Source organism: Anabrus simplex, chromosome 3 (assembly GCF_040414725.1).
Source record: "Anabrus simplex isolate iqAnaSimp1 chromosome 3, ASM4041472v1, whole genome shotgun sequence".
Taxonomy (NCBI): domain Eukaryota; kingdom Metazoa; phylum Arthropoda; class Insecta; order Orthoptera; family Tettigoniidae; genus Anabrus; species Anabrus simplex.
In genome coordinates this window covers 361,760,281-362,006,546 of record NC_090267.1, presented here as the reverse complement: position 1 = coordinate 362,006,546, position 246,266 = coordinate 361,760,281, and the positions used below count along the sequence as shown (strand labels likewise).

The following is a 246,266-nucleotide window of genomic DNA, read 5'->3' as shown; positions in this document are numbered from 1 at the left end:
TAGACCTCTGTAGAAATGAACGGCCTGGTTGCTTGTTGACACGTATTTACGGAATGGAGAAGGCCAGTGGTTGGCTGAAACAACATTCAACTCCGTATACTTGTAGGCCTCCGACCCGGCTCGCTGCACAATGTGGTGACAACTCTCTTGAGACCTCTCAATATTTCTCGCAAGTAACAGGTGCTTGTGCTAGTCTCAGACTGCCCATCATTACGAATTGGGAGGTAGTTGATGCAGATAATATCACCCTTGCCTTTCCAGATTAAAAGGTAAGAGTGTATTCTGCCCAAAGGCAGATCCGAACCTCCACAGAGGTATGCCTGAGCTGGAGTTTACGTACGGTAGGGTGGCCAGTTACTTTCCGCTCCTCCATTCCCTTACAACCACCAACAGTGCATGGCAACCCATCCAAATCTTGACCACGCCCAATGATGCTTAATTTCGGAGATCTCACAGGATTACAAGTAACAACTCTCTCACAGGATCCGGTGTTTCAACACAGGGCACGGTGATATTAGTTTTCGAGGTTGATGGTATGACATTGTTTTTAATAGATTCGTTGTAGAATTTTGCTAGAATTCGGTCCCCCATTACCCCATATTCCAAAGTTCAACAGGGATGTCATCAGGTCCAGCTGCTTTGCTGTTTATCGTTGTGCTGGTGACTATCTTTAAAGTAGGTGAAGCGTTATCAGATCCCGTACTGATTAAGAGAGAGGGTCCTGCAGGGCAGAATCATTGGACCTTAAATGTTTTCGTATATATAAAGTAAAGAACTGGCATCACAGGTAAGGCTATTTGCTGATGTTATACTGTACAGAGTAGTAAATGAGTTGCTGGAATGTGAGCGACTGCAGGAGGACTTAAACAATGTAGTGAGATGGACAGCAGGCAATGGCATGATTGTGTAGAAAAGGGGACTTCTCAAGCTGTTGTTAATAAAATAGACCATGTATATCCCTATGAACATATCTCTGTGGATATTTTTCAACACTAAAAACCTCATCTCTGGTCTCTAGGTTATGAAACGCTGGTTAATAGAGCAAACGCCTGAAAAGCCTTACATCTGGTATGTTTTTGACAATTTTTACATGCTCCATTGGTGAAAAATATCTCATTCCCTCGATGGGAATTTAGAATTTTCCATTTGGAATTGCTAGGCGGGAATAATTCCATTGTGGAGATTTATCTCCTGTATGCAGTTATCAGACTGTGCCTCTTATAAGGGCTTCAGGTAAGTTCACCTGCATATACCCCAGCTTCAGTGGGTAGGGTCAGACACAACCCACTCTGATGAGTCTAGTGTCAGACCTAAGACAAAACGCTCGTTAACAGAGCAAACGCCTGAAAAGCCTTACATCTGATATGTTTTTGACATTTTTGACATGCTCTATTGGTGAAAAATCTAATCCCCTCCATGGGAATTTAGAATTTTCCATTCGGAATTGCTAGGCGGGCAATAATTCCATTGTGGAGATTTATCTCCTGTATGCAGTTATCAGACTGTGCCTCTTATAAGGGCTTCTGATAAGTTCACCTGCATACACCCCAGTGTCAGTGGGTAGGGTCTGACACAACCCATTCTGATGAGTCTAGTGTCAGACCTAAGACAAAACGCTGGTTAATAGAGCAAACGCCTGAAAAGCCTTACATCTGATATGTTTTTGACAGAGAACAAAGGTGAAAATTTGTCGTGTTGAAACAGACAAAAAATGGGTTCAATTTTTTCGTAAACATAAAGCTCCTGAGTTGGAAAAACTTGTATCTTTTGTGTTTTCTATACCACATTCCAATGCCTCTTCAGAAGGAGATATTAGTCTCATGAATGGTTTTTGGAGAAAAGAAAGAAATAGGTTGAACATGAACACACTTGAGAGTGAGTTACTTGTAAAATTCAATTACAATCTGTCTTGCCAAAAGTTTAAACAGTTTTTAAATTCTGAGAATGGGAAGAAACTGACTGAAAATGCCAAATCAAGAGAGAAAGTAAAAGGGTATTCTTGAAAGTTTCGTATAACAAATGTTTTAAAATGTGTATAAACGAAGAAAATTATTGCTCATAATAACACATTTTACCCTGCCCATATGGCCATACCAGTTATTCCTCCTAACAGTCCCTATGTAAAAAATTAATGCCGAGAAAAGAACTGCCCCTCTTTGGAATTTCCAAAATTTGGTAACCCTGGTTAGAACAATTATCCTGTTAGCAAAGATAAGCAATGGATTTTTCAAAATGTTTTTGGAATAGTATACAAATCAAAATACCAGACTGATTGGCTCAGGTAGTTGAGGCACTGTCCTTCTGATCCCAACGTGGCAGGTTCGATCCTGGCTCAGTCTGATGGAATTTAAAGGTGCTCAAATGCGTCAGCCTCATGTCAGTAATTTACTGGCATGTAAAGACTCCTGTGGGACTAAATTCTGGCACCTCGGCATCTCCGAAAACCATAAAATTTTTAGTGGGACATACGAGGTGTGGCAATTAAATAACAAGACTGCGCCCCTCCTACTCCGTGTTTGCATGGTGGGAGGTTGTCATTGGAATGTAGTTGACCTTGATCCTATCTGAGCAAGCACACTTCGTTTCGTCGTTCTACCTGCTTTAGTTTGCTTTTGAGACTTGGTTGTACCAGACACTGTTGTGTAGTCGTGCCGTGATCATGGTGGACATAAAACTTGAGTAGCGCATTAACCTGAAATTCCTCGCAGATGATCCAGACTTGCTCACAAATGACATCACAGGTGACGAAACGTGGATTTTCCAGTACAACCCGGAAACAAACTGTCAATCCATGCACTGGAAGACCCCCCTCATCGCCAAGAATGAAAAAACCATGAATGAGCAAATCAAAACAGAAAGCAATGTTGATCGTTTTTTTCGATATCCAGGGTGTTCTGATGATTGAATGGGTTCCTGAGGGGGTCAAGCTGTAAATCAGCAATGCTATAAAGAAGTCCTAATCAAGCTAAGGGAAAGAGTAAGGAAGAAAAGACCAAATGCATGGAAGAACAGCTCGTGGATTCTTCACCATGACAACGCACCAGCCCACAGAGCCCTGTCTGTGAAGCAGTTTTTAGTTGACAAGCATATTCCTGTGCTAGAATATCCTCTGGAATCACCTGATCTTGCTCTGTGTGACTTATCTCTTCCCAAAAGTGAAAAGTGTATTGAAGGGAACATTTTCAGTCTGTGGAACACGTAAAAGTAAAAACGGCAGAGGTGTTGTGCAGGGTGACAAAGAATGACCTACAGCATTGCTTCGAACAGTGGAAGGCACATATGCAGTGGTGTATAGATAGGGGAGGGGAGTATGTTGAAGGGGATAAAAGTGTATTGTAACTTTGTTTGCAATAAAACACATTTTTCACATGTCTTGTTATTTAATTGCCACACCTTGTAAAGCAATTATCATTATTATTATTTACAAATCAGCTGATGAGTCTACCCTCTGAAAGGAGTACATGCACTGTTGTTATGAAGACACGAATGAAAAAATTCACGAATACGTTGCGGGTATATCAATTCTTGTGTCTGTTGACAAAACAAGTGATGAAGTGGGTCCTCAATTGCAAATGTGATTATTGGTATGTTAGAGGTGGCAAACCTCAGAAAATCTTTCTCCTTGCAATGTACATCCTGGAGGAGTAAATCACCAAACAATTTGCCAGCTGTTTGAAAAAACATAACTTAAAACCTTTTCAATTTGTCAAACACATAAGCTCAATATATATAACACTATAACATATCTGTAAAAAAAACATACTATTAAACAATGACATGTTTCATTCTACAAGAACATCCTCAAATTCTATCAAATCACTTTAAACCATGTGCATATACGAACAATATTGTTTACGCTACGTATATTTTGAACTTGTGTGTTCGACAGATTGAAAAGCTATTAAGTTACAGGTAACTAAGTTGACCCTGGAATGTATGGCTTCCTTCTTAACAAACTGTTCGACTAAAGCCTCTTGCTGTTCTGGCCACAGGGAATAAAGCATGATAATGTTCTGTTTGTTCCCACTCACGTGGTACCATACAGGATACAGGCAGGAAAGGCAATTAAAACGTTTTATCCAAAGCTGGTACACGTAACTGCCTCGTGCGTGCTATACATCAGGTGAGTGAAGTAGTGCAACAAAGTTTCAGATGTTGATAAATTAGCATGCAATGCTAATAAAGTTTTCTTAAAATTCCCGTCTAGTGCACGCCATTTTCATAAGAATGGCTCCGACATCTCTACCTCCGGAACCACTTCTGACTTGGTGGGGTACTTGGTTAAGTGCTTGCATGTACCCACTAGAATCATTTTGACGTGATTAATTCGGTGATTAACGACTTGGATAGGAAAGATCGCTGCTTCCATAGCCATGTCGCAAGGTCTAATGGCTCAACCTCAGTTGAAGGCCAATTTTGGGATACATTAACAGTAATTTTTCTCATTTAGTGACATCCTTAAACTATCTTGAAATGGAATAAATCCATTCTACAGTGAGTGATGTACAGCAATTGGAACAATGTGAAGGTGAAATTGGTAAACAAACCAAACCCCATGGTGCAACAACTCTGAAGAACCACGGCCTACCAAGCAATTGCTGCTCAGCCTGAAGGCCTACTGATTACGAGGGTATCTTATGATCAGCACGACTAATCCTCTTTGATCAAGGGTTATGAATTTCATGTTGTTGGTCCGTACTGAACTGAGAATAATATATGAATAGTAACACAGTAAGGTTTCCACCTATTCAGTACTAATATGTATTTACAATGTTATAAATTACATGGAACTAGTTTCGACCCGCCTAGGGGTCATCATCAGCCATATTAAAGCATACATAAGTATTTTGTCGACTCCTAAAAACATGTTATTTTTAACTGTAATAATCGTATGGATTTTATAATTTATAAAGTAAAGTTTGGTAATGAGATGAGAAATGTTAGTATGGTACAGGTGAGTAGTAAATAATAATATATATACAAACAAGTTTGGAACAAAGTACTAGTGGGGTGCTTAGAGTTGTAAAATATAACCTCGTGGATGTCAGTAGTCCTCGTACTAAAGAAACAATGTAAAATAACACATATAAACATATAAACAAGTATGTACAAAGTCTGGAGAGTAAAGAGTGATACTCTTTTAATGTCGAGTTGGCTTGACACTGATCACTTAAGCGGAGAAATTAGGTATTTGGTGTATTAAAGCTGTGTTGGTCAGTTGCGTTGTTGATTGTTGGACGTGATGTTGTTTTTGAATTTCTGGTTGAGAAGAAGGTGGAAACTGCGCGTGGATATATTGAATCTCAGTTCTTAGCGGAAACCAAATTGGACCTGTTTAAATGGAGAAAGTCAGTAAAAACAAAATGGAGATAGGAAAAGGTTAACATAAAGTGAAAGGACGCTTACCTCGCGCTGCGGTGTGTGTAGTGTAGCTGATGGTGTGCGATTGGTGGCGGGGAGAGAAGTGTGGGCAGAGAGGAGGGCAGGCGCGTGCGGGTTAGGAGGGGGTTAGGAAGAGTGGGGGTGGCTTGGGGTGAGGTGGGGGTGGGGAGCTTTTAAGGCGGGGCTGAAGGATGCGGGAAAAAGGGTAATTGTCTCGGAAAAGTACCTTTGATTAGATTTAGGATTGAGTTTTGGTTGGCTGCATTATTGTTTCTGAGGAAAGTGATGAATAGATCGAAGAGTATGTTGGGTTTCTCTGAGATTTCATTGAGATTGTGACTGGCGTTGAAGTATTGGTCTAGGTGTATGTGGTAATTTTCCATTATGTTGAGTAAAGGGCCCTTGTTTGCTAATTCGAGGATGTCCATGTCCTGTTCGATATTGGTGAAATTATGGTTATAATCATGCATGTGTTGGCCGATGGCTGAAAACCTGTTGTATTTTATTGCATTAGTGTGTTCGTGGTATCTGGTATTGAAGTTTCTACCGGTTTGTCCGATGTAGGATTTTTGACAGGTGTTGCATTTGATCCTGTAAACTCCTGATTTTACAAAACTGCTGGTCTTGTTGATGTGTGAAGTATTGTGTAAGACGTTCGTGTTCTTATTGTTGGTTTTGAAGGCTATTTTAACGCCTTGTTTCTTGAAGATATTGGTTAACTTGTAGATATCATTGTTGAACGTGAAGGTGGAAAATGTTAGAGGTTTAGTCACTTCTTTTTTGAGGGTAGTTTTAGGGCGATGTTTGTGTTTGTTGATTATCCTTTCTATAAAATGATTGCTGAAGCCGTTGTATTTTGCAATTCCGCGAATTGTGTTAAGTTCGTTCTTTAGATCTTTCTTGGACATAGGTATGCTGAAGGCTCGGTGAACTAGGTTGTTGTATGTGGCTCGTTTGTGGGACTGGGGGTGCACTGAATCTTGGCGAATGGTGGAGGCTGTTTGAGTAGGTTTTCTGAATATTTTATAACTGAAAGAATCTGAGTTTCTAGTGAAACAATAATGCAGCCAACCAAAACTCAATCCTAAATCTAATCAAAGGTACTTTTCCGAGACAATTACCCTTTTTCCCGCATCCTTCAGCCCCGCCTTAAAAGCTCCCCACCCCCACCTCACCCCAAGCCACCCCCACTCTTCCTAACCCCCTCCTAACCCGCACGCGCCTGCCCTCCTCTCTGCCCACACTTCTCTCCCCGCCACCAATCGCACACCATCAGCTACACTACACACACCGCAGCGCGAGGTAAGCGTCCTTTCACTTTATGTTAACCTTTTCCTATCTCCATTTTGTTTTTACTGACTTTCTCCATTTAAACAGGTCCAATTTGGTTTCCGCTAAGAACTGAGATTCAATATATCCACGCGCAGTTTCCACCTTCTTCTCAACCAGAAATTCAAAAACAACATCACGTCCAACAATCAACAACGCAACTGACCAACACAGCTTTAATACACCAAATACCTAATTTCTCCGCTTAAGTGATCAGTGTCAAGCCAACTCGACATTAAAAGAGTATCACTCTTTACTCTCCAGACTTTGTACATACTTGTTTATATGTTTATATGTGTTATTTTACATTGTTTCTTTAGTACGAGGACTACTGACATCCACGAGGTTATATTTTACAACTCTAAGCACCCCACTAGTACTTTGTTCCAAACTTGTTTGTATATATATTATTATTTACTACTCACCTGTACCATACTAACATTTCTCATCTCATTACCAAACTTTACTTTATAAATTATAAAATCCATACGATTATTACAGTTAAAAATAACATGTTTTTAGGAGTCGACAAAATACTTATGTATGCTTTAATATGGCTGATGATGACCCCTAGGCGGGTCGAAACTAGTTCCATGTAATTTATAACATTGTAAATACATATTAGTACTGAATAGGTGGAAACCTTACTGTGTTACTATTCATATATTAATCCTCTTTGCTGTTATTCTTGGTTTTCTAGAGTGGGAAAACTGGAAAAACTGTCAGCAAAAAATTAATTAAACCAGTGTTTGAAAAAACCAGGGGGATCAACTTATGTGCAAGATAAGTAAAATATGGAAAGGAGAAAATTTTGATACGTTTTTGAAGAACAATTTTCAAAACGAGATCTCAAGTTTCAAATATGAACCCTTAACATCCGTTGATGTGGAGAGAAGTTTCTCGATGTTTTACACGGTGCTGTCTGAAAATTCTATGATCCTTTACACCTAAGAACCTGGAGATGACTATTGTGATACACTGCAAAGCCAATTTCAATTCCTGTAACTAGTGTGGTTATGCCAAATATGATTCCATTTATATTAATTTTAATTTCTTTCTCCAGGATGTCCATTGCAGGTTTGCTGAATTCGTTCTAGGAGGCAAAAATCTTTCATTCTAAATTCTTCAAGTACTTTTTTTAACAAACACTGAATTCCTTTTTCAAATTATCTAAAAATTACATAATATCTGAAAGAAGTATTTTATTCATATATTTTTGCACAGTCGTCTTTTGAGACAGTAAGGAGTGCGGATGTGCTGAGTAGTGTGCGGAGCAGCGGAACAATGGGTAACATGTTGACCCAGTACAGGATAGCGATTGGGAGATGGAACAGCATAAAGGGAAGCAAAATGGAGACAAGAATGGAGCTGAAAGGTGAAAAAAGAAGAGTGGTGGCTACTCTACTGGTGGCAGCGGTGGTGATGGTGCTATTGATAATAGGAGGGGTGGAAATTAATCCTGGCCCAGGACCAGTGGGTTCCATTGGATGGGAAGAATTTGAAGCAATAAGAGAGATGATAAGAGAGGCTTGTCAGACAGAACAAATAAAGGAAATGTTTAGAGAGCTATCCAAGGACTTTATGGACCTAAAGTCGAGTATCAAGGAAGACGTTAAGAAGATATTAGAAGAGGAAGGATGTAATAAAGACGAGTTGGACGTGTTGAAACAGAAAGTAAGAAGCTTGGAGCGGGACCTGAGAGAAACTAAGAGACTAGTAGAGAGGGGTGTGCAAGATAGTGTGAGAAAAAATATTTTTATACATGGTGTCCAAGAAGAAGAAAAAGAAACAAAAAAGTGGAACAAGTATATAAAGTGGTTGAAGTGATCCAGAATAGAATGAAAATCAATTTTAGTGAAGTAGATATAGACGATGTGCAGCGTGTGGGGAAAATGAAGGGAAGAAGGCCAATCAGAGTGAAATTATTATCCACCCTGATGGCTGACATTGTGATAAGAAATTCGAGCAATCTAAAAGGAGAGAAAGTGTGGATATGAAGGGAGATGAATAGAGAAAACATCGAGAAGAACAGGATCCTAAACAGACACTTAAAAGACGCAAAAAAACAAGGCCTCAAAGCATATATCAGAGGACAACAATTGGTGGTTGGAGACGGAAGATGGAATCGTATATGGGGAGTAAACCAGCTAAAAAAACAGGATGAGAAACACCAACAACAACAACAGAAGGAGTCCGGGACGGCAGAGGGAGCAGCAAGGAAGAGCACTAGGAGAAGTGGTAGTGACGTAGTGGAGAGTGATATTACGGAAGTGAGCGAAGTCCACACCAGATCCGGTGCAGAAAGTAGAGAACTGCTGACCAGCAGAGCCAGCAAACAGATGGTCAAGACTGCAGAGACCTTGAAGAGTCAGCACAGTGTAGAGATGGAAGAAGCAAGTAATGTGCCACAAGTGGTGCAGAGCAAAATGAAAAGTGCAATTGAAGACATTACGAGGCAGGGTAAGGATTCATCCTCACCGAATAAAAGGAATACAGAAAATAAAATAGAAGACAGGTATTAAGTAAGGAAAGATCATTAAGTTTGAAGGATTTATGGGGAAAGAAAAAAGGCGTAGGCACGGAGAAAGGGAAGGAGGACAAGAGGAATGAAGGAGGGGATAGAGATGGAGAAGTACAGAAGCAGAGAGGGGGAGGGAAAAAAATAACTAGAGATGACAATAGGGTTGTGAAATATTGAGGGGTTGATGGGGAAACTAGGAAATAAAGAAATAGAGAAATTAGTCAAAGAGTTTGAGATCATTGCCCTAGTAGAGACTTGGCTAGGAAAAGGGATAGAAATCGAATGGGATGGGTATAGAGTAGTCAACGTCACAAAGAAGAAATTAGGAAGGATGGGAAGGAATCCGGGAGGGATAACAGTCTTAATAAAAAAATGAGATAGTAGGGAGAGTAGAGAGAATACAAAATGAGGTAGAAGGGGTGGTGTGGTTTAGAGTTAAAATGGGAAGAGAAGAGAAGAGAAAGAGGCAATTTGTATAGCTCTCTTGTACAACCATCCTAAGGATTCAGTTTATGCGAATAAAATTGTTTTCGAAGATCTGATTGAAGAAATAAATAAAATTAAAGGTACATATATGGAAGATGGAATGATACTAATAGGAAATTGGAATGCAAGAGTGAGTAATAGGGTACCGAATTATGGGAGGGAGGATACTGAAGTGAGAGGGTATGAAAGAAACAGTAAAGACAAAGAGATAAATAGTAATGGTGTAAAGTTGCTAGAGCTATGTGCTATAGAAAAATTATATATTTTAAATGGATGGATGGATGAAGGGAGACACTACGGGAGAACTGTCATTCATCACATCAAAGGGAGGGAGTGTGGTTGATATAGGAGTAAGCTCGGAAACAGCTTTAAGGAAAATCATTTTTGAGGTGGTAGAATGTGGGTCAACAGATCACATAAAATTAAGAGAGGAAAATGGTGAAGCAAAGAGAGGGTTAGGAAATAGGATGAGGCATAAAGAGAGATGGAAGTATATTTGGAATGACACTAAGATTGAGAAATTGAGATTGGAGTTAAGTGAGAGGGGAGATAGTATAAGAGTAGAAGCTGAAAGAGTGCTAGAAGACATAGATAAAGCCTCAAAAAAAAAAAAGGCGTCCTGTATGGGAGGTGGGAAAGAAAGTAAAGATAAGAGAAGAGGGAGACAAAATCAGAGCCACAGGATGGTTTGATGAAGATTGTAAGAGGGAACGTGAGATAGTTATGTCAGCACTAGCAGAGTTTAAGGAGGGAAACAAGAAAAAAGAAAGGAATATTGTAAACTAAGAAGAGAATACAAGAAGCTACTGAATGAGAAAAAGAAATGCTGGAGAGAGACGGAAGCAGAAAGAGTGAACAGATATTGCAAAGAGAAAAGATTTGAGAGGATATGGGTCACCATTAACAAACAAACTTAAGAGAACTAGGCCTATGGCGAAGGGAGCAAGCTTAGAAGAAAACGAGTGTGTAGGATATTTTGCAGGTCTTTTGAGTGGGAGAGGAGATTGGCATGGGGAAAAAAGTAGGACATTTATCCGAAGAGATTTGCAAGTAGGAGTACAGTTACTAGATGGGGAAATAACAATCCAAGAAATAATTAGTGTGTTAAGTAAAATAAAAACGAAAGTAGCGGGTGGGGCGAATGGTATTACCAATAGAGTATGGAAGGAAGTAGGGACAAACGAATCGATGTTGGTGATGGTAAAGTTTTTTAACAAGATATGGGAATCGGCAAAATTTCCTAGTGAATGGAGAAAAGGAGTATTATGTCCTATATACAAGAATAAAGGTAGTCGAAGTGATCCTAATAACTACAGAGGAATAACACTCCTTAACTCGCTATCGAAGGTATACACAGGAATTTTAGCCAATAGGATTTTAAATTGGGCAGAGAAGTATGGAAGGATTTCGAATAATCAAAATGGGTTCAGAAAAGAGAGAAATTCTGTGGATAATATATGGATTTTGGATACTTTAATTACGAAATATGTCAAGATAGCAGGGATGAGATTATATGTAGCAGCAATAGATTTGGAGAAAGCCTTCGATACAGTGAATAGGGAGGCGTTGTTTACTAGGTTAAGGGATATCGGGCTATCAAAGAAAATGAGAATGGCAATAGAAGGAATATACAAGGAAGTAATGGTGATGATTAAATTAAAAGGGGGTGAATTGAGCAAGTATATTGAATCCAAGAGGGGTGTAAGACAAGGCTGTAAACTGTCACCGATATTATTTTTATTGTTTATAAACAATATATTAGACGGTCATGGAGGCGAGGGCTGGCAATGTCCTTGGATAAACAAACGGGAAATACCTGGATTGCTATTTGCGGATGATTTATTGATTTTGGCACTAACAGCAAGGGGGTTGAGAAAAGGGCTAGCAGAGGTGGTGGAATGTACAAAAAGATGGGCACTTAGAATAAATGTACAGAAGACACAGATAATGGTATGCAGGAAAAGGAAAGACGAGAAAGAAAAGAAATTTTGGATAGTAGAACAAGAAGAAATCAGAACAGAAAAAAAATTGAGTACTTAGGAGTGATAATTAGTAGCAATGGAACATGGAAAGACCAGACCAAAACAGCTAAATTAAAAGGGAGAGGAGCACTGGCTATAGTGGGAGTATTGGAGAATAAATTCCCTGATATTAAATACAAAATTCAGAGAATGGTGTTCCAATCAATGGTTAAAGGAAAAATGTTATATGGGGTAGAAGTGTGGGGATTGGAGGAGAATAGAAATGAATTAAACCGGGTGGTGGCAAAATTTAGTAAGATTATGATGGAGGTTCCTAATTGTACTGCTAATGTGGGGACTAGATTAGTTTGTAAAGAATCGATAGATATTACTATAGCAAAGAGGATAATGAAATATTGGATGAGACTGGAAGAAGGAAAACGAGGAGATTTATTACAAGAGGTGTATAGGTTCCAGAAAAGTATGGAGAACGAAGAGTACTGGGTGAACAAATGCAAAAACAAATTACGAAAGAGGATTAGAAGAATGCTGGGAAAGATGGGGAGAGAGGAAAGATTGGGTATTGAGAAAGTTAGAAAAGAGAGTGGCTGATATAGAAAGACAGAATTTAATAATGGAATGTAGGGAAAGAGACTCATTATCAGTATTAAACAAATTAGTAGAAATTATGAACCCAAGAACCGAATTTGAGGGTAGAAGAGGTAAAAGAGGATTATACTGGTGGGTTATGGGAATCCCAAAAAATTTAGGATGGATAGGTCGAGAAAATAAGGATAGATGTATCTTATGTGGAGAGGTATGGTCAGATAGACATATATTTTCTAAATGTAGTGAATTAAAAGAGATAAAAATGAAAGTGTTGAATAAAAAGGAGATAGAAAAAGTAGAAAAGGGTCATAAGATGACGACATGGTTATGCAGAGAATGGGAAAGAGGAACAAATATATCAAAATATTTAAATTTGGTTAGAGCTAGGTATTATGATTCAGATAATGAGTGCCAAAAGAAAAAGATTGTACTATAGCGTTGGAAATAATGATATTTAGGCTAAGTGATGCAGATTAATAAAAAAAAATTGTGATTAATAATTCTAGGTCAAAGGGACGAAAACAAGAAAGAAATGTGCTAACTACAATGGGTATGTATAGAAAGGTATAATAGTGAGTGGTTTTTTAAACTAAGTAATGCAAATATGAGGAAAAACAATGATGAGTAAGATAACTGTTGATATGTGGCCAATTTCAGTAAAAAAAAAAAAAAGTGAAATAGATTAACATTAGATCATAGTGGATAGAAAAAATTAAACAGGGTAAACGGGTGTATTGAAACTGGTAATTTAAAGAAATGTGTAATTAATTAGTGAGTAAAAAAAAATCTAAAAGATATAAATAAGAGGAAAGATCGGTGAGGAATAAGGAAACTGTTGACAGTCCAGTGTTGTTAAATGGTGTTTAAAAAAAAAAAAAAACCTCTAAGACATAGTGTTGACAATATAGTGGATAAGTTACTATAAGATAAATGAAAAGGTGAAAGCGAAGAAGAGAGATGAAAAGATTTGGAAAAGGGAGGGAGGGGGGAATATAAGATGGAAGGATGGGTTACGAAAGACCCATCCCTAGGTGAGTAAAACAAACATGTCCGCACGTAGAGATAAGGAGAATCAAGATGGGAGCAGGCAATGTGTTTTATGACGACTCAGATTAGTAGGCAGGACAATAGACAAGAGCATGACGGTCAGGTATCCTCCTCGGCGATTCATCAAGCAATGAATGGGAGGGAAACATGTTGCCATAGAGGTTTAGGTGGGGATGTCATCTGACCCACGGGTGTGGCTGATAGTGGTGTCATGGGCGGAAGGGATTCCCTCTCTAGCAAGGGATACCACGATCAGCCAGTTGTCTTTTTTTATTTTTTTTATTCCTGTTAGTTAGTTGTAGTAGTAGAATATTAGTTTTAGTGTAGGGTGGTGATGCTTACGGTCCGTAAATCCGCCTCTGCAGCGCCACCATACAAGTTAGAGTTTGGAGTAAGTAGTTTTATAGAGTTAAGTAGTTTTAAGGGTAAATAGTAGATATTGTTTGATTAGTGTAGGGTGGCACAGCCCAAGGTCTGGTGGTCTGTTTGGGGGATGCCACCAAATTAGTTAGGGAAGGTAGTTAGTAGTTTTAAGAAACATAGATTAGATATCGTTTGTTCAAAGTTTTTTTGTTTCTGTGTGTTTTGTTGTCTTTATTGCCTGTAAGCTGATTGTGTATACTAGGGTGGGCAATAAAGAGATGTTCTATTTCTATTTCATATATTTTTGCACTGTATGTTGTACACCACCAAAATTTTGAATTTTTAAACATTATATTCCTTCATTAGCTATATAAATAAAACTAAAATTATGAATTCATTTTGATCTCATTTTTACACTTTTTTTGCTAGTTTTAGGTCCTTTTTTGGATTGTAGGTATTTTTTAGGCAATTTATATGTCTTCAATTTCCGAGCCCTCGTCAACAGTAAACGTTTTATACAAATATTTTTCTAGACTGTGAAAAACAAAGCATATTGTCTTTTAAACTTCTGAATGTGATAACACCTTAAAACATTTCCATTAACCATGATTCCTGATCTAACATTTTACTTTGGGAATTTTATGACGTCTTCTTATAAACATTTTTTTTTTCAGTGGCTTTATGTCACACTGACACAGATGGGCAAAAGGGTTGAAACATATTCTAGTTTTTAAGATTGTGCATATCATTTAGATTTCGGGCTTGGATTTTGTCCTGAACAGGTGGACGAACACAAATAAAATAAGAATTTTATTATAAAAAGACCAAAAGAATGATTGTTAAAATCAGTATTTGACGATTTCAGGGCGATGAAAAGAAAAGATCTCATGATACAGAAGTGTGGGTTACAGAGAGAATTATTTAATTGATAGAAGACTGCACACTGGAAGTCAAAACAACGTTCTCCTGTTCTCAAACAAATATGTAGGTTATATTAAAAATTATTACTTAGACTTAAAGTAGAGAAGATAAGGAACCATGAAAATTCTTGGCAGGATTTGTTTTCTGGATTAAGGAGTGAAGAAAATAAAAGGCAATACAAAGACTTCCATTAATAACGTAGAAAGTAAATATATATTTATTAACACAAACATGTAATATTTACATGACAAAATACCCTAAAACTTATGGAAGAAAGATTACATTTGTCCAGTTATGATTCAGTAATCCTTCAAAAATTTGTCCAAGCATGGAAAAAAGTATAAATGAGATGATAACCCCTGCAACTTGAATCATGGAGTGGAAGAGAATATTATTGGTGCTACAAAGAAAGCTATGGTAACATGTTTTTACATGTATCATTCATGCAAAGGAAGCATTACAAATTTTCTTCTGGATTACACTGAACTACCAGTCTTTCTATATTAAAATATTTTCAGTCGCACACTGGTAAGTGTACGAGTTCCCATAACAGTTAAACAAAGATGAAAACCTGCAGTGTGGAATAACAGTATTCTTAGTATTGCAGAACTCTATAAAACAAGAAGTACACATGAAAATTATTAACACTAAATTCTCCTAGATCACAGACCCGAGTTCTCACCATAACAGAAAGTACTGTACCTGCTAAAAGCTGCTCATGGCAAGTTACTAGTATTGAAATTCCTATTTTATTAATTGTTTAATGAATGGTAAATATTACCACATCCACAGTTCACTGAATTATTTTAATTTACGAAAATCAACTCAAGAAATTATAAAGCATATATTAAAATTTAATCTGCAGCTCTCAGCAGACAAGAGAACTTAAAGGTAATTCTAGAGAACAGAATAAACAATAGAAATTCTTAAAATTTAGAAAAATGTATGCCTAGATAATCATTCTGTCAGCTTTCTAAAAAGCTATGCTTTGCTTCTTACTCAGAATCCAATTATTGATGTTAAGTATATTAGAGAACAGTCAGTGTAAACGTATCACAACATATTCTAAAATTTGTCTGATGAAAATGTTATATTCAATGTTTAAGCCAAGATGACAAAAAATACTGTAACCGAAATCATCCAGTCAACTTAAAGTAACTGACATGTGCAACAAAGCTCTTGAGTTTTACTTTCTTTTCTTCAACATTTTGCAATAATTAGAAGTATCAAGAATATCAAAACTACTTAATATAAGATATAAGGTGTTCAATTTAGTATAGAATAAATTATATATATGTACAGCATTTAGGATGGTTAACAGATAAAAATTTGCTTTTCAACTATATAAACTTATCTCCCATGTTCCCCACTCATTTCCTTACTACCGTACATGTTTTAGTACTTTAGTACTTTCCTATCAATTTTACTCGTGTACTTGCAACTAAGTAACATTGAGTTCAATCATTCACATCTTTTATTTATAAAGGTCAGTCATTTAAAAGCTTAACATACATGATTATGCATACAGATTCAGTAGAATGGTGATATTCTGGCCACTGTTCTATGGGAGGGAAGCTAGTACACAAAAGAAAGTAAACTTCAGCTGAGATGTTGTGCATCATGTGACACACTGTGAATGAGCCAAGCAACAATGGAGGAAGTGTATTTGTTGTCCAGTCATGAGAATGCAAATATGCAATAATGTGCTGTTGGGTGTTTTTGACAAAGGAAGGTGTTGGAAGTAGGTAAATGCATATGTGAATGAAAGCATTATATGGGGATTGCTGCACAAAACTTGCACAAGATCAGAAAATTTTGATATACTTCCCTTAGCAACAACGACCAGGCAGAAAATTCTCACAGAAAGTGACGGGCATAGCTGTGGTGCACGTGGACGAGTTGATTCAAGGTGAGTGTCTTGATGAGGATGGTACTATAGTGCAAATAAACCTGTGTTACAGTACTAGGCCTATCCACCTTATCATCACAAGCAAGCTGCAGCACTAGAAAATCTGTGCTTTGTGGGTTTCCTCTACACTATATGATATATAAGAGCTATAGCATGGCTCTTAGTTCGGTAGCATCTGTAGCAGAATCAGCAACGATGTGGCCTGTTTCTATCGCATATGGTGCTATCATTAACAGCCTGAAACAAAGAGGTAGAGCCATCAGAAGAAACCTATCAACTCCCTGCCATCAAACAAGTCCAAGACTATACAGAACAGTGTGGATAAGTTTATGATGACAGTTTCTAAATCAACATGGGCCACTGCTACTGGAATTCCTACAGAAAAAGCAACTGTGAATGCCAAGCACTATGCTGCAAAAGATCATGACTCAGTGATGCTAAATGCTCTGGACTGCTCTCAGGTGATATTTTGCTCCATGACAATGTCTGATTATATCCTGCAATCTGTCGATGACATATTGCAGTAATTCAGGTGGAAAGTTCTCAAATCAGTCCTATAATACTGACTTTCCTGAGTAATTTTCACATAATCAGGGAGTTGAAATATGCCATCGGAGGCCAACAATTCACATCGGATAATTAAGTGGAGGCCACAGTTCTACAATGGTTATAACAGCAAACCAAGGATCTTAGAGCGCCGGAATTTTGTTCAGAGAGGGGATTCTCTAACCTACCAGTAAATCTACTAACACAAGTCTCATGCGTTTAAGCACTGTGCCAGGATTCAAATCCATGGAAACTGCAACACCACAAAGGAATGAGTAATTCAGGTTGATAAAGAGATATGGAACGGTGTCTGAAAAATACCTAAACGATACCAGTCTCAGGTCAGTCAGATTGTTATATGGTCTCCTCTATGTGAAGACCAGTAGAACTTGACATGTGAACAGTGAGGTGCAGTGATGTGAAGTATTCACTTGTGAAACATGCCTTGTCAATGGGTGCAAGTATATCAACAATTATCACTGGTTGAGGGGGCCTGGATAATCGATCTGTGTGAGAGTAGATTATCTTTGTGGCCTATAGTGGTATGTGTTGGCTGAAATGCATCTATGTCACCAAATGAAGGGACACATGCTTGGAGACCTGAGACAGGACCAATCCAACAGATGCCTTTGGAGGAGGATTGCCACAGCATTTGGATGTTCAGGACAGACCCCTGAGCAACAGCAGCAGATATTAGAGTTACTACTTCACTAAATGTTACATGACAAACATCTGGTAATCATTTGTGTGCAGCTGGCTTACAATCCCATGTCCCTATAGCAAGTGTTTCGATGACAAAACAATATTGACACTTGAAGCTGTCCTGATGTCAGGAATGGTCACGCTGGGCTGATGAGTAGTATAGTGTCTTCAGTGATGAATCAAACTTTTGGCTCTGCCAAATGATTGTTGCAAAAGTGTACAAAGGCATACTGGGGAGAAGGGTCACACTCATCTTATTGTCGAGAGAAACACAAGGGCCACCCCAAGCCATTATGGTTTGGAGAATTATTGGCTTTCATGTGAAATCGCCATTAGTGACTGTTGAAGGCACGATGGCTTCTCGATAGCATGTAGACAGCGTTGTCAATCCAGTGGTTGTCCCTCAAATGGCAACTGTTGCAAATGGAATGTTTCAGCAGGGCAATGCCCATCCTCACACTGCACGCAACTTCAGGAATGATCTCCTAAGACATTACACTTTTACAGTGGGCCGCCAGATCCCTGGACTTAAGATCTATTGAACAGGTTTGGGACATGATGGGTAGATCCCTGGACAATTCCCCTCACCCACCCTGAAGTATGGAGAAAATGATCCTTGCAACACAGCGAGCATGGGCCGCAATAGGTAGGATGTAATCCATGCCCTTATTGACTCCATAACGTGCAGGATTCAGCAATGAATGGCAGCTTCAGATGGGCACATCCTATACTGACTCTTGTACATATGTATATAAGAGGCACCTGAATGTGTTATCACTGCCTCACACCTGTCTACCATGCACTTGGGGCATTCTAGGCACCCTCTTTCATGGCATTGCATTTTCCTTAGTATACTATAATAGATACATTTAAATTAAGAATTATTCTTTTAATATTTGTTTGCAGATCAAATTAAACTAAAATAATATGAATAACATTGGGTCTAGCCTTCAAAGAGCCTCTGAAAAATACTTCTCACGGGGAAGTAAGTAACAGAAGGATTGTAAGAACGCAGGAAACTCTGGTGGTGATTTACAATGGCGGTGGTGGTGATTATAGTTTTAAGTAGTGAAACAGCAACATTTTCAATCAGTCTTAACAAAAATTGTCAACAAAGAAGAATATCAGGCAGAAAAAGGGCTTTCTTTCTTATGAACCATTACACAAAGTGAAATAACAATGGTTGAATCTGCAGACATAGCATGAATGTATCATCAAAGTATGTAAGTTCACAAATCGTTAACGGATTTGTAAAATTAAAATTAAACATATACTGAGAAAAGCAACCGATATAAACAAGGTAAAAAATCCCAGTGATGGTGGTAAGTAATAGACACATGTTAAAAGACAATAATATTGTTGCTGTATTGATTTATATAACTCTGAAAAAAACACAACTCTGCAGAGGATTTCATTATATTGTTTAGCTTTTGAATCGAAATATGGTGACTAATTTTCCTTTTCCTTTGCGCTTGTTGTCATCATAAGATATTGCTATAGAAAGAACTGGCCTCTCTGAATTTATGAGGGATGACAGTCAACCAATACGACTAATGGTGTTGCCACTCTGAACACACAGCACTCCAAAATCTTGGCAGGCTGATGTGCTTAATGGGCTGTTGTCCATGGGTTTGTTTCTGAATTTTAAATTAGTAACAGGCTTCCAGATAATCCAAATTCTCAATCAGTATATTTGATTACATGAGAATATTTGTATTATTCATAACATTTTGTTAAAAATAAAAAACACAATACTTTTACTTTGCATTGGACAGATCAGGAATAAAGTACCCTGGTTCAGTATAAGGACTTCCACATACAGCACTGAATGCGTATAAATTTCTTTTGAAGAAGAAAAAAGAGCAAATATCAACTGTGTAATATTTTTAATTGTTAAGGGTAGCAAACTACAGCAAAGCTCTTTAATAACTGAATGTCTATCTTGAGGCAAAACAAGACTAAATTAATCTGCCACTATCACTTAGAGATGCCTCTCCCTACACACAAGATGACCAGAAGTCCTCCTTTTCCTGGACATGTCCTACATCATAGCCTTTGGTTGGTGTCCAAGAGGAATTTTCAATAATTCCAAAATGCCCTCCATTTGACAGATAGTAATTCCAATTGTCATATTTTAGCATTTTTTCTTTCAAAGCAATTTTGTATTTGGAAATTATACCATAACATTGCATGTTAATAACATCTTCAGATTTCTCCATCAGCAAACTACCCATGTGGCATGCACCATTCATTTGATAAAATTACAGGTTTTTATTGAATGCATACAGCATCGAATCACAGCAAGTGTTTGACCGTATAAGAGCACTAGTAGGCTTGTAATTTCAGCACAGTGGACAAACAACACAAATTGCCTAAATATATATTCAGTGAAAAGTTTGCTGCTAATTAAAGTGCAATTTTAAGAACATATTTTGTTCATAGTTCAACAAGTATATTCTGAGTCAACAAGATGTTCAAATGAGATAAGTTCTTTAGAAAAATACAGTTGAGCTTCTGTGCCCATTAAACCATTTGTTGACTGCTCATAAATAATTGAGCTTTTTTCCATTAAGATAAATTATTATTTTTCCAACTCAAGATAACTATCTCAGAGCATGGCTTCATATATCTTCTTTACCTTTTCCCAAATACCCGGTTTGGCACTTTGTATAATTTTAGTCCAGTTTTACAGCCGGATGCCTGTGCAAAGGCATAGTCTCATATGTAATGTGTATCATATGAAATAAAATATTATACAAATATCAATATACTGTAAGTGTGTTTTTTTAATCTTTCATTCTGTAATGTCCTACATAACAGGGCGACATATCCTCTCAGAGTTGAGAGTGAGCCCCGAAGGAGAGAGCGAATGAGTGGGAAAGAGATGGAGGGGAGCGAGGTGTATCGGCAGCACATTTTATGAGATAGAAAGAATTCAAAAATTACAAAAATAAACCTTGTTCATGACTAAGAATATGTATTTGCAAAGGTATGTAAAGCCAAACTTAGCAACTAATTTGCATACCAATACAGTAAGTGGATATGTGGAAACTCAAAAATGCAAGGAGGCTGCCTGGAATATTTATACCTATCTTTCAGAATTAACAGTACACTTTGAAAATTTATAGAAAATGGTGTTGTAAAGGTTTTAAATTCAGGCAACTCTTCGATATCAAAGCCATGATTACATTGTTTGAGGGCTTCACTGTCAGTGTTAGACAAGTAACATGTTTTTAAAGATGGGAATTCATGAACATTTTTCCCGTTTTTCAAATAATAAAAAATTCATCTTAAAAGCACAAATTCTGCCCCCACATAGCACCAATCAACACATTTTTGCCTTGTAAAGGAATGGTTTGTAATACTGACTAAGAAGGCAAGTCAATTGTAATTGTAAGAAGGCAAGGTCAGAATCCCAGCATGTGCATTCTTAAATCATCACAGTCACAGAGTAGTGAGGGATCAGCCCTTGGCAGTCATGGGGCAGCATCAGGGCTCCCTAGCCCTCAAGCAAACACTTCATGTATCACCACCATACTGTGTAATAGTTCTGAACCAGGTTGCTGAACAGTACTATAAGATAATTTAGCAATTGCAATATAGTGCAATAAAGTGTCAGATCAAAACTGGATAGCATACTTTGTAAAGACTCAGGATAAAGTTAACTTGATAACCTTAATACAGTGTATGTGGCATTCTAATATCTATATGGATGTTTCTGCATTGCCTTTAGAGAAGCTGTACTGTTTAGCAGGAAAAGCATCTCCTAGTAACAGTTATGAAACAACAGCCTGGAACGAGATTTCTAGAGTAGCAATATTTCAAAACCACCCTTTATTCGGATATCAGTCAGCACACAAATGGGTCATATCCAGGAGTTACTTTAGAAATACTGAGACAATTTGCAGCAATATTACAGCAAACAATAATCACACAAGTGGTAGAGTAAAATTCATCATATTAATGAATTCATTTGCTAATTTAATCACTTACATTTTACATGAGAAATAAACACTGTGCTATGAAGCAAATCAGATGGTCAGGTAAGTTCAGATTTGACTTCACCAGATGTAATGTCAAATGTCAAATGAACAACTTCTTCCTGGCCATGAGGAAGAGTGGATGATTTGGAAGGTTGTGCCCTGGTGCATGACAAAATTGCAGAAGTGAGGTTTCTTTGTGAAGTCCAGGTTGTGTGATCATGGGACAGAGCAGATCATCTCTACAACAATGCAATTAGTGCCCAGCTAAATGCTCAATGAAAAACCTATGAAGGGGACTTCAAATGTATTTGCTAAGACCAGATTTTGGTGTACAAAATTGGTTTCCTTTTTCATACTATCTACAGTAAGATTATTAATTTTTTCTGGCATCTTGTTTTTATTACGAGAAGATAAATACTGTATTGTGTACCAAATCAAATGGTCAGATAGGTTCAGATTTGACTTCAACAGATGTAAATGTCAAATATAACCCATATATATACTATAAGACAGGGCAAAGTTACAATAAGTATCACCTATTTTAAGAGACAATAACCAAAGAGAGGAACTGAACTGTAAGGGGAAATATTTGCAAACATGGGTCCTTGTGTCGTTATTCACCTCTATCAACTCTACAACTAATTCAATGAAACACCTTGTATATATAGACATTTTGAGTGATACATTAAACAACAGTTAAAAAAAGATAAGTCTTTCATTCATTTCAATTCTTCATTTAAAACTTAAGTTAACAAACTGATACACTTTCACTTCACAGGCAGAATCACAAACAGTAAAAAAAAAAAAAAAAAAAAAAAGAGACTGGATCACTTTGTTTTCAAGTAAACACCTCAATGTTGCGTCGTGACGTACTGAGCGAGATTACTTATAATGAATCATAATACTACTGTAGGCTAATTACTGCCATCTCAATCATCAGACTATAGCTTATTCTCAATGCTGCAAGCCTAGTTATATCATGATAGAAAGGAGCACTATTTGTTACCCTTTAGTTCTCAAGTTTGCTTCAATACGCAGGTCTTGAAATGTAGAGGATTACTCAAAATTCCATGAAGTACCACTGGGGTAGCGTTCTTGAATATTGTACTTGTGTACAGAGAAGAAAATTTCTGCTATATAAATAAGTCTAATTTCACTCATTAATATAATCTAAATGCCCATATATCTTTCTGAGATTTCAATGGAGCCGAAATATATGAGCACTTATGAGGGTTAGATTAAGATACAAAAAAAGGCAAGACAACTTCAGATATTGGACTTCAGCTTCTACATAACAGATATCAGTTTGTACTTTCATAAAGTGCCTTCTTACATCATTCAAGATTTTTTTCATTTTGAGCATTTCCTAACAATAATAAAATGAGTGCTAAAGTTATTTTCCAATAAATTGTATTATACAATTAAGTAAAAGACAACATTTTCTTCTAATTCTTTTATTCTATCTTACATCAGACACACTGAGTGCCTCAGAGTGAATCAATCCATCAAATATTCTTCCCACTAGAAGTGCAGTGTGGTAAATATAAACAAAGAAAATCCCTTATAAAAAATATGGAGTTCTGCAATACTGTATTAATGAATAACTCTTAAGGAGCTTTACATTAGCCAGACTTCTGTGCTGCATCATTCGGTACTTGGGGCACTTCTGTTGCCTTACAAAATTCTGCCTTGTCACCATCTGGACCAGGAATGTGGCTGACTACATCTTCAAGGATTGGATATTCTAAAAATAAAAGAAAAAAAGCAAACATAGTACTGAAAGGCAAACAGGTTACACAATTAATTATATAAATACAATAATAATAATAATAATAATAATAATAATAATAATAATAATAATAATAATAATAATAATAATAGGGCCTATAAGATATGTTCTAACTACTTTTATGGTTTTTGGAGACACCAAGATTCTGGAATTTTGTCCCGCAGGAGTTCTTATATTGCCAGTAAATCTACCGACATGAAACGGAGTATCTTTAAATACCACCAAACTGAACTGGGAATGAACCCACCAAGTTGGGGTCAGAAAGACAGCGTTCATCTGTGTGAGCCATTAATTAGGCAAAGGAAGTAAAAAACCAACAGCACAAATCAAGAGGACAAAAACAGACTTGACACAACACAAAAGGAATCACATCTGTACCTTAGAGGTATAGGACAAAGTCCATTTTTAATGAAAATGGGATTAATGGTCCTCCCATATGGGTTTCTTGTCCGCTATCCAGAGGTATACAACACTATGTCCGAAATCAAGAATTGGAGGGAAGGAGGAGGAAGAGGAGGAGAGGGGTTACATGCCTTTAAAGGAACATGAAGTCCAATTTTACTTAGAGGAATACACCACCATCTGGACATACTGTTGTATACTTCTGAAGTCTGATGGATTTTCTGCCAACAAGGGAAACACAGTTGCAGTCCAGTCAGTTTTACATATGTTGACATTTTTATCTCCAATGTGTATATGATAGGAGTTGAGAAGAATGAGTCCAAACTGTCGAGGGTACATTATGAAGTTACTTCATGGCAGTAATAATACTGCTTCAGCAGGTCAACTATTGTTTTCTACAGTCCTCATATTAGCAAATATTTATTATGGTTGCAAACATAACCTAAATTATTAATAATATTATTGCCTCTACGTCCCACTAACGACTTTTTTGGAAACACTGAGATGCCGGAATTTTGTCCTGCAGGAGTTCTTTCATATGCAGATCTACCCACATGAGGGTGAAATATTTCAGCACCTTCAAATACCACCGGATAGAGCCAGGATCGACCCTGACAAGTTGAGGTCAGAAGGCCAGCGCCTCAACCGTCTGAGCCACTCAGCACCGCACCTAAATTATTAGGCATTGACATTTCAACAGACACAGGAATTATTATATGGAATGTTTTGTTTTGGTATCAAATGCCAATCTGACTAATTATCAAGACATTGGCAATGAAGAGGATGTAGGAGAGCATTCGAGCTTTGATAAAGAGGATGACTGGAGTGAATGTGCCCAAAGGAAACAAAAGCCACTGGGAATGTAACATGCATAAATTCAAGGTAGTTGCTGGGAAAGAATCATCATCATCCTCGTTTCCCTTTATCCAGCTGTAGCCGGGTAGGGGCCAATACGGTTCCTCTCCACTTTCTTCGGTAGGGGACGACCTAACATTTTCCGAGGCACCATATCTACTTTATGCATATAGGCTGTTGTTACGATGGGATCGCCACACCCAAAGGCATTTTATACCTACTGACAGGTTCAAAATTAGGCCGCCCCTAACATGGAGTCAGACGCCTTTCGTAGCCGCTACTCTGGGAGTACAGATGCTACAGGTTTGCCCCTTCCACCATCTCCACCGTACTGAAGTCTACCTTATCCGCCGTAGATGCTGCTGAGGTCTTCACTCGTAACTCTGAGCTGGGACCCATACCAGATGTTACACAATGGGTCAGTGTGTTTTGGGACTCACATAGGCAGGGGCGCCACTCCCTGGGTAGGGCTGCCTCTGAAAAGGGTCCCTACCTGCTACCTGGGAAAGAATATGTAAGTAAAATAGGTAAAGTTCTTCCTGTTAATTTTTTGCACGTGTTGAGAGCCATGGTACAGATTCTTGAAGCAAAAGAGAGCTAAACTTGAATAAGTCTAAAGACAATAACACTAAGCAACTTTTTTAAAAACTGCAAATAGTGCATGAATTAAGGTACTCATAGTTACGGTTTTAAACACACTTTCTATCTCAAATACAGTTGTAGTAAACATTTAAAAAACACTGAGCCAGGAGGAAAGATCAACGGCATAGGCAAAGGCCGAAAAATGTCTGATGAAACAAAAGTACAGGGTGGGGTGTGGAAATTTCCTGTTGCAATGAAGGTCTTGGAGAGGGGAGGGGGCTGGAGGAGGGGTTCAGTGAAAGTAGCAGAGTGGGATAATTTGTGTTCCCGCCCGCCTCAATCGCAAACATGCTTTGGTCGAAAAAGCAGGATGCTTTTGCCCTGGGGGCATATTTCTTTAATGGTCGGTCAGTGATTGCAGTGCAACGTGACTTTCGTCGTCACTTGGATATTCCTCCGTGAGGTTGTGTTCCTGATCGGAAATGTGTTTTAATGTGGGTGGATGCCTTCAGAGAAATGGGGAGTGTCTCCAAAGATAAGAAAGGACCTCCGAGGACCTTTAGAACACCAGAAAATGTGGACAGAGTTCGTGTGTCTATACTGCGGTCACCCAAGCGTTCTGCGGTCACCCGAGCGTTCTGCGTGTAAACAGGCAGTTGCCCTTGGGATGTTGTCCTATTCATTTCGTTGAATTCTTCACTATGAGCTCCACTTTCACCCGTACAAAATGATTGGGGTCCAACAACTTACAGAGCAAGATTATGTAACCCGGCAAACATCATGTGAGCAGCTGCGTGACACCTTGCCGAATGACGCAGTTGTGTTCTTCACTGACGAGGCACATTTTCACTTCAGTGGCTGTGTGAATAAACAGAACATGCGGTATTGGAGTGCAACAAATCCCAAAGAACTTTATTTGGATTGTGTCATGGTATGGTGTGCATATCAAGAGTAGGGAACATGGGTCCATACTTTTTTCAAGAAAACGGTCATGCTGTTACCGTCAATTAAGACCGTCATGTGACAATAATTCTTCTTACCTGCTCTCCAAGAAACGGACTGTGACAACGTGTGGTTTCAAAAAGATGGGGCCACAGCCCACACCTCCAGGGTTTCCAACGGTGTTTTGAGAGCAGCCTTCCCCGAACGACTAATCTCCCTACGAGGGGACGTAAACTGGCCTGCGCGCTCGCCTGATTTAGCCCATCCTGATTACTTCGTATGTGGTTATCTCAAGTCTCTAATTTACAAAGATCATCTCAACACTCTGGAAGACCTACGCAACAACATCCGAGCCGAAATTGGCAATATCCTGGTCGATGTGCTTGAAAAGGTGACTCAAAGGTTTCAAAGTCGACTGAATTAGTGTACTGACAATGGAGGGCAACATTTAACAGACGTGTTTATTTATTCTTATAAAATTTTTCCACCTATTCAATACACTCTTTTTGCAATGCATATATTTACATTACATTAAGTCGCTTGGAACTAGCTTCGACCATACTCGGGGTCATCATCAGCCATAATCAAATAAATACACATTTTAGTCGAAATAGCCTAAAACAATACATATTCTATTAATGAACAGCATAATTTAATGATATGAACAATTATAATATGTGCCGTAGTGAGAAGTTGAATTGGACCAAGCGCTATGGTTCTAGGAATGTTACAGATGTTAAACTGTTGTTATGTAGCAATAAATGTACACATTAGGATAAAAGTACATAAATTAGTTACAATAAATGTGTACCATTTCATTGCCCTGATTATTTCAAAATGAGGTGTTGAAATCATTATTTTGCCATGAATAACGATAAAGTGTCAGAAATCATGCCGCAGAAAATACGAATTGTAACACACAGACATGTGGAATCAAAGAGGCTGTAAATATGAAGTAAGAAAGTACAGACCAACGGAATCCAAGTGGCCGTGATTGAGATAAATGCAGTAATTTTAAATTGTTAAACCAACAGTAGGAACAGTCGAACATTGCAGTGAGTTACGAGGCAAAGATTTACGAGAGGATTCATACCCAAAAAAATAGCATATTTAAAAGGGAGATTTCCTAAATTGAGAAAACAAGTTGGAATAAAAAGTTATAATGCTATATTTCTCGTAAACGTAAAAGAAATCCTAAGCAGTATATCCAAAAGGAGACGAAGAGAATAGCTGAGCGCAGATTGGGATTGAACTAAAGATTATCAAAGATTTATTAGAGAAGATGTTGAAAATCACTAACTTAAAGTATTTAATCATAAAACGAGGCAATAATTAAGATACCTTTTATATCATTCAAACCAAAGTATTAATGATTGCAACGTTAGAATCTACCTTGCTCAACATAGGCATAATTCACGGAAGATCTGTAAAGAGCAAGATTATGAAACTAATGATGCTTTTAAATATGTTTCTTATGCATGTCTACGAGAACAACATGATGGCCAACCAAACTGGAGATGGGATTGACGTCTGGCGGTATTTATTATTATTTATTATTATTATTATAATAACAGATAGGTCGATATATCTTCAAGAGGTGATTTCAATATGTAGTTTCAGCGCGAGTGTACTAATAGTGACATTTAAATGATGGATTTAGGTAGTCTTCCAAAACATATAAACACGCCCATGTGTAGGGAAGATTATACTCGCCAATGAAGTGCTTTGCTAGCAATTTTCAGCTTACTTTCAAAGAATTATACCATGCATAAGGTGATCTGAGATATTTGAAATGTGAAAATGAAGCATATTGAATTCTAGGTTATCGAGATCGTATACAACGTCTACTTACTGCCAAATGCAAGTAAATATAGGCTTAATAAGTTCGTACTTTGATAAGAATTGCATATTGATATGAATGGTAGTTGTTGATTTCATAAAACATTAGGTTTGTTGAGATACGGAATCTTATGAATTGAGCGTTACTTTGAACAGATTAAATGATGTTTATGTTTGTGGCGAAGTGAAATACGACGGAAATATGAGGTAAGAAATGTGAATGTTATGAATAATATACATTTGTTGATATACTAGTTGAGGAATTATGATAAATACGACGTATGAGAAAATAATTTTATGTAAGGCTAATTGATGTTAGTTTATGTAACGCAGTTATGGATCAAGGTTATATTTGACGCTAATAGCGACATGTAATATGGGTTTACTTATGAGTTGATGGCATTTGGTTAGTGAACTTGCAGCTTAATAATAGAGTACGATCATCAAAAATAATTCCAAATAACCTATAGTAAAGAATAATGACGGCATTTTCTAAGAGAATTTCACATGTTACTTAATATTTAAACTGATTTAAGTTGAAACAGCAGATCATTGGCTGTAGTGTCTTCATAGCGTTATATTATTGCTATTTACGAGTTTGGATGTTTCATCTATGGTATTCCTTGACTATTAGCAACCATATGATTGAATATATGAAGCGATTTGACCTTAATGTAACTTATTAACAAACTTGTTGAGATTTTATTGGAGAATTTTACATATTTCTTCGGGAATATTTTGAATATATCCAATTATGATTAATAATATTTTTATTTTTATTTTTATTGGTGTATTATCATAGGTAGCGATTGAAAGCTACAGATGTGAAACATTGCTTATTCCGCTTAAGTTTATTGATGAAACTAGTCACAAACAGCATAAAACAAGGATCAGATGTTTTATTAATAAGAAGCATTCTTAATGTTAATACACATTCTTAATGTTTATGCATATAAAATGCAATATCATGTAAAGATTTGATATTTTGATAGAACTTGGCAACATATTAGGATTTGATATTTAATGAGAATTTGACAACTCTTAGGTGTTATTCCCAAAGAATTTCATTTTATTTTATTCTTAATACTGTATATCATTTCTTTAGTTTAGAGTTAGCCAGTTGGAATGATTGAATCATTTATGACAACTTGACGAATTAAACAATTTTAATTTTCTTTTATATGAGACTGAGGAGATGTAGAATGTAATCTATGTCAGGTCAAGAAAACTTCCGTAAATAATTTAATTCCGCAGGAAACTATAGGAATGAAATTATTTTTATCTGTGAAGATGAGACCTTGGATGATGGTAAAAATGATTGATGATTTTGAATCGAAACTTATGAGAAAGATAATAACTTCAAGACAATCATTTTTTTATTTTTTATTTTTGAATGAAATACCAACGTGTATAAAAGAATGATTAGAAAGAATTTTAACTTATCCCAACATGCAAAATGATTTTAATAAAGTTACTATAAAGAATTTATTATTATTAGTATTTATAGATTATAACATCAATTTAAAGTAATTTCATAATTGATGATGAATAATTGAACTTAAAATCAGTTATATTTTGATTTAATGACCTGATAGATATGCAGATATACTGAAAAATAAGCGGGGCGATTATCAGTCGGATTCACGTAAAAATATGTTGTTTTTTTTTGTTGATATAATTTAATCCCTGAGACGTATATCATAGCTAGATGTAGATTTTCTTGAACGCCAGCGTATGACTAATTAGGGGAAGGAGTCGCCACTAAAGCTGAAGAAAAATTATCGCCCAAATGTGGAACTGTTAAAGGGAGAAAGGAAAAGGGACCCCGAAATTGGTTCATATGCTAAAATGTGATTTTACTGATTATCTTAGTCTCAAGGTGATCCATAAAAATGTTTGCAAGAATTCCAGATATTGGGTTGCCCATCGCTAGTCCATTCTGTTAGTAAATTTTGTTATTGAATGTAAAGAAGAAGTTGTTTACTACAAATTTTAGCAATTTGATCAGCTTGTCTATTTCACATTTGCTAATAGTGCCATGTTTCATAGTAGATGACACAGTTGCCATTTGACACACACCACAATAATAGTGATAACATTTTAAAGACCCTTAATGACCTTGACTACAATATCAGGTTCATTAAGGAAGACAAAATCAACAAGTATTTAAACTTCTTGGACTTGACCAGAGCCAATGACAATTTTATTCTTTATGCTCCTTTGACAATAAAGAATGAGTCTTTACACCCTCAATCTCATAAACAAGCAACTTTCTACAGTTTAGTTTATAGAGCATTAAATGTTCCACTATCCCCTTCTAAAAAAAAAAAAAAAAAATTGAATACATAAAAGAACTTGCAAAACTTAATGGCTATAAAGCTAACCTGATCAATAAGATTATTGGTAAAATCAAATCCAAATATGTCACACATTCAAGTCCATATAAGCCCAAAAGAATAAACACTGCCACCTTCACTAACCCGGCATTATACAGCATTACTAACCCCTTTAAGAAGCATAATATCAGAATCGTCTACCGAACCCCCAACACTATTTATTTATTTATTTATTTATTTATTTGGGAAACCAAAACAGCGAGAAGCCGAATGACAGAGTTCCGCAATGAAATACATATTTACAATAGAGTAGCACAAGGCAAGCATAAAGAAAAGTGGAAGAATAATGACAAAAAAACATCTAACGATAAAAATAGAGGAAAAAATTAAAAACTAACAAAATTAGACACAACATATAAAAACAAAAAATAAAGGCTAAAGAAACAACGAGAAAAATTGTTGGACGTAAAACGAAGAGAAGAACTTACAGCTAGGCACAGTAAGATAAATACAGATATAACACTTAAGTAATTGTATAGTACAGTAAAAAATAAATAAATATTATATTATGTACAAAAGAGGACAGAAATGAGAAGAGAAAAAAGGAATATGAAGAAAATGCTTCCAGCCACAATTATTCTACAATTGATCAGGACCTCCGCATTATTAAATATGTAAATAAAAACAACTTAATGACCGACTTGGAAAATACTTACATATTTTGGATCAACATTTTAACAATAATAATAATAATAATAATAATAATAATAATAATAATAATAATAATAATAATAATAATAATAATAATTTGAATGATGTCCCTGAGAACTACACCTTGTTAATTGAACAAGTCCCCAAGCTACTCACTAACTTTGATATAAATCATAATTTCACAAAAATTTTCAATTATAAACCTTTAAATATCCCTCCAGCCGTAACAACAGATTCCACCTTACCCACTCCCCATAATACAACTCCGCCGCCAACTTCTAGCGCTCTCATTGTTGCGCCTTACCCTCCCCTCCTGACTTGTTCTCTGCCCAAGCAAGCACACCGGTACAACACACGTAGCAACGGGCAGACATTTACCACACCCCCTCGAGCGGCTAATGTGACCAGTCAACGCTCTTCCAAGCGATCTTGGACTCTCATTTTGAACACACTATTCTCAAGGCACTAAGTACATCTTTTCCCATTTTTCAGACTTCAGTTCATGCACATTGCATCTTATTTTCTCTGTATTTGATCTTGAACTCCCAGTAAAAATTAAGACACCTGTTTTCAGCTTTAACCATTATTTTAAAGGAACTGAATATTGGCCTCTACCTATAAGCAGCTTCAGGCATGATCAATCCTGTTTGAAGTGTTACTACTCCATGTCAACTACAGTATAGGATATATTAACTGACTGGTAGCAATGATTTTAATTACTTCACTAACAGCTCTATGTTGTACTTTATGTTTTTAATCTCTGTCAACACGACTGTGTGTTTTTCTCTTAGCCATGATAAACATTCTTATGTTTTCACACTAGTTTTAAGCTTATTTGATTTTCTATAATGTAAATGTCGAATCTTACTGTACCATATATTTTAAGGACACTAGGTTCGGGGCCGTGACCTAACTTTAGGCTAAGATTTATTTCGGCGGATGATGCTTACAATAGTTAAGCGAAACATGTCCCAACTTACAAAACCAGTTATAATGTTTATATCCTAAATATAAGGAAAGATAAGTATTGGAAAGGTGGTGTAAATTATCATTCTTATTTTAATGTTCATAATCTGATGTTCAATTACTTATAACAGTCCAGATTTATCGCCCTGCAACTACCATTTGTTTGGACCACTCAAGCAAGACCTAGGAGGACAGCGGTTCGATGAAGATGCAAGTGTAGAAGAGTTCGTGCACAACTGGCTCCACACATGTCCCTTTTCTATCTATCAGGATGGTATCAAAAACTTACCAATCCGATGGAGAAAATGTGTATCGAAGGCAGGATACTATGTAGAAAAGTGATAGCTATGTGCGTATTCTTTTTGTTGCCAATGATGCTTTCACGGCCCGTACTTCTAGACATGATATAGGCTTTTGAGCTTATGCCGTCTCAAGAAAATAAGGTGAAATTCCTTACGTTTCGCAGAGAACTTCGCTCTGTGTCTTCAGAAGAAAATCTCAACTGTCCACGAGAAAGGCTTCTCAAGGAATGAGGTTTGAATTTAGACGCTATAATAGAAGTGGAAGTGGTACATTCTGAGAGGGAGTCACATAACATGAGTACATACATATGAAAGTATGACAGACACAACCCTGGAATGAAACATTGGTGATGAGGAACGTACGAATTTTGGAAACCCGAAATATAATAGTGAACAGACAGGAAACTGAACTACCTGCATAAATCCTTAATGGCTGGCAACCATATATTACTTAATTGACAGCCAGTGTCCCTGTTGAAATTGTAGGATTTCTACGTATTTCCACAGCTTCCCGTAAAATCCTGGACCTGTACTGTCTAGTGTGGATAAGAGCTCGAGCATCTTGGAACATAACATCATGACCCAACGATAGAGTGTGTCGGGACCATAACATCATTCCCAACGGTGTGAAGCTGAAGCGCATGTTAAATACTCTGAAGGCCAGGAGAATATATCAACGTGCTAGCAAGGATCTTGTGATCGAGAGAATGCTCTACACTTGCAAGGAACCGGACTCAAGTCTCCCGAGAGTTGTTTTAATTACACCTGCTGTTAAGCAACACTCTCTCGCAGGAATTGTGGTTGTCTTTTGATCGCATTACTGCTATACAGGCTGAACGCAAATTCGAGGTGTCATTCAGACAGAAATGCAAGTTCCTCCGACTAGCTCAGAAACAGGCGGTCTCTCGCACGAACTTGGATGCTAGTAAAACTATCGTCAATCTTTCCAAGAAATCCTTGGACGAGAACCAAACAGCATTTCTAGCTAGGGGTCTTAATTTTGCTGTCGCTCCCCCTGAAATTCCCACTGAGGAGTTAAGACAGAAATGTGTGAGATTCAGAAGGTCCGCTGTTGTACCTACGCCCAATTTAACAAGAGACGAGAGGAGAGCTCTGAAGGAACTTAAGAGGTGATTCTGAATGGAGCATTATCTCAGCTGATAAGGGTAATGTGATGGTGGTTATGAACAGTGACGAGTGTACGAATAAGATCTCACCTATATTGTCAGAGCCTGTATACAGACTGAGCTTATGTTAACCTCTACCACTCGTGTGTCCAATGCCACCGTGAATCTCTTAAGGAAATCTTCAATTACAAAAGAGGCGGCTAAACATCTGTCCCTGGGAGACGCAGTGCCACCTAGATTATAAAGACTTCCTAATATCCATAAAGAAGATGTTTCCCTCAGACCTACTGTTAGTGCGATAGATTCACCTATGTATGCTCTGGCTAAATGCCTAAGCAAATGGCTTCAGCCACGCATAGGATGTACTGAATAATACATTAGGGACTCTCGGTATTTTGGCAACAAGTTGTCAACCCTTCAACCTAATGCACTTCTGGTGAGTTTTGATGTGGAGTCTTTGTTCACTAAAGTGCCGATTGATTCGGTCATTTCTCTCGTTGAACTTCTGTTTCCTGAGAACATTACTAAGCTATTTTACCACTGCATGACTTCCAGCTATTTCTTGTGGGGTGGGAATTTTTATGAACAGATGGACTGAGTGGCTATGGGAAGTCCTCTTTTGCCCGTAGTGGCTAACTTCTTTATGGAGCATTTTGAGGAAGAGGCTATTGCTTTAGCGCAAGTCAAACCTATTATCTGGTGGAGGAATGTCGATGATACATTTGTGGTCTGGACATAAGGTCGTGAGAAACTTAATCTATTTCCAAATGACCTAAATCAGCAACATCCTTCAATTAAATTCACTATGAAGATGGAATTGGACGGATGCCTTACCTTCCTGGATGTTCTAGTAAGAAAGAAACCGGATGACTCCTTAGGACATACCGTCTATCGTAAGCCAACTAAAACAAAACACTTCCTTCATGCAGATTCTCACCACCATTCAGCACAAAAACAAGGTATTCTCATGACATTCATCAAGAGGGCGAGACGAATTTGTGAGCCATCAAATATCAAGGTGGAGATGGACACACTAAAAGTCACGTTTAAGGCTATTGGTTACAGCGATTTGCAGCTTCATAGAGCCCTGTAACCCAGAGAAACGACCAAGCAAAGCTCACAGAAGGAAGAAGGGAAGGGAACTGCCTACCTGCCTTACATTCACAACACCACAGGTCGAATTGCCAAGGTCCTCCACAAGCACAATATAAAAACCATGTTTGGAACCGGCACTAAAATTCCTCACAGTCTGGGTAAATCCAAGGACAAACTGTCCCCATTTTTACATCCCGGGCTATACGAAATTCCCTGTACTTGCAGCAAGGTATACATTGGCCAAACATGCCGGTCCATTGGTACTCGTATCAAGGAACATTAACAAAATACTCGTCTCAACCAGCCAGACAAATCAGCAATAGCTGAGCACGCTCCATCATCGGGTCATGATGTCGTATTCAAAGATGCTCAAGCTCTTACTCACACTAGACACTACAGGTCCAGGATTATTATAACAGGTTTTCGGCAGTAGGGCAACATATGCATGACGTAAAACATAGTTTCACTACGATACAACAAGATAATGAAATTCTCAGCAACCTAAACAAAGTCCCTCTCCTTGATATCACTGAAAACTTTTTTATACACCTTGATCAGTTTTTCAATCCCAACCTCTACCAAATGATATTTCAGATAAGCCAAACACCCTTTTCGACTTCATCTCAATTTTGAATAACCTCAAGTTGACAAGTAGTCAATCAATCTTTCACATCTTACACGACACTTTTTCACACTACTTGCCCCTTCCGAAAAGCCCCCCTGATCCACATTAGATCCCTGCCAACCCTCAAAAATTCTCCTTTATTTGCTTCACATTTTGCCTCCCCTACACATGTCAATCATCACAGCACGCTGATAAAGGTGAGCCTCATAATTTAACTTGTTTTAAATTTCTTACCCCATGTTTCATTTTCTATTTAAGTCTCCTTTTCTTTAGGCTTCATATATCTGCATCGAACTGAGGAACTAAAGTCCTACACTGTATCCTAGTACTTCATGTATGTCGCTTTCCCCTCTTCAAACATGCCGATAAAACAAATGCCTGTAAAACCTTGTTTAGCAACAACTGTACACAAGCTGCATCTCTCAAGATCAATCTTTTAACGAGCCATCCCTCAAGATTTTATGTTGGATCAAGCTTTTTAACTCATTATTTACCATCAATTCAATGTCTTTTTACGTGATTAAGCACAGCAGGTATATACAAGACTGTCACGTTACAAATGAACATCAACTGAACTTACTTCTTCATAAAAAGTGTTTATATTTCTACGAACATCCTTTTGACTGTGAATAACGTCTTATATTTGTTATGTGTGTTTATAATTGTTTATGATTTAGTCGTTTTGTCCTGTTCTCTTAATCAGCTGATGATGACACTTTAAATGTGTTGAAACCGGTCCCAGAGTTAACATGTTGTAACTAATAACAGTGTACTGAAAAGGTGGAACCTCCACACTTTCTTTTTAGTATGGTATCACAAATGTCAATTTTCTGTTGAAGAGTCAGCTTCTTGCGCTTAGGAGCCATAATGAACGTAGTCCGCCGTAATTCACAGTACAACTCTTATCACGGACACAAATGTAACTCGTAGCACAACTTGCAATTCAGGAAGAAAATACAGTGAATTAAGCTGGAGATATTCCTCAGTCTGCGCCCTCTGCGTGATTCCCAAGCAGTGATTGGTGCCACGAGACGGAAATGCCTAGCTGGTGTAACAGCGCTGCGGGCATAGGTTAAGGCAGCTGACCTCACTGGAGATATAACCATTGAACTATCGTTGATGAAGATTCTCCCTTCTCAGATGATGACTGGACATAGGATATTTAATTTCATTATGGGATTATTTATACATTTTAAAATTATTATTATTGATTGCCATTATTATGGATGCTGTAAAATATGAGCGTAGAAATGTCATAGGCTTGATATACGATTTATTCTTGCTTTTCTAGATCGGGGCCGCCATCTCACCGTCAGATAGCTCCTCAATTGTAACCACGTAGGCTGAGTGGACCTCAAACCAGCCCTCAGATTCAGGTAAAAATCCCTGACCTGGCCAAGAATTGAACCCGGGGCCTACGGGTAAGAGGCACGCATGCTACCCCTACACCATGAGGCCGGCGTTAACTAGCGACCCACCCCGACTATAACGGTCCTAATTCCCGAACCGTTCATGCAAATTATGCACTTTAAAGATTATTTTAATCTTTAATGAGTCCTAAAGGAGGTTAAACACTTTATTTGGATAACAAATTTGGGAGGGGGGGGGGGAAGGAGGAAATCTCTATTTATTTATTTATTTATTTATTTATTTATTTATTTATTTATTTATTTAAAAGTGTTTTTTTTACCAACAACTATGAACTAAAATCTCTCTAAAGGACAAATGGTTGGAGATAAGTATATGCTCTTGCAGACTTTTCTGTAGAGCTATTCAAACTCTACATTTCGTACACCTACACCTGGGGTCTACAGATGACTGTTCAGGCAGCATAAGCCATGGAGCGCACGACTTTCTACTTATTCCGTATTTTTTTTTCTAGAATACATTTTCATTTTGTTTAATATCCATAGCCTTTTCAGTTTCTAATTGCTTTTCATCTGAAATATATCTCTGACTGTAAATCAGGTGAAATTTGTAAGAGACCTTCCGCCTAAACATTTATGTTTCGTGAAGTTACTTGCATCTCATGGCATGTACGCATACGTCAGTCATGCCTCTAGGCTGTACAGCTTGTCTCGCCGGAAACTGCACTTCACTCCCATACAGGTGCCATTCCAGTGCCACCTACAGTTCAACGAACATAACTAACCAACAGCATCTTGCAAGACAGTGACTGCTGCTTGCCGGTAACAGTGGTTTCCAGAGGCCGCGCCAATTTATCATGGTTCCACACATCGCTAAAGGGGTCCTTTCATTTAACGTGTTAACTTCGGCCCGAGATTACATGAAAACGGAAGTTAATTAACGTTTAAAACAAGTTTAGAAAACGTACCTTACCGCAGATTTTTGATACAACGGGATGTGCGATCGTAATTTATGTGAAATATATTCCTTAAAAGCGGACCTTGTCATGTCGGGGTTCGTTAGAAAGGGGTTTAAATAACATTGTGCTTATGGCAATGTGGCTGGGCCTTACGAAAATCTCTGTTAAAAGCGGGAATTCCTTACAAGCGGGCATGTTAAAACGGGGTTCTACAGTAGTTTCGTCAAAGGATAGCCAGACACTATTGTTGCCTATTCTAATGATAATTTTTTGAACTGAGTCTTCATAACAAGATGGCAAATAACTTTTTCACAATGTTGCCTCATTTGGGATCGACTGTGGTGTGTGTTTAGTTTAGAATTTCAGAAGTGCTGGTTCTTTACTTTAATAAGCGGAATATTGGTAGATACTAACGTTTCGCACAGGTCTTTTGAGAAATCAGAAAGTTTGGTAGACGAAGATTTAGCTGATCAAATAAACGAGCCTGCCTACTCTGTTCAGATCACTTTCAATTTGCACAGCTTTTATGCTTAGCCGTTCTGTAGTGCTGTTACACATTAAATTGCCTTACCACTGCTACCTTAACTTCACAAGCTTGGCAGAGAAGAATTGTTCTGTCAGTATCGAAGATCTCTTAACAGAACTTTTCTTAATTTTACACCTTCACTGCACTTCACTTTCAGCATGATGGGGTTCACTTCAGAACTACAAATGTGACCAAATTGTTGAAATTAGTTGGTAGTGAAAGGGGAAGGGGGCTGTAACTAGACCAAGATATCCTGGATGTCAAATGGACTGTATTGCGATTGACCTATCTAAGGCAATTGATGGGGTAGATCATGGGAGACTACTGGCAAAAATTAGTGCAATTGGACTAGACAAAAGAGTGACTGAATGGGTGGCTTTATGTTTTCTTATACATATAAAAGATATTAGTAAAGAAGTTGAATATTTTTTTTTTTGCTAGGGGCTTTACGTCGCACCGACACAGATAGGTCTTATGACAACGATGGGATAGGAAAGGCCTAGGAGTTGGAAGGAAGCGGCCGTGGCCTTAATTAAGGTACAGCCCCAGCATTTGCCTGGTGTGAAAATGGGAAACCACGGAAAACCATTTTCAGGGCTGCCAATAGTGGGATTCGAACCTACTATCTCCCGGATGCAAGCTCACAGCCGCGCGCCTCTACGCGCACGGCCAACTCGCCCAGTAGAAGTTGAATCAAAGATAAGGCTTTTTGCGGATGATGTTATTCTGTATAGAGTAATAAATAAGTTACAAGATTGTGAGCAACAGCAAAATGACCTTGACAAGGTTGTGAGACGGACAGTAGGCAATGGTATTATGATAAACGGGGTTAAAAGTCAGGTTGTGACTTTCACAAATAGAAAAAGTCCTCTCAGTTTTAATTACTGTGTTGATGGGGTGAAAGTTCCTTTTGGGGATCATTGTAACCTAGGAAGGTAAGGAAAGATCTTCATTGGGGTAATCACATACATAGGATTGTAAACAAAGTGTACAGATCTCTGCATATGATTATGAGGATATTTAGGGGTTGTAGTAAGGATGTAAAGGAGAGGGCATGTAAGTGTCTGGTAAGACCCCAACTAGAGTATCGTTCCAGTGTATGGGACCCCTCACCAGGATTACTTGATTTGAGAACTGGAAAAATCCAAAGAAAAGCAGCTTGATTTGTTCTGGGCGATTTCCGACAAGAGAGCAGCGTTACAAAAATGTTGCAAAATTTGGGCTCGGAGGACTGGGGAGGAAGGAGAAGAGCTGCTCGACCAAGGGGTATGTGATAAAGATGTTGATTCCTGAGGTGTCAGTGGAGAGATGGTGTGGAATGACATCAGCTGACGAATAAGTTTGAGTGGTGTCTCTAAAAGTAGGGAAGATCACAATATGAAGATAAAGCTGGAATTCAAGAGGACAAATTGGGGCAAACATTCGTTTATAGGAAGGGGAGTTAGGGATTGGAATAACTTACTAACGGAGATGTTCAATAAATTTCCAATTTCTTTACCATCATAAGGCTAGGAAAACAGATAGGAAATCTGCCACGTGGGCGACTGCCATTAATGCAGATCAGTAGTGATTGATTGATTGACCCACCATGACAAACTGAGCAGGAGATAACATGGAATTACCGTATTTGCTAATAACTTCTGAGCTAAATGTATGTTTTGGAGTGATTTCTTATTCAAAGGTGGAAATACACTATCATCACATTTCGTGAGCTCATGCGAATCGTGTCGCAATCGACCGTGTCCAGAAAGATGAGCTAAAAGACATCCGCCCAACAGCTCCTTCTAGAAATCAGATCATCTCGACCTGCTACCTGTCTGTTCAAAAAAGTATCAACTACATTATTTGGAAATCCTGTGTTTGAAAATGGATGCAGGTAAAACACGTACGTTGTTAACAACGCCTCAATTTAAACAAAAATGCTGAAATTATAACCAACTATGACCTTATATCACTAAAATGAGCAAAATATGACCAAAACAATAAAAATGGCTGAAATATGCATTTATATGCAACATACAATTGCTTTAAACGGGGTCGGGGACCCGTCATTCACACTCATTTTTCAGATTTTGGGTAAAATGAGCTCAGGAAAGAAATGTGACTTGATCTGAACTTCCAAACCTTACTAATAACTTTCATACAAGCTGATACTCACCTTCTTGTGGAGGGTTATTCTGTTGAGGAACAGATGGCTGCTCTTGACAAGATTCCACAGTTTGATTAACCTTCTGTTCACTTTTTTCACCAGGCAAGATTGCACATCCCACTATTCGGATATAATTTGCAGGTATTAGGCCAACTTTCTTGCCTCTGGTAGCAAGCAACCAAGTTCCAGGTCCACGAGGCTGCAATTCCTTTGGAGCTATCAGTATTCGCTGACCTGCTTGAAGACTTAACTCTTGGTCAGAGGCAGCAGTGAAGTCGTACAAGACTGTGGCTGAATATACAGGTTTCTTACATTTACGCCAATCACTTGGATTCATAGCTGCAACAAAACAGAACATGATAAAGAAAGCATACTCTAAGCTGTGACATACCGTATATTCAAAGTTGTAACATTTTTGCTGCTATAAATCATGCAGGTAAACAGTTGTTAAATAGTGAGATACACAACAGTATTGAATGCAAGAGGATTCAAATAGTTGGGGATTTCTAAAACAGTCTGAGTGATAGTTTGCCCGGAGATCGTTTAGCTGCATCACTACTACTCACTTAGCACCACTCAGAAGGCACGTGTAGCTGAAGAAATGCTACAAACACGAGCAACTTTACTTTCTAAATTGCTTGTGCACAGAGATCTGACCACTTTTAAGATTCTAAGGACACACCACCCAGTTACACATGATGTCAGAGGCTTTAATCCCTTAAGAGAACAGAAAGTTCAGTGCAAAGCAGCAACAGAGGGTGCATGTACAATGCCAACTACAGTGTCCATTTGTCCATCCATCAGCAGGATGGCATCTGGTGTAAAACGTTTGCCAAGAGAGAGAGAGAGAAATGTAGAGAGAGGTATTCTGGAACAAGGCCTGAGCATCTGCTGCAACCTACATGTGGAGGGATTACCTTACCTCTTCGGAAAGTGGGCAAGGGCTGCCAGATAATTACCAATGTGGCTAGATGCAAGCTCAACAAAAGAAATGAGTAAATACCATGATATTTAACCTAAAAGTTTGCATACTGAACTCTGGAAGTATGACTGACAGAAGTCATCAAATAACAGACTTGATGAAAAAAGTAACTTGCAGATCCCAGTTCACACGAGACAAAATGGAAAGGAGAAAAGGCTTAACCCATTAGTTACTGGTGATGCATTTTTGCAACAGCGTACAGTATTTTGTTTAGTAAATTTAGCAACAGTTATTGCAAACTCTTTGGTGTCAGAAATATAGTTACTCCATGACTCAAGCTACTAGTTCCATGTTTCCCATTGTACCTTTGTGTGGATAGGTGGTGAATTTGAACTGTGAATAAACTCCAAGAATGGGAGCATCTGACCGAAAAGAAACGTAAGCAAATCGTAATGCAACTGAAGCAATAATGAAAGACTCGCGCCTGTAGCGTAGTTTAGGGATGATATAATTTTCCTGTCTGGGAGAACTAATCCCAGATGCAACAATGGGTCACTCCGACCAGCTACATTACGCACCACCGAGCACAAATGATTTAAAAACCTTAAGTCTCATATATTACAGGCCAACAGTGTGGATGTATTTATGGCTCTCCCGACCATAAGACACGACACAAATGATGACAGTGGTGATGAAGACACTGGAGAAACAATAACAATGGTCTTTAAAAAAAGGTCTACTACTGATGAAATTTGAGAAGTTTTATACTGAAATTGATGTGCTGATGCCAGACCTGTAGTCATATTTGAATCATGTAGTTTCAAAAAACCCTATCTCTAATTTCTATAAAATGGAGATAAAGATTGTTTTGATTTTGCTTGTGGGCATGTCAACTGCTGTATACTATTATTATGCATCAAAACCCGCTCTAACCATTTGAAATTCAATTTTAAAGTACGGGGTTATTTTCATATTGCACCATCTCCAACGCCTTACTCTTGGACATAGGTAACACAACCCGTCATCTCTGCCGGCCAATAGGAAGGCAATACGCGGCCATGTGTCAGGCGCGTGAGGCTTTCTTTGCACGACAGTCAGAGGAAGCATTTGTGTTGACACAGTGTCGTGTATTGTCTATTACTAATGGATGCACCTCAAATGTGTTGAGAAGTGTAGCCCTGGCAAGATTAGGAAGAAATTACGTAATGAACACCAGTGGAAATGCAAGGAAGCAAAAATATCAAGATATGTTTTCTTATAGTAACATTATGTTATTACGTTCCTCTCGTCAGCGTAATTGTAGTAGTGTATCAGAAACTGCAATTTTTAGAATAAGCTTTAGAAAACATACACTGCTGCATGAAGTCGGTGCGCGGTGTTGTGCTGGATCGGTCGTTCTCTCACAAAAATGGCCACAGTTTGAATCTCAGCCAGTGCATGTTCAATTCCCGAAAGCCCGTACCATTGTGGCTTTGTGCAGCTTCTGATATTACCTTCTATGGTGACATTGAGAAGCGAACTTCCCTTTCTTTTTCGATGCAGGCCATTCATAAATACTTATGATATTTTAGTAAACATACACATTCTCGTAAGTAAAAAGGGTGTTTATTGAAAAGGTACACATCGATTGGACCTCCTGTCACACCAATGTGCGGCCATAAACCCAAGACCTACCAGTGTGGAGATATTTCTTTGTTGGATGTGAAGAAGTTTCACTTGGTATTTACTCTACAGCATCAAAACTGCAGCAGGATAGTTTCATTATCAAGCATGTTTCTTGTATACCAGTGGCGACACGCAAGCCGGGTAACAGTATCAGATCCGGAAAAGTTCACACATTCAAGTACACTATTTGGAAACGGGATGGAACGATGGTACCAGTTTGCCGAGAAGCATTTATGGGAGCTCTCCTATTGAAGGAGGACAGAACTTTTAATCTGGGGGAATGCCTGTGGAGAGAAGAGGGAGAGACAGAAGAAGCTATGCCAATAAACCAAAACGTGAGGCCATCTGTAAATTTATTGAATCGTTTTGTGCTAAAGAGCCGCACTACTGCCGTACCAAGTTAGCGGCACGTATGTACCTGCCATGTGAACTAAATATCAAAGAAATGTGGAGACAATACAATACTACTGTTGAACCTGAATTACAGGCAAAGTCTGAAGGCTGATGTTTGCTCAACTTGCTCACAACTAGATGAGGAACTAAAAAATCGCACATCAGAACATGCGAAAGTTGACCTGCAGACCAAGAAACGAGTCCACAAGTTACAACAGAGTGCATTCTATGAATATGTAAGAGAAGAAGATGAGTATTCAGTATGTTTCCTTTGATTGACAGAAGAACATGCTTCAGCTGGCAAATAAATGTGTACAACTTCACTGTAGTCTTTAGAAACTCTAAGACGTCACTGATGCACGAAAATGTGAAGATCTATTCATGGAATGAAGCTGACTTTTATAGAGGTGCAAATTAAATTGCAAGTTGTTTGTTTCAAGCTCTTAACACAATAATTACGGGCTACGTAAATTAACGTATTTCGTATTGGTACGCGGGCGATCGGCTACGTAAATTAACGTTTTCTCACGTTACTTCATTCTTGTGTGATTTTATCTTCTCCGCCGTTTATTAATCGAAATATTTAGTGTTATTTACAAACTAAAGTCTTTGTTGATCGGAATGTAGATATATATATTCTTTCCTTGACTATGCTTTTGGCACAGGAAGTGTGGTTTCATAACACTCAGTACCACGTGACCGAGTGTATTGTCAGGTGTCAGTATGGCGCGCCGTAGCAAAGACAGCTTGAACGATGATGAAATATTTGGAGCAAAGACAGCTTGAACGATGATGAAATATTTGGAGAAATGCATGGTGATAGTTTATCTGATGTCCCTATTGATTGCAAAAATGTAAGTATTAGTGATTGTGAAGATGTGTGTCCGTCAACATCAAAATATCAAGGGTTATGAATTTCATGTTGTTGGTCCGTACTGAACTGAGAATAACGTATGAATAGTAACACAGTAAAGGTTTCCACCTATTCAGTACTAATATGTATTTACAATATTATAAATTACATGGAACTAGTTTCGACCCACCTAGGGGTCATCATCAGCCATATTAAAGCATACATAAGTTTTTGTCGAATCCTAAAACATGTTATTTTTAACTGTAATAATAATCCAGTAATATTACAGTTAAAAATAACATGTTTTAGGATTCGACAAAAACGTATGTATGCTTTAATATGGCTGACGATGACCCCTAGGTGGGTCAAACTAGTTCCATGTAATTTATAATATTGTAAATACATATTAGTACTGAATAGGTGGAAACCTTTACTGTGTTACTATTCATAACATCAAAATATACGCGTGGAAGTGAAAAAAGTGCGACATTCAGTTCAGACGAGTCTGTTGAGGGCGACAATAATACGAGTGAAGGTGCCAGTGATAGTAGTGACAGTGAAGTTGATGGATGGACAAATAAGGATGAAAACAGAGTCCTAGAACCATTTATATGTTTTACAGGCCTCACTTATACAGCCAGTAATTCCGCGAGTATCCCGGAGGTAGTATATCGTTCCCTAGGCGATGACTTGCTTCAGCTTCTTGTGAAACAATCAAATCTCTACTATGGACAAAATTCCGGGAAGTATAAAACCTCCCCCAAATCCCAGAAATGGAAAAATATAAATGTGGTGTAAGGGAAAAGTACCCTCAGAAGCCCTGCAGAGTATGCGCTGTGCACAAGAAACGTAAGGACACAAGGTATATCTGCTTGGGTTGTCAAGTTCCTTTGCAAAAGTGCAGCTGCTTCACGCAACACCACACTAAACTCAAGTACTAGAATCACTGGTAAGTGCTCTCACCAGGTTTCAATCATTTATTTAATGCCATTTAAAGTTACATGAATTTATATTTCATCCAACTTCTCAAGCTAGGTGTGCTTCTGTTGCCGGTCCACAGGAAAGAAAGGAGTAACATGCACCCGGATAACAATGTATTAACAAGCATTGATCTGTCACAAAAGAAAACCGTACGCCTATTTGCAGATGGATGCAATGGACAAAATAAAAAAAAGTACCCTTGTGGGTACAGTAGGTGGCTTCTATATGCACCAGTCAATGTGAAAGAAATTGAAATTTATTTTCGTGCAGTGGGTCATTCATTTTTACCACCCGACAGGGCGTTTGAACATATAGAGAAAGTTGTGTGAAAAAGAGAGGTTATCCTTAAACCGGAGGTATACAACGATATTTTCAGTGGACATGGGAAGTTTCTACAGCCTGGTTGTGAAGTACCAATATTTGACTGGAAGACTGCTGTTCGAGATGTTTTAAAACCTATTGGCTCGTGGCATTTTCAGCTCAGTCCTTCGAAAAATATTTTTGTAAAAAGAAAGAACAACAATATATTGGTACAAGGAGAAGTTGCTTACCATTGCACATTTGGCCAGCCAAAGAGTGTGTTAAGGAGAGGCAAAACATTTCCCGGACTGGTTCCACAGTTAATCGAAAAGGACAATATTCCATTAAACAATGCAAAAGTGAAGGATGTGTGCAGATTGGGAGAAACATTACGGGGCTAGATGGAGGGAGATTGCAGATCTCCAGTTTTATGTTTCGCTGGAAACACGACAGGCTGAACATCGTTGCAGTACGACAGAAGAGCAAGAGGAAGAAGAATACTGTGAACCAAGAGATGATTCTGTATTCTTGTTGTATTAGATTGCAATAATATGATTTTGTTTTTATTCTTCAGACACAAATGCATTGCATATTCTCAATGAACATTTAAATATTTTATACTGTATGTTTGCAAATCATTTTCCATCTCAGTGTGTTGCATAAATGCTCGTAAGTGAAGTAAAAATAGTTTCATTGAGCATTCGACAGTAAGAGCATGTTTGCGATATCAAGGTTTACTTTCAAACCCCGCCATGTCCACCTGTGACTTTCAAAACTCCGTATGTCCAAGATAAATATTGCCTTAGTACAAAAATGTAGAGATGAAACTGCATAAATTTTTGCCATTGATGTCAAGAAAATACGGTTCTCTCGCCACCAGATGGCTCCTCAGACGTAGCACAGCGCTAGCGTTCGAAGCAGAAGCTGACCGAACCATCAGAATCAGTCTAAGAGGTTCACATAACATGTGTACGTAACATATGACACTGACAGGTGTATGACATTGACACAAGCCTGGAATGAAACATCTGGTACCAGGAATGTACGAATTTGGAAAATAGACGAAGTAACAATAGTGAAAGGACAGGGAAGGGAACTACCTACATAGAGTCTTAATGGCTGGCAACCAGGTATTACTAAATTGATAGCCCGTGTCCCTGTTGAAACTGTTAGGATTTCTACGTATTTCCACAGCTTCCCGTATAATCCTCGACTTGTAGTGTCTAGTGTGGGTAAGAGCTCGAGCATCTTGGAACATAACATCATGACACGATGATAGAGCGTGCTCAGCTATTACCAATTTGTCTGGCTGGTTGAGACGAATATTACGTTAATGTTCCTTGGTATGAGTACCAATGGACCGGCATGTTTGGTCAATGTATACCTTAACGCAAGTACAGGGAATTTTGTATACCCCAGGATGTAAAAGTGGGGACAATTTGCCCTGGGTTTTACTCAGACTGTAAACAATTTTAGTGGCGGTGCCAAACACGGTTTTTATATTGTGTTTGCGCAGGACCTTGGCAATTCGATCCATGATGTTGTGAATGTAAGGCAAGTAGGCAGTTCCCTTCACTTCTTCCTTCTGTGAGCTTTGCTTGGTCGTTTCTCTGGGATGCAGGGCTCTATGAATCTGCAAATCGCTGTAACCATTACCCTTGAATGCAACTTTGAGCATGTCCATCTCCACCTGGATATCTGATGGCTCACAAATTCGCCTCACCCTCTTGGCGAGTGTCGTGAAAATGCCTTGATTTTGTGCTGGATGGTGGTAAGAATCTGCATGAAGATAGCGATTTGTGTGGGTGGGCTTACAATAGACGGTATGCCCTAAGGATTACAAGTAATAAAAACAATTTTTTCCCGCATTGGAAGAATATTAATAATAAATGTATTGAATAGGTTGAAGTTAAAATAAATTTCTTACATTTATTATTAACGTCCTAAGGAGCCGTCTGGTTTCTTTCTTACTAGAACATCTGGACAGAAGGTCCTGAGAAACTTCATCTATTTCTATACCACCTAAATCAGCAACATCCTTCAATTAAATTCACAATGGAGATGGAGTTGGATGGATCCCTTCCTTTCTTCAATTCCCGACCAGGCCAGGGATTTTTATCTGGATTTGAGGGCTGGTTTGAGGGCCACTCAGCCTACGTGATTACAAATAAGGAGCTATTTGATGGTGAGATGGTGACCCCGGTCTAGAAAGCCAAGAATAATGGCTGAGAGGATCCGTCGTGCTGACCACACGATAACTCAAACTGCATGCTCGGTCAGAGCAGCGGTCGCTTGGTAGGCCATGGCCCTTCGGGGCTGTTGCGCCCCCCCCCCCCACACACACATACACTCTATCTCTCTCTCTCTCTCTCTCTCTCTCTCTCTCTCTCCATTTGATATTTCAATGTGTATATTAACATGAATAAGCTACATGTTTTTCAGACAAATTCATACAATAAATACAGGCCAGGAATTCATTAACTGATTTCCGCTGATGGTCTGAAACTTTTGTTAGGTACTGTGTGTGTATATATATATTTATTGACATCTAGGTGGAATGATGAAGTGAGAGCCGCTTGCATATGGAAAAAAAGGTGTATCAGGAAAACACTTCTGGACGCATACCTGCCAACCTTCAAAAAGAGAAATCCAGAAGATCCTAAAGTGGAAAATTTTTAAGAACATGTGCATGTGTCACCAAGTCTTGAGACATAGTGAAAAAGGACGACAAGGGGGAAGATTACAAACAATACTAATCCAAGTCAAATACATGTTATGATCACTCCTGAAATTAAATACGTACACAAAGTCATATCCTGAGTGCTCATCTGTTTTCACTTAACACTGGGAACAGTACACAAGCAGTGTTTATCTGCACTTTAAACTTGCAAGTCACAATATGAATGTCAACGTCAAAATTAAACTAAACATGTACACTTATTTACAATATTCTGTCAAGTTCACAGTATACATCACAGGTTGGAGAGGCCAGATGGAGATGAGTTCCTTTCCTCAGAAATTCTGGAGGAAAACTTCTGCTGTTATACAATTACAATACGAAGAGTAGCAATTGGGCGTACCCTGGGCCACGTCAGACTATATCACGAAATGTGCTGACGGCAGATCCTTTCAAATCCAGAAGCAATTGTAGAGATTATTAATTCTCATACAAAAGGTCTTTTTCAAGACCAACTCTGAACATTATATCAGTAAATATAGAAGGAATATCTGGACCAAAAGAGGAACTTCTCCATAATCTGTGTCAAGAATTCCAGTGTATTGTGTATCCAGGAGACCCATAGAGATACATATCAGAGAAGACCTAAGGTACAAGGCATGAACCTTGTAATTGAAAGACCCCATCGGCAATATGGTAGTGCAGTATTTGTTAAACATGGCTTTTCGGTGCTTTCTAGAGCATGTACAGAGTAGGATAATATTGAAATCCTGTGTGTTGAACTGAACAACTGTGTAGTCACCTCGGTATACAAACCATTTAATGCAAAATTCATCTTTAAGGAACCAACTAATATCCACAATCAGAAAACTAAGTTCATCTTAGGTCTGAATTGCAGTGGGCTGAATCCAACAACTTACGCTCAATTCATGACAGTAAATTACAACCACCTTTCAACAGTGGATGCTGGAAACGAGGATACAATCCTGATTTGATTTTCACCAGTGAAGAAACAGCTTCACAATGCCACAAGAGCATTGGTTCCCCAATTCCAAATACCCAACACAGGCCTATTGTATATCAGATTACTGCAGCCGTAAGACCACAAATAGTTCCATTCAGAAGACGATACAATTTCAAGAAAGCAAATTGGGATATGTTTTCTGAGGCACTAGACAGCCTTATGTTGAAAATACATCCATGTCCTGAGGCATATGATTATTTTATAGCAGCCGTTCAGGAGTCATCTCGTAAATCCATCCCACGTGGATGCCGTACCAACTACATTCCAGGACTCAGTAAAGACAACATCTATTTGTTAGAAGAGTACATTAAACTCTTTGAAGAAAACCCTTTCAGCGAACAAACATCAGATGCTGCTATAAAATTTACTCAGTCTGTGGCAGAAGGTAAGAAAACTTGGTGGATAGAAACAATAGAAAGGCTAGACATGAGCAAAAGCAGCCATATGGCATGGGGATTACTACGTCGACTAACTAATGATCCAATGCAAAAGAAAACCCATGCAAACATTTCTCCAAATCAAATAGCTCATCAGCCTTTGAAAAATGGTAAAACAGACAAACAAGGACCGAAATTCAAAGACAGGAACATCTGGAAACTCTCAAAGCCATTTTTGCAAAATGAGTTGCAAAAGGCCATACAAATATGTAAGAACAAGGCAGCTGGAGTAGATGACATAAGAACAGAGCAAATAAATAAATTTGGACCAACAACACTGAAATGGCTTGTGGAACTTGTTAATAACTGCTTAAAACAGAACAAGATTCCAAAAATATGGAGGAAAACTAAGATAATTGCTATATTGAAACCTGGGAAAGAACCTTCTGACCTCAAGAGTTACCGGCCCATCTCATTATTATGCCATCTTTATAAAATATTTGAAAGGCTGCTATTGAACCGTCTATCACAAAAGATTGACAATTTACTTATACCTGAACAGGCAGGCTTTAGACCCCAGAGAAATTGTACAGCACAAATAACTCACTTAACACAACACAGAGGATGGGTTTGAGAAGGGCCAGATCACTGGAGTGGCATTTATTGATCTCTCATCAGCTTATGATATACACTACTGTTCTAAAGTATTGCATGCCATTCATTGTGGCAATATTATTTTGTTAGTAACATATTTAAATGTCTTGACTGCAGAAATAGCTCATATTACTCATGCATTTGTATCTGGTTTTCTTTGGCTATGGCTTGCGACAATGCCTAGCAACAATGTGATCTCACGATGCCGATTATTGCCTCAGAATGTGCTCTGTTACCAAAGGTTGAACACATTCACAAGTACTGGTCTGAAAATATTGCTGGATTTTTAATTTTCTTTCTACTGTGCGTGTGTGCATTTTATAGCAATAGTGAAAACTCGTGAATTAACCCCTAGAAAGAAAAAGTGCATCGAGTTTTTACACAACGAAGGCCTAAACAACAGTGAAATTGCGAAGAGATTAAACTGTTCGAGGTCAGCTGTGAGTCGCAATCTGCAGAAGCTGATGACCAGAGGAAATATGGAAAACTTACCACGAAGCGGGCGCCCACGCATTTCTTCGCCTATGGAGGACAGAATACTTTGCAGACTAAGCCGGAAAAACCGGAGTGCCACTTCAATGGAACTGGCAAAAGCATGGCAAGAGTTGATGGGAGTCGATTCAAGCTCATCCGTTGTCAGGAAAAGACTCTGTGCAATGGGAATGAAGGCTTGAGTTGCCAAGAAAAAAGCCAGTTTTAACTGCTGCAATGAGGAAAAAGAGGCTTGTATTGGCCAGACTCCATGTAAACTGGACAAATGACCAGTGGAGAATGGTGGCATTTTCAGATGAAATCAGATTTTCCATGATGACTGATAGACCACAGCTCGTTAGATGTGAACCCAGTGAAAGGATGGATACCGACTGCCTTGTGCGAACAATGAAACATGCCCCATTGGTTATGGTGTGGGGAGCAATGACATACCAATGTGTTGGAAGGCTGTACGTTGTTCAGGGTACAATGAACACTGATCAATATGAAGTTGTGATCCGGCGCCCTCTGATGACGTGAAGCTTTCCAGGATGCGCATTGGATTTTCCAACAAGATCTGGCTCCATGCCACACATCAAAGAAGGTGAGTTTTGGTTACTTTATCTTTGTAATACAATTTCTAAGGTTGCTTCTGTTACACATCGTCCAAATCTATCATTTCAGATTCGTTCTGTCATGACTGAATTGGGTATCAAAGAACTTCCATGGCCAGGAAATTCACCAGACCTTAACCCAATAGAGAATTTGTGGAGACTGGTTGGCAAAGGGGTTCAGAAGAAGAAACCTGCAACAAAACTAGAGCTATTGGAGGTGATTGTGAAAGTGTGGAACCATGAAAATGACATCAGTATCATTCGAAAATTGATTGACTCCACGCCCGACAGAGTGAAGGCTGTCATATGAGCCAAGGGGGGCCCAACAAAATACTAATAGTATTTAAAGTATGACTAATGAATAAATCACTTTTGAAACAAAATATTTTACTGTATGATCAAATTAAATAGCAATTTAATCAAAATACTTAATATTTAACTTCAGTATCTTCAGAGAGATGGCATGATATTGTACATAGGTACATACTGTTGACATATTTCCTTGAATTAAAATATTATAAACAATCCTGTCCTTCATTATAAGGTTCCCTCTCACTTGTGGAATATCATAATTTAATAAATATTTGAAATTTCAAATATGAATGCATTTTTAGAAGCTCTGTAGTAGAATTTTCTAAATTCTATTGGGGCGTGCAATACTTTAGAACAGTAGTGTAGTCCAACACCGCATAATGCTTCACAAGATCTACAACTTGACTCTGCACTTTGGTTTCACTAGAATAATTGCCACTTTATTGTACAACCGAAGATTCTACGTTGAATTCCAAGGAAGTCAGACCCATTAGAGGAACCTTTTTTTTTCTTTTCTTTTTGCTAGGGGCTTTACGTCGCACCGACACAGATAGGTCTTATGGCGACGATGGGATAGAAAAGGCCTAGGAGTTGGAAGGAAGCGGCCGTGGCCTTAATTAAGGTACAGCCCCAGCATTTGCCTGGTGTGAAAATGGGAAACCACGGAAAACCATCTTCAGGGCTGCCGATAGTGGGATTCGAACCTACTATCTCCCGGATGCAAGCTCACAGCCGCGCGCCTCTACGCGCACGGCCAACTCGCCCGGTATTGGAGGAACCAAAGGAATGGCTTACCCCAAGGGAGCGTATTGTCACCAATACTCTTACGGGAGCTCTAGAAACCTTTTCTGACTACTACAACAAGAACCACCTGAAGCCAAACCCACAAAAGACTCAGGTCAGTGCTTTCCATTTCCGAAACAGACAGGCAGGAAGAAAACAAAGTGACTTGGGAAGGCACCGAATTAGAGCACTGTTTTACACCCAAATACCTTGGAATTACCTTAGACAGGTCCCTCATCTACCGGCGGCATTGCCTAAACACAAAACGCAAGGTGTCAGCCCGTAACAACAACATTCGAAAACTTGTTGGTAGTAATTGGGGTGCTGAACCTCAAGTGGGCAGTACTTCTGCCATGGCACTTTGCTGAATATGTCTGCCCAGTGTGGTATAAATCCGCCCATGCGAAGCAAGTAGATGTGGCCCTTAATGAAACTGCGAGACTAACTGACAAACTGTATTGTATGGCAGGAATTGCTCCCCCTGATATACGCTGGGAAGTAGCCGCAAATGCCGAAAGGAAAAAAGTTGAAGAAAATTAGCTACATCCACTACACAGACACACTCCACCAAAGCCTAGATTGAAATCTAGGAGGAGCTTCCTACAGTCAACATCTCCAATAATACATTTCCGAAGAAAGCCAGAGAAAAACTGAGCAGCCAGAACAAGTCATCTTCAAACATGGATAAAACCAGCTGAATGCTTACCAACCAGACACAACTTGGACTAGATCACATGGAGATCACTGAACAGGTTAACAACAGGTGTTGCAAAGTCTAAGGACAACTTAGTGAAATGGGGATATTTGGATGTGTCGCCACTATGTGAATGCGGAGAGGTGCAGACTACCAAGCATCTATGTCAGTGCTCATATTGCCCTGATTCTTGCAGTGAGGAGGATTTGCTCAAGGCACAAGGAAATGCAGTCGCAGTTGCTCGCTTCTGGGCAAATACTATTTCATAACATTTTGGCATATATGTGTAAAAATTCCTTCTGTTTTACTGTTACTAAATTGTAATGAAAAAAGAAAGTTCTATTGTATGCCTCTGACTGGAGAAATAAATAGAATGGTATGGAACTTTTAACAAAAAAAACCTTTTGATCACTTTTGGTTTAACAAATCTGGAAAGCAGCTGCTTTAACAGGTTCGTCATTAGTTCTAGAAGTTGATGAATGTGAGGGGAAGCACTCTGAAGTGTAGAATTGAGATTCTCAAATAAAGGAATGACAGCATAAAGGAAGGCACAGTATGCCTTATTTAAGCCTGATGACAGAACCATTTAAGAAATTCTTCACTATTTTGAATAATGTTCTTATTCTTCAGCACAGGAGTGTCAGATTTTGAGACACATGCAAATCTTTTGGGAGTGACCAATTCTGACGAATTAGTAGCTTTCTTCTTTTCATGGTTTTTGGAACTACCAGACTCGGATTTTGGGATTGTAAATGATGTTAAGCTAGTAGCTGATGCACACTCAGCATTAAGAAGCACCTCATCTTTAAAGAAGTCAAGCAGTGGATCGCATTGCTCCAACAGCCTCTGCAGACACCTTCCTAACTATAGCAATCTTGTGCAACAATGTTTCAGTATTTTCTATGTTTCCTTGTTGTGAAGCTCTTGGAATTTCTTAAAGTGGTCCTTCCCTTACAACTCTTTGCTAAATAATAGAAGATGTCGAGTGATAGTTCATCAACTTAAATAGGCAAACTGCCTGCACCTTTCTCAGCAGCTAAGTTAATCAAATGGCATGAGCAACCCAGTAAGAAGACAGATGACTGTGCTTCCCTTAAAACAGCAGCAACTCCATTCTTCTTTCCCATTATGTCTGGAGCACTGTCAGAACAGAACGCTACACAATTTTGAATTGATATTTTGTAACACTCTAACCGTGAAATTACAAAATTACCAATATTTAGTCCCGTTGAATCACCCACCAAGGCTGGGACAGACAAAACTGAGCTATCTTTTCCTGCTTTGCCACAAAACAGGTGAGGACAATAGGGTAAAGCTTAGCATTACTATTATTGCTCCCATCCGTCGCTAAAGAAAATGGTTCACGTTGCATGTAACCAACAAGTTCACTTCTTGAATCCGCAGCCATTTCTTTCAAAATGTGTGTGGTTTTTGTATGACCACAGCCATATTCTTTTGCAATTTCTGAACCTGGAAACATTTTCCTAAACAGAACAGCAGCATGATCGGCAGGAGCTAACGGGATATTATGTTCAATTAAAAATGAAGTACACAAGCATTTAGCTCTTGCTCTTGAAACCATTTACGACATTGTCAGGAGCATGTCATAATATCCTGCGTATATAATATGCAGTTTTTGTGCCATGCTATGACGAATAGTGTCATAATTAGCATGTTTTGCTTGATAAGGGGCATGTGTAGCTGTCTGCTGGCTGGCAAGACTAGGGTCTCATTACGCGCACTTAGAGAAAACAAGGCTTGCGCCAGCCAGTACTTGAAAAACGCTCTCTTTCTGTGGGAGAGAGAAAAGAGGATGCAAGAAGCATGTGATCCGAGATTCAGGTCAAAGGGAAGTGCTTACCAAGTTGTGTGAACCCATGAAACAGTAAATCTCCGTGAATTTCCCTGCAAATCTATTGATACCGACCTATAGCCTTCAGTTGTTATTAATAATAGTAATAAAAGAGATTCTGATCTACGCGATGGATATTTATGAATAAGGACTCATGTGAATCAGGAAATTTTAGGCTGATTTATGATATCAAAATGTGTTCTACATGATTAGTGTATCATCAACTACGCATTGTATAAGGGTGCAGCTAATTGCAAACAGATGTCAAGGGTCTAGCCGCATGATATAAAGCGAGGATTCCCCAAGGCATGGCGTCTCTTAGAGAAAAATATCTGTTGATTTAGAGATTGTGATTAAACCTACGATGTGATCAGAAGGAAATTTGATCAGTGGAAAGAAGCTATTTATGGTTACTAATGATTGTGTAGGTTTTCCATAGAGTTGGAACTGAAAGAAGTTATTCATACGTGTAACTATTATATCAAAAAAGTTTAGTGAACAATTAGTCTCGTTTTCCTGAGTGAATTTCAAGTTAGGGTCAATGTTATTTAAGCTCTCCAAGATTTCATTACTACTGGTGATTTATTTATCTATAATTATGAAAGTGTCATCCACATATCTTAACGATTAATTTATCCCTTTAATATTTGCCTTTATTTTCGTGTGTTCAATTGTATCCATAAAAATCTCAGCTGGGATGCCTGAAATTGTTTGTAAATTCTCCCGTTAAAAGAGAAATAGTTGTTATTCAATATAAATTTCAATATCTTCATAAATTCATCAATTTCTAATTTGCTAAGACTGAATGTTTACAGATATTACCGTAAATAACATTGATGATTTCATCAGGCGCACACAAAATGATGTCAATTGTGTACAGTTTTATTTACAAGTTATTTACTCATATTCACAAGCACTAAGAAATTTCCATCTTGAAACAAAACAGTTCTACGAAAAAGTAGAAGAAGACTGGAGACTGCAGCACTTGCAGAGATACCAACTTTCAAGAAAGGCAATTTGTAAAGCAGCCGTTAGGGCAGGGGGGTGGGGGCAGGGATGATCGTATCATTGAAAAATTCCAATACCTGCTGTCAGTAATTACTGAGATTTACTGGAGAAGTGTAATAATAATAATAATAATAATAATAATAATAATAATAATAATAATAATAATAATAATAATAATAATAATAATAATAAGACGATTTTGCTGTATTCTCTGAAAGCCTGACTAATGCAGCAATACAAGTAAATAAACATAACATGGCAGGCTTATGAATTTTGGCAGAGAAAACAAAATTCAAGACTAGAGCCTGGATTTCCATGCAAATGCATGTTCCTAAATAAGCTGGTTACACTTTTGAAACTTTGCAAATATTCACTTTATGATTAATCAATTCAAATAACCATACTTTTTCTGTGCATGTTTGCATGTTTTGGCCTTTTTGGGAGAAAATTCATACATAATGCATATTCTGAAACTTTTGGATTTAATAGCGAATAATTGGAAGTTTATAATGGATTATATGACTTTTCTTCTGACTTTGATGCATATATTATGTTAACTTGCATGATTAGTGCCTTTTTTGAATACTGGTTTGCAGAATTTGGGACCGTACGTCAACGTTATTTGTCTAACATTGAGAGAGAAATAAAATGTATTCTTGGCATACTACTTGACAATGAAAGTTAGATGCATAGAGGTTTTATAATCTAGTTAAGACTAGCACTTTCTTATCCATTACTTGAGTAAAGATTGACATAAGTGGGAAGACCCCGTGTCGAACGCTCTAATCCTTAGAAATAATGTGCCCCATAAAAGCTGAACCCTAAATTTTGCATTACTATATGACGGCTATTTCTTTTTTTGTTTATGTTAGACAATGAAATCAAAACCTGAATCACACTTCTGTGACGCTGCGTTACTGAGATAGCAGCTTAGGAACCTTAATTTTGCACTGAATCCAGTTTTGTTTTCCTGGAATGTCCTACTCCAAACTCGTAAGTCTCACTGGTCACACGTCTGAAGCCAAAATAGTTTGAGAAAAGAAAGGAGTTGAAAAACAGCAAGCTTACATGCTTCAAATTGTAATTTTAGTGTTGGACTGTGCTGTGAAGTGTTGGTGTCATGCCATCTGTTAAAAGGCTACGAAGAGACCTGTGTCGAAGTGGACTGAGGGAAAGGAATTTCTAACTTAATTTTTTTTAAAAGAGATAACTTCAGAAATACTTCGTCCTAAATGTCTTCATTTAAATATGAACCGGTCACTTCTTGTGACATAGAAAGATCTTTTTTTTGTGTGTTCAGGAATGTTCTATCAGATAAACGTTTGAACTTAAATGAATAAAATGTGGAGAAATGAATTGCTTTATAGTGTTTAAAAAGGAAATAAAAATATAGCAATGTGGAACTGAATTTTGATAGTGCATATTTTCTAGTTTATTATGCATGTTTCGTCATTTGATAGCGCACGAATGCATGCATATTTTGAGATTTGATAGTGCATGGAAATCCGGGCTCTATTCATGACAAATACAAGAAATGCTCCAAAACTGCTAGGAACAGATGCTGGTTCAATCGAAAGGGTAAAGCAATTCAAATATTTGGGGGAAACAATCCAAGAAAATGGTTTGGAAAAATCTGCTATAGAGGCAAGGATACCCAAAATGGAAAGAGCATATGGTGTAACAAAAAATGCATACAACAAAAAAGGTTTATATGCCAGTGAATGCTTAGTACTCAATTATAAACTTGAAAGATTGGAAGTACTAGAAGGAAGAATTGAGAAAAATATTAGGCCCTCTAAAAACTACAGAATTTTGGAAATTAATAACGAAATTTATCAGAACATAGAAAACATATCTATAACAGTATGGAAGAGGAGACTGCTATTTTCTGGACATATTTACATAATGGACGACAATACTAACCAAAAAGATCTTCATGTGTCTTTGGAAGAAAAAGTCAACAACCACCTGGATTCAAGAGTAAAAGACGTCTTGGAAAGAAACATCAGAGAAGAAGAAGTAGTAGTAAAGGAAAGAAATTTTCAGGAAGAAAGTTTTAAAGATAGAAAGATTCCAAGGGAGGGAGGCTAAGAAAACTGACAAAGTGGTCTGAAGAAAGAAAAAAGAAATAGTGAAACAATGAAGGAATATTGGAAGAAAAGGAAGGAATGACAACAAAGGATAAAGAATTGAAATTGGAACGTGGTCCCTAGTAGGCCCTAATGCAAGAAGAAGAAACATACTTGTATGGCTTTATAATCATTCAAAAATCAATGAACAACATACAATTCAACCAGATGTAATATATTAAAAGACTGGCATATATAGAGGAAAGCAACAGGAAACTACCCCACTCCTCATTTCCCTAGTATGCCTCTTCAGTGATGCCTAGGCCACCCATGACAGCTGTTGGCATAGCTGTGGAGGATCAAACCAGCCTTCTGGCATAGCTGATGGCGGGGTTGTTGAGGATCCAACCAGCCTTGGGGCTAGGACTAAACACACACACACCCAACCCCATAAAGAAACTGGACAAACCGGGCAAGTTGGCCGTGCAGTTAGGGGCGTGCAGCTGTGAGCTCGCATCTGGGAGATAGTGGGTTCGAACCCCACTGTCGGCAGCCCTGAAGATCGTTTTCCGTGGTTTCCCATTATAACACCAGGCAAATGCCGGGGCTGTACTTTAATTAAGGCCACGGACGCTACCTTCCCAATCTTAGCCTTTTCCTATCCTTCCATCGCCGAAAACCTTTGATGTGTTAGTGCGATGTTAAGCAAGAAAAAATCTCTTAAAATTACAATTTCTCTTTTACGTATCAAATACTAAGGTTTTTGGAAACATTCGATAAATATTTTTGTACTACAACATTCTCATAACCATTATTAGGTTATTCTGCGCCATGTCAGCTTTGGCCCGGTTCGGGAGCCATGTTTTTTCTGCAGGGTGGTCCGAGTATTGTAAATGGTCTTGCCTAGAGTAAAATGGAACGTTGAAACTTGATGAGCAAGCAGCCAGATGGCGTCAAATTAAAATACTTACACACAGTAGGTGAGGCAATCCAATTATTATCGTCATATGTTTGTGAACAGGTGGGTTTGATTGGCAGAGTGAATTTGTCTATGAAGAGTTTGTCCATAATTTTTCCTGACGAAGAATGTCTGGAAAAGTCTTGAAAGTACTTCACTTCTACTCTCTGACACTGACCAATATGATGAAGATATTGATTCCCATACGGAACCTGAAATTTTTTTTTCTGGACCAACTATACTGACCAATATCTTGCCAATATCTGAAGCTCGAGATCTTGAAGGTTCTCGTTAGCCGTGAAGATGACATCATTTGGGATGAATACAATGCTGGTAGCGGGGAAGTTGTTGGCGGGACAAGACCACGACAATTCAAATGAAAACAGTGATTAGGATTACTGTGTAATAAGCATACTGCTCAACTGACAGACAAATGACAGGCCATTAAGCCCTTTTGTATCAAATTGCATAATACCGTAAATAAATAAAGTCAAAATACTGCATGACCATTGCCAGAGTTGTGTCCAAATAGCGGATGGACAATCGGAGTGGTATGAGACTAGGCAGGGTGTACAACAAGGCAGTGCACTATCAACACTTATATTCGTCACTGTAATGGATGAAATAATGAAAAGAGTTAAGAGACTCAATAACAACTCTGAGTTTAAATCTCTTGCCTTTGCAGATGACGTGGTGAGATGGGGTGATAGGCTGAAGTACAAGAGAAGCTGAAGGACTGGAATACTATATTCAAACTATTTGGTCTCAAAATAAGCAAGTCTAAAACTGCAGTGTTACTTGTTAGTCGACAGAACATCCATACTAACATCATTCTAAATGGATCAAAATTGGAACAAGTACATCAGTTCTGTTATCTTGGCAGTGTAGTAACAACAGATAGTCAACCACCTGCAGAAATCATTAGTACAGTACGGAATGGAGCGCTGTTTAATCTCGTAAAAAAAACTTCTTTGGGATAAGAAAGTTCCATTAAGATCAAAATTAATACTCTACAGGAGCTTCTTGTACCACTTACCACATACAATCTAGAAACTTCCATCCAAAGCAACAGAAATATCAGCAAACTACAAGCAGTGGAAACAAAGTTCTTAATAACTATGATTCAGAAAACAAGGAGGGACAAAATAAGAACTAGATACGCCATTCTGTCCAAGTGAAAAGACCCCTTAGTGAGATCTGTGTCGAAGCCAGGTTCAAATGGTTTGGTCATCTCAAAAGAATGGACTCGCAAAGAAGAGCTGATGTGTGGTTCAAGAAGGAACTCAAACGCAAAAGATCAAAGATGTCGGCAAAGGAAGAGATGGATCGATCAGATTAGAAATGATCTAGCTGGACGAAGGCTGGATTTGCAGCAGGTTATGGTAGAAGACATCTACAGGGACAGAAGTAAATGGAGAGCGCTCATGCACCACACCAGGAAACTGGAGCTGGTTCAAGATGATCATAAATAAAACTAGGAGCCAGGTAATTTTTCTAGTATTCGCATCGTTAACATACCGGCGTCTAACCTTCTGAAAAATAAAACACGGTATTAATAGCAATAGGTTTTATACACTACAACAGATTACCATAAAATGTGAAGACAGCAAGACACTGAACTACATAAACATCTATGCTGTCAACATACGGAAATAAATTCCGCGAGAGTAAGTTCTATTTCACTTCATAATAACAGCTCTGTTAAAATAATAGATTTAATAGCAAAAGAGATTAGATTTTCATAGGAAAGGAGCATCACAGGAATTATTCATGTCATTTACATGAGAAGTTTATTAAATTTCTATGTCGGTACTGTAATACCTTATTTACCAGAGGTTTTCTCGACAACCAAAGCTTCGTACTCAAAATTTTTCTTCTATTGCTTATATAATGCATTCTTGATTATTATTTAAAATGCTAATAACATTAATATCAAAGCAGATATCGCCCATACTTACTTACCAAGATTGCCTTACCTAACCTCAGTCTCTTGTTCAACCTAGGTTTTTTTTTCTATTTGCTTTACGTTGCACCGACATAGACAGGTCTTATGGTGACGATGGGATAGGAAAAGCCTAGGAATGAGAAGGAAGCGGCCATGGCCTTAATTAAGGTACAGCCCCAGCATTTGCTTGATGTGAAAATGGGAAACCACAGAAAACCATCTTCAGGGCTGCAGACAGTGGGGTTCGAACCCACTATCTCCCAGTTGAAACCTCACAGCTGCACTACCTTAACCGCACGGCCAACTCGTCCGGTCAACCGAGCTTGATCAATCATATGGAGTGTCACGGGGTTGTGTATTATTACATGCGCTTTGCAATAGTTCTGCGACACCAAACCGGAAAATTAAATATATAAAGGGGGAGATTATATTCAGCTTGAAAAAGAAGGCAGCAAATAAAGAATTTTAGGCGCCATGGCGACCTCGCGCCCAGGATTTGTCATGCCCTGGTCTGAACAACACTGAAATTGCGAAGAGAAACTGCTCGAGATCAATTATGGGTCGCAATCTGCAGAAGGTGACGACCACAGGAAATATGGAAAGTGAATGCCTATGCATTTCTTCACCCAGGGAGGATAGAATACTTCATCAACTAAGCCAGAAAGAAAAAAAAGTGCCACTTCAATGGAACTGGCAAAAGCATGGCAATAATTTATTAAAGAAACTATCAGAGTTTTATTTTGAGTGAACCTTGTCACATACATGTTACGGGAAAATCATCCATTCCCTTCATGAGCAGACCAACTTTCAAGAAAGGCAATTCGTAATGCAGCGGTTAGGGGACTGCGGGGGGGGGGGGGGGATGGCGCGGCGGCCGTAGAATTATATTTCCGAGATCGTACTAACTTGCATATCATTGAAAAATCAATGGAAAACATACAATTCAACCAGATGTAACATATTCAAAGACTGGCAAATAAAGAGTGTATGATTCTTACCGGAGAAAGTAACAGGTGATCTGCTGTACATATCCGAGTGGAGTTTGAAGGATCATTTCTTTTGTCGAGTACTGTAGTTGCTCCCTTAGCAGCTTGTAGTCCCTGTTTGCTAAGCGAACACTGGTGACATGCTTTTTTTTTTTTTAATATCATGTGAATCCTTTGCACTAACAGCGCACTTAACAGTTTGGTGTTCATATTAGCACCGAATTTAGTCTTGTTCTTCCTCATGCGCATCTAAAAGATCGTGGCTACACACACTACAAAACAAGTATGCATGAGATTTTGAGGAACGCAGTAAACAGGGCCATTCTTTCGAGCATTCCACCCTAAATTTTTGAACTATTTTTCGTTTATTACTAGCGTCATTAGTCACGGTAACGCCATTACACGTATTTTCCTGCACAAGAAATCGCTACAGGCGAGAGTTGAATGAAAGTGAAGAGAGAGAAAATAAAAGGTGAATATTCTTCAGTATCTTTTAATAAATTCTCCCCACCCGAAACCCCTCCTAACCAGGAGGTCCCGTAAGTATGCCGTCATAGCTGTGCCGGTGAATTCTGGACTTGTTCCATTTGGCAACCAAAATCGCAATAAATACTTCTTCAACAGTCACGCACACAGCATTCACAATGAAACGGAGTGTGCCACCACTTTGCCGCCAAAACAAAGACAAAAGAACTCTCATATTTCCATGGAAGTCTGATCATGTGATGAACAAAGACAAAAATTCCGCAAGATATACCACTTCACATGTGCCTACTTTTCCGGTACTGGAAGCACACACTGTGTTCGGCGCGTGAAAACTTGAAATAGTCTTAAACAAGGGACAGGGAAGGGATATAAACGATTACTGAGAAATCAGAAAATAATATTCTGAGAATTCAAGCTGTAATGGCATTCCTGGTTTAACCTTTTAAACATTTCATACACTTAGATTTTAAAATCAACAAAAAATCGTAATTTGTGGTGTGTGATTCGTAAAGGCGTAATTATGATGGGTAATTCATAATTATTACGATTGAATCATAATAGTTGGAATCACTGCATCAGTGATGTCAGTTCAAGGAATAAAACATTTGACACTACCTTTTGGTTTTCCCCCCCACAATTTAAAGATGTATTGTATCCTAATTTCACCATATCAATGAATAAAGAAACTAATGAAATATTATGAAAATGATAATTACAAAAAATTAATATATAGTTGAATTGAATTAGAATACCTAAATAAATTTTTAAGATCTTCTTTTTCTTCCTTAAATGATCAAACAGTAGTTTGTACAATGGGCCCTCTTCTGTACAATACTTCTTTAAATTGTAATAAAAAACAAAAGATAGTGTCATATGTTTTATTCATTGAAATGACATCACTGATGAAGGGAATGGATATTTTCCCGAAACATGTATGTTAAATTAATAATTTTCTAGCATTATAAGGTGTATTGACAGGATGGACTCAAAATAAAACTATAATAGTTTCTTTAATAAATTCAGACAAGTCAATACAGGATCAAATAAAATACCTATTATGGTCAAGTTTATCAACAACATGCCAAGAGTCAACAGGAGTTGATTCTAGCTTATCAGTTGTCAGGAAAAGACTCCGTGCTATAGGAATAAAGGCTTGAGTTGCCAAGAAGCCATTTTTAACTGCTGCAATGAAGAAAAGGAGGCTTGCATGGGCCAGACTCCACATAAAATGGACATACGACCAGTGTACAATAGTGGTATTTTTAGATGAAAGTCGATTTTCCATGACGACTGACAGACAGACAACAGATCGTTAGACGTGAACGCAATGAAAGAATAGATCCTGACTGCCTTATGCAAATAATGAAACATGCTCCATAAGTTATGGTTTGGGGAGCAATGACATACAAAGCTGATGGAAGGCTGTAGATTGTTCAGGGTACAATGAACAGTGATCAATATGAAGTTGTGATACGGGCCGTCTGGCGAACACTGCACGTGATGTTTTCCAGGATGTGCAGTGAATTTTCCAACAAGTTCTGGCTCCATGCTGCACATCAAAAAATGTGAGTTTTTGTTATTTTATCTTTGTAATACAATGTCTAGTGTTATTGCTGTTACACATCGTCCAATTCTATCATTTCAGATATGTTCTGTCATTACTGAATTGGGCATCAGAACTTCCATGGCCGGGAAATTCACCCTATAGAGAATTTGTGGAGACTGGTAGGAAAAGGGGTTCAGAACAAAAAGCCTGCAACAAAACTAGAGCTGTTAGATTTCATTGTGAAAATATGGAACCATAAAATTGACATCAGTATAATTTGAAAATTGACTGACGCCATGACTGACAGAGTGAAGGCTTACAGTATAAATTATACGCAGGAGAGTTTTCCACCTATTCAATAGTAAGTTGTATTTACAATGTTATTTACATTACATGGGCCTAGTTTCAACCCTATTCAGGGTCATCATCAGCCATATTAAACACACACAATATTTGGCAAAATACTAAAACATGTTGTGTATGTTTAATATGGCTGATGATGACCCCGAGTAGGGTTGAAACTAGTCCCATGTAATGTAAATAACATTGTAAATACAACTTAGTACTGAATAGGAAGAAAACTCTCCTGTGTATAATTTATATGTTATCTCAGTTCAATAAGGACCACCAACATGAAGTTCATAACCCTCGAGAGCGAAGTCTTTCACATGGGCCAAGGGGGTCCAACAAAATACTAATAATATTTAAAGTACGACTACTGTATAAGTCGCATGTAACACACACTATTTTACTGTATGACCAAATTAAATGGAAATCTCATCAAAATATTTCACTTCAATATCATCAAGGACATGCCATGTCATTGTACACACTGTTGACACATTTCCTAAATTAAAATATTAGAAACCATCACGTCCTTCATTATAATGTTTCCTCTTACTTGTGGACTATCATTCTTTAATATCCAATTGAAATTTTGAAAATGAATGGGTTTTTAGAAGTTCTGTACTACAATTCTCTGAATTCTATGGGGGCTTGCAATACTTTAGAAAAGTAGTGTGTATGTATATTGTACCAGGAACGCTGGTCCAGTATGAAGTCCTCACACTTCGAACTAGAAATACGCGCCGCGTGCCAACTCAACAACTGCCTGCAGCATGTAGGCTGTGTGTGACGTGGAGCTGATAATGTCAGATCCTGCCTTGCCTTGTCACGGCGAGATTCTATCAGCCACCGAACATTCTAAATGTTCTATCGTTAATAACTTTTATTGGGATTATGATTAATATACGTCATCGTATTGGCCCCTTTAATGTCCTCATTTCTACCAAGTTTGATGAAATTCCGCCAAGGGTTAAAGAAGTCAACATAATGTAATAGATGAAATTCCAACGATTTTGGTAAAGAGAACTGATTCTCATGTGAAATCAGTGAAGTCCCACAGTCGAGAGCCGACTGTCGACGTGAGGAAGTACGCGCCGTGATGTAGTAGTCTATGGTTTTTGCAGTGACAGAATTGAACTTGCAAATTTTTTCAATGTTTAACCATTTATGAGTGATTGAATTATTTCTGTGGTGAACTTAAATTCTCAATGGTGATCTGAAACAAGTACGTGAGAACTTGCAATTTTTCCAAGTACTCATGTGATAGGAATATTTTCAATTAACAAAGTTTGACCAGTGTGACAGAACTTGTATCCTCGTCAAGTGACTAAAATATTTTGACAGTTAACACATATAGAACTGTTTCGTAAGAATTGTCTTTTCGTAAGTGACGAACATTTCCAAGTGATTGAAATATTTCTCAGACAAATTAATTTAGACTTCATAACAGCGTTACTGAACTTATAATTTTTCTCGAGTGGAGAACATTTCTCAAGTATTTAAAACATTTCTGTAGATAACAGACTAAGAACTGTGTGTTAGGACTTGTGTTTATTCAAGTATAATTTGACTTTACGTGTGATCGAGACAGAAACTATTAGCGAACAGAATCAATTCCCATTTATTCGTCCAATATTATTATTTACGTTATGCATGTGAAGGAAACTAATTTCACGAAGCAGAGTATTTTCTTTTCTAACCAATCAAAGTGACTAATGAACTGTGTAAATATTTCTCTCCAAGTCATAGGACTCTATTTTACGCCACTGTCACGTAATCTGAACTTGTAGATTCCACTGACATTCGACGGTATGAAAGGGTACTACGGTAAATTTCTAAGTGGCAAATTTATTTATTTTGTGAGTTCGATTTCATTAACATTCGACTCTATTTTTTCCTCACAAGTGGTATGATTGGGTTGCGTGTTCGATTCCAGTAAACATTCGACTGCGTAAAAGTTTATTTTCAAAATGACCAATCTTAAACCACGGATTACATTTCATTGAAATGTAAAGTTACTACTCTATTCCTTCGAGTGCAGGTTTATTGGTGTTATAAATCATTTTTGAATTTATTATTCCTCTTTCATCTGTGCAGAAGCCGCTTTACAAATTAGCGCGTCCACAAGTTTAAGTACGTGTGTTCACGTCTATATTTCAAGTGACCAATCTCAGTATCCGAACTGCTAGATCTTCAAGACCGTCCAGACCTTCCAGAACCTCTAGAGCTTCTATCATTGGAGGAGTCGTGGTTCCATGGTGCAGAGAGTTGATCCGTGGAAATAAATTCAGACAGTAAAAAAAAAAAAAAAAAAAAAAAAAAAATCCACGAACTTCATTTGAACAATCCTCTCTGTGTGTCACGCCATTAATGTACCGTACACGCCCTGTATGAAGTTGTGTGTTCTTCAAGCCCAAAGTACGGGCATTTACCATTACAATATGTCTGTGTATGTATATATATATAGTATGCGTCAAAATATACAGTACTGGAAATTATGTTAGTATTTTTGTCAATACCTTACTTATTGAGATGATAGTGTGTAAATGTTCAAAATGTGCTCCATTGCGCTGTAGGCAGTGTTCATAACGATCACAAAGATTTTCCAACATATTCTGGAATACAGGTTGCTGCAGAGTCCCGAAGAATGAGACGATCTTCTGATGTAATGCAGGCACAGTTTTGGGTGGACCTGGACAACTGAAAATTTGCCCCTTTAACATTCCCCACACGTAAGTATCAGGTGGTGTGAGATCGGGGGAATGTGATGGGTAGGGGAACTCAGCCCCGCGGAAAATTACTCGTCCTGGAAAGGTTTCTGGCAGCATAGCCATAGCCTGTCGAGCGGTGTGGCAGGTCGCCCCGTCTTGTTGGAACCACTGTCTATTCATTTGCATGTTCCTGGCACGACAAAACCTTCTTAGATCCTGAATAAATGGTCAGATCACCATGTTCCTATAGCGTTCCTGGTTAACAGTAAGAGGTGCACCATCATCATTCTCTATGAAGTACGGACCTAGCACACTGTTTCCTGACGCTGCACACCAAATCGTCACACGCACACTATGTAGCAGTTTCTGGACTATAGTGTCTGGCCTCTCGAAACCAAGAAAGCGAGTTGTTTGGCGATTGATAAAACCGTCCAAGTGAACGTGACTTTCGTCGGAGAACCACACGTTGAACAAGAAATCTGGATCCTTGTACACCATGGTCAAAAATCGTGCAACACATTCCACCCCGACATGCCTATCGTGCTTTGTCAATCGTTGTCCAACCTGTATTCGGCACGGAAATCCACCTATGTCTTTAAACAATATACAATATTGTATAGTAGTATACAATATTATATAGTCAAAGTGACGTAAGGCTGATGTTTAATTTCAGAGCTGTTCGCCGAAGACTTTGCTTTGGAGACTGCAACACCTGATTGAGGACACGTCCATGATTTTCATTTGTGGACACAGTTACTGGCCTACCAGACCTTGCCTTGCGTTGACACAATACACTACCCTTACGACGAATAACTGTGTTGCTAGGTGCTGGCTTATTGAAGTCTTCACGATATTGTTCTACCACTAACTTTAAACTCGGCCCACACTGATAACCGTTTCCGTACGAGCGAAAATAATACTCCACTATAAACACTTTTTCCTCTGTTGCGAGACCCATTGTCACTTCCAACCAATCACGAGCACAACATTCTTTACACAACTAACAATTCATCGTGGTGATATAACAACACGCAGATACTCAGGCGTGCGCATGCGCACTGCGTGAAAACGAGTACTGTATATTTTGGCGCATACCGTCTGACGTACTCGTGCTTCGCTACGGAATTCTACATTGTATACAGAATTCTAAGTTAGGCAGTGTACATGTAGTAAGCAAGATAGCATTAAATTGCATAGCTCTTAACGTTACCCTAGAAACGCTACGGGGAAGTCACCATACGTCTTTTCTCACATGAAAGCTGGGTTAGGGAAAAATGAAATGCATACTTGCCAACTTTATAGAACCAAACATCAGGAGATTTTGATATGAAAATCAGGAAAAATCAGGAGATACCATTGGTCAAAACTGCTTATTATACATGTCTTGCGCAATACAGGAGTACTATCGTATATATAATAACACTGATTGTCTCAAAAACTAGACTGTTACTATACGAGGCTACAAGGCTAAAAATTACACACCACTATTCCCTCACAGGAGTATGTGAGTGAGATGATCGGTCTCTGGTAAGCCTTCCGAAAACAGTATGAACTCATTCTCGACGCGTGTGAACCAGTCATGCACTTAGATGCCATTACTTAGCAGATGAATAGATTAGTATATTGCACCACGCGCCCGCACGATTATGCGAAGCGGAATGCTATTTTTTACCAGGTAATAAATGTAAGTTTTACCAGAATTGTCTCGAAATGGCTCCTAAAAACTCTAGAAAAGTCACTAGTCGCTATTTTTGAAATGTTATCACTAAATTACAAAAGAGACTCCAAATCTAGCGACTAGTCTCTAGAATCGACTATACTGATGTGAACGAACACAAACATAGCACGTGAGAACTAGAGATTGGCAATCGATACACGTGTCGCGATATACAGGTTTCAATAAACATCGCACATTCGCGCGCATTTCTCGTATTAACAAACGTCGAAAGTGGCCAATGAGCGAAGGATTTCCGGCCACTGGTGTACTGAGCTTAAATGGAGAGATTTGAAATAAATGTTTGAAGTTCACCAAAAAACAAGCTAAAATCGGGAGAAATAATAGAACGAATGGGAGGCAGAGAAAACTATCGAAAATCGGGAGTCTCCCGCCAAAATCGGGAAAGTTGGCAGGTATGGAAATAACGTATGGCTTCTAGTGCTGGGAGTGTCCGAGGGCATATTCGGCTTGCCAGGTGCAGGTCTTTCGATTTAAGGCCTGTAGGCGACCTGCGCGTCGTGATGAGGATGAAATGATGATGAAGACAACACATACACCCAGCCCCCGTGCCAGCGAAATTAACCAATGATGGTTAAAATTCCCGACCCTGCCAGGAATCGAACCCGGGACCCCTGTGACCAAAGGCCAGCACGTTAACCATTTAGCCATGGCGCCGGACTGGGTTAGGGAATTTTTATTGTAATGGTAGGGTTGCTTGCCTACCATCAGTCACAATCAGGTTGGGAAGTTTTCATTATAATGGCAGACACTCACTCTCCCCCTGCCTTTTTACATCCTCGGAAAGGCTATCTTAGTGGTTTTCCCAAATGAAATGAACATAGGTCATTACAATGATGTTAGTAGGAATGGCGCGATTAAAAGCAATGCTTTTATATGAAATACGCGATGAAATGAAAAACCACACATTTTCTTACTTTTAACGAACAGTACTATGATGCCGATCTAACAGTCCAAAGTTCCAGACCTGGAATGACCATACTGCAGGCAGCCGTGATCCATGAACACACTTTGTATTTTTCGGTGGGGGGTCGAATACTGGAGAGTCCCGGGGCAAAAACTACGCCTTTTTACTAACCTGTTTCCTGGGAGTATACGACGAGTCTGAAAATCTGAATTCACTACACTGGCGGCGGAAGAATCTATCTGAATTGGAAGCAAGTTTTTCCTCCAAGCCAGAGGAGAAACCCCCTCTTCACTGCTAATTTGGAATATAATGAATGTCGAATTTAATAAAAGTGAAGATGAAGACGCCTTTTTTAAGAAACTGGCTTTTTTTCAGGGTTTAATTTTGAGTTGTTGTGTGAATTCTGGTGCTAGAATTTGGAATAGGCCTAACTTGTAATTCTAGACCAAGTCATAATACTGCTACTACTAAGTGAGCCTCTGCCTTAAGTTTGCACACTACTCATTCAAAACAGCGAGTCAAGGATCGAATAGCTGGATTGCTATGATGAACCAGTGTGTAACGTACCAGCAGTAGCAGAAAATGTATGAACCGGAGGAATGGTATGCTAAAGAAAGTTTTCTAACACGCCAGCTATTTCCCGCCAAGATTCAGTCAGGCTGTTCTACTCGGTACGCGGCAGTAATGCCATCTATTGGAGTTGAGTGGCGGAATAAGAGACAATGAACATTACAACAAACAATGACCAGTGTAATGTTATTGTTGATCACTGTTATACACTTTCCATGTTGTAGGCCTTCACATTTAGTTTTCTTCCGACTCTCCAATACCACTCTTATCATAGTCGGTACGGTAAAACTGCATAAAACACAAATGATCGGAAATTGTAGTCTCTATAACTTTAATATAGTGCTGTTCGATAGGACCAATAGGTATTTAAAAATTAAATTTTAGGTGCCTTCCCCTAAACTACAATTTCATCCAGGGTGAATAAAATTGTTTATAGCTTAGACTCTATATACAGATTTGTATTAAATTCCCTTAACCCATTTTCTCGTGGCTCGACGTTGAAATTGACTTAACAACAAAAATACAAATGGATGAATATCTGTGTTATCATAGCCGGTACGGTAAAAATGTATGACATATATGATCGGAAATTTAATTCTATATAACTTTAGTTGTGTAGTGTTCCTCGATAGGACCACTAATAATATAAATTTTTGAGAATTAAATTTTAGGCCTTCCCCTAAACTACCGTTTTACTCAGAGTGAATAAAATGATTTATAGCCTAGATTGTAGTGACTCATCCCCCGACTTTATTTACAGATTTTCATTAAAATCTCTTCAGCCGTTTTCTCGTAATGCGTGTACATATAGACATTAAGAAAAAGTAAACAGAGTATTTCCTTGTTACTGTATACACGACCGATACAGAAATACCATTATTTTCAAATTCTGAGCACTGTACAGACAAAACTCTTATTTTATATATATATATAGATTCATCATGTCTTAAAGTACTGTAATGCTTACGATCAATTGATGGGATGTTGAGAGAGTTCAGCAGTTTCCACATGAGGTAAGGTCCAGTAAATACAATAGCGAGGAAAAAAATGACAGGCCACGACAGTGGCTTTTTGGGACTGTCTGCCCCTCCCTCAGCACTAGGAAAAATAGGATTTGCACCTTGCAGCCCTGAAAACAAAAAGAGGAAACCAACCTGAGAATAATGATGATGATTCACAACATTTTTGATGATATACAGTGACAAAGTACAACACACCACTAATGACCTAATTCACATCAATTTAAGAACATTTTATTACATTACAAGATATTAGAATCATTCCGTATTGACGGTTTTCACTTTACAATGGCGAAAAATGAAAGTATCCTCCTATTCAATACATCATATATTCCGTCATTAGACGGAGTAAACAAGTTCAGACATGTTTCGGCTCGTTTGAGCCATCTTCAGTGAAAAAATTAGGGGGGTTGGAATAATTTACATAATATGAGTTGAAAAAATGCTAAAAAACATAATGAAAGCGCAAATGAAAAAACAAACAAAAGAGAGCCTAGACGGAAACAAAATAGCACAAATATACAATATTTACATCAAAATGCAGAGCAAAAAACAACTTATTGCAACAAAATTCAGTGAAACTGGAGTTCATTTGAACTAATAATTGATACTAAAAAACTGCGTTAACCTAAGAAACAAGGGAATGAGAAAACAAATGATGCAGATGGAAATGAATAATGGTAGCACATGGTGAGGTTGTGGACCTCATAGTTTACAAATTATTAGTTTATAAAAACGACAAAACAGTTTGAAATCGCTGTCAAAATCCTAGTGGAAACCCATCACATCAAAATGGTCAGGAGGAGAGCGGGAGCAAACATTTTGAGAGAAACCAAGCCTGAATTAACCTGCAGGCGAAAAGCCTGTGATAAGGAGAAAAAACACCTTAAATTTAAGGCTTCAGAAATAGCAGCATTCTTAATATCTTCTCAAACTAGCGGTCCCTTTCTTCATTATTGTTTCATAATGTTGGCTGGTGTTTTGCCTTATTGTAGAGGGGTCGGAAGGGCCGCATATAAAAAATATGAGAAGCTGTGTTAGGTAGAAGACAGATGCATAGTAAATCTGTCTTCTACCTAACACAGCTTCTCATATTTTTTATATGCGGCCCTTCCGACCCCTCTACAATAAGGCAAAACACCAGCCAACATTATGAAACAATAATGAAGAAAGGGACCGCTAGTTTGAGAAGATATTAAGAATGCTGCTATTTCTGAAGCCTTAAATTTAAGGTGTTTTTTCTCCTTATCACAGGCTTTTCGCCTGCAGGTTAATTCAGGCTTGGTTTCTCTCAAAATGTTTGCTCCCGCTCTCCTCCTGACCATTTTGACGTGATGGGTTTCCACTAGGATTTTGACAGCGATTTCAAACTGTTTTGTCGTTTTTATAAACTAATAATTTGTAAACTATGAGGTCCACAACCTCACCATGTGCTACCATTATTCATTTCCATCTGCATCATTTGTTTTCTCATTCCCTTGTTTCTTAGGTTAACGCAGTTTTTTAGTATCAATTATTAGTTCAAATTAACTCCAGTTTCACTGAATTTTGTTGCAATAAGTTGTTTTTTGCTCTGCATTTTGATGTAAATATTGTATATTTGTGCTATTTTGTTTCCGTCTAGGCTCTCTTTTGTTTGTTTTTTCATTTGCGCTTTCATTATGTTTTTTAGCATTTTTTCAACTCATATTATGTAAATTATTCCAACCCCCCTAATTTTTTCACTGAAGATGGCTCAAACGAGCCGAAACATGTCTGAACTTGTTTACTCCGTCTAATGACGGAATATATGATGTATTGAATAGGATACTTTCATTTTTCGCCATTGTAAAGTTAAGAACATTTGACAGAGTGCACTACTCTATTACATAATTATTGATAGTGTGTGTACGCACACTAAAATACCGTATATACTTGAGCTGACTGGTGTTTCTGACTTCTGACTCATTAGAAACTGCAACCTAAATTTTTTCTTGAAGCATCTGCCTTGCTTTCCGAAGTTTTTTCTTCATAAAGCACTGATTTATTTGTCTTTATAAATGTGGTAAAAACAATCATCTTATATTCTGCATTGTCATTCTGCATTGTTATGTGGAACTGATAATCTGGCAAGTGTCATCTTGAGGATTCTGGCATATTTAAGGATACTATCTGCTGATTTCATCTACCTTGCCAATGCCGTCTAAACATTAATTCTCTCTATTTATCGAGACCTAGGAAAAGCATAGGATTTTGAAATAATGCAAGATTACTGAATCTGCTCTGAATAATTGGAAGATCTCAGGAATTGAAGATTCAGTACTTGCCATGAAGCAAATAGTAGATAAGTGCATGGAAGGCAATCAAGGTATGTAGAATACAAGGTAGGGATCACTGGAGAGATGCGCAGTAGCAAAGCAGAGCTGTGACGTCACGCAGGACCCTCGTGTTGAAGCTGCTTTGAATGAGGTAGAGGTGTTTTGAATAAAAATCGCTGTGCACGCAGAAGCTAGGAGCAAATAATGCACGATAGTAACATATCTGTGGTGTATAAGAAACCGTGTGTGTTTATTTTATGTGATAAAATGTAAAAAGCAGTAATAGTGTACACTTTTCAGTATGGTTTGCTGTACCATTGCAGGCAGCACAAATCATATCAGGCACACAAAGGAACGAAACACACACTTTCATGTATTCCCTAAAGCCACTGATCTGAATAAATTGTGGCAGTAAGAAGTAATCAAGACATTATTGAAAGCCATCTTTCTCAGCTTCGAGGTTTCGAAAAATTTTATGACCATTCTCTTCCGACAGCTGTGACGCGAAGTGTGAAATCATTGCTTCTCAGCCTCAATGCTTCTGAGGTGATAAATTCCAACTGTTCACCAGAAGATCATGAAACATTACATCCAAATGTTATATGCTACTGACGAAGTCGATCAAACTCTGATATCGTGTGCCAGTTTAAAGCCAGTGTTGAGCCTACAACATCCTATTCTTTACTGGAGCATGGGCACGGGTTCGTTAAAGCCCTTGAAGAGCTAGTGGAACAGCTCGAGGACAGTCGCGGAACCAAGGATCGTGATGAGCTGCTTGAAGACTTCACTAGCTATATAGCTTTTAGGGTAAAGAAGAACCTCGATATAGAAGTGATTATGGAGAGAAAACGGTTCAACCTACAAGGGGTGGAAAATAGATTTCAAAGACGTCTAGAGACAGTTTGATGCAGCCTACAGAGAGACAGTACACCACGATAGTGCAGATGGAAAAAGAGTTCAAATTTTACCACGGGAAAGAACTGAAAGAGGGTCCTAACATCATCACAAACCTTACATATATCCTGAAGAAATTCCCCAAAATTTATGAGTTTCCAAGTTGCTTCGTGAGAGGCTGTTCTTTTATTCGAATGAACGCTTTAAACAAAAGTAAGATATTCAAAAGACCAGGTTGCAGTTAATACAATACCAATAAACAAAGAAGAAATTAAAAGAAATCCCAAGAAATGCTATAATCAGGTTTGATAATATGTTTAAAAAAATATCAGCATTATTCTTTGTGTATCACACACCTGTTATTTTTTTATGAAAGGCAGTTTATTATGTTGTATATGAAACCAGTGCTAAGAATGTTAATATACAAGCTCATTAATTTATATAGCCTATCTAATGTTAACGTTGAACGAATTTTTGGAGGGGGATCAACTTAACGAGCTGGGGTGAAAAAGGAGTTGATTTCTTTTTATGAGGATACTAATATATCAAAAACTGAAGATGTTAGAGGCATGAACATTTGTATTTGGAATCTTCTTTCAAAGTAAAGAAACACGTGTTCTTTTGTCTTAGGAAAATCCACTTAAAGGGAGCGAATAAATTGAAAAATTATTTGAATTCCTTGTATGAGGAAAGATGTTAAAGACGTGAAAATTGGTATTTGGAATCTCCTTTAAAAATAAATTTTGGGGAGGGGGGAATGGAATCAACTTAACGGGTAGGAAAGGGATGGTGGTGGTGGTGAAAAAGGAGTTGGATTACTTTTATGAGGATATTTATATCTCAAAAACTGAAGATGTTACGGATGTGAGAATTAATATTTGGAATCTCCTTTAAAAATAAACATGCATTTGTTTTTTTCTTCGGAAAATCGATGTAAGGGGTGTGGAGTTGAAAATAAGTAAATAAGGAGTTGAAATATGTTTATGAGGATACTTTATCTTAAAAACTGAAGCTGTTACAGGTGTAAAAGTTGGTATTTTGAATTTCCTTTCAAAATAAACAAACACGTATTTTTTGTTTTCGGAAAGTCCATTCTTATGAGTATACATTTACCTAAAAACTGAAGGTGTTACAGATGTACAGTCATGAAAACTGGTATTTGTAATCTCCTTTAAAAATAAAAAAAAATTTAAAGTGAGTACTACCGGTACATCTACATTACATGTCAAAATCTTAACGTTAAAGACAAGAAACTTAGTATTTGGAAAGTCCTTTAAAAATACAGGAACATGTACCTACTTTGATTTCGGAGAAGGCACTTAACGGGGGGTGAAAAGAAGTGAAAAATAGGTGAATTATTTTTTATGAGGATACTTATCTCTTAAAAACTGAATATGCTACAGACATGAAAGTTGGTATTTGGAATCTCCTTTAAAAATAAAGAAACATATTTTTGTTTTTCGAAAATACACTTAGATAGGGGTGGGGCTGGGGGAAGGACTGATCAAGGGATCGAATTCTTTTTATGGGGATACTTATGTATATACCAAAAACTGAAGATGTTAGAGATGTGGGAATAGGTATTTGGAATCTCCTTTAAAAAGAAAGAAATATGTATGTATAATTTTGACTTGAGAGAAGACCTTTTCTCACATGTACAGTTCTATGTCACATGGTCGTCATAGCCCCAAAAGGTAATACCACAAACATGGTTTACAAAGCATTTCTGGGGTAAATGAAACTCAATTTTTGGGCAAGTTTTTATGCTCTAGCAATTTTCAGATAATGTCTTTGTACAATGCCGAGGAACGATTACTTGGATAAAATTACGAAATCCACATGAGCGAAGCCGCGGATAACTGCTAGTCAATGATATACCGCAAAGAATACAACATTCAGAATGTCAATTATATGCAGACAATTGAGGCGCACAGTTCCATAATCCACCTTAATCATTTTATCAAATTTTTCAGGAGATGAAAAAACTTATATGCAGACAATTGAGGCGCACAGTTCCATAATCCGCCTTAATCATTTTATCAAATTTTTCAGGAGATGAAAAAACTATTTCTTGCTCATCTTCAGTATAATAAAAGTATTTATTCATGTTTATTAAATCAATGTACTTACACGTATTGATATAATTGAAGAGCTACATACAATTTGTGACATATAAGGAAGATATTTACAAATTCAGATTGGATAAGGCAAGTGTTGGAACTCAACATTGGATAAGGAGGGGTTTGCAAATATAGCTAAAACTTTATAATGATTTTCGTCACTGATATTATAATCAACATTTTATTATTTATGCTTTCTTAAATCATAAAAAATATTTAATTGTCTTATATAAAAATATAGAAGGATATGAATGTCAGTGATTAAACTCAACATCATAGTGTGATAATCTGATGCGAAATTATCGGGAATAGTATCAACAACAGCTGGAACTTCATAAACATCGTATTGATGCTTACTTCATAGGGTATTATTTGAGATACGTTCCAGTTACGGTGCCCCATGTTTGGATAATGTGGATTTTAGAAACAACATCTTACTGTAGTCACGTCCTAGTTCGTGAACCATGGGCAACGGCTGAGTGGCCTAGTAAGTGGTCCTGAGAGTCGGGATACCAGTTGCTATGGAATGGGAGTAGGCATCTCCGACATATTCTGAGTCGTGGCCCTCCTTGTGCTCAGGCGGCTAGCTTATACAATTCACCGGTGGTCCATAACCCATTAGAGGAGAGATCCTCACTTGGACTATGTGCAAGTAGGGCAGCATCCTGCTTCATGAATTTACCGAGCTCAGAACACTTTAAGCAAGCCTCGGACCTGTGGGAGTAATGGAGTCCCACTCCTATTTGACAGGCGAGGGACTCCTTGGAAACAACTTGGCGAACGAAATGGAATTCGATGGGGATCTCTCCTCTAATGGGTTATATACCACCGGTGAATTGTATAAGCTAGCCGCCTGAGCACAAGGAGGGCCACGACTCAGAATATGTCCGAGATGCCCACTCCCATTCCATAGCAACTGGTATTCCGACTCTCAGGACAACTTACTAGGCCACTCAGCCGTTGCCCATGGTTCGATGGGGCTTATGGAAGAAAGAAGGTAGAACTGGCTGAGTCAGCAAAGAGGATGCATCTGGATGTGCTAGGAGTAAGTTATATTCGGGTAAGGGGAGATAATGAGGAAGAGATAGGAGATTATAAAGTGTACTTGACGGGTGTTAGAAAGGGAAGGGCAGAGTCTGGGGTAGGGCTCTTTATCAGGAATAACATTGCACGAAACATAGTTTCTGTTAGGCACGTAAATGAGCGAATGATGTGGGTAGATTTGTCAGTGGGAGGAATTAGGACAAGAATTGTGTCTGTGTATTCACCATGAGAGGGTGCAGATAAGGATGAAGTTGACAAGTTTTATGAAGCATTGAGTGACATCGTGGTCAGGGTCAACAGCAAGGATAGAATAGTGCTAATGGGCGATTTCAATGCGAGAGTTGGGAATAGAACTGAAGGATACGAAAGGGTGAGTGGTAAATGTGGGGAAGATATGGAAGCTAATGGGAATGGGAAGCGTTTGCTGGACTTCTGTGCTAGTATGGGTTTAGCTGTTACAAATACATTCTTCAAGCATAAGGCTATTCACCGCTACACATGGGAGGCTAGAGGTACCAGATCCATAATAGACTATATCTTAACAGGCTTTGAATTCAGGAAATCTGTTAGGAATGTACGAGTTTTTCGGTGATTTTTCGATGATACAGACCACTACCTGATCTGTATTGAACTAAGTATCTCTAGGCCTAGGGTAGAGAAAGTGAAATCTGTCTGCAAACGAATAAGGGTAGAAAATCTCCAGCACGAGGAAATTAGACAGAAGTTCGTGGATATGATCAGCGAGAAGTTTCGAACAGTAGACAGTAAGCAGGTTCAGGATATAGAAAGTGAATGGGTGGTATACAGGGATGCTGTAGTAGAAACAGCAAGGGAATGCCTAGGAACAACCATGTGTAAAGATGGGAAAAGGCGAACATCTTGGTGTAATGATGAAGTGAGAGCAGCCTGTAAACGTAAAAAGAAGGCTTATCAGAAATGGCTCCAAACAAGGGCCGAGGCAGACAGGGATTGGTACGTAGATGAAAGAAACAGAGCGAAACAAATAGTTGTTGAATCCAAAAAGAAGTCGTGGGAAGATTTTGGTAATAACCTGGAAAGGCTAGGTCAAGCAGCAGGGAAACCTTTCTGGACAGTAATAAAGAATCTTAGGAAGGGAGGGAAAAAGGAAATGAACAGTGTTTTGAGTAATTCAGCTGAACTCATAATAGATCCTAGGGAATCTCATCATGGTGGTGTTGCAAACAGCCAAGCTCATGGGGAGGAGGAAAATGATGTTGGTGAAATTATGCTTGAGGAAGTGGAAAGGATGGTAAATGAACTCCATTGTCATAAGGCAGCAGGAATAGATGAAATTAGACCTGAAATGGTGAAGTATAGTGGGAAGGCAGGGATGAAATGGCTTCGTAGAGTAGTAAAATAAGCGTGGAGTGTTGGTAAGGTACCTTCAGATTTGACAAAAGCAGTAATTGCACCTGTCTATAAGCAAGGGAACAGGAAGGATTGCAACAACTATCGAGGTATCTCATTGATTAGTATACCAGGCAAAGTATTCACTGGCATCTTGGAAGGGAGGGTGCGATCAGTCGTTGAAAGGAAGTTGGATGAAAACCAGTGTGGTTTCAGACCACAGAGAGGCTGTCAGGATCAGATTTTCAGTATGCACCAGGTATTGAAAAATGCTACGAGAAGAATAGGCAGTTGTGTTTATGTTTCGTAGATCTAGAGAAAGCACATGACAGGGTACCGAGGGGAAAGATGTTTACTATACTGGGGGACTAAAGGTAGATTATTAAAATCAATCAAAGGCATTTATGTTGACAATTGGGCTTCAGTGAGAATTGATGGTAGAATGAGTTCTTGGTTCAGGGTACTTACAGGAGTTAGACAAGGCTGTAAACTTTCACCTTTGCTGTTCGTAGTTTACATGGATCATCTGCTGAAAGGTATAAAATGGCAGGGAGGGATTCAGTTAGGTGGAAATGTAGTGAGCAGTTTGGCCTATGCTGACGACTTGGTCTTAATGGCAGCCTGTGCCGAAAGCCTGCAGTCTAATATCTTGGAACTTGAAAATAGGTGCAATGAGTATGGTATGAAAATTAGCCTCTCGAAGACTAAACTGATGTCAGTAGGTAAGAAATTCAACAGAATTGAATGTCAGATTGGTGATACAAAACTAGAACAGGTCGATAATTTCAAGTATTTAGGTTGTGTGTTCTCCCAGGATGGTAATATAGTAAGTGAGATTGAATCAAGGTGTAGTAAAGCTAATGCAGTGAGCTCGCAGTTGCGATCAGCAGTATTCTGTAAGAAGGAAGTCAGCTCCCAGATGAAACTATCTTTACATCGGTCTGTTTTCAGACCAACTTTGCTTTACGGGAGCGAAATCTGGGTGGACTCAGGATATCTTATTCATAAGTTAGAAGCCACAGACATGAAGGTAGCAAGAATGATTGTTGGTACAAACAGGTGGGAACAATGGCAGGTGGGTACTCGGAATGAGGAGATAAAGGCTAATTTAGGATTGAACTCGATGGATGAAGCTGTACACATAAACCGGCTTCGGTTGTGGGGTCATGTGAGGCGAATGGAGGAGGATAGGTTACCTAGGAGAATATTGGAATCTGTTATGGAGGGTAAGAGAAGTAGAGGGAGATCAAGACGACAATGATTAGACTGTTTCTAATGATTTATAGATAAGAGGTATAGAACTAAATGAGGCCACAACACTAGTTGCAAATCGAGGATTGTGGCGATGTTTAGTAAATTCTCAGAGGCTTGCAGACTGAACGCTGAAAGGCATAACAGTCTATAATGATAATGTATGTATGATGATTTTTTTTTTTTGCTAGTTGCTTTACGTCGCACCGACACAGATAGGTCTTATGGAGATGATGGGAAAGGAAAGGCCTAGGAGTTGGAAGGAAGCGGCCGTGGCCTTAATTAAGGTACAGCCCCAGCATTTGCCTGGTGTGAAAATGGGAAACTACGGAAAACCATCTTCAGTGCTGCCGACGGTGGGGCTCGAACCCACGATCTCCCGGATGCAAGCTCACAGCCGCGCGCCTCTACGTGCATGACCAACTCGCCCGGTAGACAACATCTTAGCATAAGGCGGGTTTTGGGAAAGTCACCAGAATTTGTGTTAGATTTTCATGGGGACAAAGCGGGTTTAGGAACAGTTTTCTTGTTGAAAAAGATGCTAAATCATGAGCTATAGAGATAAGCTAAGAACTGAATTTTCATAAAAAATGGATAAGGATGATTTTGGAACCATACGCCTCAATTTTAAAAATCTACAAATTTATAAAAAATTCACAAGACGTTGTATGTTACAAGAAGACATTGCCCGTGTTTATATCTAGAGCATTAAAAATCAGCTAGCACTGAAAATAAACAAATGCTCGTACTTTTAAATTTTCATCAGTAAATTTTACATCAAATTAACGGAACAAACTTATAAACAATTATGTCTATCAAAGACCTGGGAGTTATTTTAACACATAACGTGTTTTAAGCAGCACATCAATGTCTGTATCAATTCAGCATTCAAAACTCTGGAATTTGTTATTAGGACAAACAAAGAGTTTACGCGTGTCAAAACCATCGATAATTTATTCAAAATCTTGGTCCGTACCAAGTTAGAATCTGCTTCAGTTATTTGGCATCCATATTACAAATATGCCTTGCTGGCAAGATGTAGTGTTTACTTTGCACTATGTATTCTGGTATGGGCTAGAATAAATTTGTTACTTTCATTGACTTGTCTCAGTCTCATCCTTGGCTTTGACAGTATGAAAGTGACTGAGGTATTTGCGATGCTAGTAATACCATTCCTTATGCAGCCAGTCCCTGTTATTAATGGTATGAAAATATTACTCATAAGGTCGGTTGGTGCGTGCATTTCAGTGGGCTTGGCAGACTGATATGTGAGCAACGGTTGGCTCAGTGAGGAAAGCAACGGGAAACTACCTCACTCCTCATTTCTCTAGTATGACTCTTCAGTGATGCCTAGGCCATCTATGACAGCTGTTGGCATAGCTGTGAAGGATCTAACCAGCCTCCGGGCTGAATACCCAGCATACATACATATTACAGATCATACAAGGTTTTCAGTGGCTACATTGAACACTAGGAGTAATCTGGAGAGAAAATAAGATACCAGATGAATGGAAAAAAAGGACTGATCATACCAGTATTCAAGAAAGGAAGCAGAAGAAAGTGTAGAAATTACAGAGGAATTACCTTGCTACCACACTGCCTCAAGATATTGGAAAAGATCATAGCAAAGAGATTAAGAACAAGGATAAAACATCAGTTTGAAGAACATGGCTTCAGAGGCAACAGAGGAACAACACACCTAATTTTTGCCATTAGACAACTAATGGAAGAGTACTGGGAAAAAGGGAAAGATCTAATAGTAGTGTTCCTAGAAATAGAAAAAGCATATGACAGTGTTCCAAGCAGCAAAATATGGCAATGTCTGCATAAACTAGGGGCCCCAAGTTTTCTAATTCGCAAGATCCAATTGCTATATGAAAACTGTGAAAGTAGTGTACAAATAGAGAATGGTAGATCTGAATGTTTCCAAACAAAGAGAGGCGTACAACAAGGCAGTGCACTATCTCCACTACTTTTCCTTGCACTCATGGATGTAATCATTAAAGAAATTAAAGCTCCAGAACCTGGAGATATGAATGCATTAGTGTTTGCAGATGATGCCATTTGGGGAGAAACACAACAAGTCCAAAGGAAATTAGATTACTGGGTCAACAAATTTAAGGAATATAAGTTAACTGTGAATAAGAAAACAATAGCAATGAAACTGAGCAGAACACCCAGCTAATGTGAGCTCAAACTTCATGGAGAGAGAATTGAATGTGTAGAAAGCTTCAGCTCTCTTGGAAGTATTGTATCGAACCAGGGGAGTGCTAAATTGGAAATCCAGAACAGTGACAAAAAGTTCCACGTTCTTCTATCAGGTACGAAATCTAGTGTGGGACAAAGCAGTTACCGTAAAAGCCAAACAAACTACCTCCTGCCAATCATGACATATGGGTTGTAGACCTGTGTGTTTTTGAAAAGGGACATCAGCAAACTGCAAGCATGTAAAATGAAATTTTTCCGATCTGCTATGCAAAAAAACAAGAGACAGAATTAGAAATGAGTGCATTAGAAATGACATACAAGTGACCTGTACGATGGAAGAAAGACTACGCATTGCACGGATGAAATGGTTTGGGCGTGTGCAAAGGATGGAAGAGACTAGAAACCCAAGACAATACTTGGAAATGCCAGTACCTGGAAGGAGACCTTATCGAGAAAGGAACAAACACTGCAGGATGTAAAAGGAGAGGAACTCTATAATGACAGGAACTGATGGAGGCATATTGCCCACAAAAGTCCTACTCGGCCTGCTAGAAGGATACCCAGATGATGATTACAAATCACTGGAAGGGAGCCTCGAAAAATTTCAAAAATGTTTTCTAAGGTACGTATAAAGACAATAATATATCTGCATTTAAAGCGAACAAATCATATAGTCAGCTACCAGATGAATTCAACTACGTTAGCTTGGTAGCGAGGTGCGAAACCTTACGGCACATTTTTGTGTATAAAACAGTTAATGGTATGTTGCACAACAATGACTTCTTGCAGCACATTTATTTTAAAGCTAGAGCAGGAAACTTGCAAAACTGAGATTGGTTTGTCAGCAAAATACCAAAAACAGTATATTGTAAAAATTCACCTTTAGTAAGAATGTGTGATGTACAATAAACTCGCCAAAATTAACAATAGTTTAGACTTCAGCTCTGCATTATCAATGTATATTCCGTTTTCAAGAGCCACCATTCTTAAATTGTAAATAAAGATTCCCCTCCATTTACAAGATGTTATCAACTACAGAATAAATCTGTAATCTTGTCTGTATGTGTGAAGATGTATAGTATATTATATCTGAACTATAGTGTAGCTTATACAGTACATTCAATTAAGGCATTCAGTGTATAATGAACTATGTATTTAACATCACCGATTTTTTTCATATTCTAATGTATTTTCCATCGTCGCCATAAGACCTATCTGTGTAGGTGCAACGTAAAACAAATAGCAAAAAAGTATTTTTCTTAAATATTTCCTAAAACTTCTTTTCATTTGTGTTGGTATTATAGGATGTATTTTTTTGGTTTCCTTCTTTTTTTAAATTTGTAATAGGAGTTTAAGCATGTTTAAATAAATAAATAAATAAATAAATAAATAAATAAATAAATAAATCATAGTGAAGAAGCTGATGTTCTTGGAAAAAAACAGCGACGATAATTCCCCACACTATTACCCAGCAGAAACAACCTAAGTGAGCTGTTCCATAAACTAATGTAAAATTATAACACAAAAATTATTATGCATGTGTATCTTTTGCCACCTTCATAGATCATGTGAAATATGTTAGCAAACCTGGACATCAGCAGAGTATCCCTAGTACATACTAAAAGCAATTAATAATATATTGCTATAATATCGGTATACTCTATGGGTCTTACTAATAAAAAGTCCTTATACCGTTGTTTAACTCTTGTTTAGTTATACAGTGAATAAACCCTGTATAAGCGTTTTACATTTTTCTTACTAATAAACGAGGTATACGCATTGTATTACTACACAGCACGTATATACTCGTTCCAAGGAGTAGGAATCTCTTCCTGTAGTTCACTGACGTATTTCGCACGTTCACCGCCTTTATGATCGCTTCTGCTGGTTATCTACGAGCAAAACTTTCCGGAAAATCGCACAATAGCACGGCATATCGAAAAGGCAGTGGCAACACTAAGTGAGACAGCTGGAAATTCGCTTATATTGATATCAACATTTCTTCAGCTTGCTTGTGTAATGATCGCCAAAAAAAGAAATGGAATGGCTTAAGAAAAGATCAATAGCTCTTAACTGGGATAGTACGGAAAACGTAAGCAATTGTAATTCAATCGGCGGGTTGAAAAGGGTACACATTCCAAAATCCTTACTTTTCAGGAGAAAGGAAAACCTGTTTTGTAGCTAAACGAAAGGTTAGATCGAAAAAGTTTCTATTAGGCATTTATACATCACATTTCTACGTATTCAACTACAAAGTATGGAAATCATATTAAGTACGGTTTTCAAGTTATACCATTTTTTATGTCAAGGAATATGTCCCTTTTTATACTCAAATTTGAGAAAGATCTAAGATCTTTGTAGAGGCAGATAATGTATAATAAACTCGCAATTTAAAGTCTATTAAGCAGTAACACCTTATTACACAAACATACGCCCAACCATAATTTCTTTTATAGTTATTCATTGTCATTCCGTGAGACAGCTGGAAATTGACTTATATTGATATCAACATTTCTTCAGCTTGCTTGTGTAATGGACGCTAAAAAAAGAAATGGAAAAGCTTAAGAAAATATCAAAAGCTCCTAACTGGGGTAGTTTGGAAAACGTAAGCAATTGTAATTGAATCGGCGAGTTGAAAAGGGTACACATTCCAAAATCCTTACTTTTCAGGAGAAAGGAAAACCTGTTTTGTAGCTAAACGAAAGGTTAGATCAAAAAAGTTTCTATTAGGCATTTATACATCACATTTCTACGTATTCAACTACAAAGTATAGAAATCATATTACGTACGGTTTTCAAGTTATACCATTTTTTATGTCAAGGAATATGTCCCTTTTTATACTCAACTTTGAGAAAGATCTAAGACCTTTGTAGAGGCAGATAATGTATAATAAACTCGCAATTTAAAGTCTATTAAGCAGTAACACCTTACTACACAAACATACGCCCAACCACAATTTCTTTTATAGTTACCGTATTCATTGTCATTCCGTGAGACAGCTAGAAATTGACTTATATTGATATCAACATTTCTTCAGCTTGCTTGTGTAATGGACGCTAAAAAAGAAATGGAAAAGCTTAAGAAAATATCAAAAGCTCCTAACTGGGGTAGTTCGGTAAACGTAAGCAATTGTAATTGAACCGGCGAGTTGAAAAGGGTACACATTCCAAAATCCTTACTTTTCAGGAGAAAGGAAAACCTGTTTTGTAGCTAAACGAAAGGTTAGATCAAAAAAGTTTCTATTAGGCATTTATACATCACATTTCTACGTATTCAACTACAAAGTATGGAAATCATATTACGTATGGTTTTCAAGTTATGCCACTTTTTATCTCGAGGAATATGTCCCCTTGTATACGGTAGGTACTCAATTAAGAAAGATCTTTGTAGGGGCAGATAGTGTATAAAAAAACTCGCAATATCAAAGGTCTATTAAGCTGTAACATATTTTTACACTAAAATACGCCCAACCATCATTTCTTTTATAGTTATTCATTGTCATTCCGTCTCTTTAAAGTGTTTTACTTTACGAAGATGTCTAGCTTCCATAACCTCTGAATGGTGTACGGTACCGTATGTCTTCTATGTTTAAAATATCGTGAAGATCATCAACGTTATCGTCATTCTTTCAACGTGTGTTCAATGTTAAATGGATAAGTCGAATATTTTACAACGATTATATTACTGTCGACAATAAATACCACGAAAATAAACTGCTCGCTCGTTTCTTTTTTTCCGCTACACGCTGCTATACAACGCTTATACTAGGGTCCTGGACTGTATAAGCAATTCAGTGAATAACTATAACAGATGTATACACAGGAGGCTTATACACGGTTTATTAGTAACGAATTTCGCGTAAACGGTGTATAAACCTTGTATAAAAGTTATACACCGTTTATTAGTAAGACGGTATATATACATGCAGTTTATTACTAATTTTATACCTGCACAGTAAAATTTGATTAAACCATCAACTGTTATTAGTTACCAATATATTTGGTGCTTTGAAGAACACAAACTTACCTAAGAGATAAAGACCTTTCCTAACCATCCATCGAAACCATCGAAAAATGGCAAATACAGATAGAAATTGTCCAAACAGTGAACGTAGTTGCCCAAAGTTCTCAGCTACACCTAATACTGCCCTAAATGAGCTGTACATTGCATTAAACGTGGACTCCATCATGAAACTAACCGAACAAAATGCTTGTACAATAGACTCAATTGACTGGAATGCTGGACGAGAACCTTCTTCAGCCATCTGGATAAACCTGTTGAGAAAAATATAATACAAGATCATGAAGTGAATTTTAAAGATTTTAACACAACATTAACTCATATCTATATAACAAACCAGCTTAGCTTCTAAGATGGAATTCGGAATTCTATCTGATACACGAGGATGAGTACAATGAAAACCTTGAATATTTCTTTCAATTTATTTTACTGAGCATAAGTAATACATAGCTATATAATTTTTTAATGCAGTTTCTGTTACATTTAACCCAGTCCTTCAGTGCCTACAAAGTGCATGGATTCATCCAGGAAAAAAAATCATCTGGTTGTCTGCACACCTACTCGTGCACCGCCATCATCGTTCATCTTAAAGCAAAAGGAATGTCCTCCCAAGCAAGTGGTAATCACTAAGGGCAGCAAGGTCTGGTCAATATAGTGGATGTGAAAATTCAGGTCCTGGATGGCCACAACAGTTGCATGGGTATTAAGCAACCAAGGATTGTCATGTTAATACCATGCCAAACATGTATCACCATACTGAATAGTCACTCATATATAAATTTCAATAGGTTTCACACCTTAACTATCCTGAATAGCAAATCATGATTGTGCATGTCTGAAGCAGGGCAGCCACTGCCCTACTCTCCACCTTGTAAGTGTATGTAGTCACTAAGGGACCAATCTTACTCTTCTCTCCTATTAATAACAAAGGTAGTAATTTACAGTTACTTGCTAACTGTTGGGTTTGATTCAATGTCACTAACCATAAAGTTTAGGGTCCCTACTTGACGATATGACATCTTACATTTACCGTTCAACTCGCATGTTGGCAATGTTTAGCCATAATTCGCGAGATTATACATACTGCTACTGCTGTATTGTCAAAAGTCGCAACTATTACATTTGCAAGAAAAGTAATGCATATTTCCCTTTTCTGCAGGATTGTATAGCAATGTGGATAATACCAGATAGTGGAATTGTGACATATTTGAAGAATGCATTTAATAAAGCAGTGGGTGTGAAATGACAAAATGCACCATTTTATTAACATGTTAACACGATCTTGAAAATGAAAATTCACAGCCTGTTTCCCGTCATTTGACCGGGTCAGGAATGCGATAAATGAAGACCCTATCTAGTGGCGAGGAGAGGAATTGTTCCGGCTGCCGAAGCGTGTCTCACTCCTCTGGGGCAATGATTAATGACTTACAGATGAAATTATATTGGTGTGTTGCTGGAATGAAAGATGACAAGGAGAACTGGAGTACCGGGAGAAAAACCTCTCTCGCCTCCGCCTTGTCCAGCACAAATCTCACATGGGGTGACCGGGATTTGAACCACGGATGCAGCGGTGAGAGGCCGGCGTGCTGCCACCTAAGCCACGGAGACGGCATTAACAAGTTCTTATTTCAACTAATTCTTACATATGGATATAGAATTAAATTAGGGTATCACTCAAGAAAAATCTGCAAAGTTGCTCCGAAAAGGAAAGGAACGTTTCATACAGGGCGTCTCAAAAACCTTTTGGGTCAAATTGAAACAGGTAATAGTGGGTCCACAACAGATTATATTGAGATAGAGAACCGAAGATCGGAAATGTATATTTATTGCATTATGGACATAGGCCTACACAGTACACCGCATAACAGCAACAACGTAGCTCATAGTAACTGTTCAAAGTGATGACCGCCAGTCACAATGCACGTTTTCCAATGGCGCAAGTAGTTCTGCTGCACTCTCGCAAAGATCCCGGGTGGCTGTTTTAGATCCACACCGGAACAGGCAGCGGGTGATACGACAGCGTACACCACTGACCACCAAACAGACTTACTGTACACGACTTAGCTCATAGCACATGCGTCATGTAACTACCGCACGCATCGCACCGACACATTAACCTGTGCTGCATGCATGCCACTATCCCCGGTATCAATTGTCCGTTGCATTAGACAACTTGTGATGTGTCCATGATGAGGTGTGTTACTGTGTACAGTGCATAATGCATAGTCAAAGATGGAACGTTAATCGTTGCGGAGTTGGCAAACATGCATTTAATGTACGGTGGGGTAGGATATAGTGCCCATAAAGCAACACGAATGTACAGAGTACGCTTTCCCAATAGGCGTCATCCTAACTGGAAGAAGTTTATCTCCGTGGATAACAACTTACGAGAGACGGGGTCGTTTACGCCACAGGGAGCCGGCAAAGGTCCCCACCAGCCAATGAGGAGATGGCGTTGGATCGTGTGTCCGACCACCCAGAAATAAGCACCCGTCAACTTGACCGTGAAACGCACACTTCAAAAGATACAGTGTGGAAAGTAGTGGCAGAACAGGTATTACACACTTATCATAAAGAACGTATGTAAGCACTGGGACCAACGGATTTTGAGCCCCGCGTTCAATTCTGTCAATAGCTAGCCATACACGGAAAGGCATTCTGACAGGCGAGGCCTCTTGTGACGCGTACCGACAGGCTAGGACTGCTCGTTAGTGAGCGAGGCTAGTTTGAGGAGTTATCTGCTACAGGTGAGACCTGTTGTCTGCAACTCAATAGAAGGACCTCGGCTCACAGATCAAGCCTCTTGTAAGGAAAGCATTGAGTGAACAAAGGCACTGCTGGAGAAATTTATTGAAATGTCTGAACTGCAATTCCTGTTGTAAATTTCAAACCTTCTAAAGACCGCCCAGTAGCTAAAATTCTCAGTGTCACAACTGCGCGTTCCTCAGGCGGTATGCTATGTCGCATTACAGTATGGTATCATCTTTCTTCAGTTCAGAAACTACAATACCTACAATAAATACGCTATCAACAAATCATTATGTGTATGTGTTACAAATCAATAATTTAATGTAATAAAGAGAAAAATCAATACATGCTTACCTAACAGCATATCGTAATTGCTCTGGTCCATTCGCAAACAATTCTTGTAATCTTCCGGTTCATTTTCTCTCAGGTGTCGTACGAAGCGCATGTGACTAAAGCTGCCTCGCTCTCTTATCCATTATTTCATCCACTTCGATCGATTTTTCTTTTTGCACGATTTAATATACGGCGAAATGCGCATTCTAACAAACGCAACAACAAAATGTTATTTTCCTCTGGACTAATATCTGCTTCGAAGTCCATCGCACAGTTCTAAGTACAGCAGATCTGATCGGCAAGGATTTCAAACAAATATGCATTTCCGACCATTCGTTCCCTATCTCAATATAATCGGCTGTGGACCCACTATTACTTGTTTCAATTTGACCCAAAAGGTTTGAGACACATAGATAAGTTTTTGACATAATAAGAAAGTTGAAATGGAAGGAAATTCCTCTATCAACCTAACCTATTCTTGTCTCGACTTTGGCATGGTATGCAGGCTTAGCCTTTGTGTATTCTTATTGACTCACGTCATATATATATGCAATATATTTGCTTGCGTGCATTATTACATTATGGTTTCACTTAATCAACAGCGAATTTCAAGAAGGGTGCTTAATTTATTATTTACACCAGGCAAACACCGAAAGAATACGATATAGTAATTCGTATGCAGAAATATATAACATTACATTGATTGAGGGTGAGAGAGTGTGTTTATTTCTCTAATTCATCATTGAGCTTGAAAACTGACGTATTGAATATCTTGATTTCGCATTTACTTGGGTAAGGGAACCTTCATTATTGATGCTTACTTTGGGGTTATAGTTGCTTATGGTTATGTCTGGCGATTTCAATATGTAGCCTAACTAATCAAGTTGGCAGCAGTGATGAGACGTGACTAGGGCCGCAATATTTGTATTTTAGTGTATAGTCTTACGTATCAACCGCTATATACTGGTACTCTGATGGTGTTTGCTTGTCTGTACAATGCTGCTGCCTATAGTATATTTGTTAAAGCCTTCGTAAAAGTACAACCAACATCAAGAACCATGGAACGATATTTCAAATTTTTATTACACTTTTAAGGCTTTCATTCGACTCGCCCTAGTATATACAATTTGTTTGTAAAGGAAAAGAATGTTTCCTACTGGAATTTTGCAAGGACTATAGGTGGGAAGCAGACCAAAACAAAACATTCTCAAAAAAGATATACATTAAAGATACGAAATCAAGGAGCACATAAAAATACACAAAAAATGAAAATAAAAAGACCATTGGGTAGAGGGTGTTGTAAGAGGCAAGGGCAAACAATGGTATAAAATGCACAAGGAAAAGAGGGCAGGAGGAATTTAACAGAATGTAATAACGTACCTGCTCTCGGCATTGTTGACACGGGAGAAGCCATACTGATTCATGCCATAACCACCGAAGCCTCCATAACTTCCATAGCCACCACCATAGCTTCCATATCCACCATATCCTGAGTAGTTAGAGCCATAACCACTGTGATACAATGAAGAAAAATAGGGAGAACTTCCTGGTGGCCTTGGGATACCAACTCGATGTGGTCTAGGAGGCAAAGGAGGTACAGTACGTATTTGCCGAACTGGCAATGGAGGAGGATTCAGACCAATTTGCAGAACATCACTGTAGAAATAAAACAAACCAGAATTACAAATTAATTCTTTCTTTTTATGAGAGTTATAAAAAATATTCCTTTACAGAAGAAATGCTCATTTATGACACGAAATTTAGTGCCTCTTATCAATAATTCTGAACAGTGGGCAAGAGCAATGGTGATATGATGCCATTTCATTTTTTCATCTAGTTTTCCTTAAATAAAATTCTATTCAGAGGGCAGGAAATTATTCTACATAATTCGGACCAATCCTTAATAAATAGCACATCATTATTTTTTTTTCATGTTCATCTGGTATATGCATAATGAAGCAAACTCTGGATTCTTTCATTTATGGCGTTTGAGACATTTTTGGTAATCAGCTCAATCCACCTTATTGGGAAGACCGTATCTGTTACTGTGAAGTCTGTGTTTGTCCGCATCTCTTCTTTCTTGAGATTACACCTTTTAAGAAATGTATTGATCCACCTTTTCAGTACTAGTTGATATCCACCATCCTCCCAATGGACAACAAAACATGTACTACATTTAGATTGATGATTTCACAGCTTTTGTTGTGTCAGAAAACAAGGCGAAATTTATTACGTTCCTCAGAGAACTTCGCTCCGCGTCTTCAGAAGAAAATCTTGTCTGTTCACGAGCAAAACTTATCTAATAATGAAGGGGTTGAATTTAAGAATGCTTAACTGTTGGTCTATAGTAAACACACCATCTTAGTTCCAATTTAGATGTTTCTTGTTTCATCGTAAAAGCGTGCGAGTAAACAGCAAAGTCATTAGACAAATCAAGGACAAATGCAGTAGAAGAAATAAATAAAAATAAAATAAAATGAAAAAAAGTGCAACAAAGGACTGAAAGGATAGAATAGAGCTAAAGATGGAAATAAAAATGTGTAGAGAAGAAATAATGAGTCAGGCAGAACTACAGAAAGGATGTGCTACAATGAGGTTGAAGACACGGGAGTAAAAAGAAGTAATACAGTAACAGGTGTATACAGGTTATAAAAGTATGATCCATACACATAGCCTAGAGCGAACCATCTAGTGATGAGGAGATTACAAATTTGGAATTTGTAGATCACCTAAACAAAATAATATTGAAAGGACAGAGAAGAGAACTATCTAGGTAAATCAATGGCTGGCAATCACATACGAGGGTCGAGTCATGGCAACTATTTTTTCTCGCGAACAGGAGACAACACGGAAAATTTAAGATATGCATTTGGAAATATAGGGCATGTACTTATGCACAGTGCCTGAAGACAAATTCTGACTTCAGGAGATTCTCGTAGGAAATTGACACAACACAGGCCATTGGTAAACATTGTTTCATTATGGTATAGACAGCAAATACACAGGACTACGTACAAAGGACAGGTCTCCAGTGGTTACAGACCTTCGAAACAATCACCCAAGGTTTCCACTGTGCGCTGCCAGCGGTGATCGCTAACTGGATGGCCTGGACAAGGCAAATCGGCAGTTGATACTTTACCCCGTTTGAGCGTCTCCACCCATCTCGCCACTGTTCTACAGGGCATGGCATGCATACCTAATGCTTCCCGCAGCTCTGCATGGCATTGGCGTGCATTTCTGCCGCGGAGAACTGCTATTTTAATTTTTTTTGCTAGGGGCTTTACGTCGCACCGACACAGATAGGTCTTATGGCATTTTAATTTATTATTATTTAGCGTATGGCTTATACAGACAATATCAGTAATATATATACATATTTACAGCTGAGAAACAAATTAATTTGTGGTTCACAATTGAATATCAAGTTTTTCAATCCAACGTACAGCTTCTGGAGATACCAGCAGGAAGTCATCTTCATCACCGTGATAAGCTTGAATCTTACATTCCCTGATGATATGATGAACAGTCTGGTGTGGAGCTCCGCAGTCACAGTCTGAATTAGGTAGCTTTTTCCACTTATGGAGAGCGGCTCTGCACCGGCCATGTCCTGTTCTGATTCTATTCAGGGCAGTCCAGGTCTTGCGTGGTAGGTGGGATCCACTTGGAAGTTCGGGACCTGAGAAGAAGGTATGAAGGCGCACATCAGTTGCTGCTTCCCATCTACTTTTCCACTCATCAAGATATTTAAAATCCTTAGCATCCATGTTAGTAGCATCACGCAGAGTTGGATGGCGTGATTTCAGTCTATTAAGATTCATAAGTGGTTCCTGCTTGTTGACTTCCATTTTGTGATGCTCTCACTCACACACTGAACTTGGGAGCAGGCTTAGACCCACACTGTTGTTTACATACATCATCTAGTGGCATCATATGCAAGTACATACGGTACGTTTCCAAATACATATCTTAAATTTTCAGTGTTGTCTCCTCTTCGTGAGAAAAAAAGTAGTTCCCATGACTTATTACTCGACCTCCGTATTACTTGATAGCTATGTCCTTGTTGAAATTGTTAGGATTTTACATATTTCCACAGCTTCCCGTATAATCCCAGACCTCTAGTGTTTAGTGTGCGTAATGTCTTGGAACATGACATTATCCACTGATTGGGCGTGCTCAGCTACTGCTGACTTACCTGGCTGATTGACAAAGATATTTCATTGGTGTTCTTTGATACGATTACCAATGGACTGGCATTTTTGTACACCCCTTGCTTTTTACCTAAACAGTGTGGTTAACTGTGACGGTGCCAAATACCGTTTTTATATTGTGTTTACGGAGGACCTTGGCAATTCGATCTGTGATATTGTGGATCAAAAGAAGGTAGGCAGTTCCCTTCACTTCTTTGCGCTGCTTGTTTTGCTTAGTCATCCCTCTGGGATGCAGGGCTCTATGAATCTGTACATCGCTGTAACCATTACCCTTGAACATGACTTTGAGGTGTGTCCATCTCTTTCTGGTTGTTTGATGGTTCACAAATTCGTTTTGCCCTCGTGGTATCATGAGAATGCACTGATTTTCTGCTGATGGTAGTGAGAATCTGCATGGAGATAGCAATTTGTGTGGGAAGGCTTATATAAATGGTGTGCCCTAAGGAGCCATCCAACTTCTTTCTTACTAAACATCTAAGATAGGAAGGTATCCATCAGACTCCTCCATAATGCTTTTAATCCTCCTCCATTGTGCATTTAATTGAAGGATGCTGCTGATTTAGGTGGTTTTCAAATAAGGGAAGTTTCTCAGGACCTTCTGTCCAGACACAAATGTATCATCAACATACCTCCACCAAATCACCGGCTTGATGGGTGTAGAAGCAACAGCCTCCTCCTCAAAATGCTCCATAAGGAAATTAGCCACTACCAGCGAAAGTAGACTTCCCTTAGCCACACCATCCATCTGTTCGTAAAATTACACATCCCACAAGAAATAGCTGAAAGTTGTGCAGTGGTGAAATAACTTAGATGCTCAATGAGAGACATGATCGAGTCTATCAGCACTTTAGTGAATAAGGACTCCACATCAAAATTTACCGAAAGCGTGTTGGGTTGAAGGGCTATGGTTAACAACTTATTAACAAAATCTATGGTGTCCCTAACATATGATTCGGTACGTCCCATATGTCGGTGAAGCAATTTGCTTAGATATTTAGCCAGAGCACATATAGGAGAACCTATTGCACCAACTATAGTGCATATTGCATTCAACTGCAAACCACAACCCAAGACTTTATCCTGCATGTTCTCATTACATTTCTATAGACTTGGATTTTAATACCGTGTAATCCCGAAAACTACCCGCACGTTTTTAAGAGAAATATTGCCCCTTAGATTCAGGTGCGGGACATACTTGAGCATTTTATATCATGACCTCATAATACATTGTTGCCAAAATGCGTCAACGCAACAACAGCGGTTTCATGTCACGCAACTTGACAACAGCTGAAATCTCGCTCTGTTGCTCACTCAGTGTCCATAGAAATGTTCTCTCAAGTTTCCCCGAATCTCCCTGACCTAATAAGAAAAATTTTCCTGACGCACGAAAACTGAGTGTCAAGTTAATTCACCAAACAGCAAGTTTTACAAAGAACAAAAAAAAAAAAAAAAAAAAAATCCAGCCTCCACCATTCCCATAGCTGGCCTAATTCTCTCTCCAATTCCTTTTTATAAGTTATTTATGGAAAAAAACAATTACATTGATGGCACTTTATATATAAACCAATTGTTTAAAGGTAGGCCTAACATTTATCTTTATCTTATTTCCACGGAACAAAGTATAACTAACTTATTAATAGAGTAATTCAAATATGGAAATTAATTTAGCACAGCAATCTAATAAATACAGTACTACTTCATGTGGATTAAAAGCACTCTTGAAATCAAAAGCAATTAACTTGTGTTTCTAGTCTAGGTCTACTGTATATTCAAAATAGTTTTCAAATTTGAATACAAATCAGTCAGGAAAGATAATGAAAAAGAAGTTTGCACTTATCGAAAAGATAACTGTTTTCGTTTTAAGTTTTCTGGAACTATTTTCTTCCTTTCAATTTCAGCATCCCGCTTTTCTCTTTCAATTTTCAACTTTTTCTGTTTTTCTTCCAAATCCTTCAATTGTAATTCAATTTTCCTTTTCACCATTTTCCCCTTTTCCTCTTCTGATTGCTTTTCTTTTTTATTTTCCAGGTATGACATACCTTCTCCTTGGAAGCTTGGATCGAGGTCAGCATACTTCTATTCATAGTAACATTCCTTGAACCACCAACGTGTTTCACACTATCAAAAATTATTCTCTGGGAGAGAAGTGGCTCCTCTAAAAGATTTGTGACTTGTAAATGTTTGACAGAAAAACCAGTTTCAACAAATGCATTACCATAGAATAAAATGAAACAAAGTTTTATTACAGACCAGAGATCTTCATATTTCTCAACTTCTCCTAAAAGATTGTAGTAAAATTCATCCAATCCCAAGTCATCCGTTCTTTTAGAAATGAAGTCATTAATTTGTTTGTTGATTCCTGCATTGTTCTGAGTTTCCTCGGTCAGCAGACAGAACTGTTGTTTGGCCTTTTCAGCACTTTTATCACGTGTTCTTGTACGGCTGTGCAAGTTTTCAAGAACATCAATCCTTTTTCATTGCCAAACTGGATTTAAACAATATCATCTTAGGCTCTAGGGCTAAATGCAATTTTAGAGTACTTCTCAGTTTTTTCTAACATGACGATCAAGAGATTTTTGAACTCATTCTTACAAGTAACTTTTTACTTTTCAGAACATTATTTTAACTTGTTTGATTAAGCTCTTCGCAGCATAACCAATATCCACCTTTTCTACTGAAATCAGATTGGCACTATCTTGTAAGTCAAAATATTTTAACTTTCAGGACTTACTTGCTTCAGCTATCTTTTCACATTTAACAAATCTCATCATTATGTTTTTCATAAGTTCTTCAAGCGATGTTAAAATAAAAGTACTTAATTTTGCCCTAAGTAGTGGATTCTTCACAGCTTCTCTAAGATACTGAAGGTTTTTCTCCTTTTTTTCTTTCAGTGTACTTTCATAACTTCGTCAATGTGATCATATATTTTTAAGAGCTTGATCAATACAGCATCCATTTTCCAACCACCTTATTGCAGTGAACTTGTAAGGAAATGCGGTGCTTGTTATGTCTGTATATTTAGCACGTCGAGCTGGGCTATCTTTAAAAATATTATACAGAGACCTGAAAAAATGAAAAGGTCCCAGTCTATTTTGGAGATCCCAGTTTTCATGGCTCCATTCACTGTATGCAAACTGCATGTGCCTTTATCAAGAAGAGATTTGCCCTCAGGGTTTAGCACTTGCAAATGATTCGCAAGTATTTGTAATAAAACTGAGGTTAAAACATTCGGCCCATCCATTGAGACTAATAACTGATCCGCAGCTGCCCTGCCTAAAAATACACTATTCCAATACCTTGTTACAACTTTTTGAAGATTTACATCCCAAACCTTACACACAAGTCCATTTGTCCTCTTTGGAAAAATCTGTTTAACAATTCATCAAAACAAAGTAGTCAGAGTACTATTATAAGTCATTATGCAAACTTTCTTTAATATGGGGCTAATCCATTATTTATAACATAGGAAGCCTTAGTCATGTCCATAGTAAAGTTTTGAGTATTTTTTTCTGTCTGGAACATTGTTTTGAATTCTGTGGAGGTTTCATCACACAAGAGTTGAGACATCTGTCCAATAACAACCTTCAGCCGATGTAACATCATCTTCATTCACACTGAAAGTCTTTAACCTCCTTTGACTTGTTCCTGGCACGGCTAATTCCTTTGTAGCTGTGGATGTAGTGTAACTCTTGGCTGCGTATCTTCAAATGGAGATGGAATAGAGGTATTCCTTGCAAAGAAATTGTTGGCTGTAAGACTTAGCTTTCATGTATTTTATATGAGTAGGTCCTTCAGCATGAGAAGTGACTGCTTGTTTACCCATATTACTAAGTTTGAATGATTTACAACACACCTGACAATATGCTGAAGTTGCATCATCTATATATATAAAATAAGAGTTGTGTTTGTACATTCATTCATTCATTATTTATTTACCATAAACCTTTACAATATCTACGGAAGGCCAGGGGAAAAGGACAAGCCCCCTACACGTAGTGCCCCCTGACCTTTGAAATAATTACCTAATCCTAAAGTAAAACAGTCATATACACTATTTACAGGTAAAGTAACAAAGTATAGCCTAATATATACCTATTTCTCATTTATACAACCTTTCACTCCCTCATTCATTCTTCCACATATTCACATGCATTTTCTCACTGTATGTGCTTCCTAACATAACATTTAACTATATTTACATTTCTACATTTAATGTTGGCGGGTAGATCGTTCCAAAGCCGCGCTGAACGAGCAAAGAAACCTAGTTTGTAGGACTCAGTTCGCGCAAAGGGGGGTATGAGACACACCCCTTTGCCTCTACGGACGGAGCTGTAAGATAAGGAGAGTCGAGGGAATGGTGAAAGGTGAATGGCCCCTGTGAGGGACTTGTGTAAGAAGGTGATGTCGCATTGTTTACACAAGGAGGCGATTGACGGGAGGGAAGACGGGCAGCTGTTCTTGTTAATTAGTCGTTCAGCGCGACTTTGGATTCCTTCTAGTTTGTGAAGGTTAGCTGCAGTGGTAGGGTGCCAAGCAGGTAGACCATACGTTAGTATAGGTCTCACTAGTGTCAGGTAAGCCGTCCGTATAGCATTCGACTTGCAACCACGGAGGCTTCTGTGCATAAAACCGAGCACCCTGGCAGCTTTGCATCTCACTTCCTCTGTTTGTGCGTTCCATTTTAGTTGTTCAGAAATGGTTATTCCTAACAAATGCATAGTTTAAACTCGCTCAATATGTACATTGTTAATGGTATATATACATTCTACTGGGTGTCGAGACCTACTTAACCTAATGTATTTACATTTGCCAGCATTAATGCTGAGACCGTTGATGTAACACCACACCGCTATAGTGTCCAAGTCCGACTGTAACCTCAGACAATCCTCTGCACATTGTATATCCCTGTACAAGACTGTGTCATCAGCGTACTGAGCTATGGTTGAGGTCACACATTTAGGTAAATAAGAGACAAATGCATTAAATAATAAAGGTCCGAGGACGGTGCCTTGACATACTCCTGAGATTACTTTAACGGTCGATGATCGAACTCCATCAAACACAACACGTTGTGTTCGACCCTCGAGAAATGACCGCAACCATGCCAGTACACTTATTTGAAAAGATCGGCATTTCTGTATCGGTCATGTTCATAGTAACAAGGATGCACTTTTTACATTTCCGTAATTTTTGTCTGTCTGTACACGCATCACGAGAAAACGGCTGAAGAGAATTTAATGAAAATCGGTATGTGAAGTCGAGTGATGAGCCGCTACAATCTAGGCTATAAATAATTTTACTCGCGCTGAGTGAAATAGTAGTTTAGGGTAAAGCATAAAATTTAATTCTCGAATATTTATATTATTAGTGGTCCTATTGATAAATACTACATAACTAAGGTTATATAGAATTAAATTTCCGATCTTTTTGTCATACATTGTTACCATACCGGCTTTGATAACACAGATAATCATGAATTTGTATTTTTGCTCCCAAGTCCATATCAATGCCGAGCCACGAGAAAATGGGTTAGCAGAATTTAATGAAAGTTGGTATATAGAGTCGGGAAATAAGACACAACAGTCTAAGTTATAAACAATTTTATTCACGCTGGATGAAATTGTAGTTTAGGGGAAGGCGCCTAAAATTGAATTGTTAAATACCCATGTTATTGGTCCAATCGAAAAGTACTACATAACAAAAGTTATAGAGAATACAATTTCCGACAATTTATGTTTTATTTAGTTTTACCATACCGACTATGATAAGAGTGGTATTTCAGAGTCGGAAGAAAACTAAATGTGAAGGCCTACAATATTGAAAGCACATAACATCGATCAACAATAATATTACATTGGTCACTGTTTGTTGTGATGTTCTTTGTCTCTTATGCTGCCGCTCAACTCTGAGAGATGGGATTACTGCTGCATACCGAGTATAACAGTCTGACTGAATACTGGCAGGAAATAGCTGGGGAGTTAGAAAACTTTCTTCTTTAGCATGTCATTCCTCTGGTTCATACATTTTCTGATACCGTACTGCTGATACGTAACACACTGGTTCATCATAGTATTCCAGCTATTCGATCCCTACTCTGACTTGCTGTTTTGCATGAGAGTGTGCACACTGACGGCAGAAGCTCACTTAGTAGTAGTATGACCTGGTCTAAAATTACAATTTAGGCATATTCCAAATTATAGCACCACAATTCACTAAATAACTCAAAATTCAACCCTGAAAAGAGCTGTTTCTTGAAGAGCTTCTTCCTCTTCACTTTTATTAAATCTTTCATTCATTTTATTAAAAATTAGCAGTGAAAAGGGGGTTTCTCGTCTGGCTTGGAGGCCTCCAAGTCAGATAGACTTTTCCGCCGCCAGTGTAGTGAATTGAGATTTTCCGACTCATCGGGTACTCCTAAGAAACAAAGTAAAAGGGCATAGATTTTGCCCTGGGACTCGCCACAATTCAACTCCCCCCCCCCGGAAAAAGACGAGTGTTCACGGGTCACGGCTGTCTGCGGCCTGGTCATTCCAGCTCTGGAAATTTGGACTCTTACAATGGCAGCGTAGTACTGTTCGTTAAAAGTGAGAAAATGTGTGGTTTTTAATTTGATAGAGTATTTCATGTGAAATAATTGCTTTTACTCCTGCCATTCCTACTGACGTCATTGTAATGACCTATGTTAATTTCAGTTGGGAAAACCACTACGACAAGTCTTTCTGAGGATGTAAAAAGGCAGGTGGAGAGTGTCTGCCATTATAATGGAATTCCCCAACCTGATTGTGACTGATGGTGCGCAAGTGGGCCTACCATTACAATGAATATTCCCTAACGCAGTCTTCATATGTGAAAAGACGTTTCGTGATTTCTCTGTTGCGCTTCTAGGGTAAAGTTAAGAGCGATGCAACTTAATACAGTCTTGCTCACAATGTGTACACTACCTAACCTACAATTCTGTATACAATGTAGAATTCCAGAGCAAAGCACAGGTACATTAGCTAGTCTATATATAGGTTGTCCAGTTGCAAAACCCGTTATGTGCAGACAAACAAATTTTTCAGCAAGCGCAATAAACTGTCATTTGTTATGCAACAAAGATAGGAGGTTGAAATTTTGTAATGAAACAGTAAGCGTTCATCTTCATTATACCGCAAAATAACCACAAAATTTAACTTATAGAACCCATGTTTTTTGCAAAAAAAATTTGGACATAACGAGTTTTGCAGCAGTTTTGTGGAGATAAAAGATATGTGCAGCAGTATATGGAATAGAGTGTGCAGATTTATGGTGAAAGTGTTTTAGTAGCTACGTTACACTATGAAAATAGCAAGAATGGAAAGAATTTAGGTTAGGATATAATGTTTTGATATCTAATCCCCGCTCTTTGATTTAATGATTACATCAAGAAATCATCACTCATTCAAAACATTTTATAAGTTCTTTAACATTCTGTACAGTTATATTAACAATCCGTTATTGTCCTGAACAAAATCTCCCACATCAATGTCATAGTCTGGTATTTCACTGTTTAAATTTTGCTGCTGGTCAAACAGTGTCTTGTAGAACGTGCGGTCATCGTTCCTTATCCACTCTTTCCTATAATGTTCGGTCAACAATGTGTGCAAGTCGTTGAGCTTTTCTTTCTTAAGAGCAACCCCTTCCTCCACTGTAGTGATGGGACATTCGATTCATTTTACTGAATCGATTCATTTGATTCCGTTCACGTTACTGAATCGATACAGTGATCCGATTCACGGCTCATTGGTCACCGCTCCTACTGCATCAGTGTAGTATGTGCTGGTAAGACAGCAGCAACAGCATTCAGTGCTCGCAGCTGCCATCTGGTCTTCATACTATGAACTCCTTTCTTAGAAAAAATGCTAGTTACTCTAATACATCGAAGGTTTCCGGCAACGCAGGGTGGGAAAGGTTAGGATTATGAAGGTAGCAGCCATGGCCTGAATTAAGGTACAGAGCCAGCATTTCCTGGTGTGAAAATGGGGAAACTACGGAAAAACCATCTTAACGGCTGCCGACGGTGGGATTCGAACCCACCACCCCCCGAATGCAAACGCATAGCCACGCGATATTAACCGCACGACAACTCGCTCAGTCTTTTTTAAAAAGTATTTTTCTATCAGCTGAGGATTTTTTTAAATCGTCATATTTTGTATAGGCTACTCGAGATGTACAGTAGCCCGCTGGTTTTCTGATTCAACATACTGTTATTGCGTCTGTCCACATATGATTGAAGTCTTGTGCAACGATGTGACATATGAACTGAGAAAATACTGAGCCGTTCTTCCCAATATAAAACAGGTACTTTTGAGTGGTCATGAGCATGACTCATAGTCATAGGGCAGGCTAGAGTCGAGTTTGTCAAAAGTCAATTAAGTTATAATACTAAGATTCATTAAACTAATAAATAGTATAACCTAATAGCCTACCTACTTACTAGCTACTTCAGAATTATGTTATGACTACCTTTTTAACACTGCAAATAAATCCATCTATTATTTAAACCTCCCTGTAAGAAGAGGACAGTGAATGCAAATGGGTATTATTTTCAAATGAGCTGAGCTCGAGAGTCCATTATAGCATACGATTCTTTCAGTCTAGCATGTCTCACTGTATGTCTCGCTGCAGCGGAAGCTCGGCTCTCCGCGTGTCCAGTGAGCCGAAGGAGCCGTGTGTATCATGCGTCTCACTGAGCCGCGCTCGTTCACGATTCTTTCGATGTGCCATGATTCACTGTATGCCTCGCTGCAGCGGAAGCTCGGCTCTCCGCGTGTCCAGTGAGCCGAAGGAGCCGTGTGTATCTTGTGTCTCACTGAGCCGGCTCGTTCACGATTCTTTCGATGTGCCATGATACACTGTCTCGCTGCAGCGGAAGCTCGGCTCCCCGTCAACATCCAGTGAGTGCGCCACTCAGCACTGTCCGCTGGGAGTAAGCTGAATCGTGAGCCGTGAGCTCGCCTTTCCTGTGAATCGATTCACTCGGACACTTGAATGAATCGATACACTGCTTCGAATCATGCATTCAGTAGCCAACACTACTCCACTGGCACTGGCACAATAGCAGAAAAGGGTTTCCCATGGTTAAATATGCTTTATGCTTCCACCACAATCACTGTTATAGTTTACTTCACTTCTTATCACACAGTTGCCTGATTTTGTTCATGTACGTATGATCCTCTTACAGGGTTCTGCGACATAACGAGCTTTGCTGCATAAGACACGCTGGACATAACGACTTTTGCAGCAGTTCCGTTATTTGCCACATTTAAACGCCTTTGCTCACGCATTACATTACTGGATTGTGTATTTTGATGAGATGCATACAATGGCGATGATAACTCATTTTGAGGAAAAAATGGACATAACGGGTTTTGCAACTGGACGACTCATACATAAAATAAGAGTTTTGTCTGTACATTTTTCAAAATTTTAAAAGAATTGTATTTCTGTATCGGTCGTGTCCTCAGTAACAAGGAAATGCACTTTTTAATTTTCCATAATTTCTGTCTGTCTGTGTGTATGTATGTATGTACGTACGCGCAACACAAGAAAACGGCTGAAGAGAATTTAATGAAAACTGGTACGTAACGTTGGGGAAAAAGTCGCTACAATCTAGGCCATAAATTATTTCATTCATGCTGAACAAAATGGTAGTTTAGGGAAAGGCCTAAAATTAAATTCTCAAATATTTATGTTATTAGTGGTTCTATCGATAAATACTACATAACTAAGGTTATAAAGTAATAAATTTTCAATCATTTATGTCTTAAACATTTTACTGTACCAACTATGATAACAGAGATATTCCTGAATTTAGGATAGTCTACATCAGCGCCGAGTCATGAGAAAATGCGTACACAGATTTTAACGAAAATCGGTATGTAAAGTTGGGGGATAAGAAACAATACGGTAGTCTATGCTATAAATAATTTTATAAGAAGCCCCAATATCACAGAGTTGGAAGAAAACTAAAGTGAAGGCCTATAATATAGAAAGCTAATAAAATTGATCAACAATAACATTACATACATACATACATTATCATTATAGACTGTTATGCCTTTCAGCGTTCAGTCTGCAAGCCTCTGAGAATTTACTAAACATCGCCACAATCCTCGATTTGCAACTAGTGTTGTGGCCTCATTTAGTTCTATACCTCTTATCTTTAAATCATTAGAAACTGAGTCTAACCATCGTCGTATTGGTCTCCCTCTACTTCTGTTACCCTCCATAACAGAGTCCATTATTCTCCTAGGTAACCTATCCTCCTCCATTCGCCTCACATGACCCCACCACCGAAGCCGGTTTATGCATATAGCTTCATCCATCGAGTTCATTCCTAAATTAGCCTTCATCTCCTCATTCCGAGTACCCTCCTGCCATTGTTCCCAACTGTTTGTACCAACAATCATTCTTGCTACTTTCATGTCTTGTTACTTCTAACTTATGAATAAGATATCCTGAGTCCACCCAGATTTCGCTCCCGTAAAGCAAAGTTGGTCTGAAAACAGACCGATGTAAAGAGTTTCGTCTGGGAGCTGACTTCCTTCTTACAGAATACTGCTGATCGTAACTGCAAGCTCACTGCATTAGCTTTACTACACCTTGATTCAATCTCACTTACTATATTACCATCCTGGGAGAACACACAACCTAAATACTTGAAATTATCGACCTGTTCTAGCTTTGTATCACCAATCTGACATTCAATTCTGTTGAATTTCTTACCTACTGACATCAATTTAGTCTTCAAGAGGCTAATTTTCATACCATACTCATTGCACCTATTTTCAAGTTCCATGATATTAGACTGCAGGCTTTCGGCACAGTCTGCCATTAAGACCAAGTCGTCAGCATAGGCCAAGTTGCTTACTACATTTCCACCTAATCGAATCCCTCTATACCTTTCAGCAGATGATCCATGTAAACTACGAACAGCAAAGGTGAAAGATTACAGCCTTCTCTAATCTCTGTAAGTACCCTAAACCAAGAAATCATTCTACGATCAATTCTCACTGAACCCCAATTGTCAACATAAATCCCTTTGATTGATTTTAATAATCTACCTTTAATTCCATAGTCCCCCAGTATGGCGTACAACTTTTCCCTCGGTACCCTGTCATATGCTTTCTCTAGATCTATGAAACAAACACAACTGCCTATTCCTCTCGTAGCATTTTTCAATTACCTGGTGCATACTGAAAATCTGATCCTGACAGCCTCTCTGTGGTCTGAAACCACACTGGTTTTCATCCAACTTCCTCTCAACCACTGATCGCACCCTCCCTTCCAAGATGCCAGTGAATACTTTGCCTGGTATACTAATCAATGAGATACCTCGATAATTGTTGCAATCCTTCCTGTTCCCTTGCTTATAGATAGGTGCAATTACTGCTTTTGTCAAATCTGAAGGTACCTTACCAACACTCAACGCTAATTTTACTACTCTATGAAGCCATTTCATCCCTGCCTTCCCACTATACTTCACCATTTCAGGTCTAATTTCATCTATTCCTGCTGCCTTATGACAATGGAGTTTATTTACTATCCTTTCCACTTCCTCAAGCATAATTTCACCAACATCATTTTCCTCCTCCCCATGAGCTTGGCTATTTGCAACACCACCAGGATGATTTCCTTTTACATTGAGAAGATGTTCAAAATATTCACTCCACCTCTCGTGATTCCCTGGGATCTATTACGAGTTCACCTGAATTACTCAAAACACTGTTCATTTCCTTTTTCCCTCCCTTTCTAAGATTCTTTATTACTGTGAAGAAAGGTTTCCCTGCTGCTTGACCTAGCCTTTCCAGGTTATTACCAAAATCTTCCCCACGACTTCTTTTTGGATTCAACAACTATTTGTTTCGCTCTGTTTCTTTCATCTATGTACCAATCCCTGTCTGCCTTGGTCCTTGTTTGGAGCCATTTCTCATAAGCCTTCTTTTTACGTTTACGGGCTGCTCTCACTTCATCATTCCACCAAGATGTTCGCCTTTTCCCATCTTTACACACTGTTGTTCCTAGGCATTCCCTTGCTGTTTCTACTACAGCATCCCTGTATGCCACCCATTCACTTTCTATATCCTGAACCTGCTTACTGTCTACTGTTCGAAACTTCTCACTGATAATCTCCACGTACTTCTGTCTAATTTCCTCGTGCTGGAGATTTTCTACCCTTATTCGTTTGCAGACAGATTTCACTTTCTCTACCCTAGGCCTAGAGATACTTAGTTCACTACAGATCAGATAGTGGTCTGTATCATCGAAAAATCCGCGAAAAACTCGTACATTCCTAACAGATTTCCTGAATTCAAAGTCTGTTAAGATATAGTCTGTTATGGATCTGGTATCCCTAGCCTCCCATGTGTAGCGGTGAATAGCCTTATGCTTGAAGAATGTATTCGTAACAGCTAAACCCATACTAGCACAGAAGTCCAGCAAACGCTTCCCACTCTCATTAGCTTCCATATCTTCCCCACATTTACCAATCACCCTTTCGTATCCTTCAGTTCTATTCCCAACTCTCGCATTGAAATCGCCCATTAGCACTATTCTATCCTTGCTGTTGACCCTGACCACGATGTCACTCAATGCTTCATAAAACTTGTCAACTTCATCCTTATTTGCCCCCTGACATGGTGAATACACGGACACAATTCTTGTCCTAATTCCTCCCACTGACAAATCTACCCACATCATTCGCTCATTTACGTGCCTAACAGAAACTATGTTGTGTGCAATGGTATTCCTGATAAAGAGCCCTACCCCAGACTCTGCCCTTCCCTTTCTAACGCCCGCCAAGTACACTTTATAATCTCCCATCTCTTCCTCATTATCTCCCCTTACCCGAATATCACTTACTCCTAGCACATCCAGATGCATCCTCTTTGCTGACTCAGGCAGTTCTACCTTCTTTCTTCCATAAGCCCCATTAATATTGATAGCTCCCCATCGAATTCCATTTCGTTCGCCAAGTTGTTTCCAAGGAGTCCCTCGCCTGTCAAATGGGAGTGGGACTCCATTACTCCCATAGGTCCGAGGCTTGCTTAAAGTGTTCTGAGCTCTGTAAATTCATGAAGCAGGATGCTGCCCTACTTGCACATAGTCCAAGTGAGGATCTCTCCTCTAACAGGTTATGGACCACTGGTGAATTGTATAGTCCTAGCCGCCTGAGCATAAGGAGGGTCACGACTCAGAATATGTCCGAGATGCCCACTCCTATTCCATAGCAACTGGTATCCCAACTCTCGGGACCACTTACCAGGCCACTCAGCCGTTGCCCATGGTTCACGAACTAGGACGTGACTACAGTAACCCACAAACATGAACCATTTTACAAATTAAAAAGTTTTATATTATCCTCTTTTTCAATATAAAAATCATCTACCGTATATTAGATGGGATAATATCTACTGAGGTTGGTCTTTAGATAGGCTGAAACATGTCTAGATATCCCATCTAATATAGATGGTTCTTCTACTGAAAAGGAGGATAATACAAGGCTGAAACATGTATAGATATTATCCCATCTAATATAGATTTTTTATTGAAAAGGAGGAGGATAATATAAGACTTTTTTATTTGTAAAGTGATAACCGTCAATACGGAATGAGATTTATAACATGCAATCATAACATTACAATGACCATTATGATGTACTTTGTGGCTTCCTTATCATTCTAATCAGTGCCTTAGAGTAGGGATTGAATAGCTGGAATGCTATAATGAACCAACACACCAGTAGTATCCGAAAATTTATGAACCAGAGGAATGGCATGCTAAAGATGAGTGTTATCTAACTTTCCAGGTACTTCCCACCAATTTGCAGGCAGGCTGTAATACTCGGTACGCAGCAGTAATCTCATCTATCGGAGATGAGTGGCAGCAGAAGAGAATGCATTGTTGTTAGTAAGCACACGTATTTCTTGTCCTTCAACCTGATTGCAGTAATGCTGTTGGTGTAGTAAGCCACTGCTTCACCTACTTCTAAGTGAACCTTACCAAAGTCTTTCGGCATGTTTCTCCTTTTAGTATGCACTGTTCCGCGCACGTTCGTCCCTGCATTATACAGTCTGTAGAACAAATCGGGTGAACTGTACCAATTATCCATATAAAGGTAGTAGCCTTTATTCAAATGACCACATGTCTGCATCATCTCCATCACTACGTTTGTACTAACAGGTGTATTATAAACTTTGTCCTTCGCTACATAAATTCTGAAGTCACATATATATGCGTTACTGGAGCCTGACAGTTTGTAAAATTTGACACCAAACCTTGCTCTCTTGGACTTCTTGTACTGTCTAAAATACAATCTTCCACTGCATTTCATCAGTGATTCATCTATACATATAACACTTGTTATATAGAATGATCTAAATATTGCTAACATCACATCAACTACTGGTCTTATTTTTTGTAATGGATCTAACATATCCTTAGTTTCATTACCAAATGTAAGTATTTATTTATGGCTGAAAATCTATTTTGGGGCATAATAGTTCTGAAGTAGGGTGTGTCAGCACTTCCTCCTGTGCTCCAGTAACTCTGAAGTGTAGGGTTATGTACCAGACCAATCAAAATCATGACTGCAAAATACACCCCAAGTTCATCAGATGATATTTTCGTAAACTGGCTGTCACTAGACCCGAACTTGTTGGTTTGATCTACTATATAATCGATGAAATTATAATTGATTTACAAAGCAAATATTGCCACCCTGTAACCCATGGGGGTTTTCTTACTTGTTCCCCTATCGGGCGCATCCCTGGTGGCGGATAGGGGGGCGCTCCGGACTTGTCTGGAGGGTCTGGGGGAAATTAAATACCCTCTTGCCGACCAAAAACAGGTATTGCCAGAAAACATCTTGAGGCATTGCGATTGTTACTAGCCCAAGTCAAGGCTTGGAAGTGGAGGCCTCGCCCACACATGCTAGAGGGGCATCCATGGTTCCTCCACATGGGTAATACGGTGGTTCAGGTGTAGTGGGGCTGGTGATTAAGGTGAAGGCTCACTGCGGGGTGCTGGAACCAACACATCACTTTGCACTACGCAGCCTGGAAGAGCCGCGGGTTGGGAAGGGGGCGATCCCAACTTAGGGAGAAAGTCATGGCTGTGAACTCACTTATGATAATGACAAGTGGAGACCACGTGAGTAAACCTAATAAAGGAGGGGAAAAAATGGCAAGGTTCGGGCCAGGGGCGGAATGCTGGATGGATGACAGTGGCGTGGTCTCTGCTACGGAGAGCCTGAGCTGCGGGAGGACAATGTCTGGCTGTATGCTTCACAACAGATGGTGAGGACGACGCTCAGGACCCTAGAAGGGGCAAAAACCCTATGATTGAAATATGAATGCTTATAAAGAACCAATTTCAAAAACTCTGACATCAAGGAAAGCCATGGAAGCTGCGTTAGAGCAGATCCGGAAACAGGCCCGAAATGAAAAAATGGAGACAGAAGCCCCAATTGGACAGGCTGTTACCGACTCAAAACAAGAAATGGATACAGAAGCTCCAGTAGAGCAGACTGCTACCACAAGCAAACCAGGAACGCCTGTAGAGAGAGAACTGAAGATTTCTGCATCGAAAATCAACAGATTTCATATCGACAGACCACCTCGCAACAGTGCATATTACAAGGAAAGGAAGAGAGCGAGGAAGCCAAAACAGTGGCTGGAACTTGGACAGAGAAGAAGCCAAGGAACAGGGATCGACAAGAGGCTATCCCATTGCAGGTTTTATTATGTTTTTATTGTATTGAATAGGTGGTAATTAACAAAATTATAAGAATTTGTATCACAAAGAGGCTATCCCTCCGAAAACGTCCAAAAGGCCAAGGTCGGGGATAGTACGAAATCAAGTTCAGCTACAAAACCCCTCGCCAAGAAACAAAGAAGACGGTCATGTCCTTTTCGGAAAGACTAACTTCAAAAAAGGTAGCAATAATACCTAGAACCTTTCCAGACATGAAACTGAAGGAGGAAGACGTGAAGGAACTTTCATCTGCTCTGATGAAACCCCTGTCGGTGGGATGCCTTCCAGGGTTCCTCGAGTCTCCAAGGCTGGAAAGTGGAGCAATGTTACTGATCTGTACTGAAAGTAAAAGCTGGCTGGAACAGAGAGTGGCCAATTGCAACGCTTGGAAAGGGGAGAATTTGGAGGTGGCAGAAGCCAAGAAGGTGCTGAATACTACAAAGGTCATCACCAAGTTTCCTCCTGCAACTGACAAGATGACAGTTGATGATATGCATGTCAGGATACATCAGCACGACACCAAACTTCAGACGAAAAAGTGGAGAGTGCTGAAGGCAACAACTACTGATGACACAGGAAGGACAATTGTTTTGGCCCTTAATGAGAGATTTTGAAGAGAAGTAAGTATAAATAACCACCTAATCGATACTTTATTAATGCCTCAGGCAAAATTGAATAAAATTAAAACTTACAGTGAATAAAATTAAAACTTACGGGACATGTTTCAACCACTTAGTGGTCCTCTTCAGCTGTATAAATAAAGAACTGAAAAGAAAATCTTTTGAAAGATACAAAAGATTCTCTGCCATGGGATCCCATATGAAAGAGTCCAACCACAAATTCACCAATATAAAACAGGACCTACAAATTATATGTATGATTAATAAAGGTAATCTTATGAACAACCTGGAAAACATCCACATCGTTCTTGATAAATTGGAAAACGGTGAAGAGAATCTCAACGAAAACGAGCATAAAAACATCTTATATGAGAATATTAGCAAATACTTAGAATGGGTAGACATGAAACAGACTAGACGAACAAGAGATATAATCAAACACGACATCGCAGAAGCACAGCCCAATCTCCCTCCTCCCTCACATGTTATTTTAGATGATGATAAAACTCTACTTCCCTTCTCTCCAGAGCTTTCCATGAACTGTCAAACTGTATCACATCGTTACTTCACCAGACAGCGCAGAATAACATCTTTTCCAAACAAGAACGAGAGGCAAGATGACCTATTCTGATGACCTCCATTTTTATCAAAGGAGTCTCCAAAGAACTTTTATTTGTGCTTATTGTCATAATGTTTTTCTTTTCAGTTCTTTATTTATACAGCTGAAGAGGACCACTAAGTGGTTGAAACATGTCCTGTAAGTTTTAATTTTATTCACTGTAAGTTTTAATTTTATTCAATTTTGCCTGAGGCATTAATAAAGTATCGATTAGGTGGTTATTTATACTTACTTCTTGATTAAACATCGATACGGTCATGAAATGGACAACTTGTAATAGATTTTGAAGAGCTCAAGAAGAGAGGCCTTAAGGCCAAGTTTGAACTTGAGCAGATCAAATATAAAGTAATTAAGGGAAAAACTCAAACCTAGCATTGGCAACAATGGTACTGAAAAATCTACAGGCCAACCTACAACATAAAAAAATCAGCTGTGGCCAATTTCATCAGGAAGTTCAAGTCCGAGGCTATCGATGTGGCTCTTATACAAGAGCCATGGCTAGTTAAGGGCAGAGTAGCAGGATTGGCGGAATCTGGAGGTAAGCTAATGTACGATGATGATGACTGTTGTTAAAGGGGCCTAACATCTAGGTCAACAGCCCCTAATGGTACGAAATGAAATGACAAACTAAAAGCCCAAAAACATCCACTGACCACAATTCAAAACGTGAGGACGACGAATGAATGGATGGATATGAATTTCAAAACGATCAGTGGAATCGACCCACAGTGCCTCACATGCACAGAAGCGGGCGTAGAACAATAGTATTACTGACCAAGGGACTACTACTATAGCACAATACTGAATCGATGATACTTGTAGTCGAAAGGGGTCAAAAATCCAAATCAGCGGTCCCTCACAATGGTACTTATCGCTAGGAAAGCAGAACCATGGTATTGTCATGTTGCGGTACTAAACAAGAGTAGCGTAGACTCGTGGCATTTCACACATTATGGTACTACTCACAGGTAACGAAATTTGCACATGTATTACAGAACTACTGTGTTTTGCACATTGCGGCACCACTGACAGGCAATGCAAACCTATGGTGTTCATCACATAAGTGTACTAACCACAGGGACTTGTACTATCCCGTGGTGTTCTTCATATAGTGGGTACTAACCATAAGCAAGCCAGAACAATGGGTTCCGTCATCCCATGGTGTCGCTCATATAGTGCTACGAATCACAGGTACTGTGAAAGTCGTCACGCTCTTGGTTGCCACTAATCACAAACCTATTTGGTACGCAATCTAGTGGTATTACGCGCAAGTAAAAGCGACCCATGGTGTTCCCCGCATGGTGGTACTAATCACAAGTAGTTACATGGTTCTAATTTGATCATCCCTTGGTCGCCCCTTTTAGTCGCCTCTTACGACAGGCAGGGGATACCGTGGGTGAATTTTTCGTCTGCGTCCCCCACCCACAGGGGGTTATGTGTTTGGTCCACGTGAGGTATTTTATTTCCCTCAAGTCCACCGGCAAGCCGGTTAGGATCCCCTATCCGCCACCTGGGATGAACTACATGGGAGTATCACCTCTCCCCCGGCTACGCCAGCGTAGTAGGTTCGTGGAGCTAATGTACGATACTACATCGAATATGTCTAGAACATGTTTACTTGTGAGCAGAAAACTAAAATGCCTTCTGTTGCAGGAACATTGTTCAAAGGACTTAGTGGCAGAGAAAATAAAACTTGGAAATTGGGAAGGTCCCAGAGAAATAACCATAGGGTCTTCATACCTCCCATATGACTCAACTAATCTGCCCCCGTCAGAAGAAGTTGAGAACCTAATTTACAACACAAAGAGGAAAGGCGAACACCTAGTCCTTGGAGCAGATGCAAATTCACACCACATGGCATGGGGCAGCATGAACTGCAATGCAAGAGGTGAGTCTTTACTAGAGTTAATTACTGGAACTGAGTTGACGATACTAAACCTAGGAAACAAACCTACACTTATAAATAAAAATCATAGGGAGGTAATAGACATTACACTAAGCACTACGCATATTGCAAACTTTATTAAAGACTGGAAGGTGCTGGAGGAACCATCATTGGCAGACCACCAGCACATCCAATTTGCAATAGATGTGAGATTATGTGGGATTGAGATGTACAGAGACCCAAAAAGAATTAAATGGGATAGATACAGAGAAGTTCTAGGGAAGGCTGTACAAAAAAAAAAAAAAAAATTCCAACTAAATGTGAGAGGACAGAAAGAATTGAATGAGGCAGTGGAACTATTAGAAGAAGCCATTATAGACTCATTCCATGACAACTGTCCTCTCAAAGAAACAAAAAGGCCGTGCGCGTAGAGGCGCGCGGCTGTGAGCTTGCATCCGGGAGATAGTAGGTTCGAATCCCACTATCGGCAGCCCTGAAAATGGTTTTCCGTGGTTTCCCATTTTCACACCAGGCAAATGCTGGGGCTGTACCTTAATTAAGGCCACGGCCGCTTCCTTCCAACTCCTAGGCCTTTCCTATCCCATCATCGCCATAAGACCTATCTGTGTCGGTGCGACGTAAAGCCCCTAGCAAAAAAAAAAAAAACACCAAAAAAGTAAGGTGGTGGAACAACAAACTAGCCAAAATGAAAAAAGAGGTTAGGATGTTGTACAGAATATGATCTAGAAATGGTGTGTGGGACGTATATCATAGGAAACTCGCCGAGTACAACCTAGAGATATGGAAAGCAAAAAGAAAATCTTGGAGACTGTTCTGTGAGAAAGCGGAATCATACATTGAAACAGCAAGGCTCTAGAAGGTTCTTAAAGCAACCCATATAAATCAGGTGGGGACACTGGAGAAACGAGATGGGTTGTTTACTCACGCCGGGGAAGGAGACGCTGGAGATGCTAATGGTGGTGTCACTTTCCTGAGATGACAGAAGAAATGGTTGGACAGTGACTGGAGCTCGAAGAGCAGACTGGGACTGTGCCAAAAGAATAATAAAACAACCATGTAAAATCGGCAATAGACACATTTTACCCTATAAAGGCTCCGGGGACAGATGAGATACTTCCGATACTCCCACAGGAAGGACAGGAGATACTCGACAATGCCCTGACGGACCTCCTCAGAGCTAGTCTAGCCTTAGGGTACATGCCAAATCATGTCTGAAGCTAAAGCAGTATTCATACCTACAGCTGGAAGGGCAAACTATGCCCAAGCCAAAGCATACAGACCATTATGTTTAACCTCCTTCATGCTGAAAGCAATGGAGAAAATTCTGGATAAATATATCAGAAGAACGGTGCAACTGAACTCAACATTACATGAAAATCCGTTTGCATATACACCTGGCAGATCCACTGAAGTAGCACTCCACCAGTTGGTTTGTAAACTAGAAGAAAACCTAGAATATAAAGAAATTGCACTGGTGGCATTTCGAGATATAGAAGGAGCCTTCAGTAATACAACATATGACTCTATGATCAAAGCATTGGAAAAGAGCAAGGTGAGTAAAACCGTCGTCAAATGGATTAAATCTTTATTAGACGGAAGGAAGAGAAAAGCAACCGTTTGAAGAAACACTGACGGTTAGGGCCACCCAAGGCTGTGCTCAGGGAGGAGTTATTTTGCCTCTGCTGTGGAACCTTGTGGTGAACAAAATCATAGCTATGCTCAACGAACAGGGTTTCTATACACAAGGATACACAGATGACCTAGTGATTGTGGTACCAGGTTAGGTGATGAGTCTTATCCAGGATCTCATGCAAAGATCACTCAACCTTGTGGAGAACTGGTGTGAGGAAGAACAACTATCAGTCAACCCGAACAAGATAACTCTGGTCCCTTTTACAAGAAGGTGAAAATTGGAGGGAAAGAGATCACTGAAGCTCTTTGCGCAAGATATATATATATGGAAGAACAGGCACAAAAATCTAACCTGGAACCCACATATAGAAAGGAACATAACCTGGGCCAAAAACTTGCTGTATGCATGTAAAACAGCCGTTGGGAAGACATGGGGCCTAAGACCATCAACGGTAATGTGGATATACACAATGATCATTAGACCATTGATGGCCTATGCTGCAATCATCTGGCCACAGAAAGTAAGTCAAGGAAAAATTCGGCAGTAGATGGATAGAATACAGGGAATGGCATGCATAGCCATAACTGGGGCAATGAGAACCATGCCGACAGAAGCCTCGAATAATTTCCTAGACCTCCCATCACTATGCAATTTCATAAAAGGACAGGCTAGAATGACTTCATATAGATTGGCACAATCAGATAGCTGGAATGCACACCCAATCTAGAACACTGTAAAATAAACAGAGGAAGTTCTACACATGCCTTCTGATCATATGATACCAAAGTACAACTTTGAAAAACCGTTTGAGACCCAGATAACAAAAAAGGAAGGCTGGGATATCAACAAATGGAATACTGAAAAGATATAGTGTGGTGGACTGATGGCTCAAAGACTGTGGATGGCACAGTAGGAGGGATCAATGGGTGAAGACCTTAGAGATCAATCCAGATGAGCCTGGGCAGACACACTACAGTCTTTCAAGCTGAAATGATAGCTATCATAACATGCCTTAAAGAAAATCAGAAAATGAACTACAGGAATAAGAACATTTTCATTTTTATGGACAACCAAGCAGCCATTAAGGCAGCAGAGGCAGTCCGGATAATATCCAGAATTGTCTGGTATTGCCACTTACTTCTCCTGAAGCTCTCAAAGTACAACATTGTCAAAATAATATGGGTACCAGGGCATGCAGGTATAGAAGGAAATAAAAAGGCAGGTAAACTGGCTAGGAAAGGGGTAGAAAAACATTTTGTAGGCCCAGAACCTGTATGCGGGATTTTCCTATGGACAAGCCCGATACTACATAGGAAAATGGGTACAAGAGAAACAAATGATGGAGAAATGGAAAAATAATCCAGGATGCAGGCTTGCAAAGGAACTGATAAAAGGACCAAACAAGAAGCATATTAAAGAACTGTTGAAACTTAGCAGAGAAAATATAAAATGGGTAGTAGGACTGTTGATAGGACACTGCCATCTGAAAAAACACCTACAGAGAATTGGAGTAATAAGAGACAACATATGTAGGAAATGCAATGAAGCAGAGGAATCAGCTGAACACATACTTTTCGAATGTGAGGCGCTGGGTAGAATCAGACTCTCCACACTACGACTTCCAGGTAAAGAGAGAGGAAAAATCCAAGAAGACCCAATCAGAACAACCTGCAGCTACGTGAAGGAAGCAGGTATATCTAGGTGGGAATGACGGAAAAACATAGTAGCAAAAGATCTTAGAGGTCGATGCTAATTAGGAACTAATATTTAGAGGCCCCTGAAGAAAAGAAGAAGAGCCACCCTGCTAACACCAGCTAGTAAATTCACTCCAGGACCCAAGTACTAACTCCAGTAAACTGGTGCTTTGTTGGTGTCACAAGCTTTTTCTCCCAATCCTGTTCCAACGACAGGAAACTGCAACCAGTGTCATGCATAATTTTATCTGCCACAGATGTAGTGTTGTCAAGTTCCGTTTCACTTGAACTTGCTGTGGCATCACAACGATTCAAACGTATATGCATATTATCACCATGATCTTCCTCATCATCACTACTTTAAAATCAGAGCCTAGAAGTTCAAAATAACACATTAATTCTTAACGATCCTTGCTACTAACGAGCATATGCGTCTATTTATCAGCCACTGTTTCCAAACAATCTGGTTTGGAGATTGCAAGTACTTTTACAAGCACCACTCAAATGAAACAGTTCTTAAATCAGCCCTCAGAGTGTAAGCTATTTCATCTCCGGTAAACAGCTGTTAAGTACCACCAAGTAGTTGAACATGTCTACCGACAGAAAGTAGCCTATCATTTTTTGCGGACAAATGAGCGCTGTATACTAGTATGCTTATGGATGCAGTTGGGTAGCAGCCAATTCCACTTCTCCAATTGCAATATCACACTCTGTTTCTGGAGTATCCTCTCCTGCATCAATTCTCACATTCAGGAGTTTATCGAAGTAATCTTTCCATCTATTCTTTATCTCCTTCGGGTCTGTTATTACATTTCCACTCTTTTCCTGCACTTGTTTTGTGTAGATTTTCTCTCATTTTTTATCAATCCATACAACATCCTTTTTCCACCACTTACATCCTTTCCCAACTCTTGTGTGAATCTCTCCCAACAATGTTTCTTTTCCTCATTTACAACTTTTTTTACACTCACTTCTAATTTCCTGATACGTTATCTTGCCGATGATATTGTTATTTTATCTGAGACTGCAGAAGATCTCGAGAAGCTGCTGAATGGTATGGACGAAGTCTTGGGTAAGGAGCACAAGATAAATAAGTCCAAAACAAAAGTAATGGAGTGCAGTCGCACGAAGGCAGGTGATGCAGGAAATATTAAATTAGGAAATGAAGTCTTAAAGGAAGTAGATGAATATTGTTACTCGAGTATTAAAATAACTAATGATGGCAGAAGTAAGGAGGACATAAAATGCAGACTAACACAAGCAAGAAAGAGCTTTCTTAAGAAAATTTGCTCACTTCAAACATTGATGTAGGAATTAGAAAGATGTTTTTGAAGACTTTCTTGTGGAGCGTGACATTGTATGGAAGTGAAACATGGAAGATAACTAGCTCAGAAAGAAAGAGAATAGAAGCATTTGAAATGTGGTGTTACAGAAGAATGCTGAAGGTGAGATGGATAGATCGGATCACAAATGAAGAGATACTGAATCGAATTGGTGAGAGGAGATCGATATGGCTAAATTTGATGAGAAGAAGAGGTAGAACGATAGGACACATCTTAAGACACCCAGGACAAGTTCAGCTGGTTTTTGAAGTAAGTGTAGGTGGTAAGAACGGTAGGGGTAGACCAAGGTATGAATATGACAAGCAGATTAGAGCAGATGTAGGAAGCAGTAGTTAGGTAGAAATGAAAAGGTTAGCACAGGCTAGGGTGGCATGGACAGCTGCATCAAACCAGCCTGTGGACTGATGACTCAAACAACAACAACAATCTTATTTCCTTCTTTTCTCTTTCTATTCCATTTCTGCCAGGTTTTCTTCTTTTGTTTAACAACCTCCTTCACCTTTCCATTCCACCAAGGTGTCTCCCTTTCCTTCGCTCTCACCAAATTTCTTCCACAAATCTTCTCTGCACAGCTTACAAATGTGTTTTTTAATTTGGTCCATTCATCTACACATTCCATTTCTGATATAGGGATGAACTGTTTTAATTTCTCCTGTGTTCCTTTATCTTTTAATATCCAACTTTTATTTTCTTCTATTTAATTTCTTTTACTCTCACAATTATACATATTTTAAATTTTGTCACCACTACTCTGTGGTCTCCAAAAAACACCTCACATGGTAGTGCTGTTATATCCATGAAATGTTTACTATTTGTTTTCTCAACTAAAAAATAATATTTCTATGATTCCTCTTTCCAAACCAAAAATCAATCAACTTATCTCTCTTGCTGTTTCTTTTTACCATATACAAAAGGGCTAAATCACTTCTTTCCCAATTCTGTCATTTTCATTTCAACCTGCACATTGAGGTCTCCCACGACTATCACTTCCACATCGGTGATTACTTCAAGTGTCTCCAAGAATTATTCTATATTTTCCTCACTGTTTCCAGAATGGGGTGCATAAACTTGGATGAAGTCTTTCACTCCTTCCATCCTCAGTCGTTCTCCAATAATTCTGTCACTAACATAGTTTATCTTATCCACATTTTCATTCAGGGTTTTGTTAACAATCACTCCTATTCCATTCTTTGCTTCACCAGCTCCACTCCAGTATAGGGTGTACCCTCTACTCATCTTCTTGACTCCCTTTCCCTTCCACTTCACCTCGCTCAGTCCCATCACTGCAACATTCTCTTTCATAATACCAATATAGTTGGTCTGTTATTTGACATTATAAATTTTCCAGCTAACACATTCCTGGTTGCCAGCATTTCTCCCCAGTTTGCCAAATTGGGCTCATCAGTTGGTAAATAGCACACCTACGAAGATGCATGGCTAGTGCATACCGCGAAGGCCACTGCGTAGGCTACTTGGAGCCACCGGCAGTGCCGATGCACTACGAGAGGCTTTGTCTCATTTTCAAAAATTGATGCTTGCCTGGCCATCAGATGATATAGATGTTGATTCCAATAGCAGACATGCCAACTTTGAAAAGTAAAAAATAAGGAGATTTTTTGCGGCACATCCCAACATGTTACGACTTTATTGATGAATATTTAATACTCAATTATGTAATTTCTCTATTTATTTATAAATACTGAAATACTGCATGTATTTAAGCTTTAGAACACATGACTTTTCATTGTAACTGCCTTTGGCCTCTTCATAAATTTCTCAACTAGATTTATGCTCAAAGTACTGGCCTTGTTGAACAGGTTTTAAGGTGGACTTTTCCAGAATTCTTTTTCCTGAAGCTTTGATCTGATAAAATAAAAAGTATTAAGTTAGAGATGCTGTCATATTTAAGAACACCACGAGCTGATTGCATCAGTCTTGTAGGTGCCCACTGAACATCAGTTCTCTCGTTACTTAATCCGCAAGTGGTCGCTGTATGAGATTTTCTCTCACGTTGTTTTGTATTGTGAGTTTACTTCTCAGCGATGCAATGGATGTGACTGTTCCCTCTTCTAGCCGAGTTGATAATTGTCGTGGGTAAGGCAACTCACATTTGAAGGGTAAGCATCCTCCCCTCCAGTTGGAACAATGATTTGTATGAGTTTGTGCGCCCTGTGTGAGAAGTTCTCTCATCGCGCGACCAGTAGCGTTGGTGTTATGTTTAAGTCGAGAGGGAAACTTTCTCCTGTTGTGTTAGTATTTGACTTAATTCGTGCGCGTAACGTTCTCCATTTTCAAGTACTGATAAAAGTGTCTTAAAAAATTATGAGTCGAGGAAGAATGCTGCGAAATAAACGCTGTTACAAACTCCAGCTAATTCAAATGTTAGAGAGAAGACGTATTGTACATTATTTTTGCATTTGTATTGTGACAGTCAGAAAGTTCTTTATTAATAACAATGTTATTGGTTTTACGTCCCAATAACTACTTTTTACGGCTTTCGCAGATGCCAAGGTGCCAAAATTTTGCCCCACAGGAGTTCTTTTACATGCCAGTAAAGTTACGGCTGACGTATCTGAGCACCTTCGAATACCACCGGACTGAGCCAGGATCGAACCTGCCAACTTGGGCTCAGAGAGCCAGCGCCTTAACCATCTGAGCCACTCAGCCCGGCACTCTTGTGTATATTACGTACTTACCTGTGACTGAACTAATGACTCATTTCCATTAACGAGTAATTTATTTCTGTAATATACGGATAATCATTTCTTTTACTCTAAACTGTATAACACAGTGTTTACGTGTCATTTCTGTAATACATTTCACTCCAATGCCCCACAAAATTGTATAAGATACATTTATTTTAGAAGAAGTTTAATGTGAGAGAAAGTATCATGAGCGACCACTCGTGTTACAATTCGGCTAGCGACCACTTGCGGGTTAAAGAACGAGGGGAAAAAACCTTGGATTTTCAAAAAATACAGGAATAATAAATCTACTCTCAAAATCGGAAGGTAAGTCTCTGCAATCAGGAGATGGAGGAAGGACCAAAAATAGGGAGCCTCCTGCTTAAATCGGGGGAGTTAAGCAGGAGTCTGCAATAGGGAACTTCTTCACCATAAAGTCAATCACCTCTTCTGACTTTCCTGTCAGGGTCATAAAATTTATTATTCCCACCTTCATAATATTGGTTGCTGGTTGCCCACTTATTACAGCTCCCCCACTTCATCACTTTTAGCAGGGTACGCGCTAACCTTTTTCGAAGCTGATATTTACCATCACTCATTTTTAGACTATTGTTACAATCGGTTCGCCACTCCCAAAAGCATTTTAGAGCTACTGCCAGCAATTATTCAGGCCGCCACTTACATGGGGAACATGCGTCCTTGTAGCCGCCCCTAGCACGGGAAAAACTCTGCTGCTGAACAGTGCACTCATTCTATTCCCTGAGTACTAGGCTGCCTCTTCCGCGATCTCCACCGTTTCAAAGTCCACCTTCTCTGTTAAGGTCTTCACTTAATAATAGATTTATTGCAGCCAATGGCCAATATATCACCTACAGCACCGCTTGAAAAGAACAAAATCTATAGTGAAGAAAATTAATCTGTATATGTCTCCCACATTGTTTACCACAAAGTTCACAAAAGCAGTGTTCATCCGGTGAATGAAAAGACTATTTCACATATCCGATGATGAAATCCATGCTCAGCAAACCAAGTCATTGTGTGCCTAAGAGCATAGTTGGTTTGAGTCAATTCCTTATTTATCATGGCATCGGTGCAATACAATTCCTCCCAGATATTTGCCCTTTTTTCCTTCCTATCATTTAGGTGTTTTTCTGAAGCTTTGGTTGTTGGTAGATGCAATCTTAATTTAAGATCTTCGATGAAGAAAGTTTCCTTTTTAAGTTCGTAAACTAATCTTGTGGGAGTAAGTTTTGAGACAGCTAGTGTACTTTTCAAGAAACTTGCTTTTACACAATCTAATGTTTCGAGGTCTCTGGATGTAAGGTGTGTCCATATGAAGTGTATGCTGTATGTTACGATCGGTGCTATTTTTGCGTGAAATAAGAATAACGCTGTTTTAATGTCCAGTAACTCTGGATTGGTGATATCTTGAATACTACGAATAGCTGCTATTGCTCTTTCCTTTATATGTATTCTAAATGACATTTTGGTTGTTTGTAGATGTATTCCTAAATATTTGAAATGATTTACAATTTCCAATTTCTCATTGCTGAGAAGTATGTTATCTGATTTGGCTAATCTTCCACCCTTTCTAAAGACCATTTGTACAGTCTTGTTAATGGTAATAGTAAAATAATTTTCCTTTGCCCATTCCTCCAGTTTGTTTATTACTATCTGTAATTCTTTATTACTGGATCCTAAGACCATGTCATCAGCATACATGTATAGTACTAATGGGGAGTTCCTAGATATTTTAGTGACAATATCTGAAGTGATTACATTAAAAAGTAGTGGGCTTAATAGGTCTCCTTGTAAGACTCCATTTGTCTGAGTGATGCTTTTTGACCTAGTTGTCCCATCATCTATCATAATTCTGTTTGAGGTCAGAATATTATTTATAATAGTCACCAATTTCTAATTTTTTCCTACCAACAGCTCTAGTTTGTGTATTAGAATTTCCCTATTTATAAAGTCAAAAGCTTTTTTTTAGTCAACAAAGACAGCATAGAATTTCTGTTTAGGGTGTCGTAGAGTTTCATCTATTGTACGCGTACTTTTTAGTGATAGATTTTTGTACTGGGTTGAGGAGCAAGGAGGGAGTACTGCCAGTTCTGGTAATACTGCCAACTGAATGGAAATTAAATCAATTGAATCAATAATATGATCGATCGATATGAATTTTCTAAACCTTTATTATCTTACGCCAACAACTGTGTCACACACACAATATATAGTACTATGTAACATTTACAATTAGAATTAAAGAAGGTTCAACCTATTCAATACAAAGTGTGTTGTACAAGGTGTTCACAACATGTTATTTATTATTACTAGTACCGGTTTCGATGCTTAATGGTGTCATCATCAGCTAGAAATCATAAAGTGGGCACGGTACATAACATAAAATTGTATAAATGATACATGCATTGCAAAGTACAAATGATTGACTGTTTTTACATGAAGAACTAGATGAATAACGAGTAAAAAATGATGGCATTATATAACACATAGAGGCGTTATAGTCTAATGAGGCAGGTAGGTATTGTACAATAAAATTGGTCTGATGAATGAGAGTAAAAGTCTTAGTATAATAATAAAACGATGCGGTAAAATTGTCCACTCTTCTGTTGTTATCAACGGAGATATATAAGTCCAGGTCCAGTGCTGTGTGTGGTTGGCAAGACCATCAAATATTTGTTTAAGGCCGGTACACCTGACGTTGAGTGGTTGAATAAGGCTTAATTTTGAGGTCGTCTCAGCTCAACATAGGTGATGAAGCTTAAAAGGAAGAAAAGCTAAGTTAATGAAATGGATATCTAAAAATGGGTTCGCGGCCGAATGTGATGGAATATGGGACTTACCTTGCTCAGCGTGCTGGTTGTGTATTGTGAGAGGGTTGTGGACGAGTGAGATGGAACCAACAACAGAAATATAGAAATAGTGCACAATTCCAAGTCAATAAACAAACCCGACATTCACGCAAAGTCAGGCGTTTATCGTTTCAAATGCAATAACTGTTTTTCCTCATACATCGGACAGACCGGAAGAAGTTTCAAAGTTAGATACCTAGAACACGTCAATGCCATTAAGTATAATAGGTTTTCTGCAATAGGCCAACACATACATGACTCAAAGCATAATTTCACTACCATAGAACAAGACCTAGAAATTCTCAAGAACATAAACAAAGGCCCTTTACTCGGTGTTACAGAAAACTGTTTTATACATTTAGACCAATTTTTCAATCCCAATCTAAACCTCAATGAAATTTCAGAAAAACCTAATATTCTTTTCGACTTTTCTTTAGAGGCATCAAATTCACGAAGAAGAAATCGATCTTTTACGCTCTGCACAACACTCTCCTATGTCGCACACTACCACCACTCCATCAGCCTGACCCGCCTTAAACTCCGCCTTCCCATCCCTTCCACTCCCCTCCTCCCCCCACTCTTTTTCCTGCCCCTCCCACCTCACCACCACTCACACTCACCTTACTCACATCCATCTCACTCATCCACAAACCTTCTCACAATACACAACCAGCACGCTGAACAAGGCGAGTCCCATATTCCATCACATTCGGCCGCGAACCCATTTTTTGTTATCCATTTCATTAACTTAGCTTTTCTTCCTTTTAAGCTTCATCAACTATGTTGAGCTGAGACGACCTCAAAATTCAACCTTATTCAACCACTCAATGTCAGGTGTACTGGCCTTAAACAAGTATTTTATGGTCTTGCCAACCACACACAACACCGGACCTGGACTTATATATCTCCAATGATAACAACAGAAGAGTGGACAATTTTACCGCATCGTTTTATTATTATACTAAGACTTTTACTCTCATTCATCAGACCAATTTTATTGTACAATACCTTCTTTAATTCTAATTGTGAATCTCAGTTCAATACGGGAAAATGAAGTTCTTAACTTATAACTATGTAACATTTCTCGATGCGAAACTTGTTCCTAGCATGAATTCTATAGTTTGGCTTTGCTGTGTAAACAACAGTACGAGTACGTAAAGTGTACGCCAAATGTCGCACAGCGATCATAAGCGATTCTTAGTTTGTGTTTCAAAGGTTGCCAATACAAATCTCGAAGATAACCGAAGTCGACCGATTCAGCACTAGGGTGTAAATCTATCGCTAAAAAGTGTGCAGATAATATGTTATCCAACAAATTTGCTACAGCATGGAGTGTTGATCTTCATTTCCAGGAACCAAATTGTTGATCAGGAATCTTGTCATTGATTTCTTCCTCCAATCTCTTTTTTAGTAAGCTGGTAAATAGTTATAACAAGTTATTCTCTAGCGCTATGCCTGTGTAGCAATCTGGAGATCCCGTTTCTCCTTTACCTTTGTAAAGGAATGTAATATTGGATTCTCTCCATTCATAGGGAATGTTTCCTTTTTGCATACAGGTGTTAAATAATGTCACCCACATCCCTAAAAACACTTCCATAGACAGTTTTATATGTTCGTTTAGGACACCCTGAGCTGGGACCCTTACCAGATGATACACACCGGGTCATTATGCTCTGGGACTCAAGTAAGCAGGGGTACCACTCCCTGGGCAGGGCTGCCTCCGAAGAGGGTCCCTACCTGTACCTATAAAACAGGGCCTCTCGGGGAGCGTGCACCAGTGCAATGCGCAGTGCACGGTGCAAAAGACAACTTCACTTGGTTGACCAGAGTGCAGACTCCTCGATTTGGAGCAATACTGCTGTCTCTCTCTTTCCTCACACCTGTCTCCCTCTTCCTCACTTGCTCCATAGCGCTCCATATCCGAGCCGAGTCGCTCCAAGACGACGCGCTGGTCCGAGCCAAGTGGGACCAAAGCAGAGTGCACAGGACCTCTGCGCCTCAGTTTGCATGCGCGAGATTTTGGGCGTTTGAGAGGCCCTGCTATAAAACGATGAAGTAATATTATGAGAGTATTAGCATGCAATTAGATGATCCTGCACTGAAAAATCAGTGTAATGCAACATGAATTCTTTCGATATCTGTAAAGATGCTTGTAGACCTAGGTGTAGATTTCTCATTAGACTGGAATTTCTGCAAGTCAGTTTCACAAGTTCCATCACTAAAACCTACCAAAATAAGTAACTAAAGAGAAATGTAATGAAATTAAAAAACATTTTATAGCATACAGTCGTAACTTAAGTCTGTGAAATAAATACTGACTAAAGTTGGGCATAAGATTTGGAATTTGCATTTACAGTTGCAGGGGTAGGCCTAAATAAATGGAGAGATCTGGGACCTGAAATGTTAATAAAAAGTATTTAGTCTTCGTTAAAATATCACAAAGTGATTAATTTACATGGCAGACAGACCTACCAGGAAATTAAAAGATCTTTCAAAACTACATTATGTAACAATTAATGTGATGAATTAATTGATTTAGCATATTTTTTTTTTTTTGGAACCAAAGTATTTGCAAATGAGAATTCAAGTTGGGCTATTGGGTGATATGAATGAAAATCAGATGTATCTCGTGAGACAGGTCATAAAGGAGGTATAAGACTTAAGTCACTTGCGTGATAGATCTCACCATGCAGATGAATAAAGTTTGTTTTCCACTAACGAGATGCATCTCCACCTGCTTGAGATGTACCTCGCATCAGTCAGCTGATACCACAGATGTATAAACAAAAGCCAGCTAATAGAGGAAGGATTTTTTGTTGCTAATTTCCTTTACGTCGCACCGACACAGATAGGTCTTGTGGCGACGATGGGACGGGAAAGGCTTAGGAATGTGAAGGAAGTGGCCGTGGCCTTAATTAAGGCACCCCCCAGCATTTGCCTGGTGTGAAAATGGGAAACCACGGAAAACCATCTTCAGGGCTGCCAATAGTGGGATTCGAACCCACTATCTCCCGGATGCGAGCTCAAAGCTGCGCGCTCCTAACTGCACGGCCAACTCATCCGGTGAGGAAGGACTTAAACAACTTGTGATGCACCTAGGTCATTTACAGTTCTTCTGATTTGGTTTACTTGAGAACAAAATAATGGCGATGAAGGGAGAAATTGTAGAGATTCCGGGTAGTTTGATTAAGATTATTCAAAAGTATGGTGAAGTGATCTTCATAGTCTTATCTTCCCAAAATTTGCTGCTGAAAAACTGACGCAATCGGTCGTACATGCAACAAATGCCGTGATCTTTTAATACTGAGTTAACGGCGGCATAAATCTAAAAAGCAAAATGGTAATAAGTACAAAAATCATGTGAACAGAGTGGTCATTTTCTGGCTTGAAAAATATCTTTGCATGTACGAAAGTGAGAATATTGAAACAAATAAAAAACAAACTATCATTCTACAGCCCTGTTGAGTCTTGGCCTATCGTGTGACTGCTGCTCAGCCCGAAGCCTTCAGGTTACGAGGAGAAGCGTGCTCAGCGCAATGTATCCACTCAGCCATTATACTAGGTTTTACCACAGCTGGGCACTACTTCACCTTTCCATACCTCCTCAGTTGTTCTCATGTAGACTTGGTGGACCTCATACTGGCCTTATATTCAGGTAGCCTAAAAAAAAAATGCCAACCTGACCGGTAATCGAACTCAAGTCTCCAGGTAAGCGGCAGACTCACTACTCCTAATTTTGTAAGCAGGAAACTGGTAGGGTACAACAGAACACTAAAATTTATGCACGCACAAGCAGCAAAATCCCTCTAAGTGGTAGCTAAATTATATTATTATTATCCCCTGCCTGACGTAATATGCATTAACCCATGGGCTTTCAACTTGGGGTTGGTGCGAACACATGGTCCTTAGCTGAGTCTGGTATTGTTTCCACTTGTGTAATACTCTTCACTTTCATCTTTGCTATTCAACCTCTCCTGGTTTATTCTTCTTCTATTCTGACCCTAGGGGTTGGAATTCATTCATTCATTCTTTCTTGAGACAGGATGGATGCCCTGCTGTATTTCCTCTTAAAACAACCATCACTACAACTGCCAAAATAATGATATTGGCAAAGGGGGTTGGAATTCTTTCTTCCTTGGGACAGGATAGATGCCCTGCTCTATTTCCTCTTAAAACAACCATCTCTACAACCACCAGAATAATGATATTGGCAAAAGAAAAGTAAACCAGGTGAGTTGGCCGTGTAGTTAGCGGCGCGCAGATGTGAGCTTGCATCCAGGAGATAGTGGGTTCGAACCCCACTGTCGGCAGCCCTGAAGATAGTTTTCCATACTGGCACAAACACCCAGTCCCTGAGCCAGAATGATTAATCAGAAGCAATTAAAATCCGACCCGGTCGGGAATCTAATATGGGACCCTCTGAACTGAAGGGATGTACACTGGCTCACGTGGGAATATCAAAACAAGAGCGATCTGGTAAAACTAGAACAGGTAAAACCTATCTACTTGAAGACTGTCTCAAAATAATACCAGGCAAGATTGGTTTACAAGATGGCAAGGGAGCCTTTCTTCATTGAGGAATTATGATAGAAAATAACATTGCCATATATACAGCAAAGCAATGCTCCATTGCAGATGCTGTACCGGTATGAAAAGAAGAACATTCCTATAGACTTCTCTGCCACAGAGGCTGACATCAAACAAATGGAAAATTACAAACTATGAACTGGAGATACAGGATTGTTTTGCAGTGTGTGGACATCACTTTAAAGTGTGCACAAATAAGAAATTCCACTATCCGACCTCAGGCTGCAAGCGTGAATGTTGGGGGGGGACCATGTGACAGATGCAATTCTCCAGCATGTAGTAAGTGGACTATTTCAATACAGCACCTTTGCAGTGAATGCCAGTTTAAACACTGTAATAATATGTAATAGGCTATGTGCTTTTCTATTTAATAATTTCTCCATGTTGAAAGTAATTCTCTTCTCAGCAGAATTATGTAGGCCTATAATACTACAAACCACTTCTCATTTTAATACAGAACAGGATTTAGTTAAATCCCCATAAATTCATAAAATACTGTAAACTTAAATTTGTTTTTCAATTGTTATTCTCTCTTTCTGCAACAATGAAGTGGGGCCTAACAGTAAGCCATTCCCATTAGAAAGCCAATTTGTTGTACAAACTTAGGCCTTCAGATGCCTGTAACTGGTGGCTGAAAGTACTTACGAGAGGTAAGGCATTATTTGATACCCCAGAGCACCTATAGTAGGTCTATACACAAAAGTATTATTAGCAAACTCTCCTAAACGCGGAAAATATTTCTTGGTACCAACTATGTTAAAAAAATTTACTATACAGCTTGGAATAACACGACAATCAAAAAGTATATGGGGTACGATTTTACAGAGGTTTCTCACTACCTAGTGAAATAATGAATACTTACGTTTACATGAATTTCAAATACCTCTTGCTGAGCAACCCAAATCATTGGCTACTTACTGCCCCTCCACCTTAACTAAACCACAACACATGCTTGGGATAAAACAAATCAGCACAAATTTCACCAACTGTAACTGTCCTGAATGCTGCCCATATTATTATTCATAAAAAGCATACGGAAAAACACAGATATTTTGATGTAATTACACGCAACTAACACTTAAAGAGAAGAATTAAATGAAACCAACTGAGTTGATCTAGCGATCGGGAAGGCTTTCTAAGGAATCAAAAAACAAAATAATCTACTGAAGAAGATTACTCAATAAACACACAAAAACGTGTCTAAAAAAACGACTATTACCGGTAAGTGGACTAACCTAAACTAAAACTACAAGTTCCAGTTTCCAAGTTCAGCTAAACTGTTTGATTAAAGAACACAACGCCTTTTTATATAATATTTAACGAGGGACGGATCCATTCACAATGATCAACACTCTTACCTGGTACTTGACAAGGTTGTATTTCCATCGAACAATCTATTTGCAGCTACTTCCCAAGGCTTAGGAGGTGCAGTCATCTTCAGAACAACGCCAACACCCCTCACGTTATAACGTTCTCATATGACAAGTGCACGCACTCGGTACACTTCAAAAACATTTACATGTCGGTGATAACCCATAAACACTCGCTAAACGCGCAAATTCTGGTTTGTCATTGTCATTGTCTAACGCCCAGTGCTACCACACAAACAACCAAAACATTTCCTCATATATATTCAAAATCCCTCTCTTGCTAGAGCCTATAAAACAACCGGCGACATAAATACTTCCTTATCAGTATTGAAAATCACGAAGTACGATCATATGCGGATTCAAAATATCTGTTTCACAATTATTACTTTAAACTCATATTCACGAACACATTTTGCCACTAATCGAAATCTGCCTTGATGTCTGTGGATTGGGCAGACCGTGCAGCAAATCGCTATGAATTGCCCACTCAGAAAGTTCAACGGAACAATGCAGGACATCCATGAGACCACTGATGTTGCTGTAAAATTGTTAAGAATGTTGGACATTCAACTCTGACTACTCTAATATATATCATGAGTTGTAAATAAGTTTTTTATCATTGTTTGTAAAGTTTTATCCCTCTGCCGTACGAAGTGAATAAATAAACTAGCTCAGAGGGAGAGAATACAGATATATCTGTTTAAAAAAATCCCTGTATTTCATATGGACGATAGTGCGTGCTTCCCTCTTAAGACCGGTCTTCACATTTAACAAAATGTTAAATGTTAACTGGTGACACCATCTACATGTTCAATATTAAATGTTGAATACTGTTTCATTTAACATTGTGTCCACCCATAGATATCTCATCAAAGGAATACAGAGATAAAGCGAAGAAAGCCGACAGTTTTTAGAAACTCTAAATTATCTATAATTGTTCCCGCGAGTGCATTGAAAAAAAAAACCTAGCGTCCCACCGCTCCCAAAACAGTCGAGTATTGCAAAAAAATCAGAAGTCGGGTGCAGAAGCGGACGAAGTTTATACTTCAAAGTGGTTTGCTTTTGAAGCGATGAGCAGGATGAGGGGAGGAAATGTGTCTAATACAACTGCATTTCTAAGCAACAGTGGCAATAACAAAGGGCCAAATCCTCTTCATCTGAGTCCATTGTCCTTATTTTAAAATACTAGACACCACCTAAATGTATTACCACAAATTGATATGATGAACTACTTAGGGCCTATATATAAACAAAGAAAGTCAAGTTTAACATGTTTATTTAAAGGCCGGTCTCCACTGATTAACATTTAACACCAACCTGTTAAATTTAACATGTTACAATTTACATGTATATTGTGATTGTGTCTTCCAATTGACTTTGCATGTTAACTCAGAATGTTGAGGTTAACACTTTTAACATGTTGGCGTGTTTTCCGCTCCAAGTGGAAAACATGTCAAGTCAATTCGTTGTTCGGGAGATGTTGGCACAGCTTCGGCAACTTCCTTTCCGTTTCCATATCAACAGATAGGCAAACGATGCAAACGACGTGCTTCTCGTGAAGTAGGATTATAGTTACAACACTCCGCAACACTCATTCTCTTTGTTATAAGCTACAAATACAGTACTGGTACCGATACGCGGCACGTGTGTCGTTCTCTCTGCACTATACTAAAATTTATAGTCAGAAATGGAGTAGAGCAAGATTACTTTGGACTTAATTAATGATATAATAGAAAAGCCTTGTTTGTGGGATGTCTCATCATAGGAATCCAGTGATAAAGCGAAGTAAGCCGACATTTTCCAGGAATTCTAAATTATCTATAATTGTTCCCGCGAGTGCATCGAAAAAACCTAGCGTTCCTCCGCTACCACTTACCAGTACAGTCGAGTATTGCGAAAAAAAAAATCAGAAAAGTCGGGGTGGGAGCGGACAAAATTTATACTTCAAAATGGTTTGCTTTTGAAGCAATGAGCAGGATGACGGGAGGAAATGTGTCTAATAGAACTGCATTTCTAAATCATAACAAGAAGCAACAGTGGCAATAACAAAGGCAAAATCCTCTTCATCTGAGTCCATTGTCCTTGTCTGAAAATACCAGACACCACCTAAATGTATTACCACAAATTGATATGATGAACTACCTATATATAAACAAAGAAAGTCAAGTTTAACATGTTTATTAAGTGTGGACACAATGTTAAATAAAACAGTATTCAACATTTAACATTTAACATGTTGATGGTGTCACCAGTTAACATTTAACACTTTTAACATTTAACATGTTGTTGTTAAATGTTAATCAGTGGAGACCGGCCGGTTTGAGGAAGGGGAATCCATACATGATTTTGATGGCTCTTTTTTGTAGGATTTCCAACTTATTAATGTAATCTTTCCTACATCTTAAGGCTGGTCTCCACTGATTAACATTTAACAACAACATGTTAAATGTTAAAAGTGTTAAATGTTAACTGGTGACACCATTAGCATGTTAAATGTTAAAAGTCAAAAACTGTTTCATTTAACATTGTGTCCACACTCAATAAACATGTTAAACTTGACAATACTTGACAATACAGTACATACTTTTTTAAGGCAACACAATAATTACATTTCATATACAATGGCTTTTCTGTAAAGTGACAAGTACTTTTTTTTTTTTTTTTACATGTTAGGATCATAATTTTTCAGAAGTATATTCAGATATTGCATGGCTGTAATATACTAAATATGGACAATATATATATTATTGTATTAATTAAAGCAAGTTATATAGAGATTATATTAAGATATCTGTATAAGAGTAATATTCCTTCAGTTTTTTTCTTAAAACATATAACCGATTTAGAGTTCTTTACAACAGGAGGCAACACATTATATTCCCTAAACATTGATGATTCTATGCCTTTCACTCCGTACTTTACTGAATTAGAATGAGAGGGATATATCCTTAATGATCCTCTAGTTTCATATCCATGAATTTCACTAAAATGGGAGAAGTTAACAGTAGAATGGGTTAATTTCCTGTCTAGCTTATACATAAAGACTGCTGATGAAAATGCAATTTGTTTATGGAATGGCAGAATATTTGACTCTGAAAAAATTTCATGTGATGGTTTGAGGAAGGGGAATCCATACATGATTTTGATGGCTCTTTTTTGTAGGATTTCCAAATTATTAATGTAATCTTTCCTACATCTTCCCCAAATAAAGCTTGCGTATGTTAGATGTGGGTGGATCATTGCATAATATATACACTTCAATTGTTGATGAGAAAAATGACTGTATCTTAATCTGTGCATTATTCCTATCAAAGGGGTAATTTTGCTGATTACATAATCAATATGGCTTTTCCAGGAAAGTGTTGAGTCTAATATTATACCAAGATACTTAGCTGAGTTGACTCGCTCTATTACTTGGTCCTTTAGGATAACAGTGTTAGCCGCTGTTATCTTATGGGCTGTTTTATGAAAGATTAGGTATTTTGTTTTAGTCACATTTATGATCATTTTTTTAGATAAAGCCCAGTCCGATAACATGTCCAAGTCACAATTTATGTCTTCCATAATTCGCGTTTCACATAGTCCTTTGTAAGTTATTAAGATATCATCAGCAAATACTTTACATTTCCCCTTTAGTGTTAGAGATTGTATGTCGGCTTTCTTCGCTTTATATCTGTATTCCTCTGATGAGACATCCCACAAATAAGACCTTTCTATTATATCATTAATTAAGTCCAGAGTAATCTCCTTGCTCTACTCCATTTCTGACTATACATTTTAGTATAGTGCAGAGAGAACGACACACGTGCGTGTACTGTATTTGTAGCTTATAACAAAGAGAAGGAGTGTTGCGGAGTGTTGTAATTATAATCCTACTATATGAGGAGCACGTCGTTTGCGTCGTTTAGGTTATGTGTTGGCATGGAAACATCATGGAAGTTGCCGAAGCTGTGCCGACATCGCACGAACAACGAATTGACTTGACATGTTTTCCACTTGAATAGTGGCTGGGTAAACTGCAATGCGAAGCCCAATAAACAACATAGAAGGGGAAGAAGAAGTAGAAGGGGAAGTAAACAAGGATCATGGAAGTAAACATCGCTATTGTTATCGATGAACGCTTGCTTCAAATGTGTGAAATGTAATAATTTGTTCAAGTTCCCGTTAGTGTCATGCATATTCTTTTTAAATAATTGTGTATCTATTGCTCATGATGCACTTACTTTCAAACTAATTGTTTGTTATGCATATTTTTCTAAATATTTGAAATATAGAATTCTGCTGTGGAAATTTGAAAATTGAAATTGAAACAATGGCGAAACATAAAATGATCACGAAGAGTTGTCAGAAGTGTTCTTCACAGGTAAGTAAGATTTAGCCACATTTTTGCCAAGTTTTATTGAATTCTATCGCTGTCCTGATCGGTTAATATTACTGAATGTTGGAATTGTTCCGAAAACCGAACTAGAATGCCATATCATATTCCTGGAATGCCTGTCAAAGACATTATTATTATTATTATTATTATTTGGAGAGCAGATACAGGAGAAAATATTGTTAGTCTTTTTGCTAACCACTTTTCATCCGTTTATTCTTCTTATCAGAGTAGTAGTAGTATGTCATATGATTATCCTTTCTCTGTCAATCTATCAGTTATAAACAGTAAGGCAGAAATTTACAACAAACTGATATCTATGGAATTAAAGAAAACTGTCGGACCTGATGGTGTTTCAACGTACCTGCTCAAGTACTGCTCATTTATTTTATGTGAAGCACTCTTTTATCTGTTCAACTTATCATTAAACCAAGGTGTTTTTCCAGTGGAATGGAAGAAAGGATTTGTTAGTCCAGTTTTTAAAAATGGTGATGAAACTGACATGAAACAATATAGACCAGTTATAATCTCTTCTCATATTTCCAAAATTTTTGACTCAATAATTCTTGACAAAATCACACCTCTCTTTAGAAACATCATCATTGATGAGCAACATGGATTCTTTTCAGGACGGTCAACATGTAGCAATCTTCTTTTATTCTATCAGTTCCTCTTGGATGCAATAGAGAACCACTCCCAAGTGGACTGCATTTATACAGACTTCTCAAAAGCTTTTGACACTGTTGACCACGATATCTTGCTGAAAAAACTAACAGGCTACAGAATTAATGGGCCTCTCCTCTCATGGTTTGAATCGTATCTTAAAAATCGCCTGCAGATTGTTAAAATAAGGAATAATTTTTCTGCACCTATTATTGTTACCAGTAGAGTTCCTCAAGGGTCTCACCTTGTGCCCTTACTTTTTACTCTCTACATAAATGACATTAAAAATATACTTAAGAATTCTGAATTGCTTTTGTTTGTTAACGATGCAAAAAAATTTATGCAAATTAATTGTCCACTTGATTGTTTAAAACTTCAAGAAGATTTACATCATCTGGAAAAGTATTGCATTCAAAATGGGTTGAAACTTAATCATGAGAAATGTAAAATAATATAGTTTTTTTTAAACAAGAAGAAAATACCATTTCAGTACAAATTTGGTAATAACAACATTCTAACTCCTGTTTCACAAGTTAATGACCTTGGTGTTTTATTCAGTTATAACCTATCGTTTAATGAACATATTGAAAATATTTGTAAGAAAGCATTTCAAAGATTGGGTTGCATTACTAGATATTCTAGGGAATTTTCAAACTTAGCTACCTATCGATTGCTGTATGTGTCTATGGTACGCCCTATATTAGAATACTGTACACCTCTTTGGAACCCTTCTCATCAGACCTCTATCCATAGATTAGATTCAGTACAACATAAATTTCTTCATTTAAGTTATATTCATTTAGAGCAGGATTCTCATATGATAATGTTGATTATACATCCTTACAACAGTCCTTAAATATGCATAGTCTGTCACAACGCGGTGAATTATTGGATACACTCTTCATTTTTAAATTGCTTCATTCCTTGGTGAATTGTCCACAACTCCTTGCAAAAATTAATGTACATGTACCAGACAGACGCACAAGGTTCAAGAATACGTTGTCTACAAATTGGCATAGAACTAACTACGCATTCAAAGGGCCAATTGAACAAATGTCAAGATCTCTAAACAAACTGGATATTGATATATTTAACTGATCATTGTCAAAATTGAGAAATCACTTACATAATCTCCAGAATTGACTATTACTTTCCTGTAATTACTTGTAATATAACCTGTGTATATATCTACATATTTTTCTACTTATACTCCATTGAACTTTCTTTTTAGTGTGTTTTGTTTTGTTTATTCTTCTCTACTGTTATGTAAAATGGTATTACCGTTAATAAAGTATTAATGCCATCCTAACACTTTCAGCAGCCATTTCACCAGTTGGCTTATAACTTGTTAGTTATACTTGGTGATTTTGAGATCCTAGCTGAATCTGGCACGTAACTTATGTTTTTCGGTGGCGTAGCATTGATGAGTTAGTCTTTGATACTGAGTCTAACAAAATAAAGGTAGCGTCAATTTTCAATGATCTGCATTCAGTGCTGTTACTAGGTAGCAGTTTCCCTATCACTTGTTTACCTGGACTTTTCTTAAACGTTTCCAGTGAACTTGGAAGTTTATCAAAAATTTCCCTTGATAAATTATTCCATTCCCTTTCTCTTCATCCTACAAATGCATATTTGCCCCAATTTGTCATCTTAAATTCCAACTCTATTTTCATATTATGATCTTCCCTAGTTTTAAAACCTCCTCTTATTTTTCTGTTAATATCATTCCATGCCATCTCTCCACTGACAGCTCAGAACATACCACTTAATTGTACTTAAAAGCTATTCAGTCACTTGAATACATGAGTTCAGTATAAATATTACACTATAACATCATCATATGCCTTATTGGCAGGACCTAGTGTTTACAGTGCACTATGTTTTCTGGTATAGGCTAGAGCAATTTTGTTTCTTTCATTGATCTGTCTCAGTCTTTTCATTGGCTTTGAAAATATGAAATTGACTGAGGCATGAGCGATGCTAGTAATGCCATTCCTTATGGAGTCAGTCCGTGCTATGAATGGTGTGAAAATATTGCTCATAGGGTCAGTTGGTCCATGCATTTTAGTGGGCTTAACAGACTGATATGACTGATAGGCCATCTATGACAGCTGATGGCAGAGCTGTTGAAGATCCAACCAGCCTTAGGGCTGAGGACTGAAGCAAAAACATCATCATCATCATCATTTTCCCTTATCCAGCTCCTGTCAGGTCAGGGTATTTATGGCACTTCTCAGTCTTCCTCTTTTCTTTCCGAGGTTGATTTACTAGTACCATATCATATATAGGGTATTATTATGATAGGGTCACCACTCCCAAAGGCATTTTATACCTACTGCCAAGTGTTATTCTAGACTGCTTCACTGGTGGGTAAAACTTTTGTAAGCGGGCCAGGCATGGCACGCCTCATACGTTGAAACAGAAGTTATAGAAACGACATGGCATGGGTCGGGTGACGTCTCAATCAGCTGCACAAGGCTGAACAAAGCAGCACAAGGCTGCCAACCTACAAATATCTTTTAAAGACCATTGGTCTCGATTCGTTAGGTTAGGGTAGTGACAAAATCATTGGTCTTTGTACGCTAGGTTAGGTTAGGGCGCAAGCAAAAGGCCTCGAGGTTGAAAGCCGCGAAGCGGCCTTAGCCCTCTAGTACCCGCATGTCACCACCATTGATCTGGATAACCATTGGTTTGGTCTGGATTGGTTAGGTTAGGTGCACCCACCACAAGCCATTGCTATATTAAAAATGCGTGCTTTTGTTATTTTCACCAAATATGGTAACCCTGTGGCCACTGATCATGCGACCTCTAGCAGGAAAAAAGTTACAGAGACTTCTTCACAGCTGATCGGAGCTGGCCAATGGGAGTAAAGATAATGGTGGCAATTTCTTCTTTCATGCTGTCTTGCTTTCAATTTTCCTATATAAGAATACTTTTTGGGGCGGGATAGTGGGATTATAGCAAGCGTAGAGGAAGGATCTCTCCTACCTCGTGCTTCAGGTATTGTAAAACGTTACTTTTCAATCTTTACTAATGATTACGAATCCCGGCCCGCTTATGGAAGCGCCACCCACTGGAGTACAGATGCCTTCTGTAGCCGCTCCTCTCTTATGCCACCACCGATGTTGTACCGAAGTCTACCTTCTCCGCCACTGATGTCATTGGGGTCTTCACCCATACCCTGGGCTTGGGCCCTCTCTATTTGTGAGCCCTGGAGAGAGAGTGTCCCAGTATTTTAAAGTCCCCAGGAACTGGGCTGCCTGTTGGTCCGCAGGTTGTATTGGGTATTTCAACCAGCTGTACTGAATTGTAGGGTCCCCCTATCTGCCACACGAGGATGCACCATCTAGGGGTTAACAGGCTCCCCCGAGGGATTACACTATAACATACCTGTAAAATACAACACTATTAAACAAGAAAAATAATATACACTGTTAAACAGAAAGTGAAATGTTTCATTCTTGAACGAACATCAGATTCTGTCAGGTCACACTCAATATTTGGAAATATTTATGTTTATTTCTGTGTAAACACCTAGGTAGGAATTTGAAATTTGGAATTTATCTTAATGAAGTCCTGCTTTGTCTCCACTCCAGCATACAGTGTGAGGCGTTTACAAACTGTTACTCTTTCATTCACTTGTATCCAGTTCTGGCTTCTCGAGCTCAGAGAATTTGCTACAGATAAAAATATCCTAACCTACATTCCAGATCTTTAAGTCGGAGATTACCACCACTTAATCGAGCATCTTGTCTCCTTACTCCCAAGTCTTTCTGGCCCAAAGTTTGCAACATTATCTTAATAGTACTCCTTTGTCTGATATCACCTAGAACAAATTGTGGCATCCTTTGGATCTTTTCCAGTTTTCGTATTGATTGGTCCTCGTGTGGTTCCCATGCACTGGAACCATACTCTAATTGGGGTGTTACCAGAGACTTATTTGCCCTCTCCTTTACATCCCTACTATAATCCCTAAAACCCCTCATAACACTGTGAAGTAATCTGTAACCTTTCTTAACAACCTCGTTAATATGGTTACCCCAATGTAGATCATTCCTTACGTTAACATCGAGCTACTTACAGCGAGTGATCCCCATGAGATACTATAACACCTAAACACAGTAATTAAAACTGAGACAGTTTTTCCTCTTGGTGAATCTTACAACCTGACTTTTCATGCCATTTACTATCATACCATTGTCCGCTGTTCATCTCACATCATTGTCTAGGTCCCCTGCAGTTGCTCACAATCCTGCAACTCTGTACAGTAAGTTATACCATAATCTCCAAATAGCCTTATCTGTGATTCCAGTTCTTTACTCGTATCATTTATAAGTTATATACTAGAAAGCGTAAAGGTCCATGAAAATATCGCCTTGTGGGACCCCCCCACTTGATTATTGCAAGATCAGATAACACTTCACCTAATCTAATTATCTGAGTTCTTTTTTCTAGAAATCTAGCCACCCATTCAGCCACTCTTTTGTCTAGTCCAATAGCCCTCATTTTCGTCAGTTTTTATTTATCGTATGTCCTTTCTAGGCATGCATGTGGTGTTCTTGTGCTAGGTATTTGGTTTACATGTCCATACCATAGGGTCAGTTGGTGCATGCATTTCTGTGGGCTTGACAGACTGATATGTAATTGCAACGCCTGGCTTGGTGAAGAAAGCTATGGGAAACTACCTTAAAGTCCTTAGTTTCTCTTCTATCAAGTCCAGTTCCCAACCTATAGCCTTTAATACATTCCCAGAAATCTTATCAATCCCAGCTGCTTTTCTAGCTCTTTAGGTTTCAAGAGTGTTCCAGGACATGTTCGGCCCACCTGGTGCAGGTTCTTCTATTTGATGCCCATAGTTGACCTGCGCGACTGGGTGTGGGTTTATGATGAGGTAGGGAGAGGCTCATAGTTTACTTCTTTCGATTAACATCAAGGGGTCTGCTCAAAGTTTATCTCTCTATCTGGCGGGTGAATTACCACCCAGCATCACATGCCTTCGCTCCATATGAGCACTGCAGATAGGTTTCGAATTTAATCCAGCCTTTTGGCTTGCAATCCAGGGATTAGAAATTGTAAACCATCATGTCCTCCCCTACCCTGCCGGCCAACCTTCTGATGGTGAACATTTTTTTCAACCAACAGGAGTTGAACCGCCTAACCACAGTGTCAAACCATAGACTTCAACCTCTTAATGCTCATGGCCATCAGGCCGGCTCTTTTCATCAGTCTCCCATGTTCTGCTCTATCATGAGGCTTGGATAAGTCAGTAGTGGTACAGTCCATTTGACCCCCCTGAATTTAAAATATCTACTTTATCTTGCCGGAATCCTAGAAGTTGAGCCTCACTGGAATAACCTTCCATAAACCCCCAGTGAGCAATAATTTTGCAAACTTGTTTAATGTAATCAGAAATAATGCTTTCCCTGAGCTTACAAACAATACATACCGATCTGACTGTTCTGTAATTATCTGCATTATATTTATTACCTTCCCCTTCCACGCTGGGAATACTATTACAACTCTCCATTCATTTGTTATCGCCCCTTCATGCAAAGTAATCAAATAAGTATTTCAGATATGGCACATGGTGGCATATCCCTACATCATCATCATCATCATCATCATCATCATCATCGAACCCCTCCAGCGTTTTGGGTAGGGTGATGTTGAACGAGTCTTCGCCATCGTTGTCTGTCCATGTTCTTTCAACCCTTCTCTCTAGACATGCCGGGTATTTATTTACATGTCCATAGCATGTTAGGCATGTTAGTCTCAAAGTCCTTAGTTAGCTTCTCTTCTGTCGAGTCCACCTCCAGTTCCCAACCTAGGCCTATAGCCTTATATATTATTAAGAAATGCACACAAGTTGTGTATGTATGTTACAGTACATAAGTTACATAAGTAATTATACACAATAGTCTATCAGGGGTATTACTCGTTTCTACAAGCGGTAATGTGGTAACGATCACAAGGTTGATCGCACAACTCACATATACAGTTATTTCCGGGATCGTGAAAACGCTTGTTCTTGCATAATTTGTGGTGGTACCCATGTACAGCTATTGAGGTCACCAGGTGTTGCAGGTCTTGATTCGTGTTGGCCCAGGATCTATTTACCATGGCTTCTGTAGTATAAAAGTCCAGCCAGATTTCTCTTTGTTTCTTTTGTCTTTCGAGGAGCAGTTTATTCGAGCTGTCGGTAGATGGGAGTCTCATACGCAGTTCTTCTACAAAGAACGGTTCTCTCGCTAGCTCGTACACTAGCCTCGACTTTGTGTGTTTCGAAACACCTAGAGCGGTTTTCAAGAATCTTGATTTAACTGCTTCCAAAGTCATTAGATCTTTTAGACTTAACTTATCCCAAATAATATCTATTCCGTATGTTGCAATGGGAACTATTTTTGCATTGAATAAGGCCATAGCGCTTGTTAATGATAATCTGGATAATTCTTTCATGTCAAAAATTGCTTTTGTGGCAGATGCTGCACAGGATTTCATGTGTATTCTGAAAGATCTGGCGGTGGTTTGCAGAGTTACTCCCAGGTATTTGAAGCTGTTGACTGTCACAAGAAGTTTCGGTCCTAGATATATCCTGTCCTCCGCAGCTTATATACATCCCCAGAAATCTTATCAATCCCAGCTGCTTTTCTAGCTTTCAACTTTTGTATCTTTTTGTAAATGTGTTTATTATCATGGGTAAATTTCTGTAATTCACCAGTAATAGTCGCCCCCTCTATCTGGACATTATCCGTAGGCCTATATCCAACTATCTTTTCACACTGCTGATTGAATACTTCTGTCTTCTGTAAGTCCTCACATATACACTTTTCCTTGTTCATTAATGCTCAATGGAATTTCCTTTTTGGAACCTGTTTCTGCCTTACAGTATGTATGCATATCCTTCCATTGTTTCCAATATTCATATGGCTGTCAATTATGTTAGCCATCATGTTATCCTTAGCTGACTTTTTTACTAAATTCATTTTACTAATAAGCTCCTTTATTCCCTCCGTGCAACTGCAACCATTCCTAACTCTATTTCTTTCTACTGCACCTCCTTCTTAATCTCTTTATTTCTCTGTTATAATGGGTCCTTACCATTCCTTACCACTTTTAAATGTAAATACCTGTTTTCATACTTGTCAACAATTGCTTTAAACCCATCCCGTAGGTTGTTTACATTTTTATTTACCATTGCCCATTGATCATAATTGCTTTTTAAATATTTCCCCATGCTTCTCTAGTCCTACTTTTATGACATTCCTTTCTATTAAGTTACATTTAATTTTAACTACAACAAAGACAGTTTCATGATCACTTATATCATCTTTCACTTCAGTTTCTCTATGGTTTTATCAGCACCATGTCTAGAATACTTTTTCCTCTAGATTGTTCCATTTTTCTGATTCAGCTGTCCTTCCCTTATTAACTAAAGTTATTTGTTGGTCATGCTTTCTTTCGTTCGCATTCCTTTCCCCTTTAGCATTTGGTGAGTTCATATCACCCGCTACAAAAATGTTCCTTTCTGTGTTGTCTCTCACATAGCTGATTACCGTATCCAATAATTTAACATCAGCATCAATGCAAACCTTGCCAGTTCTGTACACACCAAAAACATAAAGTTCCCTATTATGTTTGGAGATAAGCCTTACACCTAGAATTTCATGTTTCTCATCCTTAACTTTTTCGTAGCTTACAAATTCTTCTTTCACTAGTATGAATAACCTCTTCCAATCTTTCCTAACCTGTCCTTATGATGAACTCTCCAATTCTGTGAAAAAATAATCTGCATTCTAATATCACTTCTGCCATGATTCAATTCCTATTAAAATACAGTATCTGGTAAATATATGTCTATTAAATTACTTAATTCTATTCCTTTCTTTACAGTACTCCTACAGTTTAACATTAACAATTTTGTCATGCTTCCTATAGTGCATCACTGCTCCCTAGTCACCCCGTTTCCTGGAATGTACCTCTCTGTAACTCTTCTAAACAAACTCCTAAATTATATGTACAATTGTAGTTCATCTGAACGTAGATCCCTATCTCCTACCCATTTATAAGGCTCTATCACTCCCAATTTTCTACATACCCATTCCATAGTCTCATATAAATCTCCAATCACACTCGTGTCAGGATCCTTCCTACACAGTATCCCACTGATACCAATCTCCGCTTCCTTAAACTACTTCTGTGCTGCCGTAAGCAGATCCCACACATTTCCAACTATGTTAGTACAGTACAGTACAGTACAGTATAGTTTGTCTGGCCATCGCCCTCTACTATGACTGCGCTAATACGCCTTCCCAATACAGCAATATGAACGATATGGGCCTAGTTCCCATTTCTACCACCGAGCGCTGCTTCGCTGGCATTGAAACACGATTGTTCATTACAGCACACGTTAAATATTTTGTATATTTCTGTTCAAGTATAAAGCCAATCACTCAATAAACATATTTGAATCACACCTTACACCTTAATAAAGAAATTCAGTGAAGAACGTACCCTTCCGCAGCGGAAAAACCGTACAAAATAATGTTAACAGCAGGTAGTAAATACTGTAGAAAATAAATATATTCACACACTTTTCTGTTTAAGTGTTTCCCGTTATTACGTTCAAATCTTTCAAAGTTCTCTGATATTGACGTGGCTATGTTGTTTAAGAATACAGGAATAGCACACTCGCAAATAACTTCACTCAACTATGAATGTCCGATTTCAGGAAAACTGAAGTGAGGAAAATCACTCAACACAGGCACTGAAGTCATTCATAGACGCAACAGGATTCTTATGCACAAATGGTTGTGCTTTCAGTACAAAATCATGAATAAATTTCAAAATCTACAGTGGCAAATCAGATATGTACTGCAGCCTGCTCTTTTAATCTCTTTTATACTTGTAAATCAAGTCCATTAGCACTGTTAAATACCTTGGTCTTGTCAAAAGAATCAAGCATCTTGTCCGGCTGGAATGTTGCTACATTTGTGCTTCTGACACGTATGTCGAATCAATTTTTTTATCGATAACTTGTATTTGACACTGGTACCTGCATTAAAAAATCGTGCATATCTGTATACGAATGGTCTTTCAAATATTATAGGGCTATTATTACATCAGTCACTAAAATATCTTTCGTGCGCAGCACATTCATTTTCTTAAACTTAGACAGCTCAATGTTTTTACACGTAAATTAACCAGTTTCACAGTTTCATTTGATTGCATCTGATACAGTTTCTTGATAAAATCACCGTTCATATCCTGGGAGTTAGGAAACATAGATTTTTTGAGTAAAGAATTTCTTACTTTTCAGAATGTGCCATTTGTCGAAAGCAAGAAGAGGCATTTCACTATCAACAGGATGACAGATCATCAGTTTAATGTGTTTTGAACAAGACATTCTTTTTATCCTGCTAACATTAGTCTTATGATTGTCACTCACAATGCGCAACACGAATAAACCGCAAGCTTCAACTTCCTTTATGGTTTTGAGTGTTTAAGTATGTACCTAAAAGCCTCTTAAAGAAGAAAAATGTAGCTGTAGCCTCTATTTTGTGGTTACAGCAGAAATTGTAAAACAGAAAAGGTTATTAACTAGGGTATTTCGATTTCTACTTTCGCTTGGATGATGGTCATCTTGAGTAGTTTTTATTCGCTCAACATGGAATGAAGCGTCTTTCTGTTGAAAGAAGGTGTCGAGTTTCTTGTCATATAACATCTGCTGTTCGATGGACTACCAACAATCACAATATCTCTGCTTCATTTAGGCACTGACTTTCTGCTATGAGACACACCTTTACTAAGAGTGTTACCATTCCAGTCTCGCAGTTTATATCTCCTACGTAGCGTAAAAGTGTGGATTTATTCGGCGTGGCAAACATATAGTTTCGATGATCTTGAATTGAAATTAGGCGAGAATCCTTTCTTGAAATAACATTTAGCCGTTATGACGTTGTTGCTCGTTGAGGAGAAATTCATGAAATGAAATCCCACTTTCCAATCTGCTTTTCATCTTACATTAAGGCACACAACAGTAAACAATATTATGTACATAAACAGTAAAGTGGTTCACAACCAAAGAAATAACCAAATAAGGTAAATACAGGCACAAATTACTACAACACTCTTAGCAATGATCACTGAGCGTGTCTCATCAAGCAGACTAATGCCAGCTTCTCAGCGCTCCAAGCGCCTGAACTGGTAACTACGACATGTTTGCTCATTTACATGTGTGACTGGGCGAATGAGAAGGCGTATTAGCGCAGTCATAGTAGAGGGCGATGGTCTGGCCAGTTAATCTGCTGTGGTAATGGAGAAAACCATACAGCCAGTGTCTTTACGCCAAGTGTTGGGCGGCGGTAAATAGCCTGACCCACTATAAGGACCAACGGCTAAGGACAGAGGAGTCCTTATAGAAGGGAAATGGGCCCTCAATGGAGGAAATGCCACTGAAACCCCATATCAGCCGTAGCGTCTGTACTCCAGGGGAGCGGCTACAGAAGGCGTCTGTTCTCCATGTTAGGAGCGGCCTACGAGTTCCGGCTGGAGTAAGAAAATGCCTTTGGGAGTGGCGAACCCATCGTAATAAAAGCCTATATGATGACAAGTGTACTGAAGCCGCGGAAAATGATAGGGCGTTCCCCACAAGCGGCGTGCAAAATGCTAGGGCGTTCCCCACCAGCAATGTGCAATTCTTGTGATGCTGGGAGAAATGTGAGAAATAGGCGACCAGAAACCAAATACATCAAGATAGCGACCATCAATGTAGTGACACTAATAAGGAAAGTGGAAGAAATTGTAGATTTTATGGTTGACAAAGATATAACATTGCTGGGAATCAGTGAGACCAAATGGAAAGGAAAAGATGAGAGGAAACTAAAGAAAGGATTCACCCTATACTATAGTGAAGGAAGAGAAGCCAAAAATGGTGTAGGTCTCATAATTAGAAAAGACCTAAAGAAATACCTAGAATTGGTGGAAAACATAAATGGCAAGTTGATTAAGGTCAGATTGAGACTTGAAACTGGTGTTACAGATATAATTCAAGGGTATGCTTCACAAACAGGAAATACAGATACAGATCTTGAGGAATACCTTGAATATCTGGAAGGCCATATACAGGACAAACAAGGTGTGATCATAGGAGACATGAATGCTCAAGTAGGTCAGGAAAGAAAAGGAGATGAGGAGATTATAGGTCCATTTGGATACGGGAAGAGAAACAAGGCTGGGGATATTTTGGTAGACTTTTGTAGATGAAATGAGCTGATCATTGGTAACACATGGTTTCGAAAGAAAAACAGTCAGAAGATAACAAGATATAATTGGGATGACAACATCAAAACTCTGATAGATTACATTTTGGTCAAGAAAGGTAACAGGAAAATGCTGGTAGACGTAACAGCCCTCCCGAGTTAATCTTTCGAAGGAGATTACAGAGTTGTGATAGCTAAGTTAAAGATGGGAAAGATACAGAAGATGATTGAGATTAGGCAGAGAAAGCTAAGTGTGTGAAAATTGCAGGAGAAATAAATAAATGAAGAGATCCAGACACACATTAAAACAAGTATACCTAAGGAAGACATCAGAAGGGTCGAAGAAGAATGGGCATACATTAAAACAGTCATGGTCGATTCTGCAGAGAAGACCTGTGGAAGAGTATCAGGCAAGAAGAAAGATGGTGGAATGACAGGCTAAAAGATATAGTTAAAAGGAAGAAACAAGCTTGGAAAAGATGGCTGAGAAACAGAACAACAGAATGCAAAACAGAATACAGGCACTGCAAGAAGGAGTGCTCCAAGGTGGTTCAAGAAGAGAAAAAGAAATGCTGGCAAAAATTCACTGAATCTCTCCAAGAAGAAACAACCGGAAACAAACAGATCTTATTCCAGTGGGTTAAAAAGAAGAGAAACCCAAGAGAAGGTGCTAACTTCATTAAAAATGAACAGGAGGAAGTGATGACACAGAAGCAGGATATATTGCAGAGGTGGGGAAAATACTTTGAACAGCTTTACAACGTGCAAAATACTTCGGTACAAGGAGAAATCGAAGAGCCAGATTTAGTGCAGATGGAAGATAAGGAAAACGTGGTGTCCATGGCAGAGATTGAGTGGGCCACTAAAAGAATGAAACGAGGCATGGCAGCTGGAATTGACGAGGTCACCATAGAGATGGTAATAGCAGCAGGAGTAGTTGGTCTACAGTGGTTGTATAGACTCTTCCGAGCGATATGGATAGAAAAGACTGTTCCAAAAGAGTGGATGAAAGAGGTCATTTTACCAATTTTCAAGAAAGGAGATCTGAAGCAATGTGAAAATTACAGAGGAGTGACACTGATAGCTCATACAACTAAGATCCTTGAACGAATCTTGGGTAGATAAGAGCCAGAGTAGAAGGAAAATTGGCAGAACACCAGTAGGGATTCAGAAGAGGCAGGTCCACATTTAACCCAATATTTACATTGCGTCAAATGACGGAAAGGTATTGGGAATATGGAAAGGACATGGTAGTAACGTTTCTAGATATTGAAAAGGCATATGACAGCGTACCAAGGAATTTGGTATGGAAAACATTGACAGAGGCACAGATTGGAAATGAAACAGTGCAGATGGTAATTGCATTGTATTAAAATTGCGAAAGGTGTGTTAGAACCAAAGTGGGTCAAATTGAATGGTTATGACAGGGAAGTGTATTGTCTCCCTTACTCTTCATTATCATCATGGATAGAAATTTACATAATATAAAGGAGAAGATGATGGGCGAGCAAGTATAGTCTATGCTCTTTGCTGATGACATTGTAGCTTGGGGAGATAATGAAGAGGAAGTACAGACACAAGTTGATTTATGGAATGAGGAGATGAGAAATTTTGGAATGAAGGTTAGTACTGCGAAAAGTAAGACTTTGATCATGACAAGAGGTAACAGTAAGTCCAGGGAGTGATAAAAATAGGAAATGAACCTCTTGAAGTAGTGAAAATTTTTTAATATTTGGGCATCGTGATATCACAAGATGGGAATTTGGATGGAGAAATTGATTTAAGAATACAGCAGTCTGCAAGCTTGTACCAGTGTGGGAGAGACATTGTATGGAACAAAGATGTGCCAATGAAGTGCAAGAAGGTTTTATACTCGTCCTATTATAAACCTATACTGACCTATGCTTCAGCAGCCTGGACGTTAACTAAGCGGAACCAAAGTAAGATACAAGCAGCTGAAATGAGGTTCTTGAGGAGCATACAGGGAAAGACAGGGCGAGATAGAATACAAAATAAGAAAATAGGGAGGAGCATGGAAGTGTGTAAACTTCAAGAAGAGATTGATATAGCAAAGCTAAAATGGTTTGGACACATGATGAGAATGCCAGGAGAGAGAATACCAAAGAGAACATTCATGGATACAGTGACTGGAAAGAAGGCCAGGGGACGTCGTAAGAATGAGATGGAAGAGCTTTGTTGTGGACTGTTTTGCAAATAAAGTACTAGAAGAGGAATGGTGGAAAGATCGAGTAAAGTGGAGGGCTTTGGTACACTACCCTATCCAGAGAGAATCTGGGAAAGGGACTGGATGCAGAAGAAGAAAGTTAGTACACTACCTGTTCCTGTTTGCCTTACGTTATTTATGGTGACTTTTATGGTGCAGTAGCGACATTGCATTTCAGTGGTGCAGGTGTTAACTGTGTCTCTTGATTGTTTAGAAATATGGAGGATTCTATTGATTTAATATACCATATCTTAACTTCAGAAGGGTAGTGTATCATCATTTTTGTAAAATAATGATAGACCCAACTTACTACTAATATTTTATTTAAAACTCAGGGTTTGAATTTATTTTAATAATAATAATAATAATAATAATAATAATAATAATAATAATAATAATAATATCAGCAAATAATAAAATGATTTTATTTCATTCCAGATTCCCAATTTTCCTGTTCAGCAATCTTCAGTCATCTGTTGTTGTTGTTGTGAAACTTTGCTGTTAAATTGTTAGGCCAAAGAAGTCTTAATTTTATGTACTTTTCTTGGTTTGTTCCTTTCTTTATCACATACCCTTGTTGTTGCAAGGATCAAATTTGTTCATCCACGAACCTACTACGCTGGCACAGCAGGGGGAGAGGTGATACTCCCACGTGGCGTGTCCCAGGTGTTGGATAGGGGGGTCCTAACCGGCTTGCTGGCGGACTTGAGGGAAATAAAATACCTCTCGCGGACCAAACACACAACCCCCTGTGGGTGGGGGATGCAGGCGAAAAATTCACCCACGGTATCCCCTGCCTGTCGTTAGAGGTGACTAAAAGGGGCGACCAAGGGATGATCAAATTAGAACCATGAAAATACTTGTGATTAGTACCACCACGCGGGGAACACCATGGGTCGCTTGTGCGTAGTACAACTATGTTCGGTACCAAATAGGTTTGTGATTAGTAGCAACCGTGAGCGCGACGGCTTTTACAGTGCCTGTGATTATTAGCACTATGAGTGATACTATGGGATGACGGAACCCATGGTTCTGGCTTGCCTATGATTAGTACCCACTATATGAGGAACACCATGGGATAGTACGAGTCCCTGTGGTTAGTACACTCATGTGATGAACACCATAGGTTCGCGTTGCCTATAAATGGCGCCGCAATGTGCGAAACATCGAAGGTCTGTAATACATTTGCGAATTTCATTACCTGTGAGTAGTACCATAATGTGTGGAATACCGCGAGTCTACGCTACTCTTGATTAGTACCACAACATGACAAATACCATGGTTCTACTTTTCTAGCGATAAGTACCATTGTGAGGGGCCGCTGACTTGGATTTTTTAACCCTTTCGACTACAAGTATCATTGATTCAGTATTGTGCTATAGAAGCAGTCCCTTGGTCAGTAATACTTTTGTTCTACGCCCGCTTCTTTGCATGTGAGGCACTGTGAATCGCTTCCACTGATTGTTTTAAATTCGTATCCATCCATTCATTCTTCGTCCTCACCTTTTTTAATTGTGGTTAGTGGATGTTTTCTGGGCTTTTAATTTGCCATTTCATTTCGTACCATTAGGGTCCAATGACCTCAATGTTAGGCCCCTTTAAACAACAGGCATCATCATCTTCATCATATCATCAAATTTGTTCACATATTAACATTATACAGGGAGAAGATTTATAATCTTCAGTGTTCTCCTCAGAAATTTTAGTCAGGAATGAATAGCCAGGCGAGGAATACTCTACTATGTAAAATATGAATATGACAAAATGTCAATGCCCTCAGGGCATTAATAATATCAGACAGGTAAACATTAACTGCAGAATTGAACTATTTTAGTGTTATTATCAGGAACAAGACATAACAGAGTAATTTGAACTTCTAGTGTTCTACTGCTCGTTCATAATCATGTAACACCAGGAACCATTTGGTTGTTGTGCAGTACCAAACGGATTTGTGATGTCATGCAGAATCGAATGCTCGCATATGATTCCACGCTAATACAGACCCCGCTCGCACATGATACTGCGTGATAGTCAAGCTAAACATTTAAAATTTGATGTAAAAGACACAATTATGGTGACAATAATGAAGATTTATCATTTAGATTATTTATGTTTTAATTTAGAGCACAATATGTTTTAATATGGTGTAATTTACACATATCTAGGTTATGTTAGCTGGCTGGTCTGTAAAACCAGCAGGGCGGTGCGCGCATTAAAAAGGTCCTGGGGAAACACTGAATCTCTAAACAGGTTGTTGTGTGCTCCATGCATATACGGTAGGATGGTTGCAAGACTGGCATCTGGTTTTGGTTTTCCGATTCTTTTGTTTGGTGGGCAGTAGGTGCAGTTCCTGCTTCCTAGGGAAATCATGTATTCATTGTATTAGGAATGTTGGACTGAAACAGCCTGTGCTTGCAGTGATCAGCTACCAGTGACTTTCCCAGTTGGAGATGCGATCCCATGCAGTCTTTATCCGTTTGCATAGAAGTTCCTCTTCTGGTCGTTTCACTTGTCCAGTTGGTGTCAGTGTATTATCGCTGGCAGATGCCATCCACTCAGTGTAGAACTTTTTCACTGCAACTTTGGATGGCCGGTTCACACGTGCATCCAATTGCTATAGCATTGAGGTTAGCCCTCCAGGAATTATTGCCAGATCCGTTTTTCCTTTACTTATCAATAATTGTAGTCTGTAGTATACCCAGGATAACTGTTGAGCACAAGCGGGCTCTTCTTCCGCAATAAAGCTCTAGGACGACGTTAGCAAACACACACCACCCAATCCTTGATTAGCTCATCCAGCTGGATTTTTGAGTTTGAACAAAAATACCAGACGGCAAATTTCCTTTCAGAAGTGTTTTTCTTTTCAGATCCACATACGGAGGAAGTTTGTTTCCATCACCTAACATGCATAACATTACCATGCAGCGTTGCTTTTCGTTACTACCACCTGTCCTGATAGTAACGCTTTTAGAGCCCTTAATGTGAACTGTATTGTCTAGTGGCATTTCAGAATGAACAGGTGTCTGATGAGCATTCCCAACTTGAGAAAGCAAATAGGAATTTTGCTTTCACAAATGAATAACATGGTAATGAAAGGCAGTCAGCTTTTCTGCTGTGAAATAAATGTTAGTTTTCGTATACAGAATTCGTTTCTTCGATAAAAGCTCCTTATCCACCTACGGCTCGCAGTAAAATCCTTGTTTTTAAGTTCCTTTGCGATCTCTAATGATTTTAGTTGACACATTTCAGTCGATACACCGTAACCTAGTTCATGGCTTTCAGTCATATATTTATAAAGCCGTTCTTCAATTTCAGGAAACTGTGCACTCTGACCTCAGGAAGCTTTACGATCACTGTTACATTTAAATAACATTTCTTTCTTCTTCCTCCAATCGGGAATACATGATTTATCGTATCATATTTTCTGCTACCGGGTAAGTAGGCCGTGCGGTCAGGGGCACGCGCTCGCATCCAGGAGATAGTGGGTTCGAACCCCACTGTCAGCAGCCCTGAAAATGGTGTTCTGTGGTTTCCCATTTTCACACCAGGCAAATGCTGGGGCTGTACCTTAATTAAGGCCACGGCCGCTTCCTTCCCATTCCTAGGCCTTTCCTGTCCCATTGTCACCATAAGACCTATCTGTGTCGGTGCGACGTAAAGCAAAATAGCAAAAAAAAAAAAAAAAAAAAAAATCTGATAGTTTAAGCTTCCGTTACAACTTTAAGTTTCTCACTCATGGTAAAATGTCTGCAAACGCTTTTTTTAATTCATCACTTGTTACCACTGATGCTTCTCAGAACACAAAGTATTAATCAACTGCTACACCATGTGGTTCCAGTAACACGGAAGTGAGCAATGGAATGAGATTTCAGCTGTTGCCAAGACGTGTGACATGAACTCGCTTGACATGTCTTCGGAACGATGTATTATGAGGTCACTATACGAAATGCTAAATTTGACACGCACTCGAATTTAAGGAGCAGTATTTCTGTAAAAATGTGCAGGTGGCATTCAGGATTATATGGTGGCTAGTGGCCACCTGTTCACCACCCTGGATACAGTTAGAGCATCACTTATATCCATTCCAATTTTCACGTGGTAGAAAGCAAATATCGTGGGTTTTTCAGCATCACCACTTGTTTCATCAGTCTTGTTCTTGTCATGGGTACAGCAACACCATAACTTTGTTAGACTTTGGCTTGTAAGAAACAATGGTAGACGTAGTGGAAAATCCAAAAGTAGAACTAGGATACTTCCTTTCTTCGCTCTGTTTACTGAAAATAGCAGGAAGCTCTTTCTTATCTTTTCAAATTGTTCCGTCAACAGTAAGATTTCTCTGTAACAGGCTTTCTGCAAGGGGTACGATGTGAAAAAGTTATCACGTGTCACATTGCAGTTGCTGTTGTACAAGAGATTGACCAGCTGGTGCAACAAAGCCCTCATGAAGTGGTCCTGGTGGTTGAATTCTAATGAACACTTTTGATCAATTGATCAATCAATCAGTCATTCATCAATAATCTACATTTACGGCTGTCAGCTAGGTGGCAGATTTCCTATCAGTTGTTTACTTAGCTTTTTCTTAAATGTTCTCAAAGAACTTGGGAATTTATCAAATATTTCCATTGATAAATTATTCTAATTCCTTATTCCTCATTCTATAAATTAATATTTGCCCCAATTTGTCCTCTTGAACTCTGTCTTTATCTTCATATCATGAACTTTCCTACTTTTAAAAGCTTCACTCCAGCTTATTTGTCTACAAATGTCATTCCACGTCATTTCTCCACTGACAGCTTGGAAAGTACTGCTTACACGTTATAATTCTCATATTTTGGTCCTATTGAATTGTACATTAAAGTCAAAGAAATATTAATGTAAATTATAGGGACACGTTTCACCCTTTTTTTAAAGGCCATCTTCAGCCTTAGTCTCAAACCTGAAAGATAATAAATCAGAATCCTGATTGCTCTTAAGTGTAGTTTTTTAAGATAAATTACAAATTATAAAAGTGAGGATGATGTAGGTACATGTGTCAAAAAATGAGCGAGAAAGATGACAGTAGTTAAGATATTCTTAAAATAAAGCTTTTATAAAGCCTTGCAAACAGTCCTAATTTATATACTTTTATGAATGTCCTTGACTAAAAATGTAGTAACAAGTTGCATATTAGCAGTTCTACAAGAACACAATTATTGCTGCGTCGAATCTTGTTAAACGGCGCCCTGTATTGGTTGAGGGCGTAAGAAATAAGTTTGGAGCCTAAACAGTTCAATCTTTAGAATAATGATGAAGAAAAATGTTACTGAATTACTCCAAGTGGAGTTTAAATAAATTTTAATGCTAGTTTGTAGTTAATCTTTTGTGATGAGACCAGTGGCGGTGGGCTCTCAGGAGCTCAGGAGCACGTGAACACCCAGTTTTATTACATATTTACGCATTCATTCTTTTCTTTCGACCTGATTTTGACAATCGATCGAAAGCATTCGACAATCGACTTATATCGAAGCTCCGTTACACCGACAGTGCAGCGAGCACACTGGATAATGCGCTATTGTGCTGAAGACTATACGCATGCGCAAAGCAGATGACGTCATGGTTTTCTGCACTGATATTCCCATTAGCGAGGAGCACAGTAAGGTACGTGCCTTGTCGTCTAGAGCCACCTTCAACCCAGTGGCAATATTACAGTTGACCACAAGGGTCCGCCACCTCCCCTATTATGGTTAGCCACAGCCTCCCAGGAGCTACTATTGCATTACATTACCGGCAGATTTCGCTAGTACCCTAATTCTGAATAGGCATTTTGGTGTCTGTTCAGACTCTTTTCCAGAAAGAGAACTGAATACAATGGCGCATATGTATCCCTGCCTAAATAAGACACAGCTGAAGACTGAACTAGAAGTATTGTATATGAGAAATGGCTTTCAGAAAGATGATGGGGCCATTTCCATGTTGCAGTTTCTGCTTGACAATGAACTAGATAGGGACACATTTCCACAAGTATGCGAATTACTCTGAATTGTTGTCACAACCCCAATTACGACAGCGGAGCCTGAGAGGTGTTTTTCTACTTTGAATACGAATTAAAACATTTCTGAGGAACACCACGACTGGAGAACGACTGTCAGCGCTGGCTGTGCTTGCTATTGAGAAGAGATTTGTCAACAACATCAGTGACTTCAATCGTAAAGTGATTGAGAAATTTGCGCGATTGAAAGACAGAAGGATTGCTTTCCTGTACAAATAATCAGCATTTACTTGAGTTGCTAATCTAAATCCTATCATTTAAATAAGCATGATCTAGTATTGTTGGTTGTACTGCATGCTAAATTGTTTCGAGTAGTGGCTATAATTTGCAAAATGAGAATAATTACCATGTGATACAGTAGAACACTAACTAACCGAGATAATGTGGAGACTATTGGGGTCAATTCAGAAATAATTATTTTTAAAAAATTACCGGTAAATGCGGTACACATTCCTTCTATGCTTCTCGTCATACCCAGGTGAACTTCGTGCTGTTTAAAAACCAGGAATAGTGCTCGCATCCTTCAGTGTTCGCAGTGCAGTAAAGCTATTATGAATTTTACTATTGTTCTACACTGCGGTGTAGGGGTAATATCCCTGCCTCTTACCCGGAGGCCCCGGGTTCGATTCCCGGCCAGGTCAGGGATTTTAACCTGGATCTGAGGGCTGGTTCGAGGTCCACTCAGTTTACGTGATTACAATTGAGGAGCTATCTGATGGTGAGATGGCGGTCAAAAAAGCCAAGAATAACGGCCGAGGGTATTCGTCGTGCTAACCACACGACACCTCGTAATCTGCAGACCACCGGGCTGAGCAGCAGTTGCTTGGTAGGCCATGAGGTTTGGTTTGGTTCTACACTAACACCCAGGTGAAATTCGTGCTGTTTAAAAACCAAGAATAGTGCTCGCATCCTTCAATAATCTCAGTGTAGTAAAGTTATTGTGAATTTTACTTTTGTTCTACACTAACAAATTAGTCTCGTATAAAATTTATCCTCGGTTACAGGGGTTCTACCAAAGTATTTGTGAAGAAGGAACCGTACAAGGAACTGTTAGTGAAATGATTTATGTACCTATGTTACTCTTTTGCTGATTTGAGACATGAACAGAAATGTTGTGAACCTCCTAAAAATTTTGTCATGAGCCGCCACTGGATGAGATAATTCTGCCGCTCTCCCAAATTACGCTGTAGGAGTGAGGGAAATGCTTGATAGTAAGTAGACACAACTATAAAGTTCTATGAGAACACAGTTAATTCTACTAATAGGTTGAGGGCGTAAGAAATCAATATAGAGCTTAAACAGTTTGATCTCTAGAATAATGACGAAAAAAGTATTTCTGATCACTCCAAGTGGGGTTTAAAATAAAATTTAAAGTCGTTAGTTTGTTGTTAATCTCGTGTGATGAGATAAGTCTGCAGTCTTCTTAAAGCACGTGCGAGTGAGGAAGAGTGCTCAATGGTAAGTAGCTGTGTTTATATTAGCTAGGAAGTGCGACTTTGGCTTCTTATATAGAGAGTCGAAAGGGAAACATGGTTTAAAGTCTGTAACAAGAGGAGATTTACGTATTAAGCAATGAAATTTGTAACCGCTACTACAGTGGTTACACAAAACAAAGCACTAAACACAATAAAAGGGGGGGAGTAAGAGCAACTACACAATATCAAAAACCACTACACACTCAGCGAAACATCAGCTGGACTACGCGGCTCTCCGCCAACAACAACATAATACGTAAATATCAGTAGGGCTAACTAGTGGACAATAAACCAGGAAGGTGGAAGGAACTACGACCTACCGAGGGCATGGACATGGCTTAGATTGCGGTTTCCGAAATAATTCGCCGTGATCTTTAAATTTGAAAAATATTATTTACAAGTGAAATTTTACAAATACATTCCGAACAAAATCCACCAATTTGCAACTTATGAACTATATTCTCTGTGATACCATAACTTAGAGGTTCTTTGATAATATCTTTCTACAAGTTCAAATTTCAAACCAACTATACACAGAGGTGCCAACTATTACGGATTGTCCGTAATAATTACGGATTTCACCTCACGATTACGGAATTACGGTCAATGGGGAAATTATTACGGAAAAGCAGACATCACGAAAAAATAATTTTGAACGGTAAAAATAAAAGGAAAAATTTTCAATCCTTTCGAGCCTTTCTCCTAAATCGTCCTCGTTTCAATGCTTGTGAGTTGGCAACGATACTTATTCGATCGTGACTTCCTTTGCTACCCACAAGCGCTGTAAAATTCATTGTGAATGAAGGAGCTCAGGCGCTGCCCTTCTTCACTATAAATCCTTCAGTAATGTCGTATTTGCTGTGTTAAGTGTACCTGGAAAGAAGTAAGGCCTACATTAAGCACATCAGCACTGGAATCGCTTATGGTTCAGAGGACGAAAATACCATCACAGTGGGAAGGATTCTTAAAGAAAAACTACGCTGAAAAGCAGCTGCTGCGTGAGAAACAAGCTATCACAGAACTGACAGGTTGTGTGCACATGTTATTGTGTAATATGGTATACTTTCGAATAGATTGCTAGAGAGAAGGACAAAGGGGGTGTCATTATCGACAAGGAAGGAGCGTGCTTTGGACTCGACTCGAAATTCTTCTCGGGGGCGGAGGGCGATTACTGATAATCCACTTCAAAGGTTGGCACCTCTGTATACATCTAGTTACAAATCCAGTTGTACAATGCAATTTACAGTGAAGTAAATGTACTCTCCAAAACCCTAGCGTACATCAAGAGACACTGAACTACCAGAGGCAAACCGCAAGGTAAATATATTAAACTACCATCTACATATTTAGTGAAACAAGAAAAGGGAATGCCTCGAAAACAAACAGGCAAGCTCAGCTGAAAAGCTAAGGCGTCATAAATAATTCATTTGGCGAATCTAGGGTAGGCTAGGGCAGACTCCTATACGAAATAGCAACCGAACATTACGGAAATTTTAGCCGGGACGGAATTCAAGAGTGCTTACCCGAAGGTGGCCCATCCCGTTAGCGAGGCGTTGCACACGACGTAAAACTTCAGACCAAGACAGACTAAGGCAGACCAGGCCAAGACAAGACAAGACAAGACAGACCGAATTATCACGAACGCTACCTCGCTCTCTATATATAGGTAAACCCTGGCCTTGGAGTAGCCAATCAGAATGCACGAGTCCGCCTATGCCCACCTAGGTTCACCAATCACAATTCCTACTACAGTCACGAACTTTAAATAATTTTCTCGAATACGCACGCTCGCAAACCTTCCATTTCCAGAACAGTCAGAAAATATATTCTAGAAGACATAACCAACAAAATACAACACACCCTGCTCAAAAATTCATGTAACATTTCTGGATACTTCCAGTAAGTACAGAACTGAAATCTACTATTTACAAATACCGTATGTTACAAATATTACACAGTACCGGTTAGGTCATTACAAATAAAACATACTACCACACTTTACTAATAAAGTCTTCAATAAACATTTTCCACTTCCACTACATTGTTCACCTGTGACAAAATTGAAGGAAAGGTGAGTTCAAAGAAAAAACGATGTATGTAAATTCATTTACCCCTTTATCAGTTATGATGTTAATTGGTTAACGTAAAAATGAGTTAAAGAAAAAAGTTGTATGTAATTTCATTTATCATTGAAATGACTGACACTTGTGCTTCTGGTGTTATAACGATGTGAGTTGGGTGTGGTGGAGGTGGGGAATTAGATGGGGCATTAAGGTTATGTGTTATTGGTTGCGGTGGGTTTGTGGGGACAGGCAGGGGTAGGAGTTGTGTTTTTTAAAATAGTAGGGGTCCTGGAAGATAAGATTATTTAGAATGTTGTATTGTTTTAAATTTAGTGATTGCAATAATTTTGGTATAATTTCATATAATGGGTTTTTTACTTCAGTTATATCATTGAGGTTTAGATTTTTGTTATAGTATTGGTCTAAAAATATATAGATGTTTTCTAATTCATTCATCAGTTGCCTTTACCTACTTTTTTAATAATTGTGAGGTCTTTTACACTACTAGAGTGGCCCTGACCTTGGCCTTTTATATCCTAGCCTTTCTGGCTGACGTAAGCCCTGGCTGTCTCGTGAGTATTCTGGAAGGTATGTGTCACAGCCAGGTAGTAGGGGTTTGTCCGTGCTGTTATGTAATGGTGTTCCGGCCCGTGTGTTTATGTTGTGGTCTGTATGTTTTAAACTATGAATGATAGGCATCCAAGAATTACTGATTTTATATCCTTCTTCTAAATTTATGTTGTTCGGATGTTTCTTGATTTCGATAGCTCGTGGATTTTCCTTTCCAGATTCCAAGGGATAGCTGCTACGATCTTGGTCTTGTCAAATGATATTCCGTGCCTTTTTAGACAAGGACATATGTAAATTAAGACTGTTTGCAAGGCTTTATAAAGGCTTTATTTTATCTTAACTACTGTCATCCCTCTCGCTCATTTTTTGACGCATGTACCTACATCATCCTCACTTTTATAATTTGTAATTTATCTTAAAAAAACTACAATTAAGAGCAATCAGGATCCTGATTTATTATCTTTCAGGTTTGAGACTAACGCTGAAGATGCCCTTAAAAAAGAGGCAAAACATGTCCCTATAATTTACTTCATTAAGATTTAATTCTTAATTAAAATCACTCTTTATGTATTGAATAAGTGGAATTAAACATGAATATTTCTCTGACTTTAAATACTGCTTAGTCGAGCAGCTTGTCAACTTACTTCATGTTAGGTATGTAGAAAGTGTGAGTGTCAGAACAACCTCAAATTAAGCTGTATTTTGCCAGCTTGCTAGGCATAAATACCTGAAAACTACAGCATCCACTGAAATTGTAGCGCATTTCATTAATAGTTAAGCACTGTGGCTGTAATTCTCACACATTACAGTTTGAAAATTTGTTTTCTTTGAAGCCTGTTAGGATCAAATGCATCATCTGCAATAAATATCTGAATTGGTTCACATCCATTATGAATGAAATAGTTCTATTCCCAGTCCATATTTTCTCCAAATGTCTAAAAGATTTTGTTGAGCTGTTTGTGGTACCCTGGCAAAATAAAGAAGTCCAAGAAAAGCACACATCCCTGGGAAATTCGTCTCCTTAACATCTCTTTTACGAGCTTAGATTATCTAAACATATCTTATTTTTATGTCGGTATTATCTACAATCCTTTTGACCACATCATTCATTTTTTTTTTTTTAAGTTTGAAACACTGCAGTTAAGTATTAGTATTTTGCATGTTTTGAACAGGGTCTAGTAGTTTGGTGACAATGTTATGTTTCCTGGTTTGACCTCTGTTATTCAGAGGAACATTACTTTATGGAGTGGTGCCATCCTTTCTTAAGTATGTCAGTGCCTGAACTGGAACTATGCCTTTATCATCACTATATAAACTTTCCCCTGTATCATTACCCAGTTCAGGATTATAACTAAGGTCTTCTGTCTTCTGTAGCCAACTGACTAAACTCCCATCCTGCCATTCAAGCAGAGTTCTTAGTTATGCTGCAATATGCAGGAGAGTTGGAAATATGAAATCATTGGATTATTGGAATCAGTTTAAAAGAGCTACACAATGAAGTCAAGATCATTCCATGATGGCGATTTCATTGTTACCAGTAATAATAAGAATAAAGTGAAAGAAATTATTATTATTATGGATTTTGTTGGGACACTGGAGCCAATCTGACTCAATATCAATTCTGGCTGTGTGACTTTTAAGGTGAAAATTCAAGTCTGTGATATATTAAATGGTGTTTCTAAGATACACTATGTTTACTCGAATCTAATGCACACCCTAATTTTAAAAGGCATGAAATTAAGGAATGTTTGTTGCTTATAGAAATGCACAGCTGCATACATTGAGTTCTATTTATGGACTTTAATTTTATTGCCAGTATTACAGTAGAGATGTATTAACAATAATACTTCACATGGTAATGGGTTTAGGTTACGATTTTTACCTAATTGCACTATTGTATATAACAATAATTTTATTACATTTTACACTGACTGACAGAGCAAATGCAACACCAAGAAGGAGTGGTCAGAACTTTATGCCAATTGCAGGGTAGACTGACGTCACTGAGGTATGCTCATGATGTGAAATGCGCCGCTGTGCTGCACACGTAGCGAACGATAAATGGGACACGGCGTTGGCGAATGGCCCACTTCGTACCGTGATTTCTCAGCCGACAGTCATTGTAGAACGTGTTGTCGTGTGCCACAGGACACATGTATAGCTAAGAATGCCAGGCCGCCGTCAACGGAGGCATTTCCAGCAGACAGACGACTTTACGAGGGGTATGGTGATCGGGCTGAGAAGGGCAGGTTGGTCGCTTCGTCAAATCGCAGCCGATACCCATAGGGATGTGTCCACGGTGCAGCGCCTGTGGCGAAGATGGTTGGCGCAGGGACATGTGGCACGTGCGAGGGGTCCAGGCGCAGCCCGAGTGACGTCAGCACGCGAGGATCGGCGCATCCGCCGCCAAGCGGTGGCAGCCCCGCACGCCACGTCAACCGCCATTCTTCAGCATGTGCAAGACACCCTGGCTGTTCCAATATCGACCAGAACAATTTCCCGTCGATTGGTTGAAGGAGGCCTGCACTCCCGGCGTCCGCTCAGAAGACTACCATTGACTCCACAGCATAGACGTGCACGCCTGGCATGGTGCCGGGCTAGAGCGACGTGGATGAGGGAATGGCGGAACGTCGTGTTCTCCGATGAGTCACGCTTCTGTTCTGTCAGTGATAGTCACCGCAGACGAGTGTGGCGTCGGCGTGGAGAAAGGTCAAATCCGGCAGTAACTGTGGAGCGCGCTACCGCTAGACAACGCGGCATCATGGTTTGGGGCGCTATTGCGTATGATTCCACGTCACCTCTAGTGCGTATTCAAGGCACGTTAAATGCCCACCGCTACGTGCAGCATGTGCTGCGGCCGGTGGCACTCCCGTACCTTCAGGGGCTGCCCAATGCTCTGTTTCAGCAGGATAATGCCCGCCCACACACTGCTCGCATCTCCCAACAGGCTCTACGAGGTGTACAGATGCTTCCGTGGCCAGCGTACTCTCCGGATCTCTCACCAATCGAACACGTGTGGGATCTCATTGGACGCCGTTTGCAAACTCTGCCCCAGCCTCGTACGGACGACCAACTGTGGCAAATGGTTGACAGAGAATGGAGAACCATCCCTCAGGACACCATCCGCACTCTTATTGACTCTGTACCTCGACGTGTTTCTGCGTGCATCGCCGCTCGCGGTGGTCCTACATCCTACTGAGTCGATGCCGTGCGCATTGTGTAACCTGCATATCGGTTTGAAATAAACATCAATTATTCTTCCGTGCCGACTCTGTTTTTTCCCCAACTTTCATCCCTTTCGAACCACTCGTCCTTGGTGTTGCATTTGCTCTGTCAGTCAGTGTATATTAGAATACAGTAAACTGTTAACCAATATACTAGGCTATACTTAAAATCAGAATAGTACAGCTTTAAATAACAGGGTAGAATAATCTGGGTAACTACCTAATCATAGTCAGTATTACTGCTTTCATTCTTGGAGAACTTTTAGATTGCATCTATATCTCCGTGGTTTCCCATTTTCACACCAGATAAGTGCTGGGGTTATACCTTAATTGAGGCCATGGCCGCTTCCTTCCCAGTCCTATCCCATGGTCACTGTAAGACCTGTCTGTGTTGGTGCGACGTAAAGCAAATGGCATCTATATCTCATCATCATGTGAGATGCTCCAGAGTACATCGTCTTTGCTGCCATCTAGTCCGTTGGAAATATCGGTACAGAATCTGTTGAATGACTTTTGAATTACAGGTGCTGTGGTACATTTTCAGGTGGCAGAAGCCCAGTGGGCAACAACATATGGTGCAGCATGCATAAGTTTTCCTGTTGGCATCCAAACCCAGTTCAGCTGACATTCCTATGCTATGTTATCAAACTTCAGAAGGGGCAGAATCTTCTTAATGGAGCACATGTTTAATGCTGTCAAGACTGCAGTCTGACTGGATATGCTATATAACTATGGGGGCAAAAGAAGTTCCCATGAAAACTTCAGGATGTGAAAAGCAGTGTGTAACAGTAATGTTGGCAGATTTCCTACTTTTAAAAATCTTCAATCAGAAAATTTCTCCACAAAGACCACCATCATCATCATCATCTGTTTACCCTCCAGGGTCGGCTTTTCCCTCGGACACGGCGAGGGATCCCATCTCTACCGCCTCAAGGGCAGTGTCCTGTAGCTTGATGATGATGATGATGATGAGACTCTTGGTTGGGGATACAACTGGGGAGAATGACCAGTACCTCGCCCAGGCGGCCTCACCTGCTATGCTGAACAGGGGCCTTGTGGAGGGATGGGAAGATTGGAAGGGATAGGCAAGGAAGAGGGAAGGAAGCGGCCGTGGCCTTATGTTAGGTACCATCCCGGCATTCGCCTGGAGGAGAAGTGGGAAACTACGGAAAACCACTTCCAGGATGGCTGAGGTGGGAATCGAACCCACCTCTACTCAGTTGACCTCCCGAGGCTGAGTGGACCCCGTTCCAGCCCTCATACCACTTTTCAAATTTCGTGGCAGAGCCGGGAATCGAACCCGGGCCTCCGGGGGTGGCAGCTAATCACGCTAACCACTACACCACAGAGGCGGACCACAAAGACCAATGGTACATAAAATCTTTACCGTGATGATGCACTTGTTTGAAGAAATGATAAGTGACAGGAGCAGTGAGGTAATCCAAATAGATCCGAGACTCCAGTCTGGTTGGATATGCTATAGAACTACACCATTGCTGAGAAAGGGGGGCAAAACAAGTTCCCATAAAATCTTCAGGTTGTGAAAATCAGTCTGTGATAGTAATATTGGCATATTTCCTCCTTTTTAAAATCTTCAATCAGAAAACTTTCCCAAAGACCATTGCTACAGAAAATATTTACCCTGATGATTCACTTGTTTGAAGAAATGATGATTAACAGGAGCAGTGAGGTAACCTGCAGAGCTGAAGCATACACAGAAGTACAATCTTTTAGCGTTTATACACTGTTTTCACAGGGTTATCTTGCTTCGGTAATGGAGTAGATCGTATAGCCAGCATCTGTATGTCAAGTGGCAGTAAGTAGCTTAACTCCCTAAAAAGACCAACAGCTCAGGGCAGATGAATCCCTTTAGATGGAGGGGTGGTTCCCTGGATAAAGCAGATGCCATTTGAATCCATAAAGTAGGTCCTGCATGGGGCAGCAATAGTATAGGAGAATGTCTGAGGCAGATGATCTCTTGGGTAACAACAGCAAGGACCACTGCAAAGTAGAACACATTGGTAAAGAGCTACCGTATCAATGGCCTGAAGGCAGAGCCTGGTTCCTGGGGGCTTTAGGGGTTATAAATTAGGGGGGCTGAAAGCCCAGGGTTAAGTGGTTTTACGGAGCTCCATGGAGTGATAAAAGAAGCGGTTGATGTGTTTCTGCTGACAGCCAGTATCAGTGATCAAGACAGGTGGCAGATGACCTCAACATTGGAGTCAATAACAGCTACTGCGCCTCGGTGAGATCAATCTGGCTTAGCAGCAACCAGCTGTAAAACTCCTCCCAAATTATTCTGATCCTGAGAGTATAACACATTGAGGGCCTGTACTAAGACAGCCAGATAAAAGTGCGGTTTAAATTTATGTTGCAGTTTGCACATTTATCTGAAAGTTCGGTTGGAAACGTGTACTACGACTTCCGTTTATGTGCAATCTGGGAGAATATTCTCAAGGTTAGCTATGCCGAAGTTGTAGAGGCAGTTAACGCTCTTATCTGGGACTTCGCTCCTATCGGGGACGCTGTTGTAAAGAATCAAGATGGCTACACGTCAAGATGAATCTACATCTGCATGATGCTGTACAAAATTAAGTTGTTACAATGTAATTTATGTATATATTTATAAAGTATGTCATGCTTCCTGTCCTGCTATCACAGAATTCTTTAAAGATTTCCCAAGCTAGCAAGTTGTTGCTACTGACTATATCAGTTGCACACAAGCAATAAACAGCAAGCTTCATGGGTAGCCATGGTCGTTAGGACATCATCGTTTGCTGCTATGCAGTTTTCGTGGGTTCGAGTCCTATGAGACGGAACATTTTTTTTACCTTCTAAATGTTATTCGGTAGGGTACTAGAGGTGATAGTACACACTTCCTAATCATTAAAATGCGTGTCAAAAGCGTCGGATCTATTCCAAATCCATCCACATATGGAGTAAAGGTATATGACGTTGTTCATGGCGATTCATCTGTCGAATGAGGATGTTAAGGAGGTTATATTTCTTTTACTTCATTACAACTTGCTACTAAAGTATTTACGCTACGGTGGGATAAATGCTTGCCAGTTACTATTCTCACATTGTATTGAAAAGAAAGAAACTAACTACTTATTCAATGAGCAGGCAGTAAATTGAATTAATAATAAAATTAATGATCCTACACTGAATCAGTGGCATTAATTACGAATATAAACTTTACTTTCGCCGTAACGCGAAATAGTACTAGACAAAAAATGATACATAACCTGAATCTTAACTTTCGCGTCCGGGTTACATTTTCAGTTTTTTTTATTTTCTATAACAGTTTCAGTTTCGTTATACAGTTAATTAATTTTAACATTCCTTCGTATGTGTATATTTCAGTCCTAATTCTGTTTTTGACCTGAACTTCCACATTATAGCTTAATAAGATTCTGATATTGGATTCTAGTAATACAATTTCAAAAGGAATAGAGCTATATATTTTCAGTAACCTTATTACCAACCCAATAAAAATGTTACTACATCTTCCGCATTACAAATACTGTCGTTAAAATCCGTTGGTAATACGCAAGAAAATATTTAACTTCTAGTTTGCAAAACTGCAGCCTACGTATCTGGCTGTTTACCCGACAGTTGTAGTACAGGCCCTGAAAGTAGTATATCAGATAGGTCATCTCTCCACAAAAGTGAGGCAAATGCAGTGTTCTCCCTAGGACCTTTCTAATGGGTGCACCGCCCAGCCGTTTTCACTGACCACCCGGCTATCATAACCTAGATATCTGCTAGTTACATAATCTTTCAAGTTGCTTTACGTTGCACTGACACAGATAGGTCTTATAGTGACGATGGGAGAGGAAAGTGCTAGGAGTGGGAAGAAAGTGGGAAACCACGGAAAATCATCTTCAGTGCTGCCGACAGTGGGCTTCGAAACCACTATTTCCTGAATGCAAGCGCACAGCTGCGTGCTCTTGTAATATTAATATATATTTCAGTCATTGAAAACCTACAACCTGTTTTCCAGTCAGTGACTGGGTCAGGGTTGGAATGAATGAACCCCCCATCTTGCGGCAAGGATAGGAATTGTGCCGGCTGCTGAAGCTTGTCGCACTCCTCTGGGGCATTGATTAATGACTGGCAGATGAAATGACATTACAGTGGAGAGTGTTGCTAGAATGAAAGATGATTGGGAAAACCGGAGTACCTGGAGAAAAACCTGTCCCGCCTCCATTTTGTCCAGCACAATCTCACGTGAAGTGACTGGGATTTGAACCACGGAACCCAGCGGTGAGAGGCTGGGCGCTGCCGCCTGAGCCATGGAGGCTACACGTTTCAGTCATTATGTGTTCCAAATTAAAATGTAAACACTGTAAAACTGTTTTATTTAAATGAAAAATCTTCATTACCGTCAGCATAATTGCGTGAGTTACATCGGAGTTCAGCTTATCACGTAGTGTCGTGCGCAAGTGGTGTCTGGATTAGCATGGAATTGCATGTGAGCACTTGATTCCGCGGGACGTAACGAACATGTCTGACTCTCCACAGCAACCAAGTGATTATGAACGGGCAGTAGAACACTAGAAGTCAAACTACTCTGTTACGTCTTCTTTGTGATAACACAAATTGTTCATTTTTTCAGTTAATGTTTACCTGTCTAATATTATTGTTAATGGCCTGAGGGGAATAAGTTGAAATTTTATCATATTTATTTTTTACGTAGTATTTCCCACCCGGCTACTCATTCCTGCCACCCAGCTAACGAAAATTTCTGGAGAGAACACTGCAATTGCTAGGGCACCCAACCAAGGAAGATACAGAAAGGCCATGAGTACATTACTAGAGCTGAGAATCATGACGTGGAATGTAGGCACTGGCAAAATATCGAATCTAGCTGATGTTTATGGACATCAGCCGTTTAGGAGGCAAAATAGAGAGGAAGCAAGGCCAGAAACATTGGTTGTGAATACAAATTGTTTTCAGCGGTGAAAGCAATCTGTGGAATGGCATCAGTGTAATTCTCACCCATTGTCTCAACAAAAGCAAAGTGGATAGGTGATTTATTTATATTGTGTCAGAAGCAGTGTTACAAACATATATACAAAGATGTACAAAACATGTCTGTAGAAAAGATGAAAATAATTAAAAATAAACTGTACACTAAACGTTCATGTGTTCCTTGTTGCCTCAAGCAGCTCTTGGTACATGTGGCAAGACAAAGATTACATTCTAGCAGGTGGGCTGTAGTCTGCACTTCACCACAGTCACACAAAACAGAATCCACCGAATATCTTCACGTGTGCACATTGGTCTTGCACCTAGTAACACGTGAGTGCAGTCTATTTAGAGATCTCCAAGTCGTCCAGTACTCCACATGTCCAGCTGGTAATTCTTCATGAGGTCAAATCAAATCAAAATCTCTTTATTTGCAAATGAGGTGTCTACCTCGGTGGCAAATGGTACACTAAAATACATTATTGTCAAGCACTAAATTTTAAATTAACAGGAGACGAAGAAAATTTTCCTAGAATACAATATTATACAATTTACGCTAATAATTTTTTTCTATTAAACATACACATCATCCTTAATAAATTTATATTGTTTACAAAATTCTACTTATAATATTTTACAAACATAGTCAACTCATATACAGTACGGTATGTGAAATTACTTCTAATAATACTATACAACTGGTATAAGATTAAAATTAACATTGAATTTATTTACATATTTATATTTTACCCATTTTGGAACCTAAGTAGCATAACGACCTGCTGCGTCTTAACCAGAGCCCCTTTTGCCACCACTTTTCAGAGTTCCTGAAGGGCCTTCACAGCTACCGTAGTGGTCTCAGGGCCCTCGAAGTCCCCACTGTACTTCACCCCTACAGGCAGTCCCCTACTTGGGCTGTCCAAACTCCTTAGACCAGAGGATGGAATTAATTTAATCACACACATTTTTTATTTATAATATCCTGCACTGGTCGAATGCCCTCTAACATTTCATTTATTATCTCTGTTGTCGTTTATTCTCTTCTTGAATATCTGTACAGATTTTGGAAAAGGATCAAACACTACCCCTGGTAAACTGTTCCACTCCTTTACGCCCTTCCCGATGAAATAAAATTTACCCTAATCGCTTCTGCTAAAATTCCTTCTAATTTTGTACTTGTGGTCAGTTCTTCCAATATAATTATTTTCCAACTGAAGCCTCTCACGGATATCTCTCCATACTGCTTCTCCTGTATAGGCTCTATATAATCCTATAAGTCTAGTTTTCTCCCTTCTCTTACTTAAAGTTTCCCACCCAAGTTCCTTTAACATTTCTGATACACTACTCTTTCTCCTGAAATCGCCTGTTACAAACCTTGCTGCTTTCCTCTGCACACTATCTATTTCTTTTATTGGGTATTCTTGGTGAGGATCCCAAACACTGTTTGTATATTCCAATAATGGACGAACTATACTTAAGTAACTTTTTTCTTTTAATTCTTTGTTGCATCCTTTAAGTAGCCTCATTATGACATGTAACGATCTGTATGCTTTCCCAACAATGTCATTAACATGACCCTTCCAGTGCAAATTACTTTCAAATCTCACACCTAAGTATTTGCACTTGCCATCTTTTGGGATAACTACCTCATCCAAAGTATATTCAAATTCAGTTTTAAAGCTCCTGTTTGTAAATGTTGTAACAGTTGATTTGCCTCCATTAATCTTCATATTATTTTCTTCAACCCATTCTTGGATACTCTCAAGGTCCCTTTGTAATTCTGAACAATCCTCAATGTTATTTATTTCCCTATAAACAATTATGTCATCTGCATACAATCTTATTTTCGATGTTATATTGTTCCCTAAATCATTTGCGTATATTAAGAAAAGTAACGGATCGATTATACTACCCTGTGCAATTCCCTTCCAAACTTTCTCTTCCTGTGATATATTATTTCCTACTTTGACTTTCTGAACCCTTGAATTTAGAAATGTTTTTATCCAACGTATAACCCTTACGTCCAATCCTATTCCCTCCAATTTCTTTAATAATATTCCATGTTCCACTCTATCAAAGGCTTTGGAAAGATCTATGGCTATGCAATCTAACTGGCCTCCTGAATCTAACTGATCTGATATGTCCTGCTGAAATCCCACCAGTTGTGCCTCGCAAGAAAATTTCTTTCTAAATCCATACTGGCTCCTCATGAACCAATTTTTATCATCACATATTCCTCTGATGTACTTTGCTATTAAACTCTCCAGTATTTTACAAACTATACTGGTCAGGCTGATTCGTCTGTAGTTCTCTGGTTTCCTTTTATCACCCTTTCCTTTATAAATTGGTATTATTATAGATTCCTTCCATTCCTTTGGTATTACACTATTATTTATGACGTAGTCAAAGAGAAATTTTAAATAAGGCACTATATACCACCCCATTGTCTTTAATACCTCCCCAGTAATTTGATCACTTCCTGCTGCTTTTCCTTGCTGAAGCAGTTGGATTTCTCTGAAAATATCTTCATTTGTGAATGAGAAGCTTCTTTTATCCCCGTGTGTCTCTCCCTCTCTATCTTCTGTTACGGTTTCCAAGTCCTGACAATCTTCTACTGAATCTCTGAATTCCCTACTAAAGAGGTTTGCTTTCTCAGTATCTGTTAAATAGTGTTGACCCCCTTCTCCCACCATTGTAGGAATTTGGATTCCTTTTCCTTTTTGATTCCTAATATATGAATACAGCTTTTTCCATTTCCCTTTGTGGTCATTACCCTCTTGAAGAATGCCATTCATATAATTCTCTTTTGCTTCCTTTTTCACTCTATTCAGTTCCCTCATTAGCTCATTGCAGCTCCATTCCATTCAACTTCAGGCAAGTTTAGATCTCCCCCAATTATTACCGTATCATTATTGTTTTTATGAGTATAATATTTCTCTATTCTCCCTACCTTCTTTGATTTTCCTGTTTACTATTCTACATTTTCTTTTTAATTTTCTTATTTCCCTTGTGTAATAAACAGGGTCTGAGGTCATTTTACCCTTCTTAACAGGTACAAATCTCTTCTCTCCTTCCCAAATGATTCCTTTAAATTTAGCCCAAAGTGTATCCACATTATTCCCTTCACTTATCCAACAACTGAATTGTGATTTAAGATAAGTCCCAAATTCATCAACTTTAGTTTTTCAGTATAATTTCTTGTCTTTTGTGACCCTCTTATTAAGCATTTTTGGTACGAGTCCTACATCCATTATTACAGCCTTATGGTCACCTATTCCTTCAATTACCTCAGTTTTATCAACAATTTCCCATGGTTTAACCAAGAATACATCTAGCAAGTTATTGAGACGAGTTGGTTCTTGTACTACTTGTGTAAATCCTCCCTCCCAAATTATTTGCCAGTTTCTGTTCATGGGTTTCACTTGCAGCTCCATTCCATTCAACTTCAGGCAAGTTTAGATCTCCCCCAATTATTACCGTATCATTATTGTTTTTATGAGTATAATCTATTATTTTCTCAAATATTTCCATGTCTCTTTCCTCTCTTCCAGGCCTATATGTTCCTATAATTCCCACCTCCTCATATTATCACAAACTAATTTATCCCTAATATTTCATCCCTTTCATCAGTAAACCATTCATGTGAACAATAAGTTTCCTTCACCAGAATAAATACCCCTCCTCCCTTTTTATCTCCTCAGTCTCTACGATAGACTGTATACCCTTCTGGAAATACTTCTGTATTACCCACCCCTTCTCTCAACCACGATTCCACTCCTATCACCACATCCGTCTCATAAGATTCCATCAATGTACCGAATTTTAATTGTTTATTTACTACACTCTGACAGTTTACCAAGAGCAATCTCAGACCACCTTCCTCCCTAAAACTTGACTGTTGCAATTGGGTGACGTTTGACTCATGAGTTGAGAACTTCCCTGGAACCCAGATCCTTGTACATAGATCTTGATTTAAGGGTCTGGGTTTTCTGGCAAGTTTCCCTGTATGTGCCAGTTTAGTGGTATGGGTTTTCTTAAGTACAGATTAGTTTGCAAATCTCTGTTGATAATTGTAGCAATTTGTCTACAGAGAGTTGCTTTTCCATTACCATTTAGATGTAACCCATGTCTAGTGAACATTTGCCTGCCAAGACCTAAAGTATCTGCTACATAGACATTTCTAAAACTCTTACATAATCTTTTGATTTTTATATTTACATCATGTACAGCTTTGTTCACACATGAGTCCTCTAAAAGGTCATACCTGGGTGGCACATTAACTACAATTACTTTTGAGTCAGGTAGTTTGGAAATCTTACCTCTAGAGTCATAATTAGTTCCTCACCTTCATTTGCAGCAATGTCATTTGTACCACTCACAATCACCACATAATTGTCCTTCTCTAACACAGGATCACAACTTGAAAGGACGTCTTCAGTTTTGGCACCTGGTTTTATTAGTCCTAAAACCTCAGTCTCTGGATTCTGCAGCTCATCCTTGATGCCTTCTGCCATACCCCGCCCTTGACTGTCTGCGTAGAGATGAATCTTTGGCGATCTTGACTTTCGGTTGGTTTTCTTCTTCTGTAGCTTACCTCCACTGGATTTAAAATTATTTGGAAAACTTGATGTGTCTTCTGGAACTTGTTGCAATAACTGAAATCTATTTTGGCACTGTAAAGAGTTTTTTCCCGGTTTTAAGTTGTACGTAGTTTCTCCCATATGTTTAACATTAGGCCTAAAATGGCTACGCGTCACTTCCGTCCACGGCGATCTTTCTTCTCCAATGTCTTCTTTATCTTCCAGTTTCTTTATTCTGTCCTTTAAGCTTTCATCTTCATGTTTCAGAGCGCATAAGTCTTCTTGTAGCACTCCTAAAATCTTAATTATAGTTTCGTAAGTCTCTCTTTCTTGTTGTTCTGCCTCACTATCAGTTTGTTTACACTCGGGACACAGCCACTCACTTTCTTCAATATCAGTCCTATTTACAATATTTGCACAACGAAAATGGTACCATTCATCACACTTACGACACAGAATCCGATTTTTAACTACCCTTTTGCATTTGCCACATTTTTCACTGCATCTTACACCATTATCTACTACGGATATCACAGACTCACACACAGTAGTCGCCATCTTGTTATTCCATTGTCCAAGATGCTCAGCCCTAGCTCACCACAAAGTGAGTCTTGCTTGTTGTGTTCCTTCAAGTTTCTGGGTGGTCTTCAAGAAATTTTTGCGTGAAATTAACCGTGATGGTGCTGGTTGGATTCCATACAGTGGATGAACTTAGGATTTTAATGATGTGGTCTTTTCCTTGCGGGCTGCTACCTCACGTCAGATATCAGGAGGTGCAATGCCAGCAAAATGTCTACTTCTTTGTTAAGTCAAGATCTGTACCATACTGGGCAAGCACACTATGCTGCCGAGTAACATAATACTAGTACTGAGGTTCTCACTGTATCTGGCTGTGTTCCCCAGGTTATTCCAATCAGCTTCCATACCACATCATTCCTGGTAGCAACTTTGTTCTTGTGTACAGACAATGTTTTCTAGAAGAAAGTGTGCGGTCCTAAGTAACCCATAGATATTTTGGGATCGCACAATGTACCAGTTCGATTCCTCCGTATGTGATATTCAGGTATCTAGTAACCTGTCTACGCTTGAAATGGAAAACACAAGTTTGAGGTTTTTGCAGGATTTGGCTTAAATTGATTATTCTTGTACTATGTAGTAAGATCTTTCAAAGAGTTAGTTAAAGTCATTTCATTCTCGTCAAAATTGTCAGCTTGAGCTGTGAGAGCAAGGTTGTCAGCATACACGAAACTCTGAGTGAGTTCTATTGGGTAATGGTTAGTCATTTGTGTAGATGTTAAAAAGGGCTGGTACAAGTACACTGCTTGAGGTAAATCATTTTTCTGCATTCTCCACCTGCTTCTCTTTCCCTGGAATTCTGTTTTGTAGGAGGTTTCTGATCATACATATATGCTGATAACCATGACTGATTTTGTAGAGTTTTACCACAAGGAGATTACGTTTGACAGTTCATAGATTGCCGAGAGATTGATAAAAACAACACCTGTTATCTTCTGCCTTTCAAAACCATCTTTGATTTGTTGAGTCAATTTGAGAATGTGTGATGTGCAACTCTTACATTCCCTGAAACCTGCTTTTTGAGGAATGAGATAAGGTTCGAATTTGTCCATCATTCTTTGAAAGATGAGTCTTCTGGTGGGTGGGTTGTCATGGCGATTATTATTATTATTATTATTATTATTATTATTATTATTATTATTATTATTATTATTATTATTATTCTTGTTTTCGAATGGGTCTACTATGGACCACGTTAAGCATCATTCATTTACGGTTCTTCCTCTTTCGATCGGCCCAGTACTTCTTCATCCTTTCGGAGTGGGCTTCTTTACGTTCTCGTGACCAGTTGTTGCCGGTCCGTTTTTTGCTACTTTGATCTTGGAATCCCTTAATTTTGTTGATGATATTTCTGTATTCCTGTCTGTTGTATACTACCTGCAGTGATATATTATTTTCCTCCATATCCTCCTTGACCCCTTTAAGCCAGCTAGTTTGTGTCTTCCTGTTCTCCATGTATTCCAGAATTCGCTTGGCTGTTCTCTCTGGTGGCATTCTTTTAATGTGGCCGTAGAAGCAGAGTCTTCTCTTCTTGAAGGATGTTGTGATTTTTTCGGTCCTTTTGTATAGTTCCTTATTTGGTTGCAGTCTAAATTCTTGACCCACTTTCCTTGGCCCTAGTATCTTCCTCAAGATCTTCCTTTCTGGTTTGATGACAGTGTTGTAATGTCTGATTTTTGCAGTGAATGAAACTGATTTTTTATTATGGGAGTGGGCATCTCGGACATATTCTGAGTCGTGGCCCTGCTTGTGCTCAGGCGGCTAGGACTATACAATTCACCGGTGGTCCATAACCCGTTAGAGGAGAGATCCTCACTTGGACTATGAGCAAGTAGGGCAGCATCCTGCTTCATGAATTTACCGAGCTCAGAACACTTTAAGCAAGACTCGGACCTGTGGGAGTAATGGAGTCCCACTCCCATTTGACAGGCGAGGGACTCCTTGGAAACAACTTGGCGAACGAAATGGAATTCGATGGGGAGCTGTCAATATTAATGGGGCTTATGGAAGAAAGAAGGTGGAACTGGCTGAGTCAGCAAAGAGGATGCATCTGGATGTGCTAGAAGTAAGTGATATTCGGGTAAGGGGAAGAGGAAGAGATAGGAGATTATAAAGTGTACTTGACGGGTGTTAGAAAGGGAAGGGCAGAGTCTGGGGTAGGGCTCTTTATCAGGAATACCATTGCACGCAACATAGTTTCGGTTAGGCACGTAAATGAGCGAATGATGTGGGTAGCTTTGTCAGTGGGAGGAATTAGGACAAGAATTGTGTCCGTGTATTCACCATGTGAGGGTGCAGATGAGGATGAAGTTGACAAGTTTTATGAAGCATTGAGTGACATCGTGGTCAGGGTCAACAGCAAGGATAGAATAGTGCTAATGGGCGATTTCAATGCGAGAGTTGGGAATAGAACTGAAGGATACGAAAGGGTGATTGGTAAATGTGGGGAAGATATGGAAGTTAATGGGAATGGGAAGCGTTTGCTGGACTTCTGTGCTAGTATGGGTTTAACTGTTACGAATACATTCTTCAAGCATAAGGCTATTCACCGCTACACATGGGAGGCTAGGGGTACCAGATCCATAATAGACTATATCTTAACAGACTTTGAATTCAGGAAATCTTTTAGAAATGTACGAGTTTTTCGGGGATTTTTCGATGATACAGACCACTATCTGATCTGTATTGAACTAAGTATCTCTAGGCCTAGGGTAGAGAAAGTGAAATCTGTCTGCAAACGAATAAGGGTAGAAAATCTTCAGGATGAGGAAATTAGACAGAAGTACATGGATATGATTAGTGAGAAGTTTCGAACAGTAGACAGTAAGCAGGTTCAGGATATAGAAAGTGAATGGGTGGCATACAGGGATGCTGTAATAGAAACAGCAAGGGAATGCCTAGGAACAACTGTGTGTAAAGATGGGAAAAGGCGAACTTGGTGGAATGATGAAGTGAGAGCAGCCTGTAAACGTAAAAAGAAGGCTTATCAGAAATGGCTCCAAACAAGGGCCGAGGCAGACAGGGATTGGTACGTAGATGAAAGAAACAGAGCGAAACAAATAGTTGTTGAATCCAAAAAGAAGTCATGGGAAGATTTTGGTAATAACCTGGAAAGGCTAGGTCAAGCAGCAGGGAAACCTTTCTGGACAGTAATAAACAATCTTAGGAAGGGAGGGAAAAAGGAAATGAACAGTGTTTTGAGTAATTCAGGTGAACTCATAATAGATTCCAGGGAATCACTGGAGAGGTGGGGGGAATATTTTGAACATCTTCTCAATGTAAAAGGGAATCATCATGGTAGTGTTGCAAACAGCCAAGCTCATGGGGAGGAGGAAAATGATGTTGGTGAAATTATGCTTGAGGAAGTGGAAAGGATAGTAAATAAACTCCATTGTCATAAGGCAGCTGGAATAGATGAAATTAGATCTGAAATGGTGAAGTATAGTGGGAAGGCAGGTATGAAATGGCTTCATAGAGTAGTAAAATTAGCGTGGAGTGTTGGTAAGGTACCTTCAGATTGGACAAAAGCAGTAATTGCACCTATCTATAAGCAAGGGAACAGGAAGGATTGCAATAACTATTGAGGTATCTCATTGATTAGTATACCAGGCAAAGTATTCACTGGCATCTTGGAAGGGAGGGTGCGATCAGTGGTTGAGAGGAAGTTGGATGAAAACCAGTGTGGTTTCAGACCACAGAGAGGCTGTCAGGATCAGATTTTCAGTATGCACCAGGTAATTGAAAAATGTTACGAGAGGAATAGGCAGTTGTGTTTATGTTTCGTAGATCTAGTGAAAGCACATGACAGGGTACCGAGGGAAAAGATGTTTACTATACTGGGGGACTATGGAATTAAAGGTAGATTATTAAAATCAATCAAAGGCATTTATGTTGACAATTGGGCTTCAGTGAGAATTGATGGTAGAATGAGTTCTTGGTTCAGGGTACTTACAGGGGTTAGACAAGGTTGTAATCTTTCACCTTTGCTGTTCGTAGTTTACATGGATCATCTGCTGAAAGGTATAGAGGGATTCAGTTAGGTGGAAATGTAGTAAGCAGTTTGGCCTATGCTGACGACTTGGTCTTAATGGCAGACTGTGCCGAAAGCCTGCAGTCTAACATCTTGGAACTTGAAAATAGGTGCAGTGAGTATGGTATGAAAATTAGCCTCTCGAAGACTAAATTGATGTCAGTAGGTAAGAAATTCAACAGAATTGTATGTCAGATTGGTGGTACAAAACTAGAACATGTCGATAATTTCAAGTATTTAGGTTGTGTGTTTTCCCAGGATGGTAATATAGTACGTGAGATTGAATAAAGGTGTAGTAAAGCTAATGCAGTGAGCTCGCAATTGCGATCAGCAGTATACTGTAAGAAGGAAGTCAGCTCCCAGACGATACTATCTTTACATCGGTCTGTTTTCAGACCAACTTTGCTTTACGGCAGCAAAAGCTGGGTCGACTCAGGATATCTTATTCATAAGTTAGAAGTAACAGACATGAAAGTAGCAAGAATGATTGTTGGTACAAACAGGTGGGAACAATGGCAGGAGGGAACTCGGAATGAGGAGATAAAGGCTAATTTAGGAATGAACTCGATGGATGAAGCTGTACGCATAAACCGGTTTCGGTGGTGGGGTCATTTGAGGCGAATGGAGGAGGATAGGTTACCTGGGAGAATAATGGACTCTGTTATAGAGGGTAAGAGAAGTAGAGGGAGACCAAGACGACGATGGTTAGACTCTGTTTCTAACGATTTAAAGATAAGAGGCATAGAACTAAATGAGGCCACAACACTAGTTGCAAATCGAGGATTGTGGCGACGTTTAGTAAATTCTCAGAGGCTTGCAGACTGAACGCTGAAAGGCATAACAGTCTATAATGATAATGTATGTATGTATGTATGTATGTATGTATGTATGTATGTATGTATGTATGTATGTTGTTGTTGCTGTTATTATTATTATTATTATTATTATTATTATTATTATTATTATTATTATTATTATTATTATTATTATTATTATTATTATTATTATTATTATTATTATTATTATTATTATTATTATTATTATTATTTACAAAAGATATAAAGGGATCGTGGAAGCGACATATTCAAGTGCTAGGCAACGAGAGATAAACCATGGAAGGTACAAAGGGGGAAGATAGCAATGCACAAGCAGTCAGGAAAATACAATGACACTAGGGGATAAACAAGAATTGGCAAGTTCAGATGAACAAAAATAGATTTATTGAAACACAAGACACAAGAAGTTAAGAATAGTACAGCATCAAGAAATCAAAAGATTAGAACACTTCTCTCAACAAACCACCAAGGAAATATTGTAAAGCTCGGTGATAGGGACAATTTGGATTTCATCTGAATAACATTTACAATTACATTCTTTAAACAGAACAGATGTTTTCCAACCAACTGTACAAAGACAAATAAGAGAGATTAGGGAAGATAGGAAAGACAATGAAAATAGGAGAATCAAAAGATCCGCAATTTTAAATTACAGTATCCGGGCATACTATAAGAATTGACCTGACTAGAAAGTAGTGTGCTATTTCAATATCGAGTTCCAGAAAACACTGGATGTAACACTGATGCATTTAGCCCAACATGATAAATGTAAACAGGTTTCAAGGCAAGACTGTTACACAGTGGAAGAATGTAAACTAATTTGAAGTACCAGAGTATTGACACACAGAAAGTTCATAGTCACATTACTGAAAACAGTATTCCAAACAAAGGAATTAGACATCCAGCTGTTCCCTTATGGATACATATTCGAGTACAACCACTCAAGAACATAGTCATGCGAAGTTCAGAATACCTTATGGTCAAAGAATAAGTCCCATACAGGTGTAAAAATTTACATCGGCGTAACGCAAAGATGTTGCCCTCTCTGCAGCAGCCGAAGATGCCTCGAGGTAGCAGGCAAAGAGTGCTGCTTATATAGGGCCAGTTGGAGAGGGGAGGTACAGGGGAAATCATGACACACGGCACTAGAAACGCCGAGAACGTCCATGAGGTGTGTAGAGTCATTGACTCAATGACGTCATCCACTTTTGACACGGGTAATCGGCAGGCAGTAGTCCTGTAGTTGAGGCAATCTGCAGGTGTCAAACATTGGAAAACGACGAATGCGGCGAAGGTGAGTCGACAATTTTACAGTCTTTAGGCAGCTTATAGCGATGACATAGTAATGAAATGGGTCGATAACTCATTGGGTCATTCTGATCTTTACCAGGCTTAAGGACAGCTGCCTTGCCATTTTTGCATTTATTCAAAGCTTTTTCAAGTTCAAGAAGATTAAAAGGCTGGGAAAATTGTTACTCTCCAGTTCAAGTTGGCATATCAATGGCTTCTTTCTTATATTAAATTTGCATCCGGGAGATAGTGGGTTCGAACCCCACTGTCAGCAGCTCTGAAGATGGTTTTCCATTGTTTCCCATTTTTACACCAGGCAAATGCTAGCTGTACCTTAGGTAAGGCCATGGCCGCTTCCTTCCTTCCCACTCCCAGGCCTTTCCTATCCCATCGTCGCCATAAGACCTATCTGTGTCGGTGCGATGTAAAACAAATATCAACTTATCTTAAAAGAGTTAGCTGGTTTACCATTTAGTAGCAGCTGATGTGCAATTTGATCTGCGTTCATACTAGTTTGCGTGTTCGTTTGGGTACGATCGTTAGCAGGACCCCGTAGAAGCCTCCAAGCTTTCTGGCTACTCCTGTTCATATTGAATTCTGATAGCAACTTCACCCATTGCTCCCTCTTAGCCTATCAAGGGAGGTATCAAGTAAGACAGGTTGAAACCTACTTGAGATTTTTTAAAAACAATCGTACTGTAAGAGGATAGCATGTGGAGAATCGGCCTCCAGATTTAAATGGATTCCTGGTATGCAAGCATGACGGGTGGCACAGCTGGACATCTCTGAGCCAGCTCGGAGTTGTGGTGTGGTAGGACATATATGCATGCAGTCTCCCGACCCGTTCTCAAGCTATATTGTTTCACTCACTTGTCAGTCACTCACAAAAGTATAGCAGAAATGACTGGTATAAATTGCATGATGATAACACAAGATTTTTCTACACCAAGCGCAACGAATTAGAACTTCATTGTCGCAATGTTCTTCACATGTTTCTTTCTTCTTCTCTGAGCAATATTTAGCAGGCACTACGAACTCGGGAGGTCACCCCCTTGTGTAATTCATTGCAAATGATGAATATCTTATCCTATCTCAAAATCGCGGGTATGAAAACTGAAAATGTATGAAGGACTGCAGTTGGTGAACCTCAACTTTACATCATTATGAGAAATTAGAATTTCTGTTAATCAGCGATAAACAACTTTCCACTGCCGGATGAAGAATTTGTTTAACCTCCTCAGATCCACAGAAAATTGAAAATATAATTAAATGTAATTATACTATATTTCCATTTAGTGTATCAAACAACAACAAAACATGTATTATGGATGTCTGAAATATTTTTGACAGAAAAATGGCATGTTCCCTATAGGGGACATTGGGCTTTAAGCTATGAATTCCAAGTGTTACTCAATAATCACTATTTTCTTCCTAAAGATTGTTACATTGTTACGTTTTATCTAATAATCACACTGGCCTTTCACTGCATTTCATGATACTGTTTGAAGCAGTTTTGTCCTGTAACCAAACACAAATGCACCTTGCAAGTAGTACACATTATCCTCGCTTTCTTGCTCTGGCAAGTTGGCAGGCGGCATCTGTGTTCTTTAGTGTCCACGATTTTGGGCATGTGCAGCACACTTTTCCTTCATAGTTGAGGGGATGGGTGTGGAAGAACTTTTCTTCTTTTGCTGTTCATTTCCTGGTTTCTCTCTTCCTCACTGGTGTCATCCGAAACAATTTGTGACTTATTTTCACAATGCAGAAGGTTATCAGCAACGTACTTCTTAAAGTCCAAAAATTCATGTTTGTTCTTAGGAGTTTCCCTGGCTGTTTCATCCCTTCTCATTTCAATCTACCCTGCTGCAGTTGCGAAGTCCAACATATGCATAATAAGTCTAACAGTCCACTTTCTTATCCTGTTCATAATCCTATAGAATGCAATTATTCTGTCGAAGAGGTCAACACCACCCATTTGGCAATTATAATTCATCACAATCAATGGTCGGTTGACTTTGATATACCTTTTATCTTTTTTACACCAACGGAGATACATATGTTCCGAAGCTTCTTTTGAGGATGCCAATGTTATAGATTTATTGTCAAACCACTTCACAATTGCCACTCGTCCATCGCTCCGTGCCACTTGATCTGTTGTTCCTCTACCTTTCTGTTTCATCTGCTTATTTGTCTTCAAATGGGATCCTTCAGGAATTCGGTTGTTCTGAATTGTTCCTGTTGCTTGCAGTTTTCTTTCTGAATGGGGAAGATCTATGAGGGGAATTGATGTAAAATAGCAATCCATGTAGACTGTAGATCCTTCACTGAGAGTTGTGAGACGCATCACAGCTTCTGTTTCTGAAGTATCATCATTAAAAACTGAATCACCTTTACCCTCGTACAAAGAAAAGTCTAACGGCAGTCCATTTGGAGAACAAGCAAGGAAAACTTTTAATCCATAAGGATTTGGTTTCCCACGAACATATTGCCTCATGCTAACATGTCCATGAAATGGTACGATTCGTTCATCCACAGAAACAGTTGCACTTCTGGAATTTTTCAGGCAGCCTTCTCTCACAAAATTCAGCATGGGCCTCACCTTCCAAAATTTACGTTTACTTCTGTCATCCTCAGAAAGAGAATCGTCATCAACAATTTTGAGGTTGTTCCTTAGAAGCAAGAACCTGTTTCGGACCATTTTATCTGCAGTTGCGGAAACCTTTGTGCGACTGGACCAATACATTTGCATTTGTTGGTATCGCAGATACGACATGGTTATAACAATTCCAAATATTTTTTTTATTTCCTGTGGAGTTGAATTTAGTAGTTTTCCCGTCTTCACACGATAGCGATGATTAGTCTTTTCGCTCACAAGTTTATAAAATTTCAGTGGAAGATTTTTTCAAGACATAATCAAAAGGTAATTGGTTTCGAAATGGATAACCATCTGGCTGATACTCTGGAGCAGGAGGAAGTGGTTCAGAATCCACAGTATGCTTCCAACGAACCCGCTGTGATTCGTTTGCGTAAGAGATGTCGTGGGCTTGTGTTTCACCATCCTCATCTTCTTCATGCTCTTCTTCACTGGAAGTTGAGTCTGACTATAGAAGTGGTTGCAGTATAAGATCTGTTTCGCCATAATCTTCACTATCCAAAATATCAATGTCTGATATATCACCATTGAGAGTTTCACTGATGTCCTTTTCTGACAAGCCTGGTGAATAACGAAACACGTGATAAAATATAATAAATGGGGTTATCAACACACATCCCACATACATACACACTGCTCATAGCCCATAATTCTGTCCGACTAGACACAGAACAAAGAAACAATGTTAACTACATTAACAACGCCCAAGACCCAACATCCCCTATAGGGGATATCAAAACTTAACATGTACTAGATCCAAAGTAAGATTTAGTATCAATTATATTACTGCCAACGTATATTACATTAAAACTGATAGAGTGATTTGTGTTGCCATAAGTAAATATTCAATAGTGTGAAATACAGAAAATGTTACATTTACCTCTGCTTGCAGCACATGTTCGGCTAGCAGACATTTCTTCTGAACTGAGTGTGTTACCATCCAACAATGGTTAATATTTGGTGCTAAAATACTGTTGTCTTACAGAGCTGCATTCTTCAGAAAGGCTACAATGCAAGAACACAACAGTGGAAGTAGAAACAATCACAAGGATATTACAAAATTAAATGTCCCCTATAGGGGACAGCAGGTCTGAGAAGGTTAACAGTTGAATTATGCCTGTGGTACCTGGAGGAATCTGAAGCAGTTCAGTTGATTTGCATGGAGGGATGTCTTCATGACAAGTTGTATCATTGTATGTGGTCCACATATCGAAAAGCGAGGTATAGTTGTCTTCAGAGAATGGAAAAAATGTCTTCTCTGAACCACATTTTCTGTTCTGTTTTCCCTACTTTTCCTGATTTTGTAGCAATGACAACGATGTTATCTGCTTTAAACATATTTTTTGAAACCAGAGAACCGAAGGTTCCAATCGGCTCCTGCAGTACAATAAAAAATTTAATGAACAAAGTACTGTCCATACTGATTGTTGGTATTATGGTGTATGAATGTATGAGTGAACTAACGGATTGGACTCTCGTGTGCATGTGTTTCTCACCTATAAAAAATAAAGACCTTTTCGACTGCATTTCGTGCTCAAACCCGCTTTGATCAGTGTTGTAAGTAGAGAACGGCGTGTAATGGAGAATCGTTCTAAAGCCATCTCCGGAAATTCTTTTGCAGCCGTATTCTTTGTTTTTCATCCTGAGTGTGCAAACAGGTTACACATTTTGTTATTTTCCTACTCCCCTATTCTGTGTTGTTTCGATAGATAGTTCACGTGCAGTTTCCAAAACCCACAGTGATAAATCTTCATCACTTACATTTCTCCATCTTGCCTCCTGGAAACAGGAATAGTGTTTTATACTTTTTTTTAAATGTTCACTCGGACTTGCTGACATACCTGTATTTTCCAACTGCTTCTTCCACAAGTAAAGATATCACTCCGACTTCACTAAACCAAAATATTTGAAAAAAGTAGTAATTTGAATCACTTCCGCTGTTTCCACTGTGGAGAAACCTCTTCAATTTGTTGCACTCCTCTACAGTTATTTTCCTTCAAATCATTCAGATATTGTCTGATTTCCTTTTCTTTGGAGGTAATTTTTCCTGAAAAACAAAAATGCCTTTTCGCAGAAATAACTCATTACAAACTCCATAATAGGATTTAAAACGTCATCCTCAGAAGAACTCATTTTCACTGTCTTGCTTTCATTAAAACAACCATCAAAACTGTTACGTTATTGCTGGATACATTGAAACACACCATAGCTGACTAGTGCATGTAGCTCTGCTTATCACTGGCCTTGGGTATGTCTGCCACCAGGGCTGTTCACTCCAGTGAACATGCACATGTATAATTCTCGCGTCACATCCCATTAATCTATATGAGAAATTCACCACAATATTTTGGTGACTTGCAGTTAAATCTGGTGGCTGATTTTCCGCACTTTGTTCTCTTATAGTACAATGATTGTACCAAAACAATTTCAAGGCAGGTTTCAACCTGTGTTACCTGATATTTCCCGTGTCAGAGATGGAAGCAATAATGCTGTCTGCTGCACAACTAGTTTCTTCTCCAAAAGGGCTTACCGAGCTCGATAGCTACAATCGCTTAAGTGCGGCCATTATCCGATACTCGGGAGACAGTGGGTTCGAACCCCACTGTTGGCAGCCCTGAAGATGGTTTTCTGTTGTTTCCCATTTTTACACCAGGCAAATGCTGGGGCTGTACTTTAATTAAGGCCACGGCCACTTCCTTCCCACTCCTAGCCAAAAAAAAAAAAAGTTTTGTTGATGTAGTGTATGGTATTCGTCTAGTAAGGCAGAAGTTTTAGATGTTATTCCTGGCGGGCAGTTCATTCTGCATCTAGGAACTGATGCCCTTGAACAGGTTTTCACTAAATTAACAAAGGAGTCGTAATTCTCAGGTAATGGATCTACACTTTGTACCTTCTCGTCTAACAAGTTAGAGAATTTTGTCCAGTCTGCCTTTTTAAAATTGTGTTTGTGTTTGAAATGCACTTCTTGGCCTTATGAATAGGAAGAAATTGGCACGTTGGATATTTGGAATCGTTGGACATACAAATTTTGAACATTGTTCACCCATGGTTTCACTAACAAAAAGATCGGATTTTTATCCTTTTTGCCATCTTCCACTGTTGAAAGAGGAAGGGAGTTCACTGTCATGTATTAGAGAAAGTTTGTAAGTTTCAGCCCAAGAAAGAACTGCTTCTCAATTTTTATCCTCTTTGCTGTATCCGTAAACATGACTATGGCTGTTGAAATCTCCAGTAATGATGGATGCCTTGTTACAGTTTGTATAAGTTCTGAGGATGAGTAAAACTAAAATCTGCTGCAGGGAGTTTGTATACAGAGGTGACTACACAACTTCTGAGTTCCAAAGAGATGATCTCAATACGTTTGATATCCACTCAACCTGGAGCTCGGGTTTTACAAAAATGCCACTGCCATATTGAGCATGGGGTCTTTCGGCGACAAATTTCATTCCGGGTATTCTAGGATGTCTCTGATGTGTATCCCTATGGGTTTCTTGAATACACAATACACTTCTTCTTTCAACGTAAATCATTGTTCTTTGCATGATAATATGCTTTTGATGTTAATAGATATTACAGTGAGGGTTGGCTGTGAAATGTGCCATTGATTTGATCCCATAATGATAACTTTTTTGCTTCTGGTGTGAGAGAATCAGCCATCTAGTCTAGTCCATTGCCCATGAGACACCTGGATGTACAATATCAAACTGATATACAACATTCGTGGAGCTTGCGGTGGATGGTGATGTCTGTCTGAACGTGATCTCGGCATATGGTCCTCAAGTTGGCTATGATAGGATTATTGAGCAGAAGTTCTGGGAGGACTATGAACATCTGTTGTAACTGTTGCCATCAGATTAGCACATCATCACACTGGGTGACCTGAATACCCACATTGGACAGACCACCAAGGACTGTCCTGAATATCATGGAAGCTTTAGTTTTGGAACAAGAAATGACCAGAGAGAGGTCATCCTGCAGCTCACATCAGCATATAATATCTTTCAATTGTGAACATATACTTCCAGAAGCAGGACAAACACCGTGTCATCTATAAAGTAAAAAACTCATCCCAGGTTCAATGCAGACTAAAAGAATGCATCTTATGTACCCAGATCAATTGCATCCTTTGCAACAGTGACCTGCTCAAACAGTTTTTTGATTGTAAATTCATTTCAGATGTACCTCTCATATCACAGCATCGGCTTCTGAATAACGAGTTAAAGCCACGATATCATATGCATACTGAAGCCAGCTTGCCAAAGAAGATCAAATGGTTTATGCTAAAAGAGACATAAACAGATCAGACATTCACTGATGACAGCAAAATCTGGAAGCATTTAACACCAATAGCCCAAACCATGTATGGCAATATTATCAGAATTTCTGCACCGAGAAAGTAAGGCAGCATCTGGGGTCTCGAAAAGGGGACAAGATCACCCAGGGGATGTGGTGGTGGAGAGACGAAGTCCGAGAGGCACTGCGATAGCAGAAAACTGCTTTCAATGAGTGGTGAAGTCTAGGAACAGCCAAAATGGCTGCGAATGAAAATGAGATACAAGGCTGCTAAGAAATTTGTAAGCGCTATAGTTGCAGTTAAACTAAAGGTGAAACAGTGCAAGGCTTCTATGAAGACCTGGAGACACCAGTGGGTGTGAAACAAAGTTGCCTCCTAGGATGGCAGGCACTCCAGGGACATTGTCAGCACCAAATAATTATATCCGTGACAATAAGGGAAAATTGCTCACTAAGGACAAGGTCATCATCAACTGCTGGTGGGTGTACTTCGATGATCCTCCTGTGGATGGGGGGTGGTAGAATTCATCCATGGTATCCCCTACTTGTTGTAAGAGGTGACTTGAAAGGGCCTCCTTGGTTTCTTAATTTAGGAGTGTGGGTTGGCAACCACAGGACCCATAGCTGAGTCCTGACACTTCTTCTACTTGTGTCAGGCTCTTCACTTTCATCTGTCTAATCTGACCACCCTTGGTCAACTTCCGACCCCAACAATATTAGGTTTACGAGACCTAGGGAGTCTTTCATTTTCATACCCTTCATGGCTGTTTTCCTTTGCTGATACTAGGGTGTCCACCCATATGGCAAACTGGGAAATGTCAGGGAATTTGATAAAGCATGAGAAAACTAGGAAATGTCAGGGAATTCAGAAAAAAATCTGGAAATTCATTCTTCTGCCAGATAAAATGAACGCACTGTATTTATCCACATATTTTGTTTTTGCAGTTTTTATAACATGATTCTAGGGTATGTCTTTTATGCCAGGAAGAAAATTGTAAAGAAACTTAATAAACCTTAAGAAAACGAATGTGATCTCGAATGTGAAGTTATTGAAAACATCAATACAGTAGCTATATGGATAGCCTATACGTAGAGCCCTGCACGGATGCTGATATCCGCGAAGTTGGCGGATACAAACTGTACATTAAAACAAGAATAATAGTTAACACCACCTTTCCAATAGTTATCTTTCCTTATATTTAGGAAATAAACATTACAACAGGCGTTGTAAGATGGGACATATTCCGCTTAACAGTCGTAAGCATCATCAGCCGAAAATAAATCTTAGCCTAAAGTTAGGTCAGGGCCCTGATTCTAGTGTCCTTAACATATATGGCACCCTAAGAATCAACATTTATATTTAGAAAATGAAAATAGGCTTAAAACTAGTGTGAAAAAAAACATAGAATGTTACAACATGGCTAAGAGAAAAAACACAATCAAGTTGAGACAGAGGATAAGAACAGAAAGTACAATACAGAGCTGGCAGTGAAATAATTAAAATCATTAGGATATCATTGTTACCAGTCAGTCAATCAGAATGTTCAAACATAAAAGCAAGAGTGAAAATATATGAGTGTTCATCATGGCTGAGTTAGAAAAAACACGTAATCGTGTTGCCAGAGGTTAAAAACATAAGGTACAACACAGAGCTGGCAGTGTAATAATCAAACTCATGGCTGCCAGTCAGTTAATAAGAATGTTCATACATAACAAAACATGATGGTTATATTCTTGTAAGTGAAGAAATAATTAAATCCCACTCTTGTATAGATACGTGAGAACGGGCGAGAGAAATCATATATTGTAGCAGACATGGAGTAGTAACACTTCAAACAGGATTGATCAAGCCTGAAGCCGCTTCAATTTTGCTGGGAGTTCAAGACCAAAACAGAAAAAATAAGATGCCAAGTGCGTGAACTGAAATCTGAAAATGGAAAGAGGAAAAAGATGTACTCGGGCCTTGAAAATAGGGTGTTCAAATATTTCATATGTTTTCACTCTTGTTTTTATGTTTGAACATTCTGATTGACTGACTGGTAACAATGATATCCTAATGATTTTAATTATTTCACTGCCAGCTCTGTATTGTACTTTCTGTTCTTATCCTCTGTCTCAACTCGATTGTGTTTTTTCTCTTAGCCATGTTGTAACATTCTATGTTTTTTTTCACACTAGTTTTAAGCCTATTTTCATTTTCTAAATATAAATGTTGAATCTTAGGGTGCCATATATGTTAAGGACACTAGGTTCAGGGCCCTGACCTAACTTTAGGCTAAGATTTATTTTCAGCTGATGATGCTTTGTTTCAATATTCGTGGGTGTAAATATTTATAATATCTGTGGATAACCATTTGCAGATGCGGATAACCATTCATGGGTGCGGATTAAGGAAGTGCGGATGTTATTTTGTATATCCGCGCAGGCTCTGCCTATAGCAAGCAGTAGCGACTATGATCGATTGAATTTTTATGTTTTGATCTGCTTACTATTGACTATTCTGTGTTGTTGAGGAATGGAGTGCGGTTCCAACCTGTGGGGTTAGTTCGTAAGTAAGACAGGTTGGCAGCCTTGTGCACCACTCAACTATGTCCTCCGCAAGAAGTAAACAAACAACGCTCGTTCCGTGCGTACGTGTATGTATGTCGAAAGTTGGTAACGAGGGTTGGACTATTGATCTTTTCTTCTAATTCTTTCAGCATTTTAACTTCATCCAGATTTGAAATAGCATCACATGTTTTTCTTTGTGCTACTAGGGATTCTTGTAGCAGTTTCTCTACTATAACTTCTTTATTTACAGAAAAAGCACATTCAGGTGAATAATTTCCATGAAACAATGTTAGTATCATTTTCAGAAATGAAGCCAACATTTCTGTTTTCAAATTTACTGTTGAGTAGAAGAGTAGAAAATCAGTTACCAAAATGTAGTCACCTCAAGACAAAATGAAGGGGAGCTCGAGAGGGTAAAGCACTCTCTATCCCCGATTTACAGTTACAGATATATGCAGTTTTTACATAAACTGGAAGAAATTTACATGTTTATAGAGATGGGTTACATGGCAAAGGTTTCAGACCTTCCCCGCAGGTTAAACAGCTGAGCTAGCAAGAAATAAAGATGTTAAGCGGCTATTACCTTACTGAAGAACTGCTGCCTGAAGAAAGAGGCGCTTCCCGCCTCCTGCTACACGTCCATACACTAAGTTAGATGTTGATGAAGTGGCCGAGAGACAAGAAAATCAGCAGTTTTTATACCCTTGGGGAAGATTCGAGACCTTTCATGAATAACACTAGTCAACATGATTTTGCGGTAAAATATAAAATGTGTAATTCTTATGGAAATCGCTGCCCTGATTCCAAAAATGATGCTATTTTTTTCCTATCATGTCTAGTTTTGACGCAATTTGGTGTTTTAGTACCTGCATGAATTCGTAAGATGTGATGTTGACAGATGTTCTGGGGCAACATTTTTTTAGAATACAACTATGTGATTTGATTTGTTATTGTTTGTATTTTATTATAGATTTATTGCTGTCTAAATTTTCATTTTGTAGTTGGGGGATTTCTGGTAAATTCATAACAAACTCTCCCAGATACGCAATAGACCGCAAGGTATGTAGGATGATCTGATAAGGGACTTAGAGCTAACCAAAGAAAAAAAGTGAATTACTTGGTTCAAGGTTGCGCGAAAAGAATATGTTGGCACACGGTGTTACATTTTCCTGGTACCGAAATCGTGACAAAGAATTCCGAAAGTAGTATACTCAAGAATATGAACTTGTACTTTGTACGGATGTTTCAAATCATCTACGTCAATTGGGAGAGAAAGAGTATGATCCTAGTAACTTGCCTTTGTTTTTACTCTTCCAAAAGAAGTTTAAAGGCTATTTTGCTTCATAATAAAAATATTATGGCATCCGTACCAATTGCACACTCCACAAAAATGTCTGAAACATACGGGACCTTAAAGTTGGTGCTTGAAAAAATTAAATATCACGAGCATGGGTGGCAAATTTGCGGTGATTTGAAAATCATTGGATTGTTGCTGGGACAACAAAAAGGCTACACTAAATTTCCCTGTTTACTACGCAAATGGGATAGCAGGGCACGTCATAAACATTGGGATACAGTGAATTGGCCAGAAAGGAAACAACTACAACCAGGATCCAAAAATGTCTTGAATGTAAGTCTTATTGACCATGAAAAAATTCTACTTCCACCCTTGCACATCAAATTAGGATTGATGAAACAGTATGTCAAGGCATTAGATAAAAGTAGCCTATGCTTCAAATATTTATCCACTAAATTTTCCTCATTATCAGATGCAAAAATCAAAAAAGGCGTATTTGATGGACCACAGATTCGTAAACTGATGAAGGATAACAATTTCACCGACACGATGACCAAAATTGATAAGGAAGCAGGGAACGCATTCAAAGGTGTAGTGACTAAATTCCTTGGCAACATTAAGGACCCTCAGTACAAAGAAATGGTAAGGAAAATGTTGGTAAAGTTTAAGGAACTCGATTGTAATATGAGTCTTGAGCTTCATTTCTTAGCTTCGCATCTGGAATATTTCCATCCAAATTTAGGAGCTGTCAGTGAAAAACAAGGTGAAAGGTTTCACCAGGATCTCAAAGATGCAGAACGGCACTATCAGGGACGCTGGGATGTGAATATGATAGCCGATTACTGTTGGTCGATTGCACGGGACGACCCTTCTAGAGATCATTCAAGAACTTCAAAAACCTGGAAATTCCTCCGAAAACGGAAAAAGTCGGAGGTGTGGATCTAACCTGCACATAATGTAAGTAAATAAACTATGTATTTTAACCATGTACTTTTTATTCAAGGTGCGGTTATATTAATTTAAAGGCATCTGTACAGCCGAAACTAAATAGGCGCTTTATGCTTCAGTTTCATAAATTTCAATATACATTAAAAATGTAATACAAACCATCTACTTGCTTACAAAGCAGCATTTATGTGTATTTAATGCAATAAAAATATGATTATGTTTTGCAAGCTGAAATTTACATTAATATATCAAATTAAATCAGTACTAAGTATCAACAATTTTACGTAAGAAAAAAAATAACATTTTGTAAAATTGCCACTAAACCAGACGTGATACGCCAAAACTAACTTTTTTCTCGAATTCTGCGTTAAATTCATTAAAACCACCTATTTTCGTTTTTACCGCACACAAAAAGGTTTCTTTTGCAGGCTAGTGTAATTAAGACACACCCACAGGCTTTTATTGGCTACAGTACACAGTTGCACACAAAATCGAAGAAGAAAGACACGATTGGTAAAAATTTAATTACAGAAATTCTGGATTGGCTAAGTTCAAAACTGGCGGAAGGAAAGATTAATATTGCCAACCCACAAATGAAAGAACGAAATTTAGTTAGGACAAAAACTAATGAGTACAAAATTTCTTCAAATTAAGTTCCTTCACTTCGCACCAGGGTGCATGATCATAGTTTTTTTAGTAGAGTCATCTATGAGAGAATGTCCACACTTCTTGATAAATAGTAAACAAAAGCAAGTCGAACTTCACACAGTGACATCTTCAGAGGAAAAATTTAAGTAGGTCCAGTTTTAAGTTCACTGTTTCTCCTGTAGAGGAGTACTTTAAGGCGGAAAATTCAAATGTGCGGCGTGGGATACAGACCTCCCCCCCCCCCCCCCAGATGTCCTTCCAAGGTGTGACAGAGAAGAAGTTTTTTAACAAAAATTAATCATCATTTGAAGAAAATTTCTGCTTCCTTGCAAATAGATTTGTGGAAAAACATGGAAGAGACATTAAGAATTTCCCAAGTCTTTTAATGTTGATTTGTGGAAGAATTTTGAAGAACGTAAAAAAGGTACAAGGTATGGTTTTTGAAGTAGATAGGTAGGAGTTAGTTGAACTCCGGCTTGAGAGTGTCTTAGTTGCTGTATACATCTGAAATACATGCTGTTCATTTTGACGGCAAGTCCTGCCGTCGCTGCCGGTATCCAATCGAGGTCGCCCGGACCCCTCAAGTACCCTGAGATACACCTCTCCCGCTACTATGAGAGGGGTAGTCGTGGTGAAGGACGCCGCAGGTGAAAGATATATGTACAGTCCCTAGAGGAGCTGGCGGTCGGTTGGCCGCACTTCAGCCTTTGCTGGGAGATGGACTCCGGCGCGTCGTACACAGGAAGACATCACGGGAGTGAAGTGGGCCCTTACCCCTCTTCGGTGGCTGTACTGCGACGAACAGCTGCGGAGCACTGAAACAGTCAGATCTCGGCGGCAGAATTTGTTGGTGACTAATGACTTTAGGGTACGATCTTTGTTGGTGAGGCTGAGGGGCCAGCGGTATGGAGAATTTTTTCCACAGGAGTTGTTTTGCAGGAGGCGAGGGCTTGGTATTGGCCGCAAGGGAAAGGACAGCAGAATAACCAGAGGGGAAGATCGTACAAACGTATACAGAGCAGAAAAGAGAACAAGGAGCAGAAGGCCTAAAACTTAGAAAAATATAACCTTCCGAGTTCCAGCAAAGTTAGTGGCTAAGTTAACAAAGATATTACACAGGCTGAATCTGTGAAATATGGACCCTAAAGATCCTCTCGGTGGCTGTATTGCTCACCAACAATGTAACCGGAGTTAGGAAATCTAAAATGATGCACGGCCCATGAAATCTGGGCGCAAGCTTGCCCACGGGAATGAAGTTCTTAACTATGACTTGATCTCCTACCTTTAGATTGGTGGGCCTCCGTCTACGATCATATCTTTCCCTAACCTTTTCATGAGAAACTTTAAGATTGGCCTTCGCCTTCTTCCAAAGATCTCTAATATTATCGGGATCTATTGTCTCAGGTAGAATATCACTAAGAGACCAAAGGTTAGAGAGCGGCGTGTTGGGTACGAACTTAAACATCAACGAAGCTGGAGTGAACTTATGAGATTCATGAACCGCCGAATTCAAAGCGAAGGCTAACCAATGCAGGGATGTATCCCACCTGGAATGATCATCATGATGATAGGCAATAAGAGCCGATCTCAGATTACGATTGATCCGTTCAGCCAGAGATGGTTGAGGATAGTACACAGAAGTAGTTACATGAGAGATGGACAGATCAAAACAGAATTTACGGAAGAGATTGGAGGTAAAAGCTTTTGGATTATCAGAAACAGTATATTGACACGGACCAAAAGAAGCAAAGATGGAATTTAAACAAGAAATGGTGGACTGAGCGGTAGCCAGCTTAGTCGGAAATAACCAGGAAAATCTTGTGAAACCATCTACACACATAAGGATGAATTTATTGGCATTCCCCTTTGATTGGGGGAAGGGTCTTACGTAGTTGATGTAGAGGCGTTCCATGGGGCGCGACGCTTGGTGAGAAGATAGTAGCTCTAGCTTAGTAGACAAGGTGGGCTTACTAAGCAAACAAGATTTACAAGCTTTTACCAATTCACGAATTTCATCGTCCATACATTTCCAAATGAACATTTCTCGGGTTTTGAAGATGCCTAAATACTCCCTTAATGGGGTCTCATGGTAGTGTTTGAAGATCATAGGTACAAGAACAGCTGGAACCACAACTTTCATCTTCTGATCATGCCTTGATGGGCAACATAAAACCCCATTCCTCAACACATAAGGGACGACATGTTCCCCAGAATGTAACAAAGGCTTTTCAGTCTGTCAAACACATAGCAAATACAATGTAAATTAAAACACTATAAACATATCTGTAAAACACACACTAACATACAAAGAATGACATGTTTCGTTCTACAAGAACATCCTCAGATTCTATCAAATCACTTAAAAATAAGCTTATATATGTACAGTATTGTTTACGTAGCGTAAACTTGTCAATGATAGAGAGATTAGTGATAACATGAAACAGTGATGACAAAAAATAAAATATGTACAATTATTAATATAATGAAAAACTTACGTATTTATCTAGACTGCCGATGTTCAGTCTGTTGTCACCAAACACTATTTCAGGACTGTGGTCATGGAAAGTTTGTGGTGAGCCACGCTGCGCGTGGAGAGGGGAGGGCAAGACAGGGAGGGACCTTGTAGATCGATGTGGATCTCTCCTATTGGATGATTAAATCAAGTAGACTATAGAGTGGAGAGGGGAGGGAGATGTAGGGCGGAGCGGCTGGAGCGCTGTGGAACTTTCCATCAACATTGAAGGGGGGAAAGATGTTATTGACCTATTTCATGTTAATTGTACCTGTATGTAATATGGATGAATGCAAATTTTTTTTTTTTAGGTGAATAAAGTAAGGGGCGTTGTTATTATTATTATTATTATTATTATTATTATTATTATTATTATTATTATTATTATTATTATTATTACTACGATAGAAGCAATTTAATGAATAGGTGTTGTCAAATATTATGTGAGTAGAGCGAATAGGGGGGAATTATTTAAATGTGTATGCTCATTCAGGTTATTGGCATTAGCATTTTTTGCGATGTAAATTTCTATTGCTTCTTTTATATTCAAAGATTTACTTTTATTTTCGAAGTGTAAAATTTTTAGATCAGTGTTGATGTCTGTGAAATGGTGTGAACAGTCGTAGATGTGCTCCCCGAAGGCTGAATGCCGATTATATCTGATCACATTTTTGTGTTCTTTGTATCTTGTATGGAAATTACGTTTTGTTTGACCTATGTATGTGGCGTTGCAGTTAGGTTCTTGGCACTTGAGTTCATACACCCCTGACTTTTTAGAAAGGGTCTTTTTTGTTTAGGTTGCACCTGCTGAAGTGTCTCTGTAGCGTGTTATTCGTTCGAAAAGCTACTTTTAAACCTTGTTTCTTGAAAATGTTAGCTACTTTGTATGTGTTATTGTTAACATAGTTGAAAACCACGTAGTTTTCTTTGTCGTATGTGGTGCTTTCCCGGCAACTTTTCTTATGTTTATTTGATAGTTTATCCACTGTGCCTGGAGGATGGTTGTTTTCTTTTGCGATTTGTTTAATGATTTGCATCTCTTCATTGAAATCTGTTGAGCTCATTGGTATGGAAATAGCTCTATGTATCATTGGATTCAGTCCTGCTATTTTGTGTGTGTATGGGTGGTTCGAGTTGTTGTCAATAGTGTGCGACGTCTGTGTTCTGGAATGATCGATCGAAACGCCATCGGGCGACACAATATGCCCTAGAAATGACATGGAAGGCTTAGCGAAAGCAACCTTAGTTAACTTCACAGTTAACCCTGCCTTACGAAGGTGATTGAGGACCTCTTTCAGATGATCTAGATGTCCTTCGAAGGTCTCAGATAATACGACGACATTATCAAGATAATGGTATAAGTACTCGAATTTGATGTCAGAGAAGACCCTATCTAGCAGTCTCGTAAGCACAGCTGCTCCCGTGGGGAGCCCAAAAGGCATACGGTTGTACTCATACAAGTTCCAACCCATGGCAAAAGCTGTCAGATGTTTGGATTCCTCTGCTAGAGGGATCTGGTTATACGCCTGATTAAGGTCTAAGATGGTGAAGAACTTAGCTTTCCGAAACCATAAGAAACAAGAGTGAAGGTCGGGAAGGGGCGCAGATTGTAACACCACCTTCCGATTTAATGCCCTGTAGTCAATCACAGGCCTGAAGCCACCCTGAAGCTTCGGAACCAAGAAAATAGGCAATGAATACGCCGACTTAGAGGGTCGAATAATAGCATCCTTCAGCATTTGACCAATGATCTCTTTAATAGCCTTCATTTTAGGAGGAGAAAGCCTGAAACAAGGAAACCTAACTGGGATCGAATCAGTAACCTCAATCTTGTATTCAATAAGGTCAGTAACACCAAGAGTATCGGAGAAAACCTCTGGAAACGACTGACACAACTTACGAATACTCTCAGCCTGCTCCTCAGGTAGATGTCTAAGGTCTAACAACATCTCATCCGGGGTAGTCGAAACAGATAAACATGACACAGAATTACATTTTAATAAGGGGATTTTGAAATTACTAGCAAATTTGAAAGTGCACGACTTGCTCTGAATGTCGAGCACAAGACCATTGTGAAACATGAAGTCCGCTCCTAATATAATGGGGCAAGACAAATGCTTAGCCACAAACAATTTAACTTTCCAAGTAAATTTAGCAATCCTAATTTTGGCAAAGATGAAACCTAAAATTTCTAATGGAGAAGTGTTAGCCGAAATGCATTGAACCGAAGACGGACAATAATCAGAAAACTTACAGGCAGACTTTAATTTAGAGTACCATTCAGCCGAAATAATGGAACACACACTCCCAGAATCTAATAGAGCTGTAACAGGTTCATTATTCAATTCAATTTTGAGAAATGGTACAAGTGCGGGGGGTCTCCGCCGCAATCGTAAGACATTGTTTAGGGCATTCAAATGTGGGGTTGGAAGACTTTCTACCATGTTCCGAGCCTGAGATTTCGGATGGTTTACTTGGGGCTGAGCCTTGAAAAGATGAATTTGCCAACTTAGCCGAAGCCACTAGTCACTTTTGATTATAGTCATTGGTGGAGATTGCACCAGAAGTTGAACAGGAGGGGATGCTATTAGTATTAGGGCAATTCTTGGCTATATGGGAAAACAAGCTGCATTTGAAACAGCCTTGGGATGACCCTGCTCCATTCTTTGTCCCGCTAGATTTAACCAAAGGACACTTGTTCCGGAGATGATCTGCCGACCCACAAGCATAACATTTGCGGGTTGTGAAAGTTCGGAAAGGTGGAGGCCGAGAATTACTCGAGGACAGAGGGGGCTCCTTCGCGACACGTAAGGTGTCGGCATATCTAACTCCTTCGGCTGAGACAGCCATAGCCACTAATTCAGCAAAGGTTTGAGGACGCAACGCAAAACACAGATATGACCTGTAGGGTGGTGAAATCCCTTCCACAATTGCCTGTACAATTTGATCTTCAGGGAAATGAAGAGCAAATACCCTGGTGTAGAATTTAATGTCTTGGATGAAGTCAGCAAGATTTTCATCCAGACGCTGTACTCTGTAATAATACTTTTGTATTAATGAAGACCTTGCCCTAGCCGGAATGAAATTCGCTAGCAAATGGGCGAGGAAATCTTCTATAGATGACTGTTCAGCAATTGCTCTTACTATTTTGTCGTGAGAGGACACCAATGGAATAAGGGTAAATAATCTGAAGGATTTGACACGGGGAAAGCGAAAACACAAGAGTGTGATTCTGAAACTCTACTAAAAATTGTAGAAATGAAATAACATCGCTAGTAGAATTGACTGAAAATTTAGAAATTCCCCTAAGTAACATAGCCAAAGGATGAGCCAAACTACTAAACCCGGGTGACATCACAGTTAATGGCCTAGGGGGTGAAGAAGCTTCAGAGACAGCGTTATTCAACACAAATGGTGGGATTGAGGTACGACGCTCAGATTCATTTTCTAATGAGGCAGAAGTTTGTTGAGTTGCCACGGATTTTCTACTTTCTTCACCCTTGGAAGAATCCTCCTTGCTAGCTATGTTTACCACAGTGGGCTGGTTGGTTTTGGGAGTAGCAGATCCAGATAACAATTGACTAACCTTACTGGACTTTTTAGAGAGGTGTTCAACAAGGGCGCTAGCCTCCTTCCCCTGAATGTCGTTAAACTTAAGATTCAATAGATCACTTTATGGTAAAAATGGAACAGTCTAGCTTGTGCTCTTTTATGTTGATTTGGAGATGGATCACCTACTTCAAAAAAACTAACTACGGATGCTAGCTCAGTAGTGTTGTCCGAGAGAGCCTCATCAATATCTGTCTCTCCCAAGTTTGGGATACTAATTGGCAATCCAAGGGATTCTTTAAGCTTGGTGGTATCGGCCGCAACCGTGCCTCCAGATTGAACATTTCTAATAGCTAATTCATAAATTAATTCTCCTTGCACAAATAGCCGGGGTGGAGGACATCGCGAGGGCCAGACATGATGACAGAAACTTTACAAAATTTAGAATTTTAAAAGATCAGAACAGAAAATTCCAGCGACTGAGAAAATTGTTAGAGTTCAAATCAAAAGCAATGTTTAGCAATCAAAAGGGGCTTAACTGAGACCCATTCAACCACGCTCTGCTACCACTTGTTCCAAGGTTTTTTGTGGAACAGCAGAGGTGAAAGAAGGTGCTGGGGTGAATGGGTCTAACTACAAAGCCGGGATATGAATTAAAATTTCATTAAAGGTTATATTTTCGAAAATAGCAAAACTTAACAATTTTCACATAGAATTTCAAAATTTAACACATAACAACTAGTCAACAAATAACCGACACTCAGGTACAAGACCAGGAAAAGCCAAGATTTAGAGACAATTTAACAATCTGGGCTTCAAGCCCCAAGTTTTACAATTTCTGAGCTCTCAGCTCACAAACGCATATTCTTTTGTGGAACACCGTGAGTCTTCGCTACTTCTGATTAATACCCCAACATGACACATACCATGGTTCTATTTTACTCGCGACATGTACCATTCTGTGGGGCCTTAGACGTGGATTTTACACCCCCTTTAGACACCAAGCATCATTGTGCTTTATAAGTGGTTCCTTGGTCGGTAATAATGTTATTTTCGATCTGTATTGAGTCCGATCCACTGGTTTTTGTTTGTTTGTTTTGTGTTTTGTTGAGTTCCTGTCCATCCATTCATTCTTCATGCCATATTTTATTTTTATTTTGGTCAGTGGATGCCTTTGCAATTTTTGTTCTTTCATTTCGTACCATTAGGGGCCGATGACCTTCGATGTTAGGCCCCTTAAAACAACAATCATCATCATCATCATCACAAACGCATATTTACCAAAGGGCAGAAATCCCCTAATAACATGGAGCACTTGCTCCTACCTAGCAATGTCAAGCCTCCTAGAGTCACATATCCAATACTTAAAAGAGCTGACCCACTCTCAGTTTTCCAAGCCTATCAAAAGGCAATACCAGGCTTTACACTAAATTGCCATCAAGGCACAATTTACACAAAATCAAACGGGGGTATCTTGTACCCAGCCTACTGGGCCTTTGTAAAAAAATAACAGGTAAAGTAAATGGCCCAAAATGCAAAATGAATGGAGGCGTGAATTTGCACTCCTACATGAAACTTCTTAAAACCTAAGAGGCACTAGGCCGATGAAACAGGGGCTATTCCCAAACTATGGAGGTGACTCGTATAATGAATAAATTTAACCCATTAAGGAAGAGTAGAAAATCAGTTACCAAAATGTAGTCACCTCAAGACAAAATGAAGGGGAGCTCGAGAGGGTAAAGCATTCTCTATCCCCAATTTACAGTTACAGATATATGCAGTTTTTACATAAACTGGAAGAAATTTACATGTTTATAGAGATGGGTTACATGGTAAAGGTTTCGGACCTTCCCCGCAGGTTAAACTGCTGAGCTAGCAAGAAATAAAGATGTTAAGCGGCCATTACCTTACTGAAGAACTGCTGCCTGAAGAAAGAGGCACTTCCCGCCTCCTGCTACACATCCATACTCAAAGTTAGATGTTGATGAAGTGGCCGAGAGACAAGAAAATCAGCAGTTTTTATACCCTCGGGGAAAATTCGAGACCTTTCATGAATAATTAAGACACACCCACAGGCTTTTATTGGCTACAGTACACAGTTACACACAAAATCGAAGAAGAAAGACACGATTGGTCAAAATTTAATTACAGAAATTCTGGATTGGCTAAGTTCAAAACTGGCAGAAGGAAAGATTAATATTGCCAACCCACAAATGAAAGAATGAAATTTAGTAAGGACAAAAGCTTATGAGTACAAAATTTCTTCAAATAAAGTTCCTTCACTTCGCACCAGGGTGCATGATCATAGTTTTTTTTAGTAGAGACATCTATGAGAGAATGTCCACACTTCTTGATAAATAGTAAACAAAAGCAAGTCGAACTTCACACAGTGACATCTTCAGAGGAAAATTTTAAGTAGGTCCAGTTTTAAGTTCACTGTTTCTCCTGTAGAGGAGTACTTTAAGGCGGAAAATTCAAATGTGCGGCGTGGAGGTGTACCCCCCGGTACAGTTATAATTTTTTTTAAATCTTAAATTGAATTTAATTAAACTAAATTCAACTTCAAGTTTTGAAATTTAATATTCACATGAAGGGCACTTTTTTAAATGTTAAGTTTTCAAAATGTATTTCAATATTACTGTCATTTTATTTGGACACCCTGTGATACCTTAATTCTTCGAAGTGCCTGACCTCGTTCCATTTCCCCTATGATTAGTGTTAACAGAAGATGGTTGTCGAGTTGAACTTCCTCTTAAAACAATAATCACCACCACCACTACTTCAGTGAGTTGGTCAATGAACAATCTGCATGGGACGTAGCTACTCCACAGCTTCCTGTTCAAGGATCTCTACTCAAAATCACCCTGGCTGAAGTCGAAGCAGACATGTCAAAGATGATAAAATGGCAAAGCAGTACAGCCTGATGACATCTGGCTGACTGATATGTGTATTAAGACCCTTGCTACCATGTCCATGCCGGAATAGTTTTGTCAAAGCTACTTAGTGCCCATCTTCAAGCAGAAGGGAGGCATCGGGTAATGTGAGAACTACAGACTAGACCGAGATGCATAAATATGCCCTGCTCTTTTGCTGCGGCACTCATGCATTTTTGTGTCTGCACGGAGTACTGCTGCTGGCCGCACTTTAAATCAGCTGTTACATTACATTTCTGCACAAGTTGAAAAATTATTACAGAATAAAATAATAATGTAATGACAACAGCTGTTCAGAAATACAAAGGAAAAGTAGATCATTATAAAAATTTAGACTGATCACACCAGGATATTAAACTTTATAGGTATCCTATTTCTTAACACAACACTGAATGCACTTGTTATGCCATCAGTTGGTCACGTAATTTGGAATTATAAATAATAAACTTCACAAATTTTGTCACTTTATACACTATTTATCACTACTACTTACACTGGTCATTCTATCATTTGTTCACATAATTTGGAATTGTGTACACTAAACTTCCATTTTATATTCATCACTTTATGCACTATATCTTAACGCAGTTCTCATTAAGTACACTTGTTATACCATCATTTGTTCATGTAATTTGGAAATTAAGAAATTAAAAGCCGAATTAGGCAAAAGATAGGAAGGAAAGAATAAAAATAAATATTCAGAAATTATATTCATATCCATATCCATTAGTCCAACTCCGTCTGCCGATCAAACAGGCTGCTCAAGATGAGTTTCTTTTCTAGTCATTTCTCATCATTTCTAGATATATTTTTTTATTCTTCCTTCCTATCTTTTGCCTAATTCGGCTTTTAATTTCTTCTCCAGGTTCCAAAACCCGATATTGAAGTGAGAATTAATTCTTTGGGTCTAACTAAGTCCATCACATGGATGTTTACTCTTTCAGAACCAAACCACAGATCAAACAAAGTGTCTACTTCACACGACATTAAAACTCTGCAGCGTATTTTCAACATGATTAAAGAACTAAAGACATATACTAGCTGAGACTAACCACCATGTGCATAAAACAATGGAGTCATCATCATTTTTAAAAGGATTTTATACTAGAGTGCAATATCATCATGTACCATATTTTATTTAATATTTAAATTGTTTTAAGTTGTTTATGTTTGCCTGATTTGACTCGTTGGCTGATGATTGTACATGTTTGGTGCCAAAACTAGTACCTCATGTGAACGACATGTGATCAATTCACATTAATAAATGTCTTTGTATTGAATAGGAGGACTCTTAATAATTTCAATTATTGTAATCCCACTTCAATACGGATCATGAAATTTCTAATTATCAATACAGTAAACTTCTCTTACTATATTTGTAACTTTTCACAAGTTTGTATTGATTATGCATATATTTTGTGACCGTTGTTGAACAGCAATGAACAGAAATCAGTGAAGCAACAGAAGTCCTTGTTATCATTTAATTTTGTCTTGTCATCATGTTGGGTGAACAAAACATTTAAAGAACTGAAGTGTTTATGCAAAGCAAATTATTGTATGTAGTTTTCTTATTTTAAAATTATTAAATATTTAGGCCTGTAAAGAAATGGACTATGTTCTTTTACATTTCCTGATTTAAATTGTATTATTTTGTAAAGTATAGAAAGGGATGTGGAATTGTTATACATGACTTGTGAGGCAGGGTGTACCGCGTGTAAGTGGCCCTTTCCTGTCGTTTTGTAATATCTACTAAGATGCGAATTCGGCAGAAAGCATTGTTCTAGATCATTGTCATTGGCCAAAGTACAAGTGTTTTTATTGGCCAGTATATTACGATTTTTAATTGGTGAATGTGGCAAACTGGAGTGTTGCTATTGGTTATTTTGTAATCACTTGATCTCCTGTTTGTAGCTCCTCGCGTGTGCGAGTTAATTTGTCCGCGTCTTTGAATTTGGATCACTACAGCGGGCGGACGCGTTTTGCATCCGTCCCGCAATGGGTCTTCTGCCGGTGAAGGTAGATAAGTGCTATGTTATTGCCTTATGTTATTTAAATGCATTCTTGTGTTTTGGACTATTCCCATTTAATGTAACTTAAGTAATTATGTAGAATTTCATCTTGTGTGCCAGAGTTTCTTCTAGTTTTCCAGATTTTCCAAAATAGAGCATTTATATGACTTAGCGTTTATGCTAGTCCGCAACGTGTTGTTTTCAGAGGCAGACCTTCTTTTCTAACTCTAGTTGTAATTGTAAGTAACCGTAACACTTTCTTGAGTAGTGTAATTAATTTTGTTTCATTTGAGGTTGCCTCCTTTCATTCTGTAAATTTAACCTTAATGTGAACCTCTGTGTCAAAGTTATCATTCTGTAAATTTAACCTTACTGTGAATCTCTATGTCAGAGTTTGTTCGTGACTGAAGAGCTTAATTGTTTCTCTTACTCATCTTTTGTTTTGTGTCTCAAATATCACTTAATCCGCAGTTCATTTATTTGTTCATTTATAATTGTATGTTCATTTTCTCAATAATTATTTGTCTATTGGTGTATTATTGTAAGTCTTTTCTCCCCCATAATGTCATACGTTCCCATGGACCTCATAGGGCCCTCGTACCTTCCACTCTCCTCTCTTAGTTGTCATTTTTAGGCCTGTAAGTGTTCTCTGGTATTTGATTTAATTTTGTGTATTTAAAAGTTACTTGTCATGTTTCCATGTTTTGATATGAATTCACTGCCACTGCGTCATTTTACTATTTCCTTATTCATATTATTAAGTGTCTATCTTATTTACTATTTCCTGTTCACCTTTTATGTCTATATTATTTTTCGGGTTCAGTATTATTATTATTATTATTATTATTATTATTATTATTATTATTATTATTATTATTATTATTATTATTATTATTATTATTATTATTATGTGTACGCTGAATCTCGAATCACGGCTACATATTTTATGCACTTTTCTTAGGGCTGGAGGTGCAAGACAACTTCATAGATAAGAGAAAGCTGTGTTCAAGTGTTCAAGTAGGTGCTTGTTTTTTTTTTTTTGCCTGGTTTTTAGACAAAGAGAAGGGTGCAGCTGGGCAGTTCGTTGTCAACTTTTCTTTTCACCTTCATAATGGATGTCATAATGAAGTTACTTAACAGTTCCCCTCTATACCCGAACACCATTGGGGCCAGCTAACACTCCTGCGTGTACGAAGCCTGAGTGCCGTTCGTTTTCACATTTAACTGGTTGTATTAAGGCAGAATTTTAGTTTAAACGAACACCAAGGTTCATAATGTGGCATAGGGTTTCAGGTACTAGCAGAACAATACACCAGGTCATAGCGCCTATTGGAAACTACCTGTCTCACCCGTAACCATATCTGGTAATTGGTTGCTTTCAGCAGAGCTCCATGAGTAAAATGGCTGCCAGCAATTGTTCAGCGATGACATTGTAGAGATTTCTATCAATTCTGGATCAGAAATGGAAAATAGTGATTGAGAAGCAGAAAATTATAATTTGAAATGGAATGCAGGTGTGTGCAGATGTCTTTATAAAGGCGGTGTTAGTTTCTCTTGCCAACAGTGCTGCAGCAGAACAAGAGTACTTTATCTTGATTAACTAGTTTCATTTTCCGTATTGATAGTTAACATGTAATATAGATAAGAAAATGTTCCACCTTATCAATACCAATTTTATTTATATAAGATTAACTTACAGGACCAGTTTCGACTTTTTGAACAGTCATCATCAGCTGTACATTGGTACCTTTACGTAAGTCAATTATTGGTTGAATTGCCTTTCCTAATGGAGAAGTTGTGGGGAAGCACTATGTCCAAGCATTCAAATTGGGCATGTTTAAGAGTAAAAATTGGTTATATGGTACAATCTAGATAGTTGAAAGCAAGTTTGTGTTTTATGCCTAAAATTCATGTAAATTAGCTAATTTTTAAAAAAGTACAGATATATTAAACACTCTGAAATGCATATAACATGTTAAAATCACATATTAAAATATACAGTGCATGTTAAAATCCTTTATAATGGATCAGATCACTTCATTGGAATGGTTTTATACGTCTTGCGTATGTCTGTATTCTTGTTTGAGTCCAATGTAGATGAAGAATGTCAGTGCTTGCGTTCATGGGCAGCGCTCTCGTGGGGGTTTCTACTATATATGAAGATATACCCACGTGTATATTTGATAGGTTTATCATATTGTTAATGGCAATTCCAGTATATCCACGGAGGTAGATATGTGCAGCTGTGATTGATACATGGACTTTAAGTATTGAATGTAGTCTCCATTAAATTTGACTTATGTAAAGGTACCAATGTACAGCTGATGATGACTGTTCAAAAAGTCGAAACTGGTCCTGTAAGTTAATCTTATATATATAAAATTGGTATTGATAAGGTGGAACCTTTTCTTATCTATATTACAAGAGTACTTCATCGCAATCATCTTTTGCCACAAAGGTTACAAGGAAGCACTTCCCCATACAAGATATCCAGCACAGAGAAGAAGGAACAGCCAACTAAAGTGTATAAGGTCTGTTCAGATGCAGGAAAAGAACACTACTCTTAGGGTACAAATAGAGAGCCAGTGGATGTGTGAGGTGTGTGTTGTTGATTTGTGCTTTCCTGAGTGCTTCTGAAAATTCAGTTCCAGACAGGATTACTTGAACTAAAATCTAGAAATACCACTGTACTTGAATTTTGTGACACGTGTTGTAACCATGTAATATACGAGGGTTGGGGCAAAAGTCATGGCAACTATTTTTTTTTCTTGAAGATACCAGTCCGGTTGGAAAATGTGACATATGCAGACAAAAGGACAAGGTGTTAACTACATGTATGGACATTGAATAGCACTGAAATATCGTAACACACTAGTTTATTATGGTAGTATACAGGGCAATATGGCCTTCCCGGTGCAAAAGAATGACAACACAGTACACATAAAGTTGACATGACAAACCTGGGTCTAAAGACCCTCAAAGTAGTCCCCTGCTACTGACACCACACGCTGCCAACGATGTGGGAGGCACTGAATACCATCTGCCTCAGCATTTGCTGCACCATGTGCGAATTGGGTCACCTGTTGGCGCACAGCATTAGCAATGTCCTCTCATGTTGCAAACCGCCTACAACGTAGTGGTTCCTTAATCTTTCGAATGAGATCAAAGTCACAGGGCAAAATGTCGGGAGAGTACTGTAGGTGCTCCAATTCTTCCCATCCCCAACGTCGCAGTAGCTGCGCTACACACTCTGCTTTATATGGTTTTGCATTGTTGTGCAGGATTATTGCACTGTCCACAAGATCCAGACGTTTCTCCTGAATGCCATGTCATACCTGTCGCACCAGGAAGTCCCTGTAGTACTGTGCGGTTACAGTTCTGCCATGTGGAACAAAGTGGCAAACAATGACACCCCTGATGTCATACGTGACGATCACCATCAATTTGACTGGGGAAGGATTCTGACGGACCTTCTGCCTCCTTGGTGATCCAGCATGTCGCCACTCCGCGGACTGACGTTTCAGTTCTGGTTCATGTGCCCTGGCCCAAAATTCATCGATGGCGATTATTCGTGACAAGAATTGATCGCCGTCCTGTTGCCAGCGTGCAAGGTGGTCAGAGCATATTGCATAGCGTACTCACCTTTGAACTTCCGTCAGTGCATGCGGTACCCACTGCGATGCGATGTTGCGCAGTTGCAGCTCATTATGTAATATCCTGTGGACGGGGCATTTCTCGATGCCACTTTCCCTCCTTAACTCCAGTAGCGTCCATCGTCTGTCATCACCCAGGAGCTGCTCGATGACGGCATGTCCCACGTCGGTCTGCACACTGACAGGTCGTCCCGAATGTTGCTCATCACTGGTTGACACACGTCCTTGCTGAAACTTTTCTACCCACCGTGCTACTGTACGGTATGGTAGGTCCCTTATTCCCAAGGGCTTCCACTAATTCACTGTGACATTCCATCGCATTTCTCCCTTGGAGAATGGCTATTTTGATGTAAGCGCGCTGCGCAACACGGGTTACTTCCATCTCTCACGACACTCACCAACTGACTGATTGCACAGCCCTCGCTGCGCTACCACCAGCTATCACAGAGCCATCTGTTGTTCTGCATACACACTATGCCTGCAGAACTTCCACACGACACATATACGTTTGTGATCCATTCCCATATCTACAAGAAAAAAAATAGTTGCCATGACTTTTGTCCCAATCCTCGTAGTAATATCTTTTTTTTTCTTTTCCCTATTTCTCATTTATCTTATCAGTTTTCTTATGCAAGCAATAATACTTGCTTTTTCAAAAAGTATACTTTTTAAAAAATTATTTTGAGAAGGTTTCTGATATTATCTTTAAAGATAAAATACCTGATTGGAAAAAGGAAGGATGATTCATTAACATAAAAGGAAGCATGTGGTAGTGATTAATTTGATTTTCCAGTAAAAACCTAAATATAGCCAAAAAATACTCCAGTATCCTCATACCAAGCACAACTAAAATGAGTAGTGTGGAAAGTGTTAAAAGAAAAGGACATAGTGACCTACAAGCCTTCATATTTGCAGATGACATTGCCATCTGGAATGTATCAGAAGAGAAATTGGAAGGAAGACTGCACAGTTGGAATAATGAGTTCAAGAGCTACAGCCTAAACAGCAGCAAGTCAAAGACAATGGTAATGGTGGTGCAGAAGGAAGGAGACAAATCAGTTGTCATGTTCAGTGAATCAAGGCTGGACAGTGTCCCAGATTTCAGTTACTTGGGCAGCATTGTCTCTCACAAGACAACCTGGCAAAACACGAGGTGAACAACTTTATCAACAAGGTGACACAATTTTATCATCAAGTAAGGTGGCTGCTGTGGGATGAGTAGGAACCTCTGAAAGCAAAGATGATACTCTACAAGTCTTTTTTTTTTTTTGCTATTGGCTTTACGTCGCACCGACACAGATAGGTCTTATGGTGACGATGGGATAGGAAAGGGCTAGGACTGGGAAGGAAGCGACCGTGGCCTTAATTATGGTACAGCCCCAGCATTTGCCTAGTGTGAAAATGGGAAACCACGGAAAACCATCTTCAGGGCTGCCGACAGTGGGGTTCGAACCCACTATCTCCCGAATACTGGATACTGGCCGCACTTAAGCGACTGCAGCTATTGAGCTTGCTCTCCACAAGTCTTACTATACACAGATTCTTATATACAGCCTTGAAACCACCACAATGACCAATAGGGGTCATTCTTAACTTCTGGCAGCTGAAATGAAATTCCTTCCCACCATAGTACAGAAGACGAGGAAAGACAAGATCAGAGAAGAGGTGGAAATAGGATATTCTCTCCTCAACAAGATCCAAGAATTGAGACTGAAGTGATGTGCACACGTGAAGAGAGTGCCAGCGAACAGAACAAAAGGCGGGGGGGGGATTTTAAAGAAGCTGTAAGGAAGTTGACCTATAGGTTAACCAAGAAGAAAGTGGATTGCTTCAGTGAAGAAGAATGTATTACAGGGACGGCACGATTGGGACAACTTAATGGAAGAAGAGTGGTACAAGTAAAGGACGAGATGGAGGGGGACTCGTGCACCACACCCAGGCAACTGGAGATGGTTTAAGGTGATGTTTATGCATTTTTCTTCAAAGAAGTTTTGAGCTAAGGACTTTTTTCCTGATTTGCTTAGCTTCCAGTAGCAGTTACTGATTACTTATGTAAAGTCTTAGAAACTTCCTTAAGAGAAAAGTTTTAACATGATTATCCTCTGTCTTGAGATTATCACAGATCATTTTTTTACACAGGCATCCTAAAGGGGTAAAAATGAACATTTTAGAAACACTAGAAGTTTATAAACATACATTAATAGATCCACAACACATGCTTAATGATAAAATTGAAAATGAATATTTAAAAATATAAAGCTTTAGCTGCAATTGTATATTTCTGAGACAATGCACACCTATTGTTGACATAACATAGATGTAATAAATTCGTAATGAACATAGATCGTACTCAAATGTACACTCATGTTCATAAAAACCAGAACGCCCTGAAAGACTAGATATAGGAAGTTCGTATTCACAGGACATGTGCATTAGTATGTTCTGAAGAATTGATTAGCCTTTGAACCACTTCAGCCCTCAGGTTCAAGGTCCACCGATATGTTGGCACATTACATCCGACTGGTAAAATGTGCCTGCGGCTCTCATTGCTATAAACCAAAGGTAATGGATCGGTGTAACTTGAGCAGACATGCAGGATGCCTTTCAGACGTATGCGAGAACCATACCATCTAATGAGTTGAGTTTGGCATGAGAGAACATGATGCATCCATCTGGGAAATTGCTGCTCATGTGGGACGAAGTGTGTCGTCAGTGCAACAGGTGTGTACAGAATGGTTCATAGAAGGCTGTAGAAAAAAAAAAGATGGGTCTGGTCGCACCACCCAGGCCATCCCCCTGAGAAGATCAACACCTCATCCAAATGGCATTGCAGGACAGATCTGTGTCCTCCTCGGCTCTGATGCAACAGTGAAAGAGTGTAACACATCATACACTATCAGGAGTGAGAGTCCATCGCCGTTTATTACGGTCTGGGTTACTGGCGCGTCGTCCACTTCTCTGCCTACCTTTGACTAATGCGCATAAACATGCTAGACTGGAATGGTGCATGGAACAATGTCACTAGGGACAGGAATGGCAGCAGACAGTGTTGTCAGACGAAACCAGGTTCTGTTTGTTTGAAAATGATGGCCGCATTTTGGTTCGCCGCAGACAGGGGGAGAGGCATCACATTGACTGCATTCGCACAAGACATACAGCACCAACTCAAGGCCTTATGGTGTGGGGTGCTATTGGGTACAACAACAAATCACAGTTGGTGCATGTCCAGGACGCTGTGACCAGGTTGACCTACGTGAATGACATCCTGCAACCTGTAGCCGTAACCCAGACTCCATATTTCAGCAAGACAGTGCACGAACATGTGCCTTCTTGTTATCATAGTATATCTCATAGCCTACTTGTGCCTAATAACACCTAGGGTTCTGCTCAGAGCTTTACATCTCCATCCAATGGACGAATCACCATTGATAGCATCATTAATAGCTTAGTTACATTGTTTCTAACTATTTGGGGTAGTTGAGTTTGAATTCTATACAACATAGGTGGACATTTTTATTTGAATGAAAAGTCAAATCTTTGTGGTTTGGTCCCATGAAATACTATAGATCTGTGTCTTAAGATTACCAAATTAACTGTTCTGCTCCTTGGCTGAGTGGTTAGAGTAGTTGCCTTCAGGTCAGAGGGCCCCGGATTTGATTCCTGGCCGGGTCTGAGATTTTAACCTTAATTGGTTATTTTCCCTGGCTTGGGGACTGGGTGTTTGTACTGTCCCAAACATCCGTGCAACTCGCACACCACACATAGCACTGTCCTCCTCTACAAAGACACGCAATTCCCATACACGGCCAATGCTGCCCACCCTCGTTGGAGGGTCTGCCATACAAGGGCTGCATCAGGCTAGGAATAGCTACATGAAATTATTGTTACCAAATTAACTGGCATGTGAAACTTGTTTGCATGATTTCTCGCTTCTTCCAGAGGTTGGAAGTCTAACCCTTTGCCCTCATAAAAATATGTATTCGCCACCAATGTCTGAATGGCACAAATTATCAGACTACTACTAGTTACACATATACATGTTGCTGATAGCTTAAGCCTCATACATGACTACTCAGACTATCTTCCTAACTGAAGCTTGCTTTCATATAATAGATAGTGTACTAGTTGGTTTCACACTGAATATATGATCATAATGCACTTTTCATTTTTTTGTGTTGCTCATGTAAATACCTGCGAGATAATTATTATTTTTCTTGTTGTAGGTTCCTGTAGCTTGCAAAGCGTGCCGCTGTGGGCATCCGTTTCTAACAGGACAGAGACGAGCAATGATGCTTGCAGCTGAGTCGCGTGATGAAGGTGCAGTGCAACGAAGGAGGACAGAACGTGTTAAGAGGGAGAAGCCAAATTATTATGATGCTCTGGAATATGATAAGCAGCAGAAGAAGGTATCTCAAACTGATGTATACACAATTGGTTAACCTTATCTCCTTTTTCCTAGCCTTTTTCTCTATTTATTGGGGTCAACACAATTGGTTAACCTTATATACCTTCATACACTGGAGGAAAAATATATCCAAACACCAAGAAGGGGTTGTGCTAGATTAATGAACGTTGGTGGGCGTGTTTATACATCTGAAAGATGACATTGATTGAAATTTCCTGCAATTCGCCTTAGTGTGGCGCTAGTAGCGGCCCCACGACATTGCACATCAGATTTACTTTAAATACAGGCTGTACTGTGCGAGTGCGTTAGTTACCTGTGAGATTGGATGGAGTGACTATGAGTGGGTCAAGAATGCCTTTACGATGATGAAGAGGCCAGTATCAACAGCTCACTGCGGTTGAACAAAGCCATATAATAGGGGCTACGTGAAGGTGGATTTTCCTTCTGCGCTATTGCAAATGACTTGACAGGAATGTCTCCACTGTACATGTGTGCTGGCAGCAGTGGTCACGAGAAAGTAAGCTCGCAAGAAGGCTGGGCTCCGGACGTCCCCATGGCACCACTGAGAGGGAGGACCGCTGTAGTCAGTGTTTGGCTGTGGCGCAGCAAACTGCGTCTGCAGCAGCAATTCGAGTGGCACTTGACACCACAGTGACACAATGAACTGTTCGAAATCGGTTACGTGAAGGACAGCTTTAAGCCAGACGTCCTGCGGCATGCATTCCACTTACCCCAAACCACCGCCATCTGCGACTTCAGTGGTGTCAACCGAGAGCTCACTGGACAATGGAGTGGAGGTCCGTTTTGTTTTCCGATGAAAGCTGGTACTGCCTTGTTGCCAGTGATGGCCTTTGGTTAGAAGGGGCCAAGGGACCTGATGGGCGCTTGCATTCTACTTGTGTGTGGCGTCTAATATTACAATGATAAATCTAATTACAACAGTTTAAAAATGATCAGTAAAACATCTAATGCCTGACTTCTTTGTACAGCAAAGATTTCTCTAAGAAGTTCCATGAAGGGACTTGAAATATATTTTCCTATCCCTTTTGGTGCTAGGTTGTTCTTCATTTTCAAAGCATGAGAGATTCCTGCCAGACCACATTTCCCTTCTTTTTAAGACATCATAATTACAGTAAATCAGAAGGAAGTGGATTAAGTTCAAATAATATTAGTCATCAGTTTCAGAGTCGTGTTCATTGCAGAGGGCAGGATTCTTATTCTTAAGAAGGATAATCGGTGCCACAATCGTCCGCTCTAAGATGTTCGAGAGTACTCGAGGTTATTCATCATCTATCTTGTGTCCTATATATTTCCTCTAAATGTATACATGTCCAACCCTTGTCCCCTTTCTCTACGCTGTTTGGGTATGAAGTGAGATGAATCTTCATAGCGAGTTTTTACGACCGGATATCTTTCATGACGTCAACCTAACCAGATGAATTAATGAGATGAAATGAATGACATGATATATGATAGTAAGAATGAAGAGAATGAAACCTGGCGCCAGCACATAGCCCACTCCTCTCGAATAGTTCAAGACTTTATGTCCCCGTCTGACGGACAATTTACCATTAACAGCGTCATATGCCCTCACACCATATAAGACCAAAAACGGCTTCCTACGCCATGGACATAAAATGGCTCCTTGAATTGTGTTCTCTACCTACCTTATGTACATTGCTTAGCGACAGTGACTCTATGCATATAATCTTGGTAACAGCACATTGGATTATCATATCCCGATACACATTTTCCGATGGTTTTTCGTTCATAACTCACCAATGAAAGCGAAAATGAAAATTCCGGCTTCGAGGTGCATTGGGACCCACTTCCATCTACCTATGTTCAAAATTTCAGATCTCTGCGTGCTGTAGATTTTGCTGGGCATTGCGCACAGGCAGACAAACAGATAAACACTTCCTTTTATTATTGTAGACTAGCTGATGTACCCGTGCTTTACTATGGAATTCTCAAAAAGACTGTCTTTGTGGTTTTCCCAACTGAAGTCAACATTGGTCATTACAATGACATCGGAAGGAATCTGCAATTAAAAGCAATACTTTCATATGAAATACTCGATCAAATGAAAAGGCGCACATTTTCTCACTTTTAACGAGTAGTCCGAAGTTCCAGAGCTGGAATGACCAGGCTACAGACAGCTGTGAACACTCTTCTGCCATTATTCCGTTAAGTCTGCATGCTGTTCATTCCAATCAGTGCCTCAGAGAAGGGATTGAATAACTGGAATGCTATGATGAACCAGTGTGTTTATGTACCAGTAGTATCAGAAAATTTATGAACCAGAGGAATTTCATGCTAAAGAAGAGGGAGCTCTAACTCTCCAGCTACTTCCCGCCAATATTCAGGCAGGCTGTTATACTCGGTATGCAGCAGTAATCCCATCTATCGGAGATGATTGGCAGCAGAAGAAACAAAGCACATCACAACAAACTATGATCAATGTAATGTTATTGTTGATCAATTTTATGAACTTTCTATATTGTAGGTCTTCATATTTAGTTTCCATCCGACTGTGTAATATTAGGGCATCTAATTGAAAATCAGTCCTCCTTTCTTTCATGACACCCTCTTGTCTTATTATTCAAGCGATCGTTCCTTTACGGTGTTTTTCAATTTTATAAACATCTTCTCAGTTTCCCTTGTTCATGAGATGGTTGCCTAGTTGTACTTCCTCTTAAAACAATAATCACCACCACCACCATGAGTCTTGGCATTGCTCCCACTTACTTGTGCCAGGTTTCTCACTTTCATCTATCCTATCTGACCTCCCTTGGTCAACGCTTGTTCTTTTCTGACTCTGACAGTATTATGTATGGAGGCCTAGAGAGTCCTTCATTTTCACGTCCTTCGTAGCCCTTGTCTTTCTTTGGTCGATACCTTCGTTCTTTGAAGTGTCAGACCCCTTCCATTTTTTTCTCTCTGATTAGTGTTAAATAGAGGATGATCGGAAATTGTATTTTCTATGGAGGAAGGACAATTTTAAGACCCTAAGGTATGTTTCCTCTTCTTGTTCTCCAGTCTTCCTTAAGAAGAAAAAGAGAAGACAAAGAAGAGGTTGTTAACAAAGAAGAAGAAGAAGAAGAGGAAGGAGAATTTTAAGATCCTCCTGTGTTTTTTCTCTATTGTTCTTCGATCTGCCTGAAGAAGAAGAAGAAGAAGAAGAGGTGGATGAGGTGGAAGGAGAATTTATAACTTTTGTTATGTAGTATTTTTCGATAGGACCAATAACATTAGTAATTAAAAATTAATTTTAGGCGCCTTCCCCTAAACTACCATTTCAACCAGGGTGAATAAAATTATTTATAGCGTAGATTGTAGTACCTTCTGATTTTCATTAAATTCTGTTTACCCCTTTTCTCATGGCTTGGTGTTTATATGGACTTGGCAACAAAAATTAAAATTCATGAATATCTCTGTTATCATAGCCGGTACAATAAGAATGTGTAAGACATAAATGTTCGGAAATGTAATACTATATAACTTTAGTTATGTAGTATTTTATCAGTAGAACTACTAATAACATAAATATTTGAGAATTAAATTTTAGGCCTTCCCCTAAACTACCATTTCACTCAGCGTGAACAAAATTATTTACGGCCTAGATTGTAGCAATTTTAGATACCGATTTTTTTTAAATTCGCTTCAGCCGTTTTCTTGTGATGTACATACAGACAGACAAATAGGTAGAAATAACGGAAAATTTAAAAAAAAAATGCATTTGCTTGTTACTGTGGACACAGCCGATGCAGAAATACCATTCTCTTTCAGTTCTGAGCAATGCACAGGAAAAACTCTTGTTTTATATAGATGTTTGGGTTTAGATACTCTTACCTCTGCGGTAAGCATACAAGCTACTAACACAGCAAGTTGACCGATCCTCTGTACACAGTCTGTGGTTGCAAAACTTGTAATAGTACATATACCACACCCTCGCACTATATGTAGAAGTGAGAGATATTATTGTCAGTATTCGATTTATTATTATTATTATTATTATTATTATTATTATTATTATTATTATTATTATTATTATCTGTATTTTAGTTGTATATTTTGTCATTAATATTTGTAAGCTGGGATGTCTCCATATATGTAGTATGAGTAATTTGTTTTGACATTACGGCTGGGAAAACATTGCTGTATTAGAACTTGGAAACTTTGCATGAGTCATGTATATATATATCCCAGTCTGATGAGATGAGCTTGTTGTTGTACTAGGAAAGTTCTATGAGTCATGTGAAACACCCCAGAGAGTTTGTTTGTGTCTTGGGACCAAGAAGGAGTTCACGGCGTGGTATTTACAAGAGGATCTACCATGATTGGCTGGCGAGAATCAATCCAGACGTATCACGTGAGAGGAAGGGGAATGCTGATGTCTATAAAGGTTGATCAAACGGCGGGAACCAGACACACTGTACGAGAAGGAAGTAGTGCGGACACACGGCACAGGAATGAAGTAGTGCTGACACACAATACGGGAGTGAAACTGGATATACGGTACTGGAGTGACACTGCTGCAGTATACTGGACTGGACTTCAAAAGTTTGTGGAACATAGTCTTGTTTGTGGAACGTAGTATTTTTATGTTTGTGAGAAGTGACTGACATACAACTTAGTATTTTATCATTTTGTGGTGGCCTGGTATTACATGTTGCTGAAAGCTGGGAGGTGCTATATCTCAGACTTTCCATAATTTATGCTCAGGAACGACAAGCGTGTGTTGCTCAAATGTATATATCTGGACAACAAGTGTTAAAGTCTGTGAACACAGTATTACGAGGTACAGAATCTGTGTGATTTTATAAGTGCTGATTATGAGAATCGGCAAGTCGTGTTGATACAGAGACAGTGAAGGGTTCTTATATACATATATGTACATTGTTCAACGAACTAACTACAAATGGTGGCTTAGTTCTCGCTTTCGTTTTCCCACTGTTTTCATTGTTGTTGTAAATATGGAGTCTTCCAGCAATCTTTTGTTTGTGTATTATAAGTGTATTTTGGCGTGTTGATGAGGTGCTCATGCACGGATTTTATTGAGAATATAGTTAGATATTTTAGAATCAGTGGAGTTATTGATGAGCTATTGGTGTCAGGTCAGGGTCACCCTGCTACCGTATGTGACAGTAGACGGTACTACCTGCGACTGTCTGGCCAAGGGTCAGGCGGCCAGTACCAAACCTGGCAAACTAGGGGAGAACCAACGGCTACGGGCAGATGAGCTCTCCCTTAGTAGGTTTGATGAAGCCTTTGTGTAGGAAATGACACATAAATTCATCAAGTTCAGGGCACTCTCTTGCCCTTGGGGTGGAAAACTTCCCCTAAAGGCGGATGAACCATATTTGGTCAACGGCATAGAAAGTCCTCAACGGCGGACCAGGCGTAAGGACAGGAAGTCCCTCCTCGGCTGGAATGGCGGACGAAGGCTGCAGTGACTAGGAACCCTTCAATCGTCTTGCATCGGCTTGCCATTGAAAACAGTTCTTAAGTCATCAAGTACAGTGCATTTGTTGAAGTGCACCAACACTCTCACTCTAAAGGAATCTCACGCACAGCAGTCTTCCAACAACAGATTGACTCTTCCAAAAGTCCTGCGGCAATCAGGAAGTTGCGACGGGGGCAGGATTGTGATGTCTGGAAGCCTCTAGTGATAACTTGGCACGTAGGCGGTAGATGTGTGATCGGTCGTCTTGCTTAGGATTGTGGCTGTCGAGCAATTCGGTTGCTGCATCTACGACTGAGCAGTCCTATTTAGGGTCCACTCTGCTCACCTCACATGGGGAAGGCTAGAAAAGGTGCCCTAAACATAGTCAGCCACTTCTAGTACCGATTGGATAGCCGCGTCCAATGGTATCATCTCAATGCGGTCGAACAAGAAAGAAATTATATTTTGCTACATGGAACGTAAGAACACTTAATGATGACCCTTCAAATGAGAGACCCGAAAGGAGAACAGCCCTTGTGGGTAGAGAGTTATGAAGATACAATATCGACATAGCAGCACTCCAGGAGACCCGTCTTGCTGAAGAAGGTCAGTTGAATGAAAACGGAGCAGGATACACTTTCTTCTGGAAGGGTAAACCTACCAGTGAACACCGAACACATGGAGTAGGCTTTGCTATCAAGAATAAGCTTCTCAGAGACCTGCAGGAGCTTCCAACTGGACGTAATGAACGCATCATGACATTAAGACTTCGATTAAATGGCGACCAGCATGCCACAGTAATTTGCGCATATGCTCCCACATTAGACTCTGATGATGACATCAAAGAAACATTCTATTCAGATCTGGATGACATCCTATCAAACATCAATCGACTAGATAAAATCATCTTGCTTGGTAGATTTTAATGCCAGAGTGGGAAAGGACCATAAAGTATGGAATGGTGTCATTGGCAAGGAGGGAGTTGGCAGTGAAAACTCCAATGGTATTAGACTCCTCTCAAAATGTGCTGAGCATGGGTTGATAATCACCAGCACCATCTTTCACCAAAGGGATCGCTTCAAAACAACATGGCAGCATCCTAGATCGAAACATTGGCACCTCATTGACTATGTGATTGTCCGCAAGCAAGATCTACGCGATGTTCTCATCACCAAAGCAATGACGGGAGCTGATGACTGTTGGACAGATCATCGACTTATTAGATCAGTGATGCATTTGTCACTGTCCACCCAGAGGAGGAAACAACGGAAGAGCTTCAGACATACTTTTGACACCGAGAAGTTTGGCAATGCAGAAATTACTTCAAAATACAGAGAGCTCCTTCATCGGACTTTGCCGAAGGAATATCAACCTGATGTAACGCAACACTGGGAGAGTCTGAAGACCACTATTCAAGATGCTTGCAAAGAAACAGTAGGATATAAGACCAGAAAACATCAGGACTGGTTTGATGAAAATGATGAAGAAATTGAAGCATTGATCTCAGAGAAGAGAAAAGCCTTGCAAGCATGGCGAAGGGACATGAACTCACACTCTAAGAAACAAGCCGTAAATATTGCCAAAGCAAATGTCCAAAGAAAAACCTGTGAGCTCAAGAATGCATGGTGGACAGCAAAGGCAAAAGAGTTGGAATATCTAGCAGATAAAGATTCACGACAGTTCTTCCAAGCGACAAAAGCCGTTTATGGTCCCAGCACCTTTGGGAGGAATCCTCTTTGGTCCAGCGATAAGAGTATACTTTTAAAAGATCAGCACTCCGTCATGAATAGGTGGAAAGAGCATTTTGAAGACCTCTTGAACCAGGATTCGATTATTGATGAACAGGTGTATGATATATTAAAACAAGCTCCCATCAATGATGAACTTGGCTCCCCACCAACACTAGATGAAGTTAAGCATGCTGTCAATCAAGCAAAGCGTCACAAAGCCTCTGGTCCTGATGGTATACCAGTGGAAGCTCTCAAAGATGGTGGTGAGGAACTAGTAAGACACATACATGAACTGATAGTCAAAATTTGGAGCACAGAAGAAATGCCTCCTGATTTCAGAGACAGTCTGGTAGTTCCCATATTTAAGAAAGGGGATCGAACAAACTGCAGTAACTATCGGGGAATATCCTTACTGTCGTGCCTGGGAAAGCTTATTGCTCGAATTTTGGCAAATCGTATTGTACCCCTGGTGGAGAAAATACTTCCAGAGAGTCATTGTGGCTTCAGGCCACAGATATGATATTCACAGCTCATCAACTCCAGGAAAAATGTAGAGAACAAAATAGACCTCTATATATTGCCTTTATTGATCTTACTAAGGCATTTGACTCTGTGAACCGAGAAGCTTTGTGGAAAATTTTAGCTCTATATGGCTTTCCGCAGAAATTTATTGCCATCTTGAAATTGCTCTACACTGATATGATGGCAGCTGTCATTGGCAACGGCTCTGTTGGAGAGCCATTCCATATCAATACCGGTGTTAAGCAAGGCTGTGTGATAGCCCCCACTTTGTTTTCCTTGTATGTTGCCACTGTCATGCAACTTGTCAGAGATGATCTCCCTCCAGGAATTCATATAACTTACAGGATGGATGGTAAACTTTTTAATTTGAGCCGTTTAAAGGCAGGAACTCGGACATCGTCTGCAGCGTTAGTTGAGTTACAGTACGCTGATGATAATGCTGTCGTAGCTCAGACACAAGAAGAGCTTGTGAGAATCCTGAATGCTTTCTCTGCTGCGTACAACAAGATCGGACTCAAACTGAATACCAGCAAAACGCAGATCCTATACCAACTAGCCCCTGGGGAAGGTCAAAGAGATATCAATGAATTGATGGAATGAGCCTCCAAGTTGTAAACACCTTCCCATACCTTGGCAGCACCCTCTCATCAAGCGCAAATATAGATTCAGAAATCCAACACAGAATTAACCGTGCAGGAGCATCCTTTGCTAAGTTACGATCTAGAGTTTTTGACAATCATGATGTCAATATCACAACAAAGATTCTTGTGTACAATTCTGTTGTAGTTCCAACCTTACTCTACGGATCTGAATCCTGGACATGCTACAGTCGACACCTTAAGAAGCTGGAACAGTATCATCAACGTTGCTTGAGGAGAATACTGCAAATAACTTGGCAAGACAGGCGCACAAATATCAGCGTTCTTGAAGAGGCACACACCACCAGTATAGAATTGATGGTTTTAAGACGCCAGCTACGATGGACAGGCCTCGTAGTTCGCATGCCCAATAATCACATTCCCAAACAAGTGTTTTACTCTGAGCTATCAGTAGGTAAACGCTGTGTAGGCGGTCAGAGGAAGCGATTTAAAGATGTAATCAAGGCTAACTTGAAGAGATGTAACATTGATGTTGATAACTGGGAGAGCTTAGCGCTTGACCGTTCGTCCTGGAGATCACTAGTCCACTACGGCACACTGTCTTTTGAAGAAAACCGCCGACGTACAGCGAATGACAAGAGGCAACGTAGGAAAGAAAAAAGAAGTGCTGAGAAGACATAGAAATAACATGACTGCTCCACCTGGGACTACCTGTCATCACTGTGGCAAATTGTGTAACTCCCGCATTGGACTGTATAGTCACCTCCGAACACATAGATGAAGAGACATCCTACCTGGAAGACAAACCTACTCGATTACGAGTGTTTGCTATCATCATGAACCTAGGTGCAGTTCGTACCTATTTAGTCGTTTTCAGAAGGTTAGGTAAGGCCTGAAACAGATGTACCAGTACGCAGCATTATATACACGCCCTAAGATATAAAGAATTATCATGCTCTATCTAAATTCGAGGGATCCATTCTGGTGAACTCTGGCGCCCATACTACAGACTTTTCGATAAATTATTTTATTAATTTTATTTATTCAGTTATTTTATTATGATATTTATTAATATTATCAAATAGTTACAAACTATAATCTCACTCATGCAGTGAACTCTTTAAAGACATATCAACATGTTATGCATGTACTGTAGTTGCAAAATTAAAACTGCACTATTTGGTGAACTCTTTTAACAATATTGAGTTCTTATGCTTAGTTTGTGGCTGTTATAGTGAATTCAATTTTTTTGTAACTATAATTACAAATGTGTTAAGGAGTGAAGTAAAACAATGTTATGAATTTTTTAACATGTATCTAGCTTAGCCATAGGTATTGTTAGAAACTACCGGCCACATTTCACCATCTGGTAGTATATAGCAAAACCTCTTCCATAAACAGTCTGCATTAATGTCCAAAGTGATCATATGATGCATCCAGTGTCTCGTAACCATGGAATAGGGTCATTATGAAAATAATGTCATGGTAATCGTGCTGCACAAGGTATGAAGACACCCTTCAGACATCTTTGATATCCTTAAGAAGCTTATAATGTCATGGTAATCGTGCTGCACAGGGTATGAAGACACCCTTCAGACATCTTTGATATCCTTAAGAAGCTTTGCATTGACAGAATGTTCATCTTTCAGACAATCGTACACATAGGTGAGGCCCTTTTTTGGGCAGCTCAAGCTCAAGTGCAGCACTAAGCACTTCCTAACAAGTCAACTGAAAAAGCACAGGCTGGTCAAATGTCAAGCCCTACTGAAGCGGTGTGTGCAATATGGTCATCGAAAAATGTTCATTTCTGATGAGCAATTTTCACAATTGAAGAGCACTTTAATCATCAAAATGATCGTGACTATGCTCCATTGTAGCCACAACTTGCCAACTGACTCAAAGACCCAGAGAGCTCCTCATCCGGGATCTGGTTGCTTCATGGGGAGTTTTTTTATGATGGTGTTTCATACATTCACTAGAAAGTTCCAAAACATCTGCTAAGGTGTACCACAACACTGTGCTATGTTCTTTTGTAAATCTTAATCAAACTTTGTTCATGGGGCAGAATTGTAGTTTTCAACAAGACTCTGTTCCAGCACACAAAGCCAAGAACACTGAAAAATTATTGCAAGCAAGTGTTCCTGATTTCATTTCCATTGCTATTTGGCCACTTGGGAGACTAGATGTCAATCCCTTTTATTACAAATTATGGTCAGTGCTTGAGGAAAAAGTCTCCAAGAAGAAACATCCTATACTCAAAGCCTGAAAGGAGCCTTGAACATTACTGTAACCAGTTTTCCGAAGAACAGTGTGTTTGTTGTAATTGATGACCAGGACGATTTAAGTTCTATTTTCAAAACAGAGAAAAGTTGGACATTTTGAACAATATACCTAAAATTCTTGGTGTAAATACATGTTCTTTCATACTTAAAAATGGTATTTCTTTTTTCCAGTTTACTCCCTATACTGTGTTCACCTCAGTATAACATTTAGAGCTATTAGTTGTCAACCTCGGAGGCCTGAGTTTGATTCTCGGTACTGCCAGAGATTTAATATGAGTGGGAAGGCTGGTATGTAGTTAAAAAGGTGCTAGCAGCTCACATCCATTGGAGATGTGCCTGAAAAGAGCTGAACCACCTCAAGAAATATGAGAAAATGAGTTCACTTTTTTTTTTTCCCCATATGGTTGTTATTATAATGAATATATCACAGTAACAGAAGGAAAATGTAACCAGGTTCAACTGTATTTAAAATACAAACAGTTTAAATGTTCTTTAGACAGGAGTGTACTCAATTCCAGATTTGCTTCAGTATCGACACTCAAAATTTGTTGATTTGCAGGTGTGTTACACCATACTCTGCATCGTTGCAAGTTGTAAATATCCAGCAGTCTTCACTTCCTTGTGTCCAGATAAATCCTACTTTGAACAGATATGGTTCTTTACCTCTTGTTCATATGGAGCCTACTCTGAACAGATATGGTTCCTCTCCATTTCATATGTTGGCCTATAAGCTACCTACCTTGAATTAGGTTATTTTGGCTGATGATGCTCACAAAGCATGAGCGAAACATGTCCTGATTTGAATACCATCCGTTAATGGTTTTATCCTAAATATAAAGGATTACTATGTATTGGAAAGGTGGTTTTTATTATTGTAACAACTTCTTATACTTTGTATCACAGCACAAGTGACCAAAAAGAACATTTCAAGCCAGCAGTCTTCACTTCCTCGTGTCTAGGTAAATCCTACTTTGAACAGATATGGTTCTCAACCTCTTGTTCATATGGAGCCTACTCTGAACAGATATGGTTCCTCTCCATTTTATATGTTGATTTATAAGCTACTGTTCTTAACTAAGTCATCTGTCATAATCTGGGCATTATGGCATCCCTTTCATTTCATTTGTACTACTTTCTTTATTCATTTGTTGTGTATGTTCAGACCATCTTTCACTATGTATCATTATTTCTTTATTATATATCTGTTACATAGTAACACTTTCACATTTTAGAGGTTACCTAAAAGACAAAGTAAAAACAACTAATATTGTGTAAGGGAGAAAATAAATAAAAGTTTATTGAATGTTAAAGAAAATCACCGAAGATGGTTTCTTAAAATACTTATGGACAATTTCAAGGCAGAAAGTGCAATATCAATAATCAAAGATGTTGGCAGGTGGACTGTCCTGCAGAACTCAACGAATTTTCGAGGTATCATGCCCCTACTCCCGATTAGCAAGCCTATGACTTTGATCCTTTTTATGTTGTATGCTTCCTTGTAGAACGGAACTGTGGGCTCGTATATTCCCTTCTTCTCACGATCGACATAGTCAGGTTGACTCACAGAGGATTCGAAGCAGACGGTTGGATCAATTATATATCCTACATTGTTGACTTTGTAGGCAATCATATTGATCCTTCGAGTGCTTCCATTCTCTGCCAACCATGGATCTCTTCATGGACAGGGAATCCGATTCTTCTGAGGGCCTGGGTGATAGTGGTCCTTATTTGATGATGCCTAGCAATGCACAAGAGTTTCACCGTGCTGGCAAAGATGTGTGCAAGTGTTTCACTCTCGCTGACGCATCGCCTTACAATGGTTACTGTCCATGGTCCTACCGGGCACAGCACGAACTGCTGCTACATTCCCTGTCATCTTAAGGGTGTCTCTCCATTCTGTGTGTGATAATCCTTCATGGTGGCTGACCCATTTATTGGAAGCTGGATGTTCTTTTAAAAGGATGACTCCTTTAGCTTTGTGAGGGAGATCGCACCACTTCTTAAATTCCAGGTCTCTTAATATCTCACTGATTTTCCGAGAGTTTATAATACCATTTTTGAGATTTACCAGGTTGTCATCGGGCAATGAATTGAGTCTTGTTAAGCAAGTTTTGTTTTCTTCTTCTAGATTTCTTGTGCTGAGGATGTACAGGTTCCGATATCTATTTTTCTTTGTCTTCTGTAATATCTTTACCCTCCTACAGGCACGTGTAAAAATTGTACATAACCAGGTGCGTGGTGTACTTTATATCCCACACCTTAACGTCACATAATAATGGGAAATAACTCATTTTCAGCTCATTTTATTTACTCATATCACTAATAATTGCAAATTTTACTTTATCATATCCTGTTAAACGTGAAAATGCCCCAATAAAAAAATTTGCCCGTTTGAAACCTTTTCAATGAAGATGATATGTTTCGCACTAACTACTGGTACTCATGCATTGTGCAAATATAATGTGCTCTGTTCCATCTATCAAATCCATAAACTAAATTTGGGGTGAACATTCACCTCTTTCTTTGCTGTTGCAAGAATCACACATGTATATAAGTTTTACATGTTTCTTGCAAACAAACTCTTTGCAGGAAGTAAACTGATTAGTAGTACAAATGTATTTTGCTCGACCATATAAGCAACATCCAAACATCCATCATGTTTCTTTTTCACTGATCCCTATTGCAGGTCTATGATATATATTGAGAAATACTCCGACATTGGATGGCGGTGACTTTATGGTGGTTCTTTCTATGAGGTATGGTTTCATAGCAGATAAAGACAGTCATTTCAGGAAATTCCTCTTGGTTATCTTGGAATTTTCAGGATTTGAACAGTAGAGTTGAGCTTTTATACCGGCTATGTTCAACAGTAAAACACTAACATATGCCATCACCTTGTAATGCATGAAACACTGTAAATATTGCTCATTTGGTCAATCATGTCTATGCCTCCCTTGGTCATGTAATTATCCATTATTATCAGAGATTTCCTAGTCTCAGAACCAATTTCTGATGTATCTTGCATTGTAGATGTCAGAATTACAGCTCAGATTTAGTCTGTTAGTCACTTCTAGTGATGAATCAGAGTTTTGTCTGTACATTGCTCAGAATTTGAAAATAATGGTATTTCTGTATTGGTCATGTCCACAGTAACAAGGAAATGCACATTTTACTTTTCCGTAATTTCTGTCTGTCTGTCTGTCTGTCTGTCTGTCTGTCTGTCTGTCTGTCTGTCTGTCTGTCTGTCTGTCTGTCTGTCTGTCTGTCTGTCTGTCTGTCTGTCTGTCTGTCTGTCTGTCTGTCTGTATGCATGTATTGCGCCATTCCTGCGTCCAGGTCAGGCCGCAAAGAAATTCAGACTAGCTCATTTCCAATTAAATTTCTAACTTTCATTGCTTCTTGAGGTCGTGAGTCTGGAGAGATAATCAGTTTGCTGTGTTCACCAGCTAGATTCCCTTAGACTAATTCAATGGACATCTCCATCTCGCCAATCAATTATTTTCGCATAGTAAAATTCCTAATTCTTAACCTAAGGTTAACTATAACTATCTACTTATCCTAGTATAACATAAAAATGCCAATAAGTTTGACTACAATCATTTATTATAATGGAAAATCTTGAAAATAAAAGAAGAATGAAATATCATTGGAAATAAGTATCTCTCTTTATTTAAAATTTGTTAATGATTGAAGTAACTCCTCAAAGATCTTTGATTTAAATATATATATTTACAAATTATGTATCGAAAAGTAGAAAATCGATCTGAAAAAATTCTTTGAATTCTGTGCCTGTAAATTAAAATCACATCTCTTGTTCAATTCCTTTGTGACTAAATGAGATTACACTCCCTACATTTGTTAATGTTATAAAATTTACAAATCATTGAACATTATCTGTTGCCTTGACTTAAATATCCTAATTTCATGTATTCATGTCTTTACATCTCCTTTGGTTGTGGCACCATACACAACCATTAACTCGGCTCAAGGGAGATAAGGTCACCTTCCCTATTCTTCCACTTGAGTAATTCCTGTCTGGCGCGTCCACGTCGCAGTGGTGGGCACCCTACACTTCAGTAGGCCGGAATGATAGGATGGCTAAGTTCAGTCGGGGACCCAGTCCTGTGGGGTATAACACAGAACCCATGCCCAGGGATATGGGTGAAGACCTCAGTGGCAGTGAAGGCGGAAGTGAAAATCACTGGTACAGCGGATCTGGCAGAAGAGGCAATATCTGATCCCTGAGATCTGACTCAGTGCCTGCTGCCTTGCAGGTTGATAGGGGACTATTAAAGGCTAAGGGAGATAACCCTGACAGAAATATCTTCGGAAGTGATAGGCTTAGCAAGTCAGCTTCTGAATAATTTGGAATTGCTTTCAAAACTTTTTTTTTTTTTTTTGCTATTGGCTTTACGTCGCACCGACACAGATAGGTCTTACGGCGACGATGGGACAGGAAAGAGCTAGGACTGGGAAGGAAGCGGCCGTGGCCTTAATTAAGGTACAGCCCCAGCATTTGCCTGGTGTGAAAATGGGAAACCACGGAAAACCATCTTCAGGGCTGCCGACAGTGGGATTCGAACCTACTATCTCCCGAATACTGGATACTGGCCGCACTTAAGCGACTGCAGCTATCGAGCTCGGTGCTTTCAAAACTAAACGGGGCCTCGGATGGAAATATTGTAATCAACAGAATAATGATTCTAGTTCCCTCATTGGTAATGATATTAATGACGGTTCAATACCCGATGCTCCATCACAACCAAAGAGGAGAACACACAAAATTCAATATGAGACTGTAATCAAAATTGCCACGCTAAACTTCTGACACTAAGTGGCAAAAATAGAGGAATGTGTAAATTGTATTCTTCCCAGAACATCAACATCATTCAGATCTATGCACCGCAGACTGGTTGTGAAGATGAAGAAAAAAGAACATTTTGAAGAAGACATAGAGGAAAGAATAAGAAGAGATGGAACTATTATCATAGGGGATATGAATGCTCAAGTAGGAACTGTGAGAGATGGATATGAAAGTATTCTAGGAGCACATGGATTTGGTCCACGAAACCCAGAAGGAACTCTCTGTCTGAGGAACAACCTTATAATAGGGAACTCATGGTATCAAAAACAAAAAAGCCATAAGATATGGATGGGATGGAAAAAGTTAATCTCTTATAGATTACTTTTTGATCAAGAAACAACTACAAAATAGACTGTTAGACGTAAAAGTGATTCCTAGAGTCTCCCTGGAAAGTGATCATAAACTCCTCATTGGATACTTCAAGTTTAACAAGTTAAAAGAAGTAAGAACCACACAGGTAAAGAAACTCAAGACTTGGAAGCTGAAGGACAATGATAGAATAATAGAGTTCCAAGAAAACATCAAAACAGTAATACCAAAGACAGATGAAAGAACAGTTGAGGAGGAATGGAAGGATCTGAAAGAAAATCTAGTAATGATAACTGAGAAGGTTTGTGGACAAACCAGTGGCACAAGAAGATGCAAGGAAACTCCATGGTGGAATGACAGATCAAGAACTGCTATCCCGAACTAGAACAACGTGTTCAGAAAATATTTCAAGGACTGGACTGATCATAATAAGGAACTATATAGGGTTGCTAAAAAACAAACAAACAAAGTTGTTACAGAAGAATGAGAGAAGTGGTTGAACAAGTGGAGTGATTAATTGAAAGAGGATGTTAATGGTAATAAGAAAATGTTATATGGGATGATGAAAAATAGAAAAAGAGATAAAGAACACTCCTAATACCTAAGAGATGATAATGAAAATCTGATCACTGAAGATGAGAAGATCTAAGAGACTTGGAGGACTTACTTTGATGAATTGCTAAATGTGAATTGCATGCAGCCTACACAAAAAGACAGTACTGGTACTACCTCCTGCAAGTCTGCTTCTGACAATGGGTTAGACTTAACATGGAGTGATGTAGAATATGCCTGGAAATACATCAAAACTGGAAAATCAGCTGGTGCTGATGAAATTAATGGAGAAATGATCAAGGCTATGGGCATTTCTGGAAAACATTGGATCTACAGACTCTTTCGTAAGATCTGGAAAGAAGGGGACATACCAGTCGATTGGAAAACAGGCATCATAATTCCAATCTTCAAGAAAGGAGATAGAAAGAAATGTTCCTACTTTAGAGGCATCACTTTAACATCTCAAGTTGGTAAACTTTATGAAAGAATTATAGAGCGTAAAATCAGACCCCTTATTGAAGAGAACCTCTTCGAAGAACAGTATGGATTCAGGAAGGGAAGATCAACATCTGATTTAATCTTTACAGTCCGTCAGTTAATGGAAAAATACTATGAACACAACCGAGATTTGTGGTTAGCCTTTCTGGATATCAAGAAAGCATTTGATGCAGTGAACAGAGAGAAGGTGTGGGAAACACTGAAGAAAATTGGAATACAGGATGACATGATACACCGGATCAAGAATTTGTATGAAGATACCTGAAGTAAAATCAAGACACCTGTAGGAATGACTGAAACCTTTGATATAAAATCTGGGTTAGGACAGGGTGGTGTTTTGTCTCCTCTTCTTTTCATCACTGTGATGAACGAGATTCAGAGAAAAGTTCACCAAACCATTGGAGGTAAGAAAATGAAAGTTATCTTGTTCGTGGATGATATATGCTTGTGGGGAGACTCTAAAGATCTTCAAGGACAAATAAACTCCTGGACAGAAGCTGCTAAAGAATATGGACTTATCTTCAGCCAAGAGAAAAGTGAGGTTATGGTCATGAAGAGATACGGACAACCAATGGGACACATTGAAATGGAGGGGAAACAGCTACATATGAACCATGAGTTCAAATATCTTGGGAGTGTTATCTCTGATACTGGTTCTATAGACAAGGAAATTTCCCACAGAATTCAGGCAGGTAGCAACTTTTACAAAATAGTTAAAGACGTAATATGGAACAAGAAAATACCAACAAAATGTAAGAGAGTCATATATGAAACCTATTACTTACCAATCCTGACCTATGGTTGCAAAATATGGACCATGAGAAATAAAGATGTTAGTAGAATCCAGGCAGCAGAAATGAAATTTGTCCGTAGCATGATCGGTAAAACACGGAGGGACAGAGTCCGTAATGAGGAAATCCGCAAGCAGGCTCAAGTTGTAAGACTGCAGGACAAAATAACAGTGCAGCGACTGAGATGGTATGGACATATGCAACGCATGGGTGATAACAGACTACCAAAAAATATGTACGATCTAAAACTTGAAGACAAAAGACCAAGAGGGCAACCAAGACTCAGGTACAAGGACATGGTGAAGATTGACATTCAACAGAGAGGACATACTTTGTAAAGCATCGAAGAAGGAGCAGGGTGTCCACCCGTATGGAAAACCTGGGAAACAGGGAAATGTCAGGGAATTTGATAATTAACGGGAAAACCTGGAAATATCAGGGAATTCAGGAAAAAATCTGGAAATTCATTCTTCTGCCAGATAAAATTGACATACCGTATTTATCCGCATAATACAAACACATTTTTCAGTTTTTATAACATTAATCTAGGGCATGTCTTTTATGCCAGGAATAAATTTTAATGAAAAGTTAGTGTGATCTCGAATGTGAAGTATTCAATAATATCAATAGCTATATGATTGATCGAATTTTCTGTTTTGATCTGCTTACTATTGAATATTCTGTGTTGTTGGGGAATGGTGAGCTCGATGAATTAGACCTATATTGCGTTCTCAGTTTTTTCCAGTAATGTTTCCAGACTCTGAAACAGCTTCGAAAGTTCAATTGCACAGAACAAAAGTTGCATGTACAATCACTCATGGTTTGGCTCTCTATTTCCATAACAAGTTCTTGAGATGGGTAGTAAGTGCACACATTTCACCGTTGGGTTTGACAAGTCACTGAATAAAGTTTCTCAGATAGGCCAGTGTAGTAGTTCATTGTTTCAATCCTGATACTAATGAAGTATGCACTTCTTATTTTGATTCCATGTTTCTTGGTCACTCTACCTCCTCAGATTTGTTAAATGGTTTTTTGCAAGCACAGCAAGGACTCTATCTAAAAAAAATTACAAATTTCAGTGGATGGTCCAAATGTTAATAAAAAGTTCCTTCAGGATTTTGGTAATTTATTAGATGATCTAGATGTTCCTATTTTGTTGAACATTGGATCTTGTGGCTTGCATAGTGTGCACAATTCATGTAAAATGACAGTAAAAGAAATCCAGTGGAATATTGCAGAATTCCTTCGTGCTCTTCACTTCTTGTTTTGCTACGCTCCTGCAAGTCGTGCTGATTATATACATTATTCAGGTTCAAACGTATTTCCTTCGAAATATTGTGCTATAAGATGGCTTGAAAATTTTCAAGTCGTTGAACATGCTACAGATATCCTACCTAATGTCGAAAAATATGTGGAAGGAACAAACAGAGACAAGAAAATCCCAAGTTGTAACAGCTTCAAAATAGTATCAACTTCACTTAAAGATAAGGTTCTTAAGGCCAAGTTGTCATTTTTATTATCACTTGTTGGAGATTTGGAACCAGTTCAACAACAATAAAGGTGTTTTAATTTAATCCACCTATTCAGTACTTTCATTTCCACTTATAGTGGTTACATAAATAGACTCACAGTTAAATGGGACATGTTTCGCCCTCAATTAAGGGCATCTTCAGCCTAAAAGCAATCAAGAGTACAACTAATATTAAAAGTGGAAGCTAAAAGTTTAGCCAGTTATTAAAATTCGGGACATAAAAATGTGAAAAATGATATAATATATAAAGATGCTAATGTAAACACTGTCAATGATTAAACTAAAATCTTGTCAGAGACTAAAAAATCTTCCATTAAAATTCCAATAAAGACAATTAATTTAAAAATGTTAGTGGAAAACCAAAGTGGTAATAATATAAAGCCAACGACATGAGGGCGTGAACATAAGCATAAACATGATTGTCATAAATATAATATGTCCAAGGCCGCTGACGAAATTCGTCAGCATGAAGTGAGACAGAAGCATCAGTTGGAAAATTGTAAGTGGCCCTTGGCACCGTAGGTAATACTATTGGCTGAAACCTTGCCTGAAAATGCCAGTAGATACTGAAATAATGTTTTCTGTAAGATTTGGAACCATTCCTAAAAGTTTCAGACAGATCTCCCATTTGCATCACTCCTTTATGAATCTTTAATTGATGATAAATATCATGACAAAGTTTGTTAAGTCTGAGTCACTGCAGTCTTCAGAAGATCTCCTAAAACGTATTTAGACAGTAAAGAAAATCTTCTGCCTGCATCTAAAATTGACATAGGTTATGCTGTTAAAGCAGCACTTCGTGGCAATCCTGGATTAAATGATAGAGATATATTAGTGTTTTGCACAGATTGTCTAAGAGGAATGGTAGCTTTGTGCAAATAGTTACTGGAAAGGTCACCGCTGGCATATCGTCGTCATCATCTGCAGTTTCCAGCTGTTGGCCGCATCTGCTCACCGCTAGCATATAAACTGACTAAATTAATTTCTTGTTTTGATCCAAGTGTAGCCAAGTAGCCTCTAAGCAGCAGACTGCTAAGGATAGCTTTAAATGCCTTTATTGAAAACAAATGGATCTCAGGTAATGAAGCCATTCATGTACAAAGGGAGTTCACTTCTGTTTGTGAGAATGATACTTTGAAAGAAGTGAATTCTTTGTATTCTAAAGACGAGAGGTTAATCACTTTTGGCTTCGCACTGTTCTTCCCATAGTAAATTTGAAAACAGAAAAGTTGGCTTCATTTCTCAAAATGATACTAATATTGTTTCATGGAAATGCTTCATTTGAATGTGGTTTTCCTGTTAATAAAGAAATTATAATAGAGAACATGCTACAAGTATCCCTTGTAGCACAAAGAATAATATATGATTCTATCCCAAACCCTGGTGGAATTGAAAAGGTCTCCATTAATAACATGCTCCATGCTGCAAGGAGTGCTCATGCTTTGTACGTTCAAAATCTAAAGGAGAAACGTGAAATATTGGAAGTAGAAGATTCTTTGCAAAAAATAAGAGAAAGGCCGCTTTGTTGCTGAAAGAATTAGAAGTAAAGAAGTGGAGGGTGATGGCAGAAGCTAGAGTCGTTGGTGGCTACAAAAGTTTCTTCACTGAAGCAGTAATGGTAATACATGTAAAAAAAACTTAAAGTGAATTTAATCAGACGAAATTAAACTTCCAAGTTTTAATATGCACATTAATTGCTCACTTATTTTTTTGGATGTTAAATTTTAAAAATGTATTTTAATATTACTGACACTTCCTTTATAATTGTGTTTTTTGTCATCATGTGTCAGGGAAAAAACTGGTTTTTATGTCTGGAAAACAGGGAAATGTCAGGGAATTTTAAAATCTGGATTTGGTGGACACCCTGAAGGAGAGAAGTTAAAGAGACCGCAATTGGTGGAGAAGCCTCGTTCGCTGACCCATCGCTTAACCCTTAATCGGGCGCGTAGCGGTCTAAACGACCGACCACTAAAAGTTTTGGTCAGGGAATCCGTCTGAAAGTCAGCTATGCCCCCCCCCCCCTCCTCCAGACTATCTCCCCCAAGGGATCGTCTGGCCACCTGATAGGGTGGCCCCTCCTCAGACACCCTGTGGACAGAAAGGTAGATGTTCGAGTCAGTCTGCGGTCTTTTACACCGATGCGCCCGCTAGTGTAACTTGTTTCTCGGTCATTGTAACCAGTACGCGCCCGGCTGTGTTTTACTAGATTCGTTTAGTTTCGTGTGCATATACATCTCAATATGGATCCTGCTGAAGAGGAAAGGATCCGATTATTGATAGAGAGTGTTGAAAAGGAAGAAAATGAAAGAATAACTGCATTTGTGAAAGACAGAGACAAAGAAGTAGGATGCCTATTAGAAGAAGTTGATGAGGCAGCAGAAGATATTTCCAGACAGCAGCCACAAAGTGATGATGAAGGTGAAACTGACAATCTTCAGGTTACTGACCATGATACAAATAGTGAGCTATCTGGTAATGATGGATGCGGTGCTGGTGTTTCTGAAGTGAATTTGACAGGCAAGGACGGTAAGACAGAATGGCGTGCGCACCCAACATTTGCAAGGACTTGTCGTAGACCAGGTCATAATATTGTAACACGCCTTACAGGGCCTAAAGGTTTAGCCAGGAATGTCAAAACTCCAATTGAAACCTGGGAGCTATTTTTTCCAGACGATATTATACAAAAGATTGTCGACTATACCAATATTTGGTTAAAACAATGACAATAATTCTTCAGTGTTCACATAAAAAAAATAGTGCAAAATTGAACTTGAATATGAACTCAAATATACGTAAAATATTGTATAATTCTCTCATATACATGTTTTTCACAAAGGTGGTTGTTATGCTGTAAAAGTAGAAGTTTTTCATTTGAAATACAACTATTTCTGGAAAAAAAAAAACTGTGTTTTAATTTATGATTACTTATGCCAGGAATATTACAGTGACAATGGATGAAGGGGAGGATAAATATATATCTAGTTCAAATAGCTTCCATTTTACAAACCAGAAAAAATAAAGTTATTTTTCTAAGCTTTCAACACTTATTTGTAAATCAACTCAATTTTCATCAAGTTTTTATTTTTCTAATCCGGTCATTGACTACATGAAAATGTTTTAAATTATTTAAATAAAAGTAAACTTCCTTGCCACAGTATTAAACTTCAACATTTTTATTAGATTACAAGACCGTACGATAAATTATGAAAATAATCGCTGCGGTGTTCGTCGGAAGAGCGCGCCGATTGAGGGTTAATGGAACGACGTGGGATATGTATGTATGTATGTACGTAGTTAATTAATAATATTGAGGATATCAGTACTTTTGATAATATCGATGATTTCAATCACTTCAGTTTTCTTATATGTGGATACGTCAGGAAAAAGATGAGCGATAAGTCATTTACTACATATACACTCTTAAAAATTATCATCTATCATCATTACCAGCAGCTCATGTGGATATCATTCCTCTCATAAATTCTATGAATTAAGTTAACTGCATAAATGTACCACATACAACATATTAACATGTCATCACTAACTTACGACACCTCATTCATCTTTATTTATGAAAATAAGTATGGTATGCCATTTAAAAAATGATTCTAACAACCAATATCTTTAGCAATTATGTGTTAGTAACCTCACGGTAGCATAATTGTAATAGGTAAGTATGATATACTCCTATTTATTAAGCGAACATGACTGTGATTGAAATCTGGGTTAATGTTGGTTAACATTCTACTTAACTTTCCTTATATGGGCTTGTCTCTATGATTTATATGTGAGATATATAACTCACATTCAACGCTGGATATGGAATACCTAAGAATTATTACTCATCATGGAATTAAATATATGTTATTAACCTCAAATTGCATCAATCCTTTCAATATAATCCTTGCAACAAATCATTCTCTTCTTCAGCGATTCTCTTCTTCTTATTCACTCATTCTTCATATATCTATATCATCCGTTTCATATTTCCTCATCGTATTTCTTCTTTCATCTCAACAACTCTCATGTACACGCTGACTTGACGCAGACTATTCCATAATCATCTGTTTGCTTGAATGTTACATTTCTTCTTAATCCACTTCTGTATCATTTCATACTACTCAAATGTCTTCACATAATCCAACTATAACCTATGTAAGGCACTGTATCACCCACGAACCTGCTACGCCTCTCCCACGTGGCGCGTCCCAGGTGGCGGATAGGGGGGTCCTCACCGGCTTGGCGGCGGACTTGAGGGAAATAAAATACCTCTCGCGGACCAAACACACACCCCCTGTGGGTGGGGGAGGCTGACGGATAATACACCCACGGTATCCCCTGCCTGTCGTGAGAGGCGACTAAAAGGGGCGACCAAGGGATGATTGAATTAGAACCATGAAACTACTTTTGATTTGTACCATCACGCGGGGAACACCATGGGTTGCCTGTACTTGCGAGTTGTACCACTATGTTCGGTACGAAATGGGTTTGTGTTTAGTAGTAGTCATGAGCGTGGCCTGGGGGTTTCCAGTACCCGTGCGTCGTACCCATGTGAGCACCACCGTGGGTCTGGGCGTAGCCTGTGAGTTGTACCACTATATGAGCGACACCGTGGGTTTGCGTTGCCTTTGATTAGTATCCACTCTGTGAGGAACACCACGGGGCCCGTGGGACCGGCATCCGTGCCTAGTACACCTAGGTGAGGAAACTCATTGGTTTGCGTTGGCTATGAGTGGCGCCATCGTGTGAGAAACACCATAGGTCTGCGTTACCTGTACGAAGTACAATACTTCTGAGTAGTACCGTCTTGTGTGGAACACCGTGAGTTTCGCTACTTTTGATTAATACCCCAACATGCCAATACCATAGTTCTACTTTACTCGCAACATGTACCATTCTGTGGGGCCTTAGACATGGATTTTGCACCCCTTTCGACATCAAGCATCATCGTGCTTTATGAGTGGTCCCTTGGTCAGTAATCAATTATGTATGATCTTTGAGTCTGATCCACTGTATTTTGGTTGTTTGTTTCTTTTTTTTTTTTTTTTTTTGCTGTTGGGTTCATGTCCATCCATTCATTCTTCATGGCGACATTATTTTTTGGTCAGTGGATGAATTTGACATTTTTGTTCTTTCATTTCGTACCATTAGGGGCCGATGACCTCGATGTTAGGCCCCTTTAAACAACAAGCATCATCATCAGCACTGTATCACCACCATTTTATAATATACCAACCATAACTTACTCGTTACATGTGTTGCGTGTAAGCTTTGGGAAGGCATTCTTTCTGATTATATTAGACATGTTTGCAAAATTAATAACTGGTTCGATAGAAGGCAGTTCAATTTTAGGAAAGGATATTCCACGGAAGCTCAACTTGTAGGATTCCAGCAAGATATAGCAGATATCTTGGATTCAGGAGGTCAAATGGACTGTATCGCGATTGACCTGTCTGAAGCATTTGAAAGGGTGGATCATGGAGACTACTGGCAAAAATGAGTGCAATAGTACTTAACAAAAGAGTGACCGACTGGGTGGCAATATTTCTAGAAAATAGATCTCAGAGAATTAGAGTAGGCGTAGCTTTATCTGACACTGTATTAATTAGGGGAATTCCTTAAAACAGTATTATTGGACCTTCATGTTTTCTTATATATATATAAATGATATAAATAAAGATGTGGAATCAGAGATAAAACTTTGCGGATGATGTTATTCTGTATAGAGTAATAAATAAGTTACAAGATTGTGAGCAACTGCCAAATGACCTGGATAATATTGTGAGATGGACAGGAGGCAATGGTATGATGATGAATGCGGTTAAAAGTCAGGTTGTGAGTTTCACAAATAGGGAAAGTCCTCTCAGTTTTAATTACTGTGTTAATGGGGTGAAAGTTTCTTTTGGGGATCATTGTAAGTAGATGGGTCTTAATATAAGAAAAGATCTTCATTGGGATAATCACATAAATGGGATTGTAAATAAAAGATACAGATCTCTGCACATGGTTATGAGGGTGTTTAATGAGGGTGTTTAGGGGTTGTAGTAAGGATGTAAAGGAGAGGCCATTTAAGTCTCTGGTAAGAGCCCAGCTAGAGTATTGTTCCAGTGTATGGGACCCTCACCAGGATTACTTGATTCAAAAACTGGAAAAAATCGAAAGAAAAGCAGCTCGATTTGTTCTGGGTGATTCCTGACAAAAGAGTAGCTTTACAAAAATGTTGCAAATTTTAGGCTGGGAAGAACTGGGAGAAAGAAGGTGAGCTGCTCGACTAAGTGGTATGTAATAAATAACACTAGTATGGGTGAACAATAAAATCCTACTAGTGTTATTTATTACAAATACTTTCAATTTGGACCAAAAAATGAATTTTATCGCATGTTATTTATTTATTTATTTATTTATTTATTTATTTTATATGGCGGGACTCAGGCTATGAAGCCTGCTATTCTGTCCGACCATACATACTCCTACATGAAGAGTTACTGTAAATATACACTAAATTATCTACAGTTTAATATCTTAAGGTATCAATTAAGTGTTTTAATTAACCTAATAACTTAGCTATGATCAAATCCTACTATGTTATAAGAAATTATTATTATCTATTAACCAGGATTGACAGAGTTTCTTTAAGTGGAGGTGGTTTGACATGCTCCTAATTTCAGCAGGTAGGGAATTCCAAATTCGGCTTGCGGCGACTACAAATGATCTACTGTAGCCAGTTGAGCGGTGAATGGGAATGCTTAGTACTGCGGTGGATGATGATCAGGTAGGAATACTAGAAGGTGATGCTAGGTAATGGAATTGTGTGGCAAGGTATTCAGGTGTGTTAAGGTTCAGTATACGATGTAACAGGGAAAGAGTGTGTAAATTTCGTCGCTCTCTTAAGCGTAGCTATGAAAGCCTACCAAATGCGGGAGAAATATGGCTAAACTTTGGTATCCCTTTCAGACCTGAAAGAAAACTGGCGGTGTGAATTTTTGTTTGTACGTCAAAAACTGACTAAAATGCTCTTAAATACATATATTTTCAGTTCATTCTACAAAATAAAAATTAACATCTGAAAAAATGCACCCGCACAATTGTGCGTGTCAGGACTTAATTCACTACTTACAAAAAAGAAATAATACCTCATTGTATGTGAATATACATATGTACATGATCAAATGTTTTATTTTACAGTGGGGAATAATTTAAAACAATTAAATCTTCGTTCAAACACAAGTAAACATTACATTTTCTACACTGAGGAAGAGTTTTGCTTTTACTGCCCTTTTGGCAGCAGCAACTTGTCATCAGGCCTGAAAGAAATATGGAGGTGTCAAAACGTCAAAAACTTACTAAAATGCTCTCAAATACATGTTTTTACAGTTTATTTTACAAAATAAGAACTATCGGCTGAAAAACAGAACCCACACAATTGTGTGTGTCAGGACTTCATTCACTACTTACAAAAAATAAAAAATTAAAAATATTCAACTCAGTACATGTGAATATGCACATGTACATGATCAAATGTTCTATTTTACAATGTGGAACGATTTTAAACTATTAAAATCTTACACATTACATTTCTCATGTAGAGTACGAGTTTTGCTTTCACAGTCCTTTTTGTGACAGCACCCAGCACTCCTGCATGCATTGCATGTAAGGAAACCTAGCCCGCACATATGTGCGTATCAACATTCAAAACCTCATGGTATTACGTATGATGATGTAAGTTCACAATTTATGTTTGCTACACAATTTACACAATTCAGTAAAGCTTCTAGATTAATATGAATGCAATAAATAAATACTTACTTTAGGCATTACTGCTTCCTGCCATCTTGCTAATGAACTGTATTTTTAAACTCTTCTTCCTGCCCTCTGGTGGTCAAGTACTAAATAAAAACAGCTGAAGTACATGCTACGTGTCCTGCACAAGCACTGCAGTCCGGTCTAGCGCCAAGAAAATGTCAAATATGCTCAGACATAAATAAAATACGAACCCGCACAATTGTGCATACACGGTAAAGGGGTATATCTGAAATAAATCGAACGCATGCGTTATGTGCCTTTTGGAGCTTGACGGAAAGTGAGGCGTTCAGGTTACTGTATACAACGTCACAGTAGTCAAATATTGGCATTACCATACTTTGGATAAGCAGTTTTCTTACATTTTGGGGGAGTAAATCTCTGAGTTTTTTAAGGGAGTGTAAGGATTAAAAAACTCGCTGACATATACCTGTTACACGATCGTTCCAACTAAGATTTTTATCCATTATCATCCCTAAGTTATTAACTGTGTCTTTGAATTGTAACCGAGTGCCTTTTAATGTTACTGAGTGGGTAATAAGTGGTATGTTCCGAGCTGTTAGCGGAGAAATGGCGTGGAATGACATTAGTAGACAAATAGGTTTGAGTGGCGTCTTTAAAAGTAGGAAAGATTACAGAATGAAATTAAAGTTGGAATTCAAGACGACAAATTGGGGCAAATATTCATTTATAAGAAGGGTAGGTAGGGATTGGAATAACTTACCAAGGGGGGATGTTAAATAAATTTCCAATGTCATTGAAATCATTTAAGAAAAGGCTAGAAAAACAACAAATAGGGAATCTGCCTCCTGTGCGACTGCCCTAAATGCAGATCAGTATTGACTGATTTATTTATTTATTTATTTATTTATTTATTTATTTATTTATTTATTTATTTATTTATTTATTTATTTATTTATTTATTTATTTATTTATTTATTTATTTATTTATTTATTTATTGTCTTTCTGAGGATGTAAAAAGACAGGTGGAGAGTGAGTGTCTGTCATTATAATGAAAACTCCCCAACCTGATTGTGACTGATGTTAGGCAAGCAGGCCTACCGTTACAATGAAATCATTTAAGAAAAGGCTAGGAAAACAACAGATAGGGAATCTGCCACCTGTGCAACTGCCCTAAATGCAGATCAGTATTGATTGATTGATTGATTGATTGATTGATTGATTGATTGATTGATTGATTTATTGTCTTTCTGAGGATGTAAAAAGACAGGTGGAGAGTGAGTGTCTGTCATTATAATGAAAACTCCCCAACCTGATTGTGACTGATGTTAGACAAGCAGGCCTACCGTTACAATGAAAATTCCCTAACCCGATCTTCATATGAGAAAAGACGTTTGGTGACTTCCCCGTCGCATTACTAGGGTAACGTTAAGAGCTATGCAATATAATACAATCTAGCTCACAACATGTACACTACCTAACATAGAATTCTGTATACATTGTAGAATTCCGTAGCGAAGCACAGGTACATCAGCTAGTTAATATTTTAAATCTGATCTATACTGTCCAAGTTGTCTTCCTCCTACTGTTCATGAAGTAATTTGGCTATTTCCTCAGGTGCCAACTGCCAATGTCTTAAAGAAGTGGGAAAATATTGTAATTGGAAAAAATAGTTACTAATATTATGTTTTAAACACTGATGTATTTGGAAATATTCAGAAATTCATATAGTCAAAACACTCCATCAGACGCATGGGTTACATTGTAGCCCGCTTGTAACTCACTCCAAATTAAAGCAAAAATAGAGCCGCTTAGGTTCACTCACAGATATTCCTGCTAACACATTCAAACACCAAGGTCACACTGCAAGAAAAGCAGATAAGCAAACAGCCCTATAAAGACTACAGTATTGCCAAGTTGAAAAAATTAACATTGGTGTACTTTATACCCCAGCATGCCTGTTGGAGGGTTAAAAATGTTATTTCCACTGTCATTTCATCGTTTTTTTCATTGTTCAGGTCTCCGTTGCATGTATATGCATTACTATACCTTGTCCATGATTTCTTTAACTGTTAATTCTTTTCCAATGAAAACTAAAGAAATGATGTACAAGGCTGGTCCCCTGTTATGGTGATGGACTAGGCCTACATCTGAGAGACAGAGATAGTATTAAACAACCTGCTTCCTGTTTGGGATGGAGAAGCCCCATTACATGAAACAATGGAGTTTCAGTGGAATAAATAACTACAGGTTAAAGGTAGCTGCATAGTCCCCCTGTCTATATGTTAGCAAGAGTCTAAAACAACTAGGTAGTAGGAAATAATTTTCTTAGAGAGTTGTGACCCCAGATAATAATCTGTAATGAAATGGTTGCTATGTAAATCTAGCAAAAAATGTAATTTGCCATTTTATTGTGTAATTGTTAAATTGTATAATTTTTTAAGAATCTTTTACAAATATATTCTTTATTTCAGCAGCGGAAGCGCAATCGCAGTAGTACAGATGAACATGTTGAACAGACGACAGAGGATGATAGTCATCAACTGAAGAAAAAGAACCGGAAACGCACAGTGAAAGTTGAAAGAGAGATGGAAGAGGATGACGTATCCCCACTTTCTCCCGAAAAAGATTATAAATGTTCTCTTATCTTATCAGAGATTAATAGGAAAATGTGTATAACATCATGGAGGGTGTGAGAGTACAGCTGAGTGTGCTTGAAGGCAATATAATGTTATTTATTAGACATTTGGTAGTGTTACAGTGGTTCTATTAAAGTGTTGAAATACTGATACTTTTCTGAACTTATGTGATAGGACTTGATAAATGTGCTGGGGATCAAAGAATAATTTCTTGCTGACATTATGAGCCAGTAGCAAATTGTGATTGAGGTAAATCAGTGTTTTATCACATTTTATCCCATTAGTGTTCCTTGCCAACAGCACACGGTAGTTGTTGGAGATTGAAAGAAAATATATATTTATCAATGCAGTTTTGAATGTTTAGTCTTCTTTAATAAGAAATATATACTGTGTTCTGGTTGGTTGTAAGATGCACTCTTAACTTCCGATATCGAGGAAAATCTCACAGATACACAACACTGGATTGTGAAAGAATGATACCCATTCCTACTTTTTGAGCATCATTGAGGGCGTGAGTATCTACTCTCATTAAGGACGGATCTTAAGAGATTTCATTCCTGTAGCAGGAGATGCTGGGAATGAAGAAAGGGAAGATAGAACAAAGAAATGAGCTCCCTGGAGAGGTTGAGATGAAATAGACCTCGAAGAACTGGAGCTGATGAACACAAAGTCCATCTATGAAGATGCTAGTAAGTATCCTTCTCCTTTTTGTGTTCTTATGCTTTTCTCTCCATCCTATACCCCCTTCAGTTCACATTAACCCATGGTTATTTCCTTTGTGGGGGTTCATATATTGTCTCTTAAATTTCAATCTTACTGGGCGAGTTGGCCGTGTGTGTAGAGGCGCGCGGCTGTGAGCTTGCATCCGGGAGATAGTATGTTCGAATCCCACTATCGGCAGCCCTGAAAATGGTTTTCCGTGGTTTTCCATTTTCACACCAGGCAAATGCTGGGGCTGTACCTTAATTAAGGCCACAGCCGCTTCCTTCCAACTCGTAGGCTTTTCCTATCCCATCGTCGCCATAAGACCTATCTGTGTCGGTGCGACGTAAAGCCCATAGCAAAAAAAAATTCAATCTTTGATGTGTAATTTAAGAAGCATATTCAAAACACTCAGAAAGAAACGAGAAACATTATATTACACTGGCGGAAGAAAAAAATCCCATCACCCTGAAATAAGGAATGTAGAATACGGAAATTTTGGCAATATATTTGTTGAGGTAACATTTTATTGATTAAAGGTACAAGACTACAGGTTAATATCTGCACAAGAAAAGCCATCACAAATGTGCCATGCTGGTCCATTAATAACCGGTGTAATCACCTGACTGTTGAATGCAGGCATGCGAACATGCATGCAGTGTGTTGTACAGGTGCCGGATGTCAGCTTGTGGGATGGAGTTTCATGCCTGTCACTACAGGGAAGGTTAATGCCGGTTGTGGATGACGCTGGAGTTGTCCAATGATGTCCCATACGTGCTCGATTGGAGACAGATCGGGGGATCGAGCAGGCCAAGGCAACATGTTGACACTGTACAGCACGTTGGGTTACAACAGCAGCATGGGGGTATGCATTATCCTGTTGGAAAACACCTCCGGGAATGCTGTTCATGAATGGCAGCACAACAGGTCAAATCACCAGGCGGACATACACATCTGCAGTCGGGGTGTGTGGGATAACCACGAGTGTGCTCCTGCTGTTAAAAATTAAATAACTGGAGGTTCAACCTATTCAATACTCAAAAGAAAGAAACGTAGCAATCACATTTCTATTTAAATGGGACCGGTTTCGACCTTAGTCTAGGTCATCATCAGCCATAAAAAACATGTAAAATGTTTAAGAATGTTGGAGGTCAGTTTTTCACTGTTAGGCACAAAGACACGACATCACATTCTGTTCTGCACAAAGTCACAACATTAACAATCAACTTGCGAAGATCAAAAAGGCTTGAATTCGCAGACAAACAGATCTGTAGATGAAAGCCGCCAGCTCCCGGTGACTACGTGGCACACTCAAGGTCACGCGCTGCGGCCAAACACCAAAGCAGAGTGGAGAACGTTTCGAAGGTCCAGAACCTGTCACGGCTGCGGGAAGCCAAGTACGTATATAAAAAATGTACGATGCCAATTAGTATAACCGAATGAGCACCCGTACTCCAGCTAAGATCTTGGTAAACAGTTGATTTGAAAAAACAATTGTAGAGAGAAGAAAAAAAATGTAGTAAAAAGCGCAATATCGGAAAACAAATGAAAACTTATATGCACAGTGCGCTATTTAAAAAATTTTTTTTTAGGTTATGATTGAAGTATTACATGTAATAAATATCATTTTTGGTCCGTATTGATGATGTAGATTGAAATAATAACACTAAGCCAATTATCAGACCACCCAATCAATACAAAATTTATGTAAATCATCCAAGACGATTTTGTATTGATTAGGCGGTCCAACAAACAACTCAATGTTATTATTTCAATATGATTGAAGTAGTCGAAGTTGGCGCAAGACAAAAATTTTTGAAAGAGGAGAATAAATTAAACGAGGAAGAGTGATAGTGAAATAAGAGAAAGAATAAAAGAAATTGAAGTTAGATGGTAATGAGGAAAGATAAGATAGGGAAATGAAGGAGGGGTAGTTTAAGGTGGGTTAGGAGGGTGGGTTATTGGAGGTAGAAAATGTGGGTGGGAACTATGTAAGACATGGAAAATAGAATTGGGGTTTTGGAATTTGGAATTTTTGAGAAGAAGAATTAGGAAGTCAAAAAGGATATTGGGTTTTTCAGAAATGTCGTTTAAATTGAAATTAGGGTTGAAGTACTGGTCAAGGTGGATAAAGCAATTTTCAGTAATGTTTAAGAGGGGGCCTTTGTTAATGATTTTAAGTATGTTTATGTCATTGTCAATACTGGTGAAATTATGTTTGGAGTCTTGTATGTGCTGTCCTATGGCAGAGAATCTGTTGTATTTAATGGCGTTGACATGTTCAGAGTACCTGATATTGAAGTTGCGGCCAGTTTGTCCGACGTAGGAGGAACTGCAGTTGTTACATTTAAATCTGTATACACCAGATTTAGAAAAGGCATTAGACTTATTTAGAGATTTAGAGTTGTGTAAGATATCAAGACTTCTATTGTTAGTTCTAAAAGAAATTTTCATATTATGTTTTTTAAAGATATTAGTTATTTTATAAGCATCCTGAGTAAAAGTGAAGGTGGAAAAAGCAGTTGGTTTTATTGTGTCTTTAGATAAAGTGGTTTTTGGACGGTGTTTGAATTTGTTGATAATGCGGTTAATGAAGGAGTTGTTAAAGCCATTAAATTTAGCAATGTTGCGGATGATGTTTAATTCATTATTTAAATCTTTTTTGGACATAGGGGTGTTGAAGGCACGAAAAATTAAGCTGTTATAAGTAGCACGTTTATGAGCTTGGGGGTGCGAAGAATCTTGTCTTATTGTAGTTGCTGTTTGGGTTGGTTTTCTGAAAATTTTGTAAGATAAAGAAGAAGGATGTCTAGTAATAGTTAGGTCTAGAAAATTAAGAGTTTGGTTGTGTTCTGATTCGAGGGTGAATTTAATGTTAGAGTCTAAGTTGTTGAGATGAAGAAGTGTAGAGGCTGCGTTGGTTGATTCCTCATTTAATATTACCAATGTGTCGTCGACATATCTCGCCCAAAAGAGGATGTTGGAGAAATTATTATTATTATTAATTCTTGTGTTTTCTAAGAAGTCGAGGTAAATTTCAGCAAGAATGCCAGAAGCAGGTGAGCCCATAGCCAAGCCATCTTGTTGATAAATGGTGTTGTCAAAGGTAAAATAATTATTGTTGAGAACTAATTTTAAAATAGACATGAAGTCTTGAATTTCAAGTTTACTTAGGTTACTGAATTTGTTTAGGTTGTTGTTTATAATGGGGAATAATTTTGGAATTGGAATACTAGGGTACATGTTGACAATGTCAAAAGAATGGAGAGAAAAATTTGGTTGGATTTCAAAATTTTTTAATTTGTTGATTAGATCAGAAGTGTTTTTGATAGATTTGTTGGATAAAAATCGATAATTTTTTAGTAAAAATGTTTGGATGAATTTAGAAGTGTTGTATAGGGGACTGGGTCTGTAATTGATAATTGGACGGATAGGAATGTTAGTTTTGTGAATTTTAGGGAGGGCTTTGGCAGTGGGTAGTCCAGGGTTCATGTTTATTAGTTTAGTTTTTTCTTGATCTGTGAGGAGAAAGGAAACGTTTTTTAAAGTATGTTTGAGTAGGCGTTGGATTTTTGTGGTTGGGTCTTTTTTTATTATAGAAAAAGAAGGGTCACTGAAAAAGTTTTTGGTTTTATCTAAGTAGTCAGTTTTATCCATTATGACAGTAGTGTTGCCTTTATCAGATTTGGTGATAATGAGATTATTGTCATTGATTTTCTTTTTAAGATCTGAAATGGTTTTATTATCTTTAATTAAATTATTATTATTATTATTATAATTAATAAGAGAAGTGTTTTTGTTATTGTTAATGAAGATTTTTTCAAGTTTCCTTTTTACTTCATATCTGATTTCATCTTGTTCATCTGTTGGCATTTTGTTAATGGCTATTTCAGATTCAATAATTAAATTGGTGGCTACATTGAAAGTGTTAAGATTGGGCCAATTGTGTTTGAAGCCCTTTGAAAGGATTGAGTTTTCATCATCACTCAGAGTTGTTTTAGATAGATTTACGATGGGAGGATGGAATTGTTCAATAGTTTTGGAGGGTGTGTTACGGTTCTTAAACTGGAATTTATGTGAAGAAGAGTTGTTCTTGAGAATTTTGAGTTTTTTCTCAAGGGTTTGTTGTTTGATTGACAGTACATGAAATAATTTATCGTCTACTTGAGTTAGGAAGAGGTTCCATTGTGCACTCGGGAGAAGATTAGCAATTTCTAGATGTGTTTCGTATAATCTGTTGTTTAAAAATGATTTTTTCTTGTATAAGAAACGAATTTCGTTTTTTAGCCAAATTTTGTTGGTTATTTTTTGGGTTTTTAACATGTGAGGAGAAGAAATGTTTTTTCTGGTACAACTTTGAAGAAATTTGGGGGTAAGATTGTAGGATATGCATTGTTTCAGGAAGTCGATGTCTTTTCCTAATTTAGCGATCTTGATCTTAAGGCCCATGTAAGAGAAGGCTTTTTGTTTAGCTTGGTTAGCTTGTGCATTTAAAGATAAAAATTTCATTGTTCCGTATTGAAATTATTGATGTTAAAAATTAAATAACTGGAGGTTCAACCTATTCAATACTCAAAAGAAAGAAACGTAGCAATCACATTTCTATTTAAATGGGACCGGTTTCGACCTTAGTCTAGGTCATCATCAGCCATAAAAAACATGTAAAATGTTTAAGAATGTTGGAGGTCAGTTTTTCACTGTTAGGCACAAAGACACGACATCACATTCTGTTCTGCACAAAGTCACAACATTAACAATCAACTTGCGAAGATCAAAAAGGCTTGAATTCGCAGACAAACAGATCTGTAGATGAAAGCCGCCAGCTCCCGGTGACTACGTGGCACACTCAAGGTCACGCGCTGCGGCCAAACACCAAAGCAGAGTGGAGAACGTTTCGAAGGTCCAGAACCTGTCACGGCTGCGGGAAGCCAAGTACGTATATAAAAAATGTACGATGCCAATTAGTATAACCGAATGAGCACCCGTACTCCAGCTAAGATCTTGGTAAACAGTTGATTTGAAAAAACAATTGTAGAGAGAAGAAAAAATGTAGTAAAAAGCGCAATATCGGAAAACAAATGAAAACTTATATGCACAGTGCGCTATTTAAAAAATTTCTTTTTAGGTTATGATTGAAGTATTACATGTAATAAATATCATTTTTGGTCCGTATTGATGATGTAGATTGAAATAATAACACTAAGCCAATTATTTCAATCTACATCATCAATACGGACCAAAAATGATATTTATTACATGTAATACTTCAATCATAACCTAAAAAAAAAAAAAAAAAAATTTTTTAAATAGCGCACTGTGCATATAAGTTTTCATTTGTTTTCCGATATTGCGCTTTTTACTACATTTTTTTCTTCTCTCTACAATTGTTTTTTCAAATCAACTGTTTACCAAGATCTTAGCTGGAGTACGGGTGCTCATTCGGTTATACTAATTGGCATCGTACATTTTTTATATACGTACTTGGCTTCCCGCAGCCGTGACAGGTTCTGGACCTTCGAAACGTTCTCCACTCTGCTTTGGTGTTTGGCCGCAGCGCGTGACCTTGAGTGTGCCACGTAGTCACCGGGAGCTGGCGGCTTTCATCTACAGATCTGTTTGTCTGCGAATTCAAGCCTTTTTGATCTTCGCAAGTTGATTGTTAATGTTGTGACTTTGTGCAGAACAGAATGTGATGTCGTGTCTTTGTGCCTAACAGTGAAAAACTGACCTCCAACATTCTTAAACATTTTACATGTTTTTTATGGCTGATGATGACCTAGACTAAGGTCGAAACCGGTCCCATTTAAATAGAAATGTGATTGCTACGTTTCTTTCTTTTGAGTATTGAATAGGTTGAACCTCCAGTTATTTAATTTTTAACATCAATAATTTCAATACGGAACAATGAAATTTTTATCTTTAAATGCACAAGCTAACCAAGCTAAACAAAAAGCCTTCTCTTACATGGGCCTTAAGATCAAGATCGCTAAATTAGGAAAAGACATCGACTTCCTGAAACAATGCATATCCTACAATCTTACCCCCAAATTTCTTCAAAGTTGTACCAGAAAAAACATTTCTTCTCCTCACATGTTAAAAACCCAAAAAATAACCAACAAAATTTGGCTAAAAAACGAAATTCGTTTCTTATACAAGAAAAAATCATTTTTAAACAACAGATTATACGAAACACATCTAGAAATTGCTAATCTTCTCCCGAGTGCACAATGGAACCTCTTCCTAACTCAAGTAGACGATAAATTATTTCATGTACTGTCAATCAAACAACAAACCCTTGAGAAAAAACTCAAAATTCTCAAGAACAACTCTTCTTCACATAAATTCCAGTTTAAGAACCGTAACACACCCTCCAAAACTATTGAACAATTCCATCCTCCCATCGTAAATCTATCTAAAACAACTCTGAGTGATGATGAAAACTCAATCCTTTCGAAGGGCTTCAAACACAATTGGCCCAATCTTAACACTTTCAATGTAGCCACCAATTTAATTATTGAATCTGAAATAGCCATTAACAAAATGCCAACAGATGAACAAGATGAAATCAGATATGAAGTAAAAAGGAAACTTGAAAAAATCTTCATTAACAATAACAAAAACACTTCTCTTATTAATTATAATAATAATAATAATAATTTAATTAAAGATAATAAAACCATTTCAGATCTTAAAAAGAAAATCAATGACAATAATCTCATTATCACCAAATCTGATAAAGGCAACACTACTGTCATAATGGATAAAACTGACTACTTAGATAAAACCAAAAACTTTTTCAGTGACCCTTCTTTTTCTATAATAAAAAAAGACCCAACCACAAAAATCCAACGCCTACTCAAACATACTTTAAAAAACGTTTCCTTTCTCCTCACAGATCAAGAAAAAACTAAACTAATAAACATGAACCCTGGACTACCCACTGCCAAAGCCCTCCCTAAAATTCACAAAACTAACATTCCTATCCGTCCAATTATCAATTACAGACCCAGTCCCCTATACAACACTTCTAAATTCATCCAAACATTTTTACTAAAAAATTATCGATTTTTATCCAACAAATCTATCAAAAACACTTCTGATCTAATCAACAAATTAAAAAATTTTGAAATCCAACCAAATTTTTCTCTCCATTCTTTTGACATTGTCAACATGTACCCTAGTATTCCAATTCCAAAATTATTCCCCATTATAAACAACAACCTAAACAAATTCAGTAACCTAAGTAAACTTGAAATTCAAGACTTCATGTCTATTTTAAAATTAGTTCTCAACAATAATTATTTTACCTTTGACAACACCATTTATCAACAAGATGGCTTGGCTATGGGCTCACCTGCTTCTGGCATTCTTGCTGAAATTTACCTCGACTTCTTAGAAAACACAAGAATTAATAATAATAATAATTTCTCCAACATCCTCTTTTGGGCGAGATATGTCGACGACACATTGGTAATATTAAATGAGGAATCAACCAACGCAGCCTCTACACTTCTTCATCTCAACAACTTAGACTCTAACATTAAATTCACCCTCGAATCAGAACACAACCAAACTCTTAATTTTCTAGACCTAACTATTACTAGACATCCTTCTTCTTTATCTTACAAAATTTTCAGAAAACC

The 246,266-nt window shown here is 38.7% G+C and overlaps 2 protein-coding genes across 5 annotated transcripts; one reads left to right on the top strand and one right to left on the bottom strand.

Moving 5' to 3' along the window:
* Window positions 1–14,809: 14,809 nt before the first annotated feature.
* Window positions 14,810–128,969, bottom strand: Pex13 (peroxin 13). Its single transcript, XM_067143278.2, has 6 exons — window positions 128,769–128,969; window positions 90,853–91,128; window positions 86,398–86,645; window positions 71,137–71,298; window positions 40,341–40,670; window positions 14,810–23,503 (listed from the first exon to the last, which is right to left on the bottom strand). The coding sequence occupies exons 1-6, from the start codon at window positions 128,843–128,845 to the stop codon at window positions 23,382–23,384; spliced, it is 1,215 nt and encodes a 404-aa protein (XP_066999379.1). The 5' UTR covers window positions 128,846–128,969; the 3' UTR covers window positions 14,810–23,381.
* Window positions 128,970–132,737: 3,768 nt separating this feature from the next.
* Window positions 132,738–238,270, top strand: LOC136866378 (UPF0547 protein C16orf87 homolog). 4 transcript variants are annotated; one of them, XM_067143274.2, is made up of 4 exons: window positions 132,775–132,943; window positions 133,055–133,143; window positions 208,215–208,397; window positions 237,757–238,270. In XM_067143274.2, exons 2-4 carry the CDS (start codon window positions 133,093–133,095, stop codon window positions 237,976–237,978), a joined length of 456 nt encoding a protein of 151 aa, XP_066999375.1. In that variant the 5' UTR covers window positions 132,775–132,943; window positions 133,055–133,092; the 3' UTR covers window positions 237,979–238,270. The 4 variants fall into 4 exon arrangements, 3 of the variants coding, with proteins under 3 accessions (XP_066999378.1, XP_066999375.1, XP_066999377.1); XM_067143276.2 differs by having other exon boundaries at window positions 132,791–132,921; XM_067143277.2 differs by having other exon boundaries at window positions 132,738–133,143; window positions 237,760–238,270.
* Window positions 238,271–246,266: the final 7,996 nt, after the last annotated feature.

Coding starts and splice junctions, on each gene's coding strand:
- LOC136866378 (XM_067143274.2), top strand. CDS start 133,093: ATGGCGAAACATAAAATGATCACGAAGAGTTGTCAGAAGTGTTCTTCA. Junction 133,144..208,214: donor GTCAGAAGTGTTCTTCACAG/GTAAGTAAGATT, acceptor TTCTTGTTGTAG/GTTCCTGTAGCTTGCAAAGC. Junction 208,398..237,756: donor ATGATAAGCAGCAGAAGAAG/GTATCTCAAACT, acceptor TCTTTATTTCAG/CAGCGGAAGCGCAATCGCAG.
- Pex13 (XM_067143278.2), bottom strand. CDS start 128,845: ATGACTGCACCTCCTAAGCCTTGGGAAGTAGCTGCAAATAGATTGTTC. Junction 40,671..71,136: donor CAACATCCCATCAATTGATC/GTAAGCATTACA, acceptor GTTTTGTTGCAG/CTATGAATCCAAGTGATTGG. Junction 23,504..40,340: donor GAATAACCCTCCACAAGAAG/GTGAGTATCAGC, acceptor TTTTATTTTTAG/AATATCCAATCCTTGAAGAT.